We start from the raw sequence: 288,358 nt of genomic DNA, 5'->3' as shown, positions 1-288,358 counted from the left end.
GAAAGAGGAGAATCACATTTTCTCTGGGCAGTGTCTCCCATTGGCTGAACACATACAGAAACCAACAGACCTGGGATCCTGGGAAATAGAGCAGAGTGGGTTCGGGAAGGGCAGGGAGTTAATCTAAGACAAATAGGCCCCGGAGAGCAAGGTATACATGGGACACCTGTGCTGTGGGGGATTCTAAAGATCTTCTTTTGCTTTATTTGGAAAATCTCTGCTGTTTATATGCAGGTCACCTACTAGGCTTGGCGGTGCCCCATGAAATCTACTGACTCAGCTTCATGAATTAGGCTGCTATTAGTTGAAAGGGTTATGACTGTCCTCTGGTTTGTCCATGTAAAAGTGAAAGTGTTAGTTGCTCAGTCATGTCTGACTCTTTGTGACTCCATGGACTGTAGCCCACCAGGCTCCTTTGTCCATGGAATTCCCCAGGCAAGAATATTAGAGTGGGTTGCTATGTCCTTCTCCAGCGGATCTTCCCAACCCAGGGATCGAACCCAGGTCTCCCAAATTGCAGGCAGATTCTTTACTGTTTGAGCTACCTGGACAGCCCAAGGCTGTGAAAATCTGGGACTAATGCGGATGGGTGACGTAGGAGGAGGGAGCAGCCCAGTGGCCAAAAGTGACTTTGGCTGAACAAGCAACCAGGTAATTTATAAAAACAAGCTTGGCTTATTGGTTAGGCAAGGTCGGGAACAGGGTCCTTGTGACAATGCACCCAAGGAGAGCAGGGTGAGAATTTTAATTCATGGGCTACAGTCCATGGGGTCACAGAGAGTCTGACACCGCTGAGCAACTGAGTACACAGGCACACATTTTGAAATAAGTTTCTTCTTCTGCACTCAAGGAAAATAAGACTTATTTTTCATTTTACATCTTTTGTCAACATTTCCTTCCATATACAGCCCTTACAGTGAGCCCCAAAGACTTGCAGAAAAACACTACAAAAATCATTATACTTCTAGAAGATTATAGGGAGTGGACAGAAGGGACAAGAAGGGAAACAAGAGAAAGAGAATACAGTGTGTGTGGAGTGGGGGGAAGCAGAGGGAAAGAGCAAAGTATAAGATAAGAAAAGGGGGAAGAGATAATGAAAGAATGAGAGCGTTGAGGCATTCTGTAGGAGAAAAATGAGAGATAGTTAATACAGGAAAGGGGATTTAAGAAAGGCAGAGGAATTTTGAAGAGAGCTTAAGTTAAGGTCTTCCCTGATGGCTCAGACAGTAAAGCGTCTGTCTATAGTGCAGGAGACTGGGGTTCGATCCCTGGGTTGGGAAGATCCCCTGGAGAAGGAAATGGCAACCCACTCCAGTACTATTGCCTGGAAAATCCCATGAATGGAGGAGCCTGGTAGGCTACAGTCCATGGGGTCCCAGTCCATGGGGTCCCAGAGTTGGACACGACTGAGCGACTTCACTTTCACTTTCACTTTAAGTTGAGGTCAATTGTCAGGCATATTAAACTAGGCTCTTAAAACTTTCACTCTACAGAGTTTCAATTTTCATAACTCTAGGCCCTCTGATCTATAACCTATAAACCACCCACCTGTTGCATTCAGCCAGGACAGACTAGCCTAGTGGAGCAGCAATTAAAATATTGCTTAACCAAATGGTCTCAGCCCTGAGACATAAACCACTTTTCCCACTCATCACCCCCATCACCACTTGATCCCCGTGTCTCAGCTCTGCTGGTCTTCAGGAACCTTCTGCAGTTCCTTACCATCCAACAACTAAAGGTCTTCAGGTCCCTCCTCCATGGCTCCATGCTGAGTGGTTGGCAAGCATTTTCAATATAATCCTATTTAATGGAATTGTCACCACACCCCAGCAAAGAAGGATTATGCTGTGGGTTTCAGCTGGGCTTCCCTGCTGGCTCAGATGATAAAGCGTCTGCCTGCAATGTGGGAGACCTGGGTTTGATCCCTGGGTTGGGAAGATCCCCTGGAGAAGGAAATGACAACCCATTCCAGTATTCTTGCCTGGAAAATCCCATGGACAGAGGACCCTGGTAGGCTACAGTCCAGGGGGTTGCAAACAGTTGGACACAACTGAGAGACTTCATTTTTAGTTGAACTGATCACAATACTGTCATCCTATAGGTTGGAAGAAACCAGAATAAGAACTAGATGTGGTCTGAAGGACAGCTCTGGCCTAAATGAAAGAAAAATAATTCAGTCACTAACAGACAACTCCCAGATATAACCTTCATTTTGGAGTTAGGTTATATGCACTCCTGGGGTACCCTATGCACCAGAGAACTGAGGTTAAGACAAATACGTTAGCTGAGATAGAAGGGACAGTACTAAGTTCAAACAGCACCCTAACCCCTTATCTGATGATTGCTTCTCTTTAAAGTATTCAATCTATTGATCAAATCTCATTTATAGAAATTGTACTCAATGGAGTTCCAGAACTGAGAAAAGTATACATTAAGGGTTAGATCATAGATTGTTTCTAAGCTTCAAAAGCCCTGATCAAATGTAGGAATCTTGATGTGTCTGTTTATTTTGGTTTGGCCAGTTACCTTTTCCCTCTGCTGCTGACCATGTCTTATGAGTAAAAATTTACAGGGATCAGTGTTTCAGTAGAATCAAAACATACCATTTTCTTACAGTGACACTGCCCCAGCACATTTGGGATTTTGAATTTAGACTTTTAATGTCTTTCTTTTTCTCCACCAGGAAGTTATCATTTGTTTTACATGATTGCCCCAAACTCACTTTATAAAATTAAGCACTGAAAATAAATCTGACATTATTTATGTACTACCTGGGAGCTTTAATAGTTATTTACTTCCTTTTCCTTTAATAAAATTTCTTTTTCCTCTAGTTGGGCAGTTTTACTTTCTGTTTGTTATGTGGAAATAGGAGAGAATTCTTGAACTATATTCTTTCGAGGAGAAAAAGTGACTTGCACCTTGTTATGAGTTGAAATTGACCTTTTCACCCCAGCATAGAAACATGGGCCTTAAGATAGCTCTCTGGGTATATTCAACATCCTTTTCGGGAATCCTGGTGGGAGTAGCAGCTTACAGCTATTTCCCACGTGCTTCAGTGTGGGTTACATTCACACCAGTAAAAAAGAAGTTCCAAGAGCACGGTTTGACTTCTGTTTCTACACCTCTTACTTGAGAGCCTTCTCTCTCAATCCCGTTGGCCAATTTTGGTGAACATTTGCTGAACCATCTCTTAAACTGACTGAAGTCACCTTGGTCTGTGTTCCTGCAAAGAGATTTTCTGAGAGACAAGGTGAGGGACACTCAACCACAAATGTAATCTTTCTACAACCTGAGCCCTGCTTTTACCTATTTATTTATTCTTTGTAGGAGCAGTGTGGGAATAGGAACACTCTGGCAGCCTGAATGTGACAGAGTGCTGAGAGGCCCCGGGAGATCCCTACTGTGGCAAAGGCTCTGACTGTGTGTTCAGCGGTGCATGTTGCCTTAGCAGATTCCAGTGGTTTGTATGAGACCTGGGCTTTCTGCAGAAAAGGCCCTGCTGAGAGAACAGCTGAAGTTCGCCTCCAGGATCAGAGAGCAAGCTTGTTTAGGTTAAGGTTTCAAAGTACTGACTTTTATTACATTTTAATGATCAGAGTCATATTTTATTCATGGAACTCAAACTGAGCACCCTGCAGTTAGCGAAACACAAGGTTTCCATCTTACATTCAGGCTAGCCTATGGAAAAGTTTGAAATAGAAGGAAAATGTTGGGATTGGACATTGTTATTAAAAATAAACATCAAGGATGTGCTGAACACTGATGATAAAATATGTAGGGTTACATACTTATGAAGACTTTGATGGTTTCTGTTGAATATGTCAGTAAGATACATCTCATTCTCTAGAGACAGACCTAACCTCTCATAAACTTGTATTTTCAGACCTTCACAACATACTTCTGATAGAAACAGAACTCCCCCTGGAATTTCTCACCAACTGTGACAGTTTTAAAATTTTACCCTTTCCTTTTTGAAACAGAGTGAGAAACATTGGAGAAAGAGAGAGAGAAATATTGGGTTGTGTTCCATTTCTATGTATAACGTGGAGAAGATTGAGTGAGGTTCTAATTCATTTTGTAGGAAAGAATGAAGAAGAATTTAATTTTCTCTTTATTCTTCTGCTAGATGCAAGTAATGATAGGGGGTGATTAACTTTTATGTTTCTGAAGTATTTTCACATGAAAGTCATTTTCAAAGAAACAGCAAATAATCCTGGTAATTTAGAGTGTGTTTGAGGCACTTTTCAAGGTGACCTCTGTATTTTGGGAGAGATTAGGGCAACACCCGTGGAGGGTGAGATTCAGATGTATAACTGGCATCTGGTTGTGAAAGATTTATCTGTAAATCCACCTTGAACTCTCTGGACAAAGGACAAAGCTGTAAGTGTGGCCAATGCTGACTTTTTCCTTTCTTTTTTACTTTGCAGCTGTTCTTAAACATCAAAGGACATCTCTGGAAGGAGACCCACAGGTGAATGGTGATAACAGTTGTTCAACATCAGTCCAGCAGCATCAGTTTTCCATCATCTGCCTCAAATTAGGGTTCAATTCCTGCATATTTAGTATGTTCCCTATAATTACAGAGTGAATAAATGAATGAGTAGAAGAGAAGAGCATGTGAATAAAATACTTCCTAATAGCAGATACTTCCTAATTCCAAAAGTCACTTTTCTTGGACATTGCAGAGAACTACACTTTTTTTTTTCTATTATACATTTACTTCTATAATTACATTTTGCTTGGGTTAATACTGAAACTCATGTTTTTAAGTGCTTTCACACTAATTATGTGAATTTACAAGCTTAGAGGGAGCTGAAGAGCAAGCAAGGAGACATCAAGAGTAAACTAAAAATGTTCCAGTGATAATTCTTAAGTGGGTAATCCAGTTAATTCCTCTAAATGCCAGCATGTGTTACCTATGTGTTTCACCAGCTCCTGCTCCCTCCCAAATAACTAGACTTGAAAGGAGGAACTACCTCTCATGTATGTCTTGCACATTGTCAATGCTTTGTCTGATAAAAGGGGAGGGGGTTAATTATAAATGTTTTCAAAGTATGTTCCGTAGACTCCTTTATTGTTTAAAATATTGAAATTCTGGAGATTCATCTTAGGTGACAATAGGTCCCATTCTTAAGTTTCAGTTTTCTTCTTTGTGAGTTGGGAATAGGTTGCTGTAAGGACTAAAAGATATAATCCACAGAAAGAGATGAATAGTTCTTAGCTTACTATAAACGTACAACATTACTGGGTGTTTTCATTATTATTCTTGTTCTATGCTCTACAGGGCTTTCCTGGTGGCTCAGACAGTGAAGAATTCGCCTGAACTGCAGGAGAGCCAGGTTCGATCCCTGGGTCAGGAAGATCCCCTCAAGAAGGGAATGGCTACCCACTTCAGTATTCTTGCCTGAAGAATTCCATGGACAGAGGAGCCTGGCGGGCTACAGTCCATAGCATTGCAAAGAGTCAGACACAACTGACTAACACATGACATGCTCTATAGAGTAATAACATGGATTTTGGCTCTTCTATAAAACTGTTAGCAGTTGGAATATCTTTGTCAATACCAAGCACTTAGGATAGTCCTTCACAAAATTTTCACCACTAAAAAATTTTCCCTGCTTTTTATGACATGCTAAATGAACTCCTTTTCTGAAGTAATTAAAAAAATTAATCAAAGATGCTTAACTGTCAGTTGGAGCTTCTGACTGACAAGACATAATCAGTGCTATAATAAACTGACATAATTCCAAGCGTTTGGTGAGTTAATACTTTCCTTTAGCCTTTAAAAACTATGACTTATATTAGCTCAAAGATCCTCACAATTACCTACTGTACACATAACCATATTTAAAGACCCCAGTTTATCTGCCAGTTTGTATTTCTCTAGGGCAGAATATTGGACAGAAAAGGGTAGAGCAGTAAGTAGTTCAACTATTTTATTTAAAAGATACAGAACCTGAGTCCAGAGTGGTCATGTGATTTCTAATGTGAGAGGTGACTTTAAGACTAGGGTCAGATCTTTAAATGCCAGTGAAATTGTTCCTTGGCAACCGGAGGGGATTGGTTCAAGAAGTCTCCATGAGTATCAGAATTCCATTACATAAAATGACAGTACAAAGAATACCAGTTGATTCTTTATATTCATGGATACAGAGCACCAACTGTGCTATACTTTTCCCCATGTACCGCATGAATGTCCACATAAAGGGAAACTAAATCATCCTTTGATATCTTAGTGCATTTTTATTTAGAAGGTTGAGAATTAAGGTTATTTGCCCATAATAAAGATAACAGTCAACAGTGACTGGGTAGTTCCTATGTATAGTTACATGTATAAAGCTTTATACATATAATCTCATTAAACATTCATAATGATTTTGTAAGGCAAGTACTATCCTTATCTCTGTTTTACAGCTGGGGAATCATGCTCAGTGAGGTTAAGAATTCAGGTTGTCAGTTGTGAGCCAGGATTCTAATGAGGCAGCCATGACTCTAGGCTTGTCCAGGGTCTCCTCTTTGACCACTCCACGGAACTGCCTCTACCACCTGAGCCCTTTATGAAACAGATGGAAGATAATGTATGGTGTCTACCGTGGCTTACCTCAGGAACTTAGGACAATTATGTAAATAAAGGCAGAGTCATGGATTCTAGCCTGGAAAAATCAAGCAACTTTGATCTATCCCCTGTTCATAGACAGCATTCTTACGCAAGCTACTTGTCTTGTGAGGGTCAGTTCAGTTCAGCTCAGTTAAGTCGCTCAGTCGTGTCCGACTCTTTGCGACCCCATGAATTGCAGCACGCCAGGCCTCCCTTTCCATCACCAACTCCCGGCGTTTACTCAAACTCATGTCCATCGAGTTGGTGATGCCATCCAGCCATCTCATCCTCTGTTGTCCCCTCCTCCTCCTGCCCCCAATCCCTCCCAGCATCAGGGTCTTTTCCAATGAGTCAACTCTTCGCATGAGGTGGCCAAAGTACTGGAGTTTCAGCTTCAGCATCAGTCCTTCCAATGAACACCCAGGACTGATCTCCTTTAGGATGGACTGGTTGGATCTCCTTGCAGTCCAAGGGACTCTCAAGAGTCTTCTCTAACACCATAGTTCAAAAGCATCAATTTTTCAGTGCTCAGCTTTCTTCACTTGTGAGGGTAGTCAAGGCTTAATGGAAGCCCAGTGAAAAGATGGCTCCAGCAGTGAAAACCCTTCATAACCTCTGCACATTTAACTGGCAAATTTAACCATTCAAGAACTGAGAAGGGGGACTAAGGAGACCACAGAAGTACCCATATAGCAGTTGTAAAGCTCTGTCCATGCATCTATTTAGGAGAATCCATCCAATACTTTACTCTTTCGAGACACATTTCCTTCATGAATTGCTTTTGCCTGTTGTCTATTTTTAACTTCAGTGGTTTTTAAATTTGTTTGCAAGAACTCTTTACATACTAAGCCTATTAATCCTTGGGCTGTCATAAATGTATAGCTATTTTTCTATCTACTGATTGCTTTATGATTTTATTATTCTTTACACTTAAATTTGTTATAGTTTCATGTAATAAAATCAATCCTTTTCTTTATTATTTCTGCTTTGTGTATGATAGAAGGTACACTCCTATCCCAAGAAAATATTAATATTCACATATATTTCTTCTATGGTTTTCATAGTGTCTCTTTTGTACTTTTAAAACTTTAATTTAATTGGAATTACCTTTGGTGTTTGGTAAGATGGAATGACTACCCTATTCCCAAATTTTTAGTCTTTTTTAAAAAATTAAAAAAAAATTTTTTAGTCTTTTAATCCACCCATTTGGTGAATAATCTACCCCTTCTCTGTTTATTTGAAATATTCTAATTTTTGATACATATAATTTCTTCTGCAATTTCTATGGTATTTCATCAATGCATTTCTTCATCAGCATAATACTATTAATAGTTTCAATTATTGTTGGGCTATGTACTTAATTTGCACTTATTTAAGCAATACTGGACTGGGTTTCTCATACCTCTGTCCTTAGTAAATTATAAGTAGCAACCTCAAGGCTTTTAAAGGGACTGTGTGAACACAGCAAGAAATGATTGTGTTCAGCCTGACTGAAAGGTGGGAGGCAGAAAATATTACAAAGTAGTCCTCAAGATCCATATCAAAGTTATTTGGGATTACTTAATATAAGTCAAAACTCTCTAAAGATCTTAAAAACCTCTGAGACTTTCACTAAGTGATTGATATTAATAAAGAACTCAGGTTATAAAAATATTCCAGGAGTTCCCTGGTGGCCTAGTGGTTAGGATTCCAGGCTTTTAGTGCTGCAGCTGGGGTTCAATCACTGGTTGGGGAACTAAGATCCCACAAGCAGCGCTGTGTGGCCAAAAATAACAACAACAACAAAAAATTCAGGTATTCACAGATTCAGAGCCAATCTCTGTACTAAATTGGGTCATAGTGAAGAATGGGGAAAGCTCAGACACTGCTCTGTCATATGTAATACATTTTGGTGCTTATTTATAATATATGCAAGATATGGAAGAAGTAAACTGAAATCAAAATTTAAATCAGCTCACAAAATAGTCAAATCAATTACTTGGCAAGTGTGTATTTTCCTCTTTGGAAAACTGCTTGTGGTAACATTCAAATTTTATAAAGATAACTCTACAGAATGCGTAACTACCTAGATAAACCATGTTACTTTAACCTAGGGTACAACTGGGACAAGTGGAATTCTGAAAGAAAGAACTGAGCTTTGACATGCCCATAACAACAAATTCTGTCTTTTCTAAAAACTCTTCCCTTCTCTCTTCCCATCAGTGCAAGGTCTAAGGATAAGTAGCAACACCTGATAGAGCTTGAGAGGTTCTTACTCACAATTATATGCTTTTTCATTGCTCTAAGGAGAAATCTAATAATAGCACTGAACGAACAATGGGCCAAAATGTTCATGTGGAAGAGGAAGAGGCCGAGGCCATGGCTGGTTTTGTGTGAAAGTCGTTCAGTCGTGTCTGACTCTTTGCAACCCCATGGACTACATAGTCCGTGGAATACTCCTGGCCAGAACACTGGAGTGGGTAGCCTTTCCCTCTGCAGGCATTCTTCCCAACCCAGGGATTGAACCCAGGTCTCCCACATTGCAGCTGGGTTTTTACCAGCTGAGCCACAAGGGAAGCCTAAGAATACTGGAGTGGGTAGCCTATCCCTTCTCCAGGGGATCTTCCTGACCCAGGAGTCGAACAGGGGTGTCCTGCGTTGCAGGTGAATTCTTTACCAACTGAGCTGTCAGAGAAGCCCATTTTTATAGTTTTAGGGAACCCATTCTATAGTTTTATAACTATAGGGGAGGTCAGTTTTACAGTTCTATTTTAAAATAAAAAAAATAGTTCTCATTCCATAAAACATACAGCTCTTACATGAGTAGCTTGAAAAGTTTTGACAAATATGTATACCTGTGTAGCCAATGTTTACATCAAGATATAGAAGATTTCTTTCACCCTAGAGAATTCCAGTCTCATACCCAGTTAACCTTCTTTCACTAAAGAGGCACTTTTCTTATTTTCTATTTTTTTAAAATTAATTAATTAATTTATTTTTTCAGTGGGTTTTGTCATCCATTGACATGAATCAGCAATAGATTTACACGTATTCCCCATCCCGATCCCCCCTCCCACCTCCCTCTCCACCCGATTCCTCTGGGTCTTCCCAGTGCACCAGGCCCGAGCACTTGTCTCATGCATCCCACCTGGGCTGGTGACCTGTTTCACCATAGATAGTATACATGCTGTTCTTTCGAAACATCCCACCCTCATCTTCTCCCACAGAGTTCAAAAGTCTGTTCTGTATTTCTGTGTCTCTTTTTCTGTTCTGCATAAAGGGTTGTCGTTACCATCTTTCTAAATTCCATATATATGTGTTAGTATGCTGTAATGTTCTTTATCTTTCTGGCTTACTTCACTCTGTATAATGGGCTCCAGTTTCATCCATCTCATTAGAACTGGTTCAAATGAATTCTTTTTAACGGCTGAGTAATATTCCATGATGTATATGTACCACAGCTTCCTTATCCATTCATCTGCTGATGGGCATCTAGGTTGCTTCCATGTCCTGGCTATTATAAACAGTGCTGCGATGAACATTGGGGTGCACGAGTCTCTTTCAGATCTGGTTTCCTCAGTGTGTATGCCCAGAAGTGGGATTGCTGGGTCATATGGCAATTCTATTTCCAGTTTTTTAAGAAATCTCCACACTGTTCTTCATAGCGGCTGTACTAGTTTGCATTCCCACCAACAGTGTAAGAGGGTTCCCTTTTCTCCACACCCTCTCCAGCATTTATTGCTTGTAGACTTTTGGATAGCAGCCATCCTGACTGGCGTGAAATGGTACCTCATTGTGGTGAATGTTATAGGCTAGTTTGGATTATTTTTATAATTCAGATACATGCAATCATGTTATCATATGTGCTTTTTGGTAAGGAGAGGCTGGCTTCTTTCAGCCAAATGTTTTTGATGTGCATCCATGTGGTTACATGTGTCAATAATTTGTGTGTGTGTGAGTGTATGTGTGCTCAGTCATGTCTAACTCTGTGTCCCCATGGACTGTAGCCTGCCAGACTCCTCTGTCCACCAGATTTCCCAGACAAGAATAGTGGAGTGGGTTGCCATTCCCTTCTCCAGGGTATCTTCCCGACCCAGAGATCTAACCCGAATCTCTTGCATCTCATGCATTGGCAGGTGGATTCTTTACCACTAGTGCCACCTTGGAAGTCCAATAATTTGCTCCTGTTTATTGCTGAGTAGTAGTTCATTGTATGAATATATCACTGCTGTTTTATCCATTCACATATTGATACACATCTGGGTTGTTTCTAGCCAAAGGTTATATCAATAAAGTTCCTATGAATATTGTTGTATGTGTTGTGTTTTGGGCTTTTTTGCAGATATGTGTTTTCACTTCTCTTGGGTAAATATCTCAGAGTAGACATTCTGGATCAAAGAGCAGGTGTATGAACTGCCATCATGATTTCCCACAGTGGTTGTAATATCTTAATGTCTAAAAAGGAATGTGTGAGAATTCATGTTTTGCACTTCCTTCCCAATATTTGGTATTGTCAAATTTAATTTCATTGTAGCTATTCTAACTGGTTTGAAGTAGTATCTCATGTGCATGCTAAGTCACTTCAGTCATGTCCGACTCAGTGCAACCCTATGGACTGTAGCCTGCCAGGCTCCTCTGCGCTCGGGATTCTCCAGGCAAGAATACTACAGTGGGTTGCTGTGCCCTCCTTCAGGGGATCTTCCTGACCCAGGGACTGAACCCACATCTCTTATGTCTCCTGCATTGGCAGGCAGGTTCTTTACCACTAGTGCCACCTCATGAGTGTTATAAATGCACTTTCTTATCGAAAATAGTAATTTATTTTATGTATTTGGCTGTGATGGGTCCTAGTTGCAGCACCCATTATCTTTAATCTTTGTTTTGGCATCCAGAATCTGTTTAGTTGCAGCATGTGGGATCTTTTTTAGTTGTGGCATATGAACTTTCAGTTGCAGCATGTAGCATCTAGTTCCCTGACCAGGGTTGGAACCTGGGCCCCCTGCATTGGGAGCTCAGAGTTTTAGCCACAGGACCACCAGGGAAGTCCCTAAATGCACTTTCTTAATGACTGATGATGATCACATTTTTAGGAGTTTATTGCCCATTCAGACTTTTGCCCATTTAAAAAAGTTGACCATCATTTTTTTTGTTGATTTATGAGAAATCTTTACATGTTCTGGACACATGTCATTTATCAGAAATATTGCAAATATTTTCCTTCATTCTGAGACTTGCTTAAAATTTTCTTAATGGTCATATTAGGAACAGAACTTGATGATGTTTAAATTCTTAATCCCTTCCATAATTAATGCTTGTTTTATGCATCTGGGCTAAGAACACTTTGTCTATTTCAAGGTGTTTGTTTCTTCTAAAGGTTTTTAGTTTTGATTAGATGTATGATAAAAAAAAAAAGATGTATGATCCATCTCACACTAATGTATATGTATGGTATGAGTTAGGGATCCAAGTTTATTTTTCCCACATAAATATCTACTTCCAAATATTGAAAATATTTTACTTTTATTATTGAATTATCTTGATGCCTGTGTAAAAATTGATTGCTAGCATGTTGGACTATTTCTGGATCTTTCTCTAGAACTCCAGGCTCAGATATCCAAATGCCTTACTTGACAGTGCTACTTAGATATCTAATAGACATTTCAGGTCTCCTGCATTGCAGGCAGGCTCTTTACCAGCTGAGCTACAGGGGAAGCCCATCTCAAGCTCAATGTATCCCCAAACCAAATTCCTTCTTTCCCTTCAAACCTGTTCTACATGTGGGCTTCACTACCTCACTTTGCCATAATTCCATTCTTTAATCATTCAGGCTAAAGAGCTTGGTGTTATGGTGGACACTCTCTCCTGCACCTTATATTTTCAAAGTGTACAAGTCTTCTTTCCACGTCTGTAGCCTGTGTCATGACAGTACTGATCTCTGCTTCCACCCTTGCCCCCAAGTATCTGCTTTCAAACGGTTGGAGTTTCAAGAACTTTTGAAACTTATGAATACTTAAATCACTCTGCTCAAAACACTCCAAGGACTCTCCCTTTGCACAGAAGAAAAGCTAAGGACATGAAAATGATTTCCATATCCTCCAAACCCTCTCTGGCCCCATCTTCTACCTATTCCTACTCCTCTTACTTATCAATAGCCTCCCCTGCCCCATGGCTTGACAGCCAGTGGCTCCCACCTCAGGGTCTTAGCAGTTGCTGTTTCCTCTGCTTGGAATGCTCTTTCCCCATATTTTTTCATGGTTTTGATCAAACGGCACCTTACCAATGAGGTCTCACCTGATTATTTATTTAAAATTGTATCCCTCCCCAGCAGTTATCACCTTTTAATATCTTAGAAAAAAACATATTTTGCTTGTTTATGGCTTGAATTTAGCTCCAACATGAATGTAAACTCCATGAGAACAGGAATATTGGTCTGTGTCCTGCTGTTTATTCAGCATCATGGAACACAGTATACACCCAGTGGATATGTATTAAACAGGCAAATTAATTCCTTCCCACCAGGGGCTGCAAGGTGTTTTGTGGCATGGAAATAAAGACTCAGACTGAAACAAATTTGCTATTAATTTTGAGACTCTTAAGGCTTTGTCAGAGTTCCCTTTAGGGCTAATTTCTAAAAACTAAAATAGTAACTGAAAATTCAAGGATTAAAAGTACAGCATTCTTCCCACTGAGTCCCCCATGCTCTGCTCCTAGTGGAGAACTTGTCTCAGTTTAAAGAAGTAAGACAGAAATGTACTGAACACATTTCAGATATATAGTCAACTAAAATAACAGAAAATTTAAGGTTTAATACAGAATTAGGCTTTAGCTATTTTCAAAATTTGAGAGCCCCTAGGACAGCAAGGATATCAAACCAGTCAATTCTAAAGGAAATCAACCCTGAATATTCATTGGAAGGACTGGTACTGAAGCTGAAGCTCCAATACTTTGGCCACCTGTTGCGAAGACCTGATCACTGGAAAAGACCCTGATGCTGGGAAAGGTTGAAGGCAGGAGGAGAAGTGGGCAACAGAGGATGAGATGGTTGGATGACATCACCAACTCAGTGGACATGAGTTTGAGGAAACTCCAGGAGACAGCGAAGGACAGGGAAGCCTGGCTTGCTGCAGTTCTTGGGGTTGCAAAGAGTGGACACAACTTAGCGACTGAACAACAACAAAATTTGCAAAATGTGTCATTTCCAAACAATGCCGGTAAACAAGGAGTTATTTTATGCATTATCAATATGGTTATATAGCCCATTATATAGCTATTGAATGCCAGGCAATATGCTTAGGACTTTGCATGTATTATTTAAGTTAATCCTCACACCAATACTATAAGACTGCAGTACTGTAAGTATATATACATTTTAGACTTGAATAGCTTGAAACTTACAGAAGTTAATCTGACAGCTGCTTGTATACTTCTTTAAGAGCATCACGCTGAAAAATAAACTGAATTCCCAATGCCCACTCCCCAGGCAAAGGGTTCTTCAAACCTCTTGTCCCATTGGAATGTTGCCAAGCCTAGACTTGCAAACGAAATGCAAAAAGGCAAAATGGTTGTCTGAGGAGGCCTTACAAATAGCTGAGAAAAGAAGTAAAGTGAAAGGCAAAGGAGAAAAGAAAAGATATACCCATCTGAATGCAGAGTTCCAAAGCATAGCAAGGAGAGATAAGAAACCCTTCCTCAGAGATCAATGCAAAGAAGTAGAGGAAAACAATAGAATGGGAAAGACTAGAGATCTCTTCAAGAAAATTAGAGATACCAAGGGAATATTTCATGCAAAGATGGTCTCAATAAAGGACAGAAATGGTATGGACCTAACAGAAGCAGAAGATATTAAGAGATGGCAAGAATACACAGAAGAACTACACAAAAAAGATCTTAATGACCCAGATAACCACGATGGTATGATCACTCACCTATCTTGGAATGCAAAGTCAAGTGGGCCTTAAGAAGCATCACTACGAACAAAGCTAGTGGAGGTAATGGAATTCCAGCTGAGCTATTTCAAATCCTAAAAGATGATGCTGTTAAACTGCTGCACTCAATATGTCAGCAAATTTGGAAAACTCAGCAGTGGCCACAGGACTGGAAAAGGTCAGTTTTCATTCCAGTCCCAAAGAAGGGCAATCCTAAAGACTGGTTAAGTCTACTGTTAGGTATTTATTATTTTCTGCCTAACTTCTGACCCCAACTACCCCCCTACCAGAGAGAATGGTGTATAAAAATATGGGTAGCAACTTCAGGATTACCTTGCTACTATCCAACTACTCCAAAAGGAAAATACCCTCGGCACTCTGAAGCCCACAGGTAGATTAATTTTTGCCCACCGATCTCCAAACTGGCATACAGTTGGAAAAGATGTGTGAGTTTCAAAAAAGAAAAAAATTTCCAAGACATATTTCTAGTCCAGCTTTAGGACTTATCATAAAGAGCCCTCCCCATACCTCTGATCACATATACAAATAAGCAAAGAAATAAGTTGTACTTAAGCTTACAAAGAATTCCAGGATTTACGAGAAAGATCCTGGGCTTTGTGAGGTTGAACAAACGTGCCCTCTGTGAAAGGAGGGATTCATCTGAGGTTCAGGTCCTCTTGGAAGCTGCTGAACCACCCCTGGGAGTTTCAATGTCATGATGTTCTAGTTGCTTCCCTGATGTTATCTATTTCTGATCTTTGCAGCCCTCAGTTACTTTGCCCACAACTATGGCTCAGCCTGTCTTTAGAATCTTTAAATCTGCTTTTTCATGAAACCTCTCCAGTTGGTTCACTGACTTTCGATGATCTCCAATTTCTTTCCAACGTCCCAGAAATGGGCTCATGCTTTGTTTTCCTAACACTCGGTTTCCCCCTGACCCTTATGCCAGTAACGATAACACTGGGGCTTATCCTTTTCCATAAGTTTCTTCCTTTCTTTCCCTTCCTCAGCCCTCCTAGTCTAGTTGCTGAAGCTGAGTTCCTGTGGCAGCACAGTTTCCACGTCTTTTCCTGGATCTTCCTCAGTTTACCTCGTGTTTGTCTGGCCCTTCGTTCCTGGCTGTTCACTGAGAGGTCTTTCAATAACATATTGTTATGAAACATGAATAGGATGCAGAGAAGGCTCCAGATCAAGGGAGCTACCTGGTACAGAGATGAGACTTAGGCTTTGCAGTACAGGTTGCAGCTCACATGGAGCCCAATGAAATAACTGACATGATAGTGGGTTTGTACTGGGGAATAGTGAGGACTTTGTTGAGGACAGGTCTTGATTTCAGAGAGACTAGTGATTGGACTGAGGAATTTTACATTTGTTGAAATAGGTAGAACCACAGGAAATGCTTGTGCATGGGGGTAAAAGGCTAAAAGATAAGCTTTAAAAAGATTAGTTTGGCTATTATGGTATGTCAGATGAATTTGAGGCAGAGAGACTGTATTTAGGAAGGTTTTAGAGCAACAAAAGAATGAAAAGTCACAGACTTTTGGACAGCCACTTACTTTTGATAGCAAGGGGCAAAACCAAGGAATTCTTTCGAGGAAGAACAAACAAGAGATGGTGACAGATAGCATTTCTTTTCACAAAGCTAAATAGCTGGGAGAAGATGGAGACATGAGGTTGAAAACCCAGATGTTCTCAAATACATATTCAACTCTTAAAGTCAGGTAAGCCATACATCCACATTTTAAAAATGTTCTTTGTTTTCTGATAGTTGATGGTTAGTTTGTAGCGGGTTTCCCAGTTGGTGCAGTGGTAAAGAATCTGCCTGCCAATATAGGAGATGCAACAGACACAGGTTCAATCCCTGGGTCAGTAAGATCCCCTGGAGTAGGAAATGACAACCATTCCAGTATTCTTGCCTGGAAAATTCCATGGATGGAAGAGCCTGGCGGGCTATAATCCATGGGGTTGCAAAGAGTCTGACATGATTGAGCACACATACACATTTTGTAAACTCAAACTTGCCATGCATACTCAGGGTCAACAACATTCAAGAACAATTTAATAAATTTTGACTACACTGGAGAGCTTAGTCAGTGTGATACTAAACTGTAAAGATACTTTGGATAGAGGCCTAAGTAAACTTCAGGAATTAAAGATTGAAAATGATTTTTTAACATCTTTCTTTCATGAATACTCCTGGAATGACCTGCTTGCCTCCAATCACCTGGGAATAATATAGAGTGGGCCATTAACCAAAAAATGTGAATTTTATTCTTTTGGCTTGGAGAGAGAGTGGGTTGGCAGGTCTTCTTCTGTTTCTTGGAAGAGTGGAATTTGTTTAGAGACAGAATGATGTTCTATATTGTAGACAAAACAGATACTTTGAATGCCAGACCAACTTGGGCACTAATTTCATTTCTGCTATTTAGCAGCTATGTAATCTGGGCAAAGACACTTTACCTGTGAGGTGGTTGATGTCTTATTTGCAAAATAGTGGTAATGGTACATAATTCATGAGGCTGTTTGCAACACTTCAATGAGGTAACATGGTATTAATGACCGCTGTATGGAAGGTACTCCCTTCCTTGCAAAACTTTCAGAAAGTTTCATTTGCATAGCCGAGCCCTAGACAGGTTCAGTTTGATTCCTGGATCAGAAATGGCAACCCACTCCCATATTCTTGTCAGGGAAATCCCATGGACAGAGGAGGCTGGCGGGCTACGGTCTATGGGATTGCAAAGAGTTGAACATGACTGGACACTCATGCAGCACAGCGGCAGACAGGTTATCTCGATTAAACCTTAGGGAACTAGTGCAGAATTTATTGAGGGTTGGAACAAATGTGCATGTAACCAATGCGACTTCTTATCACACTGCTTCAGGGTGTTGCCCCTAGTAGACAAGTAAGGACAGAGACAGAGGTGGTGTGCACAGCCATCCTTGGTGCTAAAAAAAAAGTGAGAAACTAAGCAAGGAAGTCAACCCAAGGCATCAGTTATAAATCCATCCCACGTTGGAGCAGATTTATGTCCATTTTTGAAGGAAAGTGATTGTATCAGTTAATAGATGGAAGTGTCGACAATACAAAGGTGAAGAAAGGACCAAATCATGGTAATGGGACAATAAATCCAGTGCTTCTGAGGAAGCCAAAAATGAAAATGTAAAAATCAACAAAAGAAATATGTCTGACTTTGTTTTTGGAAGCAGATATTTTTGTGGCTAGATGGCAAATCCTCATTCACAACGTGAATGATTGTGTCTAAGGCTGCATGGGAAATGCTGATCTAGTATTTGGGAGATTTTTATCAAGAAATTAAATCTAAGTTTGGTGGAAAACAAGGATGAGTGATTAATAATCAAACTGAAGGATGAAAGGATGAAAAAGGGACAAAGCAAGTTTGAGTAAAGGAAGAAAAATGAGACAGAAACTTATTTAAGGAAACCAGGCTACATTATGTCTTTCAAGTCCACCTAGTACCTCCAAACAAAAATAGCATTAGTGAGGTAATGGGCTAGGAGAAAACCAATAACTTTTTTTCTGTGTGTATTCTGGGTGTAGATGTCCCGACAGAAAAATACAGAATTATTCATTGCTAAAACTGGAGTTTTACCTTAAAACAGGGACAAATATAAGCCAAATAACTCATATATATCATTTAATTTGTTCGTGAATCCAGCCTGAAAGAGAGGGAGACAAACATAAAAGGAGCAAAGGAAGGAGATTTAAGAGGGAACAATTCTTTGAAGACATTTTAGACTGAGATGAGAATCTCTGACTTCATATAGGTCAAGGGAGAGAGCCAATATTAGCCTTTGAGAAGGTAAATGAGGGCCAAGGAATGGAAGAGAATGATTTCTGAAGACAGTTTTATGGAAAACTTTCCAATTATGTGCTCCTTGAGAGAGAACATCATGTCTCTTCAGTATGCATCAGTAATGTGTTTGGAGTGCCCCTTCGGTGCTTTTATCCTAACTCCAGAAATTGAAACCTGAAAGGGGATCATATAGATTCAAAGAAATTCCACTTCTCTATTATTTGAACAATGCTTATTACAACACCAACTACAAAATTAAGCCAACTCTTAGGAACTCAACTCTTTGATATTCCAGAGCCTTGCCCCATGCTATTGGCATGTTTTTCTTTCTACTTTTTGCCCACTTGAGATTGAAAATTGATTCAGAGGACCATTACGTAGACAAATATCTGTGGATTTGTCCACCAATACAGTGTCCTATCTGTGATAAGTTTTATTATTTAAAATTTAAATGTGTAATTAATGGGGGGAAAGACCTAGAAAATAACTAAGAAGTTAATCATAAATTAACTTAGTGCATATTGAATGAATGGCTGTCAATATCTCCCTTAGCAACCAGCGGAAACACACTGAGCCAAAGGCACACTCACCAACCTCCAGGACCTTCATACTCTCATCTCAACCCCCAACAAGCCTCCTTCTGATGTTGGGTGGGCTGAGCCACAGGCAAGAAGTAGTGAGGAGCCAGGGGTAAGCCCCTCTCAGGTAATGGAGAATTGACTTTAGCAATCAGAGTCAATTTCTAGCTCTCACTAAGTTTATGGATATTAACCGAGTTTGAGAGCAAACCCTCCAAGGAACTTAGCTGAAATCATCTCATAAATCTTTTAAGATAAGTTAGGATGCCAGGTCTGAAGAGGCTTCATGATGAATGATAAAACAGAGGCGCCTGTGTGGCATGCCCCTGAGGAAAGCAAGTGAGCAATGTGAAATGAGAACCAAACTCTACATGCACTTAAAGGGCAAAAGACAACCACCCCACAAACTCCTGCAGTTATTGTTTTAATGGCTTATTTATGGTGCTACAGAGCCAGATGTGTTTACTCTGCCCCGCAGTTAGTTATCATTATACTCAAAGATTCAGTGAATGAATTCTTCCCAGTGAAGAAAAAAAAAAAAACCTCCTTGTTATAATGGGGTAGTAGTTTGGCCTGTCATCGGGTTAATGAAACCAATCATTATTTTCGGGGACTGCTGAAATTATCTAGGAATCCCCCGTCCCCGGGCAGATAGACCCGAAGTTTTCAGCTGACCTTCACTGCTTCTGCCATTAGGGCAGTAAATTTCCCTGGAAGGCAGACAGCACTTGGGTGATTTTAGAGAGGGCAAAGGAGCAGAATTATAGGTTGTCTGGGAAGGGTTGAAAGATTAGTCCTCTAGAGGGAAAAACTGAAATGAATCATCTTGAAGGGTAACTACTACTTTGGGTCAAAGTTTAAATGTCTGTAACCAGTGTTTTAGTTTGACTTGCTGCTGGGATAATTAATGCTCTCAGTTCTTGGAATAATTGAAAACAAAGCATTACATATAGACATTTAGAATAGGCGAATTCATTTCAGAAAACAAAAAGGACGTTCATTAAAGAAAAAAAAAAACAGTCTATCAGTTGTTGAGCACATGAACACATGAAGACAAATACTGATGACTTACTTTTCTGAAATGAGTAATTTCCCCCCTTTCTTTAAACTATAAAAGGATACGATGGATTTCTTTAGAACAAGAATGGTGGAATAATAGTAAGGTAGAGCCTCAACTTCTTTTCTTTAAATGCTTCTCCGCATATAACTTAATTTGTATACATGGTGAAGCTTTGATTTCAAGAGCCACAGAAAATCTTGGAAAGAATCAGAGTCTGCTGATCCTGCTGCCTACAGAGGTGGTTGCAGACCCTGAGCCCAAGGCAACATAGCTCAAATGTTTGTCATGTGTTGTCTCCTGCACACAGGACTTAACCAACAAGGTAGTGCCTTAAAGTAGCCTTTCTCTTCAGCAGCAAATAGCATGTTTAATAATCTAGTTAGATTTTAAATATTTCCAGTTTTTAAGAAATTAATACAATGCCTGATAATTGGAGAGCAAGAATATAAAACATTTTGTTGCATCAGAAAAAAAGCCTTAAATCCTAGTCTTTTTTATTACAGTCAAATGATTGAGTTAATTTGTCCTGACTTATACCAGGAAATGGCAACCCATTACAGTACTCTTGCCTGGAAAATCCCACGGACAGAGGAGCCTCATAGGCTGCAGTCCATGGGGTTACGAAGAGTCGGACACGACTGAGTGACTTCACTCACACATCAGGGAATAGATTTAACGTTAATGTTTGGGAATGAAAATTTTACAAATTCAAGTCTTCCAGATATTCCTAATTCTCTAAGTATCTGTAGTCAATCTGATAGTGTATAAAATGTGAAGTAGGACTTCTCTGGTGGTCCGGCGGTTAAGAATCTGCCTGCCGATGCAGGGGGCATGAGTTCTATCCCTGCTCTGGGAAGATCCCACATGCCTTGGAGCAACTAAGCCCGTGCGTCACAGCTACTGAAGCCTGTGTGCCCTAGAGCCCATGCTCTACAACAAGGGAAACCACTGCAATGAGAAGCCCGTGCACCACAACTAAGAGCAGCCCCTGCTCACCACAACTAGAGAAAGCCCACGTGCAGCAACAAAGACCCAGTGCAACCAAAAGTAAATAAATTTTAAAAGTTTTTAAAAAGTGTGAAGTAGAAGTCTGTGACAAAGGAAGGCATTGGTAAATCAGAGACTTGCAAACATTCTTTTCAGGTGTTGTCTGAGAATCAGGTCAAACTGAACAGTAAGCGGCTTTGTGGGTGACTGACTAATCCCAGACGCCTCTGGTGACATGTGCCACTGCATCTAGGGCAGTTGGCACTCGGTGCTCTGATTTGGGGCAAGTAATTCTTGAACTCTGCCTTGGTTTCCCCCATTGCCCACCTTCTCAGAAGAGTTATGCCTTTCTAATGTCCTATGGGAAACTGCAGTGAAAATGAAATCTTTCATTTTTAGGGCTGCTATTCTCCTCCTAAGCCTTTTCCTAAGGAAAAGACCCTGATGCTGGGAAAGACTGAGGCAGGAGGAGAGGGGATGACAGATGACAGAGGATGAGATGGTTGGATGTTATCACTGACTTAATAGACATGATTTTGAGCAAGCTCTGGGAGATAGTGAAGGACAGGGAAGCCTGGTGTGCTGCAGTCCATAGGGTCGCAAAGAGTCGGACACAACTGAGTGACTGAAGAACAACAAGCCAGATTAGATGAGGAAATGTGTGGCTTTGGTCATGGTCAAACTAGCTGCTGCTAACTATATCAACTTCGGCTTCTAATGAGATCCCTCTGGACCCTGAGAAGGAGCCTGGATGTCTGGTCTGTTGCTATCAAGACCTGGCAGGTGGAACCAGAAACAATTATGCAGGTAAAACTAATCTCTCCCCTGCCCCCTGCAAAAAGGAAAAAAAAAAAACCAAAACAACCAAACCTAACAAATAAAAACACCCTCATTTCTGCCAGCTAACTCACCAGATATCTTAAAAGCAAATATTACAAAAAATGTTTCTCTATTATTGCTATGTCACCTCAGTTCTCTGCTTAACTTATTTTTTACATGTTTCATGGAAGTAAGCCCTTGCATCTCCATCTTCAAGGACTGGTAGCCAAGGTAGAGTTTTATAGAGGCCACAAAACAGAGCTGTCTATTTTCATGTGGAAGACCCACCTCTGGGGAAAAACTTGGTGCTCACAGTGACCCATATCAGCTTTAATGAAATAGCCAGACAATGACAATGATCTCAGTCCATCCATAGGCTTAAATCATTGCTTGAATGTGTTCAACTGGCAGCAGTAAAGTTTTTTCAACTAGGGTCTCACATGTATTTCTTGTTCCATCCCTAATCCTTGTTCGTCTTGTTATTATAATAATCTTGCAAAGAGCATTGTACCTTCTGCGAATCTAACAGATCTCCAGATCTGAGTGACTTGATCAGCTTGCAGGTTATGTTTGTCTGCAACTTGCAGAGTTCAGCTCTCTATGCTCATTAGAGCTAATTGTATATGGACACCTTCTGTGTGTGGTGCTTGAAGCTCCATGCCAGGCCTGGCACAGTATATACATCCTTTGATAACATGACTGTTGAGGATTAAGAAGTAATTAAAATGACAGTCCATGACAATCAGTATATCAACAACACTGAAGGAAGTGTGCTTTCTTAAAGGCTTAGAACTGTGTGCCAAGCACCTGATGCTAAGAGATCTGCCGGAATGGACAAACCCTCTCCCTTCCCAGAGCGGCGGGTAATGTCATTTGGCTGCAAGTTGGTCTTTAATTATGGTAAGACTGCTAAGTGCACCCCGATGGCCTGACTGCTTACTCTTCCCCATTAATTCTGAAGTTGTAACCCAAGTCCAGAGCTGTTTCGGTGTGACCCTGAGGTTACTTGAGTTTTCCATTTGTGTTTAAGTAAATAATTGTGGTCAGTAATTTCCCTCTGGAACTCTTAAAGTATGGCAATTACATGAAACCTGCTTGGGCTCTGTCATGCACTCCCAGAGTTAGAAATAAGTACATGAGGCATTTGGCATGGTAATTTCCAAGATATGCTTGAGCCCCTCAATAGTTCTGTGTTCCCTCTCTGCCTCATCAATATTCCCATTGTCACTTTTAATTGTACAAACTCAAGGAGATAAGGCAAATGGAGAGTATATTCTTTTAAGCCACAGAAAAGAGATGATTTCTATTCTCTACCACTAAGCTAAAACCATATATTTGCTCCAACTATAAAAGCTAACTCTTGGGGCAATATTTTCTTGTTTGACTATCTTTTTTTTTTTTTGGCTGAAAAAGTATATTGATATTTCTAAAGTAAACTATACTGTAGTTGGCTAGGAGACAGGCTGAGTTGGGAAAATGAATTAAATAGAGTGCAAGTCTGACTGTCCATTAAGAAGAGTATTCACATTCTCAATAGCTCTTAAAAAAAAGCAATACATAATCAATAATGATGTACTGTTGGTTTTTCTAAAAACCAAACCCTCTGTGTAGCAAATGCATAGCTCTCCGAGAAATCAATGGACATTAATTTTACAGAACCACAAGTCAAATTCATAAGTGGAGAGAAATAAAAATCTTAACACATCAAGTTCATAAAAAATAGGTAAGTATTTAATTATGCAGCCTATTTTGCTGCCTTGTAGAAATTCTAGAATACAAATAGTACTACAGAGTTTTATGATGGCTAAAGCATAAGCGGATGTTATAAAGTCCAATAATTTAAGAAATGACAGAGCATGATAAAGTGGATAAAATAGGCAATAAAGTTGAAAGTCTCCAAATCTGCTAAAAATAAAACTCCATCAAATTTCACCAAGTAGCTTCATAACTATTAGACACTGGGCAAGTCCCTTCATATCCCTGAGCTTCAGTTCCTTCATCTTTGAAACTGAGATTCCAAAATTTTACTCAGGTCACAGGGTTACTGTGGAGACAAATGAAATATTTATGATAGTGTATTTAAAAACCATAATGCACAGTGCAAATACTATTCTAGCAATATTTTACATCACGTGGCAAACATTCTTTAAGGATTGTAACCTTTGCTATTACTATGAAGAGCTCACTAGAGTGCTGGCCATAGTCACATTTAAAATATTTTTCATAGATATTTATGCCTATAATTTGGATCAATGGTCTATTATAGCATATTAGTGACTAGTTCAGTTTAGTTCAGTCGCTCAGTTGTGTCTGACTCTTTGCGACCCCATGAACTGCAGCACACCAGGCTTCCCTGTCCATCACCAACTCCCAGAGCATACTCAAACTCATGTCCATAGAGTTGGTAATGCCATCCAACAATCTTATCCTTTGTCATCCCCTTCTTCTCCTGCCTTCAATCTTTCCCAGCATCAGGGTCTTTCCCAATGAGTCAGTTCTTCGCATCAGGTGGCCAAAGTATTGAAGTTTCAGCTTCAGCATCAGTCCTTTCAGTGAATATTCAGGACTGATTTCCTTTACTTAGCTTCTCATAGATGTGGATAATCGAGTTAAATCAATAAGCTTTCCCACACATATTCTTTCTGAAAATGAGTCAAAATGGAAAACTATTAAAATATCCAATGTGGCTAGAACTCAATGAGACACAATAGAAAGACCAGCGCACAGCATAGGTAGTAAGAGGATAATGATGCCTTCCTTGCTCTGATATCGTCTAAATCCTTTCTAATCCCCAGTTATCTGTGAAGCTTGATGAAGACAAGGATCACAGTTATGAAGTGCTCTTTAGGAAAAATTTATTAGAGAGAGTGTGAAGGGGGAAAAGTTGGCCAGGATGGGGTTCCTATAAAGTTGAGGCCTAACCTCATGACTATTCCCTTTGGTGAAGGGGTTAGCGAGATGTGAGAAGGGGCAGCCCTTAGTGGACGACACTGCTAGCAGCCAGGGTGGTGGGCACCAGCCTGCCAGCAAAGGGCTCCCAGGTGGGGCACCAAACAGCATCTACCACAACTGCTGCACACTTTTTTCACACAAAGCTATTCTTGGGACTTATCTGGTGGTCCAGTGGTTAAGACTTCACACTTCTACTGCTAGAGGCATGGGTTTAATCCCTGGTTGGGGAACTAAGACCCTGCATGTCACACAGCATGACCAAGAAAAAAAAAAAAAGACCTATTCTCTAACAGAAAGTCAGATAAATGTGTATTACAAACAAATTCTCCTGGAAGTTACTTTCTGCTTTTTGTACCACTTGGTCAAATCACTTTGGACTTTGCCTTAGAATCAGATAAGTAGGCTTATCTTCCTCACATACATCTAGTCCATGGCCGTTTCACCAACAATACCATCTTGGCTTACAGAGTCTACACTGAAAGGAAAATGTGAAGTTGATTTAAGTGGCTTTGACAACTAAGATATTGCTTCTCCTTTTTCATGTTACCTTCCCACTATCTATTTTCCATATGTATCTGATTTACTCTCTGATTGACTGTCTAGGGCCAGCAGGGTGAAAAAGCTGTCATCAAAACTAGGTATTAGGCATTTAACTATGTAAATTTCAAACCCAAAATGTGTAACTAAAAGTGAAGCAAAACTCACAGTGCCTTTCTCAAAGAGCCCCTCCTTTCATAAAAAATTTCTAGAAATGTGGGTTTCTAAAGCTAAATAACTTTCCTTTGAGACGTGCCACACAGTTGATCATTCTCTGAGAACTTTGTCATCAACATTTTGTAATTAATTAGTTCCTTGTTTCCTATTTACTGTCTGCCCTCTGCCGGACTGTAAGTACTGCAGGCGTAGGTGTCTCTCCTATTCACCGTTGTATCACCAACACCCAGCCCAATGTCTGGTTCCTCATAGTGTTGAACAATTATTTACTGAAAAAAATTACGACACTTAGCCTCTCGCAGCTTTGAAAATTTTTGAAGTAGTGAAACCTGTTTAAATGGGCTAATTCAGTGTTTGTTAAATTAAGTTATACACAGACCTACTCCTCTCCCCCATTTTGGGAAATAGTATCTTAGAGCAAGTAAAGACAATTCAATAGAGGTTGGGATTTGGCCTTGGCTTTGGTCTAGATGGTGACGGTGACGGCCATTCACCTTTTTACCCTCCCCAAATCCACTCTCCACCTTCTTCTACCCTGACCTTGTTCTGTGCTCAGTTGCTTCAGCTGTGTCCAGCTGAAGGTTGTGTTGGTTGTGTTGCAACCCTATGGACTGTAGTCCACCAGGCTCCTCCATTCATGGGATTCTCCAGGTAAGGATACTGAAGTGGGTTGCCATGCTCTCTTCCAGGGGATCTTCCTGACTCAGGGACCAAACTTGTGTCTCATACATCTCCTGCATTGGCAGGCGGGTTCTTTACCACTAGTGCCACCTGGGACCTTACAGCCTCCATAATCTGGGCTTTATCGACCTCTGGCTTCTTGTTGGATTTGGTCAATGTGAGGCAATGCAAAAGATAAAAGGGAGTAGAGAAGTATTTCTTTCCTTCTCCCTCTGCTTGGTACTGCAGTCTGTCCATGGATACATCCCTCCATGATAATTGCTCCTCCACAGTGGATCCCCTTGCATTCTTTAACCTCATCCAGGCTCCAGTGACACTTCCCCTTCCTTCTCCAGGGTCAGTTCTCAGGGCAGTAATGACTTCCCCTGGTGCTATCTATCTTAGGGATCCTCAAGTTTGCCTATGCATGTGGGCTAAGTCAATTCAGGTGTGTCCAACTCTTTGCAACCCCACAGATGGTAGCCCAACAGGCCCCTCTGTCCATGGGACTCTCCAGGCAAGAATACTGGAGTGGGTTGCCATGCCCTCATCCAAGGATATTCCCGACCCAGGGATTGAACCCAAGTCTCTTATGTCTCCCACACTGGCAGGCAGGTTCTATACCACTAATGCCACCATTTTATATGCCTACAGGCTTCCTTAGTCACACTCAAACTTCCCTACATAGTCTCCAGAAACCCCCCACAAAGCCTTCTGTTTCCTGGAGGCCCCTGAATACACACAGATGGCCTCTTCAGTCTGGAATGGCCTGTGAAGGGGAAATTGAACACCTTCCTGGCAGAGTTAGAGCTTCACCTTGTGGTTTCAATATTTTGACTGAAGTTTTATGGATTCCCAGAATTTCATTCATACCTGTACAGGTTAACACAAAAATAAACCCAGAACCAAGTAAAGTATTCTTACAAGTTATTCATCTTTCCAGTTCACAGTTGGAAGGTGAACTATGTACTAGATGGTTTTAATCTATTCCTCACAAAGATTCCGAGCTTCAAAGAAAATAGGAGCTTATTCCTTGGGGCCATCACTCCTCATTTTTAATATAGTTCAGGACACTGTAAGCACTCATTGCATGTTAATGTAACTCATGTATTTCTTTATGTGATGGCCACGGCTGCTGAGAATAGACAAAGTGGTGGCATTATCCATCGGATTCAGGCTAAAGGATGACATCTGACAGAACTGCGGACAGAGGGGTAAAGAAGGTACTGTGAAGAGAAGGTACCAAATCCCCAGGTGTCATGCTTAGCATCTTTTTATGTTATATAAAGATGGAACTAACATACTTATTTTTTATCATAACAGACTTGGCAATAATTGGGTCTATTCAATGGTAGTAGAATAATAAGAATGCCCTTTGGGTCTATGAGCATATGCTCTGGAGGTAAGGGTGACTATACCATTGCATGAACTGTTGGTTTTCTTTTTCTTTTTTTTTTTCAATATTCAGAACTGATTTCCTTTTTTTTTTTTCCCCCCCCAGTGGGTTTTGTCATACATTGATATGAATCAGCCATAGATTTACACGTATTCCCCATCCCAATCCCCCCTCCCACCTCCCTCTCCACCCGATTCCTCTGGGTCTTCCCAGTGCACCAGCCCTGAGCACTTGTCTCATGCATCCCACCTGGGCTGGTGATCTGTTTCACCATAGATAATATACATACTGTTCTTTCAAAACATCCCACCCTCATCTTCTCCCACAGAGTTCAAAAGTCTGTTCTGTACTTCTGTGTCTCTTTTTCTGTTTTGCATATAGGGTTATTGTTACCATCTTTCTAAATTCCATATATATGTGTTAGTATGCTGTAATGTTCTTTATCTTTCTGGCTTACTTCACTCTGTATAATGGGCTCCAGTTTCATCCATCTCATTAGAACTGATTCAAATTAATTCTTTTTAACAGCTGAGTAATATTCCATGGTGTATATGTACCACAGCTTCCTTATCCATTCATCTGCTGATGGGCATCTAGGTTGCTTCCATGTCCTGACTATTATAAACAGTGCTGCGATGAACATTGGGGTGCACGTGTCTCTTTCAGATCTGGTTTCCTCAGTGTGTATGCCCAGAAGTGGGATTGCTGGGTCATATGGCAGTTCTATTTCCAGTTTTTTAAGAAATCTCCACACTGTTTTCCATAGTGGCTGCACTAGTTTGCATTCCCACCAACAGTGTAAGAGGGTTCCCTTTTCTCCACACCCTCTCCAGCATTTATTGCTTGTAGACTTTTGGATAGCAGCCATCCTGACTGGCATGTAATGGTACCTCATTGTGGTTTTGATTGGCATTTCTCTGATAATGAGTGATGTTGAGCATCTTTTCATGTGTTTGTTAGCCATCTGTATGTCTTCTTTGGAGAAATGTCTGTTTAGTTCTTTGGCCCATTTTTTGATTGGGTCATTTATTTTTCTGCAATTGAGCTTCAGGAGTTGCTTGTATATTTTTGAGATTAATCCTTTGTCTGTTTCTTCATTTGCTATTATTTTCTCCCAATCTGAGGGCTGTCTTTTCACCTTACTTATAGTTTCCTTTGTAGTGCAAAAGCTTTTAAGTTTCATTAGGTCCCATTTGTTTAGTTTTGCTTTTATTTCCAGTATTCTGGGAGGTGGGTCATAGAGGATCTTGCTGTGATTTATGTTGGAGAGTGTTTTGCCTATGTTCTCCTCTAGGAGTTTTATAGTTTCTGGCCTTACACTTAGATCTTTAATCCATTTTGAGTTTATTTTTGTGTATGGTGTTAGAAAGTGTTCTAGTTTCATTCTTTTACAAGTGGTTGACCAGTTTTCCCAGCACCACTTGTTAAAGAGGTTGTCTTTTTTCCATTGTATATCCTTGCCTCCTTTGTCAAAGATAAGATGTCCATAGGTTCGTGGATTTATCTCTGGGCTTTCTATTCTGTTCCATTGATCTATATTTCTGTCTTTGTGCCAGTACCATACTGTCTTGATGACTGTGGCTTTGTAGTATAGTCTAAAGTCAGGCAGGTTGATTCCTCCAGTTCCATTCTTCTTTCTCAAGATTACTTTGGCTATTCGAGGTTTTTTGTATTTCCATACAAATTGTGAAATTATTTGTTCTAGTTCTGTGAAAAATACCATTGGTAGCTTGATAGGGATTGCATTGAATCTATAGATTGCTTTGGGGGAATAGCCATTTTTACAATTTTGATTCTTCCAATCCATGAACATGGTATGTTTCTCCATCTGTTTGTGTCCTCTTTGATTTCTTTCATCAGTGTTTTATAGTTTTCTATATATAGGTCTTTTGTTTCTTTAGGTAGATATACTCCTAAGTATTTTATTCTTTTTGTTGCAATGGTGAATGGTATTGTTTCCTTAATTTCTCTTTCTGTTTTTTCATTGTTAGTATATAGGAATGCAAGGGATTTCTGTGTGTTAATTTTATATCCTGCAACTTTACTATATTCATTGATTGAACTGTTGGTTTTCTAACTAGTTTTGTTGCTGTCATTGTTCAGTCACTCAGTCGTGGCCGACTCTTTGTGACCCCATGGACTACAGCATGCCAGGCTTCCCTGTCCTTCACTATCTCCCAGAGTCTGCTCAAACTCATGTCCATTGAGTCAGTGATGCCATCCAACGATCTCATCCTCTGTCACCCAGTTCTCCTCTTGTCCTCAACCTTTCCCAGTATAAGGGTCTTTTCCAATGAGTTGGCTCTTTGTGTCAAGTGGCCAAAGAATTGGAGCTTCAGCTTAAGCATCAGTCCTTCCAATGAATATTCAGGAATGATTTTCTTTAGGACTGACTGGTTTGATCTCCTTGTATTCCAAGGGACTCTGAAGAGTCTTCTCCAATGCCACAGTTCAAAAGCATCAGTTCTTCAGTGCTCAGCCTTCTTTATGGTCCAACTCTCACACCCATACATGACTACTGGAAAAACCATAGCTTTGACTATACGGACCTTTGTCATGAAAGTGATGTCTCTGCTTTCTAATATGCTGTTTAGGTTTGTCATAGCTTTTCTTCCAAGGAGCAAGCATCTTTTAATTTCATAGCTGCAGTCACCATCTGCAGTAATTTTGGAGCCCAAGAAAATAAAATATGTCACTGTTTCCACTTTTCCCCCATCTATTTGCCATGAAGGGATGGGACTGGATGCCAAGATCTTCATTTTTTGAAAGTTGAGTTTTAAGCCAGCTTTTTCACTCTCCTCTTTCACCTTCATTAAGAGGCTCTTTAGTTTCTCTTTGCTTTCTACCATTTAAGTGGTGTCATCTGCATATACCTACTCACTTTAGTAGGAATATTTGCCTTAGAAATCAATGGATACAGCAAATCAAATAATGTTGCAAAATAAAGGTCCCTGTGTGAAGAGAAAACTTCCTATTCTGATGAATAGGTTGCAGAAATCCATACCTTGTGGAGGCCCCCACTGGCCCTAAGAAGCAGTAGGAGGGGGATACAACTAGGGGAGTACTAGTCACAAATGTGTCCCTTCAAACAAGTCCCTAAAGCTGGTCAGATAGCAACCTGCTATTTAGTATCTCAGGAATCCTCCAGCAGCATTAATATAAATATGTGACAGTCAATTAGAGTTGTTTTTTTCCATCAGAGATTTTGTGAAGTGTAAACCCAATATAAACACTGCTTCTGTTTTGATCTCTTTTGCTCCTTAGCTCACTTCTTCTTGGCATGGTTTTCATCACCTTGGAAATTATTTTGCAGGGTAAAATGGTCGCTTCCAAGTTTTATGGGTCCTTGATATGGGTTGTGTGTTTCCCTTCTGTGGAACTGGCTTGTAGGATTTCAGGCTAAACCTGTTTGGGCAGCTAAACTTGTAATGAAAATAATAATAACCCAGTTCTCTTGTTCTTGCTTTCAATTATTTATTTTAATGATCATTTGTTTGTTTGCTTATCTCCTTGTCAAAGTATTAGTTTCTTGAGAGCCTGACTCTTTCTTTAGTCTTTATTTCATCCTAGGAATTAACTCTTCCCAGGACCACTAAGTGGAAACAACATATCTCCCCAGGGAAAGCCCAACCCTGGCTTTTTATCTCCACCAGAAAAATGATATCAGAATCCATGAGTGTATTCCCCAAAGTCTGAATTGTGTGTGTACATGCTAAGTTGCTTCAGTCATCTCTGACTCTTTGTAACCCCATGGACTGTAGCCTGCCAGGCTCCTCTGTCCACGGGATTCTCTAGGCAAGAATACTGGAGTGGGTTGCCATGCCTTCCTCCAGGGGATCTTCCTGATCCAGGCATCGAATCTGTGTCTCTTATGTCTCCTGCAATGGCAGGCAGGTTCTTTACCACTAGCACTGCCTGGGAAGCCCTAACACCATCAGTAGCAAGGGTAAGCTTTAGCCTGGTCCAGAGGTGACAAATGATACTCTTCCTGAGTGAGACTAGGATGTAGGCTTGTACCATTTTTGCTTCATACTTTGAGGTCCCAGCCCCATATCTCTTTAAGCGTTCTCTGTTTCTGACATGGGTAACTTTTTTTCTTCTTTTAACAGTTTAGAACATATAGCCAGAGAATCTCAAAGACTTTTTTCTAGTAATGGTGTCTACCATTTGCATGAATCACTGCTTTTTTAAAAAGATTTATTACTGTAAATGAAACACAACAATTCAGTGTAGTTCTCCATTATTCTGCGTGGGTTGATACTGTGTTTCTGGTGTAGTCTGTATTCTGGTGGTCTTCCCAGAGCAAACCCACAGACAGAACCAAGGTGGATCCAGTCTCCAATACCTGCCAGTTGAAGGAAGCTTTGTTTCTCATTCCTAGTATCTCCATTAAGATTTCAAAGATTCTGTAGATATGTTTCAGGCAGATGATAAACCCAGGTGTTCTGTGTTTCCTATAGTGGCTTCACATTTGATATACTAATGTAGTCCTTGAAAAAACCAGGTAGATCACGGCAAATCATGGAGGACCTCCATAAACTTAATAACCTCAATCACAGTAACTGTGCGGCATACAATGTTTTTACCAGAACATAGCACAAGAGCATCTTGTATTTGGTATGTAATCATTTATTAGTACATAAACCCTTCAGGCTGCATCAGGAAGTAGAAACCCAAAATATTTCATTCACCTGGAACAAACAAATCAGCTATAACCAATCAGATTCTTGCCCAAGGGCTACACGCACTGTTCAGATCTCTGGCAGAATATAATCCAAAAATATCAGTTGTATTGATATTTCACAGAACATCATACTAATCCACTGCTGCTGAGTTATGTAGGGGTCCTCCTGCTTGTGGTGCAGTAGGTAGAGAAAGGAGTTACTAGAGTTAAATACTTACTAACATTGATACCTTGATGGGATATGGTTACTGAGAAACATGGGGGCAGACAGGGGTGTAACTGAAACCCAAGAAATTCACTGGGGAAACTTTTCTACACCTAACTTTTCTACACCATGAAAGGATGTTCTCTCTCATGTCCCTGAGCACTCAACATTCCTGCAGCGTTCTGTTGCAAGACCTGGTGCTTTCTGATGACTTTCCTCTCACCTCATGCACGAGGCAGGTCAAAATGCCAAAGCATCGATGTTCCTGGGAACAGATCTCAACCAATGATAGATGGAAGCTGGTGGGTACATATACCAGCTTCCTTTCACTTGGGAGGGAACCAAATATTGCTTTCAACAAGCTGTTGTTGTAGAATTTTAGAGAGAGAATAACCACAGTGGTCTGAGTAGAAAAGGCTTCATGGAAGAGATAGAACTTGATCTCCTAGTGAAAGTGAAAGTGAAGTCGCTCAGTCGCGTCCGACTCTTTGTCACCCCGTGGACTGTAGCTTACCAGGCTCCTCCCTCCATGGATTCTCCAGGCAAGAATACTGGAGTTGGTTGCCATTTCCTTCTCCAGGGGATCTTCCCGACCCAGGGATTGAACCTAGGTCTCCCGCATTCCAGGCAGATGCTTTAACCTCTGAGCCACCAGGGAAGACCTAGAAGAAAGTTCAGATTTTAACAAGTGGCAAAGAGAAGGGAGAACATTAGAGAGGAGGAATGATATGGGCAAAGGTCTAGGAGTGTGAGGTAGGGTGAGGAGAGAGATCCCACATAGGCCATCAGTGTGTGTGTGTGTGTGTGTGTGTGTGTGTGTGTGTGATATTGTGTCTGACTCTTTGTGGCCCCATGACTAGATCTCCACGTTCCTCTGTCCATGGAATTTTCCAGGCAAGAATAGCAGAATGGGTTGCCATTTCCTGCTCCAGGGGATCTTCCTGACCCAGTGATCAAACCCACATTTCTTGCATCACTTGCATTGGCAGGTGGATCCTTTAGGACTAGCACCACTTGGGAAGCCCAGGAATAATAATAGCTTTCTTTTATTCCAAGGAGGGTAAGCTAATATTTTTTGTTCTCCCTCATATACGCCAAGCACTGTGCCAGGTTAATTACTTATTCTATTAAGGAAGAAGAAGTAGATTGATTTGACTGAGAGTATTTAAGTACAGCCCTGGAGAAGGGAAGGGCAATCCACTCCAGCGTTCTTTCCTGGAGAATCCCATGGATGGAGGAGCCCGGAGGGCTATAGTCCATGGGGGTTGTACAGAGTCAGACACAACTGAAGCGACCTAGCACATTTAAGTACAGAATCTTCAAAACAATAAAAAAACAGGCATGGAAACTTGAATTTCATCTACAAGCATCTGAGGTATATAGATGGGGCTGGTGGAAATGAAATATACATTTTAGAAGCTAACTCGATAGCATGAATAGCAAAGGCTGTAGTAAAATGATATTGGAGGGTAGGAGACTAGTTGAGAGATCCTTTGTAATAGGCTAGAGAAGATATGGCCTCACATGACATGGGCCTTACCAGGATGATGCCATATGGAATGGATGGGAATGTTTAGATATGAGCCTGTCAAAGATATGCTTTAGGGAGGAGGAAGAAATCAAGACCCCAAGGTTTCCTACCTGATGGTGAAGGGAGTGGGGAGATGGCAGATATCAGAGAAGGATTGGATAGTCTGGAAAGTGGAAGAAATGACCAGCTTGCTCTACCACATCCTCTTCCTCTTCCTGAAAAACCCTCACAGCTAGGAGCTTCTGAAACCTAATACCAAATTCAGTTTTTCAGGATTAGATTCACTAAGGGAGGAAGTGTTGAACCAGATTTTTAAGCCTCGTTGAGCCCCTGCCTCTTGTATTCTTCATGAATTGTAATACTTAATAGCAGGGGAACCATACTTTCTAATTCCCATTCCACTTTGCTGTCCTCATGGAGAATCTTATTTTTGCAACACTATTAGACATTCTAAATTGGGAATTTCCCAACTCCCATAACATACACGGTAGTTTTAATGTTTCTTAAGTATAGTGTTTGGCCATTTAATTATATTATACAAAATTGGTAAACAGCTATTTCAAGACAGGGCTGATTAAACGGAATCTGCAAGATGTGGTATTTCCTAGTATTGTATTTTCAGAACCAAGGGATACAGTGTCCTAGCTCTTGAAGTTGAAAGATGAGTGGCGCCTAGAAAATGATTTAACAGTGATGATGGCTGGTGTTTAATGAAACAGTTGTTTTGATGATTTCTCGTAGAACTGATTGGACCCCCAAGGGGTTGGCTGAGACACACCTGTACTCTCCTTTTTTTCATTTCCACCACTCACATAGCCCTGTGGACACACCTCACCCCTTCCAGACTTTTTGCTCTTTTTCACATGGCTAGATGTTGCGTCAGCCAAAAGAGTTGCTGACCAGGGAGAACTCTAGCACTGCAGATGCTGTACATGAAGATGACTGTCGGCAAGGGACCCAGGGATTGTGGAGGGAAGATGATGAATGGAAATGCTGAAAATGAAATACATCTTTCTGCTGCCATGATGGCTTTTTCACATTCATTCTTCTGTCACATGACAGCCAAAGAGTCTCATGTCTACTGTGCTGCTATGTTAATTTCTGCAGGTTTTTTGGTAAAAATAAGGTGCCCATGGTAATATATTCTAAAATCTTTTTCATTCTCTGTACATTCCTTCCCAGTAGTCTGTCCCTCCTTATCTTTAAGGGATTCAGAAATGAAGATATGCTCACTACTGGATGGTTTCTGGTCTATGAAATCTGCCTTCATTCCAGGTATTTATCTGTAACAGGATTCCACAGCCAGGCTGTTGTTCCAGAGACTGACTGGTGAGGTAGCAGTTTGAGGCCTGATTTAAAACTTGTGATAAGACCTCACCAGACTGTATCTCAAGATCATCACCAACATGGAGAGTCCTTCTTTCAGCCTGTGACCACCCTGGGTATTAGGTGAAAAACGCTGTGCTAGTTTGATCATATATAAATCCTGCTGGTAGCTTGCTTCAGGGAAAGTTGCTGCTCTTGGCCTATTTGCCATTCCTGGAACATCTATGAGTATCTTAAAATATAGATATCCTGCACAGAAATGCAATTTTCAGGACATAATAGAGGACACATTAAAAATCTGTGAATTTCATATGTAAGACTTTTCTCCTGGCATCTCAAATTCCAGTCTGAATAGCCACCTTTCCTCCCTTGGAGATGAAGGGAGTGACACTGTCTTCAGTTGTATATCCCAGGGCTTCAGCTCTGGGAATCATTTTTACACCTCTCAGAAACCACAGGGATTGACTTAGCCTATAGTATATTTTCAACCATACGCTTGGCTCTTTGGTTATTTTGAAATCAAGACATTTTTTTTTTTTTTCTGCTTTTTGTCATCCCTTTTCTTTTTTCCCTCTTTTCCTATTTTTCCTTCTTCTTAGTTCCTCTGCACTGGTAGTCTGCATATCTGTATATCATCTCTATTTCTACTGGTAAAGCTTTTGGTTAAATTTTCAGCTATTTATATGCTCTTCACTGAAAAAGACATGTTACTTTTTGTCATTTTGGCATCTTTTCCTTTCAGGAGCTAGCTGCCCTTCCCCTATTGGGTGGCACTCTCCAACCGCTGCTTGCACTTTCCCCTTTTCTATTTTCCATGAGAAAGACCCTGATGCTGGGAAAGACTGGAGGCAAAAGAAGAGGGTGGCAGAGGATGAGATGGTTGAATAGCAACCACCTATTCACCGATTCAATGGAACAGGAACTTGGGCAAACTCCAGGAGATAGTGAAGGACAGGGAGGCCGGGTGTGCTGCTGTCCCTGGGGGTCACAAAGAATTGGACACGACTTAGTGACCTAACAACAACACCCAGAGGTGACCCCATGGTCTCACCTCCTCTGGTACCCAGCTCTGGCTGGTACAGCCCTTAGCTTGCTCCTGATTGGTTCAGGTGTGGGCATGTGACCTAAGCCAATCACAGTTCTCTGCAGGATATTTGTGAGAGCTTTCAGGGACATAGCCCTTTTTAAGGCTTCCTTTGAGAATGTTAACTGTAAGGTGAGTAGAACTTAGGACTGGCAAGTATTATCTTTGTCTCCCTCAAAATGAAGCCAACCCAGAGAAAAGCAAAGCCAGGAGAGAGAAGGCTGCACTGGGTCCTTGGCCGGGTTGAGCCCCAGGCTCCCAGCCACTCCTTTTCAGGTACACGGGCCATGAAGTTTCCTTTTCTGCATAAGCTACTTTGAGTTTCTGTTCCAGCATCTAAAAATTTTGATTAAACCACAAAATGCTAGTTTTAAGTCAAGAAATATCACCTTAAACAAGAGGTCTCACTAGTCTATCACTAGAAATACAATTTCATATATATTAAGTAATGCATTGTAATGAGAGGGACCAGATTCTTGTCCTCTGGGGACAAGAAGCCCCAGTGTCCCCAGTTACACCGGGTCCTGCTGCGGGCTTTTTCACCAGTGCTCAGAAACGGGCCCCTAGCACTTTTGTTCCTCATCACAGTACCTCATCACTTTTGAAGCCCCAGGGCTCTGTCTCCTTCAAGTCACTGCATCAAACACCAGTCTGGCCTCATGAGGCGGAATGGAGGCTGCTCTTCCCTTTATAATTCCTTCTCAAACCTGAAAGAAGAGCCTTCTCTGGCTCTGTGAGCAGAGCCTCATGTACCTGTGTGTGGGCTGGCATGGGCTCTGAGTTCGCTAGGTGTGCCCAGTGGTCAGAGCCAAGGCCCAAGGAAGGCATGCAATGTCCAGTTCCTCGAGTCTAAGGCTCACCTCCCCAAGCCTTACTTCCTATTCCAGAAGCAACCCAGATTGTTGTCAGTGGCAGTGCCTCCTGCGTGTGGGGAAAACCTACCCCACCCACAAGAGTGAGGTCTTGCTCACCGGCCCTGGTGGCATAATGACTCAGGATGTTGGCCAACAGCAGTGCTTTCAACCTTCAGTGACACTTTGCGTGGGAGAGAGCCGGTCCAGTCAGTCCTGTTGAATTGCTACCTTCAGTGCCTTTCTCCCAGCAAGAGATGGAGATCAGCCCTTAATACACACCCCAGTCTTCATGCTACCTAGTTCAGACACATTCCTTAATACCACATAGAATGGAGTTCAGGAAAAAAAAAGGAAAGAGGGTGCAGTGCAGAGAGTAAAGGGAATGTGTGTCAGGAAGTATTCAAGTAAGGTTGACAAGGAAGGTATATCTAGATGGGAGACATCTACGCTGGTTCCTCAAGGATTAGAAGGACCCAGGAAGAGAAAACAGTATTTTCCCAGATGTGCAAAAGACTCACGGTTTTCAAAAAAGTGAAGAGGAGCCGAATACAGCAGGAGAGAGAGAGGGAGAATGGCAGAGAAGTAGGCAGGCGTCACCTCATACAGACAGTTCATAGACATTTGAATTTTATTCTAAATACAATGAGAGAAGCCACTGAGGAGTTCTACACATGTCACATGCTTCATCAAATTTATATATTTAAGAGACTAGTTTGGGGGGACTTCCCTGGTGGTTTACTAGCTAAGACTCCGAGCTCCCAATGCAGGAAGCTTGTGTTTGATCCCTAATCAGTGAGCAGGATCTCACATCAGTTCAGTTCAGTTCAGTCGCTCATTTGTGTCTGACTCTTTGCGACCCCATGGACTGCAGCACGCCAGGCTTCCCTGTCCATCACCAACTCCTGAAGCATAATCAAACTTATGTCCGTTGAGTCAGTGATGCTATCTAACCATCTCATCCTCTGTCGTCCCCTTTTCCTCCCACCTCCAATCTTTCCCAGCATCAGGATCTTTCCAAATGAGTCAGTTCTTTACCTCAGGTGGCCAAAGAATTGGAGCTGCAGCTTCAGCATCAGTCCTTCCAATGAATATTCAGGACTGATTTCCTTTAGGATGGACTGGTTGGATCCCCTTGCTGTCCAAGGGTCTCTCAAGAGTCCTCTCAAATACCACAGTTCAAAAGCATCAATTCTTCAGTGCTCAGCTTTCTTTATAGTTCAACTCTCACATCCATACATGACTACTGGAAAAACCGTAGTTTTGACTAGATGGACCTTTGTTGGCAAAGTAGTGTCTCTGCTTTTTAATATGCTGTCTAGGTTGGTCATAACTTTCCTTCCAAGAAGCAAGCATCTTTTAATTTAATGGCTGTGGTCACCATCTGAAATGATTTTGGAGCCCAAGAAAATAAAGTCTGTTACGGTTTCCATTGTTTCCCCATCTATTTGCCAGGAAGTGATGGGACCAGATGCCATGATCTTAGTTTTCAGAATGTTGAGTTTTAAGCCAACTTTTTCACTCTCCTCTTTCACTTTCATCAAGAGTCTCTTTAGTTCTTCTTCGCTTTCTGCCATAACGGTGGTGTCTCCCGGCAGTCTTGATTCCAGCTTGTGCTTCATCTAGTCCAGCGTTTCTCATGATGTATACCACAGCTTAAAAAGAAAAAAACAAAAAACCCAAAACTCCTGCATGACACAACTAAGACCCAGTGCAGCCAAATAAATAAGTAAATAAAAAATAAAAGACTAGTTTGGTTTCTGTATGGAGAACAGATTAGAGGAGGCAAGATGGTAAAAAAGGGAGTCTGGTTAAGAGGCTTTTGCAATGGTTCAAGTGAAAGATGATGGAGGCTCAGGTAGGGTGGTGAAATAGAGAGATAAAGACTAATGTGAGATGTATTTTCGAGGCTTACCTCCAAAGACAGGGTTGAGCCTCAGGCAGTTTTACTTACATATATGTTGCAGGGGTGAGGGAAAGAGGCATCAGGAATGATTCCTAAGTCTCTGGCTTACATCATCAGCTGGATAATGGTATCATTTATCGAGATGGAGAAAACTAGGGGAGGAAAGGTTTGTGAGAGGTGGTGTACTGTGCTTAGTCACTCAGTTGTGTCCGATTCTTTGTGACCCCATGGACTGTAACCCATGAGGCTCCTCTGTCCATGGGGATTCTCCAGGCAAGAATACTGGAGTGGGTTGCATGCCCTCCTCCAGGGTATCTTCCCAACCTAGGGACTGAACACAGGTCTCCCTCATTGTAGGCAGATCCTTCACTGAATGAGACACCTGGGAAGCCCTTGAGAGGCAGGAGAAGAATTAAAATCTCAGTTTTAAGGAGGACAATTTTGAGATCAATATGGAAATATACTAGGAAGGATTTCAGAGCCTGGAGATTATTTGTGAAACATCAGCATGTTGGTGATATTGAAGCCATGACATGGGATGAGTACATCTGAGGTCACGGTGGAAAAGAGACCCAGGATTAAGTCTTAGAAACTGCAATAATGAATAGTGTGGTAAAGGAAGAGAGGTGGCTTCCCTGGTGCCTCACATGGTAAGGAATCTGTCTGCAATGCAGGAGACCTGGGTTCGATCCCTGGGTTGGGAAGATCTCCTGGAGGAGGAAATGGCTACCCACTCCAGCATTCTTGCCTAGAGAATCCCATGGACAGAGGAACCTGGCAGGCTGCAGGCCATGGGGTCACAAAGAGTTGGACAAGACAGAGGAACTAAGCACCAAAAAAAAAAAAAAACCAAAAAAAAAACAAGTTAGCAAAAAGACTATGGAGAAGCCGCTAAGGGGGAAATCCTGGAGAATGCAGGCTCTGGAAGGAGAGTGTAAGAGTATCTGAAAATTAAGGAGAGCTCAGCTGTGAGATCCCAAAGGTGAGATCAGAAAAGTGACCATTGAGCTTTGCTACATGGAGGTGATGAATGAGTTTCACAAGGGTTGTTTGGGTGGAATAGAAGAGGTAGAAGTCAGACTGGGTTCAGGAGTGAATGGGACAGGAGGAAGTCGAGACAGCAAATATGAATTAACTCAAGGACTTGGTAAAGGGAAGTTGGGGTAAGGGAGTAGTCATTAGAAAAAACATGGGCGCTGGAGAGTTTTGATTTTCTTAGATAGGAAGTACTAGATAGTATTTACTGATAGGAATTAAGGAGTTAAGGGAAAAGTAAATGAGGACTCAGGAGACTAAGAATGACAACGTGAACAAAGTTCTTATGAAGGGATAAAGTCAAGAGCAGTACACTTCACATGTTGGTGTACATGGGCCTGTTACACCCCTCACCCCACCCTGGGAAGCTTGTTAAATGGCAGACTGATTCAGCAGGGCAAGGGGGAGGCTGAAATTTTGCATTTCTAACAGTTTCCCAGGTGATGTTGATGTTGCTGTCCCAAAGACCATCTTGAATAGCAAGGGTGGAGCAGAAAGGGATATGCTTTTAAATGAGAAAGTGGAGAAGAGAGAAGAGGGCATAAAAGCTATCTCCAAGGGGGAAACGTAAGCCCTAAAGAAATGTAGATAGATTTGGGTGCAGAGTTGAGGGCCCTTTTGAGATTTTTAAGTATGAACCTAATGTGATACCAGTCTACATTTAGTAACTTGGCTGCCCACAAGATGGGGATGGTTGGATTTCTCTATAGTTGGGGTTTTGTCAACTGAATATGAGAGTGGAGCGGGGCTTAGAGAGGAAGGTCATTTCAAAGCTGACTGTAATGATGATCATGGAATCTAAACTGGATAAGAATGGAAGCGGACTTATTGTTCTTGCCAAATGTATGTCAGTTGTGATGGCAACATTGATTTCTGTGAAGAGACATGTCAAGATCATTTTGGAAAAAAAAAAATACTGGCTCATTATACAAGTACTTGCTATTGTCTTGAAAAACAGATTCCTATTGAGAAATGAGAGGTATAGCAGCTATGGGTTTCCCATGATTCCTGTGTATTAGTTAAGAAGGTATTTAGCTATAAGAACAGATTACTCAACAAATAGTGGCCTAAATATCAGTAGCATCTTCCATAACAAGAAAGCTTGATGTAGAACCATTGTTGTTCTTTTTAACTGCTCAGAAATGCCATTTGGATCTAATTTCTTTGTATCCTTTTTGTCCTCATAGTTATTTCCTCCTCTTTACAAGATGGCTGCTACTGTTCCAGACAGCCCTTCCACATTCATGTCAGGAAGAAAGAAGGAGACGATGATGTCAGCTGCAATTGTCCCTTTTTATTAGATATGCAAAAGGTTTGAACAGGAATATGGAATATACTGAGACCTGTTATTCTTTGGGCCTGCAGTAACCCTTAACTGGCTCATGTACCCAAGATAATTCAGTGGTTGTTTAGGGGGAAGATAAAGTAAAGAATGGCAATGTTCAATAAATGTTTGCCAACTTAAGAAAGATGGAAGAGTATGAATTACAGAGGCCCCAAAGATCTACCTACTGAAATAGAACTTTGCCATCATTCCTTTTCAAATAACAGAGACTGCACATTCATTTGGATTAAAATTCAAAATGTTATATATGCAATTTGTAAGTCCCACGCTTCACACAGGGATGGTTATATGCATGTCACATTTGTAGTAATAGCTTGAATCTCAATGCTCCAGAGCCCCTGCCTGCCTAACTGGCAAGGCACAATCCTTCCATGGTCTCCTCCCACGATCCTCTCTCTCTCCTGGTAGTAGGTAGAGAATCTCCAACTGTCCTTCAGTTGTCCCTGAATGTCATTAGCCTTTCTCACATATACAATGCCCACAGTCCTTTAATAAGTTCCAGAAAGGCGACAGACTTTGAAAGCTCTAGGAGCAGAAACTTCCATATTGCAGCATAGACAATAAATCCCAAAGATAGTGCACATGCATCAATCATACCTAAAGCACAGATTCAGAAGCCAGACTGCCTGGGTTCAAGTCTCTGCTCTGCCAATTGTTAGATATGTGATCTCTGCCAGTTAACTTAATCTTTATGTGCCTCAGTTTCCCCATCTGTAAATTGGAAATAATATGCATATCTTTCCTAGAGTGTTGTTTAGATGATTGAATGACTTAATATGTTTGAAAATCTTAGAGCAGTGCCTGACACTAATAGAATGCTATAGAAGTGTTTGCTATTGTTACTACCGCTACTGCTACTAATACTAATACTGTCCTTATTTATATTTTTAATAACCAGCTAGCGCCTTGCACCTTGGACACTAGAGGCATTCAATAAATGTTGAAATGTGTGTTGAAGGAAGGAAGATGATGGCAGTTAGATGGCAGGTGATAAAGACTTGTGGTATCTATTAAAAGTGGTACTAATTTTTAGCTCAAGAAACCAAAATGAGTAAGAAATTGTACATGACTGTCTTACAGAGGATGTCTCCTTGCTCTCTAACTTAGATGTCAGTCATCTGTATTCAAAAAAATGAAATCCTGTGTTGCCACTTCCTGGATTACTAACACCTTCTAGAATGGTGTCTTTCATGCCTCCAACCCCATACCTTTTTGGAAGCTTGTATGGGCTGCTACTGTGGGGAAGAGGAGGCCCCCTGCTCATGAGATCCCAACTCAGCCAGTGAGAGGTCACTGTCAGCTGTTTCATATATTGTGGTTTCTTTGCTTCAGAAAGTTTTGTTTTTTTTTTTTTTAAAGTCACCACACTAGATGAATGAAGAAAAGAGAACATGCCATTGCCTTTTAGGATTTCTAGTTCAGCCGACCCAACCCCAGCACATTATGCCATTTCCTGGTAGGTCTGAGTCGAGCTTTGTGTGAATTGCCCTCTGAGTCAAAAACCAAGCAAACGACATGCTTGTCTAAAGACCTTTCTTCTTGCCCTCGCCTCACTTTTTATTCTTTGCTGTCCTTTTGTGCACCAGTTGTGCTATGCATTTTATTCTTATGTTTTTCTGACTGCTGGGGTTGCTTCCAGAAGGATACCCTAAGACGGCAGAGAAATTAATGCATCCAGGGACTTCAAGCAGAAAAATCCATCTGACCTGGTAACAGTTGGTAAGCATTAGAGAAAATCTCATTTACTTGAGAACCATAAGTTTGGCAATTTCATTTCTGCTTACTTCGCTGCCCTACCCAAAGCTCCAGGTTCAATCAGAGAGAGGAGGAAAAAGCAACTTCACTCAATTTGGTCATAGAGAGGGCTTTGAAGCCCACAGCAAGGCTGTTCAGAGGAAAGGAACTATAAGAAAAATATCTCATTGTTGTTGGTCCAAATTCGACTTCCGGATGCCCTAGTGCATTTTAATGAAAACTTGAAGCCAGGTCCCAGATTTCTTTTTCAGCTGATGGATGGGGAGTTCTGCTGCAGAAGAAAGCACACATTCTTTCTGCCTTTTCTCCTTCCAGCTGCTTTATTGGGTGCTTTATCTCAACCACTTACCATTGTTTTATGATGAAGGCTGCATTCCAGCTCATCTCCAAGTGGTTTATGTTGTTCCACAGGGGTAGGGCCCAGGAAGAATGTCTTTTTCAAGAGAGGAAACGTGGAATTTGTCAGTGATGCAAACCAGACAGGAGGGAAGGAAGGAGAGACTGGCTATTCACAAAAGGATTTGAAGACACCAAAAAGTGAACCTGACAGAATCAGTCAGCAACTGAGGTCATCTGCCGGCAATTCAGTGATCTGGTCTCTAATCACAGAGCTGACAGGATCCGGGGCCTGTGTGGAGCTGGGCACTTTTCTGTGCTTTGAAAGTTGGGACAAACACTGAGGGTTTCATTAGGCAGGGTGAGGAAGCCTCTCTCACAGGAAGACCTTTGACCTGGTCTTGTTCTTCATATGGTTAGTCTTCCACCTGCCCCAGATTTAACTCTTCCACACAGGCCTGCGAACTGGTTTAGGGTTCTTAAATTCAATTTAAGAACTCAAATTAGAACTAAAACAATTCTATGTCTATGTGAATGTCCATTTTAGCTTTGCACTTCTGTGATGCCATTATCTCTCTGGGGGTGATGACACCTTCCAGACCAGTGTTTTCTAAAACGGACTTTTAAAAGAAAAAAAAAAAAATCACAACAAAGATATCACAACAACTAATCTTAATATTTTGCAGTACCTCTGAGGCTATATCTAATTTTGAAGGAAAAAAATCTAAGAAGTAATGTAGATTTGTTTATTTTTGATGTATGGTTTAAACCTAAGAGTCAGGGACTTGGCTGGTGATCCAGTGGCTAAGACTTCTCACTCTCAGGGCAGTGGGCCCGGGTTCAATCCCTAGTTCTGGAACTAGATCCCACATGCCATAACTAAGACCTGACACAGTCAAATAAATAAAATAAAATAAATTATTAAGCAAACCCTTAGAGTCAAGTAATTATTGATTATATAACTGTATAGGTATTAGGTACATAGGCCTTCTCAAATGGCACTAGAGGTAAAGAATCCATCTGCCAATGCAGCAGACGTGGGTTCCATCCCTGGGTTGGGAAGATCCCCTGCAGAAGGAAACTGCAACCTACTCCAGTATTCTTGCCTGGGAAATCCCATGGACAGCTGAGCCTGGCAGGCTACAGTTCATGGGGATCGCAAAAAAGTCCGACATGACTGAGAGAGTGAACACAGTGCATGGGCCTCTTTTAGTTATTATGGTATGCCGAAGAGTTTCAATACTTTTTGTTCATGTTTAAAATTTAGTTAGGGAAATAAAATAATTTCAAATAGCAATTAGTGAGAAGACAGCGTGATAATTAACTGTATTTTATATAGGCAAAATAAAGTGTCAAAGAGTCAAGTATAGAGAACAGAGTTGGGTAGAATGAGGTGTTAATTGCATAGGATGGATTAAAAGGCAAAAACAGTTACAGAGGGACCACTATGGTGCCGCTTGCTAGGGAACTGAAAAGAAAGCAGCATTATAAAAGTCCCGAGGACTTCCCTGGTGGTCCAGGGGTTAGTACTCTGTGATCCCAATGCAGGGGGCCTGGATTCTATCCCTGGTCAGGGAACTAGATCCTGCATGCCACAACTAAGAGTTTGCATGCTGCAACTGAAGATCCTGCATGCCTCAATTAAGACCTGGCACAGCCAAATAAATTAAAAAAAAAAATCATTCTTGTTCCTGGTTGTATTGCATTGCTCTGTGAGGTAGTTTATGATATCAGATCTATTAGCTACCTTAATGTCTGGAAGAAAAGCAACACACCAATACTTCTGTAACATGTTAGGCAGAATTTGAGTGTTCCTGGGAAGGTTTACCCGGGGAAAAGAGTGTGAGTTTTAAGTTTTACAAGATAGCTTTTATCCCACTGTCTAAACTCACTTTTTTCTCTTAAAAATGTTTCCTAGCTATTCCTAAAATGTCTCACAATGTTCATGAGGACTAGTGCCAGGGGGCTTTTAAAAAGAGTAGATTTTGTTACATGCGTTCACTTAGCATCAACCATGTTATCACTTTAAGTGGTGTAAAGCTGGGCCCTTCATCTCACTCGCTCAAAGCCCCAGGTGTGTCAACATTTCCTTTTGAGTAATAAAGCTGCTTCTTCAGCTGCTTTGTGCTCTATTCATTGGGGAAGTTGAAAAACAGAAAGCAATATATGAGTAACACAGGAGCCTGTGGCAGCCCGTTAGAAGAGTTCTCAGTAGTTAATGCTACCAACGAGACCACCAAAGGCTTTTCTTTTACACTAGTCTTTTCTAGACTCTGTCTCATTTCATGCCCTTTTGGCACCTTTTCCATCAGGGGCTTCATTGTAAGCTTTGGTGTTTCATGGAAGACATTTTTCCATAGACCTGGGGGCGTGGACGATTCAAGCGCATTACATTTATTGGGCAGTTTATCTCTATTATTATTAAACATCAGTTCCACCTGGGATCATCAGGCATGAGATCCCGAAGATTGGCCCTGTTATAAAGAACTCAATAAAGGGACTACTGTAAAAGTAATACTTAATCTTACATTTCCAATTTGTGAAATGGGTGGGAACAAAATTGCTTGGATGTTGTTTTTCATATGAAACTGGTTAAACACAAGCAGATGATTTATGGGGTACCATTTGCTATAGATCATATTAGGAGAAACACTGCACTAGGGCCATCAAGGGAATGGGCTACATTGCCCAAAAGAGAATCAGATGGCGACCTGATGCTCTGTGGATGGATGAAAGAAGAAGCCTGACCCTGTAGGGTGGTTGGTTTTCCTGAACCTGGACAGAGGCATGAAGCAGCCTCAGTGCAATATTCTAGAGGTGGTAGAACCTCAGATGGGAGTGACTCTGTGCCTATGAAACTAGGAACCAAGCAGATAAAACATGAGGGTCCCAGCAAAAGTCTCCTTGGCTGAGTTTGGTGAGGGCGTGAAGGATTGTTTGATGTGCTGTCAGCAGTACTAGTGGTTTTTTATGTCTTTAAAGGCCTGTGAAATAAATAAGGAAAAAACTCCATCGCAATTGGGTTATCCTCCATTTTCCTGGAGTCTGGGGTTCCTGTAAGATGCAAGAGTGGTAATGAAGCGCTGATAACCAAACTTCTCATTAGCCTTGGTGAAGGAGTGTAGGAAGCAGATTTAATTTTATTCAGAAAAATTAAGAAATATAAATGCTATTGCATTCCAGATGCCATGGGGATAATTAAGTTCTGTTACAAGTCTTCAACAGAGGAGCACTGAAAAAAAGACCTATTTCTGTTAGCATATGGATTTCTCTAATCTTGTTTGAGAACTGGCTTCACAGAAGAAGCAAATTTAACAAACAAAAGTGCAAGCCAATTAGGAATTTACTAAATCCACACTCCTATTTGGTAAAAATGAAAAAAGAAAACCTTAAATAAACTTGGGTATAATGGAATTCATCATTATTTCCAAGCAAAAGTGACAAGCAACACTGAGTACTCCGGAATTTCAGTAACTAAATATGGGGCATCTTTTTCTTTAAATTGGAGAATAATTGCTTTACAATGTTGTGTTGGTTTCTGCCATACAACAATATGAACCAGCCATAAGTACACATAGGTCTCCTTCCTCTTGAACCTCTGTCACACTCCTCACCCCATCCCACCCCTCTAGGTTGTCACAGAGCACCAGGCTGAGCTTCCTAGGTCATATAGCAAATTCAACATTGGGCATTTCAAAGAACTTCAGTGGTCCTGAGAATTCTTGTCAATGTCCCACTTACAACATATCAAGTATATTAAAATGAACTGCTATCCACATTTAATTAAATGCATATAGAAATGTAAAGGTTGGCTTGCAGTCACAGGTTCTGTATTGCATTTAACAGCAACTAAAAAAAAAATACCTTAGTTTTAATTTTGTGATTTTCTTTTTAATATTTGGAACCAATTCATTTTCCCCCATATTTTTTGAGATGTCAAAAATATTTATTTGACAAATATTTGATAAATTTCCATGGACATTTTGAAGGCCCCAGGAGATCAAACCTATGGTGTGGATTAAAGGACCTGCATAGATGGAGAGCTAGTGGTCAGATGTATGCTTTCTGTGACAACTGACCTGTCCTCATAAAAACAGTTCCTCATAAAAGCAGCAGTTTACAAGGGGAGATGCCTTTAAGTCAGTGTTAGGTTTTATCACTTCGCAGGACACAGCAACCCTTTCCTTACCAGGTGAACTGCAAATGTCCTTCATTTCAGTGGAAGGAATGTGAACAATTTTGTGCCTAAAGTGTCTATAAAGAGGTTGGAAAGAAAAAGTTTTTATAATGATACAAATAAACTGAACTAGTGGATGCTTTTTTTTATGACTTCCAAATGCAAAGGCATCACAATTTGATCAGGTATATTTTTATAAGAATATGAAATTTCTCCTTTTTAATGAGCAGCTTTGGGGTAGCTTAAAACAATGAAATAATGGCAAGAATCCTGGACACAGGTAGAGAAAAAGTGAATTTGGTTTTACTTTTCTCACTAAGGAACTGTGTGAGCTTCACTGCATCTTGTGGCCCATGGAGGCATCAGTTATTTCCCTTGTGTAGTGAATGATCTGGAGTGAATAGGTATTTTCTAAACTTTGGTCATTTACAAAGCACTTTCATGATTTTTTGCCATATTTATGCAGTATCAGGCCAATAATTTTGTAATATTTTCATTTGTATAAACTCCATTCTTTAAACCTGTACTTGAGGAGATGTCTGCTTCTGTAAAATGAAATAACAAGGAGCAGGTTTACCCTCCCACATGAACAACTAAACACACAAACAAAAGGCAGAAAGCAAGAATTGTCAAGGCATTGGACATCAGGCAATGAATGCAGTGATACATGAGAGAGAGGAAACAAATACAGTGAACTCTACCATTGCCCCATCTTATTGTCTAAAGAGAGTTTCTAGATCTTTCTAAGCAGTAAGTTGGGGCAGTTGTAGGTTTCACCTCATTTGTTCCCAGTTGTGGTACAGGGGAGGGGGATCTCAGCAGAGCCTCAGTTTCCCCAGGGTTGAGGAAACAGAATGGGAGTTGGGGAAGTCCATGGGACTGGAAAGTAAACAGCTGCACAGAGAAAAAACTTTAGTGCTAGAGAAAGTTTCCCTCCAGGATTCAACTGAGTTCTGATCAGTGCAGTGAGGAAGCTACGAAAGGCTGGGGAAAGAACCATCTGAAAGTATCAGAGATAACAATCAGCAGTGATCATAAAGGGCAGAAAATAGGGCCTATTCTTGTAGATCTTATAATTCATGGAGCATTAGGTGTATAGAAGGGTGTTGCCTCAACAGTGAGGAATGTGAGCTCTGGACCAAACTCTGCTCTAGTTTCACCTAACAAAGCTTAAAAGGAAAACTTGTGAGGGTCAGTCTGTTTTCAGGTAACCTGTCATCCTAGAACAAAAAATCATTAATATTTATTTAAAAAGAAATTATAGACACATATACCCCTATGTTCATTGCAGCACTAGTATAATAGCCAGAAAATGAAGCAACCTAAATGTCCTTTGATGAATGTATAAAGAAGATGTGGTACATGCATATGATGGAATATTACTCAACCATAAAAAGGAACAAAATTGGGTCATTTGTAGTGATGTAGATGAACCCAGAGTCTGACATATAGAGTGAAGTAAGTCAGAAAGAGAAAAATATTGTATAGTAACATATATATGGAAACGGTACTGATGAACCTGTTTGCAGGGCAGGAATTGAGATGCAGATGTAAAAAAACAGACTGGTGGACATGGTGGGGAAGGAGAGGGTGGGACAACTTGAGAGTAGTATTGACTTATATACACTACTACGTGTAAAATAGATAGTGGGAACAGGCTGTATAGAATAAGGAGCTCATCTTGATGATCTGCGTTGACCTAGAGGGGTGAGGTGGGGGTAGGTGGGAGGCAGGCTCAAGAGGGTGGGGATATATGTACACATACAGCTGATTCATGTTGTTGTATGGCAGAAACTAACACAACATTGTAGAGAAATTTTATTCCAATTAAAAATCAATAAAAAATAATAAAAAATAAAAAGAAATTAGATCCAGCACCAAATGAAGTACAATTCTAATTTATCATACCCAATCAAAAAAAAAAAAAAAAAAAACCAGGAATGCAAAAAAGCAAAATGAAGAGAAAAAAAATCAATCAAACAACTCCAGAACTGACACAGATTTTGTACACAAGGACATTAAATCAGCTATTACAACCATATTCCATATGTTTAAAATGCTAGAAGAAAGATGAAAGATTTTAAGTAGAGAAGTGAAACATGAAAAGGATGCAAATTGAACTCCTAGAGATGAAAACTACAATGGCTGAGGTAAAAAATGTATTGCAAAGGATTAACAGCATATTGGACATTACAGAAGAAAAGACTAATGAACCTGAAGACAAAAAGAAAACCATCCTGAATGAAACATAGGAGGGAGAGAGGATTAAAGTACTGAACAGAGCTTCAGGGAGCTGTGGGAATACATCAAGCCATCTGATAAGTGCAGAGTAATAGTCCCTGAAGGGCAGAGGAGGAGACAAAAAATATTTGAAGGGATAAAAGCTGACAATTTTCCAAATTTTGGGTAAACTATAAAGCTGCAAATGGAAGGAGCTCAAGGAATCAAAATGATAAGAAAAGAAATAGAACCACTTGAAGGCACATAATAATTAAAATGATCAAAACCAGTGATAAAGATACAATCTTAGAAACATCCAGGGAATAAAGACACATTACAGACAGAGGATCAAGGATAAGATGAGATCAAATTTGTCAAAGGAAAAATTCAAGTGAGAAGACAGAGGAGGAATATCCTTGAAGCATTAAAAGAAAAATCATCTACCTAGAATTCTATACCAGACAAAAATATCTTTCACAAAATAAAAGCTTTTTGTTTGAGACATACAAAGTGGGAAGATTCATCACCAGTAGAATCACAGAAAATATCACAGGAAGTCTTTTAGACAGAAGGAAAATGATATTAGGTAGAAATATGGATCTACATAAAGGAATGAAGAGCACTAAAAATGGTAGCCATGTGGGTAAGTATATAATGCTTTTTCTTACTATTTGTTTATTTTAAATGAATAATTAAAAAAATTTTTTTTTTCTATTTTTCTATTTTTATTTATTTATTTATTTTATTTTTTTTTTATTTTTTCAGTGGGTTTTGTCATACATTGACATGAATCAGCAATAGATTTACACATAATTGACTAAACAAAACTAACATAATATGGCATTCTTAATACAAGCAGAAGTACAACATATGATAACAATAGCACAAAGCCTGGGAGGGGTGAAAAACTGCTTTTCTTAAGGTTCTTATACATAAAACGGCATTATACCAATTCAAGGTAGATTTTGATAAGTGAAAGATGTATATTATGAACCCCAAAGAAACCTTCAAAAAATGAAACAAAGGAATATATCTAAATAAATGAAGAGAAGATAAAATGGAATCATAAAAATTAATCTGAGAGAAGGCAGAAAAGAAAAAAAGAGGAAAAGGGGGCAAATAATAAGCAAATAGCAAGTCTATAGATTTTAAACCTAACCATATCAATAATCAACTTAAATAAAAATAAACATTCCAATTAAAAGGTAGGGATAATTGGACTGGATAAAGCAAACAAGACCCAACTATATGCTATCTGTAAGAAAACCACTTTAAACATAAAGATACAAACAGATTAAAAGTAAAAGGGTAGAAAATGATATGCCATATTCATATAATTAAAAGAAAGCAGGGCTGGCTATATTAATATTAGATAAACTATATTACTAGGGATTTTAAAACATTCCATTTCATAATGATAAGAGTCAGTTCAACAAGAGAATATATCAACTCTAAATATTTTTACACCTAATAATAAAGCTTCAAAATACATGGAGTCTAAACTGATATAAACTACAGGGAGAAATGAACAAATCCACAATTATGGTTGCAGATTTCACTACCTTTCTCTCAATAACTGTTAGATCAAGTAGACTGAAGATCAACCAGAAAGTTGAACACCAGCCCCAACCCATTTGACCTGACTGATGTTCACAGAACATTTCACCCATCTACAGCAGAGCACACTTTCTCCAAGGGCACACAGAATATTTGCCAACAGAGATCATATTCTGGGTGTAACACAAATCTCAATAAATGAAAAAGGATTCAGGTCATATACAGTGTATTTTCTGACCACAAAGGAATTAAGATAGAAACCAAAACCAAGTACTGATACCAGACAATCCTGGTGCTGTCTGGATATCAAGAGTATTTGGAAAAGAAGAAACATGCTTCTTCATTATCCATGGATCAGAAAAAAATTCAAAAGGGAAATTACAAAGTATTTTGAACTGAATGAAAATCAACATAACATATTAGAATTTGTACAATTCCACTAAAGCAATACTTAGAAAATCTATAGAACTTACCCCACTTTATTAGTACAGAAAAAGGATCTCAAACCAATGACTTCAACATCTATCTAAGATACTAGAAAAGGAAGAGCGAATTAAACCCAAAATACGCAGAACAAAGGACTGGGCATTTTTCCTAGCACGATCTTGCTCTGTGTGACCTGGGCCAGCACTGTTCTCTCTGATCTTGCTTGGTTTAATTGCTTGACAGATGAGGGCTGTAAGCAATATCGGTGTTCACCAAACTCAGGGCTTGCCACATAGGAATCATAAGCAAGCCTGTTAGAAACATTAATTTCCAAGCCCTGACCCAGATTTTGTTGTTTAGTTGCTAAGTTGTGTCCAGCTCTTTGCAACCTCAGGGACTGTAGACTGCCAGGCTCCTCTATCAGTGGAATTTCTCAGGTAAGAATACTGGAGTGGGTTGCCATTTTCTTCTCAAGGGGAGTCTTCCCCACCCAGATATTGAGTCTGTGTCTCCTGCATTGGCAGGCGGATTCTTTATCCAGATCTGGGGAATCAAAATTTCTAGGTAAGGCATGAAAACCTGTGCTTTTTAAACAAAGAAGTGACAGGAATATCTGGAGTGGTAGGACCTGTGTCCTTCTTCTTGATGGCATTCTGTTCAATGCCTTGGCTTCTGAGGGGATGTCAGCAGCCCTCGACAGGAGGCTCTCAGCTTCAGGGAGATCCCTGCACGTAACTCAAGTACCTGAGTCATCATGGGAAACTAAGGGCCTGCACAACGAGAATATTAGCAATGACCGGGATGGACTCACACTAGAGCTCTTCCACTCATCGTTAACATTGCAGAAGCTTCAGATACCTCAGTACTCGGTAGGTGCAGAAGGCTGATTATGACCAAGGTTGGCTCCTCAGCTCTTCTGGCTTAGGGTATAATTTGTTTCATTTTCATTTCATTTGTGCCTATTTATTTCTGTAATTTATTTCTTTAATCATAAATGCCTTTCTATATCTCTTTGAACAATCTCAGCAAATTTATGCTGACATCTTTTCAGACGATTCTAGTATGAGTTTCACTTGGTGTGAACTATTCTTCCAAGTCCTCTTGGCTGTCCTTCGAGAAATTAGTTTTTCTTCCTGTGCTTTGGACTTTGGATGTGCAGGCTGATTTTGAGTATCCCCTCCAAATTTCTCCCAACAGTTCAGAAGTTGATTTCACCTAGCCTGGTCCTATTCCCAAACCAGAACCAAATTTTGCATTTGAGTATAGGATGTCTTCCTTGGTGGCTCAGACTGTAAAGCGTCTGCCTACAATGCGGGAGACCTGGGTTCAATCCCTGGGTCTGGAAGATCTCCTGGAGGAGGAAATGGCAACCCACTCCAGTATTCTTGCCTGGAAAATCCCATGGACAGAGAAGTCTGGTAGGCTACAGTCCATGGGGTTGCAAAGAGTCAGACATGACTGAGCGACTTCACTTTACTTTACTATAGGAGGTACTGCCCCCAGAGGCACTGAGGGATGGATGTGGCTGATCCACTTACAGAATGGGTAGTTGGCTCAGTTTCTGAGAGTAACACATGGTCTTTGCCCTTCATCTCCCCAGGCTTACAGCTTCATCTGAAGCCACAGTCCCAGTAGAGTGAAAGCCCTGTCTGCCTCTGGCATCAAACAGGAAGCCTGGCTCTGCTCCAAGTCTCATTCACACTTAGAACTCCTTGTCCTCCAGGGACCAAGTTCCCAGTCACGGGTGCCTACTTCCAAAGCCTAGACAACCCACAGTTTGTGTTTTCCCTTTGTGTCTGGTCCACAAGATCTTATCCTGTATTAAGACCTGGTTGAGTCTTCCTGGTTTCCCCCTTTCTCTCTCTCTTCCCTCCTTCCTTCCTTCTTTCATCCTTTCCTTCTCTCTTTTTCTGTCTCTTTCTTCCTGCCTTTTAAATATTTCACCTGTCATTGCTATGTGTTTTGAGTAGAAAGGTGAACTCACTGCCTCTTGATCATTATAAAAGTCTGAATTAATTCATTTGAAAATGGTAAAGAAATGACATTTTCCCCAAGTCTCTGGAGTAAGATCCACATCCTGTATCAAGATTGACTCTTATTTACTCCTCCACTTGACATAGCCCGAGCATTTAAATCTTCTATTAATGCCTGTACTATGTTATACAAGTGGGTACTTATTGATTTGTTAGAAATGTTACGTGTGTGCATATCCTGTTCTCCAAGATAATCTGCTAACTGTTTAACAGCAGAGACCACGATTTATCATTAAAGTATTCCCCAAATGGCACACTTTCTGATAGCCACACACAGAAAACCTCAATAAATACCAATTACCCAGACTGATTTACCCCACCCATCTCAAATTTCCTTACTTCCTCTGTCCAGTACATCATGATACTAACAAAAACACTTACGTATCCAAACATGTTGAAATACAAAAGTGGACAGCTATATTCCATATACAAATGTGTACACATTCGATATTTTCAAGTTTTTTTTCTTGCTCTGTGCTTTGAGAGTTAGTGCCTCCTAAACTTTCAACTTGGAAAGAGTGCATAGTTGTCTACTATCCGTTTCCCAGTGTGACAGAGAAAAATTCCCAGTGAGACGGACAAAGAAAAGGGCCTCTAGCCCTGCCCATCAAGAAGTTAGCTACCTGTAACCAGAAGGTGAGTACATTCTTTCTCTGAGCAGGTGTTAACTCAACCCAGCTAGTTAAGAACCTGCAGGGCCTCTACTTTGGGGAGATAAAAGGGCAGCCTGCGTGGGGTCCCTTCTCCTCTCAACAGAGCCATTTGTTACTGGGGATACGCCCCCTCCAGGAATCTTTCAATGCTCTTCAAACTGTGGGCCTGCACAATGTACCTGACCTTGTTCAAAGGCAGGGGCTGCTCTGCCCCAGGCAAAGAGTGAAGAAATACAGAAAATCACATGTCTTTCCAGCCCCTTTCACTCTGTTGTATTGAAAGGCTCCGGCATCTGTCGACCAAAACACTTATTAGTTCTCCATTTTTTTCCTTTCCACTCTGTAATGTACACCATCAGCTGTTAACGATTCAGCAAGAGGCATTACTTTGATAAGATGCAGTCAGTGGGGGAAAAATGCAAAACTATGTATTCTCTACACTTTAGCTCATTCATTTACCTCTGAGAAGAATGCTCTTTATGCTCCTTCATTGAATTAGGAATGGACTTTGTGTGAAACATGTTTTATCCTGTAGAAAGGCTCTTTGGAGAGTGGCATTTACTCAAAGAGAACAAATGCCTGCAGGGTGTTCTTATAGAGGCGGGGGTGGCTAGTGACAAGGTGTGACATCTGCGAAAGAAATATAGTCAAGTACTTGAGCCACCCAGTACTTCCCAACAGACACAGGGCTCACTCACAAAACAACAGGAGACATGTGGCTTATGTTCGAAAGGCTGTTGACTCAGAACTCTACCCAACTGATGGTCCTAGCATTTTAACTATAAAATAGAGAAAGGGCTGCGAAATCTGTGTGAGGTCACCGCTGCCACTACACATTCCTTCACACATGGCCAATTCCTGGCTTAGAGCAGCAGACTATAAATCCACGATAAGACATGTGTACTCACGTATCTGCATAAGAAAAAGAGAGATACTTAACAAAAATGTAATTTGCTAAGTAATTGGAAGGTTATCCTTAAGCTCCAGGTTTTCTTTCAAGTTTTAGCTTGGCCTTTTCAAGACAAAGTATAAAGTTGGTACATTCCTAAACCCCTGTAAAACAGACTTAAAACTGAGTGGCATATTTTAAAGACACATATGGGTTAAGGGTGGGACACCAGGAAATGTTGTTTTTCAGTTAAGTACTTAAAGGTGAAATATATTACTCTGTGTGAGAGTAGTCATAGAAAAGAGTACTGCAGAAAATGTTTGCCAGAAGGTTTAGATTAAAAAAGGGATAGACCTGAAATGCAGGGAGCAAGTGCTTCTTGACTTGGGAAAAACCAGGGGCTTGGAAGAGTTCAGTGACGCCCACCACCTGATCTCCTAGAATGGAGAGTGTTACAGGTTGAATTGTGCCCCTTGTTGAAGTCTTGATCTCTGAAGTCCCAGAACGTAAGTCATTTGGAAACAGGGTCTTTGTAATCAGTTACAATAAGGCCATACTGAATTAGGGTGGACCTTAATCCAGTGACTGGGCTCCTGTCTTCTAAGAAGGGAAAAGTATTCAGAAGACACACAGGAAGAATGCCTTGAGATGATGGAGGCAGAGGTGAGAGTGATACATCTACAAGTCAAGGAATGGAAAGGATTGCTTGAGGCACCAGAAGCCAGAAGGACACCTTGATCTTGGACTTCTACCCTCCAGAACTGTGAGAGAATACATTTGTTATTTTAAGACACTCAATCTATGGTACTTTGTTATGGAAGTCCTGGAAAACCTACACAGGGTTAACAAGAGGAGATATTGTCCGATTTTTGGTTGTTCCCACTGGGAGGGTAAATTCAGTCCCTGCTGTTCCGTCTTAGCTGGAAGCAAAGATCTACTAATGATTTTTTGATGAGTTTTTTAATGTCTTGTTATGGATACCTTCTGCATGGATGCATTATATGAAGAAGACTGGTGTTTGATCCCTCAAGCATACCTTCTGAGACTTCCCAGTTTTCTCTGTTAATACTCTTATATTTCACATTTATATGTTAGATAACTTGATCAATGATTTTGTCCCTCAGTAGACTGAAAGCTCAGTGAGACATGGCATCAGCTATGTTTTTGTTTTGCTCATCACTGTCTTTTCAGCTTCTGGTATGTACCTTTTGTTGAACAGATGTTTGGCAAAAGAATGAATTTGCTCTGTCTGCAAAATGTATTGCTATTCTTTTAATACAGGATTCCAGGGAACTTTAACACTTCCTAATTTAATTATTCTATGTACTTTCACAGTGTCTGTCCTAGGACACCTCTACATTTGTCCAATCTACCAGTCATGGAGAATGTTGGCAAAGGGGCACTTTTGTGTTAGATTTGCAAGACTGTGCCCTGTGCCTTCCCCGCAAAGAGAAAGGAATGGCTGCTGGGATCCCAAGAGCCTGTGACATTCAAGGGTCTCCCAGGGTTGGAGAGGCAGACCCTGCACAGAGTGCACCAAGAAGAGACATGTTTCTAGAGAACTATGAAATCTTTTGGGAGAATTCTCTTTTCTTGTTGGAGGTAAACTCTCATTGGGAAAAGGGGGAAGAAGATAGCTATATAACATGAAGCGTAGATATGGACTGTTTACTGGTGACTCTTCAAAAAACCACCAGAAACACTTACAGATGAAGCAAAGGTCCATTTATTAACTCTACTGCAATGTGGAGAACATCTGCCGCAAAGTCTTAGTGCAGACTCAAAATCAGAAAATTAGGAAAGGACATGGGAGATTGAATGTACAAATGCACAATGACCGGATCATATATAACAATAGAACTCTGACCCACAGCCTCTGCAACTAACAGGTCAGGAAGCCAAACCACAACCTTTTCAGCAATTAGCCTAAAATGGTCAAGCCTGGTCAATGACTGACAGCTCCCCTACTTCTGCCCTCTCTCCCAAACCCAGGATTAACCAGAGAAAGCCAAATATGATCCTCAAATCAATCAGACAGGATTCCCTGCTTCTGGTCACCCGAGTACTCCAGCCACTCCATGACAGCAATGCATACCAGAAGTTGTCTTCTTCTTTTTTTTTTTAATTATAAAGTTTTATGACTCTTCTGCTTGTGTTCAGTCGCTGCCAAATGCCAATGATGGTGGCTGAAATCTCTTGCTCTAGTAAACTGAATAAACAGCCCCTGTTCTCATTTGAGTTCCTTTTACTTATTTCCATAGGTATTTATGATATTTTTAGGGACTGAGCTGGGATTTGTAGGCAAGTCTTGAAAAGCAGGGACTGGCTGGAATGGGCAGAGACTATGACATAACATTTTTGGTAGGCACAGGTAGGAGAGAGTCTGGAAGTACTCACATGATGAGAAGTTAGCCTTAAAATGTGAACAGTTTAACAGGCTCACAGTTTACTTTCCAGAGGACTTCCCTGGTGGTCCAGTGCTTAAGCCTCCCTGCTTCCAATGCAGGGGGCACAGGTTCAATCCCTCGTCAGGAAACTATGATCCCACATGGTGCACAGTATGGCTTCTCTGGTAGCTCAGCTGGTAAAGAATCCACTTGCTATGCAGGAGACCCTGGTTCGATTCCTGGGTCGGGAAGAACCGCTGGAGAAGGGATAGGCTACCAACTCCAGTATCCTTGGGCTTGCCTGGTGGCTCTACTGGTAAAGAATCTGTCTGCAATGCGGGAGACCCGTGTTCGACCTGTGGTTTGGGAAGATCCCCTGGAGAAGGGAACAGCTACCCACTCCAGCATCCTGGCCTGGAGAACTCCATGGACTGTATAGTCCAGGGGGTCACAATGAGTTGGACACAACTGAGCTTTCCAGAAGGAAATATTCCCTGGAACAAAGAATATTCCCTGGAACAAAAAATATTCCCTGGAACAAAACTAAGCTATTTTTGTTTGGTTCCAGTAATACTTAACATAGGGAGGGGAAAGTATGCTTGGTCTAAGACACGGTTAATTCAAGGACAGAGAATTACATTGATTCCAATTCTTGGGGCTGGAGGGAAAAAAATTCATTGAAAAATTTATGAGGGAAAAAATTTTCATTTTTAAGTTCATCCTTGTGTTTTTTCTTTTCTTCCAACTTAGACAACAAGGTTGGTCACTTGACTAATACCCTCACTAGCATAAACAACTTGCTTAGCTACTGTCCTTTTGTCCTAACCCACAAGATGCTAAACCTGGATTAATCCGACACTATGGGATATAATTGTTTTTCATCTTTTTTTTTTGTTTTTGTTTTTCATCTTTTGTTCCAACAACTATCTGTTGGTGGTGGTTAGGAGGAACAGTGAGCTCAGAGGGTGCTGAAGCCAAGTGAGGTCTCAGAAGGAACAAGCACACATCTGCCATGTGCACAAGTGGAGAGAGGAGAGAGTTTAAACTTAATACTTAAGTCTCAGAAATGTGTATCTCTGTTGAGTTTTGAGCCTGCATATCCAACAACCTCCTGGGTAACGTTATCTGGATATTCTACAACCAATCTGCATGTGTCCAAAATTGAAATTATAATTGCTCTCCTTCACCAAACGTTTGCTAATCGATCCATCAGATTGGCCTTGTGATCCTTGCTGGCACAGCGTTCCAGGCAACCATTACCACCACTCAGGTTAACACCAAATTCAAGATAAATCCTCTTTGCAATCTGGCTAAGCAAATTTGCCCTGATTGTGGAATTATAAGCAACATTATGTGATGGGGAAAGATGAAAACATAACCTCTTGAAGTTTTATCTCATTTTTTCTTGGCCCTGAGCACAGAAGTAAGATCACAAGCAAAAATTCAACCAGTCCTGAATTATCTCAGGTACAGTCACAGACACTGGGGAAAATAAAGATGATGAAACTTTTAGACCTTTTTGGATTTATTCTTTACAATATCCCATTCAGCTTACATCTATCTGCCCATCTCTCACGACTTCTTCTCCTTAATCTCTAATATTTTCATTGTCAGGTGGTAATTAGGTAATTCTTATTTATGGGAAGGATTACCATGTCAATTCTATGTGGTTTCCGTGTTTATGAAAAAATGCTCCCTGACAGAAACAGGTATAACACTGATTGATGTGTTAAAGCAACTTAGGGGTCTTTCCTGGCAGCCAAGATTACCGTTTCCTGGTAGAAAAACTGGTAGAGAAAATTGAGTTCTTTTAATAAATTCCATAATTGCTTAGCTGTAAATGATTTTTTAAAAGTCACTTGACTGTGCAAACTGGTTAGAGTAGAAATATTTTAATGATATTTCAAGAGCTTAATGTCAACCATCAGTGTCCAATAAGTGAAAATTACTTTTAGTGATACATCTGGTAATAGGATGGTTTTTTGAGCCCAAATCTCTCAAGCTTTGCATAAAATCTGGATTTTCATTTCTACTGTGTGCCTGTTATATAAATGTCTGATATTTGTTACAGAGGAAAAAAAGATAAACCAGACATTACTTGGAATAGTGAAAAATGAGTAGAATGTTAAGACATGGTAAATTTATTGTTTGCTCATTGAGAGAAAGAAAGTGAATAATTCATTTAAGGGAAACATTGTTACTTAAAGAAAGGGCAATATTTTAATAAGTAGAAGGAGGAAGGGAATATATTTTGAAATAGGAGCTGTATCACTGGAATGAAAAATGTAATGTGACAAAGTAGCTACTTTGAAGAAGAAAACACTCATCTGAATGGAAAATTTTGTTACAGTCCTGTAAAACTTCAACTTTATCTTCATTCTTATCTGTTCATTCACTTAACTAGTATTTATTGAGAGCCTACTCTGTACCAGCATTGTGTGAGACATTGGTGATATTTTGGTAAATAAGACAGTCACAGTTTCTTCTTTCACTAAGTGTTCAGTGGAATTTTCATTAATGATTAATTCATGCACTCACTATACTGGGTTTTGAGCAAACTCTGGGAGATGGTGAAAGACAGGGAAGCCCAGTGTGCTGCAGTCCATGGGGTTGAAAAGAATCGGATATGACTTAGGGACTGAACAACAACATTATATTAGGTAAAAAGAGGTTTAACTGTGTGTGACAGGAAACTTAAATTAACAATGGTTTAAACAACTGTCTCATCTAAATATAGATCATCCAGACCTCAAGTTATTTTGGGCCCATCATCTTAAAAACCTCAAGTTTTTTATCTTGCTGCTCTGCCATTCCTAACTAGTATATACATTAAGCTTTTGAGTCTTTTTCTTTCACTTACATAGTGCATTGGGATATAGAACATTGTTTGTATCAACAGCCTGTCTGTTTTCATTATTAAATAGTATTCCATTCTATGGATGTACTACATTTTATTTAGCTTTTTTCCATTTGAGGGACTTTGGAGTTGTTTCAAGATTTTAGTGATTAAATTGATATAAATATTTATTTAGAGGATTTTGCATGAATATAGGCTATCATTTCACTTTGGTAAATATCTAGTGGAGAATTGGGCCATATGGAGAAGTGTATATTGAATTTTACAATATCTGTGAAACTGAGAGTTGCAGTCCTACCATGCATTCCCGTCAGCAATATACAAGAATTCTGGTTGCTCTGCATCCTCATCAGAATTTGACATCATCAGATTTTTCCAACCATTATATTAAGTGTATGATAGTATCTCATTGTGGTTTTAATTAGCATTTCACTTATAATTAGTGGAACTGAGATAGATTAGTATTGTCTGCTACAAGTCCTGTGTCAGATATATGATTTGCAAATGTTTTCTCCCAGTCTATATCTTTTCATTCTGTCAACAGTTTTGTTTGCAGAGCAAATGTTTTTAATTTTGATAAAGCCCAATTTATTTATTCTTTTACAGATTGTGGTTTGGATCTTAAAATTGAACATTTATATGTTAAAAGCCAAATTTATAAAAAGAACAAAAGAATAAATTCCTCCTAACAACAACAGATTATCTACAAATAGTATATTAGCTATGTCTCCAAAATATGACATCAAACGAGAAGAAATTAGATAATTTTTGTTGGGAGAACTAGATTACAGTTATAAAAGATGAGACGAGGATCTAATAATTTTAATTTTTAAAACACAGAAGTAAAGACTTTTAGATTCTGCACAATTGTAGTATGTAAATAAATGAAATGAAATGCTTCGTGGGGGCTTTGAATACCCATTCACTTATTTATCCATTCATTTCTTTAAGAATGTTTACTGAGCACCTAGAGTGAGCTAGGCACTGTGTTCTGGATGTCAGTACATAGATGAGTATGATGGGAGATAGAGCTCTGGACAAACAAATCAACAGGTTAGAGCACAATGTGGTAAGAACTATAGTTGGCATTTATTCAAAGTAAACCATGCTTCTTTTTACATAGGTAGCAGTTTCATCACACTTAGCTCAGTTTGCAATTATTTATTTGTGAGACAGGTCTTAATGTTTGTCTCTCTCATAGTCTCTTCCAGCAGTATAAATACAATATATGTTTTCTTCATAGTGACTAGAACATAATAGGAGCTGGATAATCAATCGTTGAATAAAAAAAAGTGTTTGCTATTGAAGCATAGAGAGGAAGGGTTACTAAATCTGCTCTGGGATCTCATTTAAAAAGGTGACATTTGAAGTGAGTCTTGAAGCAGAGGTAGGAACTTACTGGTGCCGTGGGGTTGGGGCTGGAGAGGAAGAGAAGGGCATTGCAGCACTATACAGTCTTAGCCATGGGGACTCGAAGTCACATAACATCTGTGGGAAGGACAAAAAAGTCGCAGTAGGGTAGAATCATCCTATGTAGGGAAGTGTGGGGCAGCATGAAGCCAAAATGGAAGGCAGGGATTGGGACAGGAATGAAAGGCCTTGTCAACCAAGGTAGGTTTGAACTTCATAGCAGTGGAGTTGGGGAGGGTGATGGATGTTAAGCTTTTAAGTGACATGATCAGTAGAGCGGTTAAGACTATGGCTGAAGCCCGGATAAGAGATGATAGGTGTGGCAGTGGCAGTTGAGATGCTGTGGAGAGACAGACTTGAATGCTATTCCAGGAGACCAAATTTATGGGACTTGGTGATTGAAAAGATGTGAAGGGTGAAGTAGAAGAAGGAGAATTTAATATTTCAGCTTTTCTGATGCCTGGAGAGTATTGTATGTAGGGAATTAACAAATTATATTTTTTCCTGATTAATAAGTATTACATTTTTTTTTTTTTGGAAAATTCAGGAAAGTATAAAGAAGAAAAAAAATTCATCTGTTGTCACAGTCCACAGAGATAAACCACTTCCAATATTTTGAGTGCCTATTGTTCTAAAATAGATCCTAAGGATGCTATCCCCACAAAGAACTTAAGTCTCATAAACAGCATTAATATATTGAACTTAATTTTGAACCCAAACGTTAAGTTTTGACTATACTGCGAGCTGAGTCAGTTAAAAGAAAAAAGAGAGAAAAATGAAATGAATTAGGTACATGGATGGAAACTTCCTAAGACAGAATTTCGTCCCTGGAAACTAATAAGGCCGCGATGACGACCCAGGACGCATTCTCATTAGTACCAGATTCCCACAGGTAACCTGCCTGGTCACTGAGGGACATTTCCAGGTTCCGTTTGATTAATTCATGTTCAATTCATTCCATGTGCTGAGCCCTGCAGGAAGGCAGCACACCGCAGTGATCACCTCCCGTGTCCAAATGTTCTAAAGGAGTGGTAATTATTTTTGCCCACTTGAATCTAGAGCTTGTGTGAACTTGTGCACATCAACTGTAAGTAAGAGAAAAACTTTCTGAGGTCCAGAAGCTGTGAATAAAAAAAAACCCATGATCTGAGACCCTTCCAAACAGGGAAAATGGGAGGAAAGTTTAAAAAAAAAAAGAAAAAGAAAGGATATTTTTACATTGAGCAGGAGCAGATTACGAGGAGGAGCAGAGGCAGGAAGGTTCAGGGGAGGTCTGCCTGAAAAGAAGCTCAAAGAAAAAGGCCAAGGAAGCGGGGGTGGGGTGGTGGGGTGCCGAGGTTGGGGGCGGGGGTCGGTTGAAAGATGGACAGACAAATGTAGCCACCGGGGCGGCCGTCCTAGCAAAGGCAGCCCGCAGGTCAGGTACCTGGCGGAGGTGGGGCAGCGAGGGGCGAGCTGCCGGGTCGCAGCTGGAGTCCTTCCTTCAGACCTTCACTGGACACTACCCGATCCCCTCCGCCCAAAAAATAACCCCCAGCGCCCCCAGCCCTCGGCGGAGCTCAGAGGGGAGGAGGGGGAAGTGGGGTCGTGCTCAGCTTCCCCTCTGAGGCTCGGGCTTGAAAAGTCCCCGAGAGTCAAACATGATTTACACCAGGGAAGAAAAAAATCAATACCACCAGCGGGTGGGAGGGGAGGGGGGCTGTACCTGAGGGAAATGTTTGGCCGAGGAGGGGGAGCTTTCCCCACCAAAGCCCAGAACGCGACTCTTGCTTCCTCACTAGGATCGGCCATCAGCACCCCGGCTCTCCGCCCCTCCGTCGCCCGCCCCGAGGGCTTGCTCTTCCGTTGCAAACGTCAAGTGGTCTAGGTTTGCCCTGGGTTAGGAGCTCGACTAAGTTTTTCAGCTCGGGTTCTTAGGTGCGTCGGGTTTCGCAAGACCCTGGGGGTGGCGGGGAGGAGGCTTTGGCTGGGGCCATTTTTACACGGCCGGGCTTTCCCTCATTCAGCTCCCGGCCAGGGAGAAGCGAGCGGCGCAAGGGTTCCTTACAGGAAGGGGTCGGTGCAACCTGAACAAACATTGCTGGTTTCGAACGCTCACCGCGAACGCGCTTCAAGAGCAGGTCTCACATCCTCCCGGTTCCGTCAGCGGAACTCGGCAGACTCGCCCAGCAGGCCTGAGCGCTGAGCCGGGAAACCCCACCTGCGCCGGGGAGCCCGCTCCGGTCGGCGGGAGTTTGCACACTGGGCGCTCAGGCGGACTCTCCCGGAGTTGGGTCGCGCGCTCCGGAGCAACGAGCGCGCCCCGCGGAGGGCTCGGTTACCCACCCCCGCCACCCGCGCGTTGATTGGTCCCCCGGCCCGCGAGGCCGGGCTGGCCGGCTGCGGCGGCGGGCGGCGGCTAGTGCTGGGCGCGAGTGGGAGTGGCGCGCGCGCCCCCCGCCGCCCTGTCCCTCCCCGCCGCGCTCCCTCCCTAGTCCCCTCCCTCCCTCGCTCCCTCGCTCCCTCGCTCCCTCCTCGCACTCCCCGGCTCCGGCCGCGCGCTGGCGGGGCTCCGCATTGCACACTCTGGGGGCGCCGCAGTGTTCGTGGGATGGGGCAGCGGGCTGCCGCTGGCGGCCGGAATCCGCGTGCAGCCGGGGTGAGTAGAGGCTGGCTTCCCGGGAGAGCACAAAAGGAGAGGGGTTTCCTGCCAGCCTCCCGATCTGCTGCGGGGCCTGGACCAACCACGGAGTGAGCTGAGTCCCTGCAACTGCCCCTCTGCTAAGACAGTCCTTTACCCCCACACCCCCGGCCCCTTGGTCGGCGGAGCTGAGATCCTCGCTTCTGCATCCCGCTCCGATGTTTTGCCTCCGAGTGGGCAGCCCGCACTGCGCGCAGCCTGGGCAAGTCCGGAGGGGCGTGTGTGTGTAGTGCCTGCGCGCTGGGGTGGGATGGAAATGTCAGAAGCTGCCAAGTTTAACGCTGGAGGAATCTTCCCCAAGAGTAATTCAGCACCTTCCCAGGGCCAAGCGTGCGTCCACCAGAAACTCCAGCCGGAGGGAGAACCCCAGGCGGCGGAGTGGCAGCACCCCACATGTTGCTGGGGGCGGGCGGGGGTGGGAAGGAGATGGGGGTGGGCGGTGGCCCGGCTTGAGCCCATCCCGAGCAGCTGCCGAAGGGGCGGTGAGGTGGGGCGCTTCCAGCCGTTGCGCGAACGCCCAAGGCCCTCCGATCACCCACTCGCGGGGAGTTTTGCGAGTGGGTCATTCACCCACGGAGCCAGAGCTTCGCCTGGGCTTGACTTGGCGACCTGCTTTTCTCTCCAGTAAGAGCAGTTCCATTGATTATATTTGGATAAACAGTTTAGCCTAAAGCTGTGGTGGATCTATCTGACTCGTCTGACTCCCCGCCGCAATCCCACTAGTTTCGCGCCCCCAGCTCCTCCCCTCGGCATGGATCCTATTCCTCTCCGCGAGGTTCCAAACTCAATGTTTGAGCATGGCTGTATCCAGCGTGGGCCCCGGTATCTGAGATGTCACAGTGATTTGCCATTTCCGAGGGGATTTCAAAGACTTGTTATAATTTGGACGGGGGAGAGGTGGGGGAGAGGAAAAAATTGAGGAAGGAGCAATGTTTAGGAGGGGATTTTTTGGTAGAATAGCGTTGACCTACCAGAACATATGACAAAAAGAATGTTAAGCTTCTCCCTCTGGTAACCTACCCAAGGTGTGACCTCCAAAATTCAATTTTCTTTGTGGGAGACTAGGGAGTTTAGATTCTCCAGGGGGAAGCTTATTTCTTGTTAAATTGACTTACGATGACACCCACTCTGTTCTGTTCTGCTCTGGCCAGCCATTTCAGATGCCTTAATATTATTAGAGCAATTCCCTTAAAGACATTACATTTTCTTTCAGTGAGAGGAACTCGAAGTAGCTCTTTAAAATTTTGGATCTGCACCTCATTTCTCTAGAAGACACTAATGGTTACTGTATATGTGCTCACGTGTACCAAGTTTGCAAAAGATATTTGTGCAATCGTCCATGAAATGGCTTAATACACATTTATGTTAAACCCATTTAAATGTAAAACATCTATCTGTTTTCAATTTTAGTTTCCACCTTGACCAAAGGCACCAGACTGAAACAGGACTTAAAAGAGGCTTCCTTGTTTAAAAAAGAGATTTTGCAGGACTCTAGTCATGAGAACAAACAGTAAGCTTTCTGAGCTTGTGGCACACAAATGCTGTTAAAAATTGTGAATTAGTTTTTTGGGTTAAAAACATCAGAAGTGCTTCCAAACCAGAAAAGGTAGTTACAATGCATGGGTCCACCTTTTGAAGCTGTCCACAGTCTTTATAAGATGAATGTTTATAGCACACAATGCATAAATGGGCTGATTATAGCGAATGATGCCAAGTAAAAAGCCATACTTTGCATCATGTTGTAAACTTCACAAGGCACGCTGAGATCTGCTATTAAAGTATCTGTGAGGAAGTCATATTTTCATCACCCCTGTTTTACAGGTGGAACAACTGAAGCTCTCAGAAGTTGAGTACTTTTCCAAGGTGAATAGCAGAGTTCAAGTTTATTCCCCAAGTTCTTCCCTCCGTTGCTCCCTCTCTTCCTTCTTTCATGCTGGGCTTCCTTATTTCCTGGTTCTAATTTCTGTACCTTTTTTTTTTTTTTTTCAACCCATAGCTACGGGACCATTATGTACCATTCTCTAAAGGCTTTACTGTGCAAAGTACCACTTAGCTCCCACTACATGTGGGCTGATAAACATTTAGGGAGAAAGCTAATAATGGGTTTTAAGGAACTATGTTTTTCAAAGGGGCATATTATTTTTATTAATGAGTTGTTAAATATACAAGTAATCAAAACCCTAAAGAATGATGTCCTCACGGTGTTTGCGTGCTAAGTCGTTTCAGCTGTGTCCAACTCTGAGACCCCATTGGCCGTAGCCCGCCAGGGTCCTCTGTCCATGAGATTCTTCCAGGCAGGAATACTGGAATGGGTTGCCATGCCCTTCTCCAGGGGATCTTCCTGAACCAAGGATCAAACTTGTGGCTCTTATGTCTACTTCATTGGCAGGCAGGGTTGTGTGTGTGTGTGTGTGTGTGTGTGTGTGTGTGTGTGTGTGTGTGTGTGTTTAAGCACTCGCACCCCCTGGGAAGCCCTGTACTTATGTTGTGTGCTAAGTCACTTTAATCGTGTCCTCTTCTCGACCCTGTGGACTATAGCCCGCCAGGCTCTTCTGTCCATGGGACTTCCTAGGCAAGAATACTGGAGTGGGTTGCCATGTCCTCCTCCAGGACATCTTCCCGACACAGGGATTGAACCCATGTCTCCTTGATTGCAGGCGGATTCTTTCCTGCTGAGCCATCTGGTACTTAGGGTAGTACTTCAGAAAAATCTAGTGGCAGTGGCAGAGATGTTTGAGAAATATGTAGGTCTGCAACTCTGTAAGTAGAAACTCCTCATACGTTCAATAGACAATTACAATGAAACTCTAATAAATGATTGTTTTGTTAGTGTCATTTGAATTTAAAAGAATTGAACAAAACATTACTTAAATAAACCCAGAACCACTCTGGGGCGGGGGGAACCCTACTTATCAAAAGTCCTGAAATCCTCATTAACTAGTTTACAAATGCAACAGAAGACATTGATTAAAGAGAAATCGTGTTTTTACTTGCATAGCTAGCAATAAGGAGCTTACAGCTATCTGCCTACATGATTATTTATTAAAAATCCATCATTTGCAGATCTTTTCTTGCCAAACTGTTGCTCAGGATATATTGCATAATATGTTGCATAATATTTATTAAGATGAGTAGAATTAATTTTGCTTGCATTAATGTAGGCATAAATATTTGAAGGGTCAGTTTACTAAATTAAGCCCATGAAGGGTGACAGATCCCAAGCATACTAAAAATGAGATATCCAAAAATGAATGCGGACAAATTCTTGCAATGGATTCCCAAAATAACAATGAAAGACTCTTATATACTGTGAAATGAGAATTGTCGAAGTACCTGGCTTGCACTGTACCAAACATATACTCAGAGATATAAGAAGAGAACACAGTATAAATGAGTTCTTTGCTTCTGCTTTTGCTGAATAATATTTCTATACTCAGGCTTTCTCAGGCAGTAAACTCACTGTAAACAATAGATTGAGAAATGGCAAGTGCCGAGGATATTCTCGACCTAATCAACACACTAGATACTAAATCTCCAAGATGGTCATCATCCAAGTGTGTTGAACCTTAGTGTGTAAGTGACAGCTCTCCAGAGCATTGGCTGGAAGACTTGAGGGGCTCTTGTCAGGGGAGGAGTTTCAGGGAGGACCCTGGAGCCATCAAGCCAGATCCATGTCCCTGTGGACAACTGTGAGATCAGTGTTCAATGTGAACATTGATTACAGTAATACAACTTATTTTGGAGAAAGTGGAAATCATATGTTAGAGTTTAAGAAGGGAATATATTTGTAGCTAAAGTGTTGCAGAAAGGATATATGTTTTTAAGCTTTCAGAAAGCTTGACTGGATTTCGAACGGTTCTCTCCCTATTCATGATTTTTGTGTTTGACCAAGAAACAAGAAACAAACTGGAGATAAATAGACACTTTTCTGAGTGGACAGGTAGGCTCTTCTGGGAACTAGTTTGGGGATGGTTTTATTTTAACTTTTATAAATGTCTACAAATGGTATGTAGTTCTTACAAGTAAGTGAAAACTATGCTTATAAAGTTGAACCACAGGAATAATTTAAAAGACAACCTAAATGGGAAGAAAAATAATAGAAGATTAAAGTCAAAATGGAAGATTGAAGATAAGTATACTTGGGAAAAGCAATCCCAAGCACATTTGTAGGAGATGGTTTTAAATTCCATTCCCGTCAGCAGTCAAAATAGCTGGATAATATTCTCACAGCTCTCTTTTAAAAGATATGTCCACCAAGTTAAAGTCAATGTTAAGAGAAGGATATAAAATTTTATATTAGTGTGATACTATTAAGGCACTGTGTAAATTTGGTACATCTTGTTAGTGAACTCTGCCCTACACACGGATGCTTCAGCTACTTGGCAAAGAACACCCTGTCTGTTAAAAAGCATAGGCAAATTAATCCCTATGGGGAAGGAAATTCAAAATTCTTCATCACCACACTAAAGTGAGAAAATCCTTTAGCATCAATTTGCATGTGCATAAAATTCCAATTTGACAGTTACATTTAAATGAGCCTCAGGTAAATAAGAAGCAAGAGACAAAACTGGAACATGTTAACAATTATATCACTTCTATTTTCCAACTACCTCAGAGCAACCATGAAGACGCTTCTTTAATGAGACAAAAGAGGACAATACATTGGAAGAGGAACTTTAATTGACGGGACTTTTGTTTGTTCAATAAGAATGGTATATTTATGTGTCTTTTATCATGAGAGAAGAAACTGTGATAACAGCATGTAGGAAGAGAGATAAATTGGAATCTAAGATAAATAATAAACTTTACACTGAAGACAATCCAAAGGCTCTAAGAATAAAGAACAGCAAAATAAAAAAAAAAAAAAAAGTGTAGTTGAATAAGTTTGTATAAATTCCCTGTACTCATCTGTTCAGCTTTCTATATAGAAAGAAATGCATCAGTACAGTAATAGTAACTGTCTCTGAGTATTATGAGATTATCTCCCTGCAATGCAGGAGACCGGGTTTGATCCCTGGGTTGGGAAGATCCTCTGGAGAAGGGAATGACTACCCACTCTAGTGTTCTTCATGCAGAATTCCATGGACAGAGGAGCCTTGGCAGGCTACCGTCCATGGGCCACAAAGAATCAGACACGACTCAGCACTAACAGTACACTACGAGTGTGTATGAGATTGCGTGTTTTTATTGTCTTCTTTTACTCAAGTACTTTCCAGATTTTCTTCAATGAACATGTATTGCTCTTAGTAAAAAAGTATTATGAAAATAAGATATAGTGTTGTAATCTCAGATTTTGTATAGTCTTAAGAAAGGCTCATCTGATTATCATTTTTATGTCTTCTGCAAATCTGTAGTTGAAAAAATTGCCTCTATTTTCCCCATGAATTCCCTATACATGAAAGGCAGCAAGTTTAATTTTTTTTTTTTTTTTTTTGGTATTTGGTACTAAGAAAAAGTGTGACTGAAGATGAACACTGTGCTTTCTTTAGATAGTGAGAATTGGGAAATGAAAAGACTTTCCGTTTTTGCCATAATTATCACGATATGAGGAGAAGGACATGGCAACCCACTCCAGTATTCTTGTCTGAAGAATTCCATGGACTAGAGGAGCCTGGTGGGCTACAGTCCATGGGGTTGCAAAGAGTCAGACATGGCCGAAGTGACTTAGCACACACGTAGGCACACTACCCTCTTCCCTGGGAGAAGGAAATGGCAACCCACTCCAGTATTCTTGCCTGGGAAATACCGTGGACAGGGGAGCCTGGCAGGTTCCAGTCCATGGGGTCACAAAGTCAGACGTGACTTAGCGACTGCACCACCTACCACTGTCAGGATATGATGAACCAAGTTAATGGAAGCTGATATCTCTTGTAACAATTGTGTTGACAAAGCTTCCAGGGTCCCATAAGGGATGTGCCCAGTTTCCAGAATCGTGGCCCTCAAAGAAGCCCAATGTATAATGTCCTCATTAGATAATTTTAGTTTTCTCTCAGTCTACTCATAATATATAACTGGTGACTAGTTACCATTAAAGAGTAGGCTAATTGACATTTTTACCCTCTTGAGGTTGCTGCAAAGGAAGAGCTAGACAGACAGCAGAGGTCAAATTCTCATGCACACAGTTACAAATGCAGTGAACTTGGATTATTTTTCATGAAAATAAAAAACTAAAACACATCTGTTGATATTTGAAAGCAAGGGGGTTCAGACAGGAAGTAATAAGCTCAAAGACTATGTGTTAATAATACCTCTATCTCCTATCCTACATCCTACTCACTCATCTTTACTCTCTGTTTCACCAAGAGAGGATGAAGGCTAAGGTTAAAAAGGATTCCAAAAAACATTGACGTGTATGCATAAATGATTACCACATAATGGACTGTTGGCAAAACAGAAGCACTACAGAAGCATTGGGTGTGAAATCTTCATCTTTTCATAGACCTTTTAAAAGCCATGGATATAAGAATTCTTAAAGCCAAGACTGTCCTATGTCTGACATTTAAACAAGTATCTCTAAGCATTCTAAATGATTAAATACAATACAGTTTATGTGTTTGGGCAGTAGTATTTGGGGTGAACATTTTCAAAAATATAGTGCTTAATATTTTTATGTTCTAAAAAGCAGGATAAATAAAGATTGCATTGTTCTTATTTCCCTCCTTCTTAAGAAGTACCAAATAGTATATAAACTAGCAAATGTACACATTGTTTCCATCATGATGTCTAGAAATACTTATTTCTTTATGCCATTAAAGCAATTTAGATAATATATACACTTACTTGCACTTACAATAATAGCATTTATTACTCTACTTATTATTTGTATGGCTTTTCATCTACAGGACTCTACCTGCTTATGAGGGATTATTGTTAGTTTTCCATTGGCAGAGAGAGCAGTGTAGAACAACCTTAGAAGCCAGGAATCTCCCCACGTAATTCCAGCCCCATCAGTTGCCAGACCTTAGGCAAATTATATAGTTTCCTCCAATTTAACTGGTTACTATTAACTAGCTGACTGACCTTTAGCAAGTTAGGCACCCAGTGTCTGGGCTTCATTTGCTTCAACTATAAAATCAAGGGGTTGCACTAATTAAATTCCCAGGTGAGTAGGAACCAACATATATTTTTTGACATTTAAAATTACACAATAATACTGATCTAATGAAACTGTGACTTAATATTGGTATTTAGAAGAAACTAAGTTAACAAGACAGAGTTCTTGGAGATCTGTAATAAGAAATTTTAAACATCTAGCATATCTCCCTGGAATTTGTTCTTTTCTTACTATGTAGATCCTTCCTGTTCTTTGACTTGATTATCCATGTAGAATACATTTAATTTCTTAGAATTTTTTTTGTCTTAAAGATAGAAAAGTTGACTTTGAAGTGTTCTAAAAATATTAACTCTTAAAAATACTGACTTTAATAGAAGTAATATTTTGCTTTTATGTAGGGTCTTTCCATACAAGATCAAAGGAATGATATTAGAAATACATGGTTTTTCTTTTATGTATAACTTCATAGAAAGATTTTCCTTTATGGAATTCTTTTAATTCACATTCCCAGTCACCCAACTGAATGAATCCACAGAAACTTTTGTAGCAGCTCTAACTTGTTCTTGGTCAGACGTGTCCTTGGTCAGGAGTGTTCTTTCATCCATTATTTTCCAACTGACAATTCTTTTTAATCCTTCAAGGCCTAGTTCAAATGCAGTCTTCCCAAAGAAGTCTTTTCTCTTGATTTACATCAATGTACATTTTTCTCTTTTACTTATACCTGTATTTCATGATAGCATACTGATTTTTACATTCTAGCTTATTATATACATCATTTCTTATTTCTGTTGAATGCTTGCATGAGTACATTGTCTTGGACAGAGTAAGCCTTCAATGAATGTGTTGAATAGACTTAATGCTTTCATAGAGAAAAAGCTATAAAGTTTAGGGATGGGTTGAGGGGAAGGGAGGAGGAGGAGGGGGACCTGCAGAAGATAGATTTAGATGGAAGAGATAGGTTGTGGTTTTGTGTGTGCTGTGTGTACTCAGTCATGCCTGACTCTTTGCAAGCCCATGGACCATAGCCTATCAGGCTCCTCTGTCCGTGGAATTTTCCAGGCAAGAATACTGGAGGGGGTTGCCATTTCCTATTCCAGGAGATCTTCCCAACCCAGGGATTGAACCAGCATCCCTTGAGTCTCTTGCGTTCGCAGGTAGGTTCTTTACCACTAGTGCCACCTGGAAGGGCCCCTTTGGCTTTGCAGTTTATGACAATTGCCATGTACCTTTAGTCCCTGAATGACTACCAAGAGCAAACAAATACTGCCAACTGTGACTGTTCTCCTCAAAGACCCTTCCTCGCTTTTGTTTCCTAGGAATACACTTTAGGTATTGAGGGTCTTTACAGAACAGACTCTAAGCCATCAATCACTGTGACTAGGACTTGGGAAAGTTAGATAAGCCATCTGCTCACCTGAAAATAAAAAGCTGGCTATTTCACACTTTCATACGAAGCTGTACCATGCTTTTCAGAAGTGTATAGAATTAATTTCTGCTAAACAGAAAACAACAGAAAAGTTCAAGGAAGAAAATAATCGTTTCTTGTCAGCCACATTTAATTATTCATTTCTTACTACCTTATTAGCATTCTTTTTCTCTAGGTTATATGGTGGCTACCTGGCTATATGTATCTAGCATATGTTCAATGTGTTTGATCTTTATCCTTAATAGAATAAAACAGAAGACAATATATCAAACTTGCCATATGTAGGTAAAGATATACAAAATCCTTCTTGGCAGTTGAAAACTCTTTGAATGAGTTTTCAACACATAATTAGGGCTGATGCTTTTTAAATAGAGAACCAGACAAGGCTAGATCTGTTTAATCTCAAATAGCCAGAGTTCTTCTTCCTGTTCCATTGTCGTATGTTGGAATCACAGCCAGCTGACTTAAAATGTTGTTTTAGGTCCGTCTAGTCAAAGCTATCATTTTTCCAGTAGTCACATATGGATGTGAGAGTTGGACTATAAAGAAAGCTGAGCACTGAAGAATTGATGCTTTTGAACTGTGGTGTTGGAGAAGACTCTTGAGAGTCTCTTGGACTGCAAGGAGACACAACCAGTCCATCCTAAAGGAAATCAGTCCTGAATATTCATTGGAAGGACTGATGCTGAAGCTGAAACTCCAATACTTTGGCCACCTGATGTGAAGACTCATTGGAAAAGACCCTGATGCTGGGAAAGATTGAAGGCGGGAGCAGAAGGGGATGACAGAGGATGAGATGGTTGGATGGCATCACAGACTCAATGGACATGAGTTTGAGTAAACTCTAGGAGTTGGTGATGGACAGGGAGGTCTGGTGTGCTGCAGTTCATGAGGTCACAAAGAGTCGGCCACAACTGAGCGACTGAACTGAACTGAATTCCTTCCTGGGTTTTGGCCAAGCCAGTTAACTTCTTTGAAGGTCTCTTTTCTCATTTGTAAAATGATTGTACATGCACTTCTAGAGCAGGGTCTGCAGGAAGAGATACTGGTTCCTTGGGATGTCTGGGGGGTGGGGAAGTACAATGGTCAGAAATGTTTGGGATGCAATGGGTTAACTGCTTTTCAACTGCAAGACTTTTCAAAACTTTTTAGTAAGTGAATGATCATTCTACATATCTGAAAGGAGGTATACTCTTCAGTGAATCCCAAACCTGTTTGCCAATGGGACCCATTTAGAAGGTGCATCTTTTGAGTCAGTGTTCTGTGCAACACCAAATACTGGATTAGCTGTTGCTGAGGTTCTTCTCAGTTTTAAATTCTGTGAATGTACAGCTATGTAGTATATCTTTCTTTCTGTTTCTTTTCTAGCTAACTCCTTGCCTCTCATCTTGAAGAATTTTTGTGTTGTATAAACCTTTTGATCAAAAATGTACTCTGTTAGAAAAATCCCTGCATCTACTTTAAGATCACATTGAGACAGTGCAAACCTGCAAGCCGTGCACTTTCCCCAAACTTGTATATTTTAGATGACATAAAGTCACAGGCAGTCAGAACACAAATAACAAATTCCCCCAGTACACACACCCTGACAAAAATATTAAAATGTTTATTAACAGAAAGAATAGAGAGGGGATAATATTTCACAAAGGAACAATTTATAAAAGACCCAGATCTCATCTGGCAGAGGCATTTCTGAGCAAAGCAGTGCAATTAATCTCAGAGTTGTAGTATAAAGATGAAATGATGAATACTGAAGGTATACAAAATGTGCACTGTCCTTCCCCTCCTGTTCAGGATTACAGGCAACATCTAGCACACCTCTCTTCACCAGCACCAGCCTTGGACTTTCTATTTGGCTCCTGCCAGATTCCTCCTTTGCTGGATGAGGAGCTGGTAAAAGGTAGGGTGATTTGGGGAGGCAGAGGCAGCAGGAGTCCAGGGTGCAGCATAGCTGGTTCTGGATCCTTCTGCTGAAGTAGCTCCCCTTTCAGAGGTTGTTAGCAGTTGGGGGTAGTAGGGGGAAACAGGACTTAATTCTGGGTTAGAAAGAAGTACTAAGGATTCACAACTTTTTTTTTTTTTTTTTTCATTTTGTCATCATTGCACTTTGTGAATTCTCTGGAATGAGAATTAATCCAAACCTCTACAGGTAACCCACAGCAGACAACTTTCAGTGGGCTCTGAATTTAGTTTTCTTTCTGTGTTTTTAAAGAAATAATTTATTAGATAATGTTAGGATACAAAAGCCAAAATAGGATAATAATTTCTCTTTTACGATTAAATTTACATGTGGCACTATTTCTAAAGTTTGGTTGTCTATCCTCCACCCTTATTTAAAAATTTTAAGAATATTTGTCAAATGTTCTGTTATTTGAATTCAGGTTTATCTCTGATGAAACATCAATATTCCTATTTAGTTTTTCTTGTTAAAAGAATTGGAATTAGTTGTATGCATTTAATTATATTTTTAAACTCTAAATTCAGGTTTGAAATTTGGTAAAGAATTTCTAACTATTTTTTTTCCCAAGTGATAATATACATATTATGATATTGGCTTGACTCATAAGACTCGTGTTTCCTCACCTTTTTGAGTTGTCTCACTGAGAATTCCAAGTGGCACTGTGCCTAGATTTTTTAATTCAGCTTTCTCATATTTAGAGGCTGTCTTTTCTCTTCCCTTAAACATTTGAGCAGCACTTTAGTTCATTGCACATTGCAAGCACTGGCACAAACTAGATGCTCAGCAGATATCTAATGAGAAAGAGTCTCCCTATTCTATCAGTGTTTGCTGAATAAATAAAACTGATTAGTTAATGAGCAGTGCTTCCTGTAACTGTCACCACTGGCATGCCAGTAATGTAACCATTACCTACTATACAGACTGTTTTTCTTAACAATTAAAATAAATTTTTTATAACCTTCCAACATAATGCTAATTAGTGTTTAATGTTCATTTTCCTGTTTCAGAAGATACACAGATAAAAGAATTCCACTTAAAAAGTTTTGTACAGGTTTCACCAAACCAAACAGATGTAGCTGGTTCTGTACTGCAGCAGCTCAATGAAGTCTGGAGGAGACCTGAGTCTTCTCCCATAGGAATGAGATGCTCTCTGCGGGACTGAACCCAAGGGCTTTCAAACCACTGAGTAGGGTTTGTTTTGGCATGCTACAGCATTTCCCCTTTGGAATGCTCAGTCAGTTTAGGTATGCTGATTTCCATAAAGCTTTTGGCATAAAGTTTGAGTCATCTTTTGTGAAAAAGAATCTCTTTTGCATTGGGTCTGTACTTGATTGTTGATATTGTATAGGCTGTGCTGTGGATATGTAGAAAGACTAGGCATTTTTTAGACTTCTTGACTAGTAAGTCTCCTTTCTTAAAGATTAGTTGTTTGAAAAAGAAAACAGACTCATAGGTATAGAGAAAAAATACTAGTGGTTACCAGTGGAGAGAAGGAATAGGGGAAGGGCAAGACAGGGGTAGGGAGTGAAGAGGTACAAATTATTATGTATAAAATAAATAAGCATAGTCAAGGCTGTGGTTTCTCCAGTAGTCATGTATGGATGTGAGAGTTGGACTATAAAGAAAGCTGAGCACTGAAGAATTGATGCTTTTGAACTGTGATGTTGGAGAAGACTCTTGAGAGTCTCTTGGACTGCAAGGAGACCCAACCAGTCCATCCTAAAGGAAATCAGTCCTGAATATCATTGGAAGGACTGATGCTGAAGCTGAAATTCCAGTACTTTGGCCACCTGATGCAAAGAGCTGACACATTGGAAAAGACCCTGATGCTTGGAAAGTTTGAAGGCAGGAGGAGAAGGGGACTATGGAGGATGAGATGGTTGGATGGCATCACGGACTCAATGGACAGGAGTTGAGTAAACTCTAGGAGTTGGTGATGGACAGGGAGGTCTGGTGTGCTGCAGTCCATGGGGTCACAAAGAGTCGGACACGACTGAGTGACTGAACTGAACTGAAATAAGCTACAAGGTTATATTGTTCAACACAGGGAATATAGGAAATATTTCATAATAACCATAATGCAGTATAACCTTTAAAAATTATGAATCATTCACTATGTTGTACACCCTAACATATATTGTACATCAACTATACTTCAATAAAGAAAAGAAACGAGAAGGTATATAGCCGTCTCTTTTGAAACAGGATTGGGGGAAAGCTTCTCTTTTCTCTGTTGCATTCCTCCAATATCTGTAATTCCCTAACAGTTTGTCTAGGACATTACCAACAGCATCACTTGGCAAAGTGGAGTTGATTTATTAAAAGCACTTGTTTATTTTAATAATCAAGCTAATGACCAAAGAACTCAAATGACTTGTTGGGGGTTTGGTATAGAAGTTGCTTTTATTTGCTGTAATTTACCCAACAAATGACAGTATTAAGCTTCCCTTTTCCATCTTTTTTTGGGCAGGTGTTTGTGTCATTTGGGGGGCAGCACTTAAGAAATTGTCTCTTATTGGTGACTTTGAGAATTGTTCACACTTGAGTAGATTATAAACTTAAGTTTAAATAATGTTGAAATCTTTAAAAAATAGTTACATCATTTAATATTACATCAACGCTGTTTAAGTTTAACAAGTCCAAATATGTGAATGGCTAAATATTTTATACTTGCCAGTGCAAACATGGTGATAATCAGGCAACTAGTACTTCTTTTCTGGGCCCTACCCAAGATATAAATAGAAAGGGTAAGATAGGGCAACTGTCTTCATGGAACTTGGGATGTCTTCTACCTCTGTCTCTTTAAATATTTGAGAAACAACTCATGCCAATTACAGTTCACAGTGAAAACACAATAGTGAGTGAAATAAGGAAAAGTCTCTGGGGATAAAGCAGTAAATAACTCTCACAAAAATCCCTGTCTGCATAGTTCTTACATTCTAGAGGGTTGGGGCAGAAGATAAGGGCATAAATAAGAAAATATGCAGCATGCCAGATGATGCTAAGTGATATGGAGAAACTGAAGTGGAGGGAGGGAGAAAGTATGTCAGAGGTGAGCTGGCTGCAGTTGGTAACTTTAAGTGTGGGGGCCATAGGGCCCCACTCAGAAGATGTCATTTGAGCATCTGGACTAGGTAAGGGAGAGAGCCTTAGGGACCTCTGCAGGAAGGGCCTTCCAGGCAGAAATGCAAATGACGTTTGGCATCATGAAGTCACTGACTCTCCAAATAGCAAGAGACCAATGGTGGGAGTGGAGTAAGCCAGGAAAAGAGTAGTATAAGGTCAAAGACATAAGAGGGCAGCCCTTCCATCAGGCACAGTCTTAGATGTTTTCCTTCTTCCCTCTCTCCTTTTCTTTCTTTCTTTGGACTGAGAGAGCTGGGCCATTGGAAGAATTTCCATCAAGGAATGACCTGATTAAATGTATGATTAGGAAGGAGGGGACAAGGCTGAGGGAGGCTATTGCAACAATCCAGATGACTTTGGTTTAGATACAACATGGAGTGGAGGTTGCAGCCAAGGTGGTGAAAGGGGGCATCCTTTTTCTGTTTGAAAAGAATGGAGGAGATAGGATTTACTGAAAGGTAGGGTGTGGGGCATGAGTGAGGAAGCCGAGTCAAAGATGGATCCAAGGTTTGGGATCAGAGAACTGAAAGGGTAGGGTTGTCACGTACTGAGATAGGAAGGCTGAGGAGGAGCAGTTTTGCAAGAGGAGCCCATCACCCAGAGACACCTTACATTTGAGATGTTTCTCAGGCTTCCCCGTGGAGACAGTGAGTTGGTGGTTGGGGATATGACTGTGAGTTCAGGAGAGAAATCTGGGCTGAAGATGTAATTGGGGGGCTTCACTCTCTCTGTAAAAGCCAGGAAACAGGAGCTAACCCCTATGAGTGAGGAGATCAGATTGGTCTGTCAGGGCAGAATGAGGATAATTAACTGACCATTATAAGGTCCTTTATTTTTTTGCTACACCTACTGACAGGAGTGAGGAATATGTGGGCCAGAAAAGATGAAGCAACTTTCATGGAAAGTGTGAAAATGGAACTGATCTTTGCAAATGGATGATATTTGGAGGGTTAGAAATAACGAAGGGAGGGCATTTGGTTAAAAGATAAGAGAATTAAACACTGGCCCCTTAGCGAGAAGGTAGTAAGGGGAAACTTACCAAGTTAAGGGTAGAATTTTCTCACTAGTGGGAGGGGTGAGAATTATAGTCTGTATTCCGTCTATTTCCCAGGGCCACGATATGCACACGATAGAGTCTTGAGTCTCATTAAAATCTTGAGTGTTTCTTGACACTTAAGCAACAGCTTCTTCCCCTTATCCTTGCAGCTGGTGCTGCCTTATATTTTGAGTAACTTGAAACTGACATGTGGGGAATTTTAAGTACATATGTTATCAAAACAGATGTTTCACAGACTTTATAGACTATCGGAGGTCAGCTCGTCTTTCAGAAAGCAGCTTGGAATGAATTTAGTTCCTCTCATAATTTTATGTTCTCCAAAGTCACTGTGTGGGAAATTTAAAATTTATTAGCAACTTTCTCTTGTTCTTGAATCTTAGATAGCAATTTCAGTAAGTTGGAAAAAAAATTGTATGCTGCGTTACATAGAGGCAGATATTGAATGACTTTACTTGCCTGGTGATAAATCTAAGGCTTGTCAGTATTTTAATGCTTTCATTGGAACTTTGGAGTCATGTTCTATAAAGGAAAAAAAAAAGACCTCTGCCTTCTTTCTTGATGCAAAATGATAATTAAAACAAAAGTGACCATAAAATAATACAAAGGATGCCAACTTCAGAGCAAATGGTGAGAAAAATTTTGCCTCTTGTTGCCTCTCCTACTTTTTACTAGAATCTAGATGAGGATCAAGTCTCATTTTTATTCTGGGTAAAAGTTTCTCATGAAGTTGGGAAAGCTGAGGACTTTGGCAGAACTCCCTGAGGTAAGAGCAAGTTATACATTTCTTTGTTCATTTTGCTTAAAGAATACCTTTAAAACAGCATGGTGTTAGTGGCTTGGCATAACCAGGTGTGACATTTCTGTATCCCCACTTTTTCTCTGGGTTTCAGGGAGGTACAGAGCAGAGCTCCCCTAGGTGTTTGGTGGCTCAGACAGTAAAGAATCTTCTGGCAGTGTAGGAGACCCAGGTTCAATCCCTGTGTCAGGAAGATCCCCTGGAGAAGGGAATGGCAACCCACTCCAATATTCTTGCCTGAAGAATTCCATGGACAGAGGAGCCTGGAGAGCTACAGTCCCTGGGGTTGCAGAGAGTCGGACACGACTGACCAACTAACACACACAGGTGTTGGCTGGAGAGTGGTGATCAGTGAGCAGCTCAATGGGCTGAACACTGTCCAGTAGAAAGTTCTAGTCTCTCCTGTGGTGACAGAAATATTCTGTGTCTGCACTGGTCAGTATAGAAGCATTGACCACATGTGGCTACTGAGTTCCTGACATGTGGCTGATGCAGCTGAGGAACTGAATTTTAAATTTTATTTAATTTTAATCTACTTAAATTTAAGTGGCCACATGTGGTTAGTGTCTGCTAAATTGGACAGCACAGCCAAGTTGATGGTGGGTCTTGGGCTTCCTGGAGCATGGAGTGGGCAGGTGCCCACCCTGTCCTTGCTGGGGCCTCTCCACCACCCTGATGAGAGGTCCATAAGCAGATCTTTCTTGTCCAGATGCAGTCCGCATGGTAACTTCTAGTGACTGGAATAGGCCAGGACTTCATGACATACCTCCTCCCCATCCTTCATGGAAGTGGGGAGAAGGAATATAGAAAGGCAGAGTGATGCTAGAAGAGATAAGTCATTGTTACAGTCTTAAAGACCTTTGGTACTAGAAAGTATGATATTAAGAGTAGCCTATTTAAATCATGAAATATTTTATAACTGATTATGATAGAGAATTATCCTGGGGTAATATTTAGAGGTAATGTTGTGAGATAATCATCTCACTAGTTATTTGAAAGTAGGGGTTCTGTGGGGGACCCACTTTCTTTCCCGGAGGATGGTTGCTTAATTATAAGCAGTGCTCTTAAGGTTTTTTTTTCATTTTTTATTTTAATTTTAATTAATTTTTTATTTTCTTCTGTTTAAGAAATCATTTTAATAATTCTTCCTTTATGAATATTGTACTTTTTTGTGAATAAGATTTACAGAATATATGTATAAAACTTATTTCTTTAAAACATTTTTTTATTGGAGTCTAGTTGATTTACAATATGTTTCTACTTCATAGCAAAGTGAATCAGTTATACATATATTCACTCTTTTTTAAAATCTGTTCCCATATAGGTCACTACAGAATATTGAATAGGGTTCCCTGTGCTATAACAGTAGGTCCTTATTAGTTTTCTGTTTTATATATAGTAGTGACCCCATGGGCAGAAGAGCCTGGTGGGCTATAGTCCATGGGGTCACAGAGAGTCGGACATGGCTGAGCAACTAAGCTCAACACAAGCGCAGTGTGCATATGTCAACCCCAGTCCCCCAGTTTATCCCCCACGCCTATACCCCTTGGTAATCATGTTTGTCTTCCACATCATGATTCTATTTCTGTTTTGTAAATAAGTTCATCTGTATCATTTCTTTTTTTACACAGTAGAAGTTTCTTTCTTCTATTATTCTAAAATATTTTTATTTATTTTAACATTTTTATTTCATTTATTAATTTTAATCTTTTGCCCACGCCACATAGCATGTGGGATCCTAGTTCCCTAACTAGGGATTGAACCTGTGCCCTCTGCACTGGCAGTATGAAGTCTTAACCACTGAACCACCAGGGAAGTCCAATTTGTACCAGTTTTTTTTTTTTCCTTTTTTAAAATTCCACATCAAGCAATACACACACACACCATTGGTATTTATATGAAAACACATAGCAGACTTTCAATAATTGACTCTTTAAAACTTTCATTTTAAAATTAATAGTGTATCACTCTGTGGTGGGGATTACTAAGGAGAGGGATACAGAGCACGGGATATTAACATGACTAAGTTAGGGCCACTGTTGGCCAAGAAGAAGGATTGAGTGTGTGACCAGGACCCCAGTAGGCCCAGTCTCAGAACTCTCAGTTGGATGTTGATGTTATGACGCATGCCCCGTTAAAATGATACTCCTGGGTCCTGATGGGTGGTAGGCAAGAGGAAAAGGAGAGCTTTTGCCTCTCAACAATCAGTGCTCACTTCAGAAGAATTCCGCATACCAGCAGTCTTCCCACTGCAGTGAGGAGCTGTCCATTTTGAATTTGTGGAGAATGGTTTTTAAAAAGATTTTTTGATTGGTATTTCTGTGGTCATTCTGTCACTCTTACTCATAAAACCAAATGGAGCCTGCGTGCCAGGGACTATGCTTCAATTGCTATCTAAATGAGAAGGAAAAATCTGTGTAGATGGATGAAGAAAACTAACAATAAAACATACTGTGAGAGAGATCCCAGATGAGTGTCAGGCAGTGAACGCGTGTCCGCTGCACTTGTCCTCAAAGACATAAAGGGCCGTCAGGTGGAAGAGGTACCATACTTCCCCTCTGGGGCTCCAGAAGGCAAAACCGGTGGTTATTTTCTAACTAGATAAATGATTTTGAAGGCCTGTTTGTGCAGAGCCCTCTGGTGAGGGAGAATAATTTAGGAGTGGAAAGCTGAGCAGAAGATGAAGATGTGACTGTGGCTGCCAGTTGTGGGGAAATTCATTTAAGCCGAGAGAAGAGAAAACTTCAGAAAGTAGAAGAGTCCACATGAGCAGATTAGTCCCCTTTGGTGGAGGGGTCCCCAAAGAGACTTCCTGCATCTTGAATGGGGAAGAGGGAATTCATGCTGATAGAGCATGCATGCACGCATGCATCTGTGCTCAGTCATGTCTGACTCTTTGAGACCCCACGGAGCATGGCCCATCTGGCTCCTCTGACCATGATATTTTATGGGCAAGAATACTGGAGTGGGTTGCCATTGCCTTCTCCAGGGATCCTCCTGACCCTGGGATTGAACCTGTGTCTCCTGCATTGGCAGGTGGATTCTTTAATCACCGTACCACCTGGGAAAGAGGGGACTCGTGCTGCTGGAGCAGGAGTCAGCGAATTACTGACCTTGAGCCAGATCCTTCCCCTACCTCCTTTTATAAATTTTTATCAGGACCCAGCCATGCCAGTTAAGTGGACAGGGCTGCATTCATGTTGTAACCATGGAGGTGAGTAGTGACAAGACCACGTGACCTACAAAGCCTAGATTATTTACTATCTGCCCCTGTATAAAAAAAGTTTGAGGGTCCTAAAGAGGGTTGGATACAGTGATATGTAAAATCCTTTCTAATTCTCCAAATGTAAGGGATTGAGAGAGAAGGCCATTGGATTGGCAGAGGGATTGACAGAGAAGGCCATTCCATATAACCGCTTGGGCAGGATCTCAAGAGGAGTAAGTCAGTGTACCTGGGATGTTGCCAACAGACTCATTCCAACATCCATTCATTTGTTCATTCATTCATTCTTTTTGCCTCCAAAATGCTGTTGGCCAGTGTAGACAGTAAACTGAGCCATTTTCTGCCTGCTCTTGGTAAAGTAAGCACAAATTCTGGCATGAGCTGTTGGCATTTTGATAAGAACTTGCCCGTATGGAAATACTCATTAAGTTCACTGTTTATAATCAAGTTTTATGGAGTTTTTTTTTTTTTTTTTGAGTATAATAGTTTCACCTAGACACAACTTAGAATTTATTCACGTGTTTGGTTTAATCGTAGGATGCGAGAAATGGTTGTTCTAAAATGAAAACCTCACTGTATTGGCAGAAGATGCAGCTCCCGGTGTTAAGAATAGGATGTACATTACTATTCATGCCTTTTTAATTGATTAGCCTTTAAGGCTTCTGGAAGCCTTTAAAAGTTGTTTTGTCAACATTAGACCAGCTGCTGTGTAATTATGGTAGCTCTTCTTGCAGTTAAATTCTTTTAATAACGTGTTCAATCTGCCGATGCCAAAGTGCTTTGAACCTGTGATATATACTATAGAGAGCTTTTGTTTTTACTTACAGATGGTTGGTGCCGTTTTCTGGGCAACTCTGTAGAATTTTCACAGAAATTTTAAAGATGAATTACTTGAATTGGGAGGTAAATGAATCTGAACATCAGGTTCTTCCTCCCCCCTATAAAAATTGTTCATATGTGACTTGAATTTTGAACTTGACTCGAAACAACCTAAATATGCTCATTAAAATAAAATCTGCTCCTTGAGACATTTTAAAGGCTCTTTTCAAGCCTGACTCTAAAGCTTGTAAATCAAAACTTTCTGGCACTGGTCAGATGATGGTAAAAGCAGTGGGGCTTGTGATAAAGAGCGTTGCTTAATGAGGAACCAGGCACGGTTGTTCTGCCCTCCATGCAGGACACGGAAGCTTCACTCAGAAAACCAACTTCAAATTTAGCAATGTGTTTTGCTATTTTTAAAAGGGGTTCTATGCTGAAGTCTGGCATGAGAAGGTATAACTAGGTAGGGACTGGTGTCCGAAAGATGCAAATAGGAGATTCTGGGCTTCTTTCCTCCTGATCCACTCTCTTCCCTGCCCACTTTGTGCCCCATTTCTACAGACAGATGACACTGGTGCTTAAGGGAGGTGAGAGGTGCGGGTGGTGATGTGGGTGGCTATCGAGGTTGCTCCTGACAGCTCAAGCCTTTTGGGTCACTTCTTCCCTATGGCATTTTAAGAGAAAAAGGCAAGGTAGCACCTGGAGGAACAAGAGACTAGATGGGGCCACAGCTGGCTCCCTCTGGCCTCTTTGTCCCTTGTTTGTTAAGGAATGCATCTGTGTTGGTGGAAAACTGTGAAGTGAGTCCCTTATTCACTTGTGCTCATCCTTTCCCTCCACTTTGTGGTGTAGGGGGGTTGGGAGAGAAATTGACACTTTATGAAAATGCCGGTCTGTTTCAAGATTAAGTAGGTGTTCAGGAGTATTAATAATCTGTTGAATCTGGAGAAGAAGTTCTGGATAGTGTTGGCTTTTATGATGGTAGAGTCTGCTGAAAATTATTTCTTCTGCTCATTTACTCAGGAAGTGACAATTTGTTTGCCTTGGGAGCTCTTGAGCCCTGAGAATTGACAGGTTTGGGAGGTTTGAGAACCCATGGACAGTGAGATGTAGGGCATTTGTGTGTTTTGAAGTAGCTGTTGAAACTCTGTTCTGAAGAGAACTAGAGTTTGTTTAATTAAAAGTTGTCTAGATTAATTATATTTTTTCCTGTGGGACAAAGTTCATTCCTGGTAAATGGCTTCATCTTTTCAAAGGTATATTGAATGTTAATACAGGATATTTTTAATGTTTCAGACTGGTAGAATAGGCTACCCAGATGTGACCCACGAAAACTAGCATGAGTCTTAATGTTCTCTCTCTAAATATCAACACTTGTTACTATCATTATGTATTTTTGATGATGTCACCTTTTGTGAAGGTACATAGTTTTCACTGATATGACAGGAATTAAATCTGCTTACCAGTGTCAATTCCAATTCCTTGCATGAAACCTTGTCTTCTAATCAATCTTATCACATCAACATTTTATTTGCTTTCACCTACAATGCATATCGCTTTAGCATTTTATGTGCTTTCTCAAAGTCTCACATATAGTTTTAGAAAATTAGAAACTTGGGAAATTTCTCAGAGCTGCAAAATTGTTCCACAGTCGACTCACATCAGCTCGAGATTGCATTGAATCAGGGAGCGGAGATGTTGGGTTTAACTTCTGGTGCTAAAACTTGATAAACACAAACCTACATGGATTATATATGTGCATATATACATACATGGGTGAGCAGTTCCTAAAGAATCCCACAATCAGCGAGGCAAAGGACTTGTGCACACTCGGATGGCTTTAGAATCTTAGAGGTCTTTGCTTCTCAATCTACTCATCCCTCTAAGGCTCCTATTATATTCATAGGTACTCAGGCATTAAATCTTTTTATTATTTTTATCAAATATTTTGATTCTTGTGTACAAGCAGTGAATATCTAATTTTAACTCGAATATTTAATATTAACTAATAAAATAACTCAAATTAATTTAGAAAAATTTATTTTTCAAGGATTATCTTGTGTGTGGAGCAGAATGGATCTTTTTCTTACCCCTAGCTTATTCTTTTTGGACTCTATAAGGATTTGCCTCTGCACTCTGGGACACTGTGCTTAACTAAGAGTGCATTTTTATGGTGTTGGACTGTGTCACCTCTCCCTTAAATGAATAAATGGAGGATTAATTAAAGGAAGAATCAGTCAGTAAAACTGCTGGAAGACCAAGGCTATATAACTGGATCTCACCAGCAAGGATTTGAATGTATCCAATATTCTCTTCCTGTCTCTTGGTTTCTCTCACCTTGTTTTCCTTCTTTCTTTTTTTTTTTTTTTCCATTTATTTGTTTTTGCTTTTAGATTTTTATGTCTTTAAAAAAAATTTTTTTTTTCATTTATTTTTATTAGTTGGAGGCTAATTACTTTACAATATTGTAGTGGGTTTTGTTATACATTGACATGAATCAGCCATGGAGTTACATGTATTCCCCATCCCGATCCCCCCTCCCACCTCCCTCTCTACCAGATCCCTCTGGGTCTTCCCAGTGCACCAGGCCCGAGCACTTGTCTCATGCATCCAACCTCAGCTGGTGATTTGTTTCACCATAGATAATATACATGTTTCGATGCTGTTCTCTCGAAACATCCCACCCTCACCTTCTCCCACAGAGTCCAAAAGTCTGTTCTGTACATCTGTGTCTCTTTTTCTGTTTTGCATATAGGGTTATCATTACCATCTTTCTAAATTCCATATATATGTGTTAGTATGCTGTAATGTTCATTATCTTTCTGGCTTACTTCACTCTGTATAATGGGCTCCAGTTTCATCCATCTCATTAGAACTGATTCAAATGAATTCTTTTTAATGGCTGAGTAAAGCTGTGGTACATAAACACCATGGAATATTACTCAGCCATTAAAAAGAATTCATTTGAATCAGTTCTAATGAGATGGATGAAACTTCATTCTTTCTTACTGCAGCCCAGGTGCAGAGAAGGTGACCTCAGATGCTCCTGAGATGTGTACATCTCATAGTTTATGCCACCACATGGGACTGACTCATGCTCTCTCTGTTCCCGGAATCAGTAGTCCTGAAGAAGAGAGCTGATTGGCCGAGCCTAGGACAGATGTCAGCTTGGACCAATCAGCTGTGCCCTGGGTAGAACCACATTGTACTTGTGGTTGTGGCTCCTTTTCTTTCAGTTGGTAAAAGGAGACTTAGTGTAGGCTGGGGAAGCTTGAAATACATGAGATGTTTTCCTTCCTCTATTTGTGGGCACATCACCTTTTTCTCACCAACCGTGACTACTGGCCTCTTCCAGATGCCTTCTTTTTCCTGTCACATCTGCCTTGCATGCCGTTGCTTTTCATGGTTTAGTTAATGACCGGGGACAAGACATAGTGTGAATAGGAGAGTTCCTGGGTTAGTGATTTAGAGCAGGTCTCTTCTGGTCTTTTTCCTTGAGTCCCAGTGATGCCCCTCTTCCTTTTCAGAATGCCAAGAGAAGTGGCAGTGCAGAAGGCAGATGAAAACGTCAAATGATGAGGCTTGCAATGTGCTTTTGGCCCAGGAGATAATGTCCTTTTCTAAAGCCTAAATATTTTCTCAGGATGAATAGATCAATCACAAGTCCAAAATTTCATGACTACCTTAGGAGATATTTGATTCTTTATGTATGTATAGCATATGTTTATGTTGGAGAAAATGTATTTTGGGTTTTGCTATATTTCCTAAACTCTGGGAGTTGGTGATGGACAGGGAGGCCTAGCGTGCTGCATTTCATGGGGTTGCAAAGAGTCAGACACTACTGAGCGACTGAACTGAACTGAACTATTTCCTAATTTGTTTTCATTATCCAAATTCATTTGCACATACTTTTTAGGCTAAGAAAAATTTCTAAACCCACTTAACATGTGAGTCTTCAATTTAGTGGGATCCTCTGTGTGTTCACTTAAATAAGAGTCATTCTTTTGTTCCCCCAAGTTAATGGTGCTCACTCAGCTCACTTATGTTGTGCTTCTGACAGCCATTCAGCGGTAATGCATCCCCAAAGGAGTTGCAGTTGATTTCTAAATCTTGTGTTTTCAGCTGCTGCCTAGTTATCCTGCCCTGATTGGCATTTAACCATTGAATTAGATTTTTCTCCTACTAAAGGGAGCTTTATGAGCTTTAACTTTGAGTGCCTATATCACAGTCTGATGTTTGCGTTATAACTGACACTGAGTAAGCACTTTTTGCTTGAAATTGCCTTGTCTCCTAAGATTGAGGGAGGGTTTAGATGCAGCTCCCTGACACTCTCTCTCAGGGTTCAGTTGAGTGTGCTTCAGGGTGGCTCTGTAGGTGAACACATTAATAATAGTCTCACCCAGCACATGTTAACATGTTCACTTTATTTCTGCCGTCAATGGTGATCATACTCCCTGAGAACTGCTTCTCTGGGCTTGTTGACTGATACGACCATAAATATATCTCTGAAGGCTAAAGCTGTAGCTGTTTCAGCACAGATGGAACAAAAATAAATGTCCCACTGTGTTAGTATTACAAATTATAATCCAACAGTGGCATGAAATTTAAGGTGGTGATAGTTTAATTCTGGGCTTGCCAGGCGGCACAGTGGTAAAGGATTCAGCCGCCAATGCAAGAGATGCAAGAGACACAGATTCTGTCCCTGAGTCAGGAAGATCCCCTGGAGAAGGAATATTAGGCAACCCACTCTAGTATTCTTGGCTGGAAAATCCCACAGACAGAGGAGCCTGGCAGGTTATAGTCCATGTGGTCACAAAGCATTGGACACGACTGAGCACACACACACACACACACACACACACACACACACATACATACAGTTTAATTTCTACTCTTTTTTGTTTACATAATGCAGAATGACTGTAATTTTTTAAAAATTAATCAAATAAGTTTTGCTGACCATATTGTGTACACGGTTCAGTGTTTGCCTTGAAAGTCATGAAATATTTTATTTTAAAAAAAACAGCACTACCTCTGGACATTCTTACTTCTAATTATTGATAATAAACAAAATTGTTCTCTGGGTCTATAAATGAATTTTGAGGAAAGGAAAATATCTTTGCCTTAGTGATACCAAATCATGATGTTTCTTCTTCTGTTATCATGTGCATCCATTCAATCAACAAATATCAATTGGGTACCTGCTATTTCTACTTCTGAAAACTTAAAATTAGAGAGATATGGATGAATAACAAACTTCCAATAAAGAATTATAGACTTGAGAGAAGGTGCAGTGGGACGCAAAGGAGGGAGTGGTGGAGATCAGGGAAGACTTAATTAGAAGATGACAACTGAAGAGGGCCATCTGCCCTGGGGAGGACAAGAAGGAAGAAAGAAGAATGTGAATCAAGACACAGGCATAAAGCAGCACAGTCAACTGAAAGAGGTCATATGTTTGAACAAAATTAGGGTGAAGGGCATGTGTGGCTATAAGTGGAACATGGAAAAAGTAGGATAGAGGCCTCACCAGGGAGTGGTTTTACATATATATTAATATATATATAACATATATGTCTTATTTGGACACATGTGTATACATATATAAACATGTACACATGCATATATACACATATGAACATAGTTGTGTGTATCCAATTATGGAATGTTGATTTAATTTTGGATATTAACATTTTCAGTCTTTTTGTTACCTGTTCCTAAACTTAAGAGGACATGAATTCTCCTGTCATCTTGCCTGAGGAAGTATAAGAATTTTGTGGGGTAGACAAGAAGGGTGAATTCATAATTTGAAAGACCCACAAGATTACTGTGCTAAATCCCTGTGTCCACCCCACTAAGAATTACAGCTAAACTCAATAGAAGCCACTGAATTGTTTTAAGTTATTTTGCCTTTTAATACCAGTGACCTCATTAGAGTACTATCTCAATTTATTATTCTTTGAATAAAAGACTTTAAAAATTACTTGCCTCCTCCCTCTCTAGGCTCTCATGATCCCCCATGTAATTTTTCAATATCCAATAAGAAAACACATTTTTGCCCTGTTGGCACAAACACATTTTAAAGACTAATAGAAAAGGAATATTTTGGGGACAGAATATAAAAATGAAGGTGGAACAGAAAGTAGAAGCTGTTATTTAGTTTCCTGTCTTTGATTTTCATGACACAGTTCATTTCTAGGATGCCTGTGGGAGTGTCCAGGCCAAGTGGGAGAAGCAGCGTGGGGAGAGTATGGCAGACACAGTACCTTGCACATAGTAGGCCTGAAGTGGTTGTTAGTGCCCTTGTCCTCCCCTTTCAAGCTCTAGCTATCCATTTTCTTGTCAAAAATCAGAATCCATCAGAGCCTCTTTTAGTGGTTAATATCAAGAGTAACTGGGAGAAGTGTTTGAGAAGAAAATAATGACTCAGATGTTAGGCCTGTATAAGTTAGAATGAGAAGGAAATTGAATGATTATCTAATACCCCCACCTCTCACTTTGTTGAGAGGGAAACCAAGGTCCTGAGAGTTTGAGCAACTTATCCAAACTCATAGAACTGATAAATATGGGGAAAGGACCAGAGCCCAGGTCCTCTGACTCCAAATATCAGATCTTTTCAGTCTCTCAGACACATCGATGTATTTGCATGCTTTCTATTTTCAATAAACATTCAGAGTTACCCCTCCATAAAGGTTCTAATCAGTGCATCTGAAACACATCCCTCCATTAACTGCCCTCTCTTTTTCTGTTTTTTTTTTTTTTTTTTTTTTTTTTCTGCATCATTTAGTGGCATCAACATCCACCAGCTGCCTGAGCTAGTCATTTCAGAATCTCTTTTGTCTCCATCTTGTATTCACTTGGTCCTGTTGATTTCACTTTGGAAATGTGTCTGAAATCTACTTTGCTTTCATTTCCTGTATTGCTTCCTTGATTGAATCTTTCTTCTTTTCTTCTCAGGACAATTCAAGGAGCTTGTAAGCTAGGTCTGCCTTCTGCAATTCACTCTCCTCACTGCCTGCAGAGTGTTCTTTGTAAAACACACATCTGAGTGATGGGTTCAACAGCTGTCAATGTCTTTTAATTCCATAAAGTCCCTGTCTTTCACTGTGGCCCTCTATGATATGACCTTAGTGTCTCTCTTCAACATTTCCTTCTGTCATTTTCTACGCCTTTGTCTCCCAGGCTCTAATCACACCAGCCTGTTCAATATTCCTAGCTTTTTCATGTGCTTTCCTGGGATGCCCTTAACCACAAGTTTAAGCACATATTGATGCCTGATTCTATGTGTCACTCTCATGAGGCCCTCTCTTCCTTTCTTGGTTGAGATACATGGATCCATCCTTTGTTAATCCAGAGTACTTTGTTTATACTTCTGCAATAGCCCTGAGTGGTGTTTGATGAGCGCTAGAATTCGTTTTCTTTTTAAAAAATATGCCTTATCAATATTTTTAAAAAAATAAGTTTTATTCAATAGTCTGTTAACCCCCTTGAGCTCAGCATTGTATCAAATTCATTGGCACCTGAGGTAGACTAAGTAGTGATCCCTCCAAAGTGTCCACGTCTTAATCCCTGGAGCCTGTGAGTGTTACCTTCCATGGCAAAAGGGATTCTGTAGATGTGATTAAAGATCCTGAGATGAGTGATTGTCCTGATGGTCCTGGTGGACCCACTGTAATCACAGGGTCCTTATAAGAAGGAGGCAGAAAGGTCGGGGCAGAGAAGGTGGTGTGATGAGCAAGCAGAGGAGAGTGGAGATAATCAATAGAAGCAGAGGCTGGAATGATGTGCTTTGAAGATGGAGGAAGGGGCCACCAGCCAAGGAATGCAGGTGGCTCTTAGAAGCTAAAAAAGGCAAGGATTCTTCCTTAGAGCCTCCAGAAAGAACACAACTCTGCTCACCCTTGATTTTAGCTTAGTGAGACCTGGTTCAGACTTTATACCTCCAGAACTAGGAGATAATAAATTTGTGAAAGTGCTTTGAGATGTATCAAGCACACAGGTATGCTGTTGATCATTACATATTTAGTTGTCTGTATATTGTCCACATTCTCATGGACCAGGGTTACATGGCTCATTAGCTATGATATCTGACTCATTCGATGAGTATGTGCTTAACCTACTCAATGAACACATTTGATAAAAATAAAAATACCTGTTTGCCCTCTGAGTTATCATTCTTATATTTTGGATCATTGATACTAAAAACCTTGAGCAATTTAGTCTCTGGCATAGACCTTTTCTTTTTTTTAAATGAATCCTTCTCATCGCGCTCCTGAGGGAATGTTGGTATCGTATAGCCTGCAGGAGGGTAGGGTTGATGAAGGCTTGCACAGTGATTTCAGCAGCTTTTCAGTAGGGTTCTTTGGGATAGTGAAAGTGGAAGTTGCTCAGTCATGTCCGACTCTTTGCGACCCCATAGACTATACAGTCTGTGGAATTCTCCAGGCCAGAATACTGGAGTGGGTAGCCTTTTCCTTCTCTAGGAGATCTTCCCAACCCAGGGATCTAACTCAGGTCCCCCGCATTGGAGGGGGCAATGAATCCGTTGAGGATGCTTGTCATTTGTGGTGGAGAATCCTAGGCTGGGGCTGAATTGCAAATCCTGGGGTGTCCTGACTCAAGGAGATCAGCAGTTTACAAAGAAAGCCAGTGAGGTGGGATGTGATTTTTTTTTTTCCTACCTGTCCTGCCTTGGCCTACAAAATTACTTTTCTTTATGGTGCTTTAATTGCTCATTGTCTGCCATTTGGTTTTAAGGTTAGTTGAGATCATCAGGACAATGGAAGGCTAAGATGTGACCTACTCAGCCTTAAACTGATTGGCAGGTTCTCAACTTTTTGAAATACTGATGAGCTGCAGGATGTATGGTTGGGGCTGAGATGATACCTGTCTAAAAAGGAGCACTTTTTTATGATTTATTGTTTCTTTTGTTTAACCATCCATAGTGTATGGTCTATAGAGCTCAAGTGTTTGATACATGTTCAAGGCAATTCCAACTATACTGAATGGGGTAATATCCCAACATAGAATGATAGTGTGATAGGGGCATCCTTAAGTGTACATTGTTGTTCCTCTACTGGATTATTTCCTTGGGATGAATTCTTAGATGTAGAATTAGTCAACCAAGGGGATGAACTTTAAAACAAAAGCAAAGTAAAAGCCGATCAAAATGAAAAAATAATTGGTACATATTAACAGATTGCTTTCTTTAAAAACTGTATTAATTTACATTCCCACTAGTAGTGTATGAGAATGCTTATCTCACTGAAAGCTTGCCAATGCTTACTTACTCAACAAATATTTCTAGAGTTCATACAATCTGCCAGGTTCAGACATTTTTGAAAAGTTTTCAAAAGTGCCCCAGGTGATTTGAAGTGTAGTTAGGCTGAGAACCACTGATTTGGTTGATGGAAAAAAGATAAGAAGGGAGATTTTCTCTCATCACTTCTCTGTGGTCTGAATGTCTCTTCCTATCCCCTTAAAATAGATCAATTTCATTAGGTCATGCTGTTTTATTTACATAGGACACACTATTCCTACAAGCAGCCCTTTCACACTCAGTCTAACACCATCTTGAAGCAATAATTCATAGCAGTGTCAACTATGGGCTTAGTAATATAATCCTCTGCCCACACAGAGCTTTCCAATATTCAGATACTTCTGTCGGGTGGTGGTACCTTTCAACTGAGCAGCAGCTTCTTATTTGCAAAGTGCTTCGCCATATGATCTCATTTAACTATTACAATTACCTTTTTGATTCTGGCATTTTTTTCTTTTTACAGAAAAGGAGAAAGGCCACAATTAATAAGTACCTTTTCTCTAAGGTCACACAAGTAGTGATCATGTGTTAGGTGCTGACTCAACACAGGTCTTCTGACTTCAAGCTCAGGGTTTCTAATGCTGTGTCATAACCTGCCATTGGGATTTCTCTAGTTCTGCTCCAGAATTGGAGCAGTTCTGGAGCCGAACTGGACCCTAGTATAGTCCAGGATCCAGTTATTGGGTTCTAGGTTACTTTATTTAGTGTCTGCAGTTTCACAGTGCTGTCCTTTGCTCATTTTCTTCCCTGTGTGCTCATCTACAATTCTAAGCATCTAGAGTAGTGTTTCTCAGCTTCTTTTTTCATTATTTCTCCCTCACCAAGGGGGAAAATAATTTAAATTTTTTCTAATGAGAGAAATTAAATACTAAGTAATAAGATCTTATCAAGTAGGATTAAGTTTTGGAGGGCCACCACCTATTGTTATAGGTAAGATCTTTTTTGCCTCCTAAAAACCAATTCTGGTCTTCTTGGTGGCCCAAAAATGCTGTTAATGGACAAACTAACTTAGATGACCTTAACCCTGACTGTCAAGGCACAGGTGAAACTTACAGATGGAACTGGCATATGTGTGTTGTTGGTAGTGGTGGTTTAGTCACTAAGTTGTGTCTGACTGTTAGGGGCACATATTAAGCTGACATTACCAAAGTCTCTTTCACTTCAGTTCAGTTCAGTCGCTCAGTCATGTCCGACTCCCTGCGACCCCATGAACTGCAGCACGCCAGGCCTCCCTGTCCATTACCAACTCCCGGAGTTTACCCAAACTCATGTCCATTGAGTCGGTGATGCCATCTAACCATCTCATCCTCTGTCGTCTCCTTCTCCTCCTGCCTTCAATCTTTCCCAACATCAGAGTCTTTTCAAATTTGTCAGCTCTTCGCATCAGGTGGCCAAAATATTGGAGTTTCAGCTAGAAAACTACAAACCAGCTAATCACTTAAAAGTCAGCAGTGCTTTCATATGAATTGCTAATGATTTAAATATGCATTCCACGTGATCCAACCACCTGGATATCAAACTTGTCTTGGTTTTCCAGATGCCGTGTAGGTCATGTAAGATTATGTCTTCCCTTTCCACCCACTGCCTACTTTTTTATGAGCTTTATATGGGCTGCTGTCTACCTGTTGCCCCAGCTCTGGGCTCAGCTTTTAGATTTATTAGTTTCAGATTTGTGGCAAGTACCTATGTTTCCATGGACAGAGAAGCCTGGCAGGCTGCAGTCCATGACTGCAAAGAGTTGGACATGACTGAGCATGCACGCACATATATTTCCATTTATAATGTCAGAGAAATAAATGCTGGCATGTTCAGAGACAGGAAAACACTGTATTGGTAGATAAAGATTGTCCTATGTTGGGCTTGACTGGCTGCCACCAGCTCTGGTATCCTCTGACCTTTGGCAAGAATGTAAGTGGGAATCAAGGGCTCCAGGTAGCTTCTGTTTGTTTTTGCAAGAGAGCCAGACCTGAGAGGTTTGAGAAGATGCCAGATTTTACAAACACAGAGCCAAAGAAAAGAACAAGGATGGCAGGGAGGGACCAGGCACTGGGGAGGGAGGAGTAACTTGCAGGGAGTTGAGCTTGGCAGAAAATCAGCTTTCATTTATTTCTATGGGTAGAATCTTCAAGATTAACATGCTAATTTCTTTATTAAAGTCCAACAAGATTTTAAGTCATTTATCAGGGTTCATAGAGTGCCTATTTATAGAAGTCCGAATAAAAGTAAATGAACCATGAATGCTAACATGCATCTAACAAATGTAATAAGATTTAAAAAGTTAAATAAACCAATGGAGCCTGCTGTTTTCTCCAGAGCCCCTTTACAAGTTTTAACCTGGTTTCTTTTTTTTCCCCTCCTCTCCATTTTACACAATGTCTTCTGTGACTTCTTTAGCCTCAATTTTTAGAACACTAAAGCTTGTTTTTAGAGGAAATTTCATTTTTAGTTGTGATACTGAGCAATGGACTCATATACCCGTGGGGTGTAACCAAACTCTAACAGTGGATGTTTGTGGCAAAGTAAGAGAAGGGAATGGCAAACCACTGGAGAAGGAAATGGCAAACCACTTCAGTATTCTTGCCTTGAGAACCCCATGAACGCTATGAAAAGGCAAAAGATAGGACACTGAAAGGTGAACTCCCCAGGTCGGTAGGTGCCCAATATGCTACTGGAGATCAGTGGAAAACTAACTCCAGAAAGAATGAAGAGATGGAGCCAAAGCAAAAACAACACCCAGTTGTGGATGTGACTGGTGATGGGAGTTAAGTCTGATGCTATGGAGAGCAATATTGCATAGAAACCTGGAATGTTAGGTCCATGAATCGAGGCAAATTGGAAATGCTCAAACAGGAGATGGTAAGAGTGAACGTTGACATTTTAGGAATCAGAGAACTAAAATGGACTGGAATGGGTGAATTTAACTCAGATGACCATTTTATCTATTACTGTGGGCAAGAATCCCTTAGAAGAAATGGAGTAGCCGTCATAGTCAACAAAAGAGTCTGAAATGCAGTACTTAGATGCAGTCTCAGAAATGACAGAATGATCTCTGTTCGTTTCCAAGGCAAACCATTCAGTATCACAGTATCACAGTAATCCAAGTCTATGCCTGAACCAATAATGCTGAAGAAGCTGAAGTTGAATGGTTCTATGAAGATCTACAAGACCTTTTAGAACTAACATCCAAAAAGATGTCCTTTTCATAATAAGGGACTAGAATGCAAAAGGAGGAATTCAAGAAATAACCTAGAGTAACAGGCAATTGGCCTGGGAGTACAGAATGAAGCAGGGCAAAGGCTAACAGAGTTTTGCCAAGAGAATACACTGGTCATAGCAAACATCCTCTTCCAAAAACACAAGAGAAGACTCTACACATGGACATCACCAGATGGTCAACACTGAAATCAGATTGATTATATTATTTGTAGCCAAAGATGGAGAAGCTCTATACAGTCAGCTAAAACAAAACTGGGAGCTGACTGTTGCTCAGATCATGAACTCCTTATTGCAAAATTCAGATTTATATTGAAGAAAGTAGGGAAAACCACTAGACCATTCAGATATGACATAAATCAAATTCCTTATGACTATCCAATGGAAGTGACAAATAGATTCAAGGGGTTAGATCTGATAGACAGAATCCCTGAAGAACTCTGGACGGAGGTTCATGACATTGTACAAGAGGCAGTGATCGATATCATCCCCAAGAAGAAGAAATGCAAAAAGGCAAAATGGTTGTCTGAGGAGGCCTTACATATAGCTGGAAAAAAAAAAGCGAAGCTAAGGGCAAAGGAGAAAAGGAAAGATATACCCATTTGAATGCAGAGTTCCAAAGAATAGCAAGGAGAGATAAGAAAGGCTTCCTCAGTGATCATTGAAAAGAAATAGAAGAAAATTATAGAATGGGAAAGATTAGAGATCTCTTCAAGAAAATTAGAGATACCAAGGGAACATTTCATGCAAAGATGGGCATAATAAAGGACAGAAATGGTATGGACCTAGCAGAAGCAGAAGGTATTAAGAAGAGGTGGCAAGAATACACAGAAGAACTATACAAAAAAGATCTTCACCACCCAGATAATCATGATGGTGTGGTCACTCACCTAGAACCAGACATCCTGGAGTGTGAAGTCAAGTGGGCCTTAGGAAGCATCACTACAAACAAAGCTAGTAGAGGTGATGGAATTACAGCTGAGCTATTTCAAATCCTGAAAGATGATTCTGTGTAAGTGCTGCACTCAATATGCCAGCAAATCTGGAAAACTCAGCATTGGCACAGGACTGGAAAAGTTCAGTTTTCATTCTAATCCCAAAGAAAGGCAATGCCAAGGAATGTTCAAACTACTGCACAATTGCACTCATCTCACACGCTAGTAAAGTAATGCTCAAAATTCTCCAGGCCAGGCTTCAACAGTATGTGACCCGTGAACTTCCAGTTGTTCAAGCTGGATTTGGAAAAGGCAGAGGAACCAGAGATCAAATTGCCAACATCTGCTGGATCATTGAAAAAGCAATAGAGTTCCAGAAAAACATCTACTTCTGTATTATTGACTATGCCAAAGCCTTGACTGTGTGGATCACAGCAAACTGTGAAAAATTCTTCAAGAGATGGGAATAGCAGACCACCTGACCTGCTTCCTGAGAAATCTGTATGCAGGTCAAGAAGCAACAGTTAGAACTGAACATGGAACAACAGACTTGTTCCAAATCGGGAAAGAATTACATCAAGGCTGTATATTGTCACCCTGCTTATTTAACTTATATGCAGAGTACATCATGAGAAATGCTGGACTCAATGAAGCACACATTGGAATCAAGATTTCTGGGAGAATTATCAATAACCTCTGATACGTAGATGACACCACCCTTATGGCAGAAAGCAAAGAACTAAAGAGTTTCTTGATGAAAGTGAAAGAAGAGAGTGAAAAAGTTGGCTTAAAACTCAGCATTCAGAAATCTAAGATCATAGCAACTCGTCCTGTCACTTCATGGCAAATAGATGGGGAAACAGTGGAAACAGTGAGAGACTTTAGTTTCTTCGGCTCCAAAATCACAGAAGATGGTCACTGCAGCCATGAACTTAAAACGCGCTTGCTCCTTGGAAGAAAAGTTATGACCAACCTAGATAGCATATTAAAAAGCAGAGACATTACTTTGCCAACAAAGGTCCATCTATCTTGTCAAAGCTATGGTTTTTCCAGTAGTCATGTTTGGATCTGAGAGTTGAACTAGAAAGAAAGATGAGTGCTGAAGAATTGATGCTTTTGAACTGTGGTGTTGGAGAAGACTCTTGAGAGACCCTTGGATAGCAAGGACATCCAACCAGTCCATTCTAAAGGAAATCAGCCCTTAATATTCATTGGAAGGACTGATGCTGAAGCTGAAACTCCAATACTTTGGCCACCTGATGTGACGAGTTGACTCATTTGAAAAGACCCTGATGCTGGGAAAGATTGAAGGTGGGAAAAGAAGCGGACCACAGAGGATGAGATGGTTGGGTGGCATGACCGACTCAATGGGCATTAGTTTGAGTGTGCTCCGGGAGTTGGTGATGGACAGGGAAGCCTGGTGTGCTGCAGTTCATGGGATCGCAAAGCGTTGGACACGACTGAGCAACTGAACTGAACTGAGGATTCTTTTGCAGGGCGCCCAGTAAAGGAGAGGGAGACCAGCCACAGAACCACTCCACCTTGGTCATGGAGTTAGGGATATTTTAAAAGGGAAGAACAAAGAAACTGGGGTTAATCACATCTTGTGACATTTCTGTCACATTTCTTAATTGCATCTTTGGAATCAGGATATTTCTGACTTATGATTCTCTGGCCAGGTGGGCTCATCTTGCCCTGGAGAAGCAACCTCAGTTTATATCTTAAGAATGATATCAACAATAGCAATTTTAGCTGTCAAGATCAGCAGTCTTCTTCACAGAATTCACGTCAGAGAGGACAAGAATGGAGTTAGGATCCTGGCTCACATGGGTTTACTCTCAATTTACACAGCAATCACTGCTGAAGAACATAGGTGAGAATGTCTGGCCCTGCCTAGGGCTTTCTCTTCTACCCATGGCTTCATTTACCAGAGGATCTGGAAGATTTTTCCATGCATTTTGCATGTGTATGTGCTCAGTTGCTCAATTGTGTCTTTTCAACCCTATAGACTGTAGCCCACCAGGCTCCCCTGTCCTTGGGATTTCCCAGGCAGGAATACTGGAGTGCGTTGCCATTTCCTTCTCTAGGGGATCTTCTTGACCCAAGGGTCGAACCTGCAGCTCCTTCATTGGCAGGTGGATTCTTTACCACTAAGCCATCTGGGAAGCCCTCCATGCATCTTAAGCCAGGCTAAATGAAGTTTACCAGCACAGTGGTTCAAGGGACATTTATGTAGAGAAAGGAAGAGAAAGTAGACTTATTTGCTGTTAGATAGTCTGAAGAAATAGGTTTCTTTTCCTATAGGAGTGTTCTAGTTTAGTTCATCAGAGGAGGATGGGGTGATGATTTTATCCACAAGACTTTCTTATCCTCCTACCCGCCCAACACGTCACACTAAAGAGTAAGCAAGTTTTCTTTCCAGTTTAGGAAGCAAAACTATGGTCGATGGTAATTCCTCCATCGTATCAGTCACCAACATTTTTTGAGTGCCTTTTGTGTCAGGAATCATTCCAACAAAACCATGACTGCCACTTAGCCAGCATCAGCAAGCCTCATCAGCAGATATGCTTCGCACATGTTTAGCTGAGATGCCAAAGGGTGCAGAGTGCAAGATTCTAGTAACCGAGATGCTTGGTAAGACTTATTTTGTCAATTCTTCCAGACTTCGGTGAAGCTTCAAAATACTCCCAGTCAATCCTAATTTAGGTTTGGGATTTCTCTTCTTGATCCTGGGGAATGGTATTGGACCATTGAGGGAGCAAAAAGAAGCCCAGGACTCTGCTTCCCGTCAAAAAGGCTTTAGAAATTCCAAACCCTGGGGAGGTGTCTCTTTCGACTTCAGGTCTCAGGAGAGGCTGACATCCCAGGGGGTTGACTTCCCTGGGCTCTTTATTGGAATTGGCCCTTATTCTGGACAGAGGACAAATCAGGGAGTGTGTCTTAAAAATAGGTTTAGTAACCTTTCTCCAGGGTAAATTTATAATGGTGAATGGATGCCGGTGAGGCTTTATCCAGATTTAAGCTGCCCCACCACAGCTCATCCTTGTTAATTCCTAATACTTGTAACACAACTCACCTGGTAAGACCTTAAGCCTGATAAAGTCCCACTCCACTATTAAGACTGTAACTGTACACCGCACTCATACTGTCACACTTCTGTCAGGCTGAAGTCTATGTTTGGATCCAAAGAGTACCCTGAGTGAATCTGCCTAGCAGATTAGTTATCAGATTGGCTCAAAGCCCATGAGTAGAAATGTTAATCCCTGTGTTGTCTTAAATACCTAGGGACAGTTCATGGGGACAGCTTAATCTGGAATGCTGTGTGGATTTCATTCTCACTTGTTAATTAGCAAGCTCTTGTAGGGACTTGAGACTCTGGAGCTGAATACCTGACTTAGGTGACTCCAGGATGTTACTGTCTTAAAGCTGGTCTAATCATTAACGTACAGGAGCATTTGAAGAGTTTGATATAGTTTAGGAAAAAAATCATCTCTATAAGTCAATTTGTATGGTGTTCAGGAACAAGCAGAATGAATCAATCCACTGTAATAAAGGCCTGAAAAGTGATTACCTGTGGAAAGAGTGGGGACAGGGCAGAAGACGAGCTTTCTGGAGAATAAGAAAAGTTCTATATCTTGCTCTGGGTGGGAGTTACATGGGGACATACATATATACAAATTCATGAAGCTATACATCAGTGAAAAATAAAAAAACAGTTCTCATCTAAGAGTTTATGCCATCATTCTCCAAGCTCATAGACTTTGTTAACCACTCTCAGAGTAAGCCTTTGGAAGGTTTTAAGATCATGTTTAAAATTTGTACTTTAAAGAGCTCTCTTTGATTGTTGCTGGAAAAGAGATGGGGTGAAAGCAGCAACAAGGGCTTAGGAGGTTAGTGCAGTGGTCCAGCAAGAGACATTGGGCATTTGATTAAATGGTGGTGGGGAGAGAAAGGGATGGGGTGATGGGTGGGGTGCAGGAGCTGGAGGTGTTGAGGATGACCCCCAAGAGTCCAGAAAGGTAGTATGGAGGGAGGGGCCATTGCCTAGAGATCAAGAATTCAGCTGAAGGCAGGTTAAGTTTGAGATGCTTGTGAGCCAGCCTTAGAGATGACAAATAGGTAATTAAGTAAATGAGTCTGGAGCCAGTAAATAGGTCTAGGCTGAAGTTATAAATTTGTGAATTGCTGGTGTGGTATTTAAAGCAATGGGAATGCATGAGATCACTTTGGGTGAATGCACAGAGTTGAAAGAAAAGAGATTGCAAGACTGCCCTGGGGAGTTCCTGCATAGGGAGGTCAGGTATGGGAGGAGTAAAAAACGAACTTGAAAAGATGTGCACAAGAGGTGTAAGGACAGCAAGGAGGTTGCGGTCCTCCCTCGAGCAAGGGAAGACTGCTCTTAGAAGCAGGGAGTGGGCAGCTGTGGAGGATGCTGTCAAAAGTCAGCTAAGTGGAGGACTGACATCCTCAGGTGGACTTGGCAGCGTCAGCAAAAATGGCTTACATGGATAGGTAGTAGCAGAAGCCACCATAAAGACATATTTTTTTTTTTTTTTTCCTGCAGGACTTCTATTTCATTAGCTGCATATTCAAAATATTCATCCTTTATATAACATTTAAAACCAAAGATCATGGGAATTCCAAAAAGCCCCTGATATGTTCTCAACTGGTGGTTCAGTGGTAAAGAATCTGCCTGCCAATGCAGGGGATGAGGGTTCAATCCCTGGGCCAGGAAGATTCGCTGGAGGAAGGAAAAGGCAACCCACTCCAGTGTTCTTGCTTGGGAAATCCCATGGACAGAGGAGCCTGGTGGGCTACAGTCCATTGAGTTGCAAAAGAGTTGGACACGACTTAGTGACTAAACAACAACTGTGTAACAACATTTAAAGTTTAATTCTAGAGCACAATGTAAAGGGATTAATTATGGTCCCACTTTCTTAGTTGTTTTAGTAAAAAAATTGAATTTAGAGTATGCTGTGGGACATTATTTGGGAGTCCATATATTTACTCAGTAGGATTTTTGAAGAGATTATCTGCACGGTCCATTCCTGGCCCACACACAGAAATGAATGCTATGATATCTGAATCATGTTGCTTTTAAGGACAGTCTTGAGTGAACTTTCTTGGGACTTTTAGAATTTCTCCAGCTAATATTGGGGCTAAGTATCCTACTAGGCTAAAATGACCAGCATCTTTTCTTAAACCAATTTTGAAAGTCCTGATAAAGGGAAGAAACCAGGACAGTTAGGACTCATGCTACATTATTTCAGAAGTCAAAACATACTATTTTGGCTTAGATATATAAGCTTAGAAAAAAGAAAACAAATACACATAGCTGTCTAGTTTTCCCAGCACCACTTATTGAAGAAACTGTCTTTGCCCCACTGTATGCCTCCTTTGTCAAAAATAAGTTACCCATAGGTGCATGGGTTTATCTCTGGGTTTTCTATCTTGTTCCATTGGTCTGTATTTCTGTTTTTGTGCCAGTACCATACTGTCTTGATGACTGTAGCTTTATAGTATAGTCTGAAGTCAGGAAGTTTGACTATATTCTTCTTTATCAAGATTGCTTTGGTTATTCGGGATCTTTTGTGTTTCCATATGAATTGTGAAATTTTTTGTTCTAGTTCTGTGAAAAATGCCATTGGTAATTTGATAGGGATCTCATTGAATCTGTAGATTGCTTTTGGTAGTATAGTCATTTTGACAATATTGATTCTTCCAACCCAGGAACATGGAATATCTCTCCACCTGTTTATGTCATCTTTCATTTCTTTCATTAGTGTCTTATAGTTTTCTGTATACAGTTCTTTTGTCTCCTTAGGTAGGCTTATTCCTAGATATTTTATTCTTTTTGTTGCAATGGTGAATGGGATTGACTCCTTAATTTCTCTTTCTGATTTTTCACTGATAGTATATAGGAATGCAAGTGATTTCTGTGTATTGATCTTTGTATCCTGTGACTTTGCTAAATTCACTGATTAGCTCTAGTAATTTTCTGATAGTATCTTTAGGATTTTTTATGTATAGTATTATGTATCTGCAAACAGTGAGAGTTTTACTTCTTTTCTGATCTGGATTCCTTTTGTTTCTTTTTCTTCTCTGATTCCCATAGCTAGGACTTCCAAAACTATGGAGAATAATAGTGGTAGTATGGGCAGCCTTGTCTTGTTCCTGATCTTAGAGGGAATGTTTTCAGTTTTTCACCATTGAGAATAATGTTTGCTGTCGGTTTATCATATGTGGTATTTACTATATTGAGGTAGGTCCTTCTATGCCCATTTTTTGGAAGAGTTTTTAATCATAAATGGGTGCTGAATTTTATCAAAGGCTTTTTCTGCATCTATTGAGATTGTCATATGATTTTTATCTTTCAATTTGTTAATATCATGTATCTTATTGATTCATGTATATTGAAGAATCCTTGCATCCCTGGGATAAATCTGACTTGATCATGGTATATGATTTTATATATATATATATATATATATGATCTTTTTAATGTGTTTTTAAATTCTACTTGCTAGAATTTTGTTGAGGATTTTTGCATCTATGTTCATCAGTGATATTGGCCTGTAATTTTCTTTTTTGTGTGTTGTCTTTGTCTGGTTTTCGTATCAGGGTGATGGTAGAATGAGTTTGGAAGTGTCCTTTCCTCTGTAATTTTTTGAAAGAGTTTTAGAAAGGTAGGCATTAACTCATCTCTAAATGTTTGGTAGAATTCACCTATGAGGCCAAAAACAAAAATGAACAATAAATGTCTCAAAATTGTGCCAGGTCTTCCATGTAGGAAGTATTTTGTGAATATGATGCTTCAGTTAATAACTTTGAAAAGCGCAGAGAAGAAATATAACTCTTACATCCTGGAGGGTTGTGGTGACACAGGCCTCGGACCTAGGTGTTCTGAAGTTCTGAGAATGGGCTTTCTGTATTCTGGAGGTCTGTGGTTCCTTTTTGTTGTGGAGGATTAACCCAGTGGGTGGGGTTAGACGATTGGCTTGTCAAGATTTCCTGGTTAGGGAAGCATGCGTCAGTGTTCTGGTGCGTGGAACTTGATTTCCTCTCTTTGGAGAGCAATGGAGTGCCCAGTAATGAGTTCTGAGATGGGTCTATGTGTTAGGTGTGACCTTGGGCAGCCTGTATGTTGATATTCAGGGCTATGTTCCTGCGTTGCTGGAGAATTTGCATGGTATGTCTTGCTCTAAAACTTATTGGCTCTTGGGTGGTGGTTGGTTTCAGTGTAGGTATGAAGGCTTTTGGACAGTCACTTATTACTTAAAGTTCCATGTAGTCAGGAGTTCTCTGGTGTTCTCAGGTTTTGGGCTTAAGTCTCCTGCCTCTGAATTTCAGTTTTATTCTTCCTGTAGTCTCAGGACTTCTCCAACTATACAGCCCTGATAAGAAAACTTCTAGGTTAATGGCTAAAAGATTCTCCCCCGTTAGGGACACCCAGAGAGGTTCACAGAGTTACATGAAGAAGAGGAGAGGGAGGAGGGAGATAGAGATGAGCAGGAGGAGAAAAAGGGGGACTCAAGAGGAGAGAGACAGATCTACGCAGCTGTCTGTTCCCAGAGTGTTCTCCGTAGCCCAGTCACCTACAAAGATTCACAGAATTGGATTGGGAAGAGAAGGGGAAAGGAGGAAATAGAGGTGTTCTGAGGTAGAAAACAGAGTCAAGATTGGGAGAGAATAATCTTCGGTTTAAAAATAGGGCTTCTCTTCTTTTTTTTTTTTTTTGTAAGGTTATAGTGTATTGAAAATGAAAATTAAGGAGTAGTAGAGGAGTACTAGAGGACTTTAAAAGAAATAAGAGAAAAAGAAAAATAGAAAATAGAAGAGAAAAAGGAAAGAAAAAAAAAAGAAGAAAAAAGAAAAAAAAGAAAAAAAAATTTTTTTTTTCCCCTAATTAAAAAATCATAAAAGTCTATGGAAATGAAAGTTAGGGAGTAATGGGGGAGTAATAGGGGATGTTAAAGGAAAATAAAAGAGAAAAAATAAAAAAGAAAAAAGAAAAAAAAAGAAAAAAAAAAGAGAAAAAAGTAAAATTATATCTAGGAGTTTCTCTGGAGCTGTTGCTGTCAGTGTGGGTTCGGCTCAGTTTCAGATAGCTCCTCGCTCCAGCTTACGCTTCTCGATATCTACAGGCCCCTTCCGGTGTAGTCAATGTTTCCTAGAGGGATTTTAATCTGTTGCACCAGTCCCTTCTGAAGCGGTTCCCTTTGTTTATTTGGCTTCTGTTTGCCGGTCTCTTCAGAGCCTCATTTCTGCCCTGACACAGGCGGGCGGAGGTGGACTCTTACTCAGGTAGCTAGTTCCGTCGCTCTGCCGGGAGGGGCTTGCGCTGCAGGGAGAGGCGCTGTAGGGACAGGCTTGCGCCGCGGGGATGGGCTGGGGCTGCCGGGAGGGGCTGAGGCTGCTCTCTCCGTCTGCACCGCTCAGGCTCCCGGCTGTTCTATATGGAGCGCGCCCCGCGCTGCGCGAGGTTCCAGCCCTCGGGTGTTCCACAAAAGCGCGGAACGAAAAGCTGCGCCTGCTCTCTGTGCCTTCCCCGTCAGAGCGGTCCAGGCAGCCAGGGGCTTGGTGGGTGCACTCTCCCCAGGTGTGGCGCGCCCACTCCCTTCCGCGGACCCAGTCTCAGTTTCCCCTGGCGCCAGTCGGGTGCGCGCGCCTTCTGCCCTCCGCGTCCCCAGCCCCAGTCCCCGCCCGCGCCGGTCGGGTGCCTGCGCCCTGTGTCTCGCCGCGACCTTCCCCTCCCCCCTGCCTCCTGCCTCCGGCGGGGCTGGGCCGGTCCGCAGCCTGCGAGCTCCTCTCTGGACCCGCTCGGTCTCTTTGTTCTGCGAGCGGCCAGCAGTGTGTTCGGGCCGGTTAATTTACTCTCTCTCTTTTGGTCTCCCACAGTTCAAGTTGGCAACTCACAGAAGCTCCCTCCGATTGTCCTCAGGGCACTCAGGCCCGGACCCTACCCCAAGCAATGCCGCCTAAGACTCCCTTCCCGGGACGGATCTCCGTCCTCAGCTCTTTTGTCTCACTTTTTATCTTTTATATTTTGTCCTACCTCCTTTCGAAGACAATGGGCTGCTTTTCTGGGCGCCTGATGACCTCAGCTAGCGATCAGAAGTTGTTTTGCGAAGTTTGCTCTGCGTTCAGTTATTCTTTTGATGAATTTGTAGGAGAGAAAGTGGTCTCCCCGTCCTACTCCTCCGCCATCTTGGCTCCTCCCCTCTGAAGTTCTGAGAATGAAGGCAAGGATTTGAGTGTGACTGAGGGCCCAGAAAGTAATGGCTTCCCAAGGGATATATTGAATAATATTACTCTGAATAGAAAACCCGCCCCTGAACATCTCCTTTTTCTTGCTTTCTTTCTGAGTCTCAGGCTCTTAAGGGAAATTATATGTATTTAATTCGTATTTTTATTCCACTTAGGAGGTTCTGCTGAGAACTACAAGGTCACAACTATAGTGAGGTCCTTATATAGTTATGTCAAGGGGGAGAGCCTTGACATCCTATTTAATGGCAAGGTGGCACATATTAGACTTTTTCTATAGGTAGTTTATATTTTAGGATGAAATTTGATTTTATAGCATATTCATATTTGTAAAATATTATATATATAGGTTATATATATATGTATATATACATATATATGTCTGTCTTTCTCCCTCTAGTCCTCACAGTTTTTACACACATCTCCTTTCCACACACACACATATACTATTTTTAATTTGGGGTCCAAATTACTCCCTCCAAGGGCTTCCCTGGTGGCTCAGATGGTAAAGAATCCACCTGCAATGTGGGAGACCTGAGTTTGATCCCTGGTTTGGGAAGATCCCCTGGAGGAGGGCATGGCAACCCACTCCACTGTTCTTGCCTGGAGAATCCCCACAGACAGAGGAGCCTGGTGGGTGACAGTCCACAGGGCCACAAAGAGTCAGGCACAACTTAGCGACTAAGCACAGCCCCTCCCCCCCATACCCCTTATTGCTGCCAAAACCACATGGACTGTGGGCTGGGCTGGATGGACAGACACCTGCCTCCTCCTACCCTTCTGTGTGGGTTGGAAAACTTTCTGTTTATTTTTTTGTGAATAAAATTGATTATACTAACTAAAGAAAAAATTATTATGTAATATCATGATATGCCATATAATTATGTAAAAATGATGTATATCTGGTTTTTCTCTTTTACATGTGCTGGGATGACCAAGGAGAGAAAGTAGTGAAGAGCTTCATTAGTTCTGGAACTTGGCAGAATTTCAGGGGATGTTGGATGTCCAGCTTGGTCTGGGTAAACTTCAGTCATCTAGGGATCTAGAGAGACTTGGGGGAGTGTCTATAACTCATCTGAAGAGCTGGTTCACAGACTGAAGTGTTTATTTTAGATTAGAATGCACACCTTTCTTGGATGAAGTAGGGATGTGTCGATTTATTTCAGAGCTGGCCAAAACAGGACTTGTCTAGATATCCTGAAGGTTTTTTATTAGTGTGAGAGAACCTTGTAACTAAGTGCTGACATATATGGCACTGTGATATTTTGACGTACAGGTGGTATCCAATTAAATTGTTCTGAGACTTGGTGAGGCTGAGTCATGGAGCTGTTGGAGGTAACTGTGGGTGTGAATGGGGAGAAACTTGAGTGAGAGGTTTCCTTTCCTCTGAAGCTAGTTGATGATGAGAATGATGCCTACTGGATTTTGATATGTTAAAAATGTGACATATTCTCTGTCTTGGCATGATGAAAATAAAACCCAGAAAATTTATGTGTGTTCTATGCCCATGGGGTTCCAACAGTCTCGAACAAGATTTAGAACATACCTTTTCTACTCAGAATCAGGAAAGCAGAGGTCTCCTGCTATTTGCTCTTGGTATTTTGTTATTGTTCAGTCTCTAAGTCATGTTCCAACTCTTTGAGACCTGATGGACTACAGCATGCCAGACTTCCCTGTCCTTCACTGTCTCCCAGAATTTGCTCAAACTGATGTCCATTGAATCAGTGATGCCATCCAGCCATCTCACCCTCTGTCACCCCCATCTACTCCAGCCCTCAATCTTTCCCAGAAACAGCATCTTTTCCAATGAGTTGGCTCTTCCCATCAGGTAGCCGAAGTATTGGAACTTCAGCTTCAGTCCTTCCAATGAATATTCAGGGTTGATTTCCTTTAGGATTGACTGGTTTGATCTCCTTGCTGTCCAAGGGACTCTCAAGCATATTCTCTAGCACCACAGTTTGAAAGCATCAATTCTTTGGCACTCAACCTTCTTTACAGTCCAACTTTCATATCTGTACATGACTGCTAGAAAAACCATGGCTTTGACTATATGGGCCTTTGTTGGCAAAGTAATGTCTCTGCTTTTTAATACACTGTCTAGGTTTGTCATAGCTTTTCTTCCAAGGAGCAGGGGTCTTTTAATTTCATGACTGCAGTCACCATCCGCAGTGATTTTGGAGCCCAAGAAGATAAAATCTGTAACCGTTTCCACTTTTTACCCATCTATTTACCATGAAGTGATGGGACCAGATGCCATGATCTTGGTATACTCTTATTAATATTTTTCTCCTCTCCACCATACTTTCTTGCTGACCATCTGCTACAACTGATAGACTTTTAAAGTATTAAGAGTGTTAGTCGCTCAGTCATGTCTGACTTGCTGTGACCCCATGGACTGTAACCTGCCAGACTCCTCTGTCCATGGAATTCTGCAGGCAATAATACTGGAGTGGGTTGCTATCCCCTTCTCCAGGGGCTCTTCCTGACCCAGGGATCGAACCCCGGTCTCTTGTATTGCAGGCAGATTCTTTGCCATCTGAGCCACTAGACTTTAAAAAGTCCTTCCCAAGTGCCAGGAAGGTATCATTTTGTTATTATTATTGCTGCTGTTATTATTGCTATTATTGTAGAGAGGTGAGGAATGGGTTTAACAGGTGGGGGTGGGGGGACTCTAACAAGAGAATGTAGCTGGGTGTAGAGAAGCCCTAGGGCTAAGATGTGAGAGAGTTATGCAGGATATTACTAATGAGAACAAAGCCATAAATATGCAAAGCATACAGAATTGGGCATCTGGTTCCCCAAACGCTACCGCTGCAAAATTACAATTGCAGCATTTTGTTAGTACATACGCCAAGTGTTATTGTCGCCTGAGAGGAGGCAGCTGAACTGGAGATGGTGAACACACCTAAACAAACATGGCCCAGGATGGAGCTGCAAAAACAGAAAAGGGGCTGCCTGCTGGCATGGAAAATGCCCCAGGCTGAAACAACAGAAGCTGAAGTTGCAGTGTCTGCCTGGGGTGTGTCGTTTGCCCTGGCTTTGTTGTGGAGGCCTTGGGAAAACAGCCCTACAGATAAACTCTCCAGATTTTGCAATCCAAAACCTGTACCAAAGGAACAGCTCTCTCTAATTTGGTAATATTGAAGAGCTTCCTGGCTGCTCAGTCACATTATGCATCTCTTTGTAGGTCCCGAATTTCATCTGAATATTATTAATATAAACAGAGATTGTGGGCCATCACCCACCCCACACCAACCCCCGTACTTTTTCCTTCATTGCCTCTGGACTCTTACGCTTAGCAGATCAGTTCAGTTCAGTTCAGTCGCTCAGTCGTGTCCGACTCTTTGCGACCCCATGAATTGCAGCATGCCAGGCCTCCCTGTCCATCACCAACTCCCAGAGTTACTCAAACTCATGCTCATCGAGTCGATGATGCCATCCAGCCATCTAATCCTCTGTCGTCCCCTCCTCCTCCTGCCCCCAATCTCTCCAGCATCAGGGTCTTTTCCAATGAGTCAACTCTTCGCATGAGGTGGCCAAAGTACTGGAGTTTCAGCTTCAGCATCAGTCCTTCCAATGAACACCCAGGACTGATCTCCTTTAGGATGGACTGGTTGGATCTCCTTGCAGTCCAAGGAACTCTCAAGAGTCTTTTCCAACACCATATTTCAAAAGCATCAATTTTTCGGTGCTCAGCTTTCTTCACAGTTCAACTCTCACATCCATACATGACCATTGGAAAAACCATAGCCTTGACCAGACAGACCTTTGTTGGCAAAGCTTTTTAATATGCTATCTAGGTTGGTCATAACTTTCCTTCCAAGGAGTAAGCGTCTTTTAATTTCATGGCTGCAGTCACCATCTGCAGTGATTTTGGAGCCCCAAAAAATAAAGTCTGACACTGTTTCCACTCTCTCCCCATCTATTTCCCACGAGGTGATGGGACCAGATGCCAAGATCTTCGTTTTCTGAATGTTAAGCTTTAAGCCAAGTTTTTCACTCTCCTCTTTCACTTTCATCAAGAGGCTTTTTAGTTCCTCTTCACTTTCTGCCATAAGGATGGTGTCATCTGCATATCTGAGGTTATTGATATTTCTCCTGGCAATCTTGATTCCAGCTTGTGCTTCTTCCAGCCCAGCGTTTCTCATGATGTACTCTGCATATAAGTTAAATAAGCAGGGTGACAACATACAGCCTTGACGTACTCCTTTTCCTATTTGGAACCAGTCTGTTGTTCCATGTCCAGTTCTAACTGTTGCTTCCTGACCTGCTTAGCAGATCAGCCCCTTCTAATTTGGAAAACCCATGGGAGAACGTTTAAAGGACCATGGCTTGAGTCAGATGAACCTGAACTGCCATCTGTAAAATGTTGTTATTGTTGTTCAGTCGCTAAGTCGTGTCCAACTCTTGAGACCCCGTGGACTGCAGCATGCCAGGCTTCCCTGTCTCCTGTCTCCCAGTGTTTGCTCAAACTCATGTCCATTGAATCAGTGATGCTATCTAACCATCTCATTCTCTGTCGCTCCTTCTCCTCCTGCCCTCAATCTTGCCCAGCATCAAGGTATTTTCCAGTGAGCCTGCCCTTCATATCAGGTGGTTCAAGTATTGGTGCTTCAGCTCTAGCATCAGTCCTTCCAAGGAATAGTCAGGGTTGATTTCCTTTAAGATTGACTGACTTGATCTCCTTTCTGTCCAAGGGATTCTCAACCATCTTCCCCAACACCACAGTTCAAAAGCATCGATTCTTCAGTTTTCGGCCTTCTTTATGGTCCAACTCTCATATCTGCACAGGACTACTGGAAAAACCATGGCTTTGGCTATACAGACCTTTGTTGGCAAAGTGATGTCTCTGCTTTATAATACACTTTCTAGGTTTGTCATAGCTTTTTTTCCAAGGAGCAAATGTCTTTTAATTTCATGGCTGCAGTCACTGTCTACAATGATTTTAGGGCCCAAGAAAATAAAATCTGCCACTTTTTCCATTGTTTCACTATCTATTTGCCATGAAGTAATGGGACCAGATGGCATGATATTCATTTTTTGAATGTTGAGTTTTAAGTCAACTTTTTCACTCTCCTCTTTTACCTTCATCAAGAGGCTCTTTAGTTCCTCTTATCCTTCTGCCCTTAGAGTGGTATCATCTGCATATCTGAGGTTGTTGATATTTCTCCTGGCAATCTTGTGATTCATCCAGCCCAGAATTTCACATGATGTACTCTGCATAGAAGCTAAATAAGCAGGGTGACAATATACAGCCTTGACGTCCTCCTTTCCCAATTTTGAACAAGTTCATTGTTCCATGTTCGGTTTGCTTCTTGACCACATACAGGTTTCTCAGGAGGTAAGGTGGTCTGGTATTCCCATCTCTAAGAATTTTCTACAGTTTGTTGTGATCCACACAGTCAAAGGTTTTAGCATAGTCAGTGAAGCAGAAGTAGATGTTTTCCTGAAATTTTCTTGCTTTTTTCTTGATCCAATGGATGTTGGCGATTTGATCTGTAAAATGTTACTATAACAACTCCTCAGAGAAAACCACAGTTGGTGAACAAGTTCTGAGTTGTAGTGGACACTGCATGGAGCTGCTCTGTCAGACTGTAAGGGTGCTGCAGGAGGCAGAGGCACTTCTCACGGACATGGGCTCTCACCTTTTGAAGGCTCAGTGGCTCCTGCAGGCCCAGCAATATGAGTGTAGAAAAGCAAAGCCAGGGACACTATATGAGGGCACCTCTGGTCCTTTCAGCCTTCCTTTCATCGTCTTTACTGGCTTTGTTGTTTTTGCCCTGGACTCTCCCTCAGCCTCTGCATTCACTCATCACACACACAGTGAGTGTTGCTATGCACCAGGCCCTGGGCCAGACCCCTAGGGATCCAGAAAGACACAGTTCGTATCTACAGTTGGCCTCTTCTTTTTTTCTAAAGCTGGCACTTTCTTAAGCTGATGATGCCTAGTTGTACTCGTTCCTGGGAACAACTCACCTAATTCATAATTAGACCATGTCTAATTCATAGGATGAGTCAAGGGAGCTTATTTGAGCAAATTTTAATAATAGTACTTGTCCTATAGTTTCATTTTGGGTCTCCTGTTTTTAAGTGGTGACTTTATTTTTATTTATTTATTGACAGTACTGGGGCTGCATGTGGACTTTTCTCTAGTTGAGGCAAATGGGAACTACTCTCTAGTTGCAGTGCCTGGGCTTCTCTTGCACTGGCTTCTCTTGTTGCAGAGCATGGACTCAAGAGCACAAGGGCTTCAGGAGTTGTGGCACTCAGGCTTAGTTGCCCTGTGGGGTGTGGAATCTTCTTGGACCAGGGATCAAACCCCTGTCCCCTGCATTGGCAGGAGGATTCTTAACCACTGAACCACAAGGGAAGTTCCAGGTGGTCACTTTAGCAGCAAGTGCAAATGCCCCGGGTCAGGAGATTGTTGGCAAGTTTGAGAAATAGCAAGCTGTGAAATGATCAGTATGGTAGGAAATGAGATCAGAAAGGTAATGGGGGCTAGATTATATTGAGTCTTGAAGGCCTTTGTAATATTCCTGGAGTTTACTCTGGATGGAAAAGAGTCCCAGGAGGCTTCTAAGCATAGGGAGGATGCTAACTGGTGTCTTTTAAAGAATCACTACCTACTGAGAAGAGACTGTGGAGGCCAAGGGTGGAGGTAGGGAGACAGGTAGGAGACAGGTAGGAGGCTATTGCTACATTCCAGATGAGGGGTGATGGTGTCAGGGAAGGGATGAGAAGAGATCAAAATCTGGATATATTCTGAAGATTTGCTGATGCATAAGGTGTGTGTGTGGGACCAAGAGTGGAGGGAAGGATTTTGCACACATTTTGGCCTGAATGGCTGGATAGATGGAGTTGTCAGTAATAGATGTTGGGCACCCTGAGAATACACTAGACACCTGGAAACAGATCAGTAGTTCCATGTTAGGTTAGACTTTTTAAGTTTCTGTGTACATAAGACCTCTAGTAGGAAATGTTGAGTAGACAGTTGGATACAGAAGTATGCAGCTCAATGGAGACATCAGAGCTGAAAATATTTTGTTTAAGATTATTTACTGTGGCTGCACTGTGTCTTCATTGCTGCATGTGAGCTTTGTCTAGTTGTGGCGAGTGAGTTGTGGTGGACAGGCATCTCAGCATGGTGGCTGCTCTTATTGTAGAGTACAGAATCTAGGTACACAGGCTTCAGTAGTTGTGGCACATGGGCTTAATTGTCCTGTAAGATATGGGATCTTCCAGGACCAGAGATCAAATCCATGCCCCCTGCATTAGCAGGCAAATGCTTTACCACTGAGCCACCAGGGAAGCCCTGAAAATATTTAGTTTTAAGTCATGGGACTTCTTGGGTGGCTCAGTGATAAAGCATCCACCTGCCAATGAAGGAGATGCAAGAGACGCAGGTTCGATCTCTGAGTCTGGAAGATCCCCTGGAGTAGGAAATGGCAACTCACTCCAGTATTCTTGCCTGGGAAATTCCATGGACAAGCAGCTACAGTCCACAGGGTTGCAAAGAATCGGACACAACTGAGCTTACACATGAGCAAGCAAGCGTGAGCCTGTAGATGGTATTTAAAGTTGCTTGTAAGAGATCTCCAAGGGAGAAGAGAATATTAGAAAAGAGGAGAGGTTTAGTGGTTGATCTTTGGGACACTCAGTATCCTGAGTCTGGGACATGAGGAGGAAACAGAAAAGGAAAAATCAACCACTGAAAAAGAAAACCAAGACCAACAGGTGTCCTTAACAGCCAAGTGAAGAAGGGTTATGAGGAAGATGTAATGAGCTTTGTCAAATGCTAGAACTGTCAAGTAAGATGACAACTGAAAATTGAACATTGAATTCAGCACCCTAGAGGTCACTGGTGGCCTTGATGGAAACTGTGTTGGTGGGATGATGTGGCAAATTCTTTGGAGGGAGTTGTAAGCAGAATGGAAGGAAAGAAACTGGAAACAAGGATAAATGACTCACGAAGATTTTTGCTGCAAAAGGAAGAAAACATTAGGTTCTAAGGTAGTTCATGGGGGAACTGGAGTCAAGATGACTTTATTTTGTTGTTTTTTTATTTGTTGTTATTTCAGATACATAAAACAGCAGAAGGTTAGTTTGCCAATAGTGCTGATCTGGTGGAGAGCAAACAATGATTTCAAGGGGAAAATTGCCAAAATGTTGATGCTGAGTAGATGGAAAAAGATAGGATCTACTGGAGAGGATGTCCTATTTTAGGAACAGGGACATTTCATCCTTGTACCAGGAAGAAGATTAAGTATTGGTTTGGCACAGATTCTGGTGGTGGGTAGAGGTGTTGACGAAACATGGGGAGGCTCTTTTCTGATTTCTTTGGATTTCTCAGTGAAGTGAGAAACCAGGTCACCAACAGAGGGTGATGCTAGAGTAGGGAGTGGTAGATGTTTGAAGAGAAAGAGAAGGTATAACGTTGTCATCCAGAAGAATAGGAGCAGGATTGGACTAAGATCTAATACTGTGGACCAATTTCTGATGCTGGTTTTTATTACCAGGGTCAACACACATTTGTCAGTGCTGTTCCATTTACCGAGTACTTTCTCATATGCTGATGGTCCCAGAAACCCTAGGAAGTGGCAGAGAGAGAGCGGGGTATGCAAAAATCACACAGCTTGAAGTCAAAGTGTGAGACTCAAGTCCATGTCTCCTGAACTGCAGTCTAGTATTCTTTTCCTTTATTAAGCTTCTCTTTTTTAAATTAGTGTTAATTAGTGATGATTTCCAGGCATGAAAGTACTTCACAGGATCTGTATTTACCCTTCTGTGCTTTGCTGCTTTGAATAGTCCTAGAGAGAAAAGATTAAATTAAATAATATTTGTCCACCACTATTAAGGGTTGAGTTTCATCATCTTCAGCCAAAGTCCACCATATAGCAAGTTTAATCTAAGAAAAATACTTGCGGAACTTAAGAATGAAATCTACTTAACTTAATAGGAAAAACATAGCCTTGTTAATGGAAATTCTGGTTGCTTTCCAGATCATAAATACATTTTTAGAAATACTTTTGTTAACATGGGAAATTATAATTTCTTTGAGTGCAAAGTATTGTTATAAATAGGAAGTATGAAATTCTTCTTCTTACTCTGTGGTCATATCTCCCATGATGCTAATTGTGCCATGTGCTTAAGTAATACTAGCGTAAAATATCTTTCTTTTTCCCACAGGTATGATTAGACCTTCTAAGGTAGAATTGATTATTTTCCTGTTGTATAAGAAGTAGTTTTATCAATTTTGACATCTCCATCTCCTCCTCAAAGTGTTGACTCTTTAAAGCAAACTCATCAACATATTCCACCTTCTGAATTTTTGCTCCACCTTCTTTTCACCCTGTTTTAGACCTGGATCTGCAGCACCAAATTGTACTTGTGAAACTCCCATTGACATCAGTCAGCATCTCAGTCCAGTGTTACTGACTATACGATAAATTACTAGAGTTTCTAAATTTTTCAACAGCTTGACTCACATCTTATATAAGATTTAGTTAGTGGCAAAACAAGTTAACTATGCACAAATTTTAGTCATACATAAAAGCTATATATTGAATTGGAATAATTTTGGAATGTCTGTAGAAGAGTAGCAAATACTCAAACTGATCACCTGTTGCAATGCTGTTACTTTGTTAATTTAAGAGACAGTTACAAGAATATTGTGGACTGACTTCCTCTAGAATTCTTTCAGCTAAACTAGGTTTTCTTATTTTGTTAATACTTTACATACTGGTTTTGCCTGGACACAAGGCAATAGGCTTTTAGTTAAAGAAAGAGTCTGTTAGCAAGAGTGTCTTTGGCGATCTTTTAAAATATTCTCCAAGGAAAATGGTAAGAATAAAAAATCGTGAATGTCAGTATCTAGTTTATAAAGAAAAGATCCCAATGGGTGCTTTTTGGGGTATTTTTTCTTTTGATAAAGATATGTAACATAGCATTGACCATTTTGAAGTGTACAATTCAGCAACATTAATCATATCCACAGCATTGTGCAGCTATCACTACGATGCTACTACCAACATTTTTTTGTTACCCTACACCCAGTAAGTGGTTTTTTTTTTAATTGTGTGAAAATATTAAGTGTTTTCTGTACCAGCTGACTCACCTTGAATAATGCTTCAAGTTTTAATAGGTCAGTCAAAAACTATCCAATATGTGTGCTCATTTTGTAATATGCTCATTTCTCACTAGGCTGAGCTTAGCCACATCTTTGGCCTCCTTGATTATTGTTAAAATTCAGCCTTTCAGGTAAGGTGATTACTTTCATTAGGGTCTCCCCTAATCCTTTTATCAAAATGCCACAAAACTAAACTCGACATCTGTTAGTTTAACATCAAAGAGGTTTGACGATCATGTGTGTTGCCACATGTACAGTTCCAAGATTAAAGTCAGTTCAGTTTAAAGAGACCCTGAGCAAAACAGATGACCAAAGGAAGCAGTACATGGAAACTCAAATGAGAGAAACATTTCTCTTATTCAGTTATTATGGGTCAAAGCCTTCCATGAACTGTGTAAATACCACAGTAGGGAATCCATTTGTTAAATTATAATGAACTCAGTCTACTTTGTTCAATTATATAACTTTTCAGTTTAAACCACTGATGCATTTACTTTTAGATAACAGGGTTGATGGTTTTCTAGAAACTGGTGACATAGGCCAGTCAATAATAAGGGTAATTTTCCCAGTTATGATGTGCTTACTATGACTCACACTTCTTTCTCCACTTATAAAACAGGTATTCATCCTTAAAGGATCCAAATGAAATGCTACTTCTTTTGTGAATCCTTTCCCAACTCCCATAGACCATCATTGAATCTTCTTTATGGTCTAATAGTACTCTGAAAAAAAATCCACGTTGGAGCAAACATCACATTAAATTCTCATTTCCTCTTCACTATAAGCTTCTCAGGGTAGGGAGCATGTCTTATTCCTATTTGTATTTCCACTGCAGTTTCCAGCACAGTGGAAGCCCATTGGATATTTGTTGACTGACTGAATGTGTGAACTAATCAATCTAAGCATCCATGCTGGAGTTTTCATTTTTTAACAGTGCCTTGATTTTGCAATGTTTATATTTTATTTACTAAGGCAATTGGCAGAATATATATAAGATCCAATTTTATGTGTTGACATAAAATTGTGACATAAACTGAAGACAGAGACTTCCCTGGCAGTCCAGTGGTTAAGACTTTGCTGTCTAATGTAGGGGGTACAGATTTGATCCCTAGTTGGAGAGTTAAAGGGAGACCCTGTGGCTCAGAGTGCATAGAGTCGGCCTGCAATACGGGAGACCCAGGTTTGATTCCCTGGGTTGGGAAGATCCCCTGGAGAAGGAAATGGCAACCCACTCCAGCATTCTTGCCGGGAGAGTCCCCATGGACAGAGGAGCCTGGTGGACTACAGTTCATGGGGTTGCAAAGAGTCAGACACAACTGAGCGACTTGACTTTTTTTCACTTTTTGGAGAGTTAAAATCCCACATGCCTTGGAGCCAAAAAATCAAAACATAAAACAGAAGCAATGTTATAAAAAAATTCAATAAATCCTGATAAAAAAATAAAAACAAAGCAAAACTGAAGACAAAATATTCTTTCTGATCACAAACTCTTGGATATTTGCCCTTGACCATAGAAAACTCAAAATGGCATCCTCTATAGAAAATTTTAGATGACTGTGTGTGTTTGTCCTAAGAATTGAGAAAGCAGTAGCCAGGGATCTATCTCCTCCAGGTCCTCTTTGGCAGGGTGTGACATCTCCACCATCTGCTTTGTTCCTGTGTGAAGGCCCAGTGCTGGTCCCAGTCAGGGACACCATCAAGGACGCATTCCACATGACATGGTTCTTGCCACAGTTGGGTGTCAGTGTTGATCTTGCAGCTGGCCCCACAGAGGAAATTGCAGCCCAAAGGGAGCAGCCGGTCTTGAGGTGTCACCATGGATGTCTGTGACTAGGCAGTGGGGCTTCCCTCCCGTCTTATAAGGCTCTGTCCAATGCAGGCACTGAATCCTTCTGCCTTCCTGTGGCTTCAGGAGACCCATCCTCTCATTTCTCTCTCTCCACTTTCCTTCTCTTTTACCCCTCTTTTGCCTGAAGGTGATCTCCTGAGGTTCTAGGTGGCAGAGTGTGTGAATAAGTGAGGACGAATATTCATAAGCTTTGTTTCATTTGCACAAACTCGACCTGCCAGTCTTACCAGTCCTGGGTCTTTTGCATAACTAGCAACAGAGTCCTAATATCCATCATGTCTGCATAGGGCTACCTTAGTGACCTTTTTGTTAAGAGCTGAGGGACTTAACTGGTCTTTTCAGCAAGGCAATTGGGGAGATTTATTTTCTTAAACTGAAATGATTAGTGAATTCAGCAAAAACAATTAGACTGGCTCTTTACAGATACTGAAATTTTCCTTTCCCCTGATTACCAAACGAAAAATCAAGCCTTGTTTGTATACTTTCCAGAACAGAAAAGTTATGTGAAAGGGTGGGAAGAAAAGGTTGATTTTTCTCTGGCACTTAGAAAAAAGTTCACATATATACAGAGAGTGTGAGGGGAGAGGGGGAGAGAGAGAACAGGAGAAACATCTGCTTTATAGAGTGGGGTGGGGTGGGCTTCTTTTCCAGATTTTTAACAATTAAGGCAGCACTTGGCTCTAGAACATTGCCACTGTTCCCTAAGTCATTGTTCCCCTGGCTCAATGAATATATCTTGGCAAAAGGTCAAGAATTTCCCTCAAACCTGTAATTAACCATTATAATTGCCTATGCTTTCAAAAATGAAAATGTCCTTAAAACCAAAGCCATCTATTTTAACCTTTTGAATCTTCTGTAAAAAGATAAATAGCATGTGGGGGAAGGTAGCTCTTCTTGAAGAATGAAGACAAACCTGAACTTAGTTATAATTATAAGGAAAGTCAGGTCTTCAGAAAAGTAATGGCAGGGTAGGAGGTTTTGCTTCCTGTCACACTTAGAGTATTTTTGTTTTCATTACAGCTGCCTAGGAATTTCCCCCTCTTTGTAAAGGTGATTTTCAGATTTCTCATCTACCCTGTGCTTTAAATTGTAATAATGCTTATTGACAAGGAGGGTCTGGATTTTCTGCTTCTCACTGATCTCATCCTCTTGCCTTCAGCTGCTAGAAACTCTTCTCCAAGAGAAACCTGACTGCAACGTATAGCCTTTGGCAGTGAGTGTAGAAACAGGTCCTTTATTATCAGGCTCAGAGTTGAAACAGGGATGCCTGCTTCCCAGGTGGAAACCACTGGCCTTGCTTAAAGACCTATTCCAACCTGCTGACAGGAAGGAGGTGGTTAGTGCAGGATGGTACCAGCAGGAAGAACCACACCTTCTCTTTTAGCAAGAGCTATGACTCAGAAAATAGATGGTTTTGAACAATTCTGAAGACTCATGTAATTTCTGGGAAGGGAGGGAAAGGATTAAGGTGCACTGCGGTCAGCAATGACTGGGGGGTCCTGCTAGACCCAAACTGACATCCCCTGTCTGGAAGGCAGCCTGCCGCCAAGCAGCAAGTGATTGCATGCAGTCCATGCCTGTTAGCTACCTGTTGAGTAAAAACAGTGAAGTAAATTAAGAACGTAGAAAGATGTGTTTTATCAAGATTCCAAGTGTCTTCCAATCACCTTTGCTTGGAGTGTACGAAATCAAGGCTTATCTACCAGTCGTTTCCCAGTTACGAAGACATAGCTGCCGGCTTCCAACCCCATCATAACCTCAGGATGTTGTGTTTCTGGAAAGGCTAAGAAGTGACTGATAATGGATGAGAAAAAGTGGAGAAGTCTCAGCATCCCCAGTGGGGCAGTGACACGGCCCCTCTAGCCACACTGAGGTGCTCTTCCAGAAGGCCAATGACATCTTTAGTTTGACACTCTCTATTTTTGTGTTAATGCTCAGTTTCTATGTGAACATCTGGACAGAGTGTTTTTTTGAAACAAGTAGAATCAAAGACAGATGTGGGTATTGAATGTGGATAGTAAGAGAGGGAAGAAAATGTTTTAATACTTCTAATTCTGTGAATTTATGCCTCCTTGTTTCTCTCTCAGGCCAAATCATTTTGAGTAATCAATTGGGATCCACCCAATCCTTGGTTGGGTTGCCGATAGAAAGAAGCGAACTGGCATCGAATTGCATTCCCTTTTGCACCTTGCCCTTTATTCAAATAGTGCTAACCAATGTAAGTTCATTTTATTGACTCATTCTTTCATGTATTTGACAAATGTTCACATAAGGTTTACTACAGGGAAGGCACTGTGTCAGATGCTGGTGACGCAAAGGTAGGTAGGAGAGGTCACAGGCTGGAGGAGCTCCTGGTGGTTGTGGAGGCAACAGTACTGCATGCTCTGAGAGTGGCCTTAAGGAAGCGGGGAAGAAGTGAGCAACTCATTGGGGAAAGAGGGGAAGAGTTCTCAAGGGGGAAACCTGCTTGGGCTGAAATAGAATGATGAACATCCACTGGGCAGGTAATGAGAATGAGACACTCCCAGCAAGGAGAACAGGACAGGTGCTAGGTAGATGAGAGAATGGAGAAGGAGCCATGAGTAAAAATACTGGGATAAACTGAGAAAATTGAAAGATGTTTTTGTCAAGATTTGGCACATCTTCTGGATCATCTTTGTGTGTAGTACACAGAACCAAGGCTCATCCATCAGCCACCCTTGACCTATGGTCTAGACTGCAGATGGCACCTTAAGGAGTTTGGATTCTCTCTCTCTCTCTTTCTCTCTCTCTCTGTATATATATATATGTATGGCTAATATATATTAGCAATATAGGAGAAAAAGCTTTGGGGTAAAAGTGCTGGTTGGCTGTGAGTTCCCTGGTTGGCTTTGACTGAGCACATTCCTATTCGTGAACCAATCGTTGTAGCTATGGTGATATGCATTCTATCTTGGTCTGGGTCAGATGCCACCCCTTTTATAGGTTTTTGGGAATTAAAATTTTCTAAACTACTTGGGATAGGCTTTCCACTTGGCACAGGATCCTATTAACCACAAAAGAGGCAATGGGAAAGTAGAAAAAATTCTATCTACCACATTCCATCACAGTATAGAGGAAGGATGGAGAGAAAAACAAGGAAAAGAATAAAATTGCAATACTCTTGAGTGGGTAGCCATTCCCTTCTTTAGGGGATCTTCCTGACCCAGGTATCAAGCCCTGGCCTCCCTCATTGCAGGCAGATTCTTTACTGTCTGAGTGACCAGGAAAACCCCTTCTTTCTTCTGGATGTTCCTAAATGATGGCTTCAGTTTTATTTAAATAATTAAATGTGTTGAACTACCTTTCACCTTATTTTCTTCTAAAGCTAATATATAGAGACAAAGAGGATTAAAAGCTTGAGTGAATTTCTTTGAAATAGAGGATAGCATGAATCGATACTCGTTATGTACCATGATCACAAAACTGTAGGATTAACCTGGTGTAGCTTCCTGAACTGTTTATTTCACATAAATTCAGGAAACCCATTGCTTTATGTGAGAACAGATGCATTTATTATGGTGTGCTAGGTTGCTTCAGTCATGTCCGTCTCTTTGCGACCCTATGGACTGTAGCCTGCCAGGTTCCTCTGTCCAAGGGATTCTCCAGGCAAGAATACTGGAGTGGGTTACCACGCCCTCCTCCAGGGCATCTTCCTGACCCAAGGGTTGAACCAGGATCTCTGGCATCTCCTGCGTTGGCAGGTGGGTTTTTTTTTTTTTTTTACCACTAGCATCACCTGGGAAGCCCGTATATTATGGAGTAGAATGTAATTGACACTCAAGAGAATAAAACATGAGGCGTCAAATAGATTTCTACTTGCTACCTTGGGCTGGATCTGAAACCCCCTTGAGTAGGCCTTTTTGCTTTACGACTAGGGGTAATTAAGAGAAGAAAGTTGAGAAATACTAGGCTCCATTTTCCTGAACTAAGGAAATTCACACACAGTGAAGTCCTCATGCAAAAATGATGTGTCAGGAGAACCTATCTGAGAATTGGCTATGCCTCTGTAATATTCACAACTTAACAGTGGGTGTGAGGAGGTTAGGAGGTGGGCTAGTCAGAGGGATGATGATGAGAGGCGGAGAGAGGGAGAGTCATGGGATCCTGCCTGAATGTTTAGGTTTCTTTTTATAAGACCATTGGTTACATTTGAAATCTGGTCTTCACATACAATGGTCCCTTTGTATTCACAAGGGAATTGGTTCCAGGACCCCAGTGAATACCAAAATATGTGGGTGCTTAATTCCCTTGTATGAAATGGTGTAGTACAGTCAGTCCTCTGTATTTATGGAGGCAGCATTTGGGGATGCACAATGCTGACTATAGTTTTAGCTTCGGTGAAGTCAAATCCCTTTTTTCTTCTCTGTGCTGGTACTTTATGATCCGCTCAACTAAATCTGTTTTCAATAACATTCAAGTTAATGGTACTATGACTTACATTAAAAGGAAGATTAAAAATTCTCAACAGTCTGGTGAACTTAACCCTTCCTAATGCTAGGCACATTATCTTTCTTCTTTCCTGAAGGACTGGGAAAGCTTCAGAAAGTTCTTTGCCCAACAGAATGGGTTAGTACTGTTCTACACACTGTGTTACCCTTTACGGTGGATGTTGTCGAATCAAGTTGCAGGGCAGGACGTAAAGGTCCACTGTGCCATGATTTTAGAGGGAGAGGAGAGTGGCTGGGAGGTAAAATATACCCTAAGCTTTGGCTTTTGAAGACTTAGGAAATTGTAGTTGCTTTGTGATTTTCGACTGATCACTTTTTAAAACATTTTATTTATTTATTTATGAATTATTTTTGGCAGTGCGGGGTCTTCTTTTTTCTAGTTGGGATGAGTGCAACTACTTTCTAGTTGCAGTGTGAGGGCTTCTCTTTGCAGTGGCTTCTCTTATTGCGGAGCACAGGCTCTAGAGTGGATGGGTTTCAGTAGTTGCAGGACATGGCCTCAGTAGTTGTGGTTCCTGGGCTCTAGAGCACAGCTCAATAATTGTGGTGCACATGCTTATTTTCTCTGAGGCATGTGGGATCTTCCTGGATCAGGGATGGAACCCACGTCCCCTGCATTGGCAGGTGGATTCTTTACCACTGCTGAGCTCAGGGAAGCCCTGATCACTTTTCTTAGTTTTCATTCTGATAAAAGTCTCCCTATCCTTTTCCCAAGGAGCTCTTTCATAGCAGACGCCCTATCCTGAATATGCCTGAGAGAGGTGGAGCCAGTTTTATGGGGTGGGGGACCAAGGCGGGGACCCTTCTGTTTTTGAATTGATTTGCTAATGTTTTCCTGGGTTTACAGAAACAAGACACCTGAAAAAGTTAACATTGTAGGACAAAAGTCACAGCTAGGCACAGTCCTGACTTCAGGGAGAATGACCCAGTAAAAGGCCGAGAATCAAATTAAGGAAATATGAAAATTAGAAACAGAGAAGCCAAAATGGCCTCGTGCAGCAATGAATGGCCTGGAGGCACACTTGTGCCTGTCTGTTTCTGGGCTTACAAACTCTATCCAGGCACATTTTCATAACAGTGGCTGCATTTGAATAGCAGCAAAGGTCACCCAGATGAAGGGTTTTGACCTGTCACTACAATGGGGGTTTGGTTTCGCGTCTTTATTTTTGGTCTGTAGAGTTTTTTGTTCAAGGCAAAGTTCATCTCTCCCAGTGCCAGCCTACCTAGCATGGAGGAGGACCAGCTGCAGGTTCCCAGTTAGTCCCTCCTCCAGACCCGACTTGTGGCTGTCTTGGGGTCATGCTAGCAGACCCCCTGCCCATCCTGGCTCTTGACCCGTTAGCATTTAACCTCCTAGCATTATTCCCAAATGTGAACAACATATGTGTAAACACTCTGAAAATCATTATCAGCGTCTTATTAACTAAATGCAATCAATTATAATAATTATTTTGCTTTGAATTCCTTGTCAGAAGATATTCCATTCATGTAGTTCACTTCTATTTTGGACCTTCAGTCATTTTCAGAATGCTCTCTGTTGAAAATCTGGAAGAGGCTCTGGTCAGTTTTGAAAATCTTTAGCCTTGCAGCTCTACTGTGTAATCTGCTTTCTGATCTCTTCCTCCCAGCACCGTCTTACTTCATTTATGCGTTGACTTATCTCTTGTCTGTCCTTTGGGGAGGTGGGAGACACCCTTGTCCTCAGGGGAGATGTGTACACAGGTGGTAGCTGTGAAGGATGTGCTGTGCTGGCTACTCTGACCGGTTCCACAAACTTAGGGAGGCCCCGCTTGTCGACTGTTCCTCTTCTCTCTTACCCAGCACTTCCCGTGGTCCTATTTCATTGCAGATGTTCCTGTTGACTCATTCTTATGCTGCTTTAGTGGCTCTCTGCCCTGCTTAGAGACAGCCTACTTTTCTGGAAAATTCATTGGGACCTTGCTATTTGGAATGGGTGCAGCCAAGCCCACTGCCCGCAGAGATGCAGGTCCTACCACTTGACCTCAGGCCTCAGGATACATTTCCTAGTTTATATTTTGAATCTCAGGATATGAGTTCTTATGATAGCTGACTCTGTTCTAAGTACTGTGCATCATTCATGTCCAGCACGAAGCATCACAGTCCATTAAGTCAGTAGACAGTAATTGAATGGAAATATTGTTAGATGTAGTTTACAGATGATGAATAGGTTGTGACATGATATAGTGAGTGTAATTGGATTTAAACATGCACTCTTGTTTGCAGATACTCATCGATAATAAGCTTTCTTTGTTGAGCATATACACTGTATTGGACAATGCTTGAATTGCCTTATTTGTTTTTCCTCTAACATTCACCACAAGCCTGTATAGTGAGCATCACTATCCCCATTTTACAGATGAAAGAATTGAGGCACTTGCCCGAGTTGAGTGGCAGAGTCAGTGTCATCGAGCAGGTGCATCTGACTTCACAGCCAAAGCTTTCCATTATGCTAGGTTGCTCTGTATTTACAGAGAAGAATCCTAGAGTGAGTGATTTTTATTCACCCATCCTCAGCAGGAGAAAACACCTTTAAGCATTCTCTGGAATGTGGCACCCTATTTGTTCACTGAATGAATGATTGCTTTTTGCTATGTGCCAGATACTAAAATGGACTTTGGAGTATTAAAGGTGAATAAAACTCAGCCGTAGACGTGGAGAATCTCAGGATCTAGTGGGGGAACCTCTTTTTCAGTGTCACTGAATTAGTGTCTGGTGTCTGGTGAGAAGGTTAAATTCTTAAAATCATCTTTAAGCTTTCTCTTATTCAAACCCTTTAAAAAATGATTATGGATGAAGGTGCTTGCCCTGAAGTCACTTGACTTAGAGAATGGCATGGATTATTATAGATCTTTGTATTGTTTGTATGTGGCTTTTTTTAAAAAATGATTTTTTTTTTTACTGAAGCTATTACTGACTTTTTACATAGAAGTCAGATTCCACAGAAGAAGCTAGTATTGTGTGATTATGTTTCACCTTCCTGGGGCCCCTCACAACCTACAAAATGCTTTCGAGGTACATTATTTTATTTGATCCTTTTAAGGGCAGCTCCCAGTTTCACGGACGTGACTCTCAGAGGCCACTCAAGTGTTTGTTGGGCTGAATGTGACTCTATGATTTTCACCTGTGACACACCAGCTTTTCAGTGGGAGGAGGAGGTGTTGCTGCTAAAGGAAGCTTTCTGAAAGAAGAGAAGGGACATCGAATGGAAGGAAATGTTGTAAACCTCTTGACTTGTCTGTGGGAAGTGGAGAATCAGGGACAGAGGGATATGCCTCAGCAGGACACCTGGAATTAAAAAACCGAGCACAAAGAAACCACAGGAGGGGGTTGGCTCTGGTCGCCATCGCACAACCCCACATACTGGACAGCATACACAACAGATGTTTACTTCCTAAAATTCTTAAGACTGGGAAGTCCATGCTCAAGATGCCAGCTGATCCGGTTCCTGGAGAGGACCTTTTCCTAGCTTGTAGGTGGCCACTCTTCCTGTGTCCTCATATGGGAGGGAGAGGACAGCGAGCTCCGTGGTGTCTCTTATAAGAACACTAATGGCACTCGAGGGCCGCCCCCTCATAACGTCATCTAAACCTGATACCCTCCTGAAGGTCCCATCTCCACACACTCCATTTACATGGGTGGTTAGGGCTTCAACATACAAATTCAGGGAAGGCTGTTTGGTTCACAGCAGTGTGTGCGGTGGTGGACAGGTAGAGCTTATAGAGGAAGAGCTCAACTAGGCCAGTCAGGATGTGGTGTGTGCATGTGTAAGTGTGGGCATGAAAGGCACAATCATCGTGCTTGTAGAAAACAATTTCTCCATGGGCCTTTGAACTGAAAGTAGGAGGAGAGTGGAATGTGTGACCCCTGGGCATACTCCAGCCTTTCAGCATCTTACAGATTGATGTAGTGATTATCAATCCCCGCAACCCCCAAGGGAAAGGGAAGCAGTGATTGCATAGTGCATGCCTGCTCAGTCAGTTTAGTCACTCAGTCATGTCCAACTCTCTGTGACCCCATGGACTGTAGTACACCAGGCTTCCCTGTCCATCACCAACTCCTGGAGCTTACTCAAACACATGTCCATTGAGTTGGTGATGCCGCCCAACCATCTCATCCTCTGTCGTCCCCTTCTCCTCCCACCTTCAATCTTTCCCAGCATCAGGGTCTTTTCAGTCATATCCAACTCTTTTGCGACCCCCTGGACTGTAGCCCACCAGGCTCCTCTGTCCATGGGATTCTCCAGGCAAGAATACTGGAGTGGATTGCCATTTCCTCCTCCAGGGGATCTTCCCATCCAGGGATCGAACCCATATCTCCTGCATTGGCAAGTGGATTCTTTACCACTGTGCCACCTGGGAAGCCCCGTGTGGTTTCATAGTAGTGTTATTCCATGTATATAAGCAGGATGCTGCCATAAAAAGGCATTATGTCATTTCTTAAGGCAGTACAAAGGTCTTGAATATGTACCCTTTTGAAATCTTTTAGATCCAGATTTCACCCCCTGGGAAAGTTTCCTGTCAGCTTTGTGTGGGCATCACTAGAAAAATAGTCCTTGCACGTTGTCTCAGAGTGTGTGATAAAAAAGTGGATGGTCTTGGGTTCTTTTGACTCACCTGATTCAGATAGAGCCGCGCATAAGTCTTTTCTTACTTCTGAAGTCAAGATGATTCCAGGAAAACTATAAAAACCTCTTTTATGGTAATTATAATCAGAGTTCTAAATACATTTATGCATCTACAGCTTTTCAGTTTTACACTTAAATAGATTCCATCAGAAGTATTTTTGAGGGCCAGTTTACCTTGGAGAGTTTCCATTAAAGCTCATTCTTGTGTTTCTAGTATTTTCAGCAGCAGAACAAGTCGGTCTGGTCATAAATGCCTATGGTGAGGGAATGGAGTCAAAGGTCTTCACTATGTGAAGATGGTGTTATTTCCTCCTTACAATTACAAATGCATGCATTTTCAAAGAAAATAACCTCAGACTTGCTCTTTCAGGATATTAGATGGCGCTAAATAACCAATTTATGAAGAATGAAGGCCCGTTAAGTTAGAGGGCGTCAGGGATGGAGGACAGGCTGGGCAGCCTCACCAGGAGTGAATTCAGACAAGTGTGCCCCGCTCCCACTGTGTGGGCAGCTGGCAGGCTGCAGACCGAGAACTGCTTTTGGGAGCTGCCTTTTCGGACATGGAATTGCTTGAACATCAGAGAGTATTATGCACACATCTGAGGAAGATTAAGGGATCTGGGTTGCAGTGTACCGTGAGAGAAGATGAGATTAGCTTTCTCTAGCCAGAAAGACTGGTTACATTTTAAAAAGTACTTTAACCACAGGGATTTCTAAATTCTCCTGGAATCTATTACCATGTTTTAGCTACTGGGGCTTTGAAACATGGACTGCTAGGGACATGGTGGTAGCAGAGTGATTTACTTTCCTTTGTGGTAGGGTTTGAATACCAAGGTGCCAAATGAGATGGGAAAGCCTTCTCTAGACATGATCATGGAGGTAGGGAGTTATTACACAAAGCCTGCTTACAAATCAGGTGGCCTGATGTCTCCAATAGAAAGTGTGATCATCGGCTTAGACTGTCACATGTCCATCGGGATGACAAGAGTGCTTAAGACCTTCTGTTTGGACACTCAGAAGCCAGTGTTTTTGCTTCAGTCTTAATTCACAAAGATGTCATCTGTCCTCGGTGTAAGGTTGTATTGAGGAAACGAAGTGATATTCCTTTTCTTCTGTGTGTGCATGCGCTCAGTCACTCAGTCGTGTCCGACTCTTGTGACCCCGTAGACTGTAGCCCACCAGGCTCCTCTGTCCATGGGATATCCCAAGGAAGAATACTAGAGTGGGTTGCCATTTCCTCCTCAAGGGGATCGTCCTGATGCGGGGATCAAACCTGTATCTCTAGTGTCTCCTGCATCGCCAAGGAGGTTCTTTACTACTGAGCCATCTGGGAATCTTATGTTCCTCTTCAGGAAGTTGGTTTTAGAGCCATTAGTGATGCTATGAGCTTCCCTTCACTCTGGGTCACTGAGGTTTTACTTTTGCTACAACTAGACTGTCAATAGGTGACCTGGAAACTTCTGGAAATAATGGTAATAGGAGCAATAATTATTCTATGTTCATGCTTGTGCAATGGGCTTTCACTCTCCACTTTGTTTAAACTTCACAAAAAAGAATTTGAAGACTCTCCTACCTGGCATCCATTTAAAATATAGTATTTTATTTTTTTTTATTTTTATTTTTTTAAAATATAGTATTTTAAAACTAAATTTGTATCCATACATTTATATTTCATAATTTCGAGCCCTTTTTTGAAAATGAAATTTACTTTTTCCTGATTATATAAAGTAAAAAAATCATCCAAAATTCATGCCTCTGTGATAACCACAAATTACATTTTAGGTCTTATCCTTTCATCTTTTTCTCTCTCTTTTCAAACACACTGGCATGTGTATGTGTATGCATACTAGTAGCTCTTCACAAATTAGATCACATGACACAGTCTGTGTTCATTGTGCAACATTTTCAAACTTACATTATTTGTTGCTTCCCTCCCTTCATATCTGGGACTCCCTGACTCCTTCACTGTCAAACAGTACTGAACAGCCTAGTTTATGTCTCCACGTGTCTCTCCGTGGATTATATAACCACCTGTGAATATTTATATATTTAGCTTTGGTTCTGTTCAGGGAGGCATCCTCCATAGCAGTGTTGGCCTGGTGTTCAGGATTCATGATCCACAATTCTAGGTGATGGACACAACATTCCAAAAATAGGGGGATTCTTATATCTTCTCTGAATTTTCCTTTTCTTAAGAGCAGTACATCACAGACTTCCCTTCTTGAGATAGTACACAGCTAACTCAGTCTCTTCAGCGTCTTCATAATGAAATGTGGGCTGCACCACGCATTCTTTTCTTCCATATGCATAGTCAGCTATCAATGTGTCATTTTTATCAATGAGCTGTTCTCTCCACAGTGGATCACAATATTCACTTTGTCATATAGAAGCTTCTATTCTATGAATATTGCCAGTGACCAAGTGGGTTTCCTCCAGAAATGATACTGGGATTCATTTCTGGGCTTTTCAGTCTATTCTGTTGTTTATTCTCATGCCATGATTTGATTTTAATGGAATTAAGTCTGGTATGGCCCCCCCCCTCACTATTCTTTTTCACAAATTTCTTGGAAATTTTCAGAAATTTAATCTTGCCAAAACATTTATCATATCCACTTTAAGAACTGGAGATTCTAATTGGCATTGCACTAAACATATATATGAACTTTGAATTTACATGCTTATCTCTAAATTTTCTTTTCATTTTAATGCTATTATGTTTTAAAATTTTCCATTGCAATTATTAAGAAAAGCTCTGAACTTTTCCAGCCACTTGAACAAACTCCTTCATTGATTCTAGTAGTTTTCATTTGAAAACTGAAGTTAGGATGTCTAGCTATGTAAACATATCATTAGCAAAAATAGAAACTTTTATCTCCCCATATACTATTTATATTAACTGTTTTCTTATTCTCAGTTTATTGCTGAATTGTAATAGGAGCAGATATCCTATTTTATTCCTGACATTTGATTATTTGGAATGATGTTTGCAATTGATTTTCAATAACTCAAAATAGGTATTTTCACATTCAAGAGGTTTCTTCAATTTATAGTTTACTTGAAGTTTTATTAAAAATGGCCAATGAATTTTGCCAAATGTTTTTTAGAACCTATTGATATAATCCGTCACTTTTCCTCCCTGCATTCATTGCTAGCATGAATGATGCTAATGGATTTGCTGGTGCGGAAACTTGTTCATTGACATATTCATTTCATCTCCTTTTGCATCTACTTGTTAATATTTTATTTAGAATTTTTGTAAATATTTATAGGTGGAATTGCTCTGTAGTTTTCTTTTATTGTACTACTTTGATCACTTTCGGTTTTAAGGCTAAACCACTTTTATAAAATGGATTTAGGAACTTTGTGTTTCTATAGGCATGAATAATTTAAATAACATTTCTATTCTTTATAAGTTATATGGAACTAACTCTGAAATCATCTGTTTCTGCTCTTTTTTAATGGTAGGAATTTAACCACTTTCCCAATCTCTCCAATGGTAATTGGTCTATTTGATTTTCTACATGAATCAGTTTTGTTCACTTATATCTTGCAGAAATTCATACCAAGAACTTTAGAATGCATTCATTTCTCTCTCTTTCTCCTACCTCCAGACTTGCTCCTTCCCAACTTCTACATTTTCTCTCGTTCTTGACAGTTACTATAACCTTGTAGTTTGTCTCTTATTTTGGAAATCTTCAACATTTAATTTACATCCTCTTAGTCATCTTATCCATAGTATCTTAGATTTCACAATATAGTCACAAGATGCAGTTTTCACCACTGTTTTTTCTCCTTTTTCTGTTTCCTCTATCCTGAGGTCTCTTCTTTGATGCATTTTTATTGCATTAGAGTCTTTCTCAGTATTTTTTACATATGAAGAATGTGGCTTCTTTATTCATTTATTGCAGCATGGTTGATTTACAATGTGTCGGTTTCTGGCGTGCAGCACAGTGATTCAGTTACCTATCTATATGTAAACATATATGCATATATTCTTTTTCATATTCTTTTCCATTATGGTTTGTTACAGGATATCGAATAGAGTTCCCTGAGGTTTATTTATTTTTGAATCATTGCATTCCTTCAAGGATTTTTCTTGCTTGCTGTATAACCTTGAGAAAGTTATATAATTTCTCTGGGCCTCATCTCTTTATTTGTGAAATGAGGATATTAGTATAGTTACTTGTGAATGTTGTGAGAATAAATGAATTGGTATAAGCATTCTAGTTATCTGTTGCTATATAGTGAACTAACCCCAAACAGCAGTATAAACAGCAGTTTGTTCTTATGTCTCATGGTTCTCTGTGTTGGTCAGGCTTCGCTGGGCAGTTCTTACTTGAGGGCTTTCATGGAATTGGGCTCAGATAGCAGCAGGGGCTAGAATCGCCTGAAGGTGCAGCTGGACTGGATGTTCAAGGTGGCTTTCCACTCATGTCTCAGCTTCTCTCAACTAACCTCACTCTCTACCAGAGAAGCCTGGATTCCTTACATCGGAGCACAGGGCTCCAGAAGGCAGAAACCTGATAGTCTTCATGAAGTCTTGACTTAGAACTGATACAACAACACTTTACCAGAGTCTGTGAGATGAGAGACTAGACTCCTCCTTGACTTGGAGGTATAGCTTGAATGGAGAGGGAGGGAAGGAATTAATAGCAGCCACCTATGTAGACAAATTATGATAATAAGTGATATGCTTAAAACTGAACCTGGAACCGAATAAGTGCTATCTAAGTATTAATTCAATGATACTATTGTTGTTGTTATCAAATTACCTTCAATATTTCCCTTTACTATTAGACTTGATTATCTTTTGTCAATACGAATTCCTGGGAATCAAATTCTTTTTTTCCTCTCAACAGTGTGCAGATGAAATCTGATGCCAGTAACTTGGTTTTGTCTAGGTGATTTCAAGATTTTTCATTAAAATGAGAAATAAGAAAGCTACTACCAATTTTTGGGCTTCCTTTGTGGCTCAGCTGGTAAAGAATCTGCCTGCAATGCAGGAGACCTGGGTTCAATCCCTGGGTTGGGAAGATCCCCTGGAGAAGGGAACGGCTACCCACTCCAGTATTCTGGCCTGGAGAATTCCATGGATTGTATAGTCTATGGGGTTGCAAAGAGTCGGACATGACTCAGTGACTTTCATTTTCACTTTTCACCAACAATTTTTAACAATTTTGGAAGTTCTGGTTTCCTTTGTGGCTCAGCTGGTAAAGAATCCACCTGCAATGCAGGAGACCTGGGTTGGGAAGATCCCCTGGAGAAGGGATAAGGCTACCCACTCCAGTATTCTGGCCTGGAGAATTCATGGACTGTATACTCCATGGGGTCACAAAGAGTTGGACACGACTGAGTGACTTTCACTTTCACTTTGGAGGTTCTCGAGAATATAAGAAAAAAAAGGAGTAAATATTGAAGAAGAAAAGGTGAAATTTCCTCTTTGATTTTTAGAAAATCCAGGAGACTGTATTTAAAAAACTAGATAGAATTAAGAAGAGAATATGATGATTTATTATAAAATAAACAAAAGCAATAGATTTTCTCTCTTCTAGCATATATCAGAGTTTGCACTGATAAATATTCTTTTGTAAGTATTCTGAACTTGGAGTTGGGGAAGCTCTTTCAACCTGTCAACTGAAGTCTATTTGAAAAGTAGGGAAAATTTCCTGTATGATTTCTTCAGTTTTTGCTTCTCCCCCATCTGCTTCTATATCTCTGAATATTCTTATTATTTGCATGACTATGATATGCCAACTGCCTTTTCTTGGGAAGATTTGCCTTTCTGTTATTAGGTTCTAATTTTCCAGTTTGGGAAGATTGTCCTTTGTTTATGTTCAGGACAACATGTTATATCTTTACAATAAGAATGGCAGAAGGTGGCTCTGTGTGTATGTGTGTGAGAGGAGATAGTTCATAATTCTCTTTTCGTAGGATGAGAGGAAAAAAATCTTGTTTAAACTCTGAGATTATGAACATTTTTAGAGGAAACTGTAAATTTAACTGGACATTGTAACTTGTTATTTTATTAGCTCATGATTAAATATCATATTTAAACTTTCTGCTAACATAGTTGTTAATAGTGTTTACACTTAATTGTCACAGAAGTTTTTAAAAGTGTCAGGATAGCCTTCATTTCATATTTTGATAAAAGTGAGGGATTCAGAGTTTGCTTTTGGATGCTAGGGTTTGTGCTAAGATTTGGAGTTTTCCCCAGAATATGCAAACAAATAAAATAAGAAAATAGTAATGTATAATAGTACTGTCTACATGTATGAGATGAGTTTTTGTTTCCATACAAATGGATGCATCCTCACTGCAGGACCTTAACTCAGCCAGGATTTGCTTTTCTTAATACCAAGGAGACCAGAAGTAGGTAGTATGCTCCGAGTGACCAGGCTTGTTCCATTTTTCCACTCTTTTTGCTCCCCCAAATAATGGCCCCACATTGGGCTTCTCATCTGTATTTCAGGCAGCAAGAAGGGTAACGGGCAAAGAAGGAAAGGTGGAAGTTGTTCAGTTGTGTCTGATTCTTTGCAACCCCATGGGCTGTAGCCAGCCAGGCTCCTTTGTCCATGGTATTCTCTAGGTAAGAATATTGGAGTGGGTTGTCATTTCCTTCTCCAAGGGATCTTCTCAACCCAGAGATCAAACCCAGGTCTCCCACACTGCAGGCAGATTCGTACTCTTCGACCCACCAGGGAAGCCCAAAGAAGGAAAAGCAAAAGCCAAATGTGAGCCAAAGGCTTTCTCAAAAGCCTTCCTGTGACTTCCACTTCTATCTCATTGGGCAGGAATGTGGCACATGGTCACTCTAGCTGTGAGGAAGCAGATGCCATCCTGAACAAAACTGAATTTTTATTTGTAATGCATAAGGAGTGATTGGATTTTGGATATACACCCAGCAGCCCAGCCCCAGAATTCTTCACCTGTCCCCTCTGTCTTCATTCCAGCTCTTTCCCACTCATGTGCAGGGTTCTGCCTGTATCTTCTCCAGGAAGCCCCCTGGGAACCCCAAGAGGGGCTTGATGGCCAGTCTTTGAGTATTGATGGCAACTTTTAGCCGTACTGTTAAGACAACAGGTAACTTAACCCATATCATCTGGAACTAGTTTTATACGAATGCCTCCTCATTACACATCAGAGTAGGTTTTGTGTCCAACTTTAATTCCCAGCTCCTAAAACAGTGCTTGAGTCATAGTAGGTGCTCAATTACAGTTTCTTGAATGGAACTTTTGATGACAAGTTAAACTTACTGAGATGCAAGGATCTCAGAGTACTTGTGGCTTTTAAAAAATACTTTTTTTCCTTCTTTTTGAAGTATATTTGTAAATGCATCTGTTGGGTATTTTTTAAATCTTGTTAAACATACGGTTTGTTGGTTCTATCATGCGTGGGTATTTGTGTGGATGTGTGATCTGTATCTGGGTGCAGTTATTAAATATACCAATTATTTCCTGTGATACCAAGTGCTTTGACAACCATGAAGTAAGTAGGGGTTAGAGATGGTGGTCTCAGACAGAACTCCCATGATATGAGGAAGGTGCGGTCTCCCTCACCTCTCCTCCTCCCCTGCCCAGGGATTTAGAAGACAAATGAGGTTACTTATCTGAAAAGTATATTGAACTCTTACGTCTTCAGGAGAAGGATCCTATGTTAATTCCTAGTATAGTTAATCCTCCATTCCTCTTGTCAATAAAAAAAAAAAGAAAAAACAGAGCACAGATTGTCTAAAGGTCATTGATTCCTGAGTTTGGAATTGAATTATAATATATTTTAGATGTTGGCAGGAGATCATCCTCCTGTGGGTAAAATGAAACTATTGTTAATGTGAGTCAGTAGTTCATGAATTTGCATTATCAGCTCTGTCTGACCAACCCTATCAGAATCGAGTGATGTGGAATACATTTGTATTAGGAAGGGCCAAGGTATGTGTAATACATTTACATCTATGGCTGTTCCCAAGTTCCATCTTTGTTTTCTGATTAGGTCATAAGAAACCATATATTTGGGCTTCAGTAGCTTTAAAATTACTTTCACTGGGTTACATTTCAAAGTTTTCTTGAATTGTTTATATAAAGAGTATCACCAGATTGTCAGTGGAACTACCAATGAAGTCATTGACCATTAAATATTAATGAATGAATGATTGGCCTAAGATCTCAGTGTTACATTTGTGGTCCCTGAACAGCAGCATCTACTATCGCCTAGAACCAGTGAGGAATACAGAGTCTCAGGCCCTACCCTGAACCTACTCAGTCATAAACTCTGAGACTGGGGCCCTGCAATCTGTGTGTGAAGAGTCATCTCGGTGATTCCGATGCAGGGTCAAATCTGAGAGCTGAAGATTATAAAATCAAGATGTTTTCAAAGTGTCTTGTATCATGTCTCTTAGAATTCAGCACCAGGTAGAAATGTCTCCTATGATAGATGGGCAGGAAATCTTCTCCCAGACAAGGAGAATGATATCACCCACTGTGTTTCCATTTTTGCCTTTTCCTTTGGGAAACTTGGAACTGTGCTAGTTGCTCAATCATAGTCAATACATTTGTCTGGGCTTTTTATTTCCATTTCCTTTCCATGAATTTTATTTGCTTCTTATATTTAAGTGTCTTACCAAGAGTCTGTTGTGATAGGCCTCCCCAAATCCATTTTGCTAGTAAGTGGGTTGGGAGTGTGAGTAGGATATAATTTGAAATAAATTGACTTACTCAGCAATTGACGGGTGGTTGACTAAGAAATGTACTGGATAGGAAGAGACGCTAGCATGGAATTAAATATATCCTGCAGAAAGCGCCATGCATGCCCTTGGACACTTATACATGGTAAGAAAACATAAACACTATAGAAAGATGTAAAATGCAAGTGTCAGATGAAAAAAAATGCACAGCATGAGGATTGTGAGTTAAGTTTTTTAATCGGACCAAATCAGGACTATAGCCAAGGAGATAATCTCTCAGATAGCTCTGAGGAACTGCCACAAAAAGGTAGGGGGGATGTCAGTATACATATGATTTTAGTGAAAAGTGTACATGAAATCAAGCACATATTTTGGCAGAAAGTCACTGCTAGCCATGAGGAACAGATGTCTTGGTTAATAATCTTTTCTAGATATGAGAAGTTGCAAGAAATGGGGCTCATAAAATTTTCAGAAAGTATCTAACTTTGAAAGGCCTGTGCTGCCAGTTTTTTACCCAGAACGCAGGGTGCCTTGTTCCTGATCCCTGCCCTGAACTGATTTTAGGGTGTGTTGAAGGTCAGTGACTGCTGGTGGCTAATGATTTCATTCTTGTAGAACCAGATGACAGGTGACAGTTTTTAGTTCGCAAAAGTAAAAAGTGCCCTCACGCCCCACGTGAAGGCCATCTCCTCAAAAATAATCATTAACAATCTCTTGGGCATCTGAAAGGCTGTTTTGTTTTTTGTTTTTGGCCACGCTGTCTGTGGGCCCTCAGTTCCACAACCAGGGATCGAACCTGCACCCCCTGCATTGAAAGTGCAAAGTTTTAACCACTGGACTACCAAGGAAGCCCCTAAAGTTTATTTCTATAGAAAATAAAGGGCCCACATATATCTATGTGTTTATGCATTTTCCTTTTAAAAAGCACTAAAGGTTCTGGTCACCAGTTATAGGGTATATGCAGAGGGTGGGAGTTTTCCCATACCAACAAGCAATGTTCTGACACCAGGTGGATATCCTGTGATTCAACTCACTTCTAACACTCTGTGCCTGTAGATAGCATCAGATCCCACAGGTTAAGGGCTCAATTCTACAAGATTGTCTCCTCTCGAACTAGAGTGGCTCACAGAATTCAAATAAACGTCTTACTTACCAAAATACTGGTTTATTATAAAAGTGTATAACTCAGGAACAACCCCAAAGAAGAGATGTCTAGGGCAGAGAATGGAATGGGGAAAAGCAGGAGCTTCCACGCCCCCTCCAGGCCCTTCACTCTCCCAGCCCCAACCTTGAGGCTCTTTAAACTCATCCTGTTAAGTTGTTCGGAGGCTTCATTGCCTAGGCATAGTTGATTGACTCATTGGCCATTTCAAGTGATTCAGCCTTCAGCCCTTGTGCCCTCAGGGGTTGAGGGAGTCCCAACCCTCCAATCAGATGGTTAGTTCTCTTGGCAACCAGCTGACATCCTTAGATGTGACAGCCTGCTCCATTAGCATAACAAAAGACCCCTTTTACTGCTTCACTTAGAAAATTCTGAGAGTCTAAGGAGCTCTGTGTAGGGATGGGGGATGAAGAACAGATATATATTTATTATAAATCACAATATCACAAGGATCTAGTGAACAGTCTCATCTACATCGTTTTTTTCCCTTTATATCTTATGGATCGTCTCTCTTTAAAAGCTATACAATATTCCTTGATAAGGTTGCACTTTAACTTATAAACTTACCTCCTATTACTATAGATTATCATGAACATTCTCACCTAGGATATCTTGGCAAAGATTTGAAATACAGCTGCTAGGTGGATTCTCAGAAATGGAATTTTGGTGTTGAAGAGTATGCACATTAAAAAAAAATTGATAGATACTGTTTAATTACCTTCCAAAAAAGAGAAATGAATTTACTTCTCAAATGAGATAACCTCCTTTCCTACATATATTCTAACATGGTATATTATTAAGCAAAGTGTTTTTGCCAATTTTATAGTGACCAAATTATGTTTCTTTGAATAATTTTCTTTTTTTTGTGGAGTGCTGTTTAGGGATGATGTTCATTCATATTTTTCATGACCTAATCCTAAAGTTTTTATACCTGAATTTGTTTGTTTTTTTCTAGTTCTGCTTTAGACTCCCTGAGTCTGTTTCTCTGACAGTATACTTTTTTTTTTCTGATAGTATACTGTGTGAATACAGTGTCCAAGAGAGGTTTTGCACACAGGTAATATCTGTGCTCTCTTTTCCAGTTAACAGGAAATAAGTATTCCATATTTCACTGTGGGCACCATCATTGTGGGCCAAAATACCTTGCCAACTACTTCCCTGGTGGTTCAGACGGTAAAGAATTTGCCTACAGTGTGGGAGATCTGGATTCGATCTCTGGGTCAGGAAGATCTCCTGGAGAAGAGAATGGTTACCCACTCCAGTATTCTTGCCTGGAGAATTCCAGAGACAGAGAAGACTGGTGGGCTACAGTCTATAGGATTGCAGAGTAGGCATGACTAACTTAACACTTTCACTTTCGTTTCTTTAAACTAAAAGATTATAAGAAAAGTCATCTCATATTAAGATCCAAACTGTCTTTTGTGGTGGGAATGAAAATGGAAGAAAGAGAATAAATATTTCAGGAGAATTTCTATTTGTGAATCATTTGCCGGTGAAATGGGCTTCTTTCAAAATCATTAACTCATTATACTCCCCAGACCTCTGTTTGAGTCAGGTAGCCCAGAGCTGGACTTTAAGACCAATCACAGTTACAATATTTTGCTAGGTTTATGTTATTTTTAATTTTCTCTGCATTTCTGTTGTTTTTGAGAATGTCACGCTCATCTCAGAAAATCTCTCCTGTGGCTTGCCTTTCCCTTCACCCTGACTTTATAAAGGATTAGCATATCGTTAAGCATCATTCTTCAGTTTTTATCCAAAAACAAGGCAAATTGAAAATATTTAGGGCTGCCCGGATAGGTCCTTCAGCACTCAAAAAACCTGAGCCTGACACCCTTGCCACGCCGCCTTTTCTTGCACCAGCGAAACTAGGGTGGGGGGAAGAGGAGGTCCAGTTTGTGAATTTTTGGACACATTTTCTTCCAGCTTTTTATTTATCACAATATTATTCAGGAAAACAGATGATGAGAAGAAGCAGCCCAAATTTTGCCATGTGTAAAGAAAAATAAAACTTGATTAGCAAAGGAATTAGAAAGAAAAGAATATCATCTTTCTGCATTGTTATAGACTTACCAAATCCCAGTTTCTATGGCCCAAATTCTTTCAGAGTTTCTGATCCTGTTTATTTGATTCTCCTTGCCTACCTCATCTCTCTGAGATTTGCACTTTCCATTTGTTCTTGAAATCAGTTACCAGTTAATCAATTCCCTGGCATTAGGGCTTCCCCTGGGAGTTTACCAATTGATTGGCCTTTTAATCTGGTTGTTAAGATTCTCCCAGTACTCTGGCATGGAGCGGTTTCAGTTTGTGTGCATTAAAGTGTTGGTCAGCGTCATTAGGAAAGTGAAGTTCACATACTTGCTTTGTGGGACTGGAATGGTACCAGGAAACTGAATTTGCGCTGTGACTGTGGGCTTGAGGGGGATGAAGGACAGAGGTGTTAGGAACAACTGACAAGTCTATGCTAACTCTGGGCCCCATCCGACCTACACCTTACAGCATAGTGGGAACACATTTCACACCTGGTTAGTGCAGAAGTGCATGAGTTAAAGACAGGCTCAAGCCAGGGTCAGTTGTTTATAATGTATAGATGGGCCTTCAGCAATCAGAAATTCTATGACCAAATTTCCCTAGCAAGAGCTGGTGTTGTATTTGTGTATCTTTACGAATTTCTATCACTAGCAATAGGATTTCATAAGCAACAAAACTTTGATAGAGTAGGTGTTCAGTTAAGAAAATTGTATTATACTTTGTTTTCTTCTCCCAAGTTAATTTGTGTTTTTGACCAGTATTCAAAACTGATTCAATTTTTGAATCTTTTTGACCAGATTCAAAAAGAAATCTCAGAGTATGGGTATGAGGTGCAATTTTGATGTGCCTTTTATTAAAGCACTTACTAAATATGTATTAATATTTTAAAATGCTCATGATCTGTATTTCCTACATCCAACATTTACTTTCTATAGTTTTATAGTAAAGAGATGTCTCATGCATGAAAACCTTTCAAATAGCTGGGTTATGATTTAAGGCATTTTGGGAACATTTTTGTTTTGTTTTTCTTTGAAAGATGTCAATTTTTTTGAGAAATCAAGATTTGAGAAATCAAGAAATCAACCTTAAAATAGAAATACACAACTGAAAAAAGAAAAAGATGTTTGCCTTTAAGTAGGGAGTAAATGTGTTAATAAAATCTGTGTTGTGCTGTGCTTAATCACTCGGTCGTGTCCGACTCTTTGTGACCCTGTGGACAGTAGCCCACCAGGCTCCACTGTCCGTGGGGATTGTCCGAGCAAGAATATTGGAGTGGGTTGCCATGTCCTCCTCCAGGGGATCTTTCCAACCCAGGGATCGATCCCAGGTCTCCTGCATGGAGATTCTTTACTGTCTGAGCCACCAGGAAAGCCCTAATAAAAATCTACTTATCCTCAAATAATATACCATTGTACCTTTACATTTCTGTCTCTTTTGCTTTGTTATGATTTGCATGAGGATAAGGGCTGACTCTCCTTCAAATCTGAACCTCCATATTTAGCACAGGGCTTAATGCATACTAGCTCCTCAGTAAATATTTTTTGAATAAAACAATGAATTAGTCACCTCTTTGGTGAGGTTAATACAGTCTGCGGTAGCATGAGATCATGAAGCACCCCATGCAGGCAGAGGAAAACAGAGGTTCCTAGGAAGTACTTACCTCATCACTTTGTGATATAATTCCAGGGAAAGGAAACACTCAGCTAGCCTTCTTCCTGGTCCACCCAGTGTAAGCCAGAGTCCTTTCGTTTCCTTTATTTTCTATGTCTCGGAGTTTATTCTAAGAAAATAATAGGGAATATTCCATGTGATGTAGCAGCAAGGATGTTACTCACAACGTTATTTTGAATACAAAAATCTGGAAGCCTTTGAAATGGGTACTAATAGAGGATTGAAGGAGGGGAATGTAGCCCCTTAAAATTACCTACATTTGAGTCATAAGGCTAAAATTTTACACTTGAAGCAAGCTGGATTAGAGACCAGCTGTCACCAATAAAAATACTTCCTCAAATTCTCTCAGGACTTGTGCTATTTTTCACATCTCATCCACAATCTTGCCATTGACATTAGTTACTTAGAAAGAAATCAGTAGATTCAGAGAAGGCTTGGGGAAAATGGCAAAGTGAGTCTCCTGGGGGCCCCTGGTTTCCACGTTTACTTCTATCTCTTCACCCTCCTCATTCTGTGTGCAGTGTTCCCGTGTTTCCTTCTTAAAACTGAAATGACCACTTTTTTCTGAAAGGGCACAGTCTTAGTATGTCCAGGATATGTAGAGCAAGCCAGCCTCCTCTCAAAGGTAGTTCTTTTATTTACTCTAACTTCTAAATTGCTGATGGCTCTTCAGAGCATGGTGTATGAAGCCAGATTGCATGAATTCCAGTGTCCACTCCCACACTTTCTACCCAGGTGACCTTGAAGCCATTGACTTCTCTTCCTAAATTTCCTCATCTATAAAAATTGGGATTGAAAAATACCCCATAGAATAATTGACATCTTGTCACGTAAGAAACTAATATTTTCAGCCATCAGCTAAAAATGAAATGCAGGAGGAGGTACTTTGTGGATTCCTGAGTATAGGACCCTTAGGGCTCTGTTCATTCCTTTTTATCCTCTCTGACCCCGGCACCAATGATAAGGCCAAAAGTGCCTCCAGAGAAGCAGCTGTGTTGTGTTTTTGTATTTGATATAATTAACACTGTAGTAAAGGTACCCAGCTGGGTAATCTTTGTTCTGCTTTACCCTGGCCCTAATTGATTCTGAGGTCACAACTTCAGTCACTGGTTTTCATGTATTTATCACTAAGTTAGAATTCCACCCTCCAGTACTGTAGCCACTGTCCACATGTGGCTATTTAGTTTCAGTAACAATTAAATAAATTAAAATGAACTTCCTCTGTCACACATTTCAGTTGCTCCATAGGCAGACGTGGCTAGTAACTCCTGAATGGGGCAGCCCCAATGTACAACGTTTCCATCATTGCAGGAAGCTGTGTCTGGCAGGGTGACTTAGACGATCAGTTTTGCTTGTGCACATAGAATGGTTGGAGCATATACTGTTACTACTTTTAGACATCTTTGCACAGACAGGCTGGCTAGAAGTTTCAGATCACTATAATCATGAAAACAGGAATTAGAACAACCTGACATCTCATATCAAATCCTTTTAAGATCTTTGATCCAATTCCTTTGCTTCTTGTAGGATAATTCTCTACAATATATGCTTGGTTTTGTTTTTCCATCCATAGTAAAGACCTGGCAAAATACAACACAAATGCATAAATTGTTTGCTTTAGATATTGGAACTATGTTGTTCTCACTCTGGGCTTCCCTGGTGGCTCAGATGGTTAAGAATCTGCCTGGAATGCAAGAGATCTGGATTTGATCCCTGGGTCAGGAAGATTCCTTGTAGAAGGGAATGGCAACCCACTCCAGTATTTTTGCCTGGAAAATCCCATGGACAGAGGAGCCTGGCAGGCTATATAGTCCAGCAGGTCGCAAAGAGTCGGACACAACTGAGAGTGACTAACGCCTACAGAGTGAAATTATGATGAATGTATTACTCCTCTTCCTGTTTCTTCCCAACTAGGTTACTTGTATTTGTTCCGTTTGTCCTCAGTCCTGCTTTCTTTCTATGAATCATATCAGAACAAGTGAGGAGAAAATCAGAGAAGATAGAAAATTTGCCACCACCAAAGAGATGGGAGCCACTTGATAATCAAGCCTTTACCTCAAGATTGTAGTCACTCAGTAGAAATGTCAGGGTGTGGGGTCCTGATGAGTTGAAGGCATTTTGCTGTGTCAGTGCAGATGAGAGACTGAACTGCAGGGCAGTTTTCTTGTTCAAGTTCACACAACTCTTTGCAGCAGAGCCAGACTTTGACCTGAGGTTTGCCTTGTGCACAAGCCATTCTCTCTCCATCACTCCAAGCTGCCTCTGAAAATGTTGGCATATGTGTTTCCTTTCTCAAAAGTTCACCTCTCTCTCTGGCTGCCTTTGGAGGAATGGTTGTGAGAGGATTTTGGTCTTAGGAGAGGCTTTGAGACATTTTCTGTTTTATTGTCATAAAACTTAAGTGTGTTAAGTCCGAACTGTAACTTGCACTTCACCCTGGAGCATTTCAAGGGCAACAGGAGACAATCCCTTCATCAAGAGAGTGAAAATTACTTTCTAGAAGTGATTTCCAAAGAAGCCAAGAGAAGCCTGGCAGCTTTGGAGTCAGAGCAGTGAAGAAGTCAGATGGGAAGCTGTGATCATTTTATAAGTCACGTCCCGCCCACTTCCTGTCCCCAGTGCTCTGAAGAGCCCAGGAAGGAATGACAGAGGGGACCTAGGAGAATAAATCACAGTGATTACGTTGGACTGCTTAATAGTTCTGTAATCGAGTGCCGTGGGGAACTTTTCAGTGTGGTTTGCTGATACCCGTGGATGAACGGAACTTGTTTCAAGGCTATTTCCTTCCACCAGCAACTTGCAATAAGTGTAATAAAGTTTCTCAAATTTTGCTGCAAGTTAGAAACACCCTGAAGGTTTTTATAATCTCAATACCAAATTTACACTCCATACCAATGACATCCTAGTGGGTGAGAAGGGCTTCCCAGGTGGCTCAGTAGTAAAAAAAAAAAAAAATATCCACCTGTCAATACAGGAGACATGGATTTGATCCCTGGGTGAAGAAGGTCCCCTGGAGAAGGGAATGGCAACCCACTCCAATATTCTTGCCTGGGAAATCCCATGGACAGAGGAGCCTGGTGGGTTGCAGTCCATGGGGTCACAAAAGAGTCAGACACAACTTAGTGACTAAACAACAATAAGTGGGTGAGAATCAGCATCAGTAGTTTAGTTTATACAGTGGTCCCCAACCTTTCTTGCACTAGGGACTTGTTTCACGTAAGACAACTTTTTCGTGGACGAGGACAGGAGTATGGTTTAGGGATGATGCAACTGCTTTACATTTATTGTACACTTTATTTCTATTATTACATCAGGTCCACCCCATATCATTAGGCATTAGATCCTGGAGGTTGGGGACCCCTGATTTATAAAGATCCTGGATGATTCTAAAGTGTAGCAAATTTGGACACCTTTTTTGACCACTCCCCTCTCCCTCTTACTTACACTTTCTCCTATTATCCTTTCTGCGGCTCTTCCTGTCTCCGTGTATCCACCTTAACTGTTGATCCCCAAGGAGGGCCAGCACCTGTCTCCTGGGAGGACAAGCCAAGCCCTCTGCCCCACCCAGAACAAAGACAAAAGGCCACCAAGTCGAAGTGGTCTTTGGTGGCCCCACCCTCCAGCAAGGCTTCTCAGAGCAGTGTCTGCAGATGAGTCTTCGGGCACCTGCCAAATCTGAAGAAGATTTGAAAATGTGTTCCTTATTTCTTGGTGCTTCGGTTGGAAAATGGGACAATAATAATACCTACTTCACAGTGTTGTAGGTATTACAGATAAGAAATTACCATCTTTGTAGGGCAGAGTGATGGAGTAGTAGCAGTTTCATAATGTTCAACTCTATTGTAAGTGCTCAATATATGTCATTTTCCCTTTTATTTAACTGTCATTTAATGTGAATGTGATTTTATTTATACTGGTACTTTTTGTTTAGCTTTAAAGCTATGACATGGGCTTCAAAGAACTTAAAACCAGTCTTCTGTTTATATGTGAGTAGCAGTATAATTATTATAATAAGGATTAATTAGTTGACAGTAGGGGTAGGTTCTGTCTATAAGTCTTTTTCTATTCGAAGGAGAAAGCATTTTTCAAATTTGAGAAATCCTGCCCTAGCCCTTCCCTAGTCTGCCTCATTTAATTCACCTGCCCTGTGTCTTTATCCTCATGGCAGATGTGGATCATAGTTTGGGATCAGCTAGAAAATCTGATAAGCAACCTGGGCTTTTGATTTCTCCTGATAGAACACAACGTTGCATCGGTGCCTTTTTGAAGACCTTTCATACCTCCTTTCTGGACAGGAGATCAGACAGTTCTGAACCAGCATGTTGACTCAAAGGAGAAATTGGATGCCTTGCTAGGCCACTAGAGGATGATTTTGAGAATTACATTAGCCAGCAGGCATGGTCCAGAGTGTTTTATGTGTATCATCTCCTTTAGCCCTCATAAGAGCCCTCATGACATGGGTAGTATGATTTCCCCCATTTTGCAGATGAGGGAACTGAGGTAGAGAGAGGTTAAGAAACCTGCCTATGTTCAGTCAACTATCAGCAGAGTTGACTCAACTAGGAGCAGAGTCAGCATCCTAACCTGGGCTGGCTGCAGAACCTGCACCCTCAGCAACTGCTCCAGAGTCTGCCCCGGCATCGCACTCCTAGCTGGTAGGTGGAGAGGTCTGGGGGCTTCCCGGCTCTCAGCTGGCACTTCAGCATCCTCTCTGCCCTCTGCCCAGTCAGCCCTGCATATGCCCCTGCTGACTGTGGCTGGGAGTTTCCCTTAGACTCGCCTCCGTCCCACTTCCAGTGCCTCTGCAGCTCCTGCAGGAGACACAAGAGACGCGGGTTCAGTCTCTGGGTCAGGAAGATCCCCTGGAGTAGGAAATGGCAACCCACTCCAGTATTTTTGCGTGGAGAATCTCATGGACAGAGGAGCCTGTTGGGCTACAGTCCATGGGGTCACAAAGGATCGGACACAACTGAGTGATGTAGCACATGCACACACAAGTGTTGGAGGGCCGGCAGAAGGTTGGAGTTACTTGGTTGGTTGATCGCTTTTTCCAGCTCTGATATCACTTCCCTAGTTTTGAGGAGGCCTGCCTCTGTGAAGGGGTTGGCTTTCCTTCTTTTTCATTTTCTTTTTTTCCTTTCCATGAAAGCAGAATGACAGCATGTATTTTTTATTCATTAACCTAATTCCCTCGGGGAAAATGCAAGAATATTATTAGGAGTAGTAAAAGTTTTTGACTTTGCATTACGCTGGCTGAGCCAGGTTTTTAGCAAAGAGATGTCCTTAAGGAATAGAATACGTGAATTGCAATCCTAAATCTAGGAAGGACTCTTGGCAGGGCCCCAGGCAGTAGGGACCCTGAGGTTTACCTTTCACTGCAAGATGAGTTCACCTCTGGCTGTGACACTTGGGAATTTTAACATCTTTTGTTTTCTCCAATCCCTCTAGTTCCAGTGCCCTATTATTACCAGTATACTTATATGATTGTTCAGATGAACCTAGAGATTAACTGGATCTTTATAAAGTGAAATGTGTCATGCCTGTCTCCATTCTTTCTTTCTTCCTTTTTCCAGTTAATCTGCTTCCATAGGAAGGAATATGGACCTCTTATTGGATTTTGTTGTTCAGTGTCTTATGACCTCCTGCCCAGAGGGCCTGTGGAGGGGTGGTGCAGTGATTGTGTTACCTGTCTCCTCTGCTTGGCATCTTACAAACACGTAGCCTTGGTTGTAAGGAAAGAAGGTTAACATCACACCGTGATCACTCTTGACTAAACGACTCAAAGATGCATCATCTGTCTTTTTAAAAAGACTTTTAAGAATTGGATTAATTTTTACTAATAGAGTTGAAAATTTTGTGTATTAAACTGGAGCTATTAACAATAACAAGTGTAACAGGAAACATTACCTACAGCCACTTAGGTAACTATGGTGGATGGTGAATGAATGAATGAACAATGGTGGAGGATGGTGAATGAATGAGTGAGTTAATAAGTGAAATAGAAAACAAGGGGAATGAATGGGGAACAGAAATAGGAAAACAGTAATAAGGGAGAAGGGAGGGGAAACTCACTCTCACATGGCTGAATTCAGTGTCAGCAGTCAGGGAGCGGAGTCTGTCTAGATAGCTGCATTTCCTTATACACAAGAAGCTACTCAGTAATTTTTTTCAGTAAGAAGAAAATTAATTTAGATGCAAAAACAAAAATTTTCTGTTACCAAGGATAATTTTCTTTTATTAATAATTCCCATATCCTTTTCTGTCTGAATGAATACTATGTAAAATCTTATTAGAATCTGTTCTGCTACAGTAGTAGACTTCTTTAATAACCATTATTTATGGAGACTTATAAATGAAGATGGAGTGTTACAAAGGAAGAATGCTACCTCAATGATACAGAGTTAGAGAGTCATTTGATACATTCCTCTGCCTTCAAACCCAGAGTGAAGAAATCATTCCTTCCTCACAATGACTGTGTTAATCTGTAAAGTGTTCTTAAAAAGTCAAGTTATAGTTTGGACTCTGAGTTTTAACAGACCCCAATACCCTTTCACAAAACCAAAACTGATGATCTCTGAATCATCGGGAGAGAGACATACTGTGTGTTGCTCAAGGTATTGATTATCAGAAACTTGGAGGATGAATGCATGGATAATTTTGTTTTTAAAAACATACTATTTATTAAATGAGAAACATGGGGTAAGATTTAGTACATGTCTTCCTTGACTTATGATGGTGTTAGGTCCTGAAAAACCTATCATAAGTTAAAATATCCTGAAGTCAAAAATGTGTTTGCTACACCCAACCTGTGGACCATGGTAGCCAAGCCCAGCCTGCCTTAAGCAGAACACTAGCCTATAATTAAGGCAAAATCATCTAACACAAAGCCTATTTTATATGAAGGGCTTCCCTGGTGGCACAGTGGTAAAAAATTTGCTGTCTTTCCTACACTGAAAGAAATCCTGAAAGGGCTCTCCACACCTATCAAACTAGCAGTTACACAGTCTTCTTGAACTTGAGTTATCCATGGCTAAATGGAAACAGTCTTCAAGGCTTTTTTTGACAAAAACTTGATTAGGATTCCTGGAACCCTGGGCAAAACTCTAATCCATGCAAGACAGGAAATAAGATTTAAGATTGGTTAATTCTTCTGAATCTTGGATGAAAATCAAGATTAGGCTGAGTGCTGTTAATGGTTGATGGTGGGCTATATCCTTAATATTCTCCAGCCACTTCACAGCAGCCACAAGGGCAGCTGGTTTAGCTTTTGAGATGAGGAGGAATATCAGTTGAAGAGGAAGAGCAATGTTTTGTAGGCTGCAGTAGAAAGGAGAGGAATGTTGGTTCCTTCCTGCCCCAGGATCTATGGAGCTTGGGTAGATGAGCACCTTCCACCAGAAGTCTTGGAGAAAGTATTTTCTTTTTTTTTTTTTTTTCTCTGTGAGCCAGACTTTAGTCAATCTTAAAGCAATAGAAGGAATATTTCATGAAGAGGTTAGAGATGTGGGGTCATTTGTTTACGTCTGGCTTTCTGATGTGTAAGAGGAGATGAGAGAGGCAGAGAACACTTAATGTGGGTGAGCATGGTAGTGGGCACAGCCAACTGGGAGGGGTGACATGAAGAATTAATAGGCCTCAGGGTCTCAGAAGGAATCCTCACACCCGGTCTCTAAAAGCAAAACAGACTGGCCCCAAACACCATGCAGTGGTCTCTGCCAGTAAAACGTGCTCAAACACTGCAGAACATCCCCATGGATTCACAGTAGGCAGTGTCAGCTTTATAACTGATTATTAGGGAAGTTTTGGAAACACTCTAAATTATCAGGGAAAAGATTAACATACTACTCCAAATACAGAGAAGAGTGCTTCTGTACAGAACCAAGGTAACTCTTCTTTGATCTAAATGTTGGATATGGAACTGGGCTATTTTGAACCCAAGAGCAAATGCGTTTGCAATTAAATCCACTTACTATCATATAGTTTCTTTCTTTTGAAAAAATATTTATTTATTTATGTGGCTGCACCAGGTCTTAGTTATGACATACAGGATCTTTAGTTGTGGCATATGGGATCTAGTTCCCGGAGTAGGGATTGAACCCCGGGCTCCATGCATTGGGAGTGTGGAGTCTTAGCCACTGGACCACCAGGGAAGTCCCTTTAACTATCGTATGGTTTCTGAGAATATTTTGAACTTTCACATTTTGGGAAGGTTTCTAAGATGAAAATTCCTAGAAAAAATAAAATGTAAACATGACATTTTTAAACATAGAGAAACATTTAGTGAAAAACACAAAGGCAAAACTTTCTCCAAATTGCTACTCCCTTCTAAGTAAATAAAAAATTGGCAGACTAGCTGAAATGTACCCAGTGTCCTGTTTCTTCCTGGAGAGTTCTTTGACTTTATCCCCTTATGGCTGTGTGTACTTCAAAACCATCTCGTCAGTTCTCTAGTACCTTCAAATTGATAGAGGAAGCAAACAAGCCTATGGCCAACAAGCAGAAGAGACTTAATACAGCATCTTTTAGAAATGTGAACATACTGCTAGACATATTTGGCCAGCATCATTTATCCTTCAAGAATTGAAGCATTTTTGATGCAATTGACCTCTAAATCAGCTTAGGGCAAAATAGAAAGGCAGCTTTTCCCTATAACTCAAGCCCTTGCCAAGGGGTTCCTGAAAAAGAAATACACATTCCTTTAAAGCATTGATTTTTATGCAAATAGATCCTCAATTTAAATTGGGAATATGTGAACATCTATCACCCTTTAGGTTATGGAAATGAAGCATCAGTATCTATGAAGTCTGAAAGAGATAGTTCTCTATTATTGACATTTAAAAAACCAACTCTAAACTTTTAGTTGATAAGAGCATATTTTAGTTGATAAAGTGCATATTTGTTGCAAAGGAAAATATAACCTAGTGGCTGGACCCTTTTGGAAGACTATTGAATTGGTAAGAGCTCCTGATTTCAAGGGACAGAAAGCCTCTTCAAACGAGCTTGGGCAAAGTGGTATTTATTGGACGGAGACTGAAGCATCCAAGGGAAGAGTTAAAAATTGATCAAAAAGCAAGGGTTGTACATAGCTTGGTTTTTGCTCTATCTCTCCTGTGTCTCTCTTGGCCAGCAAGCTTCATTCTCTTCTTCTTCCTCCTTCTCCTCCCTCCTTCCCCGTGTTCTTCCACATGGGGAAGAACAGGACATACACAGGCTCCTGAGTTTTACTTCTTGGGGGCTCCTCTTTGAGAGAGGGCTGATTAACAATGTCCTGTGGGATGGCTCATGAAAGGACATTGTGCTTGCCAATAGTAATGCATGGCATGTGTCAACAGAGGAGCCATTCCATTCAGAAGGGGAAGGTATAGGGCAAAACTGATTCCATACGTCCACGTGAACTGTCTTCACTGTTTAAACCTTATATTTGATTTGAAAGTTGTAATGGAGTAATATTCCATTTTTACAGAAGCAAATCATGTCAATAGGTAACCTCTCCACCTTCTGGCATTTGCCGAAATGTTCGTGTGAGCTTCCATTCATTTTATTTTGCACTTCTAGGCTAATGAAGTTACTTAGAAGTCTGTGTTATTTGTTGCAGTGGACATCGGTGTAATTCTGCTAGCCCAGCATCCAGTTTTCTTCTTCAGGTAACAACACCTAGATATATCCATGTGATTTCCGTGAAGTTGATGCTACGTGTTCGTCTCAGTGATGTGCTAGTCACCCAGCCCTGGCCAGTTATGGTCAAAGGATGAAGCTCGCTCCTTTTTCAGGCTTTGCCTGGAACAGATGGGGAAGGGCCTCCCTGGGAATGCTTCTGAAACTGGTTACAGTTTGAGAAGACCTGAGTGAGAATAAAGGCAAGAGAGAGGACAAAACAGAAGTCCTCTCAGAGGGGTGGAAATTTCTGATAATGGGTTTAAAGTCCAGCTGTGTCTGAGCTGGACAGTCAAGTGAGATAGTAAAATTCTCCCCCTCAACCCCTTTCCTTCAATTTAGGTTACAGCTTGTTTGATTTGGATTTCTATGCCTTCCAACCAGTGTGAAAAGTAGGATTATCTTCTTGAGCAGAACTGCAGTTCCTAATTAGATCTCCTGCTCCAGTTCCTTATGTTCCAGACATCTATTTCGGCATATAAACCACCCAAAACCTGGTGGCATAAAGCAGTAACCATTATTTCATTTATCTCATGGTTTCTGTGGGTCAGGTGTATGGGAAGGGCTTGGCTGGGCAGTTCTCGCTTGGAGTCTCCACGCAGTGGCAATCGGTCAGTAGCTGGATCTGGGGTGGAGGGGAGAAAAGGGAGCTGGAGCAACTAGGGACCAGCAGGCAGCTCTCTCCTCATGAACACTCAGTTGCTCTGTTTGGACGACTTGAACTTTCTCACATCATCTCACCCAAAGTACCCAGACTGCTTGTGCAGCTTCAGCATGAGTGTTTCAGAGCACTGGCTAGAAGTTGAATCACCTTCTGTGACCCAACTTTGAAAGTCACATGGTGTCATTTCCACCACACTCTGGTCAACTGGCCAGGAAGTTTGGCCCAGAATCAAGGGGAGAAGTAGATCCCACCTTGTAACAGTGACCTGTCAACAGGCTTGCAGACATGTTTTAAAACCACCACATATCATGGGCAGTCCCCAAATTGTGAGACAGGTACTATGGTCAGAATTATATTTAAGTAGACTTAGTTTTGTGACATCATACCTTTAATTTATACTTTTGGGAGCTGGACTAACTTTTTTAGATCACTAAGGCACCAAGCCTAATCTATATATATTGACAATTGAATCAAGAATTGTAATGATCTTTCAGGTTTTAGAATTCCATTTTGTTCTTGTATTAAGGCAGTTCAAATTTTAATATGAGTAGCACTGAAAAATATTTATATTTGGGTTAGTTCTCTCCTTTACAATTGCTTATATATTGACTTAGTATTGAGGCATGTCACTTAGTACTTAGTTAATATATCTGTAACTTCCAGAAGTGCTTCATTGTCATCTATTGATCAGTTTAAGGAATAGGAAGTAATCTTCTCTTATGGATACTGTATGAGATAACGATTAGGATGTAGTTTAGTAAAGTTTGACGTGTGTTCTGACTCTGTTGATTTGACTGTCTGACTAGAGTTAGAAATCCTCCTATATACCATCTAGTACCATGGAGTGAAAATCAGAATGTCACTCTTCAACTTTCTCCCAAGTGGAAGGAGTCTAATAGATCTTGAACTAATTTTTTTTTCTGTTTCAGAATGTAGCAAGTAATCTATTGGAATAAACCCAGCAGTTGAGTAACTCATGCAAAGGTAATTTAGAGCACAAATTAAATCTGTCAGAATGGTATTAGATTTGCAAAAGCTCATAAATAACAAATGAAAGGTCACAGAACTGTGAAAATGAGAGTGTGCTTCTTCATAAGAGAGCTGTAGTCAGGGAGGAATCCTCAGTGCATATTCAAATAGCAGTGCACAAAATGGAAATACAACATCCTTTCTAAATCTCTAGAACATTCCAAAGACACAGTGGACTCTAGGGAAAAGCATTAAAGTTCTAGAAATGACCTTTAATATCACTGAGTATGTCCAGCAGGGTATTTGTGGGGTGAAGGGATTAGAACTCCATCAACTACTGAGAATCTGAATAGAAAAGATACATCCCTCTCATCAGAGCCCATATTTCAGTAGCAGTTAGACTAATTGTGAATGCCTGCTGCTCATCTTTCACTTTTTGTCTCCTAGAAAATACTAATAGAGTGAGTGGTGCTTCATGATTTATTGCAGAAATGTAAGCAGCTGGTGATATTAATAAATAGTCCTGCCCATCCTGTTTTCTCATGGAAAAAAGAAAGAGGTGGCTACTATAAAGTAGATGAGCTCTTTTACTGTGCATTGTATACACACATCTTTTTTGTGTGTTGCACTGTGTTGCGCTTGACTTGTGTAAGGGAACACAATCTCTGTTTATAAAAAGCAATGTGTGGTCTTTATCAAAATTTAAAACTTTTGCTTATCAAAATATGTCATCAAGAAAGTGAAAAGTCAACACAGAGAAAGGGAGAAAACAGTTGCAAATCATATATCTGAGAAGGGTCAGAGTCTAGCATATAGAAAGAACTCTTATAACTCAGCAATAAAAAGATAACTCAATTTAAACTGTGCGAAGTGTTTGAATAAATATTACTCCAAAGAAGATATGCAAATAACCAGTAAGCACATGAAAATATGTTCAACTCAGTAGTCATTTGGGAAATGGAACTCAAAGCCACAGTACACTTTACACTCACTAATGTGGCTGTAATAAAATGTTTTGGTGAAAGTAAATGTTAGTGAAGAAGCAGAGAAATTTTACTGATGGGAATGTAAAATAGTGTAGTCATAGTGGAAAATCGTTTGGCAGTTCCTCAAAAGGTTAAACACAGTTACCATAGATCTAGCAGTTCCACTCTTAAGTATATACCCAAGAAAAATAAAAACATGTTTATACAAAAAATGTACATGAATGTTAATAATAGCATTAGTCACAAATAGACCAGAAGTGGAAAACACCTGAATGTCTATCAAATGATGAGTAGTATAACAATGAAATGTTACTCAGCGATAAAGACGAATCATGTACTGATTCATATTACAACATGGATGAACCTTGGAAACATTATACTAGGTGAAAGAAACCAGATACAAAAGACTATATCTTGTATGATTCCATTTACATGAAATGTTCCCAATAAGCAAATCCATAGTGATAGAAAGTAGCTTAGTAGTTGCCAGGGAGTGGGGAGAGGAGAGAATTGGGAATGACTGCTAATGGGTGCAATATTTCTTTCAGGGGTGATGGAAACATTCTAGACTAGATGATGGTTGCCCAATACTATGAACATACTAAGAGCCCCCACTAAATTGTATTGTTTTTAAATGATGAGTCTTATGTGATATGAATTTCATCTCAATAGAAAAAAATTTAAATAAAATAAAAATAACAAACCCTGAAACAAAAGCTTGTGGCATTTACAAGGATTAATAGCACATGCACTTGGGACAAACCTTGAGTGTTACCTTAGATTCCTGTGGCTGGTGCCTTCTTTCTCTTTCTTGGTCAGAGGTGCATCCACATGGGGTTGACCCTCCACTCTGACTGCTGAAATGTCGAGGAGTGAGTTCTTTGTGGAGTTAAACTTGGTCAGTGGGAGACAAGAGACAGAACGGCACCAGGCAGATAAACTCTCCTTCCTTTCTTCCTCCATGTACCACATGGAGTGCAGCTGCTCCTTGGAATCATCTCTTTGTGGCTTGTTATGAAGTGGTGAGCAGCATCGTAACATAGGATCACATTGCTTTATATTTTCTAGCTTCGTCTTAACCTCTGTCTATTTCTCCCTCCTGTTCTCTCTTTTTCCTTTACCCTCATTGTCTTGGGTTTGTTCCTCCCATTCTTGCTGTTCTATCTTTTCTATATATAATAGTTTATATCTGCTAACCCCAGCATCCCACTCCATCCCTCCCAGGACCCTCTCCCCCTTGGCAAACCCAAGTCTGTTCTCTAAGGACAACTCGTAGTACACTTTTTAATATAATTGTATGTATTTATTTATTTCTCTCTGTGCTGGGTCTTTGTCGATGTGCGGGATCTTCTCTAGTTGCAGGGAGGGGGGGCTGCTCTCTAGTTGCAGTGCTCTGGTTTCTCACTGTGGTGGCTTCTCTTGATGTGCAACAGGGATTCTAGAGAGCATGGGTGTCAATAGTTTCGGCCCGTGGACTCCGCAGTTCCGGCTCCCGGGCTCTAGAGCACAGGCTCATGAGTTGTGGCGTGGGGGCTTAGTTGCTCCATGGCATGTGGGAATCTTCCTGGACCAGGGATCAAACCATGTCTCCTACACTGGCAGGCAGATTCCTTATCACTGAGCCAGCATAGTACAGTTTTAAGGTTGGCAGTATTATCCTCATTTTGCAGATGAGGAAACTGGAGCACAGAGTTGTTAAGTAACTCGCTTAAGGTTGCACAGCAAGAGAGTACTGGAGTAAGCTTTCAAATTCAGGCGTCTCACTCTTCCCCTCTATGTGTTACTCCCGCATGATCAATGCAAGCTGTGAAATGAAGGCTCTTGGCTGGGTAGCCATGCCAAAGAGGTTGAAGTAAGGTTAATTTCAGATGACATTAAGTAATGCTTGATGCTTATGCAAGGACTGTGCAGAGGGAGACAATTTAAATCAATAACTGGAAGGAATACTGTGGTTGAAAGATGCTTTAATGAAAATGAGCCACTTGCAATGTTTGGTATGTGTTGACATCAAGTTTCAGATTAAAAAGAACTTAAGATTGGCAACTAGTTGATATTTAATGTTAAATTATTCAAAATAAAATCAGAAAGCTTTCCTCACCATCCCAGATTGTGAGCCCGGATTGTGAGGAGCCCAGATTGTGAGGAGACTGGTGTCAGTGCGATTCCTTCTGGGGGTCCAGGGGGCGCTGTGCGAATCTGTCCCTCAGATGCTGTCTCACCGGACCTAGAGCATGGACACGGAAGTACTCTTACCTCCGTTTAAGATGAGATAAACGTGTCTGTCACTCATGGAGGGAAAGAAATCCTTGATACTTGTTTTCTCATCACACTATTTAACCAAGTGCCTAGCACAGTGCCTGGCAGTCGCATTATGAAGTGAATGAGCCTCTCCTTCCCTTTCTGAATGCAAACCTGTTTGGGGGAACCAAATTATAAATGGAAGAGGGTGTAGTGAGTGTGAAATTGGCAAGGCTGGCATCATCAGGCTGTTACATGGTGATAAGGGTTCTACTCCCTTTTCTAGCAATTCATCTATTTAAAACAAAATAACACACCAATCCATTTGGAGTTAATTTGAGTGTATCATGCACTGTTGGGTGTCAGTTCATCTTTTTCACAGTTTTTAATAAAGTTATCATACTATTATATAATATTTTCCTATTCTGTGATTTTGAAAAATAGTTCTATGTCTGAGTTCCCTAGAGTGTTCTATTTTTCTGAATTCATTTTTATGCTTTCTCTCATTCTGTTCTGATTAATATTTCTCTGTACTGTGTTCTAATATCTGATAAATCCATATTGATTTTTTTATTGATTTTGATTTGTAATATATTTACTCTTGTTTTCTGTTTGTTTTGGCAGAAAACTTTAGGATTATTTTGTTATGCTGTTTTTAAAATGTCATTGAATATTTGTATCAGAATTTGTAAACAAAATGTCCAAATTATTTTTTTAGCCAGTTTAAAATAAAGTGAATATCTAACTTGACCCATTGCATGGGTGCTCAAATGATGGTATTCTAAGTAAGTAAGTAAAGATTTTACTGCCATCAATTTAATTGAAAAGAATAGAGTCCAAATAAAGGATAGAATGATGATAGCTTAGTGTTACAGTAACACATTGATCTCATTTTTTCAGGTTTTGTTATATACCATGAATCAGTCTTTGGAAGAACACAATATCACCTAGTTTTAAATGTGGTCTCAATGGCCAGACTGGGCATGCGCTCAGTCTCTTCAGTCGTGTCTGACTCTTTGTGACCCTGTGGACTGTAACCCACCAGGCTCTTCTGTTCGTGGGATTTTCCCAGCATAAATACTGGAGTGGGTTGCCATGCCTTCCTTCAGGGGATCTTTCCGACCCAGGGATCGAATCTAGGTATCGTATGTCTCCTGCCTTTGCAGGCAGGTTCTTTACCAGACTGCCTGGGTTTAAATCAATTCCTCTATATATTTGCTGGACTTGTTACCTCACAGTGGGATGGTAACAGTGCCTATTTCATAGGGTTATGAGGAGAACCAGCTGATACATACTAAGGACTTCAACAGTAAGCAGCCAATAATGTTCATTATGTGAAGGAGATTTTGAGCTATAAAGACACATTTTGGTTCACTGGGGAGGCCAATTTACCTCCGTATCTTTTTTCTCCTCTAATCTGAAAGTCTAGCCTGTACAGGTTTGCATGGGCAGCATGACCCAGTACGGCCGTACTCTCATCCCTGGCGTTCGCTGTTATCAAAGAAATGCTTCTGAGCTTCTGCACCTGACTTATTTATTGTCAATTCTGGCAGCCATCCCCTGGCCTCCTGGCAAAAATAGCTGGATTTCATTAAAATTCAATCTCCCTTGATACCATCTCTGCTGGATATTAGAAGGGACTGCCAGCAGTGGAGCTTTAGCAACCTAATTAAGAATGGATTTGGGTTGAAATTTTCTAAGTGCTCTAAAATTACAGTCTATAAAGTTTCTCTCCCTGTCTACCAACATCCTTGTGCCCTGGGCTCCCTGTTTCTCCCCAGCTCATCCTGCCAGCAGAAGCTGGGCCGAGTCTCTGTGACTTTCCCCATTTAGACACTGAGATGACTCTGGCTTCGTATTTCAGGTGCAAATCCTCTTTCATCATCTGGAGTCCCCGCTCCCAGGTCCCCTGGATGAGTGAAGCCTCGGTCTGCCATGGAAGCTGGCCCCGCCCTGGCCTGGCTGCTGCTCCTCAGTCTGCTGGCTGACTGTCTGAAAGCCGCCCAGTCCCGGGACTTCACCGTGAAAGACATTATCTACCTCCACCCTTCAAGTAAGACTCCCTTCTCTTTGCTGCAGAAATGTCACCTGATTTCAAATAAGATTTGAAAGCTGAAAACTGGCCAGGAGTAGGCAGCCTTCCATGTGGGGGAAACCTGGTGACTAAATTGTTGGGAGTGGACGTGCTGGGCTTCCCAGGTGGCGCTCGTGGTAAAGAACCCACCGGCTAATGCAAGAGATGCAGGAGATGCAAGAGATGCAGGTTTTGATCCTTGGGTCAGGAAGATCCCCTGGAGGAGGAAATGGCAACCCACTCCAGAATTCTTGCCGGGAAAATCCCATAAACAGAGGAGCATGGTGGGCTACAGTCCATGGAGTTGCAAAAGAGTCAGACATGAGTTAGCTATTGAGTATGCACACATGTGCATGCTACCAAAATATGCTGTGCGTGTTTACCTCCCCCTTTTACAGGGTGTTTGTTTTTAAGTCAAATGTTAGTCTTGTTTGCTCTGTTCCCTGCCCCATGGCTCTGATTCTGAACCCTCTTCTCTCTGACTGTGCCAGGTCTCAGTCAGTTATCAAAGTAAATGACCGAGTCCCAGAGGAAGGTGTTGGTAAAAGATCAGGCCTTTATAAGCAAGATAATAGCTGGCCTTCCTGTCTGTGCATCTAATTCTCAGTTTCAGCATAATTGCCTCTCACCACTTCCTATTGCCTATCACTTTCAGTTTCCTGTGTTTAAGAGTTATCTTCAGAGTGCAGAATAATGTGTGTCCCAGGTCCCTCCCCGGAATGTCTGACTGCATGTATCTGGGGCGGTCCCCATGGATTTTTGCTTTCAGCAAGAATTCAGGTAATTCTGCTGCTGCCTATATTCTAAGAATCACACCTTGGGAAACACGGCAGCTTAGCTTCCTCTATTGGTCACCATCTCTGTGTTTATCTCATCTTTTATATTTGCTTGACCCTCTGTTGGATTGCCAGTGTGGTGGTGAGTGTGTGTTAGTTGCTCAGTCTTGTCTGACTCTTTGTGACCCTATGGACGGTAGCCAGCCAGGCTCCTCTGTCCATGGAATTCTCCAGGCAAGAATACTGGTGGTGGTAAGAGGCAGGTATTTAGTCTGTGGGCTGACCTTTTAGCATTTGCCTCAAGGTGTATCACTCTTTTCAAATGTTCTGTTTGACAAGCTTTTTTGAGCATGTACTGTGTGTCAGGAGTCATGATGTGATAGGCACGAGAGATGTAAAAGCAAACCAACCATAGTCCTTGCTTTTGAGGAACTTGCAGTCTGCAAGGTAGAGGCAGTCACTTGGACTCCTTTGATGCCACATAGTTAAAATATTTAATGTCTTCATGTTCTGGTTAAATGAGAGATGGTTCAAGGAATGCACAGGGGCTTGGACTCCACCTGACCTTGGGTGAGCACCTCTGTCAGCTACTTCATAGCCTTCTGACTTGAAATAAATTCTCTAACTTTGTGAAGAGTAAGTAAAAGAACACACACAAAGCATTTAGCACTGTGAGCCATGTGTGTGTGCGCTAAGTCGCTTCAGTCATGTCCGACTCTGTGCAGCCCTATGGACGGTAGCCCACCAGGCTCCTGCGTTCATGGGATTCTCCAGCCAAGAATACTGGAGTGGGTTGCTATTTCTCCTCCAGTGGACCTTCCTGACCCAGGGATTGAACCCATGTCTCTTGCGTCTCCTGCATTAGCAGGCAGGTTCTTTACCACTAGTGCCACTGGGAAGCCTGTGAGTCATAGTAAATGCTTAGTAAATGTTAGGAGAATCTTTTAAAGTTTGATCTCTACATTTCTAGCATGGTTAGAATGATGTATACCCTTTAGTATTGTATTGTGGACTAGAAAGAATATTTGTAAAGTACGAGGTACATACATAACATGAAATCAGATGCTTATTATTTATGCTATTGTAATTGACTCAGATAGTAAACTGAGAATGCTAAATATACAGCACTAATTTTTTTAACTCCAAATATATTTTTGATTGGCAGCTAGTAGTTTCTTTAGATTTATTGTTCTCACCAGTATAGTCTGGTGTCTACTGGTTAATTGTGTGGAAAGCTTATCTGGCTGCTTGTTTTTGCAAGGCAGTTTATTTTAGTAACATTCATGAAAAGAGAGTGCTTTGCTAGTTTTTCTGTTTTCTAGGGTTGCATTGTGTTATTTTCTCCAAGGGCCTCCCTAGTGGCTCAGATGGTAAAGAATTTGCCTGCAGTGCAAGAGACCCTGGTTCAATCCCTGGCTTAGGAAGATTTCCTGGAGAAGGGAATGACCACCCATTCCAGTATTCTTGCCTGGAGAATTCCATGGACGGAGGAGCTTGACGGGCTACAGTCCATGGGGTCAGAGTCATGCTTTTTTAAATTGGAGTTGGTGAAAAAAAAAGCCTAGGTTCCGGCCTCTTGTGTTTGATTTCCAGGACTTAAAGCTTCTGTGGGATTCTTCGTTTGCTTCAATGACAGATTCAGAAGTCACTGGGCCTCATAACAGACCCATGCCTGGCCTTCTCTGAGGCTGTGATTGTATACACAGAGTGGGAAGGAAAATTAAGAGGGGTTGATTTAAGTGATCAAGAACCAGACAAACACACATGCTGCTTCTGCATCAGTGGTATGGTGTGCCAGTGCTGGTGTTGGGTGGACATCTGTTTATTTGTTTATTTTTGGCTGTGTTGGGTATTGTTGCTCTGTGCAGGTTTTCTCTAGTTGTGACAAAGAGGGGCTACTCTTCGTTGTAACTTGGGCTTCTTTTTGCAGTGGCTTCTCTTATAGCAAAGCATGGGCTCTAGGAACACAGGCTCAGTTGTTGTGGCCCTTGGGCTCAGTCGCTCCACAGCATGTGGGATCTTCCCAGACCAAGGATCAAACCCGTGTCCCCTGCACTGGAAGGCAGATTCTTAACCACTTGGCTACCAAGGAAGCCACAAATGGGACCATATTTGGAAAGTCCGTTTCAGAATGGGATCTTTGAAGGATGATCTTTGAATAACACAGGAGGGGCAACCATCTGTGCTGTTTAGAAATTGATGGAAAATTTCCACTCAGATGACCTATGTTACTTGATGCTTTTGAACTGTGGTGTTGGACAAGACTCTTGAGAGTCCCTTGGGCTGCAAGGAGAACCAACCAGTTCATCCTAAAGGAAATCAGTCCTGAATATTCATTGGAAGGACTGCTGCTGAAGCTGAAACTCCAATACTTTGGCTACCTGATGCAAAGAACTGACTGATTTGAAAAGACCCTGATGCAGGGAAAGATTGAAGGTGAGAGGAGAAGGGGACGACAGAAGATGAGATAGTTGGAAGGCATCACCAACTTCAATGGACATGAGTTTGAGTAGACTCCGGGAGTTGATGATGGACAGGGAGGCCTGGCGTGCTGCAGTCTGTGGGGTTGCAAAGAGTCGGACATGACTGAGCGACTGAACTGAACGGAACTGATCTATGCTAATTGAATAGAGCCATGGCCTGATTAAAAAGAGCTCACTATATAGAAGGAAATGCAAAAAAGGCAAAATGGTTGTCTGAGGAGGCCTTACAAATAGCTGAGAAAAAAAAGTGAAGCTAAGGGCAAAGGAGAAAAGGAAAGATATACCCATTTGAATGCAGAGTTCCAAAGAATAGCAAGGAGAGATAAGAAAGGCTTCCTCAGTGATCATTGCAAAGAAATAGAACAAAATTATAGAATGGGAAAGATTAGAGATCTCTTCAAGAAAATTAGAGATACCAAGGGAACATTTCATGCAAAGATGGGCACAATAAAGGACAGAAATGGCATGGACCTAACAGAAGCAGAAGCTATTAAGAAGAGGTGGCAAGAATACACAGAAGAACTATGAAAAAAAGATCTTCATGACCCAGATAACCACAATGGTGTGATCACTCACCTAGAGCCAGACATCCTGGAATGCGAAGTCAAGTGGGCCTCAGGAAGCATCACTATGAACAAAGCTAGTGGAGGTGATGGAATTCCAGTTGAGCTATTTCAAATCCTAAAGATGATGTTGTGAAAGTGCTGCACTCAATATGCCAGCATATGTGGAAAACTCAGCAATGGCCACAGGACAGGAAAAGGTCAGTTTTCATTCCAGCCCCAAAGAAGGGGCAGTGCCAAAGAATGTTCAAACTACCGCACAGTTGCACTCATCTCACATGCTAGCAAAGTAATACTTAAAATTCTCCAAGCCAGGTTTCAACAGTATGTGAACTGTGAACTTTCAAATGTTCAAGCTGGCTTTCTAAAAGGCAGAGGAACCAGAGATCAAATTGCCAACAACCACTGGATCATCGAAAAAGCAAGAGTTCCAGAAAAACATCTACTTTTGCTTCATTGACTACACCAAAGTCTTTGACTGTGTGGATCACAACAAACTGTGGAAAATTCTTCAAGAGATGGGAATACCAGGCCACTTGACCTGCCTCCTGAGAAATCTGTATGCAGGTCAAGAAGCAACAGTTAGAACTGGACGTGGAACAATGGACTGATTCCAAATCGGAAAAGGGGTATGTCAAGGCTGCATGTTGTCATTCTGCTTATTTAACTTATATGCAGAGTTTCTTGCAAAACGCCAGGCTGGATGAAGCACAACCTGGAATCGAGATTGCCGGGAGAAATATCAGTAACCTCAGATATGCAGATGACACTGCCCTTATGGAAGAAAGTGAGGAAGAACTAAAGAGCCTCTTGATGAAAGTGAAAGAGGAGAGTTAAAAAGCTGGCTTAAAACTCAACTTTCAGAAACCTAAGATTGTGGCATCTGGTCCCATCACTTCATGGGAAATAGATGGGGAAACAATGAAAACAGTGAGAGACTTTATTTTGGGGGGTTCCAAAATCACTGCGGATGGTGACTGCAACCATGAAATTAAAAGATGCTTTCTCCGTGGAAGAAAAGTTATGACCAACCTAGACAGTGTATTAAAAAGCAGAGACATTACTTTACCAACAAAGGTATATCTAGTCAAAGCTATGGGTTTTCAAGTAGTCGTGAATGGATGTGAGAGTTGGAATATAAGGAAAGCTGAGCACGGAAGAACTGATGCTTTTGAACTGTGTTGTTGGAGAAGACTCTTGAGAGTCCCTTGGACTACAGGGAGATCCAACCTGTCAATCCTAAAGGAAATCAGTCCTGACTATCCATTGGAAGGACTGATGCTAAAGCTGAAACTCCAATTCTTTGGCCACCTGATAAAAAGAACTGACTCATTGGGAAAGACCCTGATGCTTGGAAAGATTGAAGGCGGGAAGAGAAGGGGATGACAGAGAATGAGATAGTTGGATGGCATCACCGACACGATGGACATGAGTTTGAGTGGGCTCCAGGAGTTGGTGATGGACAGGGAAGTCTGGCATGCTAAAGTCCATGGGACACGATTGAGCGACTGAACTGACTGATAAAGAAGTGACGGAGTTTTCTGATGTGATTTTGGAATATGGAGAAGGGCAGAGGCAGTTGTTCGTCAGCTACATTGTATGTTGATTCACCCACAGGTCTGGGCTGAGTTCTCTTTCGGAGTCTCCATAACTGGTCACGAGGAATGTAAGTTCGTGCTGGATTCAAGTTCCTGTCCACGTTTCCCAGTTGGCCAGAACTTGGTTTATTCTGTACACTTTAAAGCAGAGTTAACTTCACATTTCTCTGCACTATTTCAGAAGTTTTCGGTGTGTGTTTGCTTGTTTTTACGTTCGGAATTTTTAAATGGTCATGGTCGTCTGCCCTTGAGCAGCACCTAGTAGACTGAGTTTAGATAAAGCTATCTCTCCACAAATAAGCAGGTTTCTGTAGAACATAGGTAATAAAAAATAGATGAGGGAAGTGTGGGATTATTTTGATTTTGAATTATTAATATAATCGCCTCACTTTGTAGATGGAGGCACAGATAGCTTTCTTGGGGTCAGTGAGTGAGCCCGATTCCATTAATATTAGATACTGCTCAGAACCTGCCCAAGGAGAAATGCAGTGATGCTCGAGATGTGAGAAGACACACGTTTTCTACACCAGACAAACACGAACTCATTTCTCCGAGACCCCAAACAACCCTCAGAGATAACAAGGTGTGGGACTGGAACCTGGGTTGGCAAAGTTCAGCCTCCCATGACTAATCTGCTTTGCTCTCTGGTTCCCTAATCTTTGAAGTTTCTAAGCCTTTAAAAGAAATAAACTTAATGGCTTTCAAACTTAAGGCACTGTCCTCAATAACATTCTTTTTCATCATTTATATGTTTTTTCTTTTTCATGTGAAAAATGATGGATTTCTTCCTAGCCCCTAATTAAAGTACCACAAGCCTAATAAAAACCTTGAAAGCAGGTGTTCATTTTAAGAGACATGGAGCTACTTATTTGGTTGTTAGACCTCATGCATGATAGCAGAATTTAACATCCTACGTGACTTCAGCCTGTTCTTGGCCTCTTTTCTGTCCTTGTAATAGAAACCTTTCCAGAGAAATCCAGCTTTCCTCTGGTTGCATATTCTGTGGCTTTTCTTAATTGTGTGGACCAAAGAGATCTATCTCTGCAGGTGGCTTGTTCACGCCCAGATAGTGAGCCAGTGAAAATTTTCCATAGTTCTACTTTACAAGAGGGCTTCCCTAGTGGCTCAGACATTAAGAACCTGACTACAATGCCAGAGACTGGGGTTCAATCCCTGGGTTGGGAAGATCTCCTGGAGAAGGGAATAGCTACCCACTCCAGTGTTCTTGCCTAGGAAATTGTAGGGAGTGTGAAGACTGTCTAGAAAGGTCCCAGGAAATGCATTTCTATCAGGAATATATTCATTATTATATTATACTGACAACATGTTGTTGCCTAATGGACAGAGAAGGTCAGTTTATTCGATTTCTAGAAATTTTGTGTTTGTGTCCAGTTTCCAAAAACAATGGAAATTAATTTAGCAAGAATGAAAAATAAAAGTTTGGATACATTATGCATCAGTATATGTTTTAAAACAAGACTCTCTTCTCACCATGGTTTTGGTAACTTAAGGCCTTTTTCCAGGTGAAATTTCCAAGAGATGGAAACAGAGACGAAATCTTTCCTGATGCCTTACAAATGAATTATGGTCGGTTGAACTATGGCTGACCAGGAGAGTTAATGGACAGATTATATTACAGGGAGTAACTGGGCTCTTTGGCTTTTCTTTTTTTCTTTACAATCACCTTCTCTTGAGGGACCAAGGACTTATGTCCTGAAATACAGAGTCCTAAGCTTATTAACTCTGTGATCAAGAGCCAAATTAGATTCATTCGCAGCTGGGGCCACAACAATTTGAAACTCTACTTGCTTTGTAATGCTTTGAAGTAACAAAGAAGAAAATAGCACATCTCTTAGGAACCTCTTTCCGTCCTTTAAAAAAAAAAAAAGAAAACAAAACTTTTTTATCAGATGCAGTATCAGTTAGCAAGTTAGTGGAGATATAATTGTTCATCTGTAGACCTTGCTTTTTAGCTAAATATTTCCAGGATGGGGAATTTAACCATTACATAGTATTGTGTTGTAATTATTGACTGAAAGCTGAGTCTGTTTTCAGAGATTTGTCACCGAAAAGGATTTGATTATTCACTGATCACTACTACCTGCCAAGATAGAAATACAAGTTCCTAAAAGTAAATGTTAGCCTGTCATTGTTGAGAATGCACACAGATATGAAGTTGTGGATTCAAAAATAAAGCTCACCAAAAATGAGATCATTTGGTTAATTGTCAATGGTCCATGCTGATAAACACATTCAGAGATAAATGATTTTAAACAGAGCGTCTGTTGCTATCCTAGTATTTTAGCTTATATTCCTGTTTAAAGTTTTATATACTTTGAGTTAATTTCAGAGTCTAGGCCTACTTGTATAAGAAATGGCAGTGTTTAATATTGTCACTAGTCTTGCAAAAGATAATTTTGAAGACTCTATTAATCCAAATTTGGGATCACTACAACTTACTAGTGCTAGGTTCTCAATAAGTTTATTTTTGGAATGGCTGGATCATCAATCTTCGTTCAAAGTTCTCAATTTATCTCTTTGATGGGAAACTTTCCAAGAATAACTAATCCAGCATTCCAGCTAAAGATCTTACTGGCTGCTGTGACAGACAGATAAAATTGGATACTCTAGTGAATTAATCATGCAAGCTGAAGTATTATGGTTAACTTGCAGTCATAAACCTTGGTGAATATGATCATTTTTTGAGAAATGCTCTTCTTTGACAAATCATTTGCATCTTTTTTTCAAAACTCCTGCTTTAATAATTCTACTTCAAATCTTACAAAGTTCTTTCTGTTACACTTTTTTATATATTGAATACCTTGAAGTAGGTAGCAAAACTATTTTTAATGTATCCAATCAGGATAATTTCCTAAAATACTTTGTATGGTTTTTAATGATGGTATATATAAAAATAATCTAATTAAAATGTCCATAAGAATATTGAATGCCTTTTGGAATATGAGAATCTATTTATTCTAAATTCTTTAGGTGTGTACTTACCTAAACCAGAATCTTTTAACTTGAATGTAACCCACCTATCTAGGCAGTAGGATGTAAAGATAGAAAAATTTTCTATGTGTAGTTTTACAAAACACTTGACTTCTGCTTTATTATAATTACATGATAGCAACAGCATGTTTAAGCAGAATGGAATTTTCTCTCTGGGAATGCAGTGGTTGGATGGCTATGACTAGGCTGCCTTCCATTCCTCGTATTTTAAGACAACCCATGCTCTCGGAATCATTCTGCTTATGAACTTGAGTCACCAGTCACCAGTCACTAAGAAGAACATAGAACTCTCAAATGGGCCTGTTAAATGTTTCAGTTATCTGTCTTTTTTAGACAGTTTATGACTTTCGATCGTGTTAGCTTATTGGATATTGTCAGAGTCAGCTCTGTGAAATATTGCAAGCAAGTACGAGGATGGGCAGCTCTTCTAGGCAAGGTGAAAATCAAAGTTATATCTGGCCCATAATTCTGGCCTTAAGCTGCTGCCTCCTCCTTCATTTATTTTTGATAATATACTTAATTGGTTCCATGTGGGCAAAGCAATTTGCCCTGAGATGATTATTTCCGCCAGTGGGACATGCAGGCTCAGCCATCTGTGAGGAAGAACAGTTGGCTGCTGCAGATGAAGTGTTTGCGTGTTTGCAGCTTTCAAAGAGGCCAGGTAGTTTTACAAATTAGAACACACACACACACACACACACACAGACAAGTTCTGTCTATGAAAGGCAAAACTCTAAGCAACAAAGCAAGCAAATGATTAGAACTAAGCAGCATCAGGGAAAATGAAAATATATCAGGGTAAAGGACAGAGACAGGCTGGCCTGACATTCCTTGTGGATCCTCTTCCTTAAGTGCCAAGGAGACCTGGTGTGTGGTGCACTCCAAGAGCCTGACTCTCATGGGTGCATCCCACCTGAACACAAGTGCAAGGTAAAGAATACAAGTACTAGAGGACAGCCCCTTCAGAAGGCAGAAAGAGGCAGCTCAGCGCTGCGGAATGGAGGGGATGGCTAGGAAGAGCTTCCTGGAATCATGAATCCCTGAGGCTGGAGCTAGGATCCACTGCGCATTCACCCCCCACCATGCCCTGAGCACGCTGCCCCTGACATTGGCTATGGGCTCCCAGGCCATTAGGAGGGTCACCTCTGCACAGGCAGTATGTATTTTAGCAACAAAGACTCTTCTCTTAGCTGACACTGACTATCCCCCTGGATGCTTAATTATGTCATGTGCAGTCCGATAAAAATTTTAGATTGAGCTAAAGAAATGCTGTTGATAAGAAATGATCAAACATCAATAAAGTTTTAATGATTGAGCCTAGTATTTATATTTGCCATGTTAATATGTCTACTTAAGTTGACATATAAAAGTCAATGATAGGAAATCTAGAGTGCCCTTTGCTAATCGATAATTTTACTGAGATTATTATAGCTACATCAGTACTTATAAGAAATTATATGTAGAGATTTCATGTGTACTTTAGCCCATTTACCCCAATGGTAACATTTTAAAAAGCTGTAGAATAATAGCACAACCAGGTTATTGATGCTAATACAGTAATCCACCGGTTTTATTCAGACTTCCCCCATTTTACTCATGTTCATTTGTGTATTTTTGCATGAGTGTTTTTGTGTATTTAGTTCTACATAATTTTATCACATGTAGGTTTGTGGATCCACCACCAAGTCTAGACACTAAACAATTTCGGTAGCACAAAGATTCCTTCTGTTGGCCTCATTCACACCATGTCTCTCCCACCCCTCTCATCCCCAGCCTCCTAGGCACCACTAATCTTTTCTCCACTTCTAAACTTTTCTCATGTAAAAAATGTTACATAAATGGAATGTTACATAAATGGAATCATACAGTATATAACTTTTGGGGATTGACTTCTTTTACTCAGGATAATTTCCTAGAAATTCACCCAGGTTGTTGACTATATTAACATTCATTATTATTGCTGACTAGTGTTCCATGGTATGGATGTACTGCAGTTTGTTGAACCTTTACCCTGAGATGGACATCTGGGTTGTTTCCAGTTTGACAATGTTACAAATACAGTTGCTGTGAACATTTGTGTACAGATTTTTGCGTGAATGTATGTTTTCATTTCTCAGAGATAGATGCCCAGGAGTGCAGTTGCTGAGTCATATGATGCATGTTTAGTTTTTTGAGAAACTGTCAGGCTATTTTGATAATCCTTTAAAAAAAATAATTAAAAAAATTCCTATGTGCATTTCTATATAACACCTAAAACTACAGGCTCCACACTGCTATATTGCTGTTTTTTATGTTTTGTCCAGCATTTTACAAATTCTCAAATATAGGGCTAGTTGCCAGTTAACACTTTCAGACTCTGAAAATAATCTGCGATCTAATAATCCTTTATTGTTATTTTTAATAAAAGAAAATAAGAAATACAAATAAAAATTTTAAAAAAATCTCACTTCACCATGTAGGCTTTTATGCTCAATCTAAAAAATTAATCTTCTCTCTTGATTTTTTTTTGTAGCCACACCATATCCTGGTGGATTTAAGTGCTTCACCTGTGAAAAGGCAGCAGACAATTATGAGTGCAACCGATGGGCTCCAGACATCTACTGCCCTCGAGGTAAACTCTCAGTAGACACATTGGACTGTCCAGAGCTGTCCACAAGTGGAATGTCTTGTTGACTGTGATGCATGTATGACAGAGGCATGCTTGCAGTCTCAACTTCTCTTGTCTAAGGCTATTAGTAGATCTTTTATGCCACATCAGTAACTTATCACCAGACACTGTCAGAGCTATAAACTGATCTGTAGGCTTAGCCCCTTTCTTATGAAGCATCATTGGAGCTCCAAAAGAGGTAAGTGATACTTCTTACCCCCAGGCCTGACAAACGCTGGACAAGAAGAGAACAACTAGCCTATAATCCACTCTTTGAAGCATTAGTCATTGCATAGGAACTTCCTTTAAGTAAAAATATGAATTGCTGTTCATATAAAGATCCCATTTATTACATATCTTGCCAGAGGCTTCTATCCTGAGACTGCATGAAAGCTAGAATTCTAAGTGTCATCATTGCACAAATAAAAACCCTGAGCTTTTTAAACTATTAAGTTCTCTTTGAAGGATGAGATGGATGCCCTATGGAGCATGAAATTTTGACTCAAAGGCCTGTTTCAAAATGAAGTAGATGCTTCATATTCAGGTCTCTTTTATCCTATTGAATCAAATAAGATGGTTATATTTTTACATGGAGTCACTGTTAACTGGCTCTTTTAGGTTTGAAGGAAAGTCAGTTCATTTGATGGGGAGATGATATGGATGGGGTATTTTATTGACAAATGTTTGAGCATATAGTAAGATGGACTTCACTGCTGATCTAATGCACTTGTTAAAATGACTGAATATACTAACACCAAACCTGCTATTTTTTCAATGTAATGCAAGAGCTCTTATACTCACCCCAGTGGAAAGCACGCTGTTTCCCTTGGAGGATGGGCATCAGGAAAGCATGGAGTGAAGAGCATTGCAGTGAAGGGCAGGTGTTATCTCCCTAAGCCAGTGCTATTTATGTGATGCAGGAGTCTCTACCCAGACTGCCCAGCAGAAATACCTGTGGATCTTTTCAAAATCATCTGGACCTGTGTCCTGCCTGGACCAGTGGGTCTCAAACTTCATCATGACCATCATTCCCTGGAGCGCTTATTAAAATACAGATTTTGGCCCCCACCTCCCCCTCCCCCTCCTTCCTAGTTTCTGATTCAGTAGGTCTGAGATGGGGCCTGAGAGTCTGCGTTTCTAAAGCAATCCACAGTGTTATAAAAGCTGTTGTTCTAGAGGTCAGGCATTCAGAACCACAGCTCTAGACCAACTGAGCCAACATCTCTGAGGTTAGGGCCATGCATCCGTGTGTTTAAATATCCCAGGTGATTCTAATGAACAGTCAGGCACAAGAACTACTGGGAGCTCCTCTCCCCACTCATAGAGAGCAAAATGTAGTATTGTCATTTCTAGATTCTTGTTTACTTTGATGTTAGCTGGATTTCAAAAGACCACAGGGAAGAAGAAAATGTGAAAATACTGAAGATCAGCTTAATCACAACCTAGGGATCTAGTCAGCCAAGTAATCAAAGAGAAGTTCTGTCTGCACTGCCTTCTGCAGTCAGGTATTCATTCCAGAATCAGCAGTATTTTCTAATATTATACTACAGAGTGAATTTGGGTGGGTTGCTGATGGACCTGGTTAAAGCATGGCTTCTCAAACTTGGCGGCGTATTAAAATCACCAGGGAAAACACTGATGCCTAGACCCATTCCCAGAGATTCATATTTAGATGGTGTGGGTGCAGCCAGGCACATGAATTTTTGAAAGCTTTCCCAGTAGTTTGAATAGGCAGCAAAATTGGAGACTCGCTGTATACAGTGACTCTGGACAAAAACAGGATGATTTGCTTGTATAGCCAATAAACTTTGGGCTGGTTCCTGCTGGGACAAAGCTGGCAAATGAACTTTTGAAACCATTGGCGCTGGTCAGAGATACTGTATAGGATACTGTATAGTTCTTCTCTCAGGATCACCCTGGCAGAGACGATGCAGAGGAAAAGGAGGGCTTGTGAATACGTGCTCTCTTGGGCTAAGGGTTGTATTTCACAGAGGCCCTGTCTGAGTCAGGAGGTGTACAAGTTTATTCCTGACACAAAGGGAAGACAGGGAGGGCTAGTACTCCTCTTGAATTCCTCTCCAGACACAAGAAAGTTCCATCTTCATGCTTTCTCTCAAGGTCAAAATCTATCCTTCTAAAGTACAGATTCCTGGATATAGCGCAAGTCTTGACACAATTTCTCCTTCTCCCTTTTTTATCCTGAAATTTATAGGATTAAATGGAAAGTGATGCCCTGAGGTTCATGACACAGAACCACTTATGCCAAACCCTTTGGGGGATTATATGGTGAAAGATAGGAATCAGGTTTCTTCTTTCAAGGAGCCGGCAGTTGAGCCAAAGAGATACAATCTGAACATATCAAATGTCAAAAATAGCAGGACAAAGGCTAATGCCAAAGGCAGCATGGCATTAAATGCTGTGAGGGTTGAAGGGGAAGAATTGCAGTTGGGGGGCTGAGGTGACCACTGACAGTGCTGTGGGCTGGGGAGATGGCAAGAGCCCGACAGGTGAGCAAGGAGGGGAGGAAGAGTGAAGGGGGCGTGTCTTCCAGGAAGTCACTCAGAGCAGAGGCATGGGGTGCACACATGTGGGCTCGGTGGACCCTGAAAGACCTGAGCTGGGTATAGCAGAATGTGCTGGGGAATGGTAGGAGCAGAACAGAGGAGCCATGCTGTTTTCTGGGGTCTTGAACATCAGGTAAGGAGTGAGGACTGGAGCTGTAACCTGAGAAAAGATGATTCCTTCTTGCGCAGCCATGATTTCCATGAGCCATCGACCTTTCTTCTGGGTTTTCTCCAGATGTTTCTAGGAATGAAAATAATGCCATCATTACTAGTGCATGATAAGTCACTTCACTCGTGTCTGACTCTTTGCCACCCTATAGACTGTAGCCCGCCAGGCTCCTCTGTCCATGGGATTCTCCAGGCAAGAATACTGGAGTGGGTTGCCATGCCCTCCTCCAGGGGATTTTCCTGACCCAGGGATCGAACCCGAGTCTCTTACATCTCCTGCATTGGCAGGTGGGTCCTTTAACCACTAGAGCCACCAAAATGTAAAATGTGTCTACGGCAAACTACTCATTAAATCTACATTTTCCACCCATTTATTAGTGTGATTAAAATAGCTATAGGACTACCAACAGGCATGCTAAGGACAGCTCAGTAGTTTCTTCTGAGACATTCCTTGTTTTCTGTTAGCTTATTTTGTGATCTATTTAACTAGGTTTCAATGAACACCTGATATGAACATAATTGGTTGAAAGTGAAAAAAATCCAGTTTGTGTAAATATTAAATTTTATCCCTATGGAATAAACTTGCATCCCAGATTGCTTAGGAGATTGATTGGATTTCAAGTTCTTCTCATTCTGACTTTTGAAATGTGTGTTATAAAAGTGCTTTCTCCTCCATTGCATTGTTAACTGCCTTTGGCACTTATAGATTCATGGGACCATGTTCCTTCCCAAGACATGAGAATTTAGGACAGCCTCCATCATGGACTGCCATTGTTCACCCCTCAGCTTGCTTTAGTCTCTGAGCACTTCCTTTGCAATAACCTTTATTTCATCAACTGCTCATTATGTAAATCTGTGTAACTTTCTTATCTCTATGAACCAGAATGGGAAAGGATCTGGAAATCATATTATATGAGGGACCAAATGAAGAAACTGGTGAAGGTGAACAGGAGTTGAGCATTCTGTGCTCAGATGCACCTGTGTTTGCCTGTGACTTTGCTCTGTGCTGAGAGATTAAAATCTCCTTGAGACAGGGACTGTCTTAAGTGTTTATTAAGAGTTTGTAGAATTAAATATCAAGTCAAAAACATTGCAGTTTTTTAAAAGGCTTATTCTGTGGAAGATACCTAAGCCGCTCAGGATTTTATGTTCCTTCTTAATTATAAAGTACAGGTGCCTCCCTTGAGGGCAAAATCTTCCTTGGAAATTTCTGCTGATATAAAGTCTGGCCAGAATTTTGAGATAGAGGGACATATCCTTTTCATTCCATCTTCTCTGCTGCTTGCTGTCTTTCTGGGAAAGTAAAGAAAAATCTGAGCATTTCCCTTGGCAGCTCTTTCTGTATCTGTTATCTGGTATAAACAGGGAATACAAATGTGATCCCCAGCTCAACTGAAGACAAGCCCCACAGTTACAGATTTTCAGGAAAGACTTCATTATGGTCAACTTTTTTCAGGTCGAGCCCAGGCTAGACGACAGTCTTTTTGTTTACTTTACTTAAGGGTGGATTGTTGTTTTTTTTTTTTTCTCTCTCTCTCTTTCAGGCAGTCTTATTCATAGGACATAGCCCTTCAGGGTTCCTGCCCTTATACAGGAGTCTGTACCTCTACACCCCATGAGGACCCAAGGCCTTGCATCTTCTTATCTTTTATCTATTAGCCCTCCCGTCTCCCACCAGGGTAGAGAATTCAGTGCTTTCTTCAGTGTCGGCCCCTGGAGTTTCCCTAGCTTCCTGGAGAGTTCATTTGTACATTTACAAAAGGTATTGGTAATCTGTTATCCAACACTTCTGGCTGCTATGTAATGAGGTAGTGTTCAGGTGATCTATCTTGTCATATTGCTAAATGAAAGTCTTAGATTTCATCCTTTTAAATTTTTTTTTAAAAACCTTTTTTTATTGGAGTATAATTACTATGTAATGTTGTGTTAGTGTCTTCTATACGATGAAGTATATTGGCTATATGTGTACAGATAGGTTCCCTCTTGAGCCTCCCTCCCATTTCCCCATCCCACCCCTCTAGGTCATTGCAGAGCATCAAGCTGAGCTCCCTGTGCTATGAAACAGCTTCCCACTAGCTATCTATTTTACACATGATGGTGTATTTATGTCAGACCTAATCTCACAATTCATCTCACCCTCCGCTTGCCCCTTTGTGTCCACACATCTGTTCTCCATGTCTGTATTTCGATTCTTGTTTTAAAAGCAAACTTTTAAAAATTAAAGTTTACCATACATTCTGGAAAGTGCATAGATCATAAGTGCACAGTTTGTTGAATTTTCACAGCATGGACATGCAATGTATCTGCTGTTCTTGTTAAGTCACAGAAGTCATAGTGGCCCAGAAGGCCACCTAGGTCCCCCAGTCATTACTGTCCACCTCCCACAGGTAATACGGTTGTGATTGTTGTGCAGTTTTATATAAATGGAACCATACAGAATGTCCTCCTTTCTTTCCCACCTTCTATATGTGAAATTCATCTGTGTTTTTGTGAGCAGCAGTCATTCTTTCTCACAGAAGCACAGGAGATCATTATATGAATATACTAAAATCCATCCATTCCACTGTTGATAGGCATCTGGATTGCTTCCGTGCACAGCATTTTGGCATGTGTCTTTTGGTGCACCTGTATATGCGTTTCCACCAGGTCTATCCCAGGAGAAGGTGTTGCTGGGCATGTGGTACCCATGCTTTGGCTTTACTGGATTTTACCCTATAGTTTCCAGAGTCACTGGACCAATTTCAGGCTCTCCAGCAATGTGTGAGAGTGCCAATTGCTGCACAACCTTGCCAACATTTAGTATGGACAGAGACAATAGAAGCTAGAAGTGGATGGAATGACATTTCCTAAAGCACTGGAAGTACATAACTGCCAACCTATAATTCTATACCAAGACTGTCAGTCACCTCCTCTGCACTCCCTTGTCTCCTGGCTGCCCTGCTTCTTCTGCATTCCTGTTTGTGCCTCCCAATTAAGACGAAGGCTCTGCTTAGCTTCTCCATCTCCCAGCAGGGCTTTCTGACTGGCTTCTCAGCCTCTTCACCTGTGTATTAGCAAGTGCCTCGAGGGCAGAATCGGTATAGAGTGTCAGGTTAAGCTTAATGCATTGTTGATTTGGCTGGTGTCTTACTCATCAAATCCTCTCTGCCTTGGTAGCTCACCTATGCTTTCACAAGATTTCGGTTGTTGTTTTAATATTATCCAACTATTTTAGTTTTATGCTACCATTTCTAGGTTCATCTCAGGTGGCATTGGAATTCTCAAAATCACTCTTCAGTTAGAATTCTCCAGCAAGTTTTTAACCAAAAGTTCTGCTATCAGCCTAAGCAAGTTTTTTCTTTTTTTTTTTTTTTCTTTGTACCCTTAGAGCATCTGAGGTCAAACTGAAAATCAGATTGATTATATTCTTTGCAGCCAAAGATGGAGAAGCTCTATATAGTCAGCAAAAACAAGGCTGGGAGCTGACTATGGCTCGGATCATGAACTCCTTATTGCCAAATTCAGACTTAAATTGAAGAAAGTAGGGAAAACCACTAGACCATTCAGGTATGACCTATATCAAATCCCTATGATTATATACAATGGAAGTGACAAATAGATTCAAGGGATTAGATCTGATAGACAGGGTCACTAAAGCACTCTGGACGGAGGCTTGTGACAATGTGCAGGAGGCAGTGATCAAGACCATCGCCAAGAAAAAGAAAGGCAAAAAGGCAAATGCTTGTCTGAGGAGGCCTTTCGAACAGCTATGAAAAGAAGAGTAGCGAAAGACAAAGGAGAAAAGGAAAGATATACCCATTTGAATGCAGAGTTCCAAAGAATAGCAAGGAGAGATAAGAAAGCCTTCCTCAGAGATCAATGCAAAGAAATAGAGGAAAACAATAGAATGGGAAAGACTAGAGATCTCTTCAAGAAAATTAGAGACACCAAGGGAACATTTCATGCAAAGACGGGCACAATAAAGGACAGAAATAGTATGGACCTAACAGAAGCAGAAGATATTAAGAAAAGGTGGCAAAAATACACAGAAGAACTATGCAAAAAAGATCTTCATGACCCAGATAATCATGATGGTGTGATCACTCACCTAGAGCCAGACATCCTGGAATGTGAAGTCAAATGGGTCACAGGAAGCATCACTATGAACAAAGCTAGTGGAGGTGATGAAATTCCAGTTGAGCTATTTCAAATCCTAAAGATGATGCTGTGAAAGTGCTTCACTCAGTATGCCAGCAAATTTGAAAAATTCAGCAGTGGCCGCAGGACTGGAAAAGGTCAGTTTTCATTCCAATCCCAAAGAACGGCAATGCCAAAGAATGTTCAAACTACCGCACAATTGCACTCATCTCACACGCTAGCAAAGTAATGCTCAAAATTCTCCAAGCCAGGTTTCAACAGTACATGAACCGTGAACAGTGAAATTCCAGATGTTCAAGCTGGGTTTATAAAAGGCAGAGGAACCAGAGATCAAATTGCCAACATCTGCTGAATCACCAAAAAAGCAAGAGTTCCAGAAAAACATCTACTTTTGCTTCATTGACTATACCAAAGCATTTGACTGTGCGGATCACAACAAACTGTGGAAAATTCTTTAAGAGATGGGAATACCAGGTCACTTGACCTGCCTCCTGAGAAATCTGTATGCAGGTCAAGAAGCAACAGTTATTACTGGACATGGAACAATGGACTGATTCCAAATTGGGAAAGGAGTACATCAAGGCTGTATACTGTCACCCTCCTTATTTAACTTATATGCAGAGTACATCATGAGAAACACTGGGCTGGATGAAGCACAAACTGGAATCAAGATTGCTGGGAGATATATCAATAGCCTCAGATATGCAGATGACACCACCCTTCTGTCAGAAAGCAAAGAAGAACTAAAGAGCCTCTTGATGAAAGTGAAAGAGAAGAGTGAAAAAGTTGGCTTATAACTCAACATTCAGAAAACTAAGATTGTGGCATCTGGTCCCATCACTTCATGGCAAATAGATGGGGAAACAATCAAAACAGTGAGAGACTTTATTTTGGGGGGCTCCAAAATCTCTGTAGATGGTGACTGCATCCATGAAATTAAAAGACGCTTGCTCCTTGGAAGAAAAGCTATGACCAACCTAGACAGCATATTAAAAAGCAGAGACATTACTTTACCAACAAAGGTCTGTCTAGTCAAGGCTATGGTTTTTCTAGTAGTCATATATGGATGTGAGATTTGGACTATAAAGAAAGCTGACCCAATCAAAAAATGGGCCAAAGAACTAAACAGACATTTCTCCAAAGAAGACATACAGATGGCTAACAAACACATGAAAAGATGCTCAACATCACTCATTATCGAGAAATGCAAATCAAAACCACAATGAGGTACTATTACACACCAGTCAGGATGGCTGCTATCCAAAAGTCTACAAGCAATAAATGCTGGAGAGGGTGTGGAGAAAAGGGAACCCTCTTACACTGTTGGTGGGAATGCAAACTAGTACAGCCACTATGGAAAACAGTGTGGAGATTTCTTAAAAAACTGGAAATAGAACTGCCATATGACCAAGCAATCCCACTTCTGGGCATACACACTGAGGAAACCAGATCTGAAAGAGACACGTGCACCCCAATGTTCATCGCAGCACTGTTTATAATAGCCAGGACATGGAAGCAACCTAGATGCCCATCAGCAGACGAATGGATAAGGTAGCTGTGGTACATATACACCATGGAATATTACTCAGCTGTTAAAAAGAATTCATTTGAATCAGTTCTAATGAGATGGATGAAACTGGAGCCCATTATACAGAGTGAAGTAAGCCAGAAAGATAAAGAACATTACAGCATACTAACACATATATATGGAATTTAGAAAGATGGTAATGATAACCCTATATGCAAAACAGAAAAAGAGACACAGAAGTACAGAACAGACTTTTGAACTCTGTGGGAGAAGCTGAGGGTGGGATGTTTCGAAAGAATAGCATGTATATTATCTATAGTGAATCGGATCACCAGCCCAGGTGGGATGCATGAGACAAGTGCTCGGGCCTGGTGCACTGGGAAGACCCAGAGGAATCGGGTGGAGAGGGAGGTGGGAGGGGGGATCGGGATGGGGAATACATGTAAATCCATGGCTGATTCATATCAATGTATGACAAAACCCACTGAAATATTGTGAAGTAATTAGCCTCCAACTAATAAAAAAAAAAAACAAAAAACAAAACTCATGGCACTCAGTGAGGGTCAAGGCAGTGGCCTTGAACTATATTAATCATAAATGTAATCCTTACCACTAGGGACTAGCCCTAAACAACCCCAAAAGTCAGTTTTACTAAGGAATAGCCTTGATGAAACAATACACGTTATTGATGTTATTAACTCTCTAGCTTTAAGTACACATGTTTTTATTATTCTGCATGACTAATTGGGAAAAACACATAAAAAAAAAAAAAAGAAAGAAAGAAAGCTGAGCACCGAAGAGTTGATGCTTTTGAACTGTGGTATTGGAGAAGACTCTTGAGAGTCCCTTGGACTGCAAGGAGATCAAACCAGTCAATTCTAAAGGAAATAGCCCTGAAGATTCATTGGAAGGACTGATGCTGAAGCTGAAACTCCAACACTTTGGCCACCTGATGCAAAGTATTGATTCATTAGAAAAGACCCTGATGCTTGGAAAGATTGAAGACAGGAGGAGAAGGGGACAACAGAAGGTGAGATGGCTGGATGGTATCATGAACTCTAAGGACATGGATTTGAGTAAGCTCTGGGAGTTGGTGATGAACAGGGAAGCCTGGTGTGCTGCGGTCCTTGGGGTCGCAAAGAGTTGGACATGACTGAGCTACTGAACTGAACTGAACTGAACTGAGAGCATCTGACCTACTCCAACTCAGTGTTTTTGTCGAAATATTTTCTGTTAACAGAATTGTCTCAGATAGGAAGCATCTATTTTATGCTTTTACGTTTCGCTTTGATTTTAACTACTGTCCACCCTAAAGTTCTATTTATCCTCACTCACTTTGCATCCTTTTCAGTCACCTTCTTAGACTTTGTCTGGAGATAAACACATCGCTTTCTGAGTTTCAGGGATTTGCTTTAAAGCAGAGATTCCTGAAGTGTGTCACTTGTCCTTAAGAAGTGTGGATGGAGTTTTTAAAAAAGAGAGAAGTAACTAGTAGTTTCTTCAGGAGATGCTGACTGCAGGGTAAAGGAGAGCAGTTATTACTCATCTGGTTGATAAGTATTTATTTACTTTTCCTTTCTGCCTTGAGACATTTCTTACTTGGGAAAAGAAAACAGTATTTTTTACAGGCCTGTGGATAGCAGTTGATAGGACTAGGAAAGCCACGAGGTTAATCAGATGCCTGGACGCCAGAGGAGAGCATGTAAACATTCCTAATTAGGGTACACCTTAAATAATTCAGCTTATCTGCAACTCATTTGTAGTTCATCTTTCTCCTAAGTCTATTTTCCTTCATCATGGATTCTTTTTTTCTTTCACTTTCATTTAACTGAACTTAAAATTGAGATATCCATACAGAATAGTGAACAGCACGATGAATTTTTACAAACTGATCTTACTATGTACGTGGCACCCAGATTAAGAAATTGACCATATTCCACACCCCAGTATGTTCTAGCATGTCTGTTTTCAGTCACTGTCCCTACCACCAAGGGCCCTGTTATGGGCTGAATTGTGCCATCTACCAGATTCATTCCAGTACCCCCAAATGTAACTGTATTTGAAGATGTCATTGGGGTAGGTTCTAACCCAATATGTCCTTACAAGAAGAGATTAGGGCACAAACTTGCAAAGGGAAGACCATGTAAAGATATAGAGAGAAGGTGATAATCTACAAGAAAGGTAAAGAGGCCTCAGAAGAAATTAACCTTGCGAGCATCTTGATGTTGGACTTCTAGTCTCTAGACCTGTGAGAAAATAAATTTCTGTGGTTTAAGATCCCCAGTCTGTTCTACTTTACTACGGCAGCCCTAGAAAACTAAGGCAATTATCCTCCTGATTTCCAATAGCAAAAATTAGTTTTGTTTCTTATCAGGTCTTTTAATAGGAGTGGAATCATACAGTATATACCATCTTGTATCTGAGTCCTTTCAGTCAATATTATGGAAGATTCATCCATTTTATTAGGTCTACTTCTAGGCAATTCATTCTCATTGCTGTGTGAGTATATGCCATAGTTTATTTATTCATTCTACCATGGGCATTTTTGGAGTTTCCAGTTGTTTTGTATAAAAAACTTTTCTATGAACATTCTAGTACTTATCTTTTTTGTTGGATGTATATCTAAGGGTGGAATTACTGATTCCTGAGATATGCTTAAGTTGAGATTTAGTAAATCCTGGCAAGCGATTTCCCAAAGCAGTTATACTATGTGAAGTTTGTGCTTCTGATTGAAATATAGTATTATTTCACTTTCAAATTTGAAGAGATCAGTCAAACTACAGAAATGGAAGAGATGTTATAGATATCATAGAACTAAATTAAACAGTTGATTTGGTGCAACCTTGAGTTGAAGAGACCAGATATATATATATATTCTTTCCACCCATCCATCTATATTCTTAATACATTAAGCACTTGTTATATTATGCAAGGTCCTGTGCTGTATATTGGAGTGGGGGTGGGGAATGCCGACATGCTCAAGAATGAACCTTAGTCTCAAAAAGAATATAATCTCAAATAGTTTATCTTAACTGAGAGTGGTTTTGCCCCTCAGAGGACGTTTACTAATGTATGGAAACATTTTTGGTCGTCACAGTTGGGGGTGCTGCTGGCATCTCGTAAGAAGAGGCCACAGATGCTGATAAATATACTACATTGTACAAGTCTTTCTCCCAACCCAGAACTAGCTAACTCAAAATGTCAGAAATGCTGAGGGTTTTTGGAAAGACAGAGCAGATGTACTTTTCTATTCCTCCTGCTAAGTACAACTAAATTCTTGAACATTATATATATTGGTGAAAAGAAAGACTCTGAAAGAGAGAAAAGGGCAGACTAGCTAAGGTCCTCATGACCCAAGGAGGTGAGTTCTCTGGGCTTTGTTTTTGTCCTATACATTCCAGACTTGGAGATGACAAAGCTGGAAACCTGGAAATACCACAGGCACCAAAATAATAAACTCCAACACAAGTTATCTCTCTGTAGCCAAAGGACCAAGAAGGAGGCAGCCTAGAAAGACAGAAATCTAGACAATAACCACTCCAGCCAAATACCACAGAAAACAATTGTAGGTTACCACCACCCCCATGCTAACAAAGGCTTAGACTTCCACCCTGAACAAGCTGTAATGAGACATACTAACCTCTCCTGAGATGCTGAGATTCCCCCTGGGTGGTAATGAGGCCGTCCCCATGGTGTCAGTACAGACCATGTCTGGGACCTGAACTTCTACCTTTATCCAACAGTAATGACGTTGTTCTTCCCCCCAGTTCCTGTTGGGACTGTGTCAGAGGAGGCCAAGTGGAGAGTCAGGACTCCACTAGGGAGTGTGTGGTAATAAGGCCACACACTCCCATTAGTAGAGTGGCGTCAGTTGAGGCCATGTGGGACTCATTAACAAGGCACTCCTACCACTCTTAGCCAAGAAGGTATCATAGGAGACCTAGTGGGGAGCTGGAAATCCCACCCAGAAGTAATGAGAAGAGCACTCTCAGTTGTGAAAGGAGACAGTAGGAACCTGGACTTGACTGCTGCCCAGCAGAGGGATGAGGCTGCAGACCCCATCCCCCTGCTGGAACTGAGTCAGAGGAAGTTAGCTAAAACAGAAGGTTTAAATAAGATCTGAAATGTTATAACGTAATACCAAAATGTCCAGGTTTCAATAAAAAATCACTTGTCATACCAGGAAGATCTCAGACAGAATGAAAAATGACAATTAATAGATACTAACATCAAGTCCCATCACTTCATGGCAAATAGATGGGGAAACAATCAAAACAGTGAGAGGCATTTTTTTTGTGTGTGCTCCAAAATCTCTGCAGATGGCAACTGCATCCATGAAATTAAAAGATGCTTGCTCCTTGGAAGAAAAGCTATGACCAACTCAGACAGCATATTAAAAAGCAGAGACGTTACTTTACCAACAAAGGTCTGTCTAGTCAAAGCTATGGTTTTTCCAGTAGTCATATATGGATGTGAGAGGTGGACTATAAAGAAAGCTGAGTGCTGAAGAATTGATGCTTTTGAATTGTGGTGTTGGAGAAAACTCTTGAGAGTCCCTTGGACTGCAAGGAGATCCAACCAGTTCATCCTAAAAGAAATCAGTCCTGAATATTCATTGGAAGGACTGATGCTGAAGCTGAAACTCCAACACTTTGGCCACCTGATGTGAAAAACTGACTCATTGGAAAAGACCCTGATGCTGGGAAAGATTGAAGGCTGGAGGAAAAGGGGACAACAGAGGATGAGATGGTTGGATGGCATCACCAACGCGATGGACATGAATTTGAGTAGGCTCCCGGAATTGGTGATGGACAGGGAAGTCTGGTGTGCTGCAGTCCATGGGGTCACAAAGAGTCAGACACGACTGAGTGACTGAACTGAACTAAGCAATGAGATAGCTACAAAGATATTTGAATTAGCTAATAAAGATTTAAAGTAACCATAGCAAAAATGTTTCAGTGAACAAATACAAACACACTTGAAACAAATGAGAAATGAAATATCAGCCAAAAAAAAAAAAAAAATAGAAAACATAAAGAAGAACCAAATGGAAATTTCAAAACTGTTAATACTGTAGCTGAAATTAAAACACAGTGGATGAGCTCATCAGTAGAATGGAAGAGATAGAGGAAAGAATCAGTGAACTGGAAGGTAGAAGAATAGAGATTACCAAATTCTGAACAACAAAGAGAAAAAAAAAAAAAAATTCCTCCCAAAACAGAGCCTCAGGGATCTGCAGGAGTATAACAAAAGATTTAACACTGTGTCATTGGGGTCTCAGAAAGGTAGGAAAAGGGCAGAGCTGAAAAAAGTACTCAAAGAAATTATGGATGAAACTTTCCAAATTTGGCTAAAGATGAAATCCTGCAGATTTGAGAAGTTGAGTGAATCCCGAAGAGGATAAAACTAAAGAAATCTACACAAAGACACAACAGTCAAACTTCTGGAACTAAAAACAAAGAAAACTACTAAAAGATGAAGAGAAAAAGAACACTGTGTAGGAGAAAAATTATTTGACAGAAGTTCTCATCAGAAACCATTGAGGATGGAAGGAAATGGCACAACAGTTTTCAGGCATTAGAAAAAAAATAATGCAAAATCCTATATCCAGAGAAAATTTTGTTTGGGAAAAGAAAGGGGAAATAAGACATTCTCAGATGAAAGAAAACAAAGAGACTTTTTCACCAGCAGACCTACTCTAAAGAAATGGCCGAAGTAAGTTCTCTATACAGAAAGAAATGATGAAAGAAGGAAGGTTGGAATATCAGAAAGGAAGAAAAAACATGGTAAGCGAAAATATGTCTTTGATAGTATGATATGACCATACTTCTACTCTTGAGTTTTCTAAATTATGTTTGATGGTTGAAGCAAAATTTGTAGTGCTGTCTAATGTGGTTCTAAATGTGTGTAAGGGATTATTGAAGACAATTATATTACAAACAAGAGAGGGTAGTAAGACATGAACAGAGGGAAGATTGCTACGCTTCACTTGAACTGATAAAATGATGCCAGCAGACTGTGATAAGTTATGCATGTAACAATACCTGAGCAACCACTTAAAAAAAGAAAAAAACTATAAAAAGAGATACATCCAAAAACACTGTAGAAAAATTAAAATGGAATTCTAGAAAATGTTCACAGGAATGAAGGAAAAAGAAAATAGACAAAACAAACAAGAAAACACAAAGCAGAACAAAGAGAAAATAAAAATTTAAATGGCAGAATTAAGTGCCACCATATAAATAATTACATTAAATGTAAAATTAAAGAAATGGGTTGGCAGAGTGTACTAAAATACATAACCCAACTTTATGCTACTGTAAGAAACTGTGTGTGTGAATTTCATAAAAATTATATTTTGTTTTTCAATAGTTGATCAAGCTATCTTACCCAGTTCTGATTTTATGTGAGTATCATAGTAAAAGACTTTTGTTTCACCACCTCTGGGAATTCCATGCAGTTGTGGAATATGAGATTTTAGAGGCTGAAACTAACCTGGTAGAAATTCAAATCCATCTTTTATCTTTTAGATAAAAGTCTTTGAAATCCTTTTAGAAGAAGTTATCAGCAGGCTTGATTCTCATATAACCTCATTACTAACCCAAGGATTATTCAAAATGCATAGAGAGCAGGGCTCCGGGGCTGAATTTTTATCAATCCTACCGTCCAGTGATAAGTCACACGTGGTCCACCTAGTTCTGCTTGGGAAATTCTGCCTGCTTGCCCAGCCCGCCCTCCTTGGAGACCGCAGTATAAATTCAAGGCTTTCATAAGTTATCCACTAAAGAAAGCTGTTCAGCTTTGAGCATTTCCAATACTTATTTAACTCCCGAATCCTTTTCCACATTAACATTTCACAGTTCACCTTGGATTTTGTGTTTTAAGAATGGATATTTCCAAGGGATTCACACTTCAGATCTGAGGTCTCTATGGCTGCAAGTAATGGGGTGTTCTCAATGTATCTTTGTTTTATAGATTGGATTTGGTGACATGTAAGAAAAAAATTTAACCAGTATCATCACTGATCACCATTTTCCCCACAGAATGGCAAGAATTGGCTTATTACATATTGGGCTTTTGCATATTGTCCTGAAAAAACAAACAGGTTCATCAATTGTCTCTACTTTCATTTAATTATTCAAGTTAATAAATTAAAAGAGAGTTTGTTATAGGTATAAAAATATGAACAAAAAGTAGTCATATGAAGTTTACCCATTGTTATTTTAAGGCTTCCTTAAAGCAAGGTAATTCGATACTTGAGGGACGAAACCTAAGTTCCCAAACTGAAACCATGTAATGATTTACTTATTCCATAAATGTATGATCTTATCTGCTCAGATTTACATTTGGAGCAATAAAACCTCTGGCATCTGCTCCTGGTTGTCTGCGGGAAGAAGAGACAGACGATAAGAGCATTCCTGTTTTTATTGCTTTCTTGAATGTCTAAAAGTTGGGGTTGGGGCTGAGAAAGGCATCTATTAACATGGCCATAAACATCCAAGTCTGGTACTAAAGTAAGCCAGTCCTCTTTGGAAGATGCAGTAAACCTCTCAGGGCACTGGCTTCCATTTGTTAAACACTGCTAAAGGCTTAAAAAATAAGTAAAACATCATGCCACCTCCTCTTCATCAGAAAAGCAACCATTCCAATTTTAAAATATTTTGGAACTTTGGGAGAACCATTGCCAGGTGCAAAACTTGCAGGTTTTCTTGTGAGCTCATAGGGTGACCTTACTTTTACCTACTCCAAAGAGCCCCCAGATCCTGAGCTTCCCTGACCTGGGACTAGGAACTTCCCTGACCTGGTCCCAAATGATGAAATCCTGGTTGGGTGCAGTGTGAGAACAGCTCTTGGGGGAGGGCATTGACACAGACTCAATACAGGTACCCACACCGACGTTGGACACATTTTTACCCTTAGCAAGACTCAATCAGGCCACTCAGATTCTGTTGGGTGAGGGTGTATGGGAAGAATATTAAACCCCTGATTTTCATGACCCCCAGAATATGTCAGTGTGGTATTAGCTCATTCTCTGGACCTAAAATTCCTGAGCTTTCTTCTCTTGACTTTAGTACTTTGGTGAGGGGAATTTTTATTGCCTAATAAATAATATCACAGACGGTCATAATTCTATTTTAGCCACTAAATATCCAAAATGTATAAAGCATGCAAAGTTGGATCTAAGATGTGGATGAAAAACAGCTCGGTGGCATTTCTAAAGAGTTATTATTATTTTTTTTCAATCTGACAGTGAAGCAGGAACATTTTCCTAAGTCCCAGGCTTAGAAAGCTGAACACCGCCTAGAGGCCTTAAAGAATTACATGACAAAGTCATTTTTCTTTATTCTTTAAATTGCAAGTTAAAAAACTCTCCATGGAATTTTAGAGGAAATCTCATGTTTTCAGACTCCTAAGCTCTTGCCTGGAAAATCTCATGGACGGAGGAGCCTGGTAGGCTGCAGTCCATGGGGTCGCGAAGAGTCAGACACAACTGAGCGACTTCACTTTCACTTTTCACTTTCATACACTGGAGAAGGAAATGGCAATCACTCCAGTGTTCTTGCCTGGAGAACCCCAGGGACGGGGGAGCCTGGTGGGCTGCCATCTGTGGGGTCGTACAGAGTCGGACACGACTGAAGCGACTTAGCAGCAGCAGCAGCAGCAAGCTTAGAGGGACTCTGGAAACTCACTTCATGGTGTCCATTTGCCTTTTTGGAAAGAAACTGAAGTCACCCTGGGGAGAGATGACTGTTATTGCTGGATTAGTTTTCTCCTGTCATGAATTGTTGGATTCAACTATGCTCATAGGCTAGAAGTTCTTTCTTTTGGATGAAGTCATTTTCTCCAGATACAATGAATCTGTTTTTAATCATTCTGTCTTACTTGGGAATAGCTGTTTCCCAATCTTATACACACGCTTGGATGCACACACACACACACCAGTCTCTGCTATAGTCTTTTCTTTTCTTGAAGATCTTCATTACCTGTCTCACTTTTTTTCTTTTAACCTCGTGTTCTTTGGACTTTTCACCCCTTCATCTTCCTGAAAATTGTATGATTTCCACATCCCAAATCATTCCTCCAAGCCTCTCATGCCCTAAAAATAAAAATCAGTACTGTGGCAAAATTTGTCAGTGGCAAAATTTGTTGGAAGACAAAGAGTGATAACGCTAGGTCTTAGTTTATGGGGATTTTTTGGGCAGACAGCAGTGTTATTCAGGTCTCCTTCTATCACAGCAAAGTGGATCTCTCCAAGGAGAGCTTGGGATTGGATATCAACTTAACACAGTGTATGTTCAGGGTGCCATTAGATCTTAGTGTCAACACTCCTGTTGTTTCGTTTTCATCCAGGTTGGGCTGTTTCCCATCTCAATTAAACCATGTTTTCCTATTGACAGAGACTAGATACTGCTACACTCAGCACACCATGGAAGTCACAGGAAACAGCATCTCTGTCACCAAGCGCTGTGTTCCGCTGGAAGACTGCTTGTCCACTGGCTGCAGAGACTCCGAGCATGAAGGCCACAAGGTCTGGCAGCAAAGCAAATGATGGGACACCATAGGTTTCCTCCTCTCCAGATGCCCACTAGGGCTCATGAGCTCCATGAGCCTGCTCCCCCATGTAGGCTGACTTTTGACTGTCTTTATACCATTATGAAAAGATGCCTCCTTTCATGTTGGTGCTAAAAGAATAAAAAATTATATCAGGGTGTAGGATAACCAGTATAAATTTTGTAAACCAATATAAATTAGGTAAACACAACACCAGGAAAGTATTGAAAATTTTTATTAAGTTCATTCAACTGAGGATGGACAAGGCAATTTAGCTTTGATAACTTTCTGTAAAGTGGAGCTCATGTCTTTATCGGGACGCTGATTTGGAAGTTATCTGCTGGCTCCTGGGGTCACACAGTGTCGGACATGACTGAGTGACTAATACTAACACGTTGGCTTCTGAGTCACTTGAGCAGGTGACAGGAGATCCTGCTGTTTCCTGTAGGTTTACTTTCCTTAAACTCCATCTGGTCCCCGGACAGAAGCATGCAGTGTAGAACAGACTTCAAAGGCAGCCTTGAAGGAAAATGTCAAGACTCAGAGAAGGGCAGCCAGACTCATGATTGGAGTGAGGAATACCCCTGACTCTCCCGCCGTTCATTCCAAGCTGGCTGTACACGTCTTGTAGGTCAGTCCTTGACCTTGGAGGCTGCCCTCTTCTCCCAATTGGGCTACCTTCTTGGTGGCTGGAGGCAGCCCCCGCCCTCACTGTTAGCGGGGGCTTCTTTCTCCTAAGACAACACTCAATTTTCAAGTGACTTGTGAAATACACTAGGAATTCATTTTTTTTATTGTTTATTGAGAAATTATGGTCATAAATAATAATTGAAATGTGAAACATAAACCCAAGAGTTTTACTTGACCAGACCCCCCCTACCCCACTCCAAACTAAGCTTGGCTTTCAGACATTAAACTTTACCAAGAAGGAAGCTGTAGGTCAGAGAAGTGATTCATGTGCTCAGATGAACTAGTGACAGACAGAATCCAAACTCACTTCTGACCTTTGGTTTCTCTCTTCAACATCATGTCTTCCTAGTCCATGTTACCTGTGACCAAACTCAGATCTCTGCAAGATAACAACTGTGTAAGATATTAAGCATCAAAGAGTTTTTCAAACATTACTGTGCATATGAATCACTCGGGGATCTTGTTCAAATGTAGATTCTAAATTGCTCAATTTGGGGTGAAGTTTGAGATTTTGCATTTCTAGTAACTTCCCAGTTGAAGCTGAGGCTACTGTACTTTGGGAGCCATGGCCTAAAATAATTTCTGTCAGTAATCTTTTTTTTTTTTTCTTATGCTGCATGAGGAAAGCTGTATAAAGCAGGAGTAACTGCATAAATGAAAGCCCTTCAAATTTTAACTCACCCATGGGAGTGGAGATAATTATGCAGACAGTTCTAATGAAAGTATTAAATAAGTTTAAATCAACCAGGTTGTAGACATTTCACTTTCACTGTGAAAACGTGGCAAATTAATTACTGTCTTAACAGCTTCCTCAAGTAGTCATAGAGCCTCTCTGACAAAGGTTAAGTTTTATAATTCCCATTTCACAGATGGAATAACTGAGACCTTGGAAAGCTGTAAAATGGTATAATAGCCACATGTTGTTGTGCTCAGTTGTGTCCAACTCTTTGCGATCCCGTGGACTATAGCCTGCCAGGCTCCTCAGTCCATGGAATTCTCCAGGCTAGAATACTGGAGAGGGTTGCCATTCCCTTCTCCAGGGGATATTCCCCACCAGGATTGAACCTGGGTTTCCTGCATTGCACACAGATTCTTTTACCATCTGAGCCACCAGGGAAACCCATAAGGACCGAGTGGTAGGATGTGAAAAACAGAATGAATACCCCTAGAGGTTTAGTCTGGGCAGGAGGTTTTATTTTGATCACAACGCTTTCAGGTGAAATTTCATCCCACCCACTTAAACGCAGAGTTGGTGTTTCCTTTGCAGAACAGGAAATTTTCATTTGAGTCTTGCAGTGAGGGAGCCAATTCCTTCAGAACTCTCTGCCCCCTTCATCTGCCAGCCCCTCATCACCCTTCTTTTTCTCTTCCTTTCTTTCAGGTCTGCACTTCCTGTTGTGAAGGAAATATCTGTAACTTGCCGCTCCCCCGAAATGAAACTGATGCCACATTTGCCACAACGTCACCCATAAATCAGACGAATGGGCACCCGCACTGCATGTCCGTGATAGTGTCCTGCTTGTGGGTGTGGTTGGGACTCACATTATAGCAGCTCAAAGGCACCCTGTAGTAGCAATTCCTGGGGGCCTTGAGGGTCCATAGTCATGCATGAGGCATTGGCCTGACAATAGTCACATATGTGAAAACACAGCACTCCGGATGTCTTCACAACCAAGCACTTCTACTTACCACGAGGAACAAGCATTGCTTCAATGTAGTCATTTCAGAACCTCATCAAAGCAGCCTGCCCCCAAACAACCCCTGAATTCTATGCCACAAGCATTTGTTTTCCCTCTAAAAAATAGTTTTCATTTACTGAGATCTGGGGCTCTTAATTTGGAATCCATGCATGAACCACAGAAGTCCTGGGACCCTCTGAGATGTGTGTGCTCAGTCGCTCCATCATGTCTGACTCTTTGTGACTCCATGGACTGTAACCCACCGGGCTCTTCTGTCCTTGGAATTTCCTAGGCAAGAATACTGGAGTGGGGTGCCATTTCCTACTCCAGGGGATCTTTGCAACCCAGGGATTGAACCTGAGTCTCTGTCTCCTTCACTGGCAGGTGGATTGTTTACCACTAGCACCACCTGGGAAGCCCCAGTATGTTATATGGACACATGTAGATCTGTGTTCTTCAGGAGAAAAGTCAATGACCACTGATTTAGGTGGTCCAACCATGAATTCACTTATAGCTTTAGAGTTTTAAAACTTTGATTCCCAAATGAATGGTCAATTTCCTTGGCAATTCTGATCTAAGTCCCTAGAAAAATAGTAAGCAGTTTGTCCAATTGTCCCAATATTCTTCTCCCAGTGATAGGAATCATACTCCCTTTTTTCTGCCTGGGATAAGAAAAGGCGATCATAAGGTTTTTTGTATGGGAGGAGAGGTCGCTGGAAAAGGATTTTTCCCAACTTGATTAGTGTTCATAAGGTGACTGTTTATCTCTTCATATAATTGGTGAGATTAGCCTTGACTGGCACCTAATTTTGCTCCATGAAATTCTGGATTCTACTTGGACTAATAGGTATCCAAAGTGGCTGACAGCAAGATGGGCCTATTTCCTCCAAGCATGAGGTTCTATTCAGGCATGGCTAATCAAGACAGAGAAAGGATTTCAGAATGAAAGGAAGATGTGTGGAACTGATTCATTTGTGAGTGCCCAGTCATTGTCTCTGCCAAACCTTTCATCTGCAATTTACACTGCCCAAGAGCCTCCTTTGTTCTTTCTCTTCCAAATCCCCCATGACTTCAGGGAGAAGGTTCTGCATTACGTTGTCTCCAGATTGATAGGGAAAGAAGTCATAATATCCCAGGATGAGAAGCAGGTGGGCCAGTAGGGTCATGATGAGAATAGTACAAAAACCCAGAGAGAAGTTTTTCTTTCTTTGAGATGATTGCTTTTGAAGCAAATGGTAAAACTTTCACCATCCTTCCTATATTTTTGGCACCTCAAGTTACATTTTTTTCTTCTTCCTTATAAATCACTTATATAATATTTATTTTTGTATGGCATAACTAGAAACTAAGATATATCATAAAAGATTCTTTATTCTGAACAAAACGATCAAATCAGAATGCCTATTTTTCAACGGTGGTAGAGCTTGTAATATATGTTTGTTGAAAGTTATCTATAATACTTGCACCAGTGTTGAAAAAACTTATGAAAAAGAATAATGTGTTGGCCTCAAGGCTTTTGCTCATGGTTTCCTCAGTGGTGCTGTCCGAAAAGTATTCAGGTGGTGACCATCACTGGTACGAGTTTTTCAGCAGGGTTAGGGCATATCTTTGCATGGACTTCAGTGGAGTCATTACTGATTAGGAGGACAGTTGTTGGGGGCCATCTGCCCTGCACAGGAAGAGATCTTGGACTCATGAAATGAGACCCCCCCAAAGGGACCAAATGGGAACTGACATCAGAAACTCTGATACAAAATCATTTTAATTGCATCAAATGGCCTTAATTCCGAGTTTGGTAGGCTTATCAATATGTTGCTTACAGTTGGGGTAGGGGAAGTAGAGGGAGAGAAGGCAAGACATTTACTAAGCACCTCTTAGGTGCCAGACGCTAGGCTAAGCACTTTACGTGAGTTGGGTCATATAAGCCCTGTGAGAACCCGGTAAGGAATGTTACTAGTATTTACACTTGACAGATGAAGGTACTGAAGCTCTAAGAAGCTTTTCCTTCTGGTTTAGGTTATGTGGGATGAGGCAGGATGGAAGAGAAAGGGAAGGTGGAAGAGAAAGGAAAGGTAGAATTGCCATTCCTAGGAAAACTTCCAGGCCTAATATCATGGGTATTCTTTCATTTTATGTGTGGAATTTGTTTAGTCCTGCTTCTATAGGATGTCATTTGTGTGTGACCCCAGACAGTGTTTCTTCTTTGGGGGGTGAGGTATGGCTTCTTCATTCATTCCTTTTGCTATCAAAGAGGAGGCAGGTTGATCCTACATCTGAAGATGCCATAAGACAATGACAATTTGATGTTGTATATACCTACAAATACATTTTCATGCATGGGTCACTCTCCACTGACACCTTCCATGTACTGCATGTGTTTAGAATAAGAGATAAAGTCCAAATCTCGGTTCTTCATAAGAAGGCTCCTCTCCGAAGCCTTCCTGACTGGTGTGGAGGGACTGGGTCCGCAATGGTGCAAACTTATCTGCTACCCAGGGGGCCACTGCAAACTCCACCTGGGTGTGGCTTCGTGCACCCATGTGTCTATAGAATGGCTGGTATTTCACTCTCTTCAAAGAAAGTAGTTTGCTCACCAACCCCAGCCTCGAGGAGCCAAGGAAGGGCTATTCATGTGGAAGGTCCAGGACCAGTCATCCATCTGAATTTTCTACCACCTTAAACCTTCCATTAAATCCTACAGCTGGTGATGAAGTGCAAAGATGTGAATATGAACCTACGTGCCATTTATTTATTTTTAAACTTCCCACAGCATTCATGTCAATATGGGATTTAATGCCTAAATTTTGTAAATATTGTACATATTGTAAATCAATGAATAAAGATTTTAAGTGTATCTCACCAGGCTCCTCATTGCAATGCACATGCCAATCAATGACTAAGGCACCCAGGTTATGTACAAGGCTTTGACAGCTCAGTGTTGAAGGGAACTTCCTTCCAGGAGCTCACTTAGTTGTATAGACAAGAACTAAATGCATGAAAAGACATAAGACAATTCACCCATGCCAAATGTTTCATACAGACAGTATGTGCTGCAGGAGATCAAAGAAGGAAAGATTACCAGACCCTTCAATCAGATCTGCAGTTTCCCTAGACCATTTTCTTTGTTAAATCAGGAAATAGAAAAGGGTGTGTGTGTGTGTGTGTATCTATATATTTAAGTACTACACCATCAACTCTTTATTTTCAAATTTTATTTTATTCTTGGGGTCGATTATATTAGTGATGATGCAATAGAAAACATTTTCCCTTGACAGTATCTTCTGCAACAGGAAACAAATATTTAAATAGTAAAAATGTCATTTTTAGCTATGCAGCACTTTTATTGCATTTTTCTTAGTAAAATGATAGACATTGAAAATGACCTTGAAAAACTCCAGCTCATTTATGATTCCTGGTTATTCTTTAGCACCCTTTATTTTGAAATTTCCAGGAAAATACATGTTTTCCCCGAAGTTAGAGATTTTCTATTAGACTCTGGATTGGTGATGTGGTTGGTGCTTATCAAGGTGTCACATGAAGATAGTTCTTATTACTAACCTCTGTGAATAGCTCTGTGTGTTTAAGGTTAACAATGCTGTAGGTAGACTGCTTTTATCGAAAATCTGGTTTTGAAAACATGGATTTACATGGTAACCCAATTTGGAGTTTCAAAAAGGATCCTTTGCTTTATAAAGGCCTTTTATATCCCCTTCCTAACACATTTATAAGATTTTATTTATAATGTTCAGGGCATATCAGGTATATAAAGTTAGATGCGGTACCTTAGCTGCATTATGGTAACTTTTATCTGAAATACCAAAAGGGCTTTCACAAATATTTTAAAATAAATTACCTTTAACTTTCATACTAGAGTGAAATATGTGAAAACTCTGAGCATCTGCTATCAATCCACACTGTAACTGGGAGAACTTGATCTTAAGAGATTCAGCCAGTTTTCTAAGCTTGCATAACAACTCGGGAACAGGACTAAAACATGAACATGAGGCAGTGTGACTTTAGCCTGGTGTGTTCTCCACTGGAATCTGCTGAAAAAAAGGTCTCTGAATTTTTTGAACATAAAAATTTCTAACTTACAACTTGACATTACAAAACCAAGGCAGGTTTCCAAAGTGACTTTCAAATCAAGCCTTCATTTTCAGGGGTTACTCTCCATAGCTCATTTTAGAATCATGGCTTTTCCCATTAGCAAATTACTATTGTTTTGTTATTTCCTTTGGCAAATTTTAATCCATTGCATTTGTTGAAATTGGATGGGGGCGGGCAGTGGGTAGGAGGAGGAATCTCTATGTAGTTATGTTTTAAGCTGCCTAAAGACCTAAAATTCAGAAGCTGAGAAATGGTTTCTGAAAGAGCCTTTTTGCTATTCTCTTAATAGCAACTCCTAATTCTTTATATTTTAGTTTACTGTCAAAGCACTTCCAACAAATCATTGCTTCAGTTAGTCAACATGACCTCACAGCTTTTATAGCTAAGGCTTTAGAGTAGCTAAGGGAGATCCAACTGGTAGTTTCTACCACAAGAACTTTGACTCCTGATCCAGGACTCTCTTCCACACACACGTGTCACCAGGATGGCATGAGTGACAGCTCTACCTTTATCCGGCACTTTCACTAAAAAGCCATCTCTCAGGTCACAAAGTTAGAGATGACTGGGAACTTAGAAAACGTCTAATCCGCCCTCTTTATTGTATGTGTAAGTGAAGTGTTAGTTGCTCAGTCGTGTCCAGCTCTTGGCAACCCCGTGGACTATAGTCCGCCAGGCTCCTCTGTCCATGGGATTCTCCAAACAAGGATACTGGAGTGGGTTGCCCTGTCCTCCTACAGGGGGTCTTCCCCACCCAAAGATTAAACCCAGGTCTCCCACATTGCAGGCAGATTCTTTACCATCTAAACCTTCAGGGAAGCCCACTTCTTTGTATACAGGAGGGGAAAAGAACCCCAAAGAACCCAGTCCATTAGTCTCTGAGAGAGCTACATTGCTTGTGCTTGAGTTAGAGACAAGATAAATTCATCAAAATGTTCCTTCTTTGATGCTCAAAGTAATTAAGACATGGGTAATGGAGAACAGCTTTTATAGGTCTCCTCTTCCTTCATTCAGCTGTGAGATGGTCATTACCAACCTAGGGAAGGGCAGAGAATAAACTTAGAGGGAGCAAATTTTAACCAAAAGAGCAAGCTCACCTGATAGAAACATAGACTGTTCATTCTAACTTGAGAAGAAAAAAAATGTTCAGTGGGAATAATCATTTTCAGAATCATGGCCTAAAAAAGCAGGATTATTTATCTAAACTAGAGATAATCACTTATTCAGAAACAGTTTTCTCAAGGTTTTCAGCACATCAAGTGTCAAAAACCAGCTTCCAAAGCCACGTTCAGGCTAGGAATTGAGGCCTCCACAGAAGTCTTCCTATGGAAGGGACAAGATCATTCTGTGAATGTGGGAAAATGTGTGTGTGAAAAGAAACTCTGTTGAAGCTAGGCAAAATGGAAAAAATACTATCAGAAATAGCCATGATGTAAAAGGAAGGGCTAAAAATAAGTCATACTCTCAACACATCCATTCATCTTTTTAGAAGCATTCAAAAGCGATTTACTGTCTGACCACTAATCTCTCTCGAGAGGAGCGTCACTATCTGGGTCATGGGGAGTATGCACCCAGAGCTTTGCCTTCCCCACACCCTGGCTGCCTTCTCCCTGGTGTTCACGGGCCCATGGCTACTGGTCCAGCTTCCTAGCTGCTCATTGGTTTAGCTTTGCCTTGACCCCAGCCTCTCCCAGCAATAACAACTCAGGCCTGAGTGACCAACGAGGGGCTGTATCACACAGTGGTGTTGTGTGAAGACGAGTTGTCTGAGGACAGGGCTCATGCTTAAAGTGCTTTGCGCTGAGGTATCTGGGTGAAAAGGTCCAGAGAGAATGCATTTGGGCTCACTCATGACTCACGGTTGGCCCTGGGAAACATTCAGACCTGGGAGTATCCCTACCTTTAAAGTCTTTCTCAGTGCTTAAAGGATTGGGCCCATCCCTAGCTTTATTATCATATTTAATTAATTAATGACCCTGCGTGTGCATGACCTAAATACCAAGTGTACCATGTAGAGACGCACCCTCCTCCATGCAAGACAGTCAAGATCAACACACAATGTGCAATCAGACCTCCCAGGAAGGTCTCTGTCCTCCCAGGTCTCTGTCCTCAAAGCCGGGTAATTTACCAGAAATTTATTTGTAGTATGAGAAGTCTGGGAGAAAAGTCTAATGGTGTGTTTAGTCAAGGCTAGAGTTGAATGTGTTGAGACTAGCCAACATGAGTATCTAGTCCAATTAGCTGGCCTCTCATCATTTTCATTTTCTGAGAAGGGGACAGGGAATTCCTTGCTGTGCACCCATCTCAGGACCTTCAAGCCACCTAGGTGGACTACTAGGAATCTGATTTGCACTAGGGTCCCCAGGTGCCTGGTCAGAGGTCCTACCCACTGAGCAAATAGGGTAGACAAACACTGCCTCAAATTCTCAGAAGATGAACTCACCCTTTGGTACACAGAGGTGAATGCTCGACTTTGCTGGGAAATGCTTCTTTTGAGCACGAGCATGGACACTGCTACTTCAATATGTGTAGCCTGGTACTTAAAGTGGAAAGAGCAGGGCAAAGTTTGGAAGGCTCAAGAGAGCAGATTGAATGATTAATTGTAGATCGCTGCAGACAGAAAACTCTTCCAATGCTGTGAGCAGTGGGGGAGCATCGCTGAGAGAGCAGCTGAGAACACCCTGCCTGCTGCCCCGCCAGCCAGAACAGCCACAAAGGCCTTGGCAAGGAGGGTAGGTGGATGGATGGTTGGAGTTCCTGTCAACAAACTAGACAAGGATATGAGCTCCAAATTACTGAGATGCGTGCAATGTCACAAAAGGAAGAAGCAGGAGTCTGTTCAGACTCAAACATAGGCAAGAATTCAACTTCTCAGACCTGGTGGAAGCAGGAATTCCCTGAGGCATTTGTAGGAAGAGGGTGGAGCTGAGAGATGCAAATGCTCCTGCCCTAATTCTGAGACCTGAGGTTGGGTGTCCTGAGGGTTTGGCACCAGTGCACCCACGTCTCCCCACAGCAGAGGGGGTGGGGAGGCAGGGGGATAAGGGGGTGAGGGGGGTGGAGGGGGGAGGGGTGGGCCTCAATGTCAGCTCCACATTAGAATCACCTGGAAACTTTCTAAATAATGGCCAGGCTCCACATGGAGTGATTCTGATATAGCTGGTGTGGAATCCTTGTGCCCCAGGTAACTAATGGACAGCCATTAGCTAAAGAACTTGAAAGGCTAAACATCTATTAAGGATGATCCGTAATCACAGAAGCAGCCTTAGTGAAGGTAAGTCTGGAAAAAAAAATCATGACTAGTCTATTGGCACCCAAAACTTTCCAAGTTAGAGTCACTTACAGCTAATTACCAACTTCTCCCAAGATTGACCTCATACCTTTCTTAAGATGTAATGTCCATGACCCTTTGATGCTCACTCCTCCCTGCCAGCTAACTCTTTTCACTCACTAAGCACCTACTCATTTTTCATGTCTTAAACGCATCCCTGGCATCTTCTGTTGAAACAGCAAGGCCTTATGGTCCTTGCCCCTCCACCATGACCTCTGCCTGCCTTTTGTCTGTGGAAAACTTTAGTCAAAGAATAATTTTATTCAGAGAAGCGAGAAATGTGGAAACAAAGGAAAACTGTCAAAGAAGACTAAATAATAATACTATAGTCATTAAGCATAGTCAAGGACCTTTAGTTCTTTCTCAGGAGCTGTAGATAATTTTCAGAGCCATATCCTTATAGACACTAAAATACCAGGTGGAAAAGTTAATTACTTGATGACCAGACTGTACCCAGGACGTGAGCTGCCACAATTCCAAGAATTGGCCTCAGAGAAATGGGAACAAATGGACTCTGGAACTGAAGATTGGTGGTGATTTAAGTCAAGTCATGTCCAACTAGTCATGTCACTAAGTCATGTCCAACTCTTGCGACCCCAAGGACTGTAGCCTGCCAGGCTCCTCTGTCCATGGGATTCTCCAGGCAAATATACTGGAGTGGGTTGCCATTTCCTTCTCCAGGGGATCTTCCTGACCCAGGAATCGAACCCAGGTCTCCTGCCTTGCAGGCAGATTCTTTACTGACTGAGCTAGGAGGGGAGCCCTGGAACTGAAGATTAACTGTATCTAAAACAACAAAGATGACACCGGTCAGACCACTGATGACCAATTCGAAGATGACTGTTACAGATGACTGTGCTGTTTCTGCATGTAGTTCTCTCCCCCCACCCCACCCCACACACTTTTGTATAAAAAAGCTCTTTCCCTCACTGGTTGCCAGTGCAGGGGAATTGGCCTTTGGACAGATGTCTGCCACCCCTCCTCTTGTAGTTACTGGCATCTGAAATAAAGCAAACTTTCCTTTCCACCAACTTGGCCTGTTTATTGGCTTTTGACTGGTGAGCAGCCAGACCCCACAAACATATATTTTGATAACATATTCACCTCTAACATAAAGGGGAGCCCTCTTTCTACTGATTGCTATGCATGCGTACAAGCTCAGTCGTTTCCATCGTGTCTGACTCTGTGACCCCATGGACTGTAGCCTGCCTGGTTCCTCTGTCCATGGGATTCTCCAGGCAAGAATACTGGAGTGGGTTGCCATTCCCTTCTCCAGAGGATCTGCCCAACCCATGAATCAGGCCTGCATCTCCTGAGGCTCCTGTATTGGCAGGTGGATTCTTTACCACTAGTGCCTGGGAAGCCCACTGATTGCTATAGAACCAAACTCCCTTATGATACTTGGTTCACTTATAATTATTTAATTAGTTATTATTGAGTCCCCACTATACTGTAAACTCCATGGAAATGGGTAATATCTCCTTTTCATTCTCAGCTCTTTTCCTAGTATCTGGCACATGTGGGACACAGAAGAGACATATATTACTTAACCAGATCAAACTGATACAAAAGGACCTTGCCTATACAGTATGCCCTGTGGATGTTATGCCTCTGGAAAAGCCTGATCTTGGCCAAGTTTACATAGGAGTTGGAGGGTTATCTTCCACTAGCTGATTCTGTCCAGTGATATCAACCTAGCCCACAAGGAAGAAGTTACTCATTTAAACTGAGTTATTCAGCAACAGACCTAAGACAGTCAGGGAGGATCAGAGATGCTTATTTTCATCTGGGGCAAAGATCTTGACCTAGAGGTCCTTGCCTTACCAGGACCAGCCTGTAGCGCCATCTCAACTCTCAGCTTCCTCCAACACTGTGCCTTATCTGTATCTTGGAACTCGCAGGCCCTCTCTGCTGGAGAACTTCACAAAGTATGCACTCTCTTCAAACCTCCAGCTTTCAGCTCATCCTCCACAGATGAGATTCTCCTCCCACTTTACATGAAAAAGAAAAATAAGCAATAGGGAACACCTCAACTTACTGCCACCAAACCAGGCACCTCATTCCATCTACATTGATGGTCTCTGTCCCTCCCTTTATGTGATGTGGACAGGGTTATCCCTCTTCTGTGCACAGGATCCTCAAGGACCTCACTGAATAGATCACTCCCCAGACCCCATCTTCAGGTTCTTCCACTTTATTGCGTCTCTCCCACCCACATTCAGTATCATAAAAGCAATGCAAAGCAGAGTTGACTTAGCCCTACTTCCCTCTGCAGCTACCCTCTCTCTCCTCACTGTGTCCCACAACCAAACTTCCTGAGAGATGGTGACGCTCATTGCCTTCATTTCCCGGTTATCCCCTCACTCCTCATCACATTCCCGTCTGTCTTCTGAGCCCACAGTGAAGCCCCTGAACCCACTAATGAGGAATAAGCCACTCAACCTGGTGTCATGTCTCGGTCCTCTGCTCACTGAACTTCTCAGCATCGTTCAGCACTTGGACTGTTCCCTCTGTCTTGAATCGTTTCCTCAGTTCATTTTATGGATGAGGTCATGGATACACAGAGAAGTTATGTCACTTACCCCAAGTCACACAGTACATTGGTGGCAGCACTAGGAGTCAACCCTAAGCCCCTTGACTCTAAGTTCGGTTCCCCCTCCTGCTGCAACACAGCCCCTCCCAGGACTAAGGTCATCAGGTGGATCGTGGGAATGGGAAATAGACAACAGGCAAAAAAGGGGTAAAGCTGTTTAGAGCAAAGGGTGGGGAACAAGAGAGAAGGAAAGGAAAGAAGAAAGGGGGAAAAAGGAGGCAAAGAATTTGGGTGGGAGAAACCAAAAAGAGAGTTCACACCAAAGGCAGATGATATACTATAAAAGAGCACATCCTACCTAAAGAGGAATTTCTTCTAAAGAAGCTGAGATGCTGTTCATCACTAATATTCCAATAATATTAACTAAGGTTCTAAAAATTAAAAGCAATCATTGTAATCATGTATTTCTGTTCCTACTTTAAAATGTGGACCTATGATAATTGGAAGTAAGGATAGTATGTTGAATTCTCAGCAGCATATGCATGTTTGGTATTGAGAAAGTTATTTTGATAAACAGAGCATTCCTATGTGTGCTGAAGAAAATGATCCCCTGATTCTACTAAAGTTAAATGGATACCGCTCATTTCACGGTTGCAGGGTTTACTTTGTATTGTATTGTATTGTATTGTATTGTATTGTATCCAGCATTTGTGTTGTCGCCACTAGTCAGTTTCTGTTTCCTCCGGAAAATCACCCCTGCCAAGAACCATGTTTCCATGAAGCTCAGCCTTTTTCCTCTCTGTAACTATGAAACTCTGGTCTTGCTCCTAAACAACAGGATAGCCACAGGCAGGCTCTGGGCTACACCCACATTCAAGAAGTATTTAATGAAAGTCTTTCTATTTTCCTGGAGAGACAGTTGCAGGTCACTAATGGCAAAATCAATAGGAAAAAGAATTACTCTAATTTGGGAAATTCTGGTTTCTCCAACCAGTGATACAGAGAAGACAGGAAATAATCTGCTCAGTTCAAACAGCAATGGTGATTTGCAACCGGGCTAGAAATGTTAAAGAGTTGCCTAGAAGTTAGGGGAACCCTGGAGCTGGTTCCAGACTCAGAAAATTCTGGACCTTTGAGATGAATTGGAAAAAAAAGAACAAAAAACAAGAGGCTTCTTGTCAACTTGTGTACCAGAAAGAGAATATGTGCTGTACCTAGACTTCCAGAAAAAAAGAGGCCCGGCTATAGCAAAATTCCCTCTCACCTTCTACAGAGTCCTTGCTGCTGGTAGCAGAGAGGAGTCTAACCTGGTACCTACTGCATGGACATATTTTTAATTTATTCTAATTTTAAATTCACCATCTGGGGGGAGGAGCCAAGATGGCGGAGGAGTAGGACGGGGAGACCACTTTCTCTCCTACAAATTCATCAAAAGAATAACTGAACGCAGAGCAAACTTCGCAAAACAACTTCTGATCGCTAGCTGAGGTCATCAGGCGCCCAGAAAAGCAGCCCATTGTCTTCGAAAGGAGGTAGGACAAAATATAAAAGATAAAAAGTGAAACAAAAGAGCTAAGGACGGAGATCCGTCCCGGGAGCTCTTAGGCGGCATTGCTTGGGGTAGGGTCCGGGCCTGAGTGCCCTGAGGACAATCGGAGGGAGCTTCTGTGAGTTGCCAACTTGAACTGTGGGAGACCAAAGGAGAGAGAGTAAATTAGCCGGCCCGAACACACTGCCGGCCGTTCGCAGAACAGAGACCGAGAGGGTCCAGAGAGGAGCTCGCAGGCTGCGGACCGGCCCAGTCCCGCTGGAGGCAGGAGGCAGGGGGGAGGGGAAGGTCGCGGCGAGACACAGGGCGCAGGCACCCGACCGGCGCGGGCGGGGACTGGGGCTGGGGACGCGGAGGGCAGAAGGCGCGCGCACCCGACTGGCGCCAGCGGAAACTGAGACTGGGTCCGCGGAGGGGAGGGGGCGCGCCACACCTGGGGAGAGTGCACCCACCAAGCCCCTCGCTGCCTGGACCGCTCTGACGGGGAAGGCACAGAGAGCAGGCGCAGCTTTTCATTCCGCGCTTTTGTGGAACACCCGAGGGCTGGAACCTCGCGCAGCGCGGGGCGCGCTCCATATAGAACAGCCGGGAGCCTGAGCAGCGCAGAGGAGAGAGCAGCGTCAGCCCCTCCTGGCAGCCCCAGCCCATCCCCGCGGCGCAAGCCCCGCGGCGCAAGCCCCTCCCCGCAGAGCGACGGAACTAGCTGCCTGAATAAGAGTCCACCTCCGCCCGCCTGTGTCAGGGCGGAAATGAGGCTTTGAAGAGACCGGCAAACAGAAACCAAATAAACAAAGGGAACCGCCTCAGAAGGGACTGGTGCAACAGATTAAAATCCCTCTAGGAAACATTGTCTACACCAGGGGAGCCTGTAGATATCGAGAAGCGTAAGCTGGAACGAGGAGCTATCTGAAACTGAGCCGAACCCACACTGACCGCAACAGCTCCAGAGAAACTCCTAGATATAATTTTACTTTTTTTTCTTTTTTAAATTTTTTTTTATTTTTTTTTTCTGTTTTTCTTTTTTTCTTTTTTATTTTTTCTCTTTTATTTTCCTTTAAAATCCCCTATTACTCCCCCATTACTCCTTAACTTTCATTTCCATAGACTTTTACGATTTTTTAATTAGGGGGAAAAAAAAAATTTTTTTTCCTTTTTTTTTTTTTTTCTTTTTCTTTCTTTTTTTTCTTTCCTTTCTCTCTTCTATTTTCTATTTTTCTTTTTATCTTATTTCTTTTAAAGTCCTCTAGTACTCCTCTACTACTCCTTAATTTTCATTTTCAATACACTATAACCTTACAAAAAAAAAAAAAAGAAGAGAAGCCCTATTTTTAAACCGAAGATTATTCTCTCCCAATCTTGACTCTCTGTTTTCTACCTCAGAACACCTCTATTTCCTCCTTTCCCCTTCTCTTCCCAATCCAATTCTGTGAATCTTTGTAGGTGACTGGGCTATGGAGAACACTCTGGGAACAGACAGCTGTGTAGATCTGTCTCTCTCCTCTTGAGTCCCCCCTTTTCTCCTCCTGTTCATCTCTATCTCCCTCCTCCCTCTCCTCTTCTTCATGTGACTCTGTGAACCTCTCTGGGTGTCCCTAACGGGGGAGAATCTTTTAGCCATTAACCTAGAAGTTTTCTTATCAGGGCTGCATAGTTGGAGAAGTCCTGAGACTACAGGAAGAATAAAACTGAAATCCAGAGGCAGGAGACTTAAGCCCAAAACCTGAGAACACCAGAAAACTCCTGACTACAAGGAACTTTAAGTAATAAGTGACTGTCCAAAAGCCTCCATACCTACACTGAAACCAACCACCACACAAGAGCCAATAAGTTTCAGAGCAAGACATACCACGCAAATTCTCCAGCAACGCAGGAACATAGCCCTGAACATCAACATACAGGCTGCCCAAGGTCACACCTAACACATAGACCCATCTCAAAACTCATTACTGGGCACTCCATTGCTCTCCAAAGAGTAGAAATCAAGTTCCACGCACCAGAACACTGATGCAAGCTTCCCTAACCAGGAAACCTTGACAAGCCAATCGTCTAACCCCACCCACTGGGTTAATCCTCCACAACAAAAAGGAACCACAGACCTCCAGAATACAGAAAGCCCACTCCAGATACAGCAATCTAAACAAGATGAAAAGGCAAAGAAATACCCAACAGGTAAAGGAACATGAAAAATGCCCACCAAGTCAAACAGAAGAGGAGGAGATAGGGAATCTACCTGAAAAAGAATTTAGAATAATGATAATAAAAATGATCCAAAATCTTGAAAACAAAATGGAGTTACAGATAAATAGCCTGGAAACAAAGATTGAAAAGATTCAAGAACTGTTTAATAAAGACCTAGAAGAAATAAAAAAGAGTCAATTACAAATGAATAATGCAATGAATGAGATCAAAAACACTTTGGAGGGAACCAAGAGTAGAATAATGGAGGCAGAAGATAGGATAAGTGAGGTAGAAGATAAAATGGTGGAAATAAATGAAGCAGAGAGGAAAAAAGAAAAAAGGATCAAAAGAAATGAGGACAACCTCAGGGACCTCTGGGACACTGTGAAACGCCCCAACATTCGAATCATAGGAGTTCCAGAAGAAGAAGACAAAAAGAAGGGCCATGAGAAAATACTTGAGGAGATAATAGCTGAAAACTTCCCTAAAATGGGGAAGGAAATAGCCACCCAAATCCAAGAAACCCAGAGAGTCCCAAACAGGATAAACCCAAGGCGAAACACCCCAAGACACATATTAATCAAATTAACAAAGATCAAACACAAAGAACAAATATTAAAAGCAGCAAGGGAAAAACAACAAATAACACACAAAGGGATTCCCATAAGGATAACAGCTGATCTATCAATAGAAACCCTCCAGGCCAGAAGGGAATGGCAGGACGTACTGAAAGTAATGAAAGAGAATAACCTACAACCTAGATTACTGTATCCAGCAAGGATCTCATTCAGATATGAAGGAGAATTCAAAAGCTTTACAGATAAGCAAAAGCTGAGAGAATTCAGCACCACCAAACCAGCTCTTCAACAAATGCTAAAGGATCTTCTCTAGACAGGAAATGCAGAAAGGTTTTATAAATGTGAACCCAAAACAACAAAGTAAATGGCAACGGGACCACACCTATCAATAATTACCCTAAATGTAAATGGGTTGAATGCCCCAACCAAAAGACAAAGATTGGCTGAATGGATACAAAAACAAGACCCCTATATATGCTGTCTACAAGAGACCCACCTCAAAACAAGAGACACATACAGACTAAAAGTGAAGGGCTGGAAAAAAATATTTCATGCAAACGGAGACCAAAAGAAAGCAGGAGTCGCAATACTCATATCAGATAAAATAGACTTTCAAATAAAGGAAGTGAAAAGAGACAAAGAAGGACACTACATAATGATCAAAGGATCAATCAAAAAAGAAGATATAACAATTATAAATATATATGCACCCAACATAGGAGCACCGCAATATGTATGGCAAACGCTAACAAGTATGAAAGAGGAAATTAATAGTAACACAATAATAGTGGGAGACTTTAATACCCCACTCACAACTATGGATAGATCAACTAAACAGAAAATTAACAAGGAAACACAAATGACACAATGGACCAGCTAGACCTAATTGATATCTATAGGACATTTCACCCCAAAACAATCAACTTCACCTTTTTCTCAAGTGCACACGGAACATTCTCCAGAATAGATCACATCCTGGGCCATAAATCTGGTCTTGGAAAATTCAAAAAAATTGAAATCATTCCAGTCATCTTTTCTGACCACAGTGCAGTAAGATTAGATCTCAATTACAGGGAAAAAATTGTTAAAACTTCAAACATATGGAGGCTAAATAACACGCTTCTGAATAACCAACAAATCATAGAAGAAATCAAAAAAGAAATCAAAATATGTATAGAAATGAATGAAAATGAAAACACAACAACCCAAAACCTATGGGACACTGTAAAAGCAGTGCTAAGGGGAAGGTTCATAGCATTACAGGCTTACATCAAGAAACAGGAAAAAAACCAATTAAATAACCTAACTCTACACCTAAAGCAATTAGAGAAGGAAGAAATGAAGAACCCCAGAGTTAGCAGAAGGAAAGAAATCTTAAAAATCAGGGCAGAAATAAATGCAAAAGAAACTAAAGAGACCATAGCAAAAATCAACAAAGCTAAAAGCTGGTTTTTTGAAAAAATAAACAAAATTGACAAACCATTAGCAAGACTCATTAAGAAACAAAGAGAGAAAAACCAAATTAACAAAATTAGAAATGAAAATGGAGAGATCACAACAGACAACACTGAAATACAAAGGATCATAAGAGACTACTACCAGCAGCTCTATGCCAATAAAATGGACAACTTGGATGAAATGGACAAATTCTTAGAAAAGTATAACCTTCCAAAACTGAACCAGGAAGAAATAGAAGATCTTAACAGACCCATCACAAGCAAGGAAATCGAAACTGTCATCAAAAATCTTCCAGCAAACAAAAGCCCAGGACCAGATGGCTTCACAGCTGAATTCTACCAAAAATTTAGAGAAGAGCTAACACCTATCTTACTCAAACTCTTCCAGAAAATTCCAGAAGAAGGTAAGCTTCCAAACTCATTCTATGAGGCCACCATCACCCTAATTCCAAAACCAGACAAAGATGCCACAAAAAAAGAAAACTACAGGCCAATATCACTGATGAACATAGATGCAAAAATCCTTAACAAAATTCTAGCAAACAGAATCCAACAACATATTAAAAAAATCATACACCATGACCAAGTGGGCTTTATCCCAGGAATGCAAGGATTCTTTAATATCCGCAAATCAATCAATGTAATACACCACATTAACAAATTGAAAGATAAAAACCATATGATTATCTCAATAGATGCAGAGAAAGCCTTTGACAAAATTCAACACTCATTTATGATTAAAACTCTCCAAAAAGCAGGAATAGAAGGAACATACCTCAACATAATAAAAGCTATATATGACAAACCCACAGCAAGCATCACCCTCAATGGTGAAAAATTGAAGGCATTTCCCCTGAAATCAGGAACAAGACAAGGGTGCCCACTCTCACCACTACTATTCAACATAGTGTTGGAAGTGCTGGCCACAGCAATCAGAGCAGAAAAAGAAGTAAAAGGAATCCAGATAGGAAAAGAAGAAGTAAAACTCTCACTGTTTGCAGATGACATGATCCTCTACATAGAAAACCCTAAAGATTCTACCAGAAAATTACTAGAGCTAATCAATGAATATAGTAAAGTTGCAGGATATAAAATTAACACACAGAAATCCCTTGCATTCCTATATACTAACAATGAAAAAACAGACAGAGAAATTAAGGAAACAATACCATTCACCATTGCAACAAAAAGAATAAAATACTTAGGAGTATATCTACCTAAAGAAACAAAGGACCTATACATAGAAAACTATAAAACACTGATGAAAGAAATCAAAGAGGACACAAACAGATGGAGAAACATACCGTGTTCATGGATTGGAAGAATTAATATTGTCAAAATGGCTATTCTACCCAAAGCAGTCTATAGATTCAATGCAATCCCTATCAAGCTACCAACGGTATTTTTCACAGAACTAGACCAAAGAATTTCACAATTTGTATGGAAATACAAAAAACCTCGAATAGCCAAAGTAATCTTGAGAAAGAAGAATGGAACTGGAGGAATCAACCTGCCTGACTTCAGACTCTACTACAAAGCCACAGTCATCAAGACAGTATGGTACTGGCACAAAGACAGAAATATAGATCAATGGAACAGAATAGAAAGCCCAGAGATAAATCCACGAACCTATGGACACCTTATCTTTGACAAAGGAGGCAAGGATATACAATGGAAAAAAGACAACCTCTTTAACAAGTGGTGCTGGGAAAACTGGTCAACCACTTGTAAAAGAATGAAACTAGAACACTTTCTAACACCATACACAAAAATAAACTCAAAATGGATTAAAGATCTAAATGTAAGACCAGAAACTATAAAACTCCTAGAGGAGAACATAGGCAAAACACTCTCCGACATAAATCAAAGCAAGATCCTCTATGACCCACCTCCCAGAATATTGGAAATAAAAGCAAAACTAAACAAATGGGACCTAATGAAACTTAAAAGCTTTTGCACTACAAAGGAAACTATAAGTAAGGTGAAAAGACAGCCCTCAGATTGGGAGAAAATAATAGCAAATGAAGAAACAGACAAAGGATTAATCTCAAAAATATACAAGCAACTCCTGCAGCTCAATTCCAGAAAAATAAATGACCCAATCAAAAAATGGGCCAAAGAACTAAACAGACACTTCTCCAAAGAAGACATACAGATGGCTAACAATCACATGAAAAGATGCTCAACATCACTCATTATTAGAGAAATGCAAATCAAAACCACAATGAGGTACCATTACATGCCAGTCAGGATGGCTGCTATCCAAAAGTCTACAAGCAATAAATGCTGGAGAGGGTGTGGAGAAAAGGGAACCCTCTTACACTGTTGGTGGGAATGCAAACTAGTACAGCCGCTATGGAAAACAGTGTGGAGATTTCTTAAAAAACTGGACATAGAACTGCCATATGACCCAGCAATCCCACTTCTGGGCATACACACTGAGGAAACCAGATCTGAAAGAGACACGTGCACCCCAATGTTCATCGCAGCACTGTTTATAATAGCCAGGACATGGAAGCAACCTAGATGCCCATCAGCAGATGAATGGATAAGGAAGCTGTGGTACATATACACCATGGAATATTACTCAGCCATTAAAAAGAATTCATTTGAACCAGTCCTAATGAGATGGATGAAGCTGGAGCCCATTATACAGAGTGAAGTAAGCCAGAAAGATAAAGAACATTACAGCATACTGACACATGTATATGGAATTTAGAAAGGTGATAACGATAACCCTATATGCAGAACAGAAAAAGAGACACAGAAATACAGAACAGACTTTTGAACTTTGTGGGAGAATGTGAGGGTGGGATATTTCAAAAGAACAGCATGTATACTATCTATGGTGAAACAGATCACCAGCCCAGGAGGGATGCACGAGACAAGTGCTCCGGCCTCGTGCACTGGGAAGACCCAGAGGAATCGGGTGGAGAGGGAGGTGGGAGGGGGGATCGGGATTGGGAATACATGTAAATCCATGGCTGATTCATATCAATGTATGACAAAACCCACTGGAAAAAAAAAATAATAATAATAATAAAAAAATTTAAAAAAAAATAAAATAAAATCATTATTATAGTAAAAAAAAATAAAATAAAATAAATTCACCATCTGTCACCTTTAAGTAGGTTATGACATGGTAACCAACAACCCTAAAATCTTAGTGGCTTCACAAACGAAGGGTTTTTGTTTCATTTTGTTTGGTTTTTCTCCTTGCTCACATTATGTATCAGCTGCAAGTTAGCTCCCTGGATTTTCTTTATCCTGGAATTCAGGCTAAAAGGGCAGCCTCTTTCTGTAACATGCTGTTCTCTTGGAGGCAGGGAAGGTGAATAAGCTGGCTAGAGGAAAGACCAATGTGTCTTGGAGCTTTCTTTGGAGACTGGCGCCTTTTGCCTCCACTCGCACTCTCGCGTTCCCTGGCCAAGCTGCTGCCCACGGGGGAGGGCAGGGCTCTCCTCCATGGGGGCTCCAAGTCATCGACAGGGCAGGCGGAGTGTACGGAGGGACGGTGAACACTCAGGAAGGACTACACAACCTACTACACGGTCACAGACTCAGCTGTTTGCCTGGGTCCTGGAAACAACACCACGTTACTCAAAAATCAGAATAGAGTTCTAGTTCCCCTGCCAAGGATCAAAACTGTGGCCCCTGCATTGGAACATGGAGTCTTAATCACTGAACCACCAGGGAAGCTCCTGAGTTCATGCCTTTTAACATGTCCTGACCAGTAGTTTTCAAGCTGAGGGCATCACTATTAAGTTATAATTTTAAAACTATAAATGAGTTAAGGTCAAGCTTGACAGGAGTGTGGAAGAGTGGTTTTCCCCATCCATCTTATCCCCATTAGTTAAAATGTGTGAGTCTGACGTGGTTCCAACATTTTCCAAAATTGGACAAGATGGCAAAATAGGAAAATATCTATAGGATGTTTTCTGTAGGGCTGAGGCTTGGCTACCTTATGTGGAAAACATGGGGGATTTTGAGTGGAAACTATAAAAGAAAAATCCAATTTTGAATGATTTCTGAGCCAACTTTCCCTACACATATGTTTAGATAAAGCAAAGAGGACAAGAAAGCCTGAAGATCAGATGCTTTTTAAAAATTGAGTTAACATTTTTTTTTTAAATGAAGATCAGCTTCAGATATCAATGATTCTGAAATGCAAATCCAACTCCAGGCAAAAGATTTTCAGTAGACAATCTGCCTAGATTATTTCCCGCTGGCATCTTCAGGCATTCAGCACCTTTATTCTGCCCTCTGCCAGCAGAAAGCCCCCTACGGCACCAGTCTGGACCCAAAATCTACAAAATCATCAAAAATGTAGGAAGCATGTAGTCAGGTTTGGGAACTGTGCCAGCTAGAGAACTCTTGATTGTTTCACACAGCTTCCCCTACGGAGTCAGCGACGCCAGAGTGGGGACAAACAAGTAAATGGGAAGTTGTTCTAGAGTGCTAACTGCAGCAAGGTGGGAACACACAGACCGCTTGTCAAGTGTAATGCGGGGGAGTAGAACTCACTTGTGCAAAGTAGGAAAAGTGGTCCTGAGAGAAGGATGTGTAAGCTGAGAAATGAAAGGTAAGGTGGAGATAAACAGGTGATGGGGCATCCAGCTGCAGATCCCAAGGAGATGGAGTGAAATAGTGAGGGGCCAACGTGCCTCCCTGCCCACCTACCATCAATGCTAAGGTTTTGAGCAGTATTTGGGATCTTAGTTACCCAACTAGCTATTGAACCGGGGCCCCCAGAAGTGAAAGTGCAAGGTCCTAACCACTGGACTGCCAGGGAAGTCCTTGTGCAGAGCTTATGGGTGACTGTGCCCTGTTACAGTCTTAAAAAAAAATCTCAACTCCAGTTTTAGTGTTTTCAAAAAATCCTTATAAACTTTCATAATTCATTTTTATTTTGAAAAATAATTTAACCAAAAAGTTTTTCAAAAAGATAATAAGAAAAAAAAAGATAAGATACCCATGCACCTGTCTACCTAGAATGAACAAATATTAATATTATGTCACATTTTATCTGATCTTTTAAGAAATAAACTATTATCATAAAGTTAAAGTCTTCTATAAATCTTTCCCTCAACACAATTTCTCTATTCCTCTCTTCACAGTTAACTGCTGTCATGAATTTTGTGATCCCAGTCCTTGTTTTTATGTTTCCTAAATATAGATTAATAAACAACACATTGTTTTATGAGTGTGTAAATTTTATGTAAATGATTGACTGGACTATAAATAATCTTATGCAACTTGAATATTTCTCAACATTGTGTTTTCAAGGTCACTTTTATATGAATGAAGTCCCTCATGTACCAGTTATTTTGGCTATACCACCGCTATGAACATATAGGTTGGCTTCAGTTTTTGGCTCTTACTAGAAGGACTGCAATAAAAGCCTTTGTGTGAGGTTTATTTATCTATTTATGTTTACACATTTCACTAAGGTACTTACCTGAAAATGCAGTTGCTTGGCCATTGAAAACATGTTTTGCTAGAAATTAATATCTCTTATAATTAATTATCGGTTTGTAGCTATTTCTTTTTTGAAGCCTTGGTGAGGATATTTCTTTTCTCCTGATCCTCGGTGATTGTCTGAAAGTCCCCATGTTAATTTTATTTAATTTGAAAATTCTCAAATGAGGGAAGAACTATGCAGATACACTCTGTTAAATGGTTGGATGTGTCCCTTCTAACCTCTGCTCCCTCTGTTTTTTTTTAAATTCATTTCTCATATCTTCAGATCCAGCACTCTCTCCTCTCCACACTCCACTGGACAACTTCACTTCTTTTCTTCACGGAAGAAATAGAAATAATTAGAGGAGAACGACCTGGTAAACCATCTCCAGATTTGCTAATGTCCCATGTTTGTATATCCTACCTGCATTTACCCCAGTGACACATGGAAAATGTCCCTGTTCCTCCTTCAGGCTGGCACCTCCACTTGGAACCTAGCTTCCAGCTCTTGTCTTCAGGTCCGTTATTCCTCAAATTTTTTCCTTATCTTTTATAATAATATTCAGCATACATTTCCTATAAAGAGCCAGATAGTAAGCATTTTAGGCTTTATGGGCCTAATGTGTTCCAAAGAAACTTTATTTATAAAGGTAGGCAGACATCTGATCAGGCTGGCAACAGTAGCTTATCCATTCCTGTCATTAATAAATTCTCCAGAATGACTGGAGTTTACCCCCTAGTAGTCGATGGTGGTGCTGTGATATCACCCATCTTAATAAATGCTCTTTGTACTATGAAACATCCTAATTTCTCCATTGAGTTAAAACGCAATGAGAATCTGTTGTAAAAAGGAAAGTGCATTTTTAATTTTGTTGATCTCAGGAAAGAGTACCCCTAACCTTCACACTGGCTTCCTATCTCACTTTCAAGTTCTCAGGAGGACTTCCTCCTCAGGCCTTCCTACACTCCCATCTCTACCTTCTTATTCAGATAGAACCTTCTTCATAGCACTTGCTGTTGAGTAACAACATTTGTTTTTTATTTATTTTATTTCCCACTTTGCAAGTAAGCTCCTTGAAAGCCAATTGTTTACCCAGTGCCAAAACTAATGTCTGGCATATAGTAGGTGCTCTGTAAACACTGGCTGAATGAATGAATAATTTTGCCTTTGAAGGATTTTATGCATAGCTCCAAGACCAGTTCCTCATACCCCACACATTTTCATCCAGTGCGGCTCAACTGGACTGTGGCGAGATGCTCTGACACTCAGAACATCCAAAATAGGTGAGACTGTACCTCTTTCAGCATCCAATGCCCTTACTGCCTTCATACATTCACATCCTGCCATCAGCATCATCAGTCCACCCCAACCCACCTCTCTCCACCACCTGCGGGGTACAGAGACAATTCCACGTATCTCTGGGTGATTCAGCTTTTACCTGCTGGGCCAAGGACAACAGGGAGAGTGGTAGAAGTTTGTTCAGATTTGCTCTCTTTCTAGAGATGAAGAATTAAAAGACCACAGAATGTGTTTCTCAATCCAATTCTACCATCCTTGTGGTTCATGGAAATTCCTCCTAGATTCTGGCAATAGCTTGACTATTATTAATACTAGCTCTAGCCAGTGTAAAAAGTTTACATCTATTTCTGGGTTTTATGAGATTTAGTGGAAAGTTGGGAGAGAAATGCAGTGGGGGCAGGGGGTTGTCTTCAAACTACATTCTGTTGTCAAGTGGAACTTCCTCTCTCCCATTATTTTAAAATGCGTAGCCCTGGTCAATGAATATTTTTTTGCTTTCCTCCCCAGCCCTCTTATATATGGAAACTAGAATGCAGAGGTAATGAGTAATTAGGCAGAGTTTATAATTTTCATTATAGTATTTGTTTAGTCATTTCTTGAAAGCTACTTTTGGAAGTGTGAGGTTTACACTAAAAGAAAGTTAAATCTGAAGCTCACATTTTTATGATTCTAGATATGAATGGAACACATTTGGCAAGAATGTGAAATGACAGGCAGCCCTTTCTGCAGAGACAGGCTGTGTTTCTGCCTGCTTGTCCCTCCTCACCCCTACCCCCAGCTATGAATATAGCAGCTCTGCCCTGTAAATACATATGACAATTAGAGATGCGGCTCTTCCAGGCCTCAAGACATGGCTGTCCAGACATGGAGAGCCTTTCTGCAGCTGGGGGTCCAGTTGAGGGAGAGGGCAGCTCATTGGAGGGGAATAAGTTCTGCTGTTGTAATGGGTTTGGAATGTAGACGTGGGATCTGTCAAAGGAACTTCTCTGTTCTCCATGCTGACAGTTTATGCTCGCTCCATGACACGTGCGCTGCAGAAACATGACCTGAAACTGATGTGTCTTGGCAGAAACAAGCTGGGAGCTTTCAACCTCTTGCTGCTTGCCTTTCTCTTTCCTCCCCAGTGGTATTGAACTGTTGAAGGGGTGGAGGGGGCATGTAACTGTCAGAAGAGGGTTCCCAGCTTCACCATCAAGCTAGTTCTGTAGCCACTAATTCCACAAGAAGGCAATTCCCTGATTCTTGGAAGATAATGTTATCTGCATGTGGGAAGTTACTAAACATCATAAAAACTTCAGGATGAGATACCTGCAAAATAAGAACTGAAACAATGAAAAAAAAAAGGGACTTTGTAAACACAAGGAAATGTGACCATTTAGATAACAAGTAACACAAAAAAGGAAACAGTGACCTGGTTATTCAGTTCAATATACACAATCAATTTTGATGTTGGAAGATAAAAAATCTATTATGATCAAATTTGATTATATCTAATTAAAGCCTACTTTTTTCTGTATAGCTTTAAAATTTGTTTTGGGGAGTGAGGAGAAATGAAGTTTAGCTTTTGAAAATCCTACCCAAGTCATCCAGCATTATAGTCATCAATTCTCTCAACAAATATTTAAAGAATATTTACTCTTTGTTAGGTACTGGGAATGCAATAGTGTAGAGGTAAAAGATGATTCCCATGGTGGCTGTTCTTATTAAAGGCAGAAACTGATAAAAACAAGTATGGAAATAAAATATCTGATAAGTTATGAAGTATAAATATATAAGTATACGAAGGAATCCAGTGAAGGACTGAGAAAGGATATGAATAAAGGGAGAGAATATCTTAAGTGGGCATGGACATTAAAGGTGAGATTCAAAGGGTGAGACAGTCCTATGAGAGTAGTCAGGTGAGGTAGAGGAAAGAGGCCGTGTCATAGGAAGGAGCATGATTTGTTCAAGGAATGAAAGAAAACCAGTGTAGCAGAGTTAGTAAGGCTGAGAGAGGTAAAAAGGGGGTTGAAGAGACACCCAAGGGCAGAATCTCTTTTATATAAAGTTAGCTATTAAACCCTCTGTACTCGCACACATTTTGCATTCATGTTGCTATAGCAAATATATGATTCTTCTCTTCGATTACAGTTAGTCATTCAAAATTCAGTCCTCTTTACTTAATTATGAAGTCCTAGGGGACAAGACCATGACTGATTCTGACACGATCATTTCTATGAATCCTACATCATCCAGCAGCTAGTACCTAGCAAACTTGTAAAGCAAGAGAAAATAATCGTGGCTCACAAGCTTGTTGTGAGGATTAAATGAGATAATACATTTAAATAATGACGGTATAACCAACATTCATTATATTTTGTTCTACAGTTGAAGTAACTGGCTTAAAGTCACACAAATAGTAACGGGTACAACACAGGAGATGCAGGTTTGATCCCTGGGTCAGGAAGATCCCCTGGAGAAGGAAATGGCAACCCACTTCAGTATTCTTGTTTGGAAAATCCCATGGACAGAGGAACCTGGTGGGCTACAGTCCATGGGGCTACAAAGATTCGGACCCAATTTAGTGACTAAACAACAACAACATGTCCAGGACTCAAGCCAAGCCCCACATGCTTAACCATCACGTAAATCTGTCTCAGTTAACCACTTCACCCCTAGGAAGCACTCAGAAATTTGTGACTATTATTATCACTTTAACAAAAGGGTATTGGATCAAAACTGAACAAATGACTTGGCAAAAACTATAGATTATATGTAAAAGCCTTTGTGTTTAGGGATAATTCCATTCATCATTCTGCTATTAGTTTGCTATTTAATCTGCTGTTTTACTTTTCTGTGTGAGTGGGCTGTGACTATATGATTAAAAATCACCAGATCAGGAAAATGAATTTAGTGTCTTCAGTAGACGGAAAACCATATCAGAGTAACTGCAAGACTAATTCAGCTATGCACAAATTAGATGTTAAGATAGATGAAGAGAATCCAATTTGACCAAGAAAATGATTTTGAGACTGCATAGACCAAACTAATTTTCTTCCTTTGTGTGATTCACTTCAATTCAAACCTTCAAATATACAGTGCAAGGCACATCAGGGACAAGAAAAATAAGCACTGTCCCTTGTTGCCAAGGAGTTCATAATCAAGTTTGACGGTCTTGAGGTGGGGGTGGAGGGAGTAAGATGTTACACAAATAACCCTAACTTGAGGGAGGCTAAGATTTGTTTCACGAGGTTTCAATGAATCCTGAGATTCTCAGAAACAGATTGTTTCTCCAATGAGGAAATTATGGAAAGGAGGAGAGTTGTTGAAAGGCTGGTGATGGGCAAGTGGGATACTGGTTCTCAAAATGAAGAGGATGAGGCATTTTCCTCCCTATACTTTCTTGGAAATATCATGATTCTAAGTAAGATCCTAGGATTACTTATTAACAGGATGGTAGGGAGAGCTTATATGCTTCCCTGGTGGCTCAGTGGTAAAGAATGTGCCTGCAATGGAGGAGATGAGGGTTCACTCTCTGGATTGGGAAGATCCTCTGGAGAAAGAAATGGCAACCCACTCCAGTATTCTTGCCTGAAGAATCCCATGGACAGAGGAGCCTGGAGGCCTACAGTCCATGGGGTTGCAAAGAGTTGGACCTGACTTAACAACAAGGCAAAACTTATACATGGGAGGAATCTGGTGATTAATAAATATCATTGAAGAGGTAATGTCAAATGAATCTTTTTTTTCAAGTTGTCATGGTTATTAAATTGACACAAGTGAAAAATGTGATACATATAGAGCAGCCAAGTTTCAAGACAGGCCTGGGGACAAAACAGAAGAAAAATGAGTTACATTTAAATAGATGAATTGAACAATTGCATTCAAAAGATGCTAAGTAACAGATAGACATTAACTCTGAAGGACATTCTTTAGTGTGTTTTCATAAGTCTCTAATTTTAACACTGTTGTATTCATATTTAATTAAAAAAAAAAACTTGGATAAAGATATAGAAGACACATTCATTAACCTGCAAGTGACCTGGAGCTGGGAATAATGGCAAACAAACATTGACAAAATCAGGATCGAAAAAGATCTTCATTAGGTTGAAATGTGGAGAAGGCAATGTCAGCCCACTCCAGTACTCTTGCCTGGAAAATCCCACGGACGGAGGAACCTGGTAAGCTGCAGTCCATGGGATCCCGAAGAGTCGGACACAACTGAGTGACTTCATTTTCACTTTTCACTTTCATGCATTGGAGAAGGAAATGGCAGCCCACTCCAGTGTTCTAGCCTGGAGAATCCCGGGGACAGAAGAGCCTGGTGGGCTGCGGTCTATGGGGTCGCACAGAGTCGGACACAACTGAAGCGACTTAGCAGCAGCAGCAGCAGCAGCAGCAGGGTTGTTTAAAACTGGAAGGAGTGTTTCCTACTACCAGCTGCTCAAGTACAGGCTCATCCCTCTTTGGGGTCTTGGGCTAGGGGTTCAAGCAAGTGACAGGTAGTTTGCATGTGGCAGTTTTAATTCCTAAGCTGACCTCACTGAGCATGGTGGGAATCCGGGGGCTCAGGGTGAGACTGCCGAGACAATCTCCTAGGTAGTTGGTGGAGCCATCAAAGGAGGCAGCTGAGGAGGAAACGCAGTAGGATGATGACCCGGAGGTGGGTGTAAGGAGTTCTCTGAGCCCAGCTCCGGCCCTGGAGATGAGAGAAAAGGAGAAGCAGAGACATACCCCACTGTTGATGGGGATAAGAGGGGAAGGCAGCTTTTAGTAGAAGGTACCCATGGAGAAAAGTGTGATCACACAGGAGACTGTTCACAACAGAATGGAGATACAGGAAGTAGCTGAGGGCAGGTGGAGGCTGTGCAGTGGGGCTGCTGGGGGAAGTTTGAGGGTCCTGGAGCAGGTGGAGAACCTGAGACAGCACTCAGGAAGAATGCTGCTGCTGCTAAGTCGCTTTAGTCGTGTCCGACTCTGTGCGACCCCATAGACGGCAGCCCACCAGGCTCCTCCGTCCCTGGGATTCTCCAGGCAAGAACACTGGAGTGGGTTGCCATTTCCTTCTCCAATGCATGAAAGTGAAAATTGAAAGTGAAGTCGCTCAGTCGTGTCCGACTCCTAGCGACCCCATGGACTGTAGTGTACCAGGCTCCTCCGTCCATGGGATTTTCCAGGCTAGAGTACTGGAGTGGGTTGCCATTGCCTTCTCCTTCAGAAAGAATGAGAATTAAGAAATCAGCGGCTGACCACAGACAGAAAACAAACTGCGGTTACCAAAGCAGGGGGTGGAGGAATAAATTAGGGATTAACATATTTACTGTATAGCACAGGGAACTATACTCAATATTTTATAATAACCTATAAGGGAAAGAATCTGAAAAGGAATGTATATATATGTATATGTATATATATATGCACACACACATATATATCTGAATCACTTTGCTGTACATCTGAAACCAACACAACATTGTAAATCAACTACGCTTAAACTTTTTAAAAAGTTGTAATCCTGGAGGAGGAATGAGGAGCTATTGCTTAATGGTACAAAGTTTCAGTTTTGCAAGATGGCAAGAGTTCTGAGAGTGAGTGATTACACAGTATGAATGGATCTAGTGCCACTGAACTGAACATTTAAAATGATTAAGATGCAAAATTGATGTTATGGGCTTCCCCAGGGGCTCAGTGGTAAAGAATCCAACTGCTATGCAGGAGCTGCGGGAGACTTGGGTTCGATCCCTGGGTTAGGCAGGTTCCCTGGAGGAGGGCATGGCAACCCACTCCAGCATTCTTGCCTGGAGAATCCCATGGACAGAGGAGCCTGGTGGGTTACAGTCCATGGGGTCACAGAGTCGGACATGACTGAAGTGACTGAGCACCCACACATGCATATCTCACCACAATAAAAAAAAAAAAAAATTCCTTAAAAAAAGAGAAAGCATGGGTTGGAAGGCCACTTTGAGTGCCATGGAGGCAAAAAGATAAGTGTTGAGAGCAGGATTTAGTCAACACGGGTGCATCTAGGACTCAGTCTTCCTTGCATCCCAACGCCCACCTCCTCTCCCACCTCCAGTTCCCATTTCTGCACACCAGGACACTGGGGCTCACTTTGTGTCAGTTCGCACAGGGCTCTGAATTCTTGTGCTGTGTAAATTCCGGAACAGAAAGCTAGCTTCATGGGCCTCCCTTCCTTCTCTTATAGGATTCACACTTGTTCTACACGGGTAACTTGCCATTCCCCAGAAGGCTGATTCCCACTTGACCATCTCTACCGGCCCCATTCCTATTCGACTTTAAATAAACATCATCTCCGCCATCATAAACGCTAGACCTAAGGCAAATTTCTGTGCCTGAAGCATAGATTCTGAAACAAGAAGTAAACAGGATTTTCAAATCACGAGAAATTTTGACTTTGTAATAACTGCCTTTTGTAGCAAGTAGGAAATGTTTGAGATCATCCGTCTCAGAAAGATCTCTAAAGACTTTAACATACCCTTGATTGTCAAAATTCCTTGTGCAATGTGTGATTGCAAAATAGCTAAAGGCTTGCTGGAAACCATCAGTAGATGGCATTTAAAGAGAAGTTGAATTTTCTTCTCACAAGCCACGTGGAGCTCAATTCTTCTTAGCCATAGGGCAGCATTTGCCTTCTCTGCTAAATAGCCATTTTTGCTCATCACAGAATCTGAAATAAGATTACTTTGTGTACAACATGTAATGTAGTTATCTGAGATTTTAATACATTTTCTTTAAAGTACTATTTTTACAGATTGTTCCTGTCATTCTTATGGTCTCAAATTGTCAAGTTTAAAAGTACAGAAAGATTGTAGGAAGACCTTTTGTCATTTTAATTTTCTTCAAAAGCTGCTTACATAAATACTTCACAAGGGTATTCTGTTCTATTTGCTGGGCAGGTGGGAATACTTGCTTGGCTGTTAGAGAAAAAAAAAAAACAACATTTTTCCTCATGTTACTCTGCCACTGACAGAGCAAGGGCAGTACACAAATTACCCGTCTCTCTTCCATTCATGCTCTTTGCAGTGAAAGAAAACCCTTTTCTCCTGTGTGTCCCAGATTATGTATACTAATAGTTGCACGCTGTTTGCATTCTGCCCATCACTCTACACCCCCACTGCTTGCCGGGTGCTTGGCACTTAGTAGGTCTCAAGTAACATTGATTTATGTTGAGAGAATCAGGTTCTACCCAGAGGATCTTCTCTGATTAGTCGAGAAGCTGTTTTCATTATTTGTTGCTGTTGTTTAATCGTTGAGTTGTGTCTGACTCTTCAGTGACCCCGTGGATTGCAGCCCAACAGCTCTCTCTGTTGATGGAATTTCCCAGGCAAGAATACTGAAGTAGGGTGCCATTTCCTCTTCCAAGGGATCTTCCCCACCCAGGGGTTGAACCCACGTCTTCTGCATTGGCAGGCGGATTCTTTACCACAGAGCCACCAGGGAAGCCCATTTTCACTATCAGATTTGCATGAAAACTAGACTCCTCATAAGACTTAAAAGCAAGAAAAGGAATATTTATCCTTTTACTTAGATGGAGTCAGAGAGGCCTGACTTGGAATAAACCTAATAAATACCATCCCACAGTAAGTGCCTTTGTTGATCATTACTTTGAATCATCTTGGGACTGCTAGATGGGAACCCGAAGCTGCACATGTAGAAAGAGCCTAATAAGATGGATAACAGGGAAGCAGAAAATCTGATTAGACAGACAACCCCGTCTAATCAGAAAATAACCACATAGGCTGAACACAAACGTGCTGCTCTCAGCTGTTTGCTGCGGGAAGCCGCTTCCCCTGGAACTTTTTTTTTTTTTTTAAAGCTTAATCTCCATCCATTTTCTTTCTCTCCCATTTTCTCTCTCACTCAATATCCTGGTTTTAGGTTTCTAAGAGAGTTGGCCTGTGATCACTGTGATTCTGTTACAAGATGCAAACGCAGGCCTGGCTGCGTGCAGGGCTAAACAAGACATCTGTGTAAATATATTTGGATTTGTCATCTCATCCCACTCCCCAGCCTACAGCCTTTGATAGGATTAGCTGACAGACTAGTGCCCAGGTAAATCTGCACTGGCTAAAATCTGTGTGAGCCCCCGACGGGTTAATCAGACCATTATAATCAGGTCTGAGGGCCTGAGAGCCGTGTTCTTCGGAGTGCAACGTGGGGGAGCATTCTCTTTGTGTGAAGTGGGTAGAATAACCAGGGGTGAACTCCATGTCTTTCATCACTGGGTCATTTTCTGAAATAGACCACATGCAACGTGATCCAGAAAAGCTGGGAAACAAGCTGAGCTATGGGTTAGATCATGGCTAAGGATGGGGGGCTTCCCAGTTAAAGATTCCGTCTGCCAATGCAGGAGACACGAGAGACGCAGCTTCCATCCCTAGGTTGGGAAGATCCCCTGGAGGAGGAAATAACACCCCACTCCAGTATCCTTGCCTGGAAAATTCCATGAATAGAGGAGTCTGGCAGTTCATGGGGCCGCCAAAAGTCAGACACAACTGAGCGACTGAGCATGCACTCAGCTGGGAATGGGGAAGTGTTTGGGGTCCAACAGGAGCAGGGAGCCTCTAGTTGAGGTCAGAGGGGATGGGTTCACCAGCACAGGCGGGCCCTTCAACCCAGCTCCTTGCTGAGTGCCTCCTGCACCGCCGTGGACAGAACAGCACTGGATTTCCTGGCAGTTGAGTGAACCTGGGTCACAAATAACATCTTAATACCTTGTTAGGCATCTCTATCAATGCCCATCAAGTAGGAGAACCGGCACCATGATCTAGATAAATCATAGCCCCAAACAAAGGTCTATTTCTTGCCATAGCCGATTGACTGAGAGTTAGCTAAGAGCAATCAAGGGCCTAGTTATCCGAGCAATTGTGTCTTCCCTCAGGACATACAAATGTGCTGACTCGAGGGCCCGTGTTCCAAGCTGCCCACCCAGGTCTGCCCTTCTGTGCTACTTAGAGAGCTGACTGTGGCTGCCAGGAGAATGCGGTGATAGAGGGAATGATGACTCTTAAAGCCGCCATGTGCATCCTGACTTCACTCCCTGGAAGAGGATTTGTTGTGACTTTGGCCTCTTGATTGAAATCTTGTTTGCAGGACACATTCAGCTTTATTGGATCTGAAGCTTACACCATTTCAAGGATTTTCTTTAAGAAAAAGAATATAAAATCAGATACAGGAGTTTCTAATAAAGTCAAATACTCCTACTCTGCAATTTCATTCATAAGGATATACCCAAGAGAAGGTTAGCATGTGTCCATAAAAAGACAGTACAAGTATATTCGTAACAGCTTTACTCATGATAGACCCAAACTGGAAACAATCCAAATGCCCATTAACAGCTGAATTCATAAACAGAAGAGATCTAGCCGTATGATGGAATACTACCCAGCAGTAAAAAAATGCGAAATAACTACTGATACGTGTACTGATGTGGATGAATTTGTATGCTTTCTGCTAAGCAAAAGAAGCCAGACAAGTGATTCCATTTGCAAGCATACCTTGTTTTATTCACTTTGCTTTATTGTGCTTTGCAAATATTGCATTTTTTACACATTAAAGGTTTGTGGTAACCCTGGGTCAGACAAGTCTTTTGGTGCCGTTTTTCTAACAGCCTTTGCTCATTTTGTGTCTCTGTGACACTTTCATAATTCTTGTGATATTTCAAACTTTATAATTGTTTTATCTATTATGGTGACAGTGATCTCTGATGTTACTCCTGCTACTTGCAAAAGGCTCAGATGATGGGTAATATTTTCTAGCAATAAAATATTTTTAACTAAGGAAGTACACTGTTTTTTTTTTCAGACATAATGCTATTGCACATTAAGTAGACTGTAGCATAGGTTCAATGTACTTTTGTGTGTAGTGGGAAAGCAAAAAATTCGTGTAACATTTTATTACAATGTTTGCTTTATCACAGTGGTCTGGAACTGAACCCTCAAATCTTCCGGTATATGATGTTCTAGAAGAGGTAAAAAAATAATTCACATGATGTTCTAGAAGACGTTGAAAAATAATTCATGGCACTCTGTATTAGAATGGATATATATTATTTAGAATACTAGAAATCTGGTGGAAGTATAAAATGGAATAGTCACATTGTAAGATATTTTGACAATTTCTTGTAAAGTTAAAGGCACACTTCTCACACAACCCAGCAATCCCACTCCTTATTTACCCAAGGGATATGAAACCTCTGCTCACACAAAATTCTCACATGTTTGTTGTGTTGTTTAGTCGCTAAGTCATGTCTGACTCTTTTTCGATTCCATGGATTATAGTCCTCCAGGCTCCTTTGTCCATGGGATTTCCCAGGCAAGAATACTGGAGTGGATCGCTATTTCCTTCTCCAGGGGATTTTCCTGACCCAGGGATCGAACTCGTGTCTCCTGATTTAGGCAGGTAGATTCTTTACCACTGAGCCACCTGGGAAGTCACACGAATGTTTACAGTGGTTTTATTCATAGTAGCCAAAAACTGAAAACAACCCTAATGTCCCTCACTGGGGAATGGATACACCAATATAATGGGATATGATTCAGCAATAAAAAAAGGAATGGATTGCCGATACTTGCAACAAGGTGAGTGAAGTTTACATGCCCTATCTTAATGAAAGAAACCACTTCCAAAAACATTTGTATGTGCTCTATGTTTCCATTTATATGAGATTCTAGAGAAAACAGATTAGTGGCTACAAGAGGCTGAGGATTCAGGGTGAGCTGGTTACAAAGACTAAGGGGAAAATTTTTGGAGAGACAAAAATGTTCTATATCTTGAACATTGTGATGGTGGTTAGATGACTCTGTTCATTTATCAAAACTTACAGATTGCAGCCTTGACCTTCTGGGTGTTTATCCTTTAGCAGAAGCTGTATACATCATAGAAACCATGACAGAAACAGCCTGGTGAGGGGGAAAAAAAATTAATGAATTAGATACAGGGAAATATCCACTGGAGATTTAGCCACTAGCATTCACATCAAACTCTTTACTGTATCTTTCACTCTCTGACTCTGAAGGCTGGGAATAGTAAATAGCTGTATCCTTTCTTTCCAAGAACTCTCCTCATGACTTGGCAGTTGGAACATCTGTTTATTAGATTAGGAAAATCATCCCTGTTGGCTGAGAGAGACTTAACTCTAAGGGAGAGAATTCCTCTTACGTGTCAGCTTAGACTAAGTGGAAGGAAGAAGCAGACCAAATATGCAACAGCTCACTTCAGTGGAAGTTAGCTAGAGCACAAACAGGTGGCTCTTCTGAATAAGAAGGGATGCTATAAAAGAAGTTGAGGTGTGTTCCCCCAGTAAAGGTGGAAAATGGATTTTGGTGGGCCAGTTAGCAGACTCCTTTCACACTCAAACCATCAAAAAAAAAAAAAAAAAAAAAAAAATTGTTACCTTGACCTGCTTTGTTTATCAAGGATTTGGCTTACATCTGGATAGTTATTTATATCTCTACTATTTTTTTAATCAATGGTTTTGATAGAAAGATAAAGGATAGGGGCAAAAAGGTGTAAAATGTAAGAAAGAGAATGTTCAATAGTGAGAAATCTTTTATTTAAGGGCTTCAGTGAGGCTGGTGGATTATTTGTGGGCTTAATGATGACATTGCTCTCTTTGTTCTCTATGATCATAACTCATTGATGGGGCTGAAAAATTATTGGTCCAGGCTAAATTTTTATTTGATGTGACACTTACTAGGCGAGTAAAGAACTATAAGGTTTAGCAGCTTTTTGAGTTGATCTGAACTAAGATGGCAGAATAGGATGAACTCTTCCAGACAGTAAGATGCTAATCAGTGAGATCCTTCTAGGCTTTGCACAAGATATTTAAAATGTGAACTGCACTTCAGTTTGAGTGGACCCCCCTGGTGGCTCAGATGGTAAAGAATCTTGTCTGCAATGCAGGAGACCTCGGTTCAATCCCTGGTCAGGAAGATCCCTGGGAGAAGGGAATGCAAACCACTCCAGTATTCTTGCCTGGAAAATTCCATGGACAGAGGAACCTGGCGGCCTACAGTCCATGGGGTTGCAAAGAGTTGGACAAGACTGAGCGACTAACACTTTCAGTTTGAGTAAGGGGAAGGTCCTGGCACTGGGGGAAGAGTATCTAAAGGAGTGTTACAGATAGACCTAAACACACAGGCATTAATTCGGAACAATTCCAACAACAAATAGTGAGACTATTAAGTAAACAGGTATAGTTGCAATGAAAGACCAAGAAAATATAGGCCCTTGTTAGTATGAGAAGTGGAGATGAAACATACAGAATTACCTTATCTTTGCATCAAAATATAGAAGTCTGTACCAGTGGAAGGTGCTGGCTGCCAATCAGTGAGAAAGACTATGCTACGTGGGATGTACAGGTAAGAACCAGTAGGTAAACAAGGAGAAAAATCATCTAGAATATGTATGAAGGTAAACTACAACAAAAGAAAGTAGAACTTTTTAGTCATTATGAGAAAGTGCTCAATAAATATTTATTAAATAAATGCATACATGGATCAGTTCTTAAAAGGTATGGAACATAGATCTATTAACCAAATACTGGAAGCAGGGATTAAAGAGAGAAATTTAGCACACTCACAAAAAAGGAAGTACTTTACATAATAGTAAACCTCTTTCCTTAAGCAGCAGAACATGAAAAAATTAGTGGAAATGAGTGTAAATAAATCCATGGATAACATAGCACTAATTCTTCGGTGGCTCAGTGGTGAAGAATCTGCCTGCAATGCGGGAGATGGGGGTTTGATCCCGGGGTTGGGAAGACCCCGTGGAAGAGGAAATGGCAAACCTCTCCAGTATTTTTGCCTGGAAAATCCCATGGATAGAGGAGCCTGGTGGGCTACAGTCCATGGGGTCCCAAAAAAGACAGGATTTAGCAACTAAACAAAAAAATTGTTAAGGGAAGCAATAGGGTGTTGGAGGGTTATCTTTTGAGACTGCTGCTAAAATGTAATTAAGCTGGGGAAAATTCTCCAAGGTGTGCCTTTCTGCAAATTGTCCCTTGAGGTCACCATCAGAAAGAGTATGATACGACAAGTGGCCCCTGTGTCCACTCTGCTTCTTCCTTTATAAAAGCAAGTATTTAAAGTAAATCTGGACTTGAAAACCACTTCTCTCAGCATTCCGGGCTTGGGCTGCCTGCTCCGAGATGCAAGGGAGAGTCCTGTGATTAATGACCTCCGAGCTAAAAAGATATCTATGATAACGAAGGGGTGGGGCCAGACAGGAAATGTCCGTGTGACCATCTGTGCCACAAGAGAGTCCCAGGAATAATGGTGATGGAAATTCCCCAGCCTGGGGGGTGGAGGTGGGGTGGCGATTGATTAATGTTCAGAAAATTGAGAGTAAGTGCACTAGCTATTTTTGGTTGCTGTGTCTTTCTGGAGGAGAGAGCTGAGTGGGGAAGGAAGGAAGGAGGTGGATAAAAGGGGAACAGAAGGTACCAGGAACCCCCCCCCAATCACACCAAGCTTTTGTGCCAGAGAGCTGGTCCCTCGGGACAATGTGTGACTGTTTCTTACAAGCAGAAAAATGCACATGAGCCTCCCAGGAGCCCACACACCTGGTGCCAAAGGACCACAGCCAGGGGAGGGCTGTATGGCATCCTGGAAGGGCCAGGGCAAGACTGGGAGGATAAAGGAATCAGCCTGCCTCTGTACAGCTCTGGCGACATCCTTTCAAATCCAGTTTCCGTTTGGATATCTCCTCTTTGATCTCTCAGTTGAAAAGTCTGGTCCCCACAATGCACAAATCCCCAGTGTTGGGAGACTGTGAGATGCATTCAAGTTCCTCTTTAGGGCACCTTGTCTCAGGACAAAGGTGTCAACAGTGACCGCCCGCAGGCCGACCCCTGGGTCTTCCTGGCATGAGCAAAGCTGTATCACTTGAACAGAAGCATCACTTGATGCTATGTCACGCGGATAAATGTGCTTTTCCTCTCCCCACTCTGGGGCTTATTTCTGCTTGTTCCCTGCCTTTCTCTTTGTGCACCTGTGTGTCTTTCCCCCGCCCACCCCTCTGTCTGCCGTCTCTCTATTGCTCCTTCACGCAGGATATTATTCAGTCTAGAAAATGTAGCAACACATTCATTACCCCTGGGTAACTCCACAGACAATCAAGAAAATGCATTTCAGCATGATGAAGTGTCATGAACAATGAATGTATAGCAAAATAAATTACTCTATAAATGAAGAAAAGCACCTCACTAATGCAGAGTCCAAGAATATTTGAAGGTAACAATTTACTTCAATTAGCAATGATTTTTTTTAAATCCATGAATCAAAACCTGATATTTATAAAGGGTTTCAGACTTGTGGATGGCCATTATTTAGCAGGTGGGTTTGTTGAGAGGGAGGCGGACCATCATCACTGAAGTCCTGCTCATCCTTCATGTCCGGGTTAACCCCAGACCTGGGTTGATGCTCCTGAGTTCTCATCATCCAGGTGCAAAACTTTATCTTGCACTTAGCACACCGTTTGGGGATTGCTATTTCATGCACATGCCCCTCTGGCATCTATAGCCTGGCACCTGGTACAAGGTCCCTAACATGGTGAATGATTAAAACATATTTGAGAAATGAATAAATGAATAATTGATACTGACTCCAAAATCTTGATGGATCTCTGGAAGATGGCAGGGTGTAAAACAGTGTGTGGCTTCGTGCCTCCCTGTGATCTGAGTGATGTTGGCCAGGCTAAGGGATCTGTAGGATAAACTACCCATCACGGATTGCCTTTAGACAATCATAGGGTGGGTCTCAGAACCAAACTTTTATTGTGAGTTCACGACACCGTCCTTGTAGCATTGGGTCACCTTCAAGTCTTTGCCTCCCCTTGAAGGCCTCTCTGCTTCCCAGGGGGTGCCAGTGGTAAGGAACCCACCTGCCAATGCAGGAGATTCAGGTTCAATCTCTGGGTCGGGAAGATCCCCTGGAGTAGGAAACGGCAATCCACTCCAGTATTCTTGCCTGGGAAATCCCTTGGACAGAGGAGCCTGGAAGGTTACAGTCCATGGGGTGGCAAAGAGTCAGCCCTGACTGAACACACACACATGCATGAGGCCCTCTCTGATCGCCCCGTTTGCAGCTGTACTTGCCCCAGCCTACACCAGGATCCTTATACACCTCACCCTGCTCTCCACTTTCTTCTGTAGCTCGTATCTCCTTCTAATATATTGTGTAACTTATTTCTTCATTTTGTTTCCTGTTTATTGTTGGTCTTTCCCATTAGAATGTAAAGCCCCACCATGTGCCTGGCACACAGTAGGCATTCAATAAATATGTGTTGAATGAATGAATGGACACGACTGTGTGGCACTGGCCAAGAGATATAAACTAGAGCCTAAAGCAATGGTTTTGTATGTTTGCCCTTTGGAAATTACAGTTCCACTGAGATGTTTCTGGCTGAGGGAAACTGAAAGGAGGGCTAAGTGGGTAGGGTTTAGGGGATCTGCCCTTCATGCAACCACTTTGCTGTTTTAACGTAGTGAAGTTTTATTAAATATTTCTTTTGAGAAAGGAGTTTTACTGCTTTTAAGAAAACATATTTGATTTCACTCTTTACCTCCCAAGGGGAAGCAGAGAGCTAAGACTGTTCATCCATTTGCTCTGGGCTAAGTCACCTACTAGCCCAAGTTGCCATCTCCTTTCCCCCAGGCGACTAGACTGTGCTGCACCCATCGGAGCTCCAGTACTGGCAAGAGAGAAGTTAGTCCTCTGGGGAGCCCGCTTGGAAAAGCGGGGGTGTTAGATGCATGTGCCAACACCTTCCTTCCCATATATGAAGCTAGGAGTAATATAAACACACAATGAAATAGTATTCAGCCTTTTTTTTTTTTTTAAAGAAAATTCTGCAATATGTGACAACATGGACAAACCCTGAGGACATTATGCTAAATGAAATAAGCCAGTCAGAAAAGACAAATACTGCATGGTTCCACTTATATAATGTAGCTAAAATAGCCAAACTCAGAATCAGAGTGGCATGGTGGTTTCCAGGGGCTTGGTGAGGCAGAAGTGGGGAGTTACTAATCAACAGGAGTAAGTTTTAGTTAAGCTAGATAAAATAATTCTGGAGATTAGCTTTACAATATTGTACCTATAGTTAGCAATACTGGATTATACACTTAAACATGTGTTAAGAGAGTAGATTTCATGTTAAGTGCTCTGATCACAATAAATTCTTAAAAAAAAAAAAAAAGGAACCATGTTTGAAACACTGATTTATAGCAAAATGTATCTTTCTCAACCCAGCATATTCACTGGAAGGACTGATGCTAAAGCTCCCATACTTTGGCCCACTGATGCGAAAAGCCAACTCATTAGAAAAGACCCTGATGCTAGGAAAGATTGAAGGCAGGAGGGGAAGGGGACGACAGAGGATGAGATGGTTGGATGGTATCACCGACTCAGTGGAGATGAGCTTGAGCAAGCTCCGGAAGATGGTGAAGGACAGGGAAGCCTGGTGCAGTCCATGGGGTCGCAAAGAGTCAGACATGACTGAGCAATTGAACAAATATCTGTTTCTGTATTTAAACAAAAATAAACCTTGGAAGATCTTTATTTTATTATCTATGCCCCAAACTCTATGTAAAGTAGAATAAGTTCTTAGTTATTGCTTATTAAGGTCTGCCACAGGGTTTCTAAGCTTTTTCTACTCAAAATGTGTGGGTCCCTAGACAAGCAGCAACAGAGTTTTCATGGGAGCTTATGAGAAATTCAGAACCTCAGCATTTTCCAAGAGGATTTATCAATTTTTGGCTTTTCAGAAGCTTTGGCAGAATACATCTTTCTACTTAGACAGGGAGGAAGCCAAAGAGAAAGTTAACAAATTTAAGGCCTTGTTATCTTAGCTACAAGTTCTTTGCTTATCACTTCTGCATCTTAACAATATTATATGGCACTAATACAAATAAAATATAGTAATAATCATGATAATACTGGTAATTTTTTTTTTTAGTGTATGGGTTTAAAAATTGACCTTATTGTGGAAGACATGTGACCCCATTCATGTTACCATTTGTTATCGAACTTAGTGAACCCTTGTGATACATGCCTTGGCTATCTCAATGATTTCTAAATTTCTACATGTTACAAATTTCCTTTCTTAATTGTGTAGCACTAAAAATAGAATATAGATACATCATTAATAAATAATCAATAAAGTTGTCTTCTGTAAAAGAAAAAAAAATGAACAAAATGCAGAACCTCAGGCTACAATCCAGACCTACTGAGTATCTACCTTTCAACAAGATCCCCAGGTGGTTCTAAGCCAACCCTAAGGACTGTGTTTCCAAGGCTGCAACTTCTTACTCTTCTTAGAGGACATGAGTGCAATGTGCAGCTAGGCTTTCCTTGTGCTGTCTCTCTTCAGGTAGAGTCAGTAACACATAGGGCTGCTAACAAAGGTGGGGAGACAGAGCAGGTGAGGGGTAGGGGAAACAGGGTATATGGACAGCCTGCACTTGAGATAATAAGACTTGAACAGCTGACTGCATGCCCAAGACTGGTTTGTTTGTCTAAAGAACAGAGAGAGAGTGCAAATACTTGAAACATACCATCTTCCTTGAACTTCACTTCAGGCAATACTTTCAACCTCTTCCTGTAATAAATCTTCTACCATTGCTGCTAGCAAAGAGGTGAAATGAATGGAATTATGTTGCAGCTCCTTTCTCTGCTCCCTTGCCAGGCAGAATTACTAACAAGGGATGGCATATCTTGAAAATAGTCAACAACAACAAAGGGAGAGAAGTAAAGGAGGAAAAGAAGCAGAGGGCCTATATCATCCAAAAATATGATAACCAAATTATAGCCCCTGAGAAAGTAAGGTCTGACTGCACGTTAATTTGAAAAGCACACACAATCTAGAAGTCAAACTTTGTTAATTATACTAATTGGAAAAGCAAGTTTAGTGAGTTAGCTTAGATTTTATCCACTGTATACTTTTAAGCTGAATGCAGTCAAATATACTTTACTATTTCTTGAGCAATTGCAAGAGATTCTATAAAGACCTTTCAGCTCCATTTTATCTTCTCTGTAACTTAGGGTTGTGGTTCTTGATGAACAATTTGTCACCTTTCTATACGATTTTGATCTTATCATTTAGCAGCCCTGTAGGAGGGCATTTGAGGTGGTTTAGTTCTGAAACTACCCATTAAGAGATGAATAAAAAGTCAACAACATTATCCACATCATTAGCTTATGTAATAAAAAGTGATTAAATACAGCTAGCTTTCAAATGTATGTAAAATAGATCTAGTTGAAAGTATAAATTTTTATAATGTTTATGTTCTGCTTGGATTGAATTACCTTAAATAACAGAAAAGTGCCATCCTACCTCACTGATAACCATCAATACTAAAGTCATTATTGGATTATGAAAATTTTACAAAAATGGTTGGACAATGCTGTCATTTACATTGTCGGTACTGCTATAGAGCTCATTGGATAACCACCTACCCACTCCTGCTCCAAAACTGACCAGTTACGTCTTCAGCAAACAGGAGTTAGAACCTGAGCTTATAGGGTGCTGGAGGTGGGACTGGGATGTGTGAAAGAGGGAAGGATACACTTATTATTTAAGAAATACACACTTTTTTGTATTACTAAAAGATTTGGTAACTCAAAGGTGAGTGTTTTCCTGATTTGATTTCAGGGACTACCAAAAATGATGGGGAATCCCCCCATTTGTTTCCACACTCCTAGGCTTCTCTGGGTGGAGGTTCTGGAGAGGGAGGACCCAGGGGAATATGGGTTTGAAACCTGCACCTCTCAAACACCCCCACATGGTTGCCTCATGTCTGATTACTGAAGCCACTTGGAAGGCCACCAAGTCTCAGTTCCCTAATCACCAGGAACTCCTTTGAACAGTCATAAGCCACATTCAACAACAGTCAGCATCAGTCACACCTCCTCATTCAAAGATTGTGTCCAGATTTGGGTTTTGTAATGTTAGATATTTGTGATATATTTTCACTATGGAACTGTATAAAAATTTCACAACCAACATTTTTTATCCTTAATGATCTCTCAGCAACATCTAAACCATCTATCTTTGCTGATTACCCCTTTCTCTTTGAAACACTCTCTTTCCTTGGTGTTCATGATAGAGGATTATCCTGGTGTTCCTTCTTTTTCCAACAAGTCCTTCTCTCTCTCCTTCTCTTACAGTGGCTCAATCAACTCAATATGAGCACTAAATGTTGGTGTTCTTCAAGTTCATTGTGGTCATTAGTCTATAGTTTCAGACTGATTTTGTTGGCTTCTTGTTCTCTTTCTAATCAACCTCATTCACTCCCTGACTTCAATGACCGTCCACATGATAATGACTCCCAGGTTATTATCTTCAGCTCAGAGCTACCTATTAGGCAGCAGTCTTATTCATACAACTTTCTTCTCAATAGCTCTGGTTGGACTTTGACAAACACCATTAATTCCCTCACAATGGGTTTCTTTTCTATTCCATTCAAAGGCACCAACATCCAATAAAAGAAAGCCAGAGAACAAGGCATATTCCTTGACATCTGCCTCTCCCTCACCAGCCACATTCAATCCTCACCAACCATCCATTTTCAATCATCACCCACTTATCATTTCCTCTCTGAAATCTCTCTCAAGTCTCCACCTATATGATCACTATCCTAGTCCAAGTTTTCATCTCCCACCAGTGTTATTTTGATTGAACCCTCTCCAAATCATTCCTCACACTACAGCTGGAGTGATCTTTTAAAAATACAAATCTAATCTCGACTTTTCCTGTTTATGAGTTTCGTATTGTTCTTTAGCTTAAGGACCATGCATCCTCAACCCTGCCTACTCACCTCTAAAAATGCCTCCCATCTTGTCTTTCCCCTCATTTACTTCTGTACTCTGCCATGCTGGCCTTCTATTCAAGCTGTTCACGTTGTTTCAGCCTCCTTCTTTCTTCAGGCCTTTTTCCAAATAGTTTTTCTTCCTAGAATTCTGTTCTCTCTCTTGCTGCTTTCTCATAACGTTTCTCAAGATTTTATCTTGGACTTGACCTCCCCTCTTTTCTCACTCAGAGCATTTAACCACTTCAATGTTTCCAATAGTCATTTCTGTGTAGACAGTACCCCAATACACTGCTTTTAAAGTTGTAAATGAGCTCTTAAAATAATGAATATTTATAAAACAGCTAAAAGTTTTATAAATGTTTTAATTTCACTATGTCCCAAACTCATCTTCTCCCCAGATCTGCTCTCTTTCATGTCCTCTATATTCTGATAAGGTTATTATCAGTCTTAGAGTCACTCAATTTTTAAAATAATGTCTTTATTGAGATATAACTCATATACCATAAAAGCTACCCTTTTGATGTGGGGGAGGGATAGATCAGGAGTTTGGGATTGACATGTTTATGCTACTATATTTAAAACAGATAACCAACAAGGACCTACTGGACATAGCACAAGGAACTCTGCTCAATATTCTATAATAACCTAAATGGGAAAAGAATTCAAGAAAGGACAGATACATGTGTATGTATAACTGAATCAATCACTTTAGTGTACACCTGAAACTGACACAATATTGTTAATCAACTATGCTCCAATATAAAATAAAAACGTAAAAAACTACCTTTTTAAAACGTGTAATTCAGTGGGGTTTTAGTATATTCACAGAGTTGGGCAGTCTTCACTTCTATCTGATTTTACAACAATTTCATCACCCGCAAAAGAAACCTTAAACCCGTTAATAGACACTCCCCACCATTCCCTTCCCCCTTCCCTGAAAACCACTAGTTGACTGTCTCTGTGGAATTAGATATTCTAGACACTTAAAATATGTAGAATCATACAACATATGCCTTTTTGTGTCTGGCTTCTTTCATTTCACATAATGGTTTCATTCTTGTTGTAGCGTGAACTAGTGTTTTATTCCTTTTTATAGCTGATTAATATTCCTCTATACCAGTTATAGCATCTTTCTTTATCCATTCATCAGGTGATATATATTTGATTTTTTTCCAATTTAGGCTGTAATGAATGAAGCTGCTGTAAATATTCCTGTATAGATTTTTGTGTGGACATGTTTTTCTTTTTTTTTTAATTTTATTTTGTTTTTAATTGGAGGATAATTACTTTACAATATTGTCATGGTTTTTGCCATACATCAATATGAATCTTGAACATGCTTTTCTATTCTTTTGATTATATTTCTATGAGTAGAACTGCTGGGTCTTTTGAAACTTCTCCTTTCCCCCTTTCTCCTTATTTCAGTTCTACCTGGATCAAATTAATAAGATAAAGCTCTTTAATTAAAATAAACCTTCAATTTTGTCACTTTTGACCACATTGTGGTCAAAAATCCTTCAATGACTTCCCAATGCCCTCCACAGTGTGATCCTTTCCTAATAATTTGGTCTGAATTCCAACTACTCTAGTGTAAAAGTTGACTTATTTATAAAGTCTTTCCTTAACAATTTCAACCACATCCCTGATTAAAACCATGTGAACTTTTTTTTAGATTCTTTCCCTATATTACAGAATATTGTGTAGAGTTCCCCGTGCTATACAGTAGGTTATTAGTTATCTATTTTATGTTAATACATAGTAGCATGTACATGTCAATCCCAATCTCCCAATTTATCCCTCCTCCCCTTCCCTCATGGGTGACCGTAAGTTTGTTTTCTACATCTATGACTCTATTTCTGTTTTGTAAATAAATTCATTTGTATGTTTATATATAACTCATTCACTTTTCTGTACAGCAGAAACTAACACACCATTGTAAATCAACTATACTCCCATAAAAATTAAGTTAAAAATATGAATTGTACTAATACTTTTCTAGGGTTTCCATGAGCACATCTATTTGCACTTGGATATAAGTCCCAGAACAATGTGGAAGTGCTAGAACAATGCACATAGTAGGTATTCAAGAAATGTGTACTGAATGGATAAAAAATATGTATAAATATTTGTTTTCATATCTCTTCCCTGTGCGTCCATTGAATTTATTCACCACTTATCAGGCACTAAACCTCATGAAGGGTAGTAGTGTATTTCAAACATCTTTGGATCACCTGCTGGCAACATGCTACCTGGCCTATACTGTTTTCAAAAAATAAATGTTGAATGACTGAATCAAAACCAAATTTCTATTCTTGTCTTTGGACATGCTTTGAATTTCCCCCCTGCTTTGTCTTGGAGAGCACTGTTTCTTCTTTCTGGATCATCATCCCTCACTCCTAAAAGACTTATGTCAAATAATACTTCACCCATTATACCTTTTTCCCTCCCTTAGTCCAGTAAGAAATAATCTCACACTCTTGTAGTACTTTATTAGTAATCTTCTCACAAGAAATCCTGTCCTGCCTTCCCTCACAGACGTGTCTTTGAACTCCTCTTATCCAACACCTCCCCCAGCTAGCCCTTCCCTTAGTTATAAGCTACATAAGAAGAGGGGCTATACAGTTGACCCTTGAACAACATGGGAGTGAAGTTGAAAACCCAAGTATAACTTATAGTTAGCCCTCCATATATGAGGTATCTACTATTCAAAAAGATCCACATATAAGTGGACTGGTGCAATTTAAACCCTCTTTGTTCCTAGCACAGTGCTTCATACATAAGTGAATATTTAAGGACTAAATCAGGAAAAAAAAAAAAGGGTTACTGGTTTTTAATCAACTAGTTGAACTTCAGAGGATACAATAGAACTCTGCTTTTTTCTACCTTGAATTTTCCCACTTCAGCTTATTGAACCATTAAACCAAAATCAAATAACGTTCGATTCCTCTCCTCTTTTTACCCACACATCAACCTATCAGCAAGTTCTACTGATTATAATTACACAGAAGCGCGTGAATCCTCCATCTTTCTTTAGTACCTTGCTGTAACCCTTGTCCAAGCCGCTGTCATCTCTTTCCTCAATTCCTGTGAAGATCTTACAGCTGGTCCCTTTACTTTCACTCTTGTATTTCTACAAAACTGAATTTATGTATTCATGCTACTATATATTTGTGGATTGATGTATTCATATTATGTTAAATTTAGGCATTTAAGAATATATATCTAGCTTATGGTTTCCTCTTGCAATTGGATGAAATCCAAAGTCCTATGCTTGGGTAGGGTCCCTAGGCTGGACCTGATCCTCTCCAGAGCCCCATGTCCTTCCTAGCTCCCCCTTTGTCCATCTGCCAGTGGCGCTGGCCCAGAGTACAGTGGGAGTTGTGTTTTACTTCCCATTCTGCCAAAAACTATGTAACTTGGGACATGTCACTTTCTTTCTGGGACTCAGTCACCTATCTCTAAATTGAAGGGAATGACTAAATGCTTGTAAATGGTCCCTTTAATTTCATTATTTTCATAGTTACTGAAGTTACTTTTTCTACAGCCAGGATGGGTTATTAGTAGGAATCATTTCTAATACTGCTAGACAACAGCAAAAAATACATGTCGGTAATACGTTAATACAATTGTATGCTGTAGCAATTTATTATGTTCAAACAAATATGTCTTCTGAGACCAGGAAGATGAAAGCGAGTGCTTCATAAAGTATCTAAGTGTCTGAATTATCTTGCCTTCTTTTTAATAAATGAAGATTTTAGACGGTCCCTGAAGTGACTGCTGCTAGTTCATACCTGCCGTGTTGATTTATTTTGTTGATATATTTCTTTACCAGAATAAGTTTAAAGTTTTTTTTCTTTTATTAAATATTGTTTTTGTTGGGAGGGAGGTGTATTCTTTTCCTATTGTTGTTGTAACAAACTACTACAAACCTGGTGGCTCAAAACAATACAAGTTTATTATAGTTCTGGAGGATAGACTGGGTGTCACCATTTAGGGTGTTGGTTTCTAATGAGGTTCTGTGGAGTGCTGAAGTTCCTCTGCTAAGGGGCTCCATACAGGGTTATGAGGGAATAGAAGGTTTCAAAACTCTCCCATTGCTCATCCAAGGCTAAATATAAGAATTATATTTGACCTCTTTATGCTCCTATGTAAGTAAGCAAATAGAAGTTTGCAGGGCTAAACCTACCTCCACCTGGAGGCAAAAGAAAGCAATAGGAAGATTCTGAGTAAGACAAAATCCGGTGCATTTTAGAAAAATCGTTCTGAATCCAGACTGCAGTTTTAGTCTCTGAGTTGGCTTAGTTGTTGTCAACCGACACCACATGTCTAGTCTCTCCTAAGGCTGTGAAATGGATTTTGCTTTAATCGCCTTCTCAGCAGTTACGCATCAGATTCTGATGAGAGGAAGCTGTGGCGATTTAACAGGCGAAGGTGAAGCGGAAGTCAATATATTCGAAAGCTGCAGAGGTCACAGGGACGGTCCCACAGAGTCTCCAGGGGCCTCCCCAGGGGTTCCCATTTCCTGGTCCTCTTCTGTGATCCGACCTGTTGCTTCCAGGACTTCTGCGAGCTCCAGCTTTTCTGCTTCAAGTTGAAGTGGTGACTTCTTCTCCAATCCTTCACCTACCTGCCCTTGCAGACCAGCCTTCACTTTCTTGCTTCTCCCTCCTTCAAGTAAGTTGAAAATTCTCATGTTAAGTCCCTTTGGCCTATAATTGTTGTAGTGTCCCTTAGTCTGACAGACGCAGACTGATATGTGATTACTCTTGTGTATCAAATAGTCCAAGGCATGGGGAAGATAATTTTAGAAATTCTGTTTATATTTGTTGTAATCGTTCTACATTATGCCGTTGTATGATACCCTTCTGCAGGCAGAAGGTTTAATCAAGAGGCTGCAGCAGAATTTATGAGGCTTTTAAGTGAGGTGGTGGCAGGGGCAGTCCTGGATGTAAGTGGTATTTAGGATGTAAAATAAATAGGAAGCGGTCACTAGCAGATTACCTTTGAGGAGGAAGGAGAAAGACACCTCAAAGATGACTCCTAGCTTTGCAGCTTAGGGCTTCCCTGGTGGCTCAGTAGTAAAGAATCTGCCTGCAGAGCAGAAGACAAGGGTTTGATTCCTGGGTTGGGAAGATCCCCTGGAGAAGGAATTGGCAACCCATCCGGTATTCTTGCCTGGGAAATCCCAAGGACAGAGGAGTCCGGCGGGCTATATTCCACAGGGTCACAAAGAGTCGGACACAACTGAGCGACTAAACAGCAGCAACAAGGTTTGAAGCTTAGGTGCTTCCTTTCACAGAGCAAGAGCTGTCAGTTTGTTGGTTTATTTGCTTTTCCTCCCACTCTGCTCAACAATTTAGAAACACAATCCTGCTGAAACTGAGTAGGATTCCCCTCAGGAATGTGAAGAATGGTATAATAATAGGAAAACTGTCCCAAAGCATATTGTACGGAAGCTCTAAGCAAAAAACACGACTGTGGTTGATTCAGCTAATTGTCCACCCCAAATTTTGAGTTTCCCATTCCACTGTACAGTGGTGTTACAAGGAAATGGTGCCCAGATGGGGCCACGTGACTAATTCTTGCCAAGAAAGTGGGTGATGGGGATGTGTGCCTCCTTTGGGCCAAAGCTATTGAGGAAGCTGGCAGTCTTCCTCCCCACTCTCCCCTTCGATCAGCAGAATTTAGACAACATCAAGGCCCTCTGGCTTCGTGTTATATGATTGAGAAATAAGACTTCCATTGTGTTAGAACTCCGAAATACGTATTAGCTCAATTTGTCATAGCTGTTTGTAATGTTGTTTTTTTAGTTACTAAGTCACATTTGACTCTTTTGCAACCTCATGGACGGTAGCCCCCTGTCCCTGGGATGTCCCAGGCAAGAATACTGGAGTGGGTTGCCATTTTCTTCTCCAGGGGGTCTTTCTGACCCAGGGATGGAACACAGGTCTCCTGCTTGGCAAGTGAATTCTTTACCACTGATCCACCAGGAAAACCCCTATAGCAGTTTAGTCTACTTTAAATACTCTAAGTATAATCATAGGACCCCCAAAGCATGACATATCAGTAAGTAATAATTGCTGATACAAACCTTAAAAAAAACAGATAAGTTACAGACTTTCTTAATGTGGGGTCCATGTGTAGAATAAATCTAGTTAGAAAAATAATATTTTTATTTTCAGTAACATTCAACTGAAATTTAGCATTTCTTTTCATTATGAATATAGGTAACAAATTAAGTGTTATTAGAAGATCTCTTGTCACAGATCGGACATGAGTGAGTGACTTCACTTTCACTTCTCTTTTTGTCACAGATACAAAACACAGATCTTTTCCTATCACATTATAGTTGCTGCAAATGTCTCATAATACTATTTATAGTCATCACTAATTCAAAATTACAGTATCTATTAGACCTGCTGCTAAATCTTGTAATTTAAAGCATTAATAAAAGCACTTGTATTCTATCACAAGTTAAAAAACATTTTTATAAATGTATTTCAAAATAACAGATTTTTAATAGTATTTGTATTTGAAGCATTTAAAAACATTATTTTAAAAAGTGACACATAGCATGAAAAAAGGTTAAGAATCCCTGAAACATATGTCCTTAATTTAGCAATGAATATCTAATTTAAGACAACAGAGTTTCTGCTTCCAAACTTTATATTTCTAGTTTGAATACTAGCTATCATGAAAATATAGATAGAATTGTAACAGTTAAGAAAAAATATGGTAGTAATTTAGGCATCAGAATATTAATTAAATATTTTAATAAAATAATGTCAGGAATAAAACAAACCTGTGCATGGTTGCATATGTGTGGACATATGCATATGTGGGTCGGGAAGGTCCCCTGGAGAAGGGCATGGCAACCCACTCCAGTATTTTTGCCTGGAGAATCCCATGGACAAAGGAGCTTGGCAAGCTACAGTCCATAGGATCACAAGGAGTTAGACACAACTGAAGTGGCTCAGCACGCACATGCAAGTAAAAGTCTATAATCTTTTTTATTGAGGACAACCATGGTCATTTATACCTATTAAGACTACTTTTAGAATATTATTTTCTAATTAATCCCTATGATCATTTTATAAATAGAAAAATTCTTGTTAAGGTATTTACAATATTCCTCACTAAACCTTACAAGCAGGTGCTTACATTGAATAATATATGAATTATATATGAGTAAAGATATCCCACTTTATTCATGAGTCACTATGGGGATTGCAATATTAAGAGTTTTAATTTCATCTAAGTTTTATTAGTCAGTCTAAAAATAGTGCTTTTTCTAAAACCAGAACTCAAAAGCTTCTTGAACTTTCAGTTTCCAAAGGCAGTAGAACATAATTTGAACCACCTGCCATATAATCTTGTACCATCAAGTCGTCCCATTTATGACTTCTAAGTACCTAAAAATAATCACTTTTCAAAATCACTTTAAATGATATTTAAGTCACTTTTTCATAATCAAGAGCCCTTCCTTCCAGTAAAGTATTCAATAGCTATTTCCAAAAGTGAGAAGCTTGACCAATTATTCTCACAAAGTAATCCAGTGTGAAAAACTGGAGTCCTGAGTTTGGGATAAACAAGTCCTGAGGTTGGGATCCTAGTCCATTACTTAAAAGTTTTGTGACTCTAAATATTTCTTTTTTTTTTTTTTCTTCTGAGTTTCAATTTCTTCCTCATGAATTGGAGATACCTTCACTTACCCCATACTGTTTTTGTGAATATTAAATAAGATACTTATGTAAATTTCAACAGATTAATGTCTGTGTAAAAAAATTGTTAATTCTAATGCCTTACTGACTTATAAATAGAATTATCACACAGTTCGAGCTTCATAATGACTTAGAAAAATATCTGCATGGGAAACTTCTTGTGCCAGTGTAGGACTTTTTAAAACTTGGCTCTGCAAACATACAGCATCCATCATTATAAATATTGACAGTTTAAACATCTCTATTTTCTTTTCTCACAGTGTATATATGTATGTATCTAAATTTTTGAGACAGAATTCTGTTGGATCTTGTGTTGGGTTTTGAGGTACTGTTCATCTAACTAAAGGAAAATGATTTAAAATGCCAATAAAAAGTTTCTGACAGATTTCCCTGGGCATGTAATGACTGATTTAAATCTAAAGCAGTGAATTCTATGATTACCTAAGTTAACACACTATCTGTGTATTAACAGCTAGTGGGAGTAGTCCTTTTATTTGCTTTGGATGTTATGAATTGTATGTGATGGTTTTATTTTTCCTTCTCCAAAGTTGTGGTTAGATTAAGTACTAAAGTGTTATGCCAAGCACACCTCCTTTTGAAGTGGCTTTATACTTCTAGGGAAATTCATTTGGGGGGTAATTTTTATTGTTTAGATGTTCACAAAATTTGCACACAGCGATTAGATAATAATAGCAGCTAAAATTTGCTGACCTTTTCCTTAGGGAATGGTAACAAATGACTTTATTTAAATACGTCATTTCTCCTAAACCACACAATCTTCCCATTAGATGGGTGTTATCAGAGACAGAAAGTAACTTGTCCAAGGTTGGAAAACTTCTAAGTGGCAGAACTAAGATCCAGATCCTAACTCAGGTGTCTTCCAAAGTCTATTACTTAATAGCAATGATTCTATAAAGCTCTTTGATTTCCCTTAAGTGTCTGGATATCTGAACTCAATGATATTTCATGGCATGTTGTAATGCTGAGAATTTCAGAAACACAAACCAGCTGGAACTTTTAAAATGAGCATGAAAATATTATAAGCCGCTTGGTTTCCTAGTGAAAGTGTCGGTTGCTCAGTCGTGTCCAACTCTTTGTGACCCCATGTACTGTACCTCCAGGCTCCTCTGTCCATGGGATTCTCCAGGCAAGAATACTGGAGTGGGTAGCCATTCCCTTCTCCAGGGGATCTTCCCAATCCAGGTATCGAACCCAGTTCTCCTGCATTGCAGGCAGATTTTTTACCATCTGAACCACCAAACTCTAGTTGATTTCCTAGAAACAAATAGAAATGAAAACATCAAATTGCCATCAAATATCAAACATGAGAAAATAAAAGACAAGTAGAATATTGCTTCTGAAAGCTCTGGTGAGGAAATCTGTCGGCATTATTCTCAATGAGGCTGAAAATGTTTGTCTTGATCCCACACCCGCTCCTCCGGACTATGGAAAGTCAATGGGTTAAATTCTAATCTCAAATTCAGTAGAAGAGTGTTTTCAATATTCAGGTTAGTTGAGTGAGGGATGCATAGCATTCAATTCTGTATCTTCAATACTGACTGTTCTCTGAATGATAGATTCCCACCCACCTCCAACTACTTGCTAGATATTCCCATTTGGATATTCACCACCATTTCGGCTTACTGTACCTAAATTTGAGGATCGGTTATAACCCACAAACTAGTACTTATTAATGAGACCTTCAGGACAGGCATTAGACTGTGGGGCCTGATTGCTTATGTTCCAGACCTGGCTGTCACTCATTATCTGTGTGTCTAAATATATCGTCTAGGCTCTCTTTCCACTGCTTCAAGTTTCCCATCTGTGCAGTGGAAGTAATATTTATTTCATGGGGTTATTAAGAAGATTAAATGAATTATTATGTGTAAAGCACTTAGACAAGTGCTGGGCACATAGTAAGCACCATGGAAATGTTGGTGGTTATTACTACTCTTATTCTCCATCCTCCAGGCTGAAAACTGCAGTCTTTATTTGGGTTGCTAAACTTGTGGGAGTAAGGTGAGAACATGGTCAAGGGAGCAGTTAGCCTCCAACTGCTTTTGGTACTTCTTTTGGAATATTTATCCCATTTTCAAAAGCCACCATCTTTATCCAGGTTTTCTCCATCACAATAGTAGTCTTCCTGTTGCCAGGTACTTCTCTCCTACAATTCATGCCCTATCCCACCAGATCTATCTTTTGTGTTGATTTAACAGAATTATTCTCCTACTCAAAAAACTTTGTGTTTAATGCTACAGCATATATTGCAAGTTCCTTACTCTGGGACAGAAAATCTTTTCAATCCAGCCCCAACCTACTTTTTTAACCTCATCTCTCTGGCTTGCATGTCAAAGGAGCTACAGGCAAACCAGTCCACCCAGTGCTATGTGTTCTTCTTCACACAACATTTGTGGGGCCTGAATATCCTTTCTCACTCTTCAAATCCTACCTGCACTCTTGGGTCAGCTCAAATTTTGTCTCCTCCGAAGACTCCAGACATGCCATAAGCACTATGAATTGGAGCAGACATAAAGGGCATCAGAATAAAAAGTCAAAGTTTACTAATCCAGAGTGCACATGTGTGGGGGAGGATGATTAAGTAAAAAGCAAAGAAAAGGTATGGGTTTTTTTTAAAAATAGTCAGTGAATTGTAAAATTTTAAAACGACTCAATTATTTTCATATTTATATAGTGACACAAATAATGACCGAAGTAACTAGCAAAGGGCTTGCTTGCTGTAACCTAAGTATTTTAATAAATACATCCCATGTATAATTGACTGCTTGAAATCACTGTTCAAGATTAAATTAACAGCCCTCTCTATCTCCCTTGCCCATTCCACTACAATGTGAGTTACTCTCCTAAGAAACCGTACATGCTCAAAAAAAAAAAAAAAAAAAAAGTCAGTGGAAAAAACAGGAGTTTCAGATTTATAACATTGCTGAATAAGGAATTTCAACAATAAAGTTTACTTGCTTATAGCCATAGATGTATGGTTATAAAATATAGACATTACTGAGCAAATATAGTATTTTATTATATCAAAGATATTGGTCTTTCCATCTAGTATCAATGATAGAACTTCTTATCGTTCCTAGCATCTCTGATATGATAAATTAAGCAGAACTGCCCAAATAAAGCAAGAATGCTGTGAGCAACTTATAGTTTACTCTTTGAGAATGGGGCTGGTTCCTAATTAAGATTGCAAATAGATAATCATGTAATGCAAATTGATGTCATAAAATTCTGTTATACTTGAATATTCTTTTGTTCATAGAAAATAAAATAGTAATTTCAAAACTACCTAGCTGAATTATCAGAAATTGCCAGTTACAGAAGGAGTTCCAAAGACTAAAGACTCAAGAAATCTGGATTTTAATGTGACCTTTGGCAAATCACTTAAGACTCTAAAGATCTGAGTTTTCTCATCTAAAAAATAAAGGGTAGGATAGATAGTTTCGCTATATCCCAAACACATCAATATTTCTATGCCTTTTTCTTTGCTTCCCTGTACTGCTATAAACTATTTTATGTAAGGTTCTATTACTCACTTTCCATGACCTTAATGTTCAATGAAAGTGTCTATTCCCACATACCTTACTTTTCAAAGAACTAGAGTATAAATTCTTAATATTAAAATAATTATACATTTTGAATTTTCTTTTATGATTCAAAAGACATTTTGCGTTTTGATACTCTGTTCCAAATACTGCATAATAACATAAAAAATTCAATAGGCTCATTTTTTCATACTTTTTTCTGTATTTTACAGTATTATATATTTTTAATGATTCTAAAACTGTAATATATTACTATATTTCCAAAGCCTAATAGTTTACCCTTATTAATTTTTTGCTTTCACAATATTTCAGAGACAAAGTCTCTTTTATTAAGAGACAGGAGATATCAAATAATTGCTTAACAAATGGAAATTAATATGAAATCTGAGACCATATCAGAACTTTTGGCTAAACTCAGCATTCCCTGACTACCGCAGGATTTCTTGGTTTGCCTTGCTGGTGAGTACAAGTCGACCACCTCACACCAAGTCTCATTGCTGCCCCTTCCTTTATGTATTAGTAACTAGAAGCCCTCCTCAGCTTTCTTTTCTGATTCTAGCCACTACGTGCGTTGTGACACGCTGATACTTTTATAGGAACTCACAACTTAAAAAGGGAAAAAAATATGTTTATAACTGTTTGACAGTTTGACTAACTGCACTGGAGATTTAATTTCTGTTTTCAAGATAACATAATTAGCTTCACAGACCAAACAATGGCATGTGGGTAATAGCATTAGGAAAATAAAATAGGCCAAGAAAAGAAGTCGTTAACAACGTACAGGAATGTTTCATTCTAAACAAAGTAGTTTAAATTTCAAACTGGCAGAATTGATAAGGTAAGATATTCTTTACAATATCAGAAATCCCAAGTGCTTTGCAAAACTAGAAGTCGCAAATTTGAGGAATTCTAGGTAATCAGATGGCGACACCTATTGTCCAAATTGTATCACTGCAAGCCTATCATTTTAAATATCAGCAGAGGGTTGAATAATGTTGGTGAAGTCTCAGGGACAAAATCAGGGTTCTTACCTATATGAGATATTCACATTGTGGATACATTTTAATGTAACATTTTAAATTAGATAAACATACCTCATATATCTAGCTATTTTGCTCTTAGGAGCTGTTTTGTCCACAAGGTGCGTGTGTATGCGTGTAAGTATCTATGTAAAATGACACTCATTATTACATTAGCTCACTTTGAGCTATGAAACGCAAGGGCACAGTGGAAAGGCCAACAGCTAAAGGCAACCCTGGGCATCCAATAGCTTCTTCTGCTGGTTGGAATAACACCATCGAGGACCCACAATAGAGATCTACTATCAGAAATGACTGTAATGAAATTTTTACATCTAACATGAAATGTATTAACTTCAGTGCTTTTTAAATTATCCTTCATAATAATCCTAATGTCTGAAAAGTGGCTATATTCTATAGAGTCTTTAACTTGCCAGTGAAAACAAATTTTATTTTTTAATTTTTTTTTCATTTATTTTTATTAGTTGGAGGCTAAAATTTTATTTTTAAAATGGAAAACAGGATTAGTCTGAGAAGCAGGCCAGGAGTTCTGAGTGTATATCCTCTTTTTTACTTTGTTGCCACATTCTAATTTGCTTGCCAGAACCTGTGTCAACTGCTATAAACAAAACTTCCAAAACAAAATCCATAAAACTTCCTATAGTCTCAATTTTTATACTAGTTGTATCGCCATTGTAGAGTCCTTGACCAATTTTCAGTTTTTTTCCAATATGCTAAAACAATTTTTTGCCACTTGGAGACATAATTGTCTTGAATCAGTGTAGTTTTGGGCTTATTTGCATAAAAGTATTCATACACTGTGTGTTGATCTACATTCAATTCTAAGGGAATTATATAAGTGAAAGTCTCTCAGTCATGTCCAACTCTTTGCGACCCCATGGACTATACAATCCATGTAATTCTCCAGGCCAGAATACTGGAGTGGGTAGCCTTTCCCTTTTCCAGGGCATCTTCCCAACCCAGGGATCAAACCCAGGTCTCCCATATTGCAGGCAGATTCTTTACCAGCTGAGTGACAAGGGAATTATAAACAGAGAATAAATCTAAAAGCCAAGTGCTCACCCATTTGAGATTAATTGCCTCTTCCAGGTCACTAATTCGTACTCCAGTGTCCCAGTAGAGTTAATTTACCTCCCATGAGTGACCCCTTGACTCTGCAAAGGTATTTTAATGCACCCAGGCTTAATACAGGATAAATCGTTATTACTCTAACAGAGTTACACTGCAGTAAATATTGTTTCCCCTTTTCTTCCCCAGCTTCTTTACCCAGTGCCAGAACTAAGTCTTTCTTTTGACCCTACTGGTGATTTAACTCAGTTTGAACTGCTCCAAACCCAGTAATTTACAATTAAGATTGTGTGACATTAGAGGCAGAATTGGTATTATTTAAAAATGACTTTAACTAAGGGTAAATGGAGTCACATGCTCTGTAAGCAAATTACAAATGGATCTCAAGCCTTCTATTACTAAACCGGACTGTGGAGAATAAAATTCTTCCACAAAATATTGTTGATTTCAGTATTAAGGATCTAACTTAGTCACAGTTTTAAAATGAATAGGAGAAATAAGCAATCAGTGAACAGCACCATGAACATTCAAAGGTAAAAACCTGAAATTGAAAAATGATGACAAGTCATGGAGGTTTAACCCTGCAAGTGCTGATTCTCCAGGGTGCTCAAAGCGTGTGCTCTTTTTCTATAACAGTATGTATGTTTAAAAAATTTAGTTTGTAATTCTATTAAAATTCCTCTACAGTCTCACCATTAAAAATAAGTAGTGTTTGATAGCAGTGTTGTCATTCACGTAGAATAAAACAGAGGACTCAGGTAAATTCGATTTTCAAAAAAAAATAAAAAGCAAGTAACTTTTTAGTATAAGTAAGTACCATGCAATATTTGGAAGGTAGGCAGTATATTCATTAAGTACACTGCCCCTATTGCACAGAAATTGCAAAAACAGATTGAAATAATATGAAACTAATTGGAAGATCTCTCTGTCCAAGGTTTTTCAGTGAAAATGGACACAAAGTTCCAATTTGATCCCATGAAATCTGAATTACTGTTCTGAACCATTATTAAATTGGTTAGCGTTTATTTTACATTATCTATTACTGAACATCTGTGTTCAGCAATGCACTGTGCTGAAGCATTCTTCCAGTAACAAAACTCAACCTTTGGTAGGAACTTTTGCATGAAGTTTGTAATAAGTATGGCTTTTTACTATTCAAAAACTATTGAAAATTCAATTTATAGCAGAATGGCCTAGACTGTAAGTACAAAACAGTATCTAAAAAGCTCAGTGCCTATTTTTGTATCATTAAATTGCTGTTTACTTAAAATACAGGAATATTGTTCCTTTAGACTAGAATGGGCAAGAAGTTGTAACTTAAATATAATCTTACACAAAACAAGGTTAAAGCAATTAGAGCCTCTTTTTGTATAGGACAATAAGATCAAAGCAGAATATAGCATCGCGACCTTATCTGTATGCTTTCGTTTTAAAAAAGCAAATTTAATGACTATAGCATTTCATGTAAACACACTACAGTAAAATTTTAAGTATGACAAAAATGAAACATTTCATGAAATAATCAAATATGATGAAATATCTGTTAGATCAATTAATAATCAAAGAGAGATAATCTACAAGGTTGACGGAATGTTAGGAACTCTAAAAGAGAATGATTAACTATCCAAGGATTAAGACATTCTTGGAAAACTCTTTAGGCTCTTGGCAAAATTGACCACGTTATAAAAAGTATAAAATGTCTAATATAAATGTGTAAGAAAAGTGAAATGCTTAAAAACTTGGTTCTTCATTTAATCTAGAAATTAATGTACAGTTGAAATTATACCTAAATATTTAAAAAGAAGAGCCATAATTTTGTTTCAGAGTTTCTCTGGGTTAACTATAAATTGTAATTCCTTCTTTAAAAGTAGATTCAACTTTCAGGGTCTTTTTATGGTATCAGTTATCTTTGAAACAGGTTTTACTAGTATCTTTTAAGTGGATTTGGTAGTATTTTAAAAAAACTTTTGAAGTAAAATATGCATACAAAAAAGTGCACTTATCTGTATGAATTTGTACAATTAAAGCACCCATGCAATCTGTACTCAAATTAAAAAAAAAAAAAAAGAACATCACCAATACCCCAGAAGTCTCCTTTCCCTTCCTCTCAGTCACTACGCTTCCCCTTATAAGGGAGGGCATCACTCTGACTTCTAGCAGCAATGTTGCTCCTATACTTCATATTAGTGGAATTAGACAGGACACACTGTTTGGTGTCTGGCTTCTTTCATCCTTATTAGTGTCATCACTTTGTTGCAAGTAGTCATAAACCATTCATTTTCATTATTATATAGCATCTCACTTTGTAAGTACACCACAATTGATATATCCCTTTCAGTGCTAATGGGCATTGGAGCAGTGTCCTGCTGGTCATTACATAAGGCGCTGGTATAGACTTTCATGAGTATGTCTTTTGGTGAACAGATGTATGCATTTCTGTTGGATCTATTTACCTCAGAGAGAAATTGCTAGGTCCCAGATAAGCTAAGTTAAGCTTTAGAACCAAAAAGTTTTCTGAAGTGTTTATATTACATTTTCCATCAATAAAAAGTTGTAATTACATTACATCTTTGTGACTTGGTTTCTTAGTTTTAGCCGTTCTGAGGACCTGCAGCGATGTGATGTTGTGGATTTAATTTGTATTTCTGAGGATTAATGAAGTGGAGCACCTTTTCATGTTTATTGGTCACTTGGATAGCTTTCTTTGTAAATGTTTGTCTTTTTTCTGTTGGGTTTTTTGATGATTTTACATGTTCTTTATATATATTTTGGAAACAAGTCCCTTGTTGGATAAATATCTGGATTGATGAAGATATACATATATATATATATATATACACACACATATCTTTAATTCTGTTGGTTGCCTTCTCCTTTGTGATGTCGTTTGATGAACTGAAAAGTTCTTAATCCTAATATAATGTTTTCTTCCCTTGTATGGTCAGTGTTGTGTCCTGTTTTTTAAAAAATCCTTATCTCCTGCAAAGTGACAAAGATCTCTTTCCCCTAAAACTTTGTCTAATCTTTCACATTTAGATTTGCAACTCATTTGAAAGTGATTTTTGTATAGTGTATGATAAAAGCAAAAAATACATTCTTTTCCTATATAATATCCAATTGACCCCACAATATATATTGAAAAGATCATTCTTTTCTTACTGTACTGCAGTGTCACCTTTGTCATAAATCAAGTAACCACTAACATGCAAGTCGATTTCTTGGACTTTTTTTCTTTTCATTGGTTTGTCTATCCTTGTGTCAAGATCACTTTGTCTTAATTACTGTAGCTTTATAGTAGCAACATTGTTTTAAGTGATTATAGCTTCTAGTAATATGATCAGAAGGCAAATGCTCAAAGCCTGATTTTGAATCTGAATAACTAAGTTATGACTCTCATATATCCTACTGACACAAAAAAAGGAGGGAAAAGAATACTTATTAAAAAGTTTTAAAACATCCTGGGTAGTAATGAGATGAGAATGAAGATTATTACTGCATTTTTAGTGTGGTGTTTATTAGGGAACTGGATGCCTGCTTTTCAGGTATGGGAAGAAGACAAGAAAAAATATAAAACAACTGTCTACAATTAGTAAATCCAAAATGGCATGGTATAAACCAAGTGCTCAACAAAGGAAGGGAAAGGAAAGAAGGGATGGAGCCGTTAGCAAAGCCTTAGTAGAGGAAGAATCCTTGAATTTGAACCCAACCAGGTGACTCTTATTGCAGAACATTAGAGACTTCATTTTTGTTTCCTGGATCTCCTTAAATCCATGATCATATCCTGCTGTTATTTCTTTAAATGCTTCTTTAATCTCTATTGTTTTCAAAACAGACTTATGGTTTGAATCTTGACTGTACATCTGAATCATCTGGGAAACTTTTAAAAAATGATGATGCCCAAGACTCTCCACACTAACAGAACAATCTGTGAGTGTGGGAGTCAAATCATCAGTGTGTTTATTTATTTATTTTTTATTTTTTTAATTTTTATTATTATTATTTTTTTTTCCAGTGGGTTTTGTCATACATTAATATGAATCAGCCATGGATTTACACGTATTCCCAATCCCGATCCCCCCTCCCACCTCCCTCTCCACCCGATTCCTCTGGTTCTTCCCAGTGTACCAGGCCGGAGCACTTGTCTCGTGCATCCCACCTGGGCTGGTGATCTGTTTCACCCTGCAGCTCAATTCCAGAAAAATAAATGACCCAATCAAAAAATGGGCCAAAGAACTAAACAGACATTTCTCCAAAGAAGACATACAGATGGCTAACAAACACATGAAAAGATGCTCAACATCACTCATTATTAGAGAAATGCAAATCAAAACCACAATGAGGTACCATTACACGCCAGTCAGGATGGCTGCTATCCAAAAGTCTACAAGCAATAAATGCTGGAGAGGGTGTGGAGAAAAGGGAACCCTCTTACACTGTTGGTGGGAATGCAAACTAGTACAGCCGCTATGGAAAACAGTGTGGAGATTTCTTAAAAAACTGGAAATAGAACTGCCATATGACCCAGCAATCCCACTTCTGGGCATACACACTGAGGAAACCAGATCTGAAAGAGACACGTGCACCCCAATGTTCATCGCAGCACTGTTTATAATAGCCAGGACATGGAAGCAACCTAGATGCCCATCAGCAGATGAATGGATAAGGAAGCTGTGGTACATATACACCATGGAATATTATTCAGCCATTAAAAAGAATTCATTTGAACCAGTCCTAATGAGATGGATGAAGCTGGAGCCCATTATACAGAGTGAAGTAAGCCAGAAAGATAAAGAACATTACAGCATACTGACACATGTATATGGAATTTAGAAAGGTGATAACGATAACCCTATATGCAGAACAGAAAAAGAGACACAGAAATACAGAACAGACTTTTGAACTTTGTGGGAGAATGTGAGAGTGGGATATTTCATCAGTGTGTTTAAATGCACTCCCACCTGATTCAAATGTACAGCTGAAGCTGAAGACTGCTGAGTTAGAAGGTATACTCAATCAGTGGTTCTCAACTGCGGATAGGATACTGTCACATAAAATAAAGGACACGTTGGTTAAATTTTTTTCAGATAAACATTTGGCTCCTTGGGGGAAACTTGGTCACTTTTAGAGATATTTTTGTCATGACCAGGGGTTGCTACTGGCATCTAGAGGATGGAGGGCAAGGACGCTGCTGAATATCTGTAACACACATGAACATCTCCCAGGACAAACGATTATCAGGTTCAAAATGTCAACAGTGTTGAGGTAGATAAATTCTATTTTCAAAGCAGAATTTATCTACTTTGGAACAACAAGAGAACCAGTACTAAGAAGAGGAAATAGAGTCTGGAACTAAAGGGAGAACTTTGTTCAAATGTAAGGATTATATTGATGGTACAAGTGAAAGAAGCCCAAGAAATGAGTTTTAAACCCGAAGTTACAGCTGAACTATTGTGTGACGTGCAAGATCTGTAATCGAATTTTTAGATACATTTCAGTAAATTTTCAAAGAAATTCAGAGCATGCAGAGTTCAAGGGAATGAACTCAGAAGTTTATCTATGAAATGTGGCAGCAGTATTAGTTAACCTGAAGTTAAATTCTACAACTCTTTGATATTTTTAATTGCCAAATAAACTTCTTGATAGTGAATATGAAAAGTCTCTTTTTATATATGTATGTAAGTCACAACCAAATTCCACCATTGGGTCTTAACACTAGCTTATGTAATCTGATGCATATTCCTGTTTTTCATTCTATTATAAAAGGATGGAGGTGGGTCAGGTGATCTGAAAGACCCCTTTCAGCATTTATCTTCTATAAATTCTCGTCAAAATGCAAACTTTACAACAAAAACATATTTTCAGTGATAGGTCTAAAATAAATTTCAATGGCTCAGTCTTTAAAAGGTAGCAAACTTCTGTTTAAGACAATAAATATTACCAATTCTTCCTTTATGGGGTCCTAATCAGACAGACTGTGAAGAAAGCTGAGTGCCAAAAAATTGGTGCTTTTGCCAACTGTGGTGTTGGAGAAGACTCTTGAGAGTCCCTTGGACTGCAAGGAGATCCAACTAGTCCATTCTAAAGGTGATCAGTCCTCAGTGTTCATTGGAAGGACTGATGCTGAAGCTGAAACTCCAGTACTTTGACCACCTCATGCAAAGAGTTGACTCATTGGAAAAGACCCTGATGCTGGGAGGGATTGGGGGCAGGAGGAGAAGGGGACGACAGAGGATGAGCTGGCTGGATGGCATCACTGACTCGATGGACACGAGTTTGAGTAGACTCCGGGAGTTGGTGATGGACAGGGAGGTCTGGCGTGCTGTGATTCATGGGGTCACAAAGAGTCAGACACGACTGAGAGACTGAACTGAACTGAATCAAACAAGTGTGATGAAACTGATACCTGCAATATTTTCTTATTGCAGTACATAAAAGTAAAACTACTTTCTACTAGGATTAGTAAGAATCCCTTTGATTATGTATCCCAAACCTAAATCTGCTTAAAACATTTCAAGGAAAATAAAATTCTTAACTGGCAGTTACTGCTTCTTAAAAGTTTTGTTTTTGCAAATCCTGTTAGAAATCAAGATGAGAAAAGGAGCCCCAGTACTCTTTACCCTACCCCTGAAATAATACAGTACACAGCCATAGCCATCGATAGGGAGGAAGTATGCTTTTCAACCAGTAGACGGCACTTCAAAACTGTTAAAGCAGAGGGTGAAATTTCAAGGAACATGGCTCAAAGAATGGTGCAAGGTCAGAAATGCCTGAATAAGCAATATGCACACTAGAACTGTGTGATGAAAGGCAGTGGACCAAATAATTCTTTTTGTGGGAGATGTCCTTTGCATTGTAGGGTATTTAGTAACATCTATGGCCTGTACCTATTGGATGCCTACAGCACTCACCCACTGCAAGCTGTAACAAGCAAGAACTATCTCAACATTGCCAAATTTCCCCTGGGGGCAAAATTGTCCCAGTTCACTGAGAAGACAAATGCTATGCAAATGAGAAATCTATAATTATGCATAGTAAGGAGGAATCTCGCATTGCTGAGTGAAGGAAGCCAGAGTGAACATGGTATATATTTCATATATATATTAAGCATCAGAACAGAAAACCAACTTATACTGTAGGAAATCAGGATAGTGGTTGCTTGTAGGAGGGGTAAGTAAGGGGAGGAAGTGCCTGAAAGGGAAGAGGATGAGCCTCTGAGGTGCCAATAATGTTCTGTATTGATCTAAGTCCTCCTTACATAGATGAAAATTTACTGAGCATTTATACTTCAAAGTTTTTTTTTTTTCCCAAACACTAGGGGAGTCACTACTTTATCTTTGTAACGAATGAGAACATTGTAGGTCTTACTCTGTGAATCGTAAGCAATACTCATTACCAGGCTATATGTTAATTAAGCAAAGAATTTTAAATGAAGTTATAAACTAAAGTTGGTCATCTCCATGTATTTATTTAAAACACAGGCATTTAATTAAAAAAAATACAGAAAAATCCATTTCAAATAATTCATTTGGTAGAAGCTACTTGTTTTCCTGAGATTTATCTCTATTCCTATTGACAAAATCCAAATCAAAGATAATTCTGAGTTTAAAATATTGTAAAAACAAGTTCTGTCCCCCATGAGGCATTTCTGTAAACTACTGCAGTTTCTATCTGTTGTTAAAATAGGGAAATAGACTTAGCAGATGAGTTATAGTTTTGTCTGAGAATAAAACACTTATCTGTCTCAACCAAGGAGTTAAGAATTACTTTTGACTATTATATAAAGTTGAGATTCAAATTCTTTTATATGTAAAGATGTAGTATTATCCTTATTCTTCTTTCTCTGCACATACATTTCAAAGTAATACTCAAGACTGGTATCAGGACACTTGACAAGTAATAAAGAAAAAAGAAATTTTAACAAGTTAAATCTACACTGAATCCAGAATTCCCAACTGCATTTATTTAAAAAAAGAAAAAAACTTTAAGAACTGTATTTTAAAAAGACTGCAATAAAAAAACACACATATGATCATAGCCAAATGTATGATTTATTTTTGGAGAGGTATAATTAAAAGTGAGGTTTTTCCAATTAAGGGGAGAAATAACAATATGAGATCATACCCTGGTTACATGTTAATTATCACATTCTGTACAATGTGGATGTGCTCAACATGTATTTAATGGTAATATGAGTATTTGAAATTTAAAAATTATAAACCACTTGCCAATATTGTAAATCCATAATGTTGAAATAAATACCTACAAGGGAGTAAATTTTAAAAACGGAAGCCTTTGACAATGCTTGTGGATCATCCCAAATGTTACAGACAAGCAGAAGATCAAATTAATTGACACTACTGCTAGTTTCCACTTAATTTCTTCATAATATGGCTGTCTGGTGTAGCATTAGTAAAGATACTTCCTACAACCACATGGGTACCCCAGAGACTGTGACGAATCACTTTACAGCAGCCAAGATCATCAACAGAGAATCCTAAATGTCGATAGCGTTCATCTGTTTCAAAAAGAGTGTTGTTTGTATATGGTCCAAAAAACTGGAAGAAATAAAAAATGAAGTCATATTTTTATTAACAAGAAAGATAATGGAGTATTAACAATTTTTATGTAAACATGAACACAGATCTGTATAAATACTGCAAATATTTAAAAGGTCAAATAAGAAATAAAAGGGTCACATGCAACACCTAACTGCCCTAAAAACCTCTCCCCCTCAATACTTGTGTATTCTGGAAATGTGAAATGAATGATCTAGCAGACTGCATGTTATCTAGAACCAAATGTATAACTTCACATGACCTTTAGAGATGAAATAAGTCTTAGGCAATCATCTATGGTACACCTTTGTAATTTTTAAAATAAGAAAACTATAGCCCAGGGTGTTTTTCATTTCTAGTACTCACTAAATCTTAACTTCGAGAAGAAACAGTATATATTTCTATCTTAAGATTAAAATAAAATTTATTACTATTTGTAACTGAAAGACATACACAGAATTTAAAATGTGACAATAGTGGCTCATTTTTTTTTTAAAGTATAGCTTTATAAATGTTAATTTCCAAAAAGTTACTTTTCTTTACCATCCAAATTTTCTTAATTCTAAAAATAATTTTTTCTTCCTTAATGAAACTACTGAATGCTAATTTTTAACTAACAGTAAGCACACTAATTCAATGTAATTCAAATAATGTCTATTAGTAAGGATGGAAAAAATAAAATTTGAAATTATTAAAAAAAAAATTTAAAGTGATGGAAAACTTTAACCAGGAGTGACAGAGATCCCTCAAAGTTGTGAATTCAATTGATTCTTGGTACTTCTGTGCATAAAATTGTGAGGTTTTCAAGAAGTCCTAAATGATTTATTTTTTTACCCAGGCTATAATTATAAAAAAGTAATTCCTACTTCAAATTTCAAATGGCTTTCAAAATGTATTTAATTACTCACTGCCAAACCAGATGATGGGTCAATAAAGTCAGCCCAATAGCCTTCAGCTCGAAGGGCATAGCAAATTTCCTTAGCACCGCTGATGAACTGCAAAGAAAAAGACACAAATACTATGCTCAAGATAGCATCACTACAGACTGTTTTATTTTTCAATAAATTTTTAAAATAAATATCTTTTGCCTCAGATAGAGAACACAAGATTAATAAAAAATTAAAACTAATGATAAATTAGGACTTATAGTCTTAAGATTACTTTCACTAGTCTAAACGATTAATGGTTGATATAACACTTTCATTTTTTTAAGGTCTAAATTGTACGTTTTTTCTTCTAAATTATTTGTTTTAGAAACTATTTCTAATCACTTTTGTGCTATTAACTCTAAAATTTGTCAAGGATTATAAACTATAGTTGGATTATAACTATAGTTTATACAGTTAAAACTATATAAATTATAGTTTATATAAATTAGTTTATATATATAGTTTATATAAATTATATAAACTATAATTTATAAACTATAGACTATTTTATATCATTATGGAAATTCCAAAATAAGGTAAGAAAGGGAAAACAAAATATTCATAATGAAAAGATCTGAATCATTCATTAATTTGAATGGAAGTTGTTTAAAAACAGGTACTTGTTTGTATGTCCTTCAAAAATACACCTATCCAGTCACATAGTCATGAAATATTTCTGACAAAGCACATGAAAATAAGATAAATGGATAGACTGGGTACAGAGCTGGACAGCATACTTACTTTTCCCTATACACTTCTCTATTTTTCTATGTAGTGTATAAATATTACATACCATGTACATGCATTACCTATTCAAAATCCTGTGATGTCTAACTCCTATGATGCAAAGACTAGCTTTACCAGAACTCTAAGCAGTGAAAAAGACAACAAATATTAGAACCAGATTAGAATGTTAAAAAAAAAAGGACCATAAGTGTTTAAAAACAAGGGCACAACTCCACTTCCAGTCATAATAGAGTTATCAAACTTGCCACCTGCTGAAAACTATCAAAACGACTGAAATACATGATGCAACTGTTTTCAGACAATGAACAGGCAGACACAAAACTGTACTCTTCGAGAGAAGGGAAACAAATAAAGTGATCCCCATATATGCTCTAGCCTTCTGTCTGAGGACACTTTCCTGTTGCAGGACAAAGAAGTGGAGCCCGAGCAAAGTGTCACTTTGCTGAGGCAGTAGAAAGCAACAGGTCTGGACTGCTGAAGCATCTGGACTTTGTGGGGTAGGGTGCTGGAGAAGAGGGTGATGCACAACAGGGTTCCAAAGCAGTCTGCAGAGCAGTCTTTCCTGGTTTAGTAGCCTCATGCTAAGCTGTGCAGACACAGAGTGAGATTCCCTGAGGTCTAGCAGAGTGCCAGATGCAAGGCTGCAGCTGAATAGTGTTATCAGGGGTCATGCAGCGCTGGGTAACATGAATTTCAGGCCCACCCTGAGTGATGAGGCCTCACTGAGCATCTCTGGCATTCAGCTGGCTGAAAGTCCAAGCTAAAGTTAGGCCCATGGGCCATTCTCTAAATAAGGGATGAGGAAGTGATAGTCAGAGGGCCATCAAACTGAGTGGCTGCCTGTTGGTATAAATACAATTTTGCTGAAATGTAGCCATGCCTATTCATTTATATACTGTCTATGGTTTCTTTAACAATACAAGGGTAAAACTGAGTAGTTGAGAACCTATGACCTAAAAAACCTAAAAAATTACCATCTGGCTCCTAGGAAAAAGTTTATTGATCCCTTCTATAGATATACAACCTAAACTAACTTATGCTCTCTAAATACAGGCATATCTCACTTTTCTGACTTCACTGTACTTCGCAGATAATGTATTGTTTTACAAGTTGAAGGCCTGTGTCTACCCTGTGTCCAGCAAGTCTATTGGTGACATTTTTCCAGTAACATTTGCTCACTTCATGTCTCTGTGTCACATCTTTGTAATTCTCTCTGTATTCCAAACTTTTTCATCTATTATTATATTTATGATGATCTGCAGTCAGTGACCTTTACTGATGTTTTACTACTATGACTCACTGAAGGCTAAGATGATGGTTAGCAATTTTTAGCAACAAAGTATTTTAAAATTATGGTATGCATTTTTTAGGACATAATGCTATTACACATTTAATAGACTACAGTATAACATAAACATAACTTATATATGCACTGGGAAACCAAAATATCCATGTGACTCACTTTATTGCCATATTTGCTTTATTGTGATGGAGCCGAACCAGCAATATCTCCAAGGTATGCCTAAACTTTCTTGTAAACTAATGAAAAAATTGAAAAATACTGTATTCTTTAGGTTATCTACATAATATTTGCACTTACTGTTGTATTTCATTAATCCTCACAATTCTTAAAAAGCAGGAAAACTGAATATGGTCTAGAAGTCATTAAAATTCTGTATCAATTTAATAAGATATACACAAAAACTACCAGGTGAACAAAACAATGTATTTAAATGTTTGCGAAGATTAAGAATGCCAAATGATCACAAAAAGAACCAGTTTAAATATTTATCTTATTCTGCTCATCAATAGGAAACACTGACATCTGCTAGAAAAAACTATAATAGATTTAAACCATAAAAGATAAAATATCTACTTGGACAGTAAAGTCACGTGTGATCCTAAAATAATCACGAACATATCTAAAATAGAGAGATGTTTTCTTTTCCGTAAAAAATAAAACAGCTTAAGTCACTATAAAATTAAAAATCACACGAAAAAGTATAGTGCCATTTCAAAACCTGGAAATTGGTTATAGAAAACTGAGTCATATCTATACTGGGGTCAGTATCAAATGAGGCTCAGAATCTCAGACGAATCAAAAAGGAGGACTTACGATGCAATATATATGTGAGAGCAAACTCACCAGCATCTAAATGAGTGATGATAAACTATTCCTGGTCTTAATATATAAACAGAAAGTGTTTACTGAGTTATTGTATACTGAAATTTCAACTCATCAAATTCAGATCTTCTAAAAATCAGAGATAATGTCTTATGCCTCTCTGTAACTTCTTTGTTAACTAGCATATAATTCATTCCTGACTGTTAATTACTACCTGGAATTTATTAGCAAAGCTGTATTTGGGATATTTAAGTGTGAAGTGATTATCATAAAATACTTTGTTAAGTATGTAAACAATATATTTATAAGTTGTGAGAACCATACATCCAACACTAAATAAAACATTAAAAAACTCCCAATATTATTCTGCATGTAAATTAGTAAACAGAATTTTTTCAATTGTAGTTAGGTGAGCTGATCTTGTCATACATACAAAGGAATCAAACTCATATAATTTCTAAATATGAGATTTTAAGTTACCACTGATTTCTCAGGTTGATAAAAATGAAAAATAATGCTAATATCCAGGTTAAGAGTAACAACTTATATACTAGGATGATCTTTTTGGTGGACAAATTGGCAGTATATAACTTAAATATACCCTTGATTTAGCAATTCCCTATTTAGAAATATGTAAGTATGAGCATAAAAATAAATGTACAAATATTCTCACTGCCTATAAAAGCAAAGGATTGATTTTCAACTCACAAAAGACTAAAAAATTTTTTAATAATTTAAAAAATTTATGGTTTGCCCATGTAATCTAATGTTATACAGATTTTACAAAGAACGAAATATAATCTATGTGTAATGTGAAGGAAAGGTGTCAAAACATATTTTCTAGTTAAAAGCAAAGGATGGGAAAAATGTGCGTATGTACAATTATTATATTATTATTGTACTGTACACTGTTATTGTTTACACTATGAAGAAGGATTAGGTAATTTTCACTTTTTACTTGACATGCGTAAGAGACAGAAAGAGACATGGAGGGAGAGAACAGGATAAGAGAGGAGACAGGGATGGGTATGAAGAGTTAATTTTACATTTTTGTTGTTTATTGTATTTCCAAACTTCCTAAGACAGACATAAATAAAAAAAAAAAATGACAAAGTACTGGATAGAATATAAATTTTTCAAAGATACTAAAAAAAACAAAAACAAAAACAAAAGACCTGGCATTTTTATTTTCAGAAAACATGTACATTTTAAATATACTGACATACATTAGGAGAGAACTAATAATGATAAAAGACAGCTATCATTTTAAAACAGTGTTCACTGGTGTTTAAATAAGATTATAAAACTAAACAGTCAGCAGTTGAAAGAATTACCTTTTCTAAGAGCACTTCTCTTTCATTTTCTACCTCCTCACTCCAAACAGTCATATCATTCTTAGTTTTCTGTGTTACAGTCAGAATCATTAGTTTGTTGGTGGCTACTTCTGGAAACAGTGATTCAAAATCTATAAATAAGAATAAAATTCAAGGAAAAAATTATTTGTTTTTTTTGAAAAAAGAAACAGCTCATAAAACACTTTAGAAAAATGACGATTAAGTCAAATCGCTACGGCACCAAGCTAGGTTTATAAATGCACATTATTGTTAAAAGGATGAAATAAATTTAGCTTTGGTTTACTTCTGCTCTTTTTGGATGAACCAAAAATATACTGCCGACAATTCCAAAGAGTAAGTTGGGTTACATGTTGTTAGTCTTGGAATTAAAAAAAAGTTTATTATTAAGATTTTTCTCAGTAATCACTTGTGAGTAGGATGACTTTAGGGAAAAAGTTACTAAAAATTCTACTAATCCTATCTAATGGCAGCATGAGGTCAGATGTCAGGGGACATTTGCTAGTCTTTTTCTTGGCCAGGCAATGATCGTTTCCAGCAAGACGTATTAAAATATTCAGTTATAAAACATTATAATTCCTAAGGAGTATATTTTTCAATATATTTAAATTAGTGACAGAATCTGATACACATTAGTGTAAAAATGAATAAAGCACAACATACCTCTTCGCAGCAACTCTGGACATGTTTGGATTGCACACTCTACTTTGGCACTTTCAAAGTAAGTTTCTGCACTGTTAACTTCTTGTTCAACAGGTGTATCATTACCCTTTAGGGGAATAAGAAATATAGATAAACAAAATCTGGAGTTCAAATAAAATATCCTGCCCATTATAAACCTGTTTGTCTTAGAAAGCTTTTTCAATAATCTTAATCTAGCTGGTGATTAGGTAATAATCAGTGTATTCTTACATACTCAAACTTTTCTCTATGATGAAAGTAATTTGAGAATTTAAAAAAAATGTTGAATTAAAAAAAAGGAATATATACCTACTGATATTCTAGACTTAATAGAAGTTGGTTAAAAAACTTAAAAATGCCATGATTGTATCTTATAATGTTACCTCTTCTGATATTTTGTTATATCTAACTATCCTTTCTTTTGTTCTGTAAAATGGGTATAAGAACATTAACTTACAAAGCAAAGTGATTAAATATATAATCTCTCCAACAGGAAAAGCCTAAAGGCTCTTATTCAACTGAAATTTAATGGGTGCCTATTATACATCAGCCATTATAACAGGAGCAGACACTACAGTGGTAAAAATCCAGTCTTCACTCTTGGTATATAAGGGTTAGTAGAAGAAAAATAGTAGAACAACAAATAATCGCAATCCAATATGAAAAGTGCTACAGAGTTGTGAAGGAAATTTTCTGGAGGTATAAATGGGGAAGAAAACTTGCTTTGTTGGGAGAAATCAGGAAATGGTTGAGATCACATTTGAGTTATATGTTAATTAATATATGTGTCTGATATATAAAGGAATGGACAGAATACAGGTTAAGAATCTCAAAGGAAAAAAAACAGTCTAGCAAGAAATAATAGTGCAAAGGCATGCAATGGTCAAAGAGAACGGTGTAATTTTCAACAAAGGAAAAGTATGCTGTGATTAGAATGCAGAAGTAGGAAACCGTGGGAGGTAAGGTAAGAAAAGGATCAAAACTATGGAAACCAATTTATGCCACATTACAAAATTTTGACTTTTATTTTAAAATTATTAAATAATATTAATAAATTATCCTTATTTTACATATAAAGAAACAGTCTCAGGTGAAGTAACTTTGCCAAATTTAATTAAATTTCTCACAAAATTAATTATCAATAAATAAGAGTTAATCTCTGTATACAAATTTATCCTATCTCCACAGTCCATCCTACTTATAATGCCTCTAAAAACTGAGCTAAGATAAGAAGGTGCTGAACTCTAATAGTATTAGTGAGAACTAAAGTGACACAAATTTAAAGGCTATTTTCAGAGATGAAAGCAATGTAACTGTCACTATTTATGGGGGAATGATGAAAAGAGGAGTCAAGGCTGTCATTGTAATCTTTATTTTTGGGACAGTGAGAGGATGACTAAGTCACTTATACTACTGACAACATGGGAATGAAGACAAGTTTTGAGAGAAAAAAGGACTCATTCAGTACTAGATGTGTACTAGTCCTAACTTTGGTACTTCTGAGACATCCAGATAAAGATATTTGGCAAGTGATACAGAACCAGAAATGTCAGAAACAGAAACGCTAAGTTAGGAAATATGAAGACACAGCCTATGGAGAAAGCTGAGGACTGAAGTGACCAGGGAGCAAGTCAAAACAGAAAATGAAGAACAGACATTTGGGAAATATCATACAACTGGTAGACAGAGGAAGAGCCAAGAAGACTGAGAAGGAATTATCTGAGATAAAAAGGGGAGGTCAACTGCGTCCCAGTGTTAGGTTACTGATATAACCCATAATTGTGAGCGGTTATTACTTTTAATAATATCATTTTGATCAAAATCTTAACCTGAAACTACATAGAAATATGAAAAATGATAAGGATCCGGGGTTTGACAAACTCTGAAATGCATGTAACTTCCCATTTGAGTGAGCAATGATGCAATACTAGTTTTAAAACGCATTTAAAGAATTCATATGCAATACCAGTTCTAAAAAACTCATTAAAAACCTCTCAGGAATTGTTTTTACAAAACCTATTTAAAAATCCTATTTAAAAATTTAAACTAAACTTAAACTAAAAAATTAAACTAAAAATAAAATAAAACTAAAAACTTAAACTAAAAATTAAACTAAAATTTAAACTAAATCCTATTTAAAAATTTAAACTAAACTTTTTAGTTTATCTGAAGAATTTTAGAGATCTCAAAATTTTTTTAAGTTTCTAAATGGCTAGAGGAATATAAAACTAGTTGGAATTTAGTCCATATATAAATTATAATTACTGCTTGTAAAAATGAAAAAAAAAGAAAATCTAAATTTCCAGTTACAGAAATTAAGTTATTTATATTTACAATAAATATTTATTAAAAAAGATATTTTGAAGAATTAATTCCCTAAGAGACTGCAATGTGAAAAATTATATAGCAAATACTATGTATAGGACAACACCAAGGTTTTAAAAACTATACATGCTTTTCCTGTATATACTGGACTTTAACAGATTTTTTTACTTTTTCAATGAAAGTAATACTCTCGTAGTTATCAGAAATAAAACTTTAATAATTAGAAAACAGAATAAATGATATTAACAACATACCTGAAATTCATTCACGTATTGTGCCATAACAAACTCATGTCTTTCACTCGATAAAGGTTCTGCTAGAACATCAGGTAAAGTTTTATGAACCTGGCTTTTCTTCTGTGATGCGGTCCCATTGAGGTGACAGTCAAAACCTATGTTCCCAGGAAGCTGGAATCTCTGATCCTGAGGTCCAAATGGTCCCATGGTTTCATCAGGCCAAACTGTTCGAGAGCCTGAAGAGGAAAAACAAAATGAACCATTTTTTCCTTACAACTTAAATGCACTGGTAGACTGAAAGAATGTGAAAGATGCTGTTCTTTCAATAAGGTTTTTTTTTTTTTTCAACCTAAACAATAGATCTTTGAAGTTTGCTTTACTGGTTGAATATGTTAGTTGGTTTCATGTTATTTCCAAAACACTAGTTGAAGCAACCAGCTGCCAAGTCATAGGTAATTCCCTTATTAGGGAACGGATTCAATAAAGTACTGTTAATCCATACCATGTAATTCTTTTTTTTCTGGCTTCACTGCGTGGCTTGTGGGATCTTCGTTCCCCAAAAAGGAACTGAACCCAGGCCATGGCAGTGAAAGCCTGGAATCCTAACCATTAGACCATCAGGGAACTTCCATACTATGTAATTCTTAACAGTCATTAGTAAATCTTTATATATGATGAAAGAAGTTCACAGGATAAATGACATTAAAAGAAAAAGCTAAGTCCAAGAACAGTATATGTGACATTTATTTTACATGCTGATAACAATGCTTTAAATACAGAAAAAAAAAATACTTGAAAGTAAAGATACCAGACTTAGTAGTGGTTACACACCCTGGGGTGTGTGTTTATGGTAATCGCTTAGTCATGTTCGATTCTTTGTGACCCCATGGACTGTAGCCCGCCAGGCTTCGCTGTTCATGGCATTCTCGAGGCAAGAACACTCGAGTGGGTTGCCAGTTCCTTCTCCAGGGTATCTTCCTGACCCAGGGATAGAACCTGGGTCTCCCACAATGCAGGCAGATTCTTTACCATCTGAGCCACCAGGGAACCCGTGGGGAGGGGCATTCAAGTGCTGTTACCTGGGGGCACAAAACATTAATGGACTGGAAAAAATTTTGTAACCAATGTGACATAATGCCCTGTTTACCAGTCACATGCGTGAATATGGATTAAATACTTACAGAAGAATACACATTACTTTATTCCTATAAAATTAAAAAAAATCCTAATGTGAAAAATTCAAAAAGATCCAGAAAAAAGTAACTTAGAAAATCAAGTGAAGAAATACTCGGAGTAGGAATTTTGTTTAGAGAAAGGAAAGGATGGCTGTAGACTTTAGTTGGCAATAAAAGTATTTATAAATTTTCTGCCAGAACTAAGTGACTAAAAATGGTCATGTCATTATGGCTGCCCCTGTGTGACGCCCATATCTCTCTTCCATACCTATGACAGATATTACCTATCAATTATGGAACTTTTCCCTGCTGAAGCCCAGACACTGTCACATAATTCTCAACCCAAACACTCTAGCCCAGCACATCTCAAATTATTAAGTATTTAAGAATCATCTGAGAACTTCTCAAAATGCAGATTCTGATTTACCAGATATGGAATGGGGCTCAAAATTCGTTTCTAACCAGTCCCGGGTGATTCTGATGATACACCATGCCATGCTATATTGGTCTGCAGATCACACTGAGTGATAAGGCTCTAGATAGCCACCAATGACCGACTGGAGTCAGTTCACAAACTAAAACTTACCAGCTGTTCTGAACAACCTGGGTCTTATAGATTATTCAGATCTGTGTCTTCAAATAAATACTCAATATTAATACTGGATATGAGCATATTTTCAAATGTTTATTGGTCATTTAGGTTTTCTCTTACAGAAACGCCTGTTCAAACTCATTTTTGAAATTTTTGTTTGGTTTTCTACTGGGTTATTTTTTCCCTATTGATCTACAAAAATTATTTATTTATTTATTTTACAAAAATTATTTATATAGTTTTCCTTAGGTATTCACAGGGCAATGCTTCCTGGAGCCTCATGGCTATCAAAATCTACATATGCTCAAGTCCTTATATAAAAAGGGTTTAGTTCAACTGACCTTTGAGCAACTCAAGAGTTAGTTGTTCAAAGCCTGCAGTCAAAAATCTGAGTATAATTTAGAGTCAGTTCTCTGTATAGTCATTTCCACATCCTCAGAGTCAAGGAACCGAGAACTGTGTAGTACTGTAGTTAGTTATTATTGGAAAAAACCCTGTGTATAAAACAGATATGCACAGCTCAAACCCATGCTGTTCAAGAATGAACTGTATGTGCATATATGTAACCTATGTACATCCTCCTGTATACTTTAAATCTTCTCCAGATAACCTATAATATCGAACACAGAGTAAATGATATGTAAATAATTGCTGGCACATGGCAAATTCAAGTTTTGCTATTTGGAACTTTCTGGAATTCCCCACCCCCTCAAATATTTTCAATCTCTGATTGGTTGAATTTGAGGATGCAGAACCCATGGACAGGGAGGCCAAGCTGTATATTCACAATACAAACCCTTAACTATTCTGAGTGACAGACCTTTCATTTATGATAGATCTATGTTTAGCCTTCAGATCAAGAAAACTGAGGAATAATCAGAGATAGAGTTCGAAAACTGAGGCAAGAAAACTAGGGGAGGTTTTGCATGCCCAACTGAATGGACATTACACTGTAAGTAATGCATTGAATGAAAAAAGGATTCCATGGGCAATCACTTTAGAATACATTAGGTAAAGTTTCTAAAAGCCCTCCCTTAATATTTTAGTGTGCTTTATAAACCTCTAAGATAGGACTTTGGCATAAAGCATTTCTCAAAGTTAACTAATTACAGAACTTAAAATTTTTTTTTTAGATCTTGAACAATGATTCATAGTTTGTGGATAGTTTAGGAACGGCCACTGAAAGCAATGGGAGATAATTGAGGTTTATGACGGAAATGTCATGATTTACAGTATTTTAGAATGATTAATGTGATATAGAGGTGTGCAAGGTGGATAAGAAAAAGCAGACTGATTTAATAAACACTTGTTAGTAAACAGTGATGGCTACATTTAGGAAATTCAGCAAAGAGTGGCAAGAAGTAGTAACATAGTTTAATAGGATCAAAAGAAAATTTGTTTCAGGGAAGACTGTGTGTGTTTGAATATAGATTAGAAAAAAACTAAAGTTCAAGAAAGTAAGTTTTAGAAACCAATATTCATTCTTTTTTTTTTTTAAGTATTGTAACTTCCTGGCATAAATATTTAGGCAGAGCTCTGATTTTACTTTCAAAGGGATAAACTCAACTTTAGAAGATCAGTAAAACTTCAAGAAGAAATATTACAGGAAACGTAACAAATCTTATGAAACAATTGTAAGTAAAACAAAAATAAGTTTTACTTACAGATATCTGGAGGTGCAGTGGCCACATGAGACTCATCAGAACCTGAAGATCCTGCGGTTGAAAAGGCTCTGGGATTGACAACCCTTTTAACTAAAGAGCAAAATCCTGGGAGATAGGAAACCAGTCTGGCTCTGTTACAGAGGACCTAAGAATGACACAAAAACTAAAATTATTCTGGATATAAATGTTATACTAACACAGACAATCTTGGGCAAATCCTCACATTGCAATGTATCTTTTAAAACCAACATTGATTCTACTGTTATTGAGCACCTGCCAATAACACATGAGCATCACCCATATTTATAATTTTAAAAATAAACACAAATATTAAAAAAAAAAAACAACACAAGTACTAAGTTATTTGGGTAAAAATATATGGCTTTCCTAGCAAGGCCAGAATCAAGAGTGCCATACAGAAAGAACAGGAACTTTGAAAAGTTGCTCCGTCCAGCAGCACCACTAAAAAAGTGGCACAGCTAGCAAGTCTTCTATTCTCAAAATAAAGAACTTTCAAAACCTCTCCTAGGAAAAAAAAATCTACTTACTTTCTAACTCTTCTTTTACTGCTATCAGATTGTACTGATTATCTCCCATGCTATCTTTCTCTTGATTTCATGGCAATGTCCACTTTCCTCCAGTTTAGCATACATCTTTATGATACCTTTTCTGCTCCTATGTTCATTTCCTAGACTCAGGTCAGTTACCATATGAATGTGTGAACATCTTTCATGTATAAACTTTAATCAAAATAGCTGAGTCAGAATAACTTTGATGCAGGGGTTGGCAAACTATAGCAGACTGTAGCCTTCTGTATGTCCTGGTGAATACAGTTCTACTCTAACACTGCCCCACCCATTTATGTATCATCTATGGCTGCTTTCATGTCATAATTGCAGAGTTATTTCAGACACTCTGGCCTACAAAGCCTAAAATATTTGCTACCTGGCCCTTTATATTTAAAAACACTTGAGAACAAATACCATATCATCTGTGAAATTCTATTAAAAGATTCGAACAATTAAGACGTCCTTGAGGTCATAGGAAAAGTTTCATGAAGGATATACTGGGTTGTGAAGAAACAGAAATTTAGGTACTCATTTCAGTGAGTGCCTTTCAGGAAGAAAGGTATGGAGGTCGTTTTCAAAGAGTGACAGGTTCACTGAAGGTGGATATAAAGTAATGCAGTTAAGAACAGGCTTGAAATTTTAACTTATGAGCAACTATAAAAGGCTTTATACTTTGTGACACAGATAGGAAAGGGCCTATTACAACAAGATAATAAATCAGAATTTTAACCTGTAGGCAGGGAGGAAGATAAAAATAAAGGATGTTTTAAGGAATGTACAACTAAGGGCAGTGGAGAGAAAAGAGTGGGACTAGAGAGGTGGTATGGAAACTAGTTACCAGGAGGCTGAAATAGTCTAGCCATTTGATACTTTGGAATTATTCTTTTTCCCTTTCATAGAGTATTCTGAAATCCAACCTGTCTGTTCTTTGACTGGTCTTTCTACCTCTCTGACAGAATTTCTTACTAATTTATCTTCCCTTCTCTTTTCTACTTCTCCACTTTTCAGTCACATAAAAATACCTATACAACATTTCCCTATTTCTGTCTTTTATACTGCCATAAGATTTCTTCCACTAAAATACCCTTTTCCTTCTCTTAGGCTGAATAAATTCCAACTCTTTCTTCAAGATCCAGATAAACTGAACCTCCTCCAGATGTCTCCAAAATTCAAGGCCTGTCTCTAGAGCATTCTGTCCACCTGAAAATTTAAGCATCCTCCCCTGGCCCTAGAGTCTGATCATTAGATTATTACTTAATATATCATATTCAACTACAGGAATACTATCCTGGCTAACTGTTACTATATTAATTTTTCTAACACACAACTCTTAATTAAATCACCAAAATTTAAAGAATAAAGTCCAAATTACCAAGTCTATCATTCAAAACTCTTTGCTAGTGGTTTAGTTGCTAAGTCGCATCTGACTTTTTGTGACACACTGACTGTAGCCCACCAGGCTCCACTGTCCATGGGATTTCCCAAGCAAGAATACTTGAGTGGGTTGCCATTTCTTACTCCAGTGGATCTTCCTGACCCAGGGATGGAACCTGAGTTTCCTGCTTGGTAGGTGGATTCTGTACCACTGAGCCACCTGGGAAGCCCCAAGACTCTTGTTACTTGATCCCAAATCCTCAATCCAACCTTATTTCCCACTCATCTCTTTCACACATCTTACACTGAGGAAGACAGAAATGACTTCTTGATTTTTGAAGGGGGGCGGGGCCAGGGGGTGTCTTTGAATATACCTGTTCTGGGTGAGATTTAGATAATCTCACCGATCTTCCAAAATTCAAATGCTTCTGTGTTTAAGTGAACCCAAACCCCTACTTTTCCCTCTCCACAAAGCTTTGAATCTGTATTGTACCTCTGTGTAACTTTTAAAATTGTTTCTACTCTTACTGTAATAGTTTTCATGTATGTTTTATGACCCCTATGGCACGATGCGTTTAAGTCATCACTGGACAGTTACCGTGAATAAATACCTCTGGTCTATAAGAATAATCTCTTGCTCTCATTTTGTAATATCTGTAAGGTTACTTCCTATACTAAAACTGCTACAAAATCTTCAGTTTACCTAACCAAACAGAAACTGGCTTAAAAATAGATTCTAAGTATTTACAAAAATAATGCCTTTTAAAATTACTGAAAGGATGCTGGCACTGAATTTCTCAAAAGGAATTGCATAAATAAATAAAAGTATTGGGAAATATGTTTGTGTTCAAACTACCTTCAAGGCATATTGACCTAATTTCACACCCCTTGCTTCCTTTGACATTTTTGATTCACCAAGTACAAGAAACATTATGCCATCAATGCCATTATAATTAAACCCGTCCCTCCATTTCTTAACGAGTGCCCAAAATAATTTACTACTGTACTGCTTCTTAAGAGACTAATTTACTCACATTGGCCATTTCTGGTGGAAAGGGCAGACGAAAATTATCTTCCCTTTTGTAAAGTTATTCCTGGGAAAGGACAAAACAAAACAGGCCGGTGACGGATTAAGCTCTAACAACAGATCACTCGGGTAATGTCCACCATCGCCTACTGGGTGTCCCTTCTTCCGCGACAGGACCAAAGTCCAAGCTGTCCCCGGACCCCAGGAGACCGGAATTCGCCCCCTGCCCCTACAGGGCACAAGTCGCTGCCCACAGGAGGCCTTGCAGCTCTCGGCCCGCCCGGTGTGTCTGCGGAAGACAACTCCGACTAGATCCGGGTGAGGAAAGAGGGGCCGTCCAACAGGATGGAGTCCTGAGGCTCCAAGTAGGTATTTTAACACCGATCAGGGTTCTAAACAAGCTGTAAGCAAAGCGTCCAGCAAAGATGAAGGTTGAGGAAGCGAAAAAGATCCTAACGACAAGAGTGACAGGACAACCGGGGACAGCGACAGGGGCCCTGTGAATATAGAGGCAACACCGAGCGCTGTGGCCAAAAGATGGGCAAATCTGGAGGGGCTAACACGGGCGGAAACCGTCCGTACCAGTCGCCGCCGCCACAGCTGCCTCCAGCGGTCCCAGGCCCGTACTCTTCCCGTCTTCAAAATGGCGGCGCGACGGCAGCGGATGTAGCGCTGACGCTGGCAGTGACCAGACTGAAGAAGTTGCTTTCGAGCGCATGGATGGGAATGATCCTCGAGCCGATGCTGCGCACGCGCACGGGAGGCCCACGTAGCACCGCCCTTTCATTGGATAGTCCACCGCCCCCACGTAGGAGGAGGAAAGATGAGGTGTGGATAATGACCTGTGGGATGGAGATCGAGGCTCCAGAGCTGCGTTCGGCACTCATTTAATTTCGATCATTAACTCACCGCTGTGTTTGAAAGCCTCCTCTTGCCCCAAGACTTTATTGCTCAAAGGAGGTACAGTTTACTGTTCTTTGTATCTGCTTAAAAAAAAAAAAAAAAGTCGAAAATAACTGTTTTTTGAGAATAGAGCCCCCTGTGTGCCAGACTTTTAATAGACACAATAAATATATATCCCACGACTTATTTATAAGGAGTATATCACTTTTAAAATTTATTTTTAATTGAAGGATAATTGTTTTATAGTACTGTGTTGGTTTCTGCCAAACATCAACATGAATCAGCCATAGGTATACCGATGTCCCCTTCTTCTTGAACCTCCCTCCCACCTGCCTCCCCATCCCACCCCTCTAGGTTGTTACAGAGCCAAGATTTGAGTTCCCTGAGTCATATAGCAAATTCCCATTGGCTATCTATTTTATATAAAGTAATGTATGTTTCCATATTACTGTCTCGTTCCATCCCACCCTCTCCTTCCTCCCGGTCTCCCCGGAGTGCTGTCCATAAGTCTGTTCTCTTTATCTGTGTCTCCACTGCTGTCCTGCAAATAATTTCATCAGTACCATCTTTCTAGATTCGATATATCTGCATATATTGTTTTTTCTCTTTCTGACTTCACTCTGTATAATAGGCTCTGTATAATAGGTTCATCCACCTCCATTAGAACTGGAGAGTATATAGTTTTAATTTGTCATTTGTATTTTAAAAAGTTAACTGAAGTCCATACTTTATTCATACTGATATTTTTTGATGGGTCATGTTGGGCAAGTTAGTCTCTTTAGGCTTTTAGTTTTCTCTCTTCTAAAATGGGAATAATGTAATAATAGCACCCAACTCATAGTTCATAAATATTAAATCAGTTAATATGTAGCTAACACACATAGGACTGTGCGTGCATATGTGCGCGCGCACACACACACACACATACACACACCTTGGCAGTCTCAGAGGCTTCTGAGAAAAACCAGTGAGCTGAGTATTTGAGTTACTTACAGCTCATTCTTTTTTCATTCCTGATAATTTCACCTTCAAGTCAGCTTACTAGTCCAGGTTATATAACAAGATTTTTGGCTGAATGATGATTGTAGGCTTTCTGAGACTGGGAACCATATGTTATTCATCTTTGCCAGGATAGAAAATCACCTGTCAGATAGAGGTGGGAGTGAACAGCGGTATGGCAGAAGGCTGTCAGGAATAACTTCATAGTGTAGATGATGCTTGGTCAGCGTTTTGAAAGATGAGTAGTAGTTTGTCTGAATGCCAAGAAAAGACATTACAGGGGTGAGGACATTCAGTCAAAGGAAGCAGTGTGGATAGAGATACAGAATCCAAAACACTATGGGCAGTTGGGGATATCCACAAATAATCAAATGATTGAGTTGGAGGTAGACAGGGGCCAGATCATAGTCAGTCTTCAGTGAACTATTAAGGTAGATGTAATCCTGGAAGCAACGGGATACTGGGCAAATTTAAGCCATCATAGCATTATCAGATATGTGTCTTGGGAAGATCCTTGAGCTTCAGTATACAGGATAGGTTGGAAAAATATGGAATCAGACCTGGAGCAAGTGGTTAAGAGACTATTGCTGTGCCCATGAGAAAGAACACGACAACCTGAATTAAGGGCAGGGGGAAAGTTGAGAAATCAGTACTGTATAGCTGCCCATTAGTTGCAGACAAGGAAAAGGACACATTGAAGATGACCCCTGCATTTTTGACTTAGGATACTTGGTGACTAGAGTTGCTTTTGGTGAGATTGGGAATCCAGGAATATTAATTTGTGGAATGTGTGGTATGTGGTAGCACTCATATAGGGATTTTTCCATTCTTTAATTCTCATAACAATCCAGAAAATGGACAGACTATTATCTTCATGTTAAATATGAAGAAATTAAAGCACAAGTGGCTTACGTATGTACATGTCTGAAGCTTCCAGGGCTGGATTTAAATCTCGGTCTGTTAGGTTTAAAAATAATGTTTTCTTTCCCATAGGTGTTGTCTCCTAGGAAGAAAATAGGTTTCAGGGGAATAATAATGAATTTGGCTTGGGATATCTTGAATTCTAAGATGCCTGAGGGGCATTCATATGTAGTTGTTAGTAAGTTATTGGACAGTAGGACTGTTGCTCAGGAAAGTGGTTTATGTGGGAGACAGACATTAGAGAGTCATTGATATATGGGTAGCAGTTAAAGCCATCAGTTCAGTTCAGTTCAGTTACTCAGTTGTGTCCGACTCTGTGCGACCCCATGAATTGCAGCACGCCAGGCCTCCCTGTCCATCACCAACTCCTGGAGTTGACTCAGACTCATGCCCATCGAGTCAGTGATGCCATCCAGCCATCTCATCCTCTGTCATCCCCTTTTCCTCCTGCCCCCAATCCCTCCCAGCATCAGGGTCTTTTCCAATGAGTCAACTCTTCACATGAGGTGGCCAAAGTACTGGAGTCTCAGCTTCAGCATCAGTCCTTCCAATGAACACCCAGGACTGATCTCCTTTAGGATGGATTGGTTGGATCTCCTTGCAGTCCACGGGACTCTCAAGAGTCTTCTCCAACACCACAGTTCAAAAGCATCAATTTTTCAGTGCTCAGCTTTCCTCACAGTCCAACTCTCACATCCATACATGACCAATGGAAAAACCATAGCCTTGACTAGACAGACCTTTGTTGGCAAAGTAATGTCTCTGCTTTTTAATATGCTATCTAGGTTGGTCATAACTTTCCTTCCAAGGAGTAAGACTCTTTTAATTTCATGGCTGCAGTCACCATCCGCAGTGATTTTGGAGCTCAAAAAAATAATGTCTGACATTGTTTCCACTGTCTCGCCATCTATTTCCCATGAAGTGATGGGACCAGATGCCATGATCTTAGTTTTCTGAATGTTGAGCTTTAAGCCAACTTTTTCACTCTCCTCTTTCACTTTCATCAATAGGCTTTTTACTTCCTCTTCACTTTCTGCCATAAGGGTGCTGTCATCTGCATATCTGAGGTTATTGATATTTCTCCTGGCAATCTTGATGCCAGCTTGTGCTTCATCCAGCCCAGCATTTCTCATGATGTACTCTGCATATAAGTTAAATAAGCAGGGTGACAATATACAGCCTTGACGTACTCCTTTTCCTATTTGGAACCAGTCTGTTGTTCCATGTCCAGTCCATGTTGCTTCCTGACCTGCATACAGGTTTCTCAAGAGGCAGGTCAGGTGGCCTGGTATTCCCATCTCTTTCAGAATTTTCCACAGTTTATTGTGATCCACACAGTTGAAGGCTTTGGCGTAGTCAATAAAGCAGAAATAGATGTTTTTCTGGAACTCTCTTGCTTTTTCGATGATCCAGTGGATGTTGGCAATTGATCTCTGGTTCCTCTGCCTTTTCTAAAACCAGCTTGAAATCTGGAACTTCACGGTTCACTTATTGCTGAAGCCTGGCTTGGAGAATTTTGAGCGTTACTTTACTAGCGTGTGAGATGAGTGCAATTGTGCAGTAGTTTGAGCTTCCTTTGGGATTGCCTTTCTTAGGGATTGGAATGAAAACTGACCTTTTTCAGTCCTGTGGCCACTGCTGAGTTAAAGTCATAGGAACTCCTTAACCTGGAGTTCAATAACGGGCTTTAAGCCCAGAGATAAATCCACGAACCTATGGACACCTTATCTTTGACAAAGGAGGCAAGGATATACAATGGAAAAAAGACAACCTCTTTAACAAGTGGTGCTGGGAAAGCTGGTCAACCACTTGTAAAAGAATGAAACTAGAACACTTTCTAACACCATACACAAAAATAAACTCAAAATGGATTAAAGATCTAAATGTAAGACCAGAAACTATAAAACTCCTAGAGGAGAACATAGGCAAAACACTCTCCGACATAAATCAAAGCAAGATCCTCTATGACCCACCTCCCAGAATATTGGAAATAAAAGCAAAACTAAACAAATGGGACCTAATGAAACTTAAAAGCTTTTGCACTACAAAGGAAACTATAAGTAAGGTGAAAAGACAGCCCTCAGATTGGGAGAAAATAATAGCAAATGAAGAAACAGACAAAGGATTAATCTCAAAAATATACAAGCAACTCCTGAAACTCAATTGCAGAAAAATAAATGACCCAATCAAAAAATGGGCCAAAGAACTAAACAGACATTTCTCCAAAGAAGACATACAGATGGCTAACAAACACATGAAAAGATGCTCAACATCACCCATTATTAGAGAAATGCAAATCAAAACCACAATGAGGTACCATTACACGCCAGTCAGGATGGCTGCTATCCAAAAGTCTACAAGCAATAAATGCTGGAGAGGGTGTGGAGAAAAGGGAACCCTCTTACACTGTTGGTGGGAATGCAAACTAGTGCAGCCACTATGGAAAACAGTGTGGAGATTTCTTAAAAAACTGGAAATAGAACTGCCATATGACCCAGCAATCCCACTTCTGGGCATACACACTGAGGAAACCAGATCTGAAAGAGACACGTGCACCCCAATGTTCATCGCAGCACTGTTTATAATAGCCAGGACATGGAAGCAACCTAGATGCCCATCAGCAGATGAATGGATAAGGAAGCTGTGGTACATATACACCATGGAATATTACTCAGCCATTAAAAAGAATTCATTTGAACCAGTCCTAATGAGATGGATGAAACTGGAGCCCCTTATACAGAGTGAAGTAAGCCAGAAAGATAAAGAACATTACAGCATACTAACACATATATATGGAATTTAGAAAGATGGTAACGATAACCCTATATGCAAAACAGAAAAAGAGACACAGAAGTACAGAGCAGACTTTTGAACTCTGTGGGAGAAGGTGAGGGTGGGATGTTTCAAAAGAACAGCATGTATACTATCTACGGTGAAACAGATCACCAGCCCAGGTGGGATGCATGAGACAAGTGCTCGGGCCTGGTGCACTGGGAAGACCCAGAGGAATCGGGTGGAGAGGGAGGAATCGGGTGGAGGGGGGAGGAATCGGGTGGAGAGGGAGGAATCGGTTGGAGGGGGGATCGGGATGGGGAATACGTGTAAAGCTATGGCTGATTCATATCAATGTATGAAAAAACCCACTGAAAAAATAAAAAAATAAAAATAAAAAAATATCAATAAAAAAAAAAAAAAAAGAATCTGAAGAAGTTATGTGCTGACTCCCTAGGGGGTGGAAATGGATCTGCTTACAAATATACAAAAATTTGCATATATTTTCAGGAGTGTCACAGACGTTCTTCTCTTAAAGCCCGTTTTTTTTTTAAATTTTTTATTTTATTTTATTTTTTTAAAATTAGTTGGAGGCTAATTACTTCACAACATTTCAGTGGGTTTTGTCATACATTGATATGAATCAGCCATAGCTTTACACGTATTCCCCATCCCGATCCCCCCTCCCACCTCCCTCTCCACCCGATTCTTCTGGGTCTTCCCAGTGCACCAGGCCCGAGCACTTGTCTCATGCATCCCACCTGGGCTGGTGATCTGTTTCACCGTAGATAGTATACATGCTGTTCTTTTGAAATATCCCACCCTCGCATTCTCTCACAGAGTTCAAAAGTCTGTTCTGTACTTCTGTGTCTCTTTTTCTGTTTTGCATATAGGGTTATCGTTACCATCTTTCTAAATTCCATATATATGTGTTAGTATGCTGTAATGTTCTTTATCTTTCTGGCTTACTTCACTCTGTATAAGGGGCTCCAGTTTCATCCATCTCATTAGGACTGGTTCAAATGAATTCTTTTTAATGGCTGAGTAATATTCCATGGTGTATATGTACCACAGCTTCCTTATCCATTCATCTGCTGATGGGCATCTAGGTTGCTTCCATGTCCTGGCTATTATAAACAGTGCTGCGATGAACATTGGGGTGCACGTGTCTCTTTCAGATCTGGTTTCCTCAGTGTGTATGCCCAGAAGTGGGATTGCTGGGTCATATGGCAGTTCTATTTCCAGTTTTTTAAGAAATCTCCACACTGTTTTCCATAGTGGCTGTACTAGTTTGCATTCCCACCAACAGTGTAAGAGGGTTCCCTTTTCTCCACACCCTCTCCAGCATTTATTGCTTGTAGACTTTTGGATAGCAGCCATCCTGACTGGCGTGTAATGGTACCTCATTGTGGTTTTGATTTGCATTTCTCTAATAATGGGTGATGTTGAGCATCTTTTCATGTGTTTGTTAGCCATCTGTATGTCTTCTTTGGAGAAATGTCTGTTTAGTTCTTTGGCCCATTTTTTGATTGGGTCATTTATTTTTCTGCAATTGAGCTTCAGGAGTTGCTTGTATATTTTTGAGATTAATCCTCTGTCTGTTTCTTCATTTGCTATTATTTTCTCCCAATCTGAGGGCTGTCTTTTCACCTTACTTATAGTTTCCTTTGTAGTGCAAAAGCTTTTAAGTTTCATTAGGTCCCATTTGTTTAGTTTTGCTTTTATTTCCAATATTCTGGGAGGTGGGTCATAGAGGATCTTGCTTTGATTTATGTCGGAGAGTGTTTTGCCTATGTTCTCCTCTAGGAGTTTTATAGTTTCTGGTCTTACACTTAGATCTTTAATCCATTTTGAGTTTATTTTTGTGTATGGTGTTAGAAAGTGTTCTAGTTTCATTCTTTTACAAGTGGTTGACCAGCTTTCCCAGCACCACTTGTTAAAGAGGTTGTCTTTTTTCCATTGTATATCCTTGCCTCCTTTGTCAAAGATAAGGTGTCCATAGGTTCGTGGATTTATCTCTGGGCTTTCTATTCTGTTCCATTGATCTATATTTCTGTCTTTGTGCCAGTATCATACTGTCTTGATGACTGTGGCTTTGTAGTAGAGTCTGAAGTCAGGCAGGTTGATTCCTCCAGTTCCATTCTTCTTTCTCAAGATTACTTTGGCTATTCGAGGTTTTTTGTATTTCCATACAAATTGTGAAATTCTTTGGTCTAGTTCTGTGAAAAATACCGTTGGTAGCTTGATAGGGATTGCATTGAATCTATAGACTGCTTTGGGTAGAATAGCCATTTTGACAATATTGGTTCTTCCAATCCATGAACACGGTATGTTTCTCCATCTGTTTGTGTCCTCTTTGATTTCTTTCATCAGTGTTTTATAGTTTTCTATGTATAGGTCTTTTGTTTCTTTAGGTAGATATACTCCTAAGTATTTTATTCTTTTTGTTGCAATGGTGAATGGTACTGTTTCCTTAATTTCTCTTTCTGTTCTTAAAGTTAATGAGTGGAAAGATCAAGAACCACTAGTGTAGCATGTAAAAGAAAAAGGGCAAAAGTCAGAAGATTAGGTTATATTAATGAAAGGGGTAGTAGGAAAAAAAAAAAAACTAGTAATGGAGACTGAAAATTTTCAGTTAGAGGGTGAAAGGAAATCAAGAGAAAGTATTCTAAGCATGAAGAAGATAATTGCTCAATTATATTAGATGCTAGAAAAATGTGTTGTTGAGGGCCAAAACCAATCCATTTTATTTGATAACTAAGGCAATGGTGACATTGCCAGAGAAGTTTCAGTGGAATACTGGGTGCGGGGAATGGAATTTTGATAACTGGGTATTCAAAGGATGAAACACAGTCTCTTGAGGGAAGAGACTTTTCCTGTTTGTTCACTGTAGTCCTGGGAGTTCACTGTATTCCTTTTTTTTTTTTTTTCCCATTCATTTTTATTAGTTAGAGGCTAATTACTTTACAATATTGTAGTGGTTTTTGTCATACATTGACTTGAATCAGGCATGGATTTACATGTGTTCCCCCTCCTGATCCCCCCTCCCGCCTCCCTCCCCATTCGATCCCTCCACTGTATTCCTGACATAGATAGATGATCAATAATTTGTTGAAAGTTGAACAGATGAAGAAGTGGTGGCCATTAATAGCCAGCATGTGTGTGTGCTAAGTTGCTTCAGTTGTGTCTGACTGTTTCTGACCCTGTGGACTGTAGCCTGCCAGGCTTCTCTGTCCATGGGATTCTCCAGGCAAGAATATTGGAGTGGGTTGCCATGCCTTCCTCCAGGAAGTCTTCCAGACCCAGGGATCAAACCAGCATCTCTTGCATTGTCTCCTGTATGGCAGGCAGATTCTTTATTTCTGAGCCACCAGCAAAGCCCCATAGCCAGCATACCCCAGTGGTAAAAAATCTGCTGCCATGCAGGAGACTTGGGATCAATCCCTGGGTTGGGACTATCCCCTGGAGAAGGAAATGGAGCCCCACGCAAGTATTCCTGCCTGGGAAATCCCATGGAAGTCTTGGGATTAGCCCATGGTGGGCTATAGTCCATGTGGTCACAGAAGAGTTGGACATGACTTAGTGACTAAACAACAATAACCAAAAGTAACAGCCTCTTTCTGTTCTACTTCCAGGCTTGATCCTACAAGAGCGTTTATCTGCCCAACAGCTGGGCTGGGGGAGTAGTAGTGTCTCCGTAGCATAAACGAAGAAACTGTGACTCAGAGAGGCTGAGCGACCTGCCTGATGCCACACAGCTACATGCAGTGATGAACGTGAGTTTCAAACTTGGATTTGTCTGGCTCCAAAATCTCTGTGTCTTCCATGACAGTAAAACAAAGGAGAAGAAGAATGAGAGGTGAGTATGTCTCTCAACTGTTATCCCAGTTTTCCCTTATCTATTTGCTTTCTTCCTTTCTCTGTCTCTTGGATTATTCTTATTCTTCAGAGACAAAGCAGGACCTTCATACAACTATAATGATTGATCAAAGTACCAGATTATGAGTTTATTCAGAGACCTATATATAATCCTTGGGGCTTTCTTTCTCATCTCTCTTTCTCACAGCTGTCTGCATTAATACTTTCTGATAAACACAGCTTTTTAAAAAATTTACATGGCTTCCACTAATTCTCACTAACAAAGGATACATATTTAAGCAAACTGAGGAATATATAGTCATCACTGCATGTTCAACTTGGAAGGACTGTTGTATTGCAGCTAACTCTTTCTGTAAAAACAATAGGATTATAAAAGCAAAGAGACAAGAGGGAATATTTTCTGCTCAGCCACGCATATCTAAGGCACATTAGAAGTTTAGAGATAATATTCTGTGTTATTTTTTAAAAAAGGGTACGTGGAACTATTAGCTGGTTGCAAGACAATAACGAGTAAAAAAGGATAATTATATAAATTAAAAAATGGTATGAATAAAAGAAAAAATGGGTGAACACTTGGTTTTTATTCTTTGATTTGGTTGTAGAACGCAGCTAGTGAGAACACGTATTTTTAAGTTGCCTGTGTCTGCTGCAATAGCTCTTTAGTGTTTGATACATTAAGACAGGCATAGTTTTGGCCATTTCTAAAAACTCAAGATTTTCCTGGAAACCCCTTGTATGTTCCAGCTATCCATTGCTAGGTGGTGATGTGTGGATGTTATAGAGAAATGTTACAGAGAGAATGTTATTTGTCTCTGGGACATAAGGGAGGAAGAGCCCTCAATTTAATATTTTGTTTTTTAGCTTGAATGTGATTTATACATGCTGTCAAAGAACTTTAATTGCGGTATTAAATATAAAAATTGCCTATGTGCTCTTCTCTGTCTCTCTCCTCATCATTACAGTGGAGACAATATTATCTATTTCTAGACGTATATGATATATATGAGATAATCCATGTAAAGATAGTCCATGTGAAGATATGAGATTGTGTGATACATACATACATACAGTTCCTGTAAAGAGTTTAGCACAGTGCCTGGCACTTAGCAAGTGTGCAATAAATGTTAGCTGATATCATCTTCTTCATCATCATTGTTTGTCATCATCTTTGCACTCCATCCTCATAGGGAGATGATAAGGTGGTAAGGAGCTGTGGTTCCCATATATGTGCACAGGCTTATCAGGGGTGATGATGCTGCCTAGGCCCTCCTCTCTATTTGGTACTAGGAAATGGTTTGGCCTAGAAAGGAACAGGCATGGATTTATGTGGGACTCAGGATGTTGGCCTGTTTTGTTCTGAGCTACTTCTTTTTGAGGTGATGGTGGCTGAATTTTAGGACTTAAAGCATGAAGTTGGAGCAGAGAATAGGAGTGAGAAGATTTAAGCAAAATCTGATTAAATACTGAGTGAGAAGCATCCATAAATCACATTTTGTAAACTGATTCAGGCTGTGGTGATCTAGCTACATAGAGAAAGTGGGAATGCTTCGATTTGAAATGAGGGTAGAATGTTACATGGGAGTTTGTTAAAAAGGCAGAATCTCTGGCTCCAGCCCAAAATTGTTGCCACAGGATCTGTGTTTTAACAAGATCCATAGCGATTCATATGCACAATAAAGTTCTCTTGAATGAGATTTACCAGGAGGTAGAAAAGAGACAGTAGCATTGGGCCTTGCATAATGTACACACCCCATATATATATATAGAATCAGAATCTATAAGAGGCTAAGGAAATTATGTTTTAACCCTTCAGGGAACTTTTGTTTTTTATGAACACTGGAATTTGAGGACCACAAGTAAAAGATAAAAACTGTGCTGGGGAGAAGTGCAATACACATTGTGAACACTAGCTGCCACTACTCTACAATTTAAAAACGGCCCTGATCATTAACAGTTAAAAGAATTGTTACAAGAACGTCTAGAATTTCAGTGTATAGGTCTAGTGAAAATGAACTGTAAGTTAAACAGAGTTGGATTTTCCTGTGATTTTCTTAAAGACCTCTAGGACATATGAATGACTTACAAAGAGAAGTGGTTGGAGATTTAGAAATTTGGGTGCATGTGAATAAAAGTACATCTAAAGAATAATGTCTCTTTGTACTTGGGGAAGCAAAGTGAGTGTATGTGGTTTAAAAAGCCAAACTGGAGTCCACAGACAAAGTATATAAGGCAGCTCAGCGACTCATTTAGAATATCTTTTCCTTTTCCTGACCTTATGTTACAATGTTAATTTTATGCTGGGTTTGCCAGATATTTAATTTTTATCTGCAGCTTAGGGATTGAAAGGCTTGTGTGCTGTTGATGTGAACATTGTCTTTATTTGTGAACACTGCACCATACTCAGGGACTTAGAGTCAAGTTCTGTCTTCTTTGTAAAGTCCGTGTGGATCAGCATGATGATGCCTTAACATCTGTGAGCCTTGAAACAGGCATAAAAATGCCCACATGAGGGCTGTCATGAAGAGGACCCAGTGATACAAAATTTATGAAATGTTTTATAAATTTTAAAGTATTAAATAAATGCAAAATATTATTTGAATGCTTACAACATTGGGCCTCTGCTCTGGCGTTGGTCTTTGAAGCCCCCACCAAAGCACCTTTTCCATAAAAATGACTCTGGTTCTGCTAAGAGCCTAGTTGTTTTCCCCAACGAGATCTTTTAGTCTACTTCATATAGGGTTGACTGATAAAATATAGGACTCTCGGTTACATTTGAGTTTCAGATAAACAGTGCATAATTTGTTAGTATAAGTAGGACTTAGATATTGCATGGCAGTCTGGCAAATTTAATTCAAAGGCAAACTAAGGACATTGTTCCATGTTTATATTTCTACACCTGACCCTTCTATTTTGCCTGATATGGAAAAAATCTGGTTCAAAAAAATGTAGGTCTAAAAATGGTTTCAGAGAGTTATTGCTAACTGAAAGCTCACATCTTCAAAATGTTTATATTTCCTGTCTAGAAATGGCTTGCTTGGGCTTATACTCTAAGACTGTTTGAAGGGAAATAGGGCCTCTTAATTAATCCTTGAAATTATTTGTCATTCCTGTGATAGTCTGTTACTCTTTTGATTTTTGATTATTCATTAATATCTCTTTCTCCTACTGTGTGGTTGTGGGACTAGAGGGAGGGAAAGCCTGAATTGCCAAAATGAAAGCCACTCAGATGTTGGTGTTACACACAATCCTGATGCATTCCTGATACAGCCCTCTCTTGCCAATTATAATCATGCAGCAAATGATGCTATTAAAATGTATAGACTGGATAGAGAGAGTCCATGGCCCAATGAAGGAGAAGCATAAGAAGGAAAGGGGGGAGCGAGGTGTATGCCAAGTGTTGAGAAAGAGTTATCCCGAGGAGTTATTTGCAATTTCAAAGTACTTGAGGATAATATACAAAATGGGGTTTAACTCCATAGAAGAAATCCAAAATTACACTTTCATGGGTATACCCTGGGGTAGAATGAGGAATCACCCTAGGATTCCTGATGTACTGAACAGCCAAATCTGACAGGAAACCCTGGGAAGGTAACTGCAGAGAAATGGCACCTTTGGGTTTAGCGGTGGACAGAGGAGCTTGGTGGGCTACAGTCCATGGGGTCACAAAAGCGTCGGAAGCGACTTTGTTCAGTCACTAAGTCGTGGCTAACTCTGCGACCCTGTGACCTGTAGCACGCCAGGCTTCTTTGTCCTTCACTATTTGCTGGAGTTTGCTCAGACTCATGTGCATTGAGTTGATGATGTCATCCAACCATCTTATCCTCTGTCACCCTCTTCTTCTTTTGCTTTCAGTTTTTCCTGGCATGGGGGTCTTTTCCAATGAATTGGTCATGACTGATCAACTAAGCACAGCATAGCACAGTGACTAAATAATAATGTTAATATCAGCCTCTGGACGCTGGGTGGCGATATATAGCAACATGAGGATTTTGGAAGAGCTGCTGAATTAGTGGGGGAGGGGTTGTGAGATGAGTTTTGGTTTCCTGCTGTTAACACAGAGCTTTTCAATTTATGGTAGATTGTACCTTCCGCTGTGATCTTATGAAACGTCAATGGGGGCAGGGGTTGGGTCAGAACCACCACTAGTGATTTCCTTTTTATTTTCTTCCATTTTAACAGGTAACTTCACACTTCTGCAAAGCACTTAATTAGTCTCATCTAGCACCCAAACTTGATACCTGTCTCCAAATTTAGATACAGATATGGTGAAGTTGTTTACTTGGTATTTGGGGCCATTAGAGGGAGCCAGAGAGGAAAGCGACTTTGCACTAGGTGATTGGAGCCACCAATGAGGGGTAAGTCTGTACTCCTGGACTGCGTGTTCCTGTCACTAATAACATTTGTTAATCTGCTGACCGATTGCAGTGGGAATATCCGCTGGACATGCTGAAAGCCCAGTACCCTGTCATTTGAGTGGAGCAGGCCCTTCACCAGCCCAAGGGAATATCAGTGATTATCCTACTCCGGCATAAGGTTCCGGTTTTCTTTACAGTTTGATGATGTTGGGTGGCATCAGTGATGCATGCTTGCTCATTGTTTGAAGAAGCTTTTGTCTTTAGAAAAATATATAGAATCTTGGATCAGATGAATTTTTTTCTCTGTTTTTATTTGTTTTGATATTTCTTGAATTCCAAGAAAATCACGTGCATATCAAATGATCATTGAAACCTTTTCTCCATTGTTTGGGAATTTCCTCTTGTATTTATGCCCCTTTTCCTACTTAAGTAAAACAGAATGATTTAATTAGAATTTGGGGATGAAATTTACTAAACCTATATTTGCAACAAAAATTTGGGATTTAAGTTAATTTTCATGCCCCAGTTTGTATCCCTTTTGCCCCCTTTACATGGTCAGTTTTATCTTCCGCTGTCTTCTAACATTACCTACTGTTAGCTAAGCAGATTATGCTTGTTCTCATCTGAGCCTTTCTCACCCTGTTAATACATGCTGGCATGCCCTGTCTCCCTGCTTTTCAGTAGTCAGCTCCAAGGCATCTCCTTTAAGACATATCTCTGGGTAATTCACACTAATCTGCTGCGAAAGCAGGAAACTGCAGGAAACTACACCATAGAATACTCCTCAAGGTAGCTCATGATTGTAGCCTAGGCTCAGTTACTTTCTGATTGGTTTACACGTGCACATGTGTACACATGCGCACACACACACACAGAGCTAACTAGATTACAAGCTTTTTGAACGTGAGGGCTACAAGCTAATGACATCTAGCAGTATGGTGTATATTGAACATACATACTAAATAGATGTCCTTTTATCCATTTCTGTGATCCCAAAGTGTGAAACATAGTAGGTGTTCAATAAATGTCCATTGAAACATCTGAAGAATTGATTTATACTACTCTGCTGAAATACTAACTCTCTGATAATGTCAGATTGTGATATCTATTGTGAAAAACTTGGTAGTCGTCAGCGTAGACCTTACAAGAGCTAGTTCAAGCCTTATCTCCTCCATAAGAAATTCCCAAGGCCACTACAATCCTGTTTTCTTCTCCTATTTTTAAAGTACTCAATTATCTTGTCTACCTTCATCATATCTCTATTGATCAAATGCATAAGGTTAAAATCTGTAGTGTAGTATAAATACTGGTGTCTACCTGTTAGGGTTGTGAAGATTGAAAGACTTATTATATTTAGAGTACTTAGAACTTTTCCTGGCATTTAGTAAGTGATTGGTTGTCATTGTTTTTTATTGCTATTGATGTAAGATTGCTCCTTGTTTATAGAGCTTGTCTTATCACCTAGATTATAAACTTTCAGGGACAGGCATCTGCATTTTAATCTCTTAGAATATGTAATTGTGCCCCCTTTTCATTCTAATTATTGGTAGTTTGTGTCTTTTTTCTTTTCCTAATTAGTCTGACTAGAGGTTTATCAATTTCATTGACTCTTCTCCTAGTAATAGTTTTTGGTTTTATTGTTTTTGTACTGTTTTTCTGTTTTCAGTACCATTGATATCTGCTCTTTATTACTTTCCACCACTTACTTTGGGTTAGTTTTCCTTTCTTTTTCTAGTTTTATTACAGTGGAAACTTAAATAATTAATTTGAGACCTTTCTTTTCTAATATTAGCATTTGCTATATTTTCTCCTCTAAAATCTGCCTCAGCTGCATTCCATAAATTTTGATTGTTTTAATTATATGGTTAAATTTTTTTCTGTTTTTCCTTACTACTTTATTCATGAAGTGTGTCTGATTTTCAAATAGTTGGGGATTTCCCATAATATAGCTCCTATCAATTTCTAGTTTAACTCTTTGATAGACATAGAACATACTCTATATCTTTGCAATTCTCCTAAGTTTACTGAGACACTTTATGACCCCCGAATAGGATCTGATTTGGCACATGTGCAGCGTGTGCTTGGAAAGTTTGTGCTTTCTGCTGTTGCTGAGAGCGTGTGTGTGTGTTTGTGTGTGTGTACGCTCAGTCATGTCTGACTCTTAGCGACTCCCTGGACTGTAGCCTGCTAGGCTCCTCTGTCCATGGGATTTCCCAGGCAAGAATACTGGAGTGGGTTGCCATTTCCTGCTCCAGGGGATCTTCCTGACCCAGGGATCGAACCTGTGTCTCTTGCATCTCCCTCATTGGCAGGTGGATTCCTTACCACTGGGAAGCCTGTTGTTGAATACAGTGTTTTATTCATTTTTGAGCTCAGGTTAGTTGATAACCTTGTTCAAGTTTTCTGTGTTCTTCAGACTTTCTGAATCTTTATTCTATTAATTTCTGAGAGATGTCAGTCTCCAGCTATAACTAAGATTTGTTTGTCACCTTTCAGATTTACATTTTGTATTTTGAAAGTCTGTTAATAGTTATGTACACATTTAGGATTCTTATAGCCTCTTGATGAATTAACCCCTCTACCACTGTGAAATGTCCTTTATTCATGATAATATTTTTTGTTCTGAAGTATACTTTGTCTCACATTAATATTATCACTCAAGTTTTCTTTGGATTAGTATTAGCATGTTATATGTTTGTCCATCCTTTTTGCTTTTAAGCTATCTATGCCTTTTCTTTAAAGGGTTTTGGTCATTTGTGGGGGGTCAGTATGGCAATCTCTGCTTTTTAGTTTGAATGCTTAAACTATAGTCATTATTCATATGGTTGCATTTGAATTTGCCATTGTGCTGTTTATTTTCTACTTGCCCCACCTGTTCTTTGTTCATTTTTCCTTTTTCCCTTCCTTTTACTGAGATTCATTGACTGTTTTTTATAATTACATTTTATTTACATTGTTGGATTATACCTTTGTTTTGTTTTTTATCAGTCTCTTTTGGGTTAACAATATGTACTTTCAACTTCTCACAGTCTGCTTTCAAATGATATTGTACCTTTTCACGTGTAGTATGAGAGCCTTACAGTAGTATACTTCTATTCGTTTATCCTTTGTGCTATTCTTGTCATATATTTTACTTCCACCATTGCTGTAAATCCCAAAGTATAATGTTCTCAGTTGTGCTTTAAGCAGCCAATTATATGTATTTTTATATAATTATTTCATGTTTATAACAGTTTCATTTAAAAAAATTTAAATTGGAGGATAACTGTTTTACAATTTGTGTTGGTTTCTGCTATACAACGATGTGAGTCAATCATAATTTTACATATATATACACACACATATATATATATATACACACACTCCCTCCCTCCTGAACCTCCTTTCTCCCTCCCATCCCACCCTTCTAGGTCATCACAGAGCACCAGGCGGAACTCCTTGTGTTATAGAGCGGCTTCCCACTAGTTACCTATTTTTACACACAGGAGTTTTTATATGTCAATGCTACTTTCTCAATTTATCCTACCCTTTCCTTCCCCCACTGTGTCCACAAGTCCATTCTCTATGTCTCCATTTACATTTCTTCCCTGTTAATAGGTGCATCAGTAATATTTTTCTAGATTCTATATATATGCATTAATATATGCTATTTATTTATTTTCCTCTTTCTGACTTAACTTCACTGTATAGTAGGCTCCAGGTTCATCTCCCTTGCTACAACTAACTCTAATTCCTTTGTGTGTCTGAATAGTATCCCTTTGTATGTATGTATATGTACTGCATCTTTTTTGTCCATTCATCTGTCAATGAACATCTAGGTTGCTTCCATGTCCTGGCTTTTGTAAATAGTGCTTCAGTGAACATTAGGGTACATGTGTCTTTTTGAATTGTGGTTTTCTCAGGGCACATGCCCAGTAGTGGGATTGCTGGATCATATGGTAGTTTTATTTCTAGTTTGTTAAGGAATCTCCATACTATTCTCTGTAGTGGCTGTATCAATTTATTTTCTACGGACAGTGCAGTAGGGTTCCCTTTCTCCACATCCTCTCCAACATTTAGTGTTTGTACTTTTTTTTGATGATGGCCATTATGATTGGTGTGAGGTGATACCTCATTGTAGTTTTGATTCGCATTTCTCTAGTTTGCAGCCAAAGATGGAGAAGCTCTATACAGTCAGCAAAAACAGGACCGGGAGCTGACTGTGGCTCAGATCAGGAACTCCTTATTGCCAAATTCAGACTTAAATTGAAGAAAGTAGGGATAACCACTAGACCATTCAGGTATGACCTAAATCAAATCCCTTATGACTATACAGTGAAAGTGAGAAATGGATTTAAGGGACTAGATCTGATAGACAGAGTGCCTAATGAACTATGGACGGATGAACTATGACATTGAAGAGGAGACAGGGATCAAGAGCATCCCCAAGAAAAAGAAATGCAAAAGACAAAATGGTTGTCTGAGGAGGCCTTACAAACAGCTGTGAAAAGAAGAGAAGCAAAAAGCAAAGGAGAAAAGGAGAAATATTCCCATTTGAATGCACAGTTCCAAAGAATAGCAAGAAGAAATAAGAAAGCCTTCCTCAGCAATCAATGCAAAGAAATAGAGGAAAACAACAGAATGGGAAAGACTAGAGATCTCTTCAAGAAAATTAGAGATACCAAGGGAACATTTCACACAAAGATGGGTTTGATAAAGAACAGAAATGGTATGGACCTAACAGAAGCAGAAGATATTAAGAAGAGATGGCAAGAATACATACAACTGTACAAAAAAGATCTTCACGACCCAGATAATCACGATGGTGTGATCACTCACCTAGAGCCAGACATCCTGGAATGTGAACTCAGGTGGGCCTTAGAAAGCATCACTATGAACAAAGCTAGTGGAGGTGATGGAATTCCAGTTGAGCGATTTCAAATCCTGAAAGATGATGCTGTGAAAGTGCTGCTCTCAATATGCCAGCAAATTTGGAAAACTCAGCAGTGGCCACAGGACTGGAAAAGGTCAGTTTTCATTCCAATCCCAAAGAAAGGCAATCCCAAAGAATGCTCAAACTACCGCACAATTGCATTCATCTCACACGCTAGTAAAGTAATGCTCAAAATTTTCCATGCCAGGCTTCAGCAATACCTGAACCGTGAACTTCCAGATGTTCAAGCTGGTTTTAGAAAAGGCAGAGGAACCAGAGATCAAATTGCCAACATCCACTGGATCATTGAAAAAGCAAGAGAGTTCCAGAAAAACATCTATTTCTTCTTTATTGACTATGCCAAAGCCTTTGACTGTGTGGATCACAAGAAACTGTGGAAAATTCTGAAAGAGATGGGAATGCCAGACCACCTGACCCACCTCTTGAGAAACCTATATGCAGGTCAGGAAACAACAGTTACAACTGGACATGGACCAACAGACTGGTTCCAAATAGGAAAAGGAGTACGTCAAGGCTGTATATTGTCACCCTACTTATTTAACTTATATGCATAGTAATGAGAAATGCTGGGCTGGATGAAGCACAAGCTGGCATCAAGATTGCCAGGAGAAATATCAATAACCTCAGATATGCAGTGACGGCACCCGTATGGCAGAGAGTGAAGAGGAACTAAAAAGCCTCTTGATGAAAGTGAAAGAGGAGAGTGAAAAAGTTGGCTTAAAGCTCAACATTCAGAAAACTAAGATCATGGCATCTGGTCCCATCACTTCATGGGAAATAGATGGGGAAACAGTGGAAGCAGTGTCAGACTTTATTTTTTTGGGCTCCAAAATCACTGCAGATGGTGATTGCAGCCATGGAATTAAAAGATGCTTACTCCTTGGAAGGAAAGTTATGACCAACCTAGATAGCATATTAAAAA

At 40.1% G+C, this 288,358-nt stretch overlaps 2 protein-coding genes across 4 annotated transcripts; one reads left to right on the top strand and one right to left on the bottom strand.

Moving 5' to 3' along the window:
• Positions 1–64,641: 64,641 nt before the first annotated feature.
• LYPD6 (LY6/PLAUR domain containing 6) lies at positions 64,642–192,485 on the top strand. 2 transcript variants are annotated; one of them, XM_061135305.1, is made up of 5 exons: positions 64,642–64,788; positions 158,025–158,213; positions 169,179–169,277; positions 187,109–187,239; positions 189,334–192,485. In XM_061135305.1, exons 2-5 carry the CDS (start codon positions 158,096–158,098, stop codon positions 189,499–189,501), a joined length of 516 nt encoding a protein of 171 aa, XP_060991288.1. In that variant the 5' UTR covers positions 64,642–64,788; positions 158,025–158,095; the 3' UTR covers positions 189,502–192,485. The 2 variants fall into 2 exon arrangements, with proteins under 2 accessions (XP_060991288.1, XP_060991289.1); XM_061135306.1 differs by lacking the exons at positions 64,642–64,788; positions 158,025–158,213 and adding an exon at positions 158,926–159,014.
• Positions 192,486–253,347: 60,862 nt separating this feature from the next.
• Positions 253,348–269,401, bottom strand: MMADHC (metabolism of cobalamin associated D). Of its 2 annotated transcripts, XM_061135810.1 has the most exons (9): positions 269,257–269,401; positions 268,682–268,741; positions 265,705–265,849; positions 262,292–262,509; positions 259,695–259,800; positions 259,014–259,144; positions 257,017–257,093; positions 254,787–254,873; positions 253,668–253,878 (listed from the first exon to the last, which is right to left on the bottom strand). In XM_061135810.1, exons 2-9 carry the CDS (start codon positions 268,688–268,690, stop codon positions 253,818–253,820), a joined length of 834 nt encoding a protein of 277 aa, XP_060991793.1. In that variant the 5' UTR covers positions 268,691–268,741; positions 269,257–269,401; the 3' UTR covers positions 253,668–253,817. The 2 variants fall into 2 exon arrangements, with proteins under 2 accessions (XP_060991792.1, XP_060991793.1); XM_061135809.1 differs by lacking the exon at positions 257,017–257,093 and having other exon boundaries at positions 253,348–253,878.
• Positions 269,402–288,358: the final 18,957 nt, after the last annotated feature.

Source organism: Dama dama, chromosome 33, assembly GCF_033118175.1.
Source record: "Dama dama isolate Ldn47 chromosome 33, ASM3311817v1, whole genome shotgun sequence".
Taxonomy (NCBI): domain Eukaryota; kingdom Metazoa; phylum Chordata; class Mammalia; order Artiodactyla; family Cervidae; genus Dama; species Dama dama.
Note: the sequence above shows the minus strand (reverse complement) of the source record. Positions and strands in the feature narration are given on the sequence as shown.

Excerpts from the sequence above, each read along its gene's own strand:
- MMADHC (XM_061135809.1), bottom strand. Across the intron at positions 262,510-265,704 it reads CACTGCACCTCCAGATATCT|GCTCTCGAACAGTTTGGCCT; the intron begins GTAAGTAAAACT and ends TTTCCTCTTCAG. Across the intron at positions 253,879-254,786 it reads ACCCATCATCTGGTTTGGCA|TTTTTTGGACCATATACAAA; the intron begins GTGAGTAATTAA and ends TATTTCTTCCAG.
- LYPD6 (XM_061135305.1), top strand. The coding sequence starts at position 158,096 with ATGGAAGCTGGCCCCGCCCTGGCCTGGCTGCTGCTCCTCAGTCTGCTG. Across the intron at positions 158,214-169,178 it reads TATCTACCTCCACCCTTCAA|CCACACCATATCCTGGTGGA; the intron begins GTAAGACTCCCT and ends TTTTTTTTGTAG. Across the intron at positions 187,240-189,333 it reads CCGAGCATGAAGGCCACAAG|GTCTGCACTTCCTGTTGTGA; the intron begins GTCTGGCAGCAA and ends CCTTTCTTTCAG.